The following is a 288,358-nucleotide window of genomic DNA, read 5'->3' as shown; positions in this document are numbered from 1 at the left end:
CAAAATTTGATAAAATCAGTAAATTTGGTGTTGGCCGTAAATTTCTAAAAAGGCCGTATACCAAATTTCAACCGTTTAGGCTTAGTGAGTTTTTGACGTATCTTTATCACGCACAGACAGACAGAAGGACATTTTCTAAAAATGTGTTTCTAGAACGCAAGGAGATCTAAAAGATACAGATTCCTCAAAATCGAATTTTTTTTGATGATTACTATACTTTCTCTGCATTACGTATATAAAAAGTAAAAATCAGATGCATTTCGTAAATCTTTTTGAGTTTTTACATTATTGTCAGATATCAAATATTGCTGTAATTATAATTCTTCTTATTTGATCGTTTCGAAAAGAATGTCATGATTCTTTCTAAAAAAATTAATAAATTTTCAATGAAGGAATTAAAAAATTTATTAATGTATTATTAATTATATATATATATATATATATATATATATATATATATATATATATATATATATATATATATATATATATATATATATATATATATATATATATATATATACAGGGTATTTATTAATTATCGGAGTTTCCGTACCTCATAACTTTCGAATAAAAAATGTTACGCAAAAACCGATTACGTATTCGTAAATTACAGCTCAAAGAATTTTATTAATGATATTAAAGTGTAAAGCTTGCACAATTTGCACTTTGTAGGCATTCTTTGAGTTGTACTTTACGAATACATAATTCTTTGAGTTGTACTTTACGAATACATAATTTTTTCAGTTGTAATTTACGAATACATAATTCTTTGAGTTTTAATTTACGACTACATAATTCTTTGAGTTGTAATTTACGTATTCATAATTCTTTGAGTTGTAATTTACGAATACATAATCGGCTTCAGCTGAATGCCTACAAAGTGAAAATTGTGCAAACTTTACACTTTAATATCATTAATAAAATTCTTTGAGTTGTAATTTACGAATACGTAATCGGTTTTTGCGTAATATTTTTTATTCGAAAGTTATGAGGTGCGGAAACCCCGACAATAATTAATGAACACCCTGTATTTTTAATTTTTTAATAATTTCTAGTAATTTTTTTTATGGAGTTCCTTCATTATTTTTAATCTTCTTGTTACTATCATACTTTCAATTCGACCATTTTCAATGAAACTTTAGGTAGCTTGGACTGAAGAGTCCGACGAAACAACAAAAGAAAAAAGACCTTTCCTTATTTTTCAACAGCATTTTTATTTCTGGGTCATAACTGATTAAGCGGGAAACATACTTTTAAAAACAGAAAATTCCGGCCATCTCAAAATTCGATCACACCATAAAAAGTTCAGATTAATTCTGGAATTATCCGTTATGCAATTATAAGTTGTAGTAAGTTAGTGTTCATTCAGGCATGAACATCACTTCGTTGAATTTTGCCACATATAAAAAAAAAACAAAAAAAAACAGGGACATTATCCTCACCAATGATTGATAATGCGCGGGTGATGAAACAGAAACTGAAGAACCGTGCACTTTACTTCCTTCTAATTTTTAAGTGGGTGGGATCGAATTTCATATTTTCTGGCCTTTTCGGCTTTTGTGCAATCTCAAAGACCATATAATTAAATAGAAAAAAAGATTTATATCTATTTCATAAGAAAACTTACAAATGATATCTATATGTTAGATGACACACAGGAAAATTAAGGATATTTATCATGTTTTTTTACAACACCTGTAACATCTTCCATATATTACATTTAAAATATTTGCTTAATTTATGAAATTCTGCATTTTCTACATTTGATCATAAAATATCTTTTTAATTCAATGGAATACTAAAAGTGGTAAAGGATATAAGTGAAAAAAATATCGTTTTTAACGTAAAAGTGACAAAATATGCGATATGTTATAATGTGGTAAACCTGAACAGTGCTTTAATGTTCGTATTACAAAAGAGCGCGCAAGGAGCTTGTTAATGTGAACGTTTTTACAGCTCTAAACCGTTTATTTCTTTTAATCTCCGACCAACTTTTCGTTTGAGGCATAGATTGAAGCCAGCTCAGGTGTTGTCTTCGTCATCTGACTGATGTTCAAAATTACGAGGTCTATCCCAAAGTAGTCCTAGTTTTGCTTTAAAATGGGGCAGTTAATATGACTGAACTTAACTGAGCTAAAACTAGAAAGCAACAATAATAATAGGACTTGGCGTTTTATAGTTGTCACGATTTCTAAATTTTGATCCTACTTTTATTGATCTGTAAAAGAATGAATGAATTCAGAATGAATAAAGTTTGAAATTTATTTCATTCATTGTAATCTGTATAGAAGTAGATTGAAAATCTAAGTTATTCCAATAAGAGATAGATTAACTTATTAACCTTTCAATTTACATAGCGATGAAGACTTTAAAACAAGGAAATCTTGTCAGATAAGAGTTTATAGGCTTGAGTATGTAACGTTATCGAAACCCTTATTTTATCGTAGCACGATATTATACATATTTGATGGGTTTCACTTATCGGCAATTCTGAGAATGATTTGGCATCAGTTATCTGTTATTCCGTCAGTTTTATAGTACTTTATTTCCGATTAAAGAATATTTGCTTTTTAATGAACGTATTATTGCTCTCATAAGTGTCATCAGGTCACATAATTATCATTGACCTATGAAAAAGTTCATGAAACTTATTACTGAAACATTTCATACGAAACATTTTGTTTACTCTATAAAAACGTTGAGCAATACTTTTTAAGACTAGTGAAAAAAAAAAAAAATACTAATCCTCATGAAGATTGACAATCTTATAAGTTCTGTCATGCCTTAAAATTCCATTCATTTAGTCTTAGCAAACTTTGTGCGTACTTTCTTTTTCCAAATGAGGTTATGAATGATCAGTCTTAGTTAGTTTGTCTCCCTGTCAAAGAACGCAGTCGTAGAAAGACATTGTTTATCAGTTATTTTCAACAAACAAAGAGAAGAAATTATTAGATGACATCTGAATAGAGAGAGAGAGAGTTGCAACATACAGGTTTGTAGTGCAGTCACTGAATGGGTTTAGAATTGCTGTTTGAAAAGAAATATAACAAGAACAGAGTAATTTAAAGGCGTTCTATTTACAAGGTAGTAACTAATGAGTGCGAGATGGTTTGCTTAGTTGTAAAAAGGCGAAATTAACGTGTTAATGCCAAAAAATAAAATGAAGAGAATGTTGCTTCGATTTACTTTTTTTAAAATATATGATAATAGTCACATACATTATTTACGAAATAATTTTCATTATTTTATTCTAAATTTTTGGTAGAAATTATTCTTTTTTCAAATGAATATTGACTTAAAAAATTAGAGATTTCTAAATTATGATGCGAAGTTTTGGAAAAATGTACAAAAGCACCTTCGCATACCTCTAAAATAGTATAATTGTATTAAGTATTATTTTATTTATAAAATTTATTGAAAAATGAGCTAAAGAAAGTACTATAGAATAAATTATTACTTAGGATGCTAGCTTGATTGCACGTTATCTTCTATTTTTATTACCTTGAAGTTATCTACAAAATTCAAATTTAGAGATATTAATTTATAAACACCATTTATTTTGATATTATACCTGGATTAATAAACTTCCTGTATTAATCTAGGTAAATTATATTTAAATATGAAAAAATCTGCAACATTGATGTTGAACATTTTCCTTTACATTTTTGGAAGCTGGCTGAGATATTATTTCAAAATGATTTCGCTGTTAGAGGTAAATTAATTTTTATTGCAAAAATATCCTACATTCCTTCTGAGTCAGCAAATATTCCACAAACGTCTGCAATATCTCACAAAAGGACATCTATTCTATGATGGCGGATCTTATATAAACCAGACCCACATGCGTAACAGAATGGGATGAATTTGAATCTGTAATCGCTACATCAAATTATCAGTAGGAGAAAGGATAGTCTGGTTGGTAGGGCGTTGGATTCGCGTCCCTTGAGTTGCCAGTTTGAAACCCACCTGCCGAAGACTCCTCGTGTGTGTGTGTGGTGGCTGGAGCACGTTTACATCTGTCGTGGTCACAAAATCCTCCATGTTGAGAGTAATATCACTGGGGGTACTGGATCAGGGGTGATCGTTCTCTGACTCAGGTCTAAATTGCGATCTGTGGATGAGTGAATGAAATGCATGAATGAAGTCCGCCCCGTAAAAAGGGTTGTGACGTGTGTGTAGCTAAGTCGTACTCTTGGCCCTAGTAGATGGCGTTACTGAAAAAACAAGAGACGCACCCCTGGCTTTAAATTACTGACTTCTAAAGTCATTAGAAACAACAAATATCCGACTCAATCACAAACAAACGTGATTTTTTTTCCTGGTGACATTTTTTTTCAAATAAAAATGATAGTGCATTTAAAAAACTTAAAAATAATTTTCACATTTTAAATAATAATATTTACTTATGTTTAAAACATTTTGGCAACATTATCTTTTCTTTTAACGTATTAATTTATAACCATCAATAGAGAAAAAAATCATCTCGTTAAATTTTCGAAGCTATCTAATCTGAAGAGTTTATATAACTATAGTGTTTAGATTTCAGTTCATAAAAACAGGGAAACTTTTTTTAAATGTTCATTTGTATTCGTAGATTTTTATCCCAATGAGGAAGTTGCTTTAAAAAATGTCATACGTTTTATTATAAATTGTGGAAGTTGTCTGAAAAAATAATTTGTATTCAAAGCCTCACATTCATTTTGCATTTTTTTATTAGATGCAAGAATAAATATGCTTTCATTTTTTATATACAAGAATAAAATATTAAAATAATAGTTAGGCTCTTTAGACTAATAAAATTTATTTTTCATAAAATAGCACTATAATTTTTTTTCCCGGTTGAGGTCAGTTATAATTTAAAAGTCATTTGGAAAGAATGTAGTTTTAATCAGATATCATAAACTATGTTAAAATAAACGAAATTTTATATCGTGAGCTTTTTATGATTTCTTTATGTGATGAGTTAATATTTTGAATATATGAAAAAGAAACAATAATTAAATAAAACAATATATGGTAAAATTAAAAAAAATTAATACATTATATAACGGCATGGTCTTTTATTTTTTATTAACAAAAAACAAGTCTGTCTTTGTTTTCGTTTAACTTTTAAGGGTTTAAAATTATTCTTCGCAAATATATTTAAAATTGCAGTTTAACTTTGGTCACTTATTTATTTAAAAAATGCTTTTATCTTTCACACATTCAAACATTTTGAAAATTTATTTCTAAAATACAATCCTTAAACTAAAACGATCCTAAAACTAATTAGTTAACTATTTGTTAACTAACCCTTAATAAATGTAATCTTTAAATTAATCCTTAATAAATTAAACAAATTCTAGGTTTTAATAGAATGTGCAAGTAGAATATTAATCTTTTTATTTAATATTAATCTGTTTAAAAAAAACGAAGTGAATAATTGAATAAATTGAAATGCTTTGGAATAAATACACAATATCTGTTAGGAGCGCCTTTGGCTAAAAACTTGTTTTAACTTTGATCATACTAGAGCTATAACTTGCTTTTAGAACTCTAAAGTCAAAATTAATTGCGCGCGAAGCCAATGTATGTTTTTGTATATGGCAACTATGCAAAGCAGGCAACTAACTATATATATATATATATATATATATATATAGAATTGTAGATTAGAGAGAGAGAATAAAATGGAGTCAGATTAACAACGAGTGGATTATTTCACATTACGAACCCACATGTTTGAATCTTATTAGAGGAGAAACGACTGAATGAAATGAAATTCAGGTAGAATCTCAACAATTTCTCTTAATTTTTATTTAAATAATGGATAAAGCATGCAATTCTTTTCTTATAGAGAATGACAAAACAATGATTGACAATTAAACACTGCACAAAGAAGTAATTACCGATCTTTGTGCTGTCTAATTTTACCCACATTCATATATAATAAAGAAAGTTCACAATGTTACTAAACATGCGATGTAATCAGTGTCCATCACGCTTAATCTCATTACCGTTTTTAATGGGCAAGGACTGACCAGCGGTCACGCATGGCTCCGAGGGAGGGAGGAGAAGTTTTGAAATTCGTGATGATCAGAATCAAAGAGGTGGGGATTACGAAGTAAAGCAAAGTATATCACATGCACTATTTCCCGGTTGAAAAAATTGACGAACGATATCAGAAATCACGCTTTGCTCAGCGGTAATTTTTCGCTACAACTTTTGACCTGAATGGACAATGAAAGTCGGGATCACGATGCCATTTTTATAGTTACTAATGATTACTATGAATGTTTTATCCATTATGGAGGATTTTTTAAGGTATTATTATTATTTTTACAGTTCATAGGTGTTATAGATTTTTAGGCATCCAGAGATCGAGATGTTAAAAAAAAAAGTTGAATTCCATTTTTTTTTTTTTTTTTTTTTTTGCGTAATAGAGATAAACTATATTTTAATGCATCATATTTGACATTATAATAAGTGTTATAAATTTTTAGATATACACATACTGATGAAAAAACATTTGTAAACATGGATATAGAAATATAATTGAATAATCCTAATATCTGATATTTCTACATAGTGAATATAGAAATATCAGATATTAGAACATCTTGCGAATATATTTTGCTTTATAGAGTGTCAATGATTTTTCAAAATAAAATGTTTTTACAGATCAGCTATGTTATAGATTTTAAAGAAGTTAAATAATGTAATGTTGGAAAAATTGGATATGGGAGATCTTGAAAGTGTTTTTGCTTGTGTTATGGAGAAGATTTTTTAATGCATCCTTTTTTACAGATCATAAGTGTTATTGATTTTAAGGCCATGAATATTGATATAAATATTAGACGCTGTAAGATTTTGCGAATGTATTTTTGTATACGTGTATTTTGTATGACGTATAGACGATTTTTTAATGCATCCTTTTTTACAGATCATAAATGTTATTGATTTTAAGGCCGTGAATATTGCTATAAATATTAGACGCTGTGAGATTTTGCGAATGTATTTTTGTATGATGTATAGACGATTTTTTAATGCATCCTTTTTTACAGATCATAAGTGTTATTGATTTTAAGACCGTGATTATTGTGATGATATAAATATTAGATGCTGTGAGATTTTGTGAATGTACTTTTGTATACGTATAGATGATTTTTCAATACATCATTTTTTATCAGTATAATACATTATACTGATAAAAATGTAGATGTCTTAGACAGATATTTTGATGATTGAAAAGTGAAATAGTGAGAGATCTTGTGATTCGGTTTTGAATTATGGATTATCTCCGATTTTTTTTATGTATTATCTTTTTCTTTATTTAGAGATGTTACAAAATTTTGAGGTTGCAAGTTATACGATGATAAAAAGTTAGATAACAAAATATTTTACGACTAGTTTAATATAAAAGTAATTTATATAGAAATATATAAGTAAGAAAGGGTTAAACAATATTACACTTTTATGTTATTAATCACTTCTGTTCCAAATTAAAGTTCAAACTTAGTGGAGATGACAGAAAATTGGGGTAATACATAGCACAATGAAGAGTGCGGTGTGAAACTTCCAAAAAGGTACAAAATTTGATTATTAAAATTTGCAGTATAAAAATAATTTGCCATAGAAGTATTAAAAATAGCTAATAGAAATGCCGTTATACGAATTAAGAATAATAATAAGATTCTGAATGAAGAGAGACAAGTATCGGCATCTACTCAGAAAATGTTTAAACTTTTCCATGAGATTTTAAAGCAACACTATTCCAAAATGATTGATGTCAACGTATACATTTATTTTTATTTTTTTCCTATATATATATATATATATATATATAATAATTTACACAGAGAAGTCATTATTTAACCATAAATTTTATGAAATATGTCTCATCCAAGCGGATTATTGACATTTATCTTTTTATCAATAAACTTGAAATAATATTAAAGTGAAAGACGGATTCTGAGAAAAGTAAGTAGAAATTCTGACTTATTTATGTTAATTTGAAACCTCTATCATAAATTAAATTTTATATTCGCTGTCTTGTAATAAAATTAAAAAAGTACAAAACTCTATTAATATCATTATAGAATGAGTTTGACCTAATTTGCCAAATAAAAGAGGATAATAGAAGAGCGCGTATCGATCACAAGAATAATAGCAAATCTAAACTACCTCTTATCGCTTGCAGGTTATGGCGGAGTCGGCCACAACAAATCCTGTCGATACTGCTACGTTCAGTGGTGGCGGGGTGGTCGGTTGTACGCAAGAAGAAGGTTATGGCGGATAAAATAAATATGTTACCAAACGGGAAAAATCCTAATAAAAAAAATTCTGACAGATTACGCGTAAAATAAGAGTGTATTTTTTTTAAATAGCCAGGAAGATCTTTTAAAATAACACTATTTTTTTTATCAATATACCTGGATTTAAATTCGAGCTAAAAGCGCCGAACTTTGGCGAAATATGAAATTGAATTACCGCCAAAAGTTTTAATATTGAATACCACAAATATCATTCTAGTTATAGTCTGCCAAATTCACTAAAAACTTGTCTAATGCATCAGCTTTAGAATGAGTTTATAATAAATCATATCAATGTTCTAATTCAGAAGAATTTAGTCTTCTATTTGCAGTACATCACTGAAATTGGCATTCATTAAAATAGAAATCTCACGATGTACCTTTTGCTCCCCCGATTTTAATTTTCTGTCCAAGTTAAGCTTGCAATTTTAGTTAGATTCAAGAAATAAAATTTAAAGACAAATAAGAAAAATAGCATTTTATTAAGTTATAAACAGAATGGAAACAAACTGATAGACATCTTCACAACTGAGAGAATTCATTTTGGCAAATTTTCATTGATTCTATTTATCTACCATCCTTTCATTTGGTGGCCTTTGGATGAATGCCTGTTTCTAAGACTGCTGATTTCAATGATATATTGCAAACGAAGGTCTAAATTTCTCTTTAACTATAATACTGATATGATTTATTGCAGGTTCAATCGAAAGTTGATGGAGCGGGACAGGTGTTTTGGTAAATTTGACAGATTGTAGCTAGGACAGTGTGGTAATTGTGGTATTCAATATTATAGACTTTGGCTAATTTGATTTCGTATTTCACCGGCTTTAACTCTATATCCTAATCAAAAGGGTATCACTTTATAGGAATTTCCCTGCTCTGTCAAAATATGATGTTATTTATATGTGGATTCTGTTAGAAACTTTTAATTAGGATTTCTTCCAATTGGTAGAATATCGATTTTATCCGCCTTAACTTTCAAATGGTAAGAGATAGGAGAGAGTTTCTGAAACATTTTATATCCACTTGAGTTTTTTTTTAATCATCTTCATTCGTTTGGCAAATAAGGACAAATTCATCCTGTATTGTATGTTATCAACAATATATATACATACAATGTAACAACGATGTAACATACAATGCAACATCCTGTATTGTATGTTATGTTTCAACAATGCTGTTCGATAATCTGAATTCTGGACAATGCCAGGAAGTTATCATAACAATATGGCTGGGAATTTTGTGCTAATAGAGAATTTAAAGTTTGAGGTATACATACTTTGAAGTAAAATAAGCATTTTAAACTGAGGGTTAAAAATATGAGGTAAGTATGAGGATTAATAGTTATGAGGGTTAGATTTAAAGTGCACTTATTCAAGTATTATGTTAAAAGGCTATTGATCGAGTCTTTAACTAATTACTGATTGCAAGAATGCTTAGAATCCCAATCCAGAAAAAAAAATAATCTCGCAAAAACTTTAAACAATGATCATTATAGGAAGAAAGGCGAACAAAATTAATTCGTTGTCGCATTATTAAATTATAGACTTGAATCATTGAAACAGCGAAAGTGGTAAAGTTAACAGATATTAACAATTGCCATAAAAACTATTTGATTGTGTTGTGATTATCAGATTTTATGCTTGATTCGTTTGTCTTGTTCTTCATTGACAGAGCCAAAAGTATGCGTGACATTTTTATTCATTCATTCATTTATTTATTTTTACCACGCGTAACGCAGTTAGCAGATAGTACGCCAGCCTAATAAATTTTATCATATTTAAATAATCTAGATGAACATTTAATTTACTTATATAAGATAAAACAAGGAAAAAAGATAACCGTATTCATTAAATGTTTCAACTCTTGTTTTTATGTCATTCAACTTTTCATGTTTTGAAATACAAACATTAAGGTGAATATTTTATGACCACTCGCTTTTTCTTCGCAATTCTTTGAGTTGCGATTTCTTTAATTCAAACAATACTGTGTTTAAAAATCATATCATTGAATAAATAAACTGTTTGTCAGAAAATGTAACCTAAATATGTAATATTTCATAAACATATTTTTTTTTAAATCTAGTGCTTTTTTGAAAGTAAAGTTTTTTAAATCTAGTGCTTTTTTGAAAGTAAAGTATTCGAAATTAGAATTTTTTTTTTTTTTTTTTTTGCCAATTTATGAATTTGACATTTTGAAAATGATAATTTTTCCTCACGGTGTAATATTACGCGATTTGTATCAAGAAGTAGCATATATGATATTGGATAAGCATATTAATTGAACTAATTTTCAAAAATGTTTGATAAAACAGCACGTACGCGTAACTTTTGGCACTTTTGTAGAAAGTGTAACAAGCAGGAAGAAGATAACATCTTGGAGTTACGCTAAAATAAATGAGATGGAATATTAAGTATGCTAATTTAAATATTTATGCATTACTTCCGCTACAGTCTTTCATTATGAAATGAAATATTTAGCTATGCTCTTATAGAAGAAAAACTGAGAGTTAAGAATTGCAATTTCATTAAAAACTTTTATATGCCGAAATTTTTCCAAATTATGAACAATTTTCTTTGACACCTATCAATATATAAAATTACTTTTTTCGAAAGCAAAATATTCTTTTTATTCTGAATCATTTTCTTTTTCTTTCTTTTTTTTTTGGTAATTTGCTAGTTTAATATCATTAATTTGGACACATATGTTGCATTCCTTTTAATTATTGATTAACATTTTTTATTTTCACTTTTATTATTATTAAATAAAAATTATATTTATTATTAAATAATAAACACAATTAAATAATTTATAAATTAATTGATCTTCTTTATCTTATTTTATCTTTTTTTAATTTATCTTTTTATTAATTTATCTTTAATTATTATTTATAAATTTTTCTTAATATTGAATTCAGTTTAGATACCTTTCCACTAGGGATTGCAATACCGGATCAAAATTTCAATACCGGTATTCGGTATTTTTTAGATTTTAATACCGGGATACCGGTTTTAATACCGGTATTAGAAATTTTAGAAAAAGAAAGAAAACACAGGTGTTTCCATGTTTTATTTGTCAGTTTTATAAGAGAGTGTAAATATCACAAAAAATAATATGTAACTTATAAATTATGACAGTATATAAAGAATCACAAAAAAGTAAAGGAACAACTTATTTATTTAAATCACAAAAAAATTGTAAATATCACTATTCAGTCTGTGGTACTATTACAAATTTTTGAAATGTATCTTAAAAAACTTAATGCATCAATTGTACTGTCTTTAAGCCTGAAAAGTAATTTTTTGTGAAAATTACCAGCTGTCGAAAACGCTCTTTCGACATCTATGCTAGTTGGTGATACTGTTAGCAATGCGCGATATACTTTTTCCAAGTTTTTGCCTCTAAATCCCTCATCTGCAAATAAATCAATTTCTCGTCGGATGGTTTTGGATATAGCTGATTTCTGTATTGTATTTTGGTTCGTTGAATTTTTTTTATTTATCGCTAATTCTAATCTCTGCTCAAGAGACAATTCCTTTTCACTATCGATATTAGTGTCATCATGATCTTCGATAACCGAACCGAATTCTTATGAATGTGGATAGGTTTGTAGGTAAAATTTTTTTAGAAAATTTACTATAAACTTAATCAGATTTGAATTGATTATTTTCTTTTCTTCTTTTTCATTTTCATTTTTAAAATCATTATAATTATGTAAATACCATAAGACCTTTCCTATTTCGGTATGCTTTTCTTCTGTGCAATTTTTCAATGTAATAAGTAATTCTTCAGATAGTGATGCGTGCTGTTCTTACATGACTGCAACATGAAAATTATTGTTGCATTAGCTTTTAATAAATTAAAATCTCTCCGACATAATGCCTCTATAGTCAGTTTAATTGGAAGTAGATCTGATATAGTTCTGGATATTAAGTCGAATTCACTATCTGAAAAATTAATTTACAGGTTTAAGTCGATTATTGCTTTTTGGATTGGATTTCTAAATTTCAAAAATCGTTCCATCATTAGGAGTAAAGTGTTCCAACGTATCTTAGAATCTATTATTAACATATATTTTGTTTTATTTTCAGTTAGTATATATTTTTGTAATATGGCATTTTTTGTAGGGGAAAGTATAAATATCTTTAAAATTTTTCGAACTTTATAAATTATAGGAAGCAATGGGTTAATATTTCATCCTCATTAGCAATATCTTCTTCAACAATTACATTGTCATTATCTTCATTGTATTGCACCAATCAACTTTCCAACTTTTTTCATAACTGTTGCTCCATTAGTCGTTACGGTTAAAATATCTTCTTTCAGGGATAATCCATGTTTCTCTAATTTAGATTTAAGCAATTAATTAGTTAATTAATTTCTCCCGTTAGGGAGACATAAAAACAAAAACGTATACTATTTTGCTATGTTTGCGATCCCTGAACATATAGTGGAGACAATTTAAAAAATTTCTAGTAAATATCAGTATTACAAAATTGTAAAATGGCTCAAAATACCGGTATTCGGTATCCCGGTATTGCAATCCCTACTTTCCACCCACTAGATCAAATACTCTTTAAGTCCTTTTACAAACACTTTTTATTCAGTGCTAATATTCTACAAGTTTTATATTAACTTCGTTTGCAAACTTTAATATTTTAAGAATATTCAATTTTTCTCCTTAAATTCAAATAATTTTTCATCAATCAAGAAATTTTACGTTTTAAAGCTTTTGATGAATCCAAATGTGTTAGAATATCTTTCTTGTCAAGACGAGGTTTCATGATATTTTTGGTTAAAAAGAAGTTCCAAAGTTTAGCCTACAGTGGTTTTAATTTAAAACCTTAAAACTATGATTCGTATTTAAAAAATAATAATATGCAATGCTTTTAGATTGTTACTTATAATTTTGACCATTAATTAGTTAATATTTTTACGAACCTTCTTGAAATTCTTCACCAACTAATATATTTATGCTTTTATATGATTCCATAATTATTAACATGTATTGCAGACTAGTTTTTTAAATTATTTTTTTATAAAAAGGAACGTTCTATTGATTGCATAAAATAGCTTTCGTGCATTCAATGTTATTATTATTCATATATATTCCTAGCTTAGAATATTTTGTTTTTCCAAGTAAAATATTTCATAGATTTCAGAAAATAACTTTTATGCTTGTAATATTATTTTTATTCATATGCATTCAGGCTTAGAATATATTTTTTTCCAAGTAAAATATTTCATAGATTTCAAAAAAAAGCTTTCGTGCATGCAATGATATTGTAATTATTCACATGCATTCCGGTTTAGAAAATTTTGTTTTTTCAAGTGAATGTTTCATAGATTTCGTAAAATAACTTTCTTGCATGCAGTGTTAATTATTCATATTTGGTTTTTGCAGGCAAAATATTTCACAGATTTCAGAAAATAGCTTTTGTGCATATGTAATATTATTATTATTTATATGCATAGCATATTTCGTATTAGCAGGCAAATATTTCATAAAATAGTTTTCGTGAATGCATTATAATAATAATAATAATTATTATTATTATAATTATAATTATTCATATGCATTCTGGCTTAGGATATTTTGTTTTTCCAGGTAAAACAGTTCATGGATTTCCTACAATGAATTCTTTTTTTTTTATAGAATTACCTTCTATGTGCATGCAAATTATTATAAATATATCCTTCTATCTATAGAAAATGTGAACTTGATTTTATCTTAGACGATGAGTTACATTTGAAAGAATTACAAATTCATATTTGCAATAAATATCGGGAAAAGGAAACCTGTTATATATTAAGATCCTGTTATTTATTATATCAAAATTCTGACGATAACTACGCTATTTAAAAACTTCCTCAACGCAAATTGCTATTATAAAATAGCGCCAGCCATGAAAATAACATAATTAAGATAGACAGCTATCCTACTTCCATTGTTATAAATGCAAGGAAAATATACATCATGGAATTGTGACAAGATAGCTTTTTCTAGGAATTATGTCTCAATAGCATTTCGAATTAAGTCTACAAAAATGAACATCTTCAGTCGTTTATCTTTTTAATCAGTTATAGATATCTAAATACTTATTATTTTACATCCATGTAATACGAACTACTTAACATCCTTATTATTATGTTATTTTTACCTTTACTTTTTGTAAAATTCATATTCTGTTTTTTCAAAATCATTTTTTTCTTAATGTGGCAACGTTTTTCAATTGTTAAAAAAGTGGATCGAGCAGTTCAAAGAATGATCAATCATTCATTTTTAAATGGAGTAATTGTTTTGGAATTAATATGCAAAGCCACATGGAAGAAATGCGTCTTTGCGAGCATTCAAGTATATAAATAATTTGTAATCTCTGTGACAGTTCCCTTACTAATGCATCAAAGTAATTTTGTTGAAAAACCTCTTGGAATCTAGGAAAAAAAAAGAATCTTTAATTTAATCATTCTAATTTGCGAAAAAAAAACCGATTTGTGCGTTGATGCGGCTCAATTTTAAAATGAGTTATATTTAGATATAATTAAGGTATTCAACTATTTTGAAAATGTTGATTTCCGATCACTTAATTTTTTTTTGTTGATTACACTTTTTTACACAGTAGAAAAAAATTTAAAGTGATTATAATACGCTTTGCCTAAAGCAAAATCAAAGTAGTAATCTGAAAGAGAAATTGGCCTTAATATCGTAATATTTTATTTTTTGAGTTTTTAATTTTTAAAACTGCAAAGAACATTTGTGGTGCTATTTTTATGAAAAAAATTAAAACATATTGAGCATATTTAACAAAAAATTGGAACTCTCCTTCAAAAACTAAAATAAAAAAAATGAACAAGAGTGTTATATGTAAAACTAAAATTAACCTATTGCCATATATATATATTGCAAGACTACTACAGAATTTGTAATAACAAAGACATCTTACAAGCTATGTGAAAGTGCTATTATTGCAATGTTTTTCATTGTTACATTATCATTACACAAATGATGTTGATGATTGTATCAAAGTTTCAAAGAGCAAAGCTTTCGGCAGGTCGTTCAAGGATGAGATGGCGGAAACCTATAATATATAATATTCGATAAAGCCTGTTTTTGAAAAGTTATGCGACAAACAATTACTGTGTAAGTATCTGCATTCAAAAATCCAAATACAAATGAATATTTTAATAATATATTTGGGAATGCCCAAAGAGCATTTTATATAGATAATTAATTAACAGTTTTAAACAGTTTAAAACTCAGAATTAGAAAAAGTTACATTTTAAGTGGATTGCTATTAATTGAAAATGAGCTAATTAGTGATCCCAAAAGACATTCTCTTCCGAAAGGAAAAAAAATTCAACGAAAAAACTCCTTATCCAACCAAATAAGAAATACTTACAAAATAAGAAAAGGGAAAATCAGATAATTGTAAAAAATTTTAAATTCCTATAACAGTCGAGAACATGTTTTTCAATCAAAGAAAATCTTTAATATCTCAAAACTCTGTTTTTCATAAAAATCCACCAACCCTCTCCCTCATTAACTCGATAATTCAAATAGAAATAATAGAGATAAATGTCTGAAAGTTACAGTATAGTTTTCAAATCATGTAATCGATGAAATGAGGCAAACGTTTTGCAACTGGTAGGATGCTTTTTCATTTATAAACGTTTATATTAAAATTCATTCATAAATAAATAGAAAAATGCTTATTTACACACATTTATTCTCCTAATTTACAGCCATTTCAAATTTTTTCTTAGATTTTGTCTCGTTTCATAGATTATTATTGCCTATAATTTGTGTGCAAACAAAACTAGGATTGCGTCATAACAACTTGGCACTAAGTGTTTGCCGTTTTAGTCAATCTCATTAAACTTACTACAAATTCCACTGTTCTTCAAAAAAAAAAAGTATATTTATAAAAAACAAAATTCTTTTCCTCATTTTCTCGTTTATAACTTAGACAATGCATCTAAGTTATAAAAAAAAGCTATTTAAGAATCCAATTTTCCAAAAATTTTGTTCAGGACATTTCAGTTTACTTTATGTGAAATAAATAATGAAACTGTCTTAAATTCTTTTGGCGATTATTTAGTACAGATTAGTATAAATTTATAATACAGATTATATTACAATTTAAAAACCAATGGGTGAAGTTTAAAATGTCCAACTATGAACACAAAGAATAACATGGGTAGAAATGTCTCGAGATAATGGGAAACACACACACACACACATAAAATATCAAAAATACCGCAAGATAATACAGTAAATTTGGGTGTTTCAATTATATCATCTCAACACGAGATAGTCGAGTTTACTGTAGGAGAATGTTTGGAAGGAGTTTGCTGTAGAAGGATATCTAATGTAAAAGTAGAGAAATATAAATGGCTGTAGTAAAATGAGAACTTTTTTACTTATCCAAGGCGCTGCTTGGGAACATCTGCTGCAATATATTCAGATGATGTGCTTAACTCCAAATGACTTCTCGTTCTTCTATCATAAACTTTTTCAAAAACTAAAAAATGTCAGTTCTGATTCTTTCATTTAAAATTTACCTATTTTGCATTAGTGGAATGGGCAGTAAAATAAGTATGAATAATTTTTTACATGAACATAACCTATGTTCTACGTTAATAATTTGTTCACTTTAAAAGTGAAAAAAATTATTATAACGTGTATCTTAACATATACACAATATTTTTTGGATTCTCATGTTCTGAAATAAATTGATGTTCTCATGTTCTGAAATAAACTGCTCTATATTAAGAACATTTATAACTATTGATGTGTTTTAAGATGGTAAAAATATGACTCATAGAAGGTTTTGGTATCACGTGTTTTACAAGACATGGGAGTAGAATATTTGTAGTAATCCCTTAATTTCATCTGGTTTTCTGCTATCAAGACTGATTATTATATTGAATTCTCCCATTATATTGAATAGCTGAAAGTCAACTTGATTGGTTAAAAGAATTTATTATACAAAATTTAAGAGATGAACTATGCATGTTATAATTTCATTTTTAAAAAAATAATTTCGTAATCATTCGAATTTTGACTTCACTGTAATTTCAACTTTTGAGATGCGTGGATTATTCTGTTTCCCACAATATCAAAATGCTGCGATGACAAATTCCCTTCTAAAGCTATATTAGCGTATGACCACTCTTTTTCCCGCTTTCTCCCTTCTTCTTCGGTTCATTGCGCTGATCTCACCATGACTCGGCAAAAGAAATCATGACAAAAACTAAAAATTGGATTATTTCTTTGAAGTAATCTTTATATTTTCATAAAAAAATATGAATGTGTGTGTGTGTGTATTAATGCACTACGGGTGACCCGCAGCTTCCAAATTTGGTACATATATACTTTAGAGGATGGGAATGTGGACATTTTTAAAATTTTTTTATTAGAATTTTAATTAATTAAAAACGTAAGCGAAATTTTGGCCTTTTTTCGCAATAACGTTCAAAAATATTAGAGCAAAAATTATTTTTACATCGTCTTAAAGTTCTTAACGTAAAAATTATCATTTCAATGATACCAATGTCTTAACCAATAAATTAAGTTTAAAATTTGATGAATGTAATAAAATATTTTTGCCTTATTTTCCAACAATTAATTTCGCATAAAATAAAAATAATATTTAATGTGCGCAAGCACGTTACGCGTGCATGGGAAAAATGAGCTTTTATCGACGTGTTGCCAATACATTGACAAAAATTTAAATTGGGAAAAAAATAAGTTAACTCTTACTGCAAACTAAACCTAGGAAAGTGTAATATTCAACACGTATCTGTATGAAATGAAATAGATATGAAATGTGATATTTTCTAAAAAAAAGGGGGGGGGGATTGTGAAAAAACTTTTTTTTTGTTTCGATTTAAAATAGCTGTATTATCAATTCAATTTCATTTTAAGTATACATAGTTTAATATATTCTGGATATCCACTCTTTTCAGGGCCCAATAGCTAATTTCAAGAACTTTATTAACTGGCGTATATATTTAACAAAAAATGGTCGAAATGAAATAAATATTTATAATTTTTGTAGTTTGAATCAGTAAATGTTCTGATGAATTACGATTTTTAAATTTTTATACAGATCCTCTCTTTTGTGAGCCATATTAAATAAAATATTCTTGAAGACACTAACATTTTATATAAAAAAAGTACCACTCTTTTGCAATTAAAGCTGTTTGAAATAAAATTTAAATGTTTCTATTCTATAAAAACGATCAATTTTACGGCTTTCCATCGATTGTTTCGAAGAAATTACGTCGTTCAGCGCCTGGACTTTCTCCAAGACTGATTGTCTAAAATAATGAAATTATTGATTGTCCTAAAATAATGATATTCGAAGTTTTATAACTTGGTTATGCTTGATTTTCAGAAAATTGAAATATTATATTGTCAATATAATTTTACAGAATACGATCAAAGGACTACACAAAATTTGGATTTCAGAATTGTTATCAAAAGTACATTTATTGATTTAAGTAAAATAAAATATTACTTAACGAGCTTAAATTTTTTCAAGATAAAACTGCATTTTATGATGAGACAGAGAAACTTTTATTAAATAATTCTTTGAAATATTGCATAATTTATAAAAATTTATTCTGTGGTAGACGATATTGAAAGATCCATGCTGAAGGTACAATGTTGAAGGATTCGATTTCCTGTAGTCATATTTTAAAAAAATTATTTGGTTTCAGCAAAATGTTTTCGTATTTATTCTATCATTCTCTTCCATTTCAAATTTAAACTTAATATCTCGGCAACTGACTGCAATTTAGAGAGCTATATAATACAATGAGCAAAATATCGTAGGGCTTCTGTAATAATATGTTATGTGGCTGTCGATATTTGAAGCTCAAAAATATTTTACTGAAGTAGTTATTAAGAGAACAAGGTACATAAATATTCAAATGAAAGTTTTAGAAAGCATTACTCCTAGCGAACCAGTTGGTCGCCAAAAGCAGATGTTGAAGAATAAAAGTCATTAAAGCTCCACGTCTGCTTTTTCACATTATGTTTTCACACACACACACACACACACACACACACACACACACACACACACACACACACACACACACACACACACACACACACACACACACACACACACACACACACACACACACACACACACACACACACACACGTAGTTAATGATGTCATAGAAAGTCCTGAAGGATTACTTTCAAGGAATTGACGCATTGATTGCCAATAGAGAAAACTAAGGGATTTTTTTCTAACGTAGGCGCTTGAGGGACATCCATTTACAGGCAGCAGTCAATTTATGCAGCAATCAAGACTACTAAAAAATAAAAACAACCTAAAAAAGGCGGGGGGGGGGAGTGGTCTCCTTCAAATTTTCTTTCATACTCTCCAATATAGGCGCCTTATATCCCCTTTCCTCCGTATAAAATTTTTGACCTTAGATAACGCCGTGAATAGTTTGCATGCCATTGGAGAACTGTGATTACAAAATATAAAAATCTTTGGCGTAACTGCAGCATTTTTATTGAATCTGTCGCCAGAACGTATATTTTGAATGCCTGTTTTGCTTGCCGATTGGCGCCAAAATTCGATACGGGCCTATAGATATAGTTACAAATTAATATACTGAATTTCATTGATTTAACTCATTGGGTTTACATGCAGGCGATAGTACAGACTAAATTTGATAAGTAACTATATTTTAGATGCTAAAGCTGTGTACCAAAATTTATCTACTTTGTTCTTCGTTTTTTATAGTTATAGAACTCGTATAAATAATAGACAAGTAGGCAGACAGACTTCCACTAAATATATTTAATCCACAATTTGATAAAATACTTCAAATTTAGTCGTAATTAAATATACCAAGTTTCAGCTGTCTAGCGCAAATTGTTTTTCAGTTATCATTTTCACGGATAGAGAGTCTGTGAGACATAATGCCAAAAATCGTTTTTTCTTTTTACTCAGGAAGGTTTGAAACGCGAATATTGGTCAAAATCTGGAGTTCGAAATATTTGAAGATAAAAATATTTTCTCTATACTTCCTATAGAAGGAAAAGAAGATTCAATTTAGGGGGTCATGCACCGGTTCTATCACATTAAATCCATCGACGACCAAAAGCAAGTGCTTGCTCAGATACTTACGAATAGGCATAAATAATACAAAAATGAAGTGAATTAAACCGGCGGTTTTATTTTTAAATATATAAAGTGAAAATTCGAAACGGACACGTATAAAATATGTAGAAGATTCCACTGTAAGATTCCATTCTCGCTAAAAGCAATAGATTGTATCTAAATAAGAATACATAAGTAAATCGTAGAAAGCGGACAGTAAGATAAATGCAAAATTACATTGCACTTCGTATGAGGTCAGAAGTATGAGGAAGAAACGCTTGGCATTATGACTGAAATTCACTTATATGAATATATCAGTGGAGCACTTTAAATGGGACACTAAAGAAATGAAACACCTCGTATCAATTATGAAATACCAGATAAATCTTGATTTAAATGTTTCAATTTAAGCTTGTCGTGAATGTTTTAGAAATAAATCCAATTTTATGTTGTATCTTGATCTTATATGACACACCATTTATAAGAAAAAGTTAATCTAAATTGCCAAAGATTAATGTTATTGCGGCAACAGATTTTTTTTACTGATTTATTTCATTCTGGAAGGAAGAAGGTATGTGTCTTTTAAAAGGCCTCTTAATGCCCCACCATATTTTAACATTCTTTCACATTTTATAAAGAGGCCCTTAGTGTTCCTGTTATTCGCTATAGGAATAAAGTGGCTCGAATCCTTCTCAGGGCCTCATCCACGCAAGGAAACTTCGCCCGAACTAAATTATCTAATGCCATTTAATGCCCCGCTTGAACAGATGTCTTCTCACTGAAATGTGTTACTCTGCCAATTTAAGAAAAATTGTGGCTCCTAAAAGTTCAAAGTAAAAACAGTTCTAATAATAATGCAAAAAAAAAAAGAAAGAAAGAAAAAAAAAAAAATCCCATAGGAGTGCATTTTTTTTTTTACTTTTCATATACTTACACAATTTAGTAAAGTTTGAATTTAATAGAAACGTTTCACTCATAAATATCTTTTGTTTAGTGAACGGTGTCCGACTTGTTCAGTTAGTGAGGTCAATTTTGCCGTCATTCATATTTTAACAGAATGTCCTGTTTTTAATCACCTTAGGTTACGTTATTTCGGAGCGTCAACTTTAAACATGGTAGGAGCATCCTCAGTTGAGTCTTTTTAAATTTTAAAAAGAAATTGCATTTTTGGATCTTATCTAGTTTTATCTTTATTTAAATTAACTAATTATAATTTTTTACTACTTTGTTACTTGATATTTATAGTATAGCAACTTCTCTATATAAAATATTCAATTTTTAACATTTGCAATACAATTTTAATTCTATGTTTGACGCAATATGGCTAAACCTGGTTATTGTGCCATAAACTTAAAACTCAAACTCAAACTTGAACTTAATAGAATCATAAACTGAAAATATTCGTGCGTGCATTTTCGATCAATAATTCTTTCCTTTAATCATTTCGGAAGAAAGCAACATTGGAAATGGATATATTACCTCAGTAGTAAGATCGCATACTAAAATTTATTCAACCAATATAAATAATAAATAATTGAACCGATGACGATTTGATCCAAAAGGGTTTTCAGATTTATGAGTCTGTTGCAAAGATCAAATACCTAAATTCATCCTTTCGGTTGTTTTAGTCTTTCACGTAATAATATTCACTTGCATACAAATGAATACACAGTTTTATATATAGATGATCAAAAATGAGTTTTTCAAACTCATGAAAGTCGAAAACAGGAAAGCTCATGAAAATCTCGAAGGCGAATGTTTGGAAGATTACAATATCTTTTTATATCTCGTATACAAATAAGTAATAAATATGAAAGCCATTGAAATATCTTAGAAACAATTAATATAGCTAAAGCGTTTAATATCCCAATAATTTAACATTTGTGCCATTTCAATATTTTTTAATTAATTCTTGTGTCTATGTAAAGCATTGCTGTCCGTCTAGCATCCTAGGTAGCTACCTAGTCTACCTATTCGGATATCCCTGTGAAAATACCCCTTTGCATGTCAAACGTCTGTTTTGTTAATCAAACGTCTGTATGTATTTTAAATCAATAATAAAGGCATTTGAAGCAACCTCATACGTAATTTGAAATTAGTAGTAGTATTAGATTTACTGAATATTCATTTATTTTCTTTTGCTGGAGGTCACTAAAACAGAAAGTGAATAACAAGAGAGAGAGAGAAAGAGAGAGAGAGAGAGAGAAATGCAATTTGAGATTGATCTGCAAGCAGCTCTTGAAAATGTTCAAATAGCTCACAACCTGGTAATTTATTTGTGGTTTAAAAGCAACCCTTTCCTTGCATTTTGAGATACTGGAGCTGAAGAAAGGTCAAAACAGACTGACCCAAATTATACCTTTCTTTTCTATGTTTAGGGGTTTATTTTTTGCTTTTTTTAATTAACTGTTTATGAGTTTTTTGATTTGGTATCGAAAGAACAGAAAATACTGGAGTTTATTTTTTTTAAAGGTCACTCTTCGGAAAAAAAGTAGGTAATTTTCTAAAATGTTATTCAACTGTAAATTTTTATGAGGCATCAATTATTATTAATTGGTGACTCATAAAAATAAGACACCAATAATAATAAAATTGATAATAATTGCATGTAAAAAACAATGAACGCTGCAGATCATTGACATGGCAGTTTATTTAATTTTCATTTTTGGACACCAGCATTATCGAAACGACTGGCCGAAGCTGGAAGTTTCTCTGTGGTCTCCTGATTGTTTTATCAGTTGAAGCTCTTCAAAATATCTATAAAATTGAAAATCCGTTTGTTTGTATGTTTGAATCTTTAGAATCCACATATATTGATGGATTCGGACAAAAGTCAGTGCACGTGTTCTTTAGCACCTAGAAAGAGTTTCTGTACTATTAAAAAGCTCTACCGCCTTCTAAAGGGTATGAAATGGAGGTTAAAAGATTTTATGTTTTTATGCCATCACTTCTGGACAAATTATTATAGAAAAATTACTTTTGCATCATCGTAAAATTTAATCATTGTTAGCTTTTAATGATTTAAATTTCATCATTGCATCGTCGTTAGTTTTTTATGACTTAAATTTCATTTCTAAATGGTTATTTCTTTAATTTTAACCAATTTTGAAGATTAATTTTAATATATTTTACAACAATGTCTTTTTCCCAGATAAAATGTTGAGTTTATTTTCTGATATATTACATTTATCGTTCTCGCGCTTTTGTCAATGTCGGAATTAAGTTTTTTTTTTCTTTCTTTTTTTTGGGGCATCTGTTTTTGTCAAGCAGATTTTTAGTTGCATTTAAGTTGAATTTTTACACGGTAATTTTTGATGCGGGTTTTAAAAGGCTGTCTTTTAAAGTTGTTACTATTTTTTTAATAGTGTAGTCTAATTTTATTTCATATTTTACAAATTTTAAAATTCGAAAGTGCTTAATTACGCATATCATAAATCTTTTTTAGTAGTTTTTAGCTTAAGTTTATTGAACAGAATTTTATTTAAAAATAAACAAATTAAAAATATTTTTGAAATACAGGTGAGTCTAAAATCATGGGACAAACTTTGAGGGGTGGTAGAACTCACTATAACAAACAATTATTGTATAGGAATATATGATCGGAAGTGACGCGTTGAGGCACAAACACAAAAAATAACACATGAAATGAAAAAATTTTAATTTCGGATTGTCTAAATTTTGCAATTGCTGAAAGTCTGCATTTGTTGCAATTGATATTAAAATGCCTAATTAGGGCATTAAACATTTTATTGTGACAATACTTCTGGTATCGAATTAATTCCATCACTAATTATCTATCAAGGCTTTGATAAGTTTTCAGTTCCAGAAAAAATTACTGATGGTGATATAAAAACCTTGAAAAGTCAAATCACCGAGAATAATTAAGATACAACCGTTTTAAAAAAATCAATTCTAGCAAACCTAAATCAAAAGAATCGCATTGGTTTGAAATCTAGAACATGCAAAATTTCTCGGAATGAAAATTGAATTTTTCTCAAAGGGTCACTTTGTAAGGATTGTAGGTGAAGATATTACCACAAATTGCCGGAAAATCTCCTTTCAAAATATGTACCAAATATCAAAATATCATAAGGGATATTCTTTTTATTTTATTCCTTATTCTGTAGCATAAAAATGAAAAGGAGGATGTAATAATAAAAGGTACTATTACCCAGATGGTTATTGCTTGAATGGAATGGATGGAACGAATTTAATAATTTTTAATAAAAATAAATTTTAAATTAGATGATAAGCCTTACTGTTTCTCCTGCAACCAAGAAAGAAATATTGACCTGTTCTCTTGGAACTGTTTGAAATATTCAAATTCTGGAACAAACCTATGATACAAGAATAATTTGAATAACAGATTAATTTGGTCTGTCAAAATTTTTCTCCGAAAAACAATTTTAATAAGCGCCATCAGCAAATTCCTTTTCGATCATTGAAGATTTTTGACGTATTATATTAATTTTTTTGAATATTAGAGGATAACCGTTTTTGTTAAAGACTCAATCATTATATTAATTTAAAATAAAAAGAAACATTAAATATCTGAACCAAAAGTTTCTTTGTCTTCTCTTGATACTGCTAATCATTTAAATTAAAATTTCATCTCTTAAAAAGGCTACAATAACTCTAGGAATTCCATGTTTCTTTTATGGTCAGTTATATACAGCCGTATTCTAAAGGTGGAACTCAAAAAAAATCTTACAAATACATACCAAACGCTGATACTAAAATTGGTTTTTATCCTGATTCTTTAGAATATTAATTAATTAGATTAAAACCTCTTAGGGGTTGAATATAAAAAAATTACAATTTAAAAACATATACGTTTCGCGTTTTCTTACATACATACAATAAAAAAATTTAGAAAATTAGGGTACTGCGGCTAGTAGTTTATCTATATCTATATCTACCTATTCTATACACTTATAATAAAAATGAATGTGTGGGCGCTCTAGAGGTCACACCGTTTGACCGACAGCTACCAAGTTTGGCACGTGTATAGCTTGGAGGTCGGGAAGTGCACATCAACGGGCGTTTTTTCATTTTTAATTAGAATTTTAATTAATTAAATATTAAGCGAAATTAATTTCGATGGAACTAATAATTACAATAACTCCCAAAAGTATTATCGCACAAAAATAACTTTTACAGATTTTAAATTCAAAAAATTATCTTCTTATTGATACTAATATTATAACTTATAAATTAATTTTATACTATTAATGAATTTTTTAAAAATTGTTTAACCATATTTTTAAACAATTTAATTCGCACAAAATAAAAATAAAATTTCACCTGCACGAGAATGTTAAGCGTGCATGGAAAACAAATTAGCTCTTATCAATGTATTGCCATCAAATTGACAAAAGCTAAAATTAAAAAAAAAATGAATTAATTATTACTGCAAACTATACCTAGAAAAATGTAATTTTCAAACGTGTCTGTATGAAATGGAATAAATATGAAATATGATATTTTCTTTAAAACAATGAATGAGAGAAAATGTTTTCTGTGAAGTTTCAAATAGCTATATTATTGATTCAATAATTCAGTTTTATTTAAGGCATATATTAAGGTTTAATATATACCTTAAACCTTACAGGATATCCGTGCTAATCAGGGTTAAGTTAATTTCTAAAATTTTATTAATTAGTATATATATATCTAATAAAAATTGTCTATATGAAACAAATAATCATTTTTTATGCAGTTTGAATTAATAAATGCTCTGATGAATTACGATTTTTAAATTTTTATACATATCCTCTGCTCTGTGAGTCATGTTTAATAAAATATTCTTGAGACACTAATATATAAAAAAAATAATCCATTCTTTTGCAATTAAAGTTGATTGAGTTATGAAAATTTGAATGCCTTTATTCCATTTTTGTAAAAACAAGCGATTTTAGACCTCTGCATTTACTATCTTGAAGAAAATAGACAATCAGCGCTTGGACTTTCCCCGCAACCGATTGTCTAAAATGATTAAATTGTCCATTGTTCTAAACTAATGATATTCAAAGCTTTATAATTAGGTTAGGCTTGATAGCAGAAGATTAAAACATTAGATTGTCAAGATAATTTTACTGAATATGATTTACAAGATCGAAGGACTGCATAAAATTTATATTTTATTATTATGAAGTGCATTTATTGAATGAAATAAAATAAAATATTGTGAAGATAATTTTACTGAATATGATTTACAAGATCGAAGGACTGCATAAAATTTATATTTTATTATTATGAAGTGCATTTATTGAATGAAATAAAATAAAATATTGTCAAGATAATTTTACTGAATATGATTTACAAGATCGAAGGACTGCATAAAATTTATATTTTATTATTATGAAGTGCATTTATTGAATGAAATAAAATAAAACATTGTCAAGATAATTTTACTGAATATGATTTACAAGATCGAAGGACTGCATAAAATTTATATTTTATTATTATGAAGTGCATTTATTGAATGAAATAAAATAAAATATTGTCAAGATAATTTTACTGAATATGATTTACAAGATCGAAGGACTGCATAAAATTTATATTTTATTATTATGAAGCGTATTTATTGAATGAAATAAAATAAAATATTATTAACTGCATTTTAATCTTTTTTGAAGGTAAAACTGAATTTTATGACGAATCAGAAAAATTTTTATTGAATATTTTTTGGAAATATTGCATGAATTATTTAAAAAAAATAGGGGTTGTATCTAAGATTACAAATTTTCTTTTCTGAAGTCATTTTTTGAAAAAATATGCTTGGTTTCAGCAAAAAAAGTTTTTATATTTATTGAAGTTTTATCTTTTCCATTTCAAATTCCAGCGTCAGTTGACAGCAAATTATAGAGATATATAATACAATGGACAAAATATAACAAAGCTTTATTAATAATATGAGCCATGTAACTATCAAATAAGGAAGCCTAAAGGTATTTTGCTGAATAAGCTATGAAAAGACCAAGCTACATAAATATTTAATTGAAAATTTTACAGAGCATTACTCCTGGTGAACAACTGGTCGCCAGAGACAACTAGTAAGATATAAATTTATATATATATTTTAGGGGTTTATCTCATATATGCCTCTAACTTATCACTGTAATTAAAACTGAAATTGTTAATTTCCTCTAAGGATTTACCAAAAAAAAAAAACTTATCAAAATATTAAAGAAACCTTTTTAAAAATTCTGTCTTAAATTGTGACCAATGAAACAATTTTTTTTTTTTTACCAAACCTTTTTTAAAATCAAAAAATAAAAATACCTACGTCTTCTAATCTGCCCGAGTTCCCATTCTGGAAATTTTAACAGTTCTTTTCCATTTCTAATACTTTAAAATTTATTAATAATGTCTGACACTATAAGATTATATAATTTTAATGCAAAGTAAACATGTACCATTATGTTGCTCGATTAAAGTACGTAGTTTATCGCATTTTTAATAAAATTTTTATATATAACTTTAGAATGGTATTTTGGAGATCGCTTTGGATTATGAGTAAAAGAGATTTTAAAATATATTCAATGTTAATTAATATGTCCTATTCTTATTAGTACACAGCTTTCATATGTGCTTTAATTCTAAATACATATATACAAAAGTTATGGCGACAACATATACGAAATAAATTTACCAGCGATTTTTAAAACACACTTTTATTAAAGTACAAAAAAGTGAAAAAAGAAAAAAAAAATCATATATTTTCTGCTTTTTAATCTTTAATATAATAGAATATTGTAATAAATTTAATCTCAGATTCCTCACCAGGTGAAACCATTTGTTTGAAATCACAATTCAATTAAATTGATAGATTAATTGATAAATGAAAATATCGATATACAATATTGTTAGAACACACAAACGCGCAAAACTTCAAAACCCTATCACAACAGGAAATGAATGAAAAGTCGATTACAAAATTCTATTCATACAAATATGAAAAAAAAGCAAGTTAAACAAAACTGAGTAAATTTAACACTATCTTTTAAAAACTGCAGCTAATCCTCATCAAGGAACCTCAATTCCATCCGAAAACCCTTCAAAAATCGAAGCGTGAGATGTCTACGCCTTCTAGACTGATTGCGTCCCATCTTCTAGGAAATTTAATTTTCCTCCTCGGCCCGCGAGATTACAATCGACGTCGTGATCACCTGTTGCAGGAAAAGGTCACCCGAAAAATAAAAGTTCTGCTGAAAATTATGCCACAAAAGTTCTTCCTTCCAAAAAGAAAAAAGGAGCGCCAATTGGGTGGGGATGATCTACGAGTTTGGGGGTAGGAGCGGGTTTTTCGCGCGGGAGGCCTTATTTTAGTTCAACAGGAAAAGGAAAGCTTTCCCCTGTTTGTTAAAATCGTCGAGGAAAATAGGGCATTAAAAAAACTGTCGTGAACTTCCTCTGGCCATAGTAGAAAACGAAATTCACCAGACTGTCCGATTTGGTTTCTGTTATGTTTAATGATCTCAGGATGTTTGTGTTTATTGTGGTAGAATTTTCTATTAGTAATTAATCGCTACCCAAAATGTATTTAATTGGTTCTAGAAGATTAAGATAGATTAATAAGTTATTTATTTAGATTGTAATTATATGTGTGGTGGGTAATAAAGTTTCACGACTTTTTGGATGACAAAAGAGCAATGAGCGGGAAATGAATAATCTGTTGATCTGCAGGCTGTGTTTGGAATTCGTAATCAGTTTTATTCTTTAACTCGTGGGGCGTTAAATTGTGATAAAGGAAAGATACGGATTGTGTTAGAGATTAGGAATATTAATAATTGAAATAGAATTATTAATGATATTGGCATTTCCTTGTCAATCATTGGATCAAAATATGCAAAAATTTCTACCCCCCCCCCGAAAAAAAGATAATATTTGTACGGATCAATAGCATTTTCCATGAGTTAAGTTTGTATATACGATATTAAAAAAGGGTTCATTCATTAAAAAGAAGAATTTATTCCTAACTTTCTTCCTTTTTATTTATTAATAAGTGTTAGTAAGGAGATATGTAAATATTTGATTTCTAGAATGGCATGGAAGCTTGCTGGAGGAGAGAAGATGACGGCCTAAGTATCTATCAGTCTCGTTATTTCACGATGGTTCAAAACCGAAAGGTTTGTCCCAAAATAGCTCTCGTGTTGCTTCAAAATGGAAAGTAAATATCATTAAACTACTAAAAAAAGAATATTCGATTGATGTGCGATCCACTTTAATATATTATGCTGAAATTCAAATTTCAAAACGTGTGAATAAGTAAGAAGTGCAATTAAAGAACTAATTCCTAAATAGATAATTTAGAAATTAAACAAGGATTAAAATATTACATGCCATTCAACCCCCGGAATGCTTTAAATATATCAATAAGTTAAAATGAAATTTATGTCCTATGAAACAAGACAGATTAATAAAATGAAGTTAAAATATTTATGGTTGCCATTTCGAATTGTCAATGGATGCAACATCTGTTTAATAAACTATATTATTGCCAAGATTGCTGAAAAAGAACCTGAAACCGAATTAAATGGAATACATTTTTTATATGTATAATAAATAAATATATATCTATTTTTGGCATTATTTTAAGACGCTTTGAAAGAAAAAGAAAATTTGAAAGAAAGGAAAAGATCAGTAAACTTTTGCTGAAGAAGCATTTAAAAGTTAAGGAAGGGAAAAAATATTTTAGCAAGCAAAGTGAAGAAAGTAGTACAATAAAGATGCTAATTTAAGAAAACTGAATTTTTTTTTAAATCTCTGCCTTCAAAATGAGATTGAAATACTCAACTCAACAACAACAAAAAACAAGGATTAAAATTCAAACGAAGTTATACAAAAATTTGGCCTCTCAAGCAGAGGATGAGAAATAAGAAATCGAGTGATGACAATTGATGTTTTTATCTTTCAAAGAATCACCCTTTTATCTTTAACATTTATAACCAGCGAGAGGACAGTGCATTCAAAACTAAAAATAGTAACTTTGACCTAGAAATCTGTGGAAGTATGTCTAGTAAAAGCTGGTATTACAGAAATTCTCTAAATTAGATACAAAATCGAAGGTCAAATTTTTAACAAAACTGACTGTGATTTAATCCTTACGTGATGTTGCATACGTAACCGAAATCTCGTTTTATACTTATTGTAAACTTGATATCATAGATGAATTTATTTCCTTGAAGAATTTTTTTCTTTTCTTTCGTTTTCTGATTGCATCATTTGAATACTATTTTTTATTTGGCACGAACTAAAATCCTCAAATAAAGAAGCATGCTCTGTTTATTTTTGCAGATTTGTATACGGGTCTGTCCTATATGGCTTTTCTATTATTGTACAGAGTGAAAGTCTATATAGAACTTGTAAATAACATAATTCTCAATTCTTCTGGTGTAGCTCTTCAATTGGATTTATGCAGTTATCGCCAAGCATATATGCTGACCCGAAGTGTCATTTTCCCCGTCTTATAGGCAAAAAAAGTGTAAAAGTATGCAATGTTTAGTAATTTTTGCCCAGTTAATCATTGAGAATCAGCAAGTTTGATGCACTCGTCACCTTTTATTTTTGTCGACATACCGATTAAATTTCCCTTTTTAAGAACTAATTTATTTTTCTTACCTTTATATTTATTATATTATTAGTTTGACCATAGTTAATGTAAAATTGCCTTGAGATCCGAGATATTTTTTCAGTGTAAATCGATTCTATATATAATATGGGTTCCATTAAATATAGTGGAAGCCAGAAACCCTCCAGTTGTTGTAATATGATGAAAAATTTGGAAACTGAAATGTAAGTTTTGGTGCCATCCAGATCATATGACCGCCGTTCGAAATTTCATAGTTTATTCGCATAAGCTCTTCACTTGCATCAAAATGATACTTCAATCTGATAAATCAAATCCCCTTAATAAATATTCATAATAATCTATTTATTATAAAACGAAAATACGCATCAATTTAATGTCTTTGCTATTTCTTATTCAAAATACGCATAAATGCACTCTTCGGCATAAACAATGCAATCGATTCGTGCTAACATAAAGTGAACTGTGCTAGTTTTATTTTTTGGAATTCATTACTTTTCTGACTCGTGCAAAAGTTAGTGACGTTATACCATGGTGAAAAGCCTTGTGCAATTTGATCTAAGTCAATATGCTCTACTACATTTTTCATATTAGATGTCACTCTAACTTACTGCTATCATCATGATTAACTATATTTTGAATACCGAGGTGGTAAATTTTGAAGCCTAGTTACTTTTTTAAAACTTTTTTCTATATTTTTCTAACATTGGATGTTATGAATCATTTCGAAATAATCTGTTTCCATGCTTTTGATAAAACTCCTATTTCTTGTTCGTTTTTCTGAAAGTTATTATACATGCAATGATCACTCCAATCATGCGCATTGTATCTATATGACTAGCCGCCGCGAATTTTTAAAAGATATTCAGGTAAATTACAAAATAGCCAATGCCGGCACATATATCAACTTATTCAGTGTGTGGGGAGGAGGGCATGACCTGTTATTGGGATATAGTAACATATCTATGCTACCATTGCTGTGCTCATCAAAGGAGACAGAGTGGGATTACATATCCGATGACACTTCATTTCATTATTATTTTCCTTTCCGCTCTGTGGAAAAAAGGCACTAGACATAATTTAAAAAGGATATATTATGAGATGTCTGTTCATTTTGTTATGATCATCTGCCAAGATTTCGAAGTCTGTCTGCATTACTTCTCTCTTTCGCTCAAAACTGGGGAAATATAATAATTACATCATTCAGCTGACAGAACTTTACGCCACGCATGAATAAATTCATTAAGAAAAGTTTCTGTCGGAGCTTATTACTTGTCAGAGTAAGATAACGGTAAAATTAGACATCTCATTTACTTAATAGGTGTAAAATTAACTTTCACTTGATGGCGCATGAAATGGAATAAAAAGCGTCTTTAAAAATGTTCTTTATAATTAAAATGTCTTCAATTGTAAACGTTAATTATTTTCTGGAATCGACAGATATCTATTTAAGAAGCGCATACCGCTTGTTTAAATCTATTTAAGTATTTTGTTGTTGCTTAAAATAATACTGATTCAGGCAACTGATGCAGTTTTATAAACTTGTAGCGGATTGTGATGAGCGGGGATAGAACCTGGGACCTTGTGGTTCGCAGCCTAGTAACATGACCACAATACAAAAGCAATTGCTCGTGCAGCGTCGCTGTTAACTGGCTTATAAGCTTTCACAACAAACTAAAGATTCTCTAGAATAATATAATCTAACCTTTAATTTATTGTAAACGATCCTATAAATTCTAGAAATGGTGGTTCCGTTGCCATTGCTTGATATTATGAACTAAAAATACATATCGGGTTTAAATGTTTATTGTTTTTGTTGATAGAGAGCAAATCGTTATTAAAATCCAAATTGATCCCCCCCCCACTGACTTATAATATAATAGGAATGGAACATAAATTCAGAGGATGAAAGTTACTGGTTCAGTCTTCTAACTAAGATAGATATCAGCATTATTCAATAGATGGTAAGCCCTTGGGTACTTTAACAATGAATTATTTGCTTTCCCTGAATTTTCTTTGTGCGAAATACAAATGTGAACCAGTTTACCCTGACAGTTCTGTTACTTTCATATATCTGAGCTCACAGAATTCTATGGTATTACAAGATGTTTGGACCAATATAAGGTGTTATACTTCCATTTTATCATGAGTTCTTCAGTCATAGAGTTGACAAGATATGTCAGCTCAATATTCAGGTTAGAATCACCATAAACAAAAGCAGTGAAAACAGATTTCTCAAGTAAACTATATTATCTGAGTAATAATAAAAATATCTAATTTAATTGTCTCAAAAAACATTTTCTATGATTTTGTAACTGTTTTCCCATTTGAAATGTAAAGCTATGAATAGTATTTAATGCATTACCAATTACTGATTTAGCAACAAAAAAATTCTTTTTCAATTTTCACTGCGAATTTTTCAAAAAGAGAAATTCTTTTAAGAATCTGATTTTATAAAAATGCTAACAAAATTAAGTTTGTCATGTAATTTTCTTGCAAGTACTATCCGTTTACAATGCTTGTTAAATAGAATGTATACCAATCCCACTTTTAAGGAATACTATACAAAAAAAGGAAGGGAAAAAGATTATCCACACCCATACGCACACACACATTTAATTAAAAACGAAAAATCTTTCAAATCTGATGTCTATCCAAAGTTTATTTATCTTACACTATTTAATGACATTTAAAAAAGGAAAAATTCTGATACAGGACTTAATTTGACGGTTCACGCTTAAGAAAATATTCAACCTTCAGATAAAATCCTAAATAAAAACCATAAAAAAATGTTACGTGATTAGTAGATTACAAACGCTACATTTTTTTTTACGTGCGATTACGATAAGTTTAATAAAAATAAGAAAATAAAACAATTCATAGAGAAACTAATAGTAGTCATTATTTTTGATTACATTCCATAGCTTTTGTTACTTATTTTAAACATTCAATGCATCTGAAATTTCGTCAGTTTCTATTACAGCTATAAAAACGTTGACTAATTTCACTGCTCTTGCAAATCCATTGACTTAACAACATCAAATTGTAAAAATTAAAAAATGAATGACGGAAAAAATTTATTTACTTTTAACATAAATAATGAATATAGAATTAGAATAACTTTTTAAAAAATATTTTTACTCATTTACTTATCTGTATAAACAAAACTTGTAGCTTTTTTTAAAATACGTTCGGATGCACAAAATATTTATCTACTTTGGAATGTCATTAAAATTATGAAACTATTTGAAACACTAAACTTACTTTTCAAAATTTGTTTAATTATTTTTCAACAGGGCTGTTAAAACTTTTCACGCATGTACATATTTCAAGGTGAAACAGGATGAAATTTTTATGAAGATTTTTTTCGTCATTTCAAAGATTTAAAATTTTTGAAAATTCATTAGTTAAATGTAAAAGTATGGCTTTTGATTCAGGAGCCAGTGCATTGTATGAAAATTACGCTATTGTAAATTCCTATGTAATTCTTCATATTTCTACTAGATGTGAAAAAAGGAGAGACATTCGTTATTTGTTGCAAAAAATTATTCATTTTTTTCTTTTGTAAATTGTGGTATTGTGGTAAGTGGTACTAAATGATGGATGCTCTATTCTTATTTAATGGCAATGCTTAGTTTGTAGCCAATTAATAATCGAAATACATAACTCAATTAAGTAAATAATGTTTTATGTAAATGAATGTAAAAATAAATAAAATGATTGCCAAATTTTTCGAAGAGTTGTTGAGTTGGTTTTTTTTCTTTTATCGTTTGTTGATATTTTTCTCGTGCAGGCAAAAATCAGGATATCCATCCCCATCAGAAAAAATTAATTTTTAGCATTAATGTTAAAAATTAATTTGTAACATTATAAACAATTTTTTTGTAAAAATACATAAAAAAAGGAATGAGCCTAACTTTATCCGAAATCGAAATATTTCAAATAAGTATAATTATATAACATCTTGTTGAAATATGTTATTACAGTAATCAAACGATTATTTCTTATGCAGACAATTACAAGATAGTATTATTTTTCTCTTAGTTGTTTATACGAGTCTGGAAATAATAATAGATATTAGGAAATAAATTTGCATGGATTTCATAATTCTATAACAGTATTTTATTTACTCATTTGGCAGTTTGATGCAAGATCGAATTAACCCTTCGGATCTGTTAACCGATCTTAGTAAAATGTGAACAATTTGTTGGAATATTAATAACCTGTTGAAAACGTTATGGCAATTAATAAAATACAATCCTTGAATCATTTTGATTTTTCTTTAAGAACTTTATTTATCATTCACTTTGTTTGAAATATTAAAAGGAAGAATAAATGGATGTTCAAATTATTAAATTACCCAATTATTTCTACCAAAATGATGTTCAGTGAAAAGCAATTATTAACAAGATTGTTTACTTTTAAAAATGACAACCAGGCCTAATTTTCAGAGTTTCCATAATACAGAATCCAAATAAGGATATTCAATTCTGGCTTTCTCCCTGCAGTGAAGAATATTGTTTACATTTAGTTCCGGAAGCACTGACAGAAAGAAAAATAAAGCAATGTCTCATATTTACTAGAAGATATTTCAAAGTAAAAACCGAGAACGCTTACACAATCCAATCAGCTGTGAAGACTACTGAACTTGTTTACTCAGTTTTAGACGATAATAATTAAATGATGTTGATTCGTGATTCATGGATATTTTCAATTTCTTTACGATCAATAAATCACTCAAGAACTCTTTCTTTACTATGTTTCAGACATACAGATTAGTATTGTTAAGCAAGGATCGAATAAATACTAGTCAAGTACTAAAAATAGTACTTGATTGACAGAATCAGTTAATGTATTCTTATTTCAACGAGGCATTAAAAATACTTCGAACAAAAACAAACCTTTGGTGAAATAACTTAGCAATTTTTAGTATACATAAAAATAATTCCTTGTCATTTTAATTAGATTTTAATTAATCTTTCTTTTCTTTATCATTTATCCAATTTTTTCTGTGATTTTCAATGAATTAATTACTTGATATTCCGTACATCTCCAAATACATCTTTTACTCATAAAGCAACTTTTAAAATTTCTTATTTAGCATACTAGACAAAATAATTCAGTTAATAAAATAATATGAAGATTTTATTTTTAAGAATTTAAAGTTATATTGCTTCAGAATTTTCTTGTTTATATTGAATGAAATTGAACAATTTTCTTTCTGACATTTAGAATGAAATTATTTATGATTTCAAAATAAGAAGAATATTTTATTTTGAAAAATGTCTGTTGCTCAATTAAAAATTATTTCAGAGTAATTTTTTTACTCTTATTCTTTAGATTTATTTCTGAAAACTCTGAAATCTTCTGAATTTTTAACCCTGGAATAATTTTTCTGGTGAATAATACATAATTCAAAAAAGTTTTTAAGGTATCTTAGGAACAATATCTTTAATCCACATTATAACTGATGACACTATTATAGCGTTTCTTATAAAAACAGTACACCCCTTTACAAAGGCATTTTATCTTATTCATAACGTTTAGAATGTACCAACTAAAAAAAATTAGAAATAAAAAAAATTGCTAGATAAATAGGTTGAAGTATTAAATATATACATATTTAAATATTTTTTTTTTATGAAAAAATATTTTATATATGTTTTTTTTTTAATGCCAATAAAACACATATCGCGAATTTTTTAAAAACCTGTATAATGTTTTCAGTATTTTTGTAGAACACTATCTCTTAGAAGTGATGTTTATAACTTTAATCAAAATTCTTTAAGTCACTGTCTGATGATTATATAAAATTTATTTTCATAGCATGCTGGAATTCAAATCTAACTAATTCCCAAATATAATTATAAAAAAATTGATATCTGGAATGACAAAATGCATGAAATGTCAAATTGTATGAATTACTTAAAAACGGAGATAATTTTTTTTACTGAATTAATTTCTTATTAAAAAGATTATTAAACGTTTGAATTTTGACTGAAAATGTGTTATAATATATTTCATTTCCTCTATATTGTATGCATTTTAATATTTTAGATTAGCGTATAAAATGTAACAGCTGATTCCTTCAAATCAAACAAAACTAAGATCGATGAATAAAATCTTAAACGGTTTCCTGCTACTATATATATGAAGAAAGCTCCACATTTTGCTTTATTTTATTAAATATATCGAATCCGAAAACTTGTAATAGAAGTTCGAATCAGATTTTAATAGATGTAAAGATAAATTATTCAGGAATTGAATATTGAATATTATTTTTGAATACAGGAACTTATTTACATTATTTAAAAATCCTCTACTTTTTACCACATGTGATAATTTTTGAAAAATTCGAAGGTTTTGGTAATATAAAAAATTAATAACACATTTATATTAATTAATTTGATTGTTATAAAACTGTGCAAGTAGTGATTTATTCATTATAAAGGATGACACTTTAACTTTTTAATTTTGCATCTTTGTTCCTAAAATTTATATCTAATTAATCACTATTCGATAAAGTTCTGGTCACATTTGCAACAATATATCATAATTCCTAAAATATGATCTAATTTTCTCTTTTTAATTATTTACGCTATTATATAGTAAAATTTTATGCTCGCATATGTGTATATTTTCAAAATCTTATCAATTAAACATGACATTTTGGCATAAATGTTTTTTCAAAACGCGATGTGTAAATCCAAAATATATGAATTTGTTGTTTGGGAGAAAACTAACAAATATATGGATCATAATTTTCATTAGACAATAAAAAATAAAGCAAGTTTGAATTATAAAGTATTTTCTGAAACAAGCGAAAAAAGTTTACTAAATGAAATGTGAAACAATATTTTTTGTCTTTATAATTTTTCAAATACAAATGGCGTTATTAAGACTAATTAAGTGGTTTGATTTCATTCATATTATTAATTTATCCAGAATTTTATATTCCCCAAACTAAAAATTACTTTAAGCCCTGTAAAGGCGATAAAAAATACCTATATACTTATAATAACTATTTTATTGAAATATTTAAAATGAACATGCGTTCGAAACAAACAAATGCAAAATATCATAACATTTCACTGGGAACAACAAATGCAAGAAAAAATTAATCACTTTCCCGAAACTTTGCAGCATTGTAACTTTCTAAATTTTATTTGTTTGCCTTTATTTCATTTCAATTTTTTTTCTTAATTATATAACACATAGCATGAGCACGACAATTATATTTAATACTTCTGAAACACGATTGAGTATAAATGTAGTATTTACAACAATGAAAAACATTATAAATTATACATAGATATATTTTAAAAATTATTAAAATAAAAGAAAAAAAATTACATAATTTTTAAAGAAAAAAAAATTGTTAAATTTTGGAATCATTGAACTTTTATTTTTAAAATTTTAAAATGTATAATTATGAGTTTTATTATATTTTAAAATTCAAAATATGCTCCAGACCATTTTTAATGCTCCAAAATTATGGAGGAAAATATTTAAATTTTGATTAATTTTCAACTAAAAATCTTTAAAATTTTGAAAAAGTGAGCAATTTTTACTCAAGAAATTATTACATTTTGAGATTTTGTGGTCTGCCTTGTAGAGTGTTTTGATAGATCTTTTCACTCCGCTTGCTGCAATTGCAGTCAGAATGGCAAACTATAGACATTATAGTGACAAAAGAAAATTGCCTTTCTGAATCTTATTTTCCATCAAATTATATGAATATGAATCGCCTTTTCCCACCTGTTTTATTATACAAATTTAGAAATATGAGCATAAAAGTTTATAAATCATGTCAAAATGAATTTGACGCAGCTCCTTTAATTCGCAACTGTTTAATTGTAATACGAAATAATTGTTTCATATTATTTCTTTGTTAAAGAATTCTGTAAATAAGAAAATAAATGACAGATAATTCAAGTGATTTTTGTACATTATTAAAAATATTTTTTGTATATTTTTCTCTTTAGTGTTACATTTGAGACATATGTTATTCAAAACATTCAACTGTATATTAGAAAAAAAATTGTACTTTATGGGAGAATTATTATAGCATCCAAGATAAATTAAAACTCTGCAAATGAATTCATGCTATATGATACATAGCCGTTTTATAATAATTTCAATATTATTTATCCTTTACTTTGTGTTTTTATTTTATTAAATTCTCCTTTAATAAATAAGTTCATAATTAATTAATTTTGTAGGTATAAAGCATATCTTAAATTTATTTAAAATGATTATTAGATTTAGAAAATTAAATGCTTGAATACCTATTTTCAATAACATTTAAGCAGCAGTTTTATACTAAAAATTCTTCTAATTGCAGTTTCATAATAAAATTTCATATAATTTCAAACATAAAGGCGGTCTCATTTTGAATGATTAATAAATATATAATAATATAAAGGATAAAGAATATATTTCTGATGTTGATTTCTTCCACTATTGTTTTGAAGTACAGCTGAAAAACTTTCATTTGTTTAAAGTAAATGAAAAATAATGCACAATATTCCGAAAGCAATGTAATAGATAAATAATATACTTCTTATACCGGGCTTTTAAACGAAAAGAAATAAGTCGAAATGTCTTACTTAATTATTTTGAAGTTAGAATAATGGAGTGCGTCTTATAACTTGTAAAAAAACATCAACCATATAAAAAATTTAAATTACATAATTTAATGTACCCTTATTACACAAGCTGAGATTAAAAGGTTTAAATCGTGTTCCTTTATTTAAAATGTTAACTGTCTTGAATCATTTACTATTTGCTTTTATTACTAAAACTTCAATTTAATAGCTGACTAGACTTCACTAATCCTACAAAGTCATTTTTATTCAGAGTTCTATCATTTCATCAAATCATTTTGATTCAAACTCCTCAAAAATCAATCGAACATCTTCTCAACTCCAGCACCACCCATCCCTTCCATCAATGCAGATAAATCTTTACAGTTGCGGTCTTTGAAACGGCAAAAAAGCCGAAACTAATGTCTGTTGCGTGCTAATGCTTTGCCTCGGGTCTCGACGGAATTGGGACTCATCTTCCTGTTGAGAGAGAGAGAGAGAGAGAGAGTGGACGAAAGAGAAAGGGATCTTCGGAGGTCAGCCGAGATCATTGGACGATTGAAAGGGAGATGGAGCTGAGGCCGACTGACCCCGTTTCTCTTGTATAAAAGACCCGCGTCCTATCTCTGGACACATTCTCAGCATCATGGGAACTTCCAAGGTAAGTTCTTCCTCTTCTCTCTCTTCTGGACTCCTTAGTCTTGTAGGGACTTCTTATTAAAAGTTATACTTGAGATTCTAACATAGTCAATACTTCGGTGGTAATCAGTTATAATATTGGGATTTTAAGACGCTTGCCTGTTGAAAAAGTTATGCATTAAAATTTACATTAATCGAATCTTCTGGTGATAATCCATTGTAACATGGAGATTATAAGGTGATAATTCGCTAAATACATTATACCTTCAGAAACAGTTTCGGTGGTAATAATTTATAATATGAAGAACTTAGAAGTGGAGGTTTTCGGTTAGTTTTTCTCGAAACTTTCCAATCTGAAAATGCTTTAGCTGCCAACGTTTATATTGTGGAGATTTTCAAGGGGGTTTATTGTAAGAATTAGAACTGAGCTTCTTTCGTATTGGGTACCTCGGTGCTGTTCTACTATAATGTATTTTTTTCTCGTTTAGCTTAATGAAAATTATTCTTTAACACTAAATAAAAGTCTTCTTTAGATTGGATCCAAATGCATTAAATATCTCTTATTTATATAATAATTTTAATCAGAATGAAACAATATTGCTAACTAATTGATAATTTAAATTTTAAAAATAAATCGGCAATTTTTCCGCAAAATTGCATTGCAACTAATGGAAAGCAAAGATTAGTAAATAATGGAAAATAATTCTTCAGATATAGACATAAAAGAAGTTTATTCATGTATCATCATGTATTTAATTTATATATTTTTTAATGAATGAAATATTTATCATTTTAAAATGAATATTTTATTTATTCTTTGAATCTAAATAACAGTGAAAGAATGATAATAATATTCTAAGAAAAAAATATTAAAATAATTTCCAGAAATTTTTTTATGGTCGAAACAGAAAAAAAATTAACAGTTAAAATGAATATTTTTAACTAACGCTTGTATATATATATATTATTAATAATCAAAATTATGCTTAAGTTAAGATTATTTCAAAAGAATTTAAGAAATTAATATTAAATTTGTATTTATCAATATATAATGTATTACTTTTGCAATCTAGATACCTAAGATTAAATTTATAAACGATTATGAGAATTTAATGAAAATATAAGATAAAGTTCCTATTCTATAAATTTCAGATAAATGAAAAATATATTTTATAGTTGATTTTACATTTGTTTCATAAATACTTCAAATAAATAAATTAAAAAAAAACCATGAAATAAAAATCAGCAAAAAAAAAAAAAATGCCTTAAGAAATTTTTCTCTTAGAATTTCAAAAAATAATGGCAATTGATACATATATTTATTTTATGATAATCTATTAATCTTCTGTTCTTTTCCAGCGCTGGGTTGCCTGGGCAACTGTGAGTTGCCTCGTACTTTCTGTATCCGGCGGATACCTTAGCCTCGGAGGAGGCGGAGGTGGATACGGCGGTGGAGGAGGTGGCGGTGGCCACGGCGGCGGAGGCGGAGGCGGAGGAGGATACGGTGGAGGAGGTGGTGGCGGATATGGTGGCGGCGGAGGAGGTGGCAAAGGAGGTGGAGGAGATACCATTTTCATTGCCGTACCAATTCAATCTGGAGGAGGTGGCCACGGAGGTGGTGGCGGAGGATATGGTGGCGGCGGCGGAGGCTACGGAGGTGGCGGTGGAGGATACGGTGGTGGAGGAAAGGGAGGTTTCGGAGGAGGCGGAGGAGGATACGGAGGAGGTGGAGGAGGATACGGCGGTGGTGGAAAAGGAGGATTTGGAGGTGGTGGAGGAGGATATGGAGGTGGAGGATACGGTGGCGGTGGAGGAGGAAAAGGACTCTCATTAGGAGGAGGTGGATATGGAGGTGGAGGACATGGTAAGCTCTCTTTTAATTTTGTATAATATAAAACAATTTTTTAAAATAATAATTCAATAATTTAAATAATAGTTAAGATAAAACTTTTAAATAATTGTGCAAATATTTTATTCATAGTTAAAATAAAATAAAACTTTACTTGTTAATTTTTAAGGAATTCGAAAGGAATCCTGAGATATTGAGAAATTATCTGTAAGAATTTTTTGAAGTTGTTCCTAACAATTAAAATTTGTAATTTGGATAGTTTGAAATTAATAGGAATACCAAATAATTTAATTGTGAAGACTAAATATCGTATTTCTTTGTATTTCTGAATTCTCATGAATAATAGCTGTTAAATGGGTTTTAGTTTGTGAAAGAAAGGATTTAAATTATATTCTGTCTTTCAAATGTTCGTACAAAATACGATTTATTGGGTTAAGATAGAGAGTGCATGTGCTGGGTTCGACACCGCGTAGCATGTATACTATTGATAAGAAAAAATAAGATTTTATTAAATTTTTTGTATACCTTCTTTAAAATATTGATGATTTATAAAGGAGTTTAAAGCAATTTGAAATTACATTTTTAATATTTGTCTCAAACATTATTTCTAAATCTTATACTTCAACTTCATAGATTGGTTTGAAAATGATTCGTGTATGAAATTCTTAAAAAGAGATAGAAAAATTAGAATCATATACTGAATGTGAATTCATTGAGATAATATTAAACCCTTTTTATCAACAACTCTGGGATACCTTTGTGATATGAACTGTTCTATTTTAGGAGGTGGCGGCGGAGGATACGGAGGCGGAGGATATGGAGGCGGAGGTGGAGGTGGAAAAGGAGGTAGCGGAGGAGTAGCCATTGTTGGTATCAGTTTGACTCAACTTGGAGGAGGAGGAGGAGGCCATGGAGGTGGCGGTGGAGGCTATGGAGGCGGAGGATTTGGCGGTGGTGGAGGTGGATACGGAGGAGGATCCGGAGGTGGTTATGGAGGAGGATTTGGTAAAGGAGGTGGCGGCGGAGGATATGGCGGTGGCGGAAAAGGAGGCGGAGGTGGAGGATACTATTGAAGAGACTGATTTAAGTAAATATATTTAACATATTTTCTGTATTTAAAAAAAATCAAAATAGAAATCGGAATTAAAGTTTTAATTTAGGATAACAATCACATTTGAGAAATCATATTTTATTTATTTATTTTGATGATATATAAAAGCGAAATTACAGTCTAATATAAGGCGCCATTTCTTTCGCACACATTTTTGAGTGCACATTCTTCCGAATTGGTTCTTCAGCACACTGGATTTCACACATCTTTCAGAAATTAAAATTTAATTAATTTATGAATTATCGCTTTAGTTAAAATCAGTTTATTTAATTTCATTGATTAAAACCGAATATATATATTGATCTCATATTCTTTTCTCATAGTTTTATTAAGCCCAATATAACTTAAATCTTTTCATATTTGTTTATAAAGAAGGGAAAATTGAATCTATATCGATAATTTTAACTAGATAAAAATTTCTTTCAGTTTATCTTATTTTAAGATCAAAACAAATGCACATTTTTCATACAGCAAAAATATCACTATTATTAATGTTTAAACCTTTATAACACTTCCACTTCACAAATAAAAATGAGCGTGCATATCATTTTAAAAATCAGCATTATGCTAATGGATATTCAAGCATTGCGTTACTGAATATTTATCTTTACTGTAGTTGTTTCAACTGAATTCATTTCATTGAATTACCAAAGATTTGTATTTTATATAAAACTCAAACCGTATATTGTGTAGTGGTTAAAATAGTAGCTAAATTATTATTCATTGTGTAATAGTTAATATAACTTCAGTGAAAGTTGGAAGTTCTTTTTTGAAGTATTATATGTTTCACTGTAATTAATTAAAAATAATCAGCAATTAGATTTAAGTAAATAATACTACCTCCATATTTGAATTTTTTTTAAAGCAATAAGTCACCAAATTTGTATTAACCCTATTACCTTAGATTTAATACGATTATGATAAAACGTTTGGCGAAAATTGAACGAACTTGACAACAATACCCTATGCCAATATTCTTATATTAATCAAATTAATGTTAAAAAACTTAAATTAGATATCTTTCTTTTTCAGTTTAAAAAGAAGAAACATCAGTGAACTCCTCACACCGAAACAAAAACGCTCCTGCAGTCGTCCTCTGTACAGTTCCAGGAAATTCCGCCCAACTGTAAAAATTTGTAAAAATATCATCCAATCATCAGGAAAGTTAAGAAAAAAAAAGAGGATAAAAGTTAACTATTTAACATCACTCAACGTTGTTTACTGTAAACCAACGTGCTGCAATAAAATGTGATTTTTGTAAATAACAAAATGTCTCTGTCTTTGAATTCGTAATAGTGTCAAAAAATAGCTGCAAGAGGTCAAAAAATGAGAACTGAAAAATAAAGTTAAACGAAGAATCTGTTTGGTAAACATGATGAGGAAATAACTTTTTCCCCCATAAAATGGGTCATAGGCCTCCGTTGAATTCCTTATCCTGAGCCTTTTTAATTAGAAATTGGGAAAAATGTTCATTATGAATTATATTAGTATTTAATATCACTTTAATGAATGTTTTTTTTAAAATAGGAAATATCTTCATCGAGCTTAGATTGAATTCATGGAATGAATTGCATTCATCACAAAATAACATAAAATATTTCGCACTATTTGAAATACTCGCTAATGTAGAAATTTAAAATAATTTCATTATTTTATTAATAAAATATCTTCATCGAGCTTAGATTGAATTCATGGAATGAATTGCATTCATCACAAAATAACATAAAATATTTCGCACTATTTGAAATACTCGCTAATGTAGAAATTTAAAATAATTTCATTATTTTATTAATAAAATATCTTCATCGAGCTTAGATTGAATTCATGGAATGAATTGCATTCATCACAAAATAACATAAAATATTTCGCACTATTTGAAATACTCGCTAATGTAGAAATTTAAAATAATTTCATTATTTTATTAATAAAATATCTTCATCGAGCTTAGATTGAATTCATGGAATGAATTGCATTCATCATAAAATAACATAAAATATTTCTTACTATTTGAAATACTCGCTAATGTAGAAATTTAAAATAATTTCATTATTTTATTAATAAAATATTAAATCTTAATTGTCACCCTCTTTTAATGATATGTTTTAAACATTTCATTATTTGAGAATAAAATTTGAAGTAATTATTATATACAGTTACTTATAAGAAAGGTTATAGTTATTACGTATAAAATTGCTGTTGGTGGGAGTGGGATATAATCGTTATGAGTGAATCGCTATGGGTCGCAACTAGTCTATATTTATTATTAGGGCTCTAATAATATTATATTAATTATTATATGTATTTAATATTAAGATAAATTATTTAATGTTTAAAAGGAACTCAAAGCACAAATAAATAAACCAATTTAAAAATATGTAATTAGCTTTCTTTTTAATAAAAATACATTTCTGTAAAATATTATAATAAAAAAAACGTGTTATTTCCCATAAAGTTATTTTCAATTAAAATGCGATAAACATTTGTTCCAAATAATTTTCAAATATATTTTCATTTCGAAAAATAATGAATTATGTTTAGTTACTATTAAAAACTCCGCAGAAGGATTTCTTTTCTTTAAGTTAATTTTAAAAGAGATAATACAGGGTGTCCCACACGTATGCAGCATCTAATACTTGATTCGGATAGAACCCGCCGAGTATTTTGATTTATAACATGTGGAGTCCCCGAATACATCATCATAGTCTAATTAAGATGAGAAGTTTGTCATCATAATACTCATCTTGACGTGTTTTATCCGAATATATAAATATTAGACGCTGCATACCTTGTGGCATACTTTGTAATATTTAACAATTTTTAAAGAGTTAACAAATTTAGAAATAATTTAAGGAATCTGCCATATTTTTTACTCAAAATTAAATAAAAAGGCGCAAATAGCAACTCGGAGAGAAACAATTAAAGGATATATAGTATCTAAAGCATTTTCATTCATTAGCAATAACAGCATAAAGTAATCATTTCTATACATGGAAATGAGCTCTCTCTCTAACTTTATATATATACTAGCCGACTTTGGCGACCAGCCAGTTCGCCAATCTTAATGCACGTTAAAATTTTAATAATTAAATATTTTATAGAATACCCATTTTAATTGCTTCTTCATTAAAATACTTTAAAATTTCAAATTTTAATAGTCATATAATTCATTCATAATATTATAAAGGCCTTCAGCCATAACGTAATATGTATCTCTCTAATTTTCTATTAGCTGCCTTAGAATTTATGCTTTAAATTAAAATGGAAGTGATTAAAGTGCAATAAATATAATAATATTTTTTTTTTTACTGAAAAGAAGCATTGTTTTTTAAATATGAGTACTAAAAACAGAGTCGCTGAGTATTTAAACATTACTGGCACTAAAGAATATTTTTCTTAATTTATATAATATCTCAAGAAGTTTTCAACAAAATTTTCTTAGATTCATCATGGACAGATCCATTAATTAGCAATGTTTGACTTTAAATGCATCAAACCTTAAGAAAATAAACAGAATCCTTTGAAATAATCTGCCGAAAGTTTAAGCCTATCCTCTTTAGCGTTGAAAAAAAAACCGAAGCCCTACTCATTTGGCGGTGGGGAAATGAAAAGATTTTTTTGGCGGGAAAGTTAATTTTTAATTAATAATTAAAATTCTAATTAAAAATTCAAAAAAGGGACCCCAGGTGCACATTCCCGACCTCCAGGGTATGCATGTGCTAAATATGGTAGCTGTAGGTCGAACGGTCTGGCCTGTAGAGCGCCAACATACACACACACACATTCAGCTTTATATATATATATATATATATATATATATATATATATATATATATATATATATATATATATATAGGTGGTCAGAATTAAAACATTCCCTACTCTGAGCTGCACCGATAGATGGCGCTGTACAATAGAAGATATGCTGAAAAGGCACAAAATACACATTTGTAACACATTTTATTTGAAAGTGTCAAAAATTCAATCACAAGGACCTTATAGATGCAGGACAAACTGCTCGATATGGTCCCCTTCTTCAAAATGTAAAACCTACATTCCGTGGACAGCTTGTTCCACTGCGGATTGTAATTGGTCGTTTGAGGTGCGTCTCACGTCATAGTGATACTGTCTTTCAAATCTGCCAAAGTTACCAGCTGTACTTCATAAATAAGATTTTTTTAAATATCCGCATAACCAAAAATCACAAGGATTAAGATATGGAGAACGAGATGGCCAGGTTATTGGAAATGCAAGGCTACTTAATCTATCATTAGTAAAATGTTGCTGAAGAAACTGCTGTACACAGAGTCCAATGTGCGGAGACGCTCCATGTTGCATTAAGGAAATAAAATCAAGATATTGACATTGTTGCATTTGGGGTAAGAGAAAATTTCTGAGCATGTTTCGGTACCTCCCGACTGTCACGGCGCATGTCACAGGACCATTGCGTGTAGCCTCTTCGAAAAAGAAAGACCCAAGAATGTATGTGACTGTAAATACACATCAGACTTTAACTTTCAGTTAGTGAAGTGAAATCTCTTGGAAAGTGTAAGAAGGTTTTTCATGTCCCAAATGCTATAGTTATAGGTGTTGACTTTTCCACTTAAATGGAAATGTACTTCATTACTCCACAGAATCTGCCGCTTCTCCTATCGCTTCAGTCGCTTCTTCCTATCAGTGAGCAGCAACTGTTGACTGTAACGAATTTTGTACGGGTAAAAATGCACCATTTTTCTTAGTAAGTTACGCACTGTATTGCAGAAAGAAGTGCCGTAACACTGCACGTGTACTATTACAGCCTACAATGTTATCCATTGATTGTTCAATAATATCGGTGGCAACATCTTCAACAACATCTGGACGAGTTTATTTGCATCCTCGACCCGGCTGAATTCTGAGATCTCTAGTTTTCTCGAATTGTCCGATTATTTTCCTGCGAGCTTGTGAAAGTAATGGTCCTTTGCATAAATTCCTTCCTCGACGAAACTCTCAAAGTGCAGCTGCAGCACTTCCTTTTTTTTCATAAAACAATTTCACAAACAAAACGTTTTTTGGAGCCTGACAGCCATCGCTAATAAGAATGACATTTTGCCAGTTTTACCCCCTTTTATGCCCAGAACAATAGATGGAAATTAAGGATTTATGGAAATTTTTAATTAAAGCCACAATGACAGTTTAAGTTCTTACATTTTTAAAAATATTTTTTTTTTTGCATATTAGTAATAGAAATTAAAAAGCATCAATTCCATACCGCATGTGTTTTTACATGTGACTGTCATAGTTATTCTTAATATGTTTAATATCATGTTTATACTTACATGTGTTTTTACATGTGACAAATTTATTGACTGTCACAGTTATTCTTAATATGTTTAATATCATGTTTATACTTACTTCATTTCATACAGAAATGTGTTGAAATTATAATGTTCTGTGTTTTATTTGTAGTGAGAGTTAACTTAATCTTTTAATTTGAGCCTTTATCAATTTGAAGATACTAACTTAATATTTTTATCCATATCTTTGTTAATGTGAAATTACTGCATTTTTAAACACTAGTTTTTTTCATGCTCATTAAAATGCTTATGCCAATTAAATTTTATGTTATATGTATTAAATCATTGGACAATATATTTAGAAATGTTTTTTAAATTGATTTAAAACTGAAATAAATTTATAGAATTAAAATTTTAAGGACTGGTACTTCTCTAGATAGTATGTTGTGCATTCCGTAAACAAAAAATACCTGCGCACATTTCAATCTTATTCTCCTTAACGTCTTTTTTTGATCCCGCTGCAACAAAAGCAGAAACAACGGAAAAGTCAATACCATGATAATAGGTGGAAATAGGAGGGAAATAAGTGGAAAGGATATATGGAAAATTCTTTATTATTTATCATCATTTTGAGGATATTATTTCCTCACATTACTGATAATGATGTGTCATTTCCCAAAGGGAAAGAAATCGGATTATATGTACTATCAGCGTTCTGAAGTTGAAAAATTAGATTTATAGATAGATGAATTTAAAAAAGTGACTATCGCTGTACATTGGGTCCAAAGAGAAATATCTTTATAGATAATATCGTTAGTCACAAGATTTAATGCATGTTCCAGTTTTGGCAGCTCTAGGTAAAACGATAAAAAATAACTAAAATATTTAATTTTTATTACAAACTCATCCACCCCCACACCCAACACATAATAATAATAACACATAATTATTGATTTAAGGATATAGATATTTTAAAAAACACAGAAACTTCCTTTTTGCATTTATTTTTCTAAAAAAATATTATGTTTCATTTATTTCATTTCATATAGACAGCTCCTAAAAATTGCCCTTTCTTAGGTTTAATTTGCTGTGGGAGCTTTCTTACTTAATCTTTTCATTTGATTTGTGTTTTAGTACGACGGCAATGCAATGATAAAAGTTAATTTATTTCATGCAAACATAATGTGTTCAGGTAGGTTAAATTCCATTTTAATTTTTTAAGAAACATATTGTAAGAAAATATATTTAAAATATTTTTTAAAAATTACAAAAAAAAAATCGTGTGGAAAAATAATAGGTATCATTGAAATGATAACTTTCTGAGTTTTAAGATGACGTAAAAATCAATTGAATGCTATAACATTTCCGGTAGTTATCGTAGGAAAATGCTATCATTTCCTTAAATATTTTTATTAATTCTCTTTAATTAATTAAAATTTAAAAAATCATTTTTAGGTACACATTTCCACTCTTGAAAATATATATACGCGTAGTTTGGTAGTTTTAGAACAAAGACGTAGCTTATAGAGCGGCAATACACCGACACGGGCATTCTTGTCATAAACTAGTCGCCTCTGGCAGCAATCTGGTTCGCTGAGCGGATATTGGTTATATTTAATGAAATTTATATCATTTAGATGTATTTTCATGTCTATGACTTGGCCAAATTGTCAGACATTAAAACCGTGCTTTTTAGTTGGCTTACACATGTTCTCTTCATAATGTGCATAATCAATCTATTAAAAACGTGTATGTGTCGTTCAGGTATCAGCATAATAGATTGTTGGAGATTAATTAAAAAAAGCAAGGAAAGTTTTGCATGATAATTATATTGGTCTTTTTTAGTTTTAAAATTAATTTTTGTGCCATAATATTTTCGGAAGTTATTACTTCGAACCAAAAACCAAATTAACCACTCGCCAAAATTTTGACCTTTTTCCTGCTTTCTTTCGCATAACTTCAGGGAAAATGATCCCCGAAGAAATATTTTTAAACCATCTCAAAATTCAAATGTTTAGCATTTCAATAATATCGATGTCATTTTCGCAAAGTATTTCTTTCGTTTGATATTAATTAAAAATATTAAAGCATTAAAATTAATGTTAACTTTAAACTACTCTACAAATTTCTTTATATTTCTTTTTTTCTATAACACATATCTTTTTATTTGGTTTTTATATGCTTCAAAATAGAGATTTGACAATGCTTAAAACTATTGTTTAAACGCAGAGGAGAAAAATAAAGGTCTTACAAGTAAGTGAAACAAACACTCGATGACAACCAGGACTTCAAACTAAAGGAAATTAGCTAGCATTTTGACATTCTTTTCTCACAGAAGCTTCAGAGGAAATTATTCCGCAAAATTCACACTTTAAAATTAAAAATTTATCTTTTCAACGATGCAAATTTCATTTTTGAATAATTTTTCTTTTAATTTTTATCAATTCTTAAAAATTTTTTTAACGCAAATGAATTTGAAATCAGAAAATTAATAGATATTTTATGAATTTGGGGCAGCGTTAAGACTTCGAACTACTCTGCCCTTATTTTTTCAAGCATTTAAAAAAAAAATTTAATGCGTATCCCTTGGTAAAAGGTTTGGATATTATATTTCGTACAAAAAAAAGCTTCTACGCAAAATATATTATACATTAAAAGATGTTAATCCTAAGAAACATCGGGTTTATCTACTAAGCATGGATATAAATGAAAAGGAGCGAGCTTATAAATAGCGTTATCAAACTTAATTTTTTTTCATGAAATTATACCCATATCTGACACAATTAAAACTAACAAAATGAGTAAAGAACCTAAGCATTTCATTTTTTACTTTTTCGTACAAGCCTACAAAGAAAAAGTATTATAATCGTCAAAAAAATTCCATCTCGCTTTTGATAAGCATGATGGAATTTTTCAGCATGTTTAGAAACTCCTCGGGTAAGAAAAAAGCAATTTGTGCATTGTGTGCCTCTGTGAACAAAATAATTCAAAAGTACTTTGCGTTAGACGATGAAATTTGTCATGTAGTCTATATAACCACTCTGATTTTTATTATTATTATTATTTTTTTTTGTTGCCAAAGTTGAATCAAATGCATTCGGACGATATCTGTCCATCTGTGAAAAAAGTGAACACGATAAATTAAAACATAAAGATGTAAACAAATAGGGAAGTGCAGTTGGGTACACAATTTTAATATATCAAGTGCAAATCGTATCAAATTAGGAAACAAATCCATCAATGGGGGCCGGCTGTCAGTCTGAATATTTGAATTTTTATAAACGCGCTAATTCATTGACTTTGATAAATGAAATTTGGTTTATGACCGTGCAATTATAATTATAGTTCTATGTCAAATTTCGGTTTCAATTCATTAAATAAAGGCATCCTAAATGCACAATCTGTGTTTTTCAATGCTGAAAAAAAAAGAAAAAGAAAAAGCTAATAAAAATAATGAAATTCTAGAAACAAAAATTTCAGTACTCGTGGCACTCACAGCCCTGCCGGAAGTCTATAATGGACAAGAAAAATACTATTTTATCAGAGAGAAAACATGATAGTTTTGTGGAAGCCATTCTCGGTGGTTTGTCTCCTTATTCTGAAAGGACAAAACCAAATTTAAAAACTAATCTAAAAAATGGAAGGCGTAAGGCAAAGTATCAACTTATAACTGATAAATGAAGTGACCTGAAATCGCGTGTTTTTATAAGATATTTATAATATCTAAATTCTCGTAACTGAATCGGTTTTAATTGCAATAAAATGGATCTTTTTAGGTAGATTCCTATAGAAAGATTACCTATAGCAATGGTTCTCATGACAAGATTTTTAGAAAATTTCTAGAAAAATAAATCCAATTAGCCAACGTAGTGCCTCATTAAGACGAAAAATTATTTACTTAATTTTTTTCGATAGTTGCAATATCTTAAAAGTTAGGAGCTAAAAAGTGGTTTCAAGCCTCATTTTAACGTCAATGATTTATATTTCCAGTTTTCAAAAAATGAAGCAGTAATAAAAATCTAATGAATTTTAGTAATAAAAAATCATTATGGTTTAAACGAAAGTATAGATATTTTTATTAATCGACTGAAAGAAACTACTCGTCAATAGAGATCGGAAACGATATCAAGTTAATCTATTGACTAAGTTGATCTAATGACATGCGGTTAAGCCTAATGCTTGCCAAATACATGCAGTAAATAAGAAATACAATAGTGCTGTGGTATATATTTTTTTAAAAATCAAATGATAAATTTACTTTTACCCCTATAAATAATTACAATTGAAATATTTAAATGCATAAAATTGAGATGTTGATTCCATTAAGCAATTAAGAAAAGCACGATTTTCTTGAGCCAATGTAAATGAAAATCAAACGATAAATTCGTACTTTCTACCATAAAACGTTATTGTTTGCATTTCATTGAAAGAGCAATAATCGCAAAAGAAGTTACATTCTTGACATTTGTTTAAAAGATAAAATTTCAGTTCTTGCCTTTTAATATAAATTTTTGGCATTTGCTAAAAACATCGAAGCATTTCAATAATATAACCATTATGACAAACCTAGATTTGCATATTATTTTTATAATTTTTGTACTTTGATATGATTTATTTTTTCAAATAAAAACTGAATTATTCTATAGAGATATAAACATTACCTACGGTTACTTCAATATGCAGTATTTCATTTTTACTTCATAGTAAACCAGGTATGGAAAAGTATTTTAATAGTCCAAATAATTTAAACTGGATATTTTAATGAAACTCCTCGTTTCCGACACCCCACAGTCAGAAAAATATATGTTTGGCATTATGGCTGTCTGTCATAAAGATAAGTCAAAAACCGTTTGAGGTATACAAAAGAAATTTGAAATATGTTTTTTTTTTTTTCACCAAATATGTTGATTACTGTCAAATGTTGAGCAGATTCTGTTCAGAAGAAGTATTTCTATTTGGCTGTTTAAGTAAAGTCAAGTACAAATATACACAATAATTACAAAACGCAAAGAGCTATTAAATAAAATTTGGAACACAGGTTTAGTATATGAAATAATTTTTCGTAACAAATTTTGAACCCAATATGTCAAGCGGTTGACCATCAGCTGGCCCGTACTTTCTCATGCATATAAATGCGATAATTCATAAACCCAATGATCTAAATCAGTGAAATTCGTTTGTATTGTGACTACAGTTGTATTTCCGTGTTAAATTTAGGTGCGAATCGGTTAAAAAGACGTCCGAAACAGGTAATCACAAAATATATTTAGCAAAAATGGTAGATTCATGCTAAATATCTGTACTTTGTGACTGTCACTAGATCTGTAATGTGTAACTACTTTGCATAGCATTGGTGAACCCCATGCAAGTGTTTCGTGTTCTTGTCCAAGGTCCATAACTTTAAGCGGGGAGAGGGAGGGTTGATGAGAGTGCGTGCGAGAATTTTCCGGGAAGACCATTCCCGTTGTCTCATTGTCTAAGGATTGAAAGTACTTTCTAAATAGTAACTTAGATGAAAAGGAATCTGCCTTTTCCTTCCCGCTTACTCAGAGGATTTTTTTTTATTTAAAAATATTCGCTTTTGGTGACTCGATGGTTCGCTAGGAATATTGATTATATTTATTTTTCTTTAATTCTTGTAGATATAATTGCATGTCCATGATTCCTTCAAATTATCAGATATTAAAACTATGTTATTTTAACTGTCTCTTACATATGCTCTGTTTTTTGCTGATATGAACCTTTCTAATGGAGATCATTCACATGCTATCATTTATTTTCTAAATTTTAAGAAATTATAAATTAATTCTGTAATACGACTCATAAACTTAGCAGATATTAATCAAAAACCTCGTTTTTTAGATTTTAAAAATGCAAAAAATCAAGGATCAGATATTTACTGAAACAATGAAAACAGTTAGAACTTCATGATGATAATGTAATCTTTTGTTGAAAATTAGGCAAAATGTTATGATACACTTCATATTTTCAGGAAAAATTGAATATTAAAGGACATCATTCTCTCTGACACGCATCCTATTCCAGAAAAATTTGCTTGAACCACATTCTTCAAAGCAAAAATGTATTTTGAAGGATTGATTTATTAAATACATATTTCCTGAACTCGAATCCGAAGAAGAAAATATAGAAACAGTCATCACAATCTCTTTAAGGCTTTACGAATTTAACATATTGCCTTTCAGATTGCAAGACTCCACCCACCTTTCAAAATATAAAAATCAAGAATTTCGAAATCTGAATTTTACGTTTGAATACATGGATAATATCTTAACTGTATTTTCCTCGGAAAAAATAATCAAAGGCGTTTAAATATCTAAAAAAATCATTTTAATAAAACGTTAACGTTAACGTTAACGTTCCAGAAAAATTTGCTTGAACCACATTCTTCAAAGCAAAAATATGTTTTGAAAGATTGATTTATTAAATAGATATTTCCTGACCTTGCATCCAAGGAAGAAAAGATAGAAACAGCCATCACAATCTCTTTGAGGCTTTACGAATTTAACATATTGCCTTTGAGATTGCAAGACTCCACCCATCTTTCAAAATATAAACATCAAGAATTTCGAAATCTGAATTTTGCGTTTGAATATATGGATGATATCTTAACTGTATTTGCTCAATAAAAGATAATCAAAAGCGTTTAAATATTTTCAAAAATTATTATTTAAAAAAGAACGCGTTAACATTAAAGCTTTATTCCTCAAATGATATGAACATGAATAAATGATTACTTTATTTAAGACAATAATATGAACATGAATAAAAGATTACTTTATTTAAGATAATAATATGAACCTCAAAAATTGAATTTTCCAGATATCTAATACACTTTAAAGAGTATATTGCATTCTTAAATAAATCGAAGTAATTATAAATTCTTTAACACAATTCATGAAATACGAACATTCTTAGGAATAGTGAATTTTTATAATAAAAATGCAGTAAAAAATTCAAGAAATCTTGCATGAATATCTAAAAAGACAGAAAGATCGAAAAAAAAAATTAAAAAAGAAAGACAGATACAAAATTAATTGGACTGATGACGCGATAAAAATTTTCGAAGAATGCAAACTTTCATAAGTACAATTATGGTAAGCTATTCTGATTTTTAATTATCTTTACTTCGATAACTTACAATCCCAATTCATCTTTCCAATAACATTAAACACGTCGATTAATTTTTCAGAAAAATCTTTCAACAAGAAGCCAATTTATGCCTTTGTCCAAGTTCAATGTTGGACAAGAAATTAAAGAGTAGAGCAAGCTATATGTATAAAATTTAGCATATGATTTGACATTTATTATTGAACACATGTATTAAAGTGTTGATCAAATGCAATTTTATGTTGACTTTCAATTTCTTCGTGATGTCTTTTCATAGGATGGGTGTATGGGTAATTCAACAACACATCAAAATCAAACTCTAAATATGATTTTTACGGGAAAATTATGGATTTAGAAATTAATACTTCAGACGGTATTCAGATAGCTCAAAATTACTATAAGAACTATATAAATGAAAACTTATATGTTTACTTTGCACTGATATCTTCAATCTTAGCAGAAGATTTTTTTTTCTACTTTGATATTTAAGCTCAAACGCCGCCATGTTGTAGAAGCATATCAGAAAGAATTAAGAAATACGCTTCACATCATTAAACAAGAAATTCAAAAGGACATAACTCAAAATTACTACAAGAACTATATAGATGAAAATTTATATATTTTCATGGAACTGACATCTTTATTCTTAGCAGAAAAGAGGCTTTTCATGTTTAATATCTAAGCTCAAACTACTCCATGGTATGGAAGTCTATTAGAAAGAATTCAGAAATACACTTTCCATCATTAAACAAGCAAATAATTCATGAAATGACTGAGTCATACTCCAAAAAATGAAAGATCGCGTTCGTAAGATGATCTCTTGTTTTATTAACAAAAGTCTTCCGCATCCTGCTTGCTGGCAATAGGAGGTGGACGAAAGAGAAAGGCATCTTTAGAGGTCAACCGAGAGAAATGGATGACTGAAAGGGAAATGAAGCGAAGACCGACTGACCCCCTTTCCCTTGTATAAAAGACCCGCGTCCCATGCTGGACACATTCTCAGCATCATGGGAAGTTCCAAGGTAAGTTCTTCCTCTTCTCTGCCTTCGGTCCTTTAAAACTTTTTACTTTGGTTTCAACACATGATGAAGACATACTAATGCTATACTAGACTAAATTCCCTTCTAAAAATTATGTAATTGTACCTGTACATAGTTATATTTTGGTTGTAATCATTTGTAAGATAGAAATTTTAATGAAATGGCAAACTAAAAATTGTAATTGGTACTCTACTATAGATGAAACATTAGTGGTAATCAGCTGAAACAGAAAAATTTTGAGGTGATAGCTAGCTAAGAAAAATATGATTGAAAATATGCCTTAATATATTCTTTAAAGGTAAACAGTTTTAACTTGGGGATGTGAGGTAATAAGGCGATGTCTGGTTGAGAATGTTTTATTTTATTTTCTTCTATTTGTAAGTATACTAAAGACAATGAATTGCCTTCGGATTACTTTCAACTTCGTTTAAGATTTATATTTTAGTTTTATCCATACTCGGTAGTTTGAAGATAATCAACCATAATGTGAGTTTTTCGGTGATATTTCTTTGTAACTGAAGAGGCTTTGCTTTAGATTAAAAGTTACATTTTTTGAATGATTGGAAATTATAATAATGCAAAATTAATAAAAGCAAATTGATTTTAAAATTTGAAAAATTATTTTTTTATAAAAAAAAAGGTTTTCCTCCTTCTCTAAATTTCATTATAAATGAAGAAATATAGGAACTAGTAAAATTGTTAAAATGAATTCTTGGAATCTACAGATGTAAAGTTTTTTCCAAAATAAATAAAGTCTTCTTATATTTACTTTCACGTATGTGTAGAATATAGAAAGTACTGTAATCAGACCACAAAAAAAATTTGTACTCCAGGTTTTGAAAGACATTCCATTTTTCAGATCTTCCTGAGTTCGAAAAAACGATTTTTGGCATTATGAATGTGAATCTGAGAACATGATATCTGAATACCCCTTTAAAGTAATCGGCTGAAATTCAGTCTATAAAAGCATGACCGAAGTTGTAGATTTAATTCAAATTTTGTGCAAAATCTTTTCACCTGAAGTCTGTCTTGCCGGCTGTTAGAATATAAGTTATCATAATGATTATAAAACGTAGAAAACTAAATGGATAAAATTCGGTTCACATATTTAACATCCATCAAATTTTGAGCCATATTGGACTACATATTGACTGTCTGTAAATCTGAATTTTCTGAAAAATGTAAACATGATCACTGAAAAGGGTAACAACTTAAATATATCAAATTTGATATGCGATTTCTTTACAAGATTAGTTTTCTGTCAAATGTTTGTTGCAATCGGGAAGGAAAAACGCTTCTGAAATAAAAATTTGATTTTCGGATATTATTAATCGAATTTCAGGGTTTATCGCCAAATAACTCGCCTAAGTTGACATGATAGATTCAGTAAAAGTGCTAAATTTTATACGGAAGTAAAAGGTTATATTTCGAGACTATTGTACGCCAATGCCATGTAAGACGTTTTCTTGGATAACACCTTTATTAAAGTATGCAAAAGCTTTTGAGAATGCCCCTGCTGTTGGTTTAGAACAAAGATACTTATTTTATTTTAAAATGTTTATTTTCATTAATTTATGGCTATATAATAGTGAAAAGATGAATTTAGTTTTCTTAGAGAAAAATATTCGTCAGATGATCAGTCACTTGCTAAAGTAGCCGGGGCAGGAATAAAAAAAAAAGCAATTTAACTGCATATTTTTAAGTAGCTCTTAAGTAAAATAAGTCGAGAAATATATATATATATATACATTGAAGATACTGAAAACCAAATTTCGAACAAATTTATATTTTATAAATTTATCTATGTATAGCTTTAGTAAATGCCTTGAAATAATGTTTTTTTCATTACCCTTTGATTTTTCAGAGTTGGGTTGCTTGGGCAACTGTGAGTTGCCTCGTTCTTTCTGTATCTAGCCTGAATGGAGGTGGATACGGTGGCGGCGGAGGAGGATATGGTGGTGGAGGCCACGGTGGCGGTGGAGGAGGATATGGTGGTGGAGGCCACGGTGGCGGTGGAGGAGGATATGGCGGTGGAGGTGGTGGCGGCTATGGTGGAGGAGGTGGAAAAGGAGGCGGAGGAGGAGGTGACACTGTTTTTGTTGCCGTACCTATTCAATCTATAAGTGGCGGACATGGAGGAGGTGCCGGAGGCTATGGTGGCTTCGAAGGCGGCAGTGGAGGATACGGTGGTGGTGGAAAGGGAGGATTCGGAGGAGGTGGAGGAGGATATGGCGGTGGAGGATACGGTGGTGGAGGAAAAGGAGGATTCGGAGGAGGTGGAGGAGGATACGGTGGTGGAGGATACGGAGGAGGTGGAGGAGGATACGGTGGCGGAGGACACGGAGGAGGAGGAGGTGGAGGCTATGGTAAGTTTACACAACTCTATTTCCAAAACTTTAAATCAAAGTCAAACTTATCCCATTAACCTCAGAGACTAAGTTTTTTCTTAAATTTATTTTTGAAGGAATCAATAATAATAGTTATTTATTTATAATTGAAAATAATTTTATTTATGCATAACTACAAAAAACTTGCATTAATAAAATTTTTATAAATAATATGATACCTCTGTATAACTAATTTTCTATAAAAAAAACAAGCTTTCTTAGAAATGAAATTTTATTTCATAGATATCTGAATATGATTTCTTTAGCATAATTTAAAAGAATTTGAACGAAATGTATCTCTCCATTTATTTATATTTTGCTTTCTAACTAATCAAGAAATCTATATTTTTCTTATGAATTTCATTAAAGTTAACTTTGGTATCTTAAAACAAAGCATCATTATTAATTTATTAAAATGAAATTTTTATTCTTACTTTGAAAATGTTTGTTTAAAATATATTGAAATTAAACATAAAAAGATGAACAATTTTAAATGAATATGAATGAAAAATAATTTAATTTAATATGCATTAATATATTTTTTTACTTTTCATGCGAAAATTAATAAAAAAAAATTCTTTAGATTTTTAAAGGTATTTTTTATTTTCTATTGAAAACTTTTTACTAGTATTTTAATTTGTAAAAAAATTGTGTTTAACTAAAATAAGTACTAAAATTGTAGTATGTAATTGACCGTGGTATGTAATAATTTTGTAATCACGCCTAATGTCTTTCAACTTTTTAAAAAAATTAACGGGAACTTAAATTTTCTTTTATATACTTAGAAATACATGAAGAATATTTTTTTCCTAAGTCCTCTGAGTATTTTTCTATATAGATTTCAAAGAATGATTCCCGTTAAAAAAGTAACTAAGGCACAGAATTCTTTTAAAAACTCAGAACTTCTCCCTTTAATGCAATATAAACAGGATAAATTCTTTGAAAAAACAATAATAATTTTTATCTTTTGCAACTGAAATTTCATTGAATTCATTTTAAATTCAATTTTGATAACTTTAGGAGGTGGCAGCGGTGGTGGAAAAGGAGGTAGCGGAGGAGTAGCTATCGTCGGCATCAGTTTGTCTCAACTTGGAGGAGGAGGAGGAGGCGGCCACGGAGGTGGTGGTGGAGGATATGGAGGAGGAGGATTTGGAGCTGGTAGTGGAGGAGGATACGGAGGTGGTAAAGGATCCGGTAGTGGTTATGGAGGAGGATCTGGAGGTGGTTATGGAGGAGGGTCTGGATTTGGAAAAGGAAGTGGCAGTGGATTTGGAGGAGGTTCTGGATTTGGTAAAGGAGGGGGTGGAGGATATGGAGGAGGTGCCGGAGGATATGGAGGCGGTGCTGGAGGATACGGTGGTGGTGGAAAAGGAAGTGGAGGATACTATTGAAGAGACAGATGTAAGTAAATATATTTAATATATTTTTTAATCAAAAATTATTATGAGAATCTACATTTTAATTCAGAAAAAGAATGAAATTTAAATAATCCTTTCTTTTTGTATTATATTAAATAGAAAAAGTTAATATAGGAAATTACTAATTGTTTATACACATCATACTTTCGCGAACACTCTATTTTACATGCATATTCTAAATTTTAAAATTCTATGGCATTTATCAATTTTCATTGATATTTAAATATTAATATTTAATAATTGATTCTGCAATAATCACAAGGCACTTTTTTAGATTATAGTGGTACATATATATTAATTAGATTCCTTTCCTAATGACCTACTAAAAATAAGAATTCTTACTGTATCAAAACGTTAATTTGCACATATTATCTTGTTCCTGTTTGGATTAAGTATCAAAGAATTATAAATCTTCATTTACAAAAAAAATTATTCTCAGTAAATATATTGATATTTTATTAACAATGGGTTTATTGTCGGTCTTTATTGAAAATCATGCTAAATCCACAATTTTTATTAAAGCTAACATAATATTATATATAAATAATCTATGAAATTTTTATAACAGTTCTTTTTTTGCAATTTATTCAAGAATCAAAGTTAAAAAAAACTAAAGATTTCCCCTTTTCTTCTTTTCAGCTTAAAGGAGAAGCACTAACAGTGAACTCTTGTCACTTAAAAAAATATCCACTTCTGCAGTTGTCCACTACACAGCGCCCAGACAACTCTGTCTATCTCATGAAATGTAAAAATGCCATTCGTTCATGAGGAAGAGTCAAGAATGAGAGGAAAAAAGTTAGTCCTGACTTCTCTCAGTGTTGTGTATTATAAGTCAACGTGTCAATAAAATGTGATTTTTGTATATAAAATTGCAGTTTCTCTTTCATTCTCTCTCTCTCTCTATCTCTCTCTCTCTCTCTCTATATATATATATATATATATATATATATATATATATATATATATATATATGAATACATTCGTACATATATACATATATTAATTCATATATATGCATATACATTTAAGAATCCTGAAAATCCGAACAGAAATCTACAATGGAACGAACATTCATCTTTTGAAACACGATGAGAAAAATTTTTGGGAACAAATCATAGTTTTATAACGGTATTTTTTTAAAACTTTTTTAAATTTAACGTTGTGAGATCAGCTCAATATGAAATATTTTGGTACTAATATCTCTTTAACCGATGCTTTATAAGGTAGCCATATTGAACTTAAAGATTTTCCTTTTAACATAGATACAAATTATGAATTTAAAAGCATTCAACACGAAATTTAAAATATTTCGTATAGCCTTAGATATTCGGTAATGCTCCGAATGAAAACATTTTCATGCAATCAATCAATAAAGCATTAATTTTTAACTGACAGGAACCTCTCACAGATTCTAATTTTCTAAAAGTATATATAATATTGGTAATGAAAAATATTTTGGTGTCGATTAATATAATAAGCAAAATCTCGTTTGTTACAGTGATATTATTATTCAATAAAATAAGAATTTAATTTTTCCAAATAACTTTTCAATATATTTGCTCCTAAAAATATCAAAATAAGCAAAATGTTTAAAAATACTGAAAAAGAGTATTTTCTTTAAATGAATTACAACATTTAAAAAGTTAATAATTAAAGTATAGAAAAGTAATTTTTTAAGAGCTAAGAGTTTTTAAGAGGTAATACGTATTAAAGAATAAGATTAATTTTTAAAGCCAAAAAAGAAATAAAACATGTATATTTGCATCTCGACAATATATAATTAGCTAAAGTATTTATTATTTTTTTATTTTATAACAATAACTATACATGGATAAAATAATCTTTCCTATTCATGGAAACATAATTTTAAACCTATAAAAACATTCTATAAATACTCACATGCCTCATAAGTCATAACGTCTGTGAGTAAAATACAAAGAAAACACATTCAATAGCTTGAAGTTGTGTTGTAAGACCGTTCATTGGTCGATTGGATAAACATTTTTCCAATTGGAAGATGCACTGAGAATCTCGTTGGTGATAGCAAACATAAGAGTGCTATTCGCTCTTAGCTTACTGAAGTAGTATTACTAAAATGAAACTAAGCAAGATTGTAAAAACTGAGCTAAAAATTGAAGAATTATTTTTTTCTTAATTTGAGAAACATAAAATATACTAAATAAAAATATTACAATTAGCGATATATTTGACTTGGAGTGTTTGATGAATTACCATGTTTTAAATTTTCGTGAGCCAGAAAAAACACATATATTATTTGCTTTTTTTAGGGGAGGGGAAGGATTAAGTCACTCTAACACGATAATTTAAAAGCAATGGATGAAATTTGCATTATTTTCATAGCATTCGTACTGTGAATATTGATCTAATCATAAATGAAATTTGTTTTCAGGAAATCTGTCTGCCCCTTTATTAACTTCTGGTCACAATAACTCAAAACGGTAAAAGCTAGAAAGATTAAATATGGCTTTATAATCACAATTGATAATTTGTATCATATAGTTTTCACGAATTTCTTATACTGAGTTTTTCAATTTGAAAGCATGGAAAATAAATAATATAAATTTATCTCTAATTTTACTTACTATACTAGAATTTTCAGAAGGTTATTATCTGGAAATTCGAAAACAGTTGATAGATTTCTGGTGTTTAAAAGCATTTTGTTTAAGAATGAATAAGGGCTTTGCGTTTTAGTGAAATTTTTTCAATTTTTCAACTTTTATTTTCTTCTAAGATTCTGGTGTTAATATATTTTTCTTTACAATTAGTTCTATAAAATTTCGAAAAATTACATCTGTGTACGGAAGAAAAGATATTTAAAGTCACAAATCACCATGTGAGATATTTCGTTCAAAAAATTGTTCATTGAAACCATGTTTTAAAAAGCAAAAATATATTTCAATAGTTAATTTACTGAAGTCATACATCCAAATCTTATATTTGGTCAGTATAAGGGGAAAAGGTATCACAACTCATTTGGGACTTTTCAAATCTAATACATTGCCTTTTGGATTGCACAACGCCCAAGGCAAATTTCAAATTATGTGCATCGAATATTTCAAGAAATGGATTTTGCATTAGAAAATAGATTTTGCATAAATCAATCTATTCTAATCAATAACGGGTGCTCATATGAGAGAATTATTGGGAAATACTGATGCCTGAAAAAGTGTGTATAAACACTTAATAAGAGTAAATTATAAGTTACCATTAGCTAGTCAAATAATAGTAAATTATAAGTTGCCCTATGATAGTTAAAATAAATAATAAGTTACCGAACACAATTTGTGAAGTAAGAATTTTCCTAGGATTCGTATAGTTTATTTCTATTTTTTCTTCCCAAAATTTCCTCGCGTGTTCTCGAATAACGATGTTTCCACCATTTCCATTGCATAAAATTGTGGAGAAAGCGATAAAGCTGTTAAGACTTGTATGGCACTGGTGAGTAATTATTACGAAATATTAGTTTTTGGCATTAATCCATCATTTTTACTGAATTTCTCTTGCGATCTCTAAGGTTTTTTTCGGCGAATAATATCCAGTATGTTGTTAAAACAAACGGAAACGGAACCCAAATTTATATTTTAAGTATCTTTTCTCCGTCAAATTGGAAGCAAAATTTAAAATAGAGCTACAGTTGTAGTCACAAGATCTCTTAAAAAGCCTAATTACATCAATTATTGAGTTTTCATGCATATAAAAGCAACAACGGACAGAATGCCAATCCTTTGACAGATTTGGCACAACATTTCATATACACTTTGCCAAATTTTATTTATTTAAGTTTTTATCGTATTCACAGCCGGACAGCCAGAATTCCTCTAAATATGCTTTGTACAAAATTTCATAGAAGTTTACAAGTTTGGTGCAAATTTTTTATGTATCAAATTTCACTTTTCTAGTTCAAAATATTTTTGAACGTTGGGAGATGCAGACAGAATTGTTTACAAAAATGTACTTCATGGTGGTCTGAAATGCACAGATTCGTTAAAATATCGAATTCAAAAATAAAATTGGTTATTTTTAATGCCATTTATATCATTGAGATGTATTTTCATGTCTATAACTTGGCCAAATTATCAGACATTAAAACCGTGCTTTTTAATTCACTTACACATGTTCTCTTCTTTACGTACACAATCAATCTATTAAAGACGTGTATGTGTCGTTCAGGTATCAGCATAATCGATTGTTGGAGATTAAGAAAAAAAGTAAGGAAAGTTTTGCATGATAATATATTGGCTTTTTTTAGTTTAAAAATTAATTTTTGTTCCATAATATTTTCGGAATTTATTACTTCGAACCAAAAACGAAATTAACTAATCACCAAACTTTCGACTTTTTTCCTGCTTTCTTTCGCATAACTTCAGGGAAAATGATCCCCGAAGAAATATTTTTAAACAATCTCAAAATTCAAATGTTTAGCATTTCAATAATATCGATGTCATTTTCGCAAAGTATTTCTTTCGTTCGATATTAATTAAAAATATTCAAGCATTAAAATTAATGTTAATTTTAAACTACTCTACAAATTTCTTTATATTTCTTTTTTTTATTTTAACACATATCTTTTTATTTGGTTCTCATTTATTTCGAAACAGGGAATTGACAATGCTTAAAACCAAGTATAAAACTATTGTTTAAAGTCAGAGGGGAAAAGTTAAGCTCTTACAAGCAAGTGAAACGAACACTCGATGACAACCACGACTTCAAATTAAAGGAAATTAGCTAGCATTTTGCCATTTCTTTCTCACAGAAGCTTTATAGGAAATTATTCCGCAAAATTCACACCTTAAAATTAAAAATTTATCTTTTTAACGATGCAAATTCAGTTTTTAAGTAATTTTTCTTTTGTTTTTTATTAATTCTTAAAATTTTTTAACGCAAATGAATTTGAAAACAGCAAATTAATAGATTACGTTATGAATTTGGGGCAGCGTTAAGACTTCTTACTTTATCATTATTTTTCAAATATTTTTTTGAAAATTTTATAACGTATCCTTTAGTAAAAGGTTTGAATGTTATATTTCGTACAAAAAATGCTTCTACGGAAAAAAAGAATATTATCCATTAAAAGATTTTAATCCTAAGAAACATCGGATATATTTACTAAGTATGGATATAATTAAAATGGAGCGAGCTTATAATTAGCGTTATCAAACTTAATGTTTTTTGTGAAATTATATCCATATCTGACACAATTAACACTAATAAAATGAGTAAAGAAGGTAAGCTTTTCATTTTCTTTTTTTTTACTTTTCCGTACAAGCCTACAAAGAAAAAGTATTCTAATCGTCAAAACATTCGGTCTCGCCTTTGCTGAATCTGCATGTTCAAAACTTCCACGAGAACGAAAATTGCAATTTCGACATTATGTCTCTGCGTGAACAAAATAATTCAAAAATATTTTGCGTTAGACGAATGAAATGTGTTATGTAGTCTCTTTAACAAATCTGAAGAATATTTTAGCCAAAGTTGAATGAAATGCATTCGGAGAATGTCTGATAACCTGTGAAAAAAAGTGAACACCATAATTGAAAACATAGTGATGTAAACAAATAGAGAAGTGCAGTTGGGCACACAATTTTAATATATAAGGTGTAAATCGTATCAAATTAAGGAGCAAATCCATCAACGGGGGCCGGCTGTCAGTCTGAACATTTGAATTTCTGTAAACTCGCTAATTCACCGACTTAGATAAATGAAATTTGGTATACGACCTTGTAATTAAAATGACAGTTCTATGTCAAATTTCGGTTTCAATTAATTAAAAAAAGGCATCCTAAATGCACAATCTGTGTTCTTCAATTCCCAAAGAAAGAAAAGAAAAAAAAGCACGGTAATAAAAATGATGAAGTTCTGAAACAAAAATGTGAGCACTGGCGGCACTCACAGCCCTGCCGGAAGTTCATACTTTTTTATATCATAGGGAAACAGGGACAGGAAGGATAGCTATTTTATCAGAGAGAAAACATGATAGTTTTTTGGAAGCCATTCTCACTGGTTTGTCTCCTTATTATGAAAGGACAAAACCAAATTTAACAACTAATCTTAAAAATGGAAGGCATAAGGCAAAGTATCACCTTATAACTTATAAATGAAGTTATTGTTTGCATTTCATTGAAAGAGCAATAATCGCAAAAGAAGTTACATTCTTGACATTTGTTTAAAAGATAAAATTTCAGTTCTTGCCTTTTAATATAAATTTTTGGCATTTGCTAAAAACTTCAAAGCTTTTCAATAATATAACCATTATGACAAACCTAGATTTGCATATTATTTTTATAATTTTTGTACTTTGATACTTTTATTTTTTCAAAAAAAAAAAAAACTAAATTATTCTACGGAAATATAAACATTACCTATGGTTAATTTAATATGCAATATATCATTTTTACTTCATCGTAAATCAAGTATAGAGAAGTATTTGAATAGTCCAAAAAGTTTAAACTCGATATTTTAACGAAACTCCTTGTTTCGAACGGTCCTGAGTCAGAAAAACATATTTTTGGCATTATGGCTGTCTGTCACAAAGATAATTCAAAAACGTTTTGAGGTATACAAATGAAATTTCATATGCATTTTTTTTTTACCAAATATGTTGATATCTGTCAAAAGTTGAGCAGAACCTGTTCAGAGGATGTCTGTCTATCGGTTTGTTTAAATAAAGTCAAGCACAGATATGCACAATAATTACAAAACGCAAAGAGCTATATAAATAAAATTTGGAACACAGGCTTAGTATCTGAAATTTCGTAACATATTTTCAACCAAATCTGTCAAACGGTTGACCATCCGTTGGCCCACACTTTCTCATGCCTATAAATGCGATAATTAGGGATTGCAATACCGGTATACCGGGATACCGAATACCGGTATTTGGAGCCATTTTACAATTTTGTAATACCGGTATTCACAAGTTTAAATACCGGTTTTTCGATATTTAATAGAAATTTTTTAAATTGTCTCCACTATATGTTCAGGGATCGCCAACATAGCAAAATAGTATACGTTTTTGTTTTTATGTCTCCCTAACAGGAGAAATTAATTAACTAATTAATTGCTTAAATCTAAATTAGAGAAACATGGATTATACCTGAAAGAAGATATTGTATCCGTAACGACTAGTGGAGCAACAGTTATGAAAAAAGTTGGAAAGTTGATTGGTGCAATACAATGAAGATAATAACAATGTAATTGTTGAAGAAGATATTGCTAATGAGGATGAAATATTAACCCATTGCTTCCTATAATTTATAAAGTTCGAAAAATTTTAAAGATATTTATACTTTCCCCTACAAAAAATGCCATATTACAAAAATATATACTAACTGAAAATAAAACAGAATATATGTTAATAATAGATTCTAAGATACGTTGGAACACTTTACTCCTAATGATGGAACGATTTTTGAAATTTAGAAATCCAATCCAAAAAGCAATAATCGACTTAAACCTGTAAATTAATTTTTCAGATAGTGAATTCGACTTAATATCCAGAACTATATCAGATCTACTTCCAATTAAACTGACTATAGAGGCATTATGTCGGAGAGATTTTAATTTATTAACAGCTAATGCAACAATAAATTTCATGTTGCAGTCATGTAAGAACAACACACATCACTATCTGAAGAATTACATATTACATTGAAAAATTGCACAGAAGAAAGGCATACCGAATAGGAAAGGTCTTATGGTATTTACATAATTATAATGATTTTAAAAATGAAAATGAAAAAGAAGAAAAGAAAATAATCAATTCAAATCTGATTAAGTTTATAGTAAATTTTCTAAAAAAATTTTACCTACAAACCTATCCACATTCATAAGAATTCGGTTCAGTTATCGAAGATCATGATGACAGTAATGTCGATAGTGAAAAGGAATTGTCTCTTGAGCAGAGATTAGAATTAGCGATAAATAAAAAAAAAATCAACGAACCAAAATACAATACAGAAATCAGCTATATCCAAAACCATCCGACGAGAAATCGATTTATTTGAAGATGACCGATTTAGAGGTAAATACTTGGAAAAAGTATATCGCGCATTGCTAACAGTACCACCAACTAGCATAGATGCCGAAAGAGCGTTTTCAACAGCTGGTAATTTTTACACAAAATTACTTTTCAGGCTTAAAGACAGTACAATTGATGCATTAAGTTTTTTAAGATACATTTCAAAAATTTGTAATAGTACCACAGACTGAATAGTGATATTTACAATTTTTTTGTGATTTAAATAAATAAGTTGTTCCTTTACTTTTTTGTGATTCTTTATATACTGTCATAATTTATAAGTTACATATTATTTTTTTGTGATATTTACACTCTCTTATAAAACTGACAAATAAAACATAGAAACACCTGTGTTCTCTTTCTTTTTTTAAAATTTCTAATACCGGTATTAAAACCGGTATCCCGGTATTAAGATCTAAAAAATACCGAATACCGGTATTGAAATTTTGATCCGGTATTGCAATCCCTAGCGATAATTCATAAATACCCAATAATTTAAATCAATGAAATTCGTTTGAATTGTGACTATATTTGCATTTCCGTGTCAAATTTAGGTGCGAATCGGTCAAAAAGACGTCCGAAACAGGTAATCTCAAAATATATTAACAAAAATGGTAGATATCATGCCAAAAATCTGTACTTTGTGGCTATCACCAGATCTGTATGTGTATCTTCTTTGCATAGCATTGGTGAACCCCATGCAAGTGTTTCGTGTTCTTGTCCATGGTCCATAACTTTATGCGGGGAGAGGGAGGTTTTATTAGAGTGGGTGAGAGAATGTTCCGGGAAAACCATTCCCGTTGTCTTATTGTCTAAGGATTGAAAGTACTTTCTAAATAGTAACTTAGATGTGAAGGAATCTGCCTTTTCCTGCTCTCTTACATGTGCTCTGTTTATTGCTTGTATGAACCTTTCTAATGGAGATCATTCACATCCATTTTCTACATTATAAGAAATTATAACATAATTCTGTAATACGACTCGTAAACGTAACAAATATTAATCAAAAACCTTGTTTTTTAGATCAAGAAAAATCAAGAGATCAGATATTTACCGAAACAATGAAAACAGTTAGAACTTCGACGATAATGTAATCTTTTGTTGAAAATTTGAAAGTTTTGATACAATTTATATTTTCAGGAAAAATTGAATATTAAATGACATCATTCTCTCTGACACTCGTCCTATTCCAGAAAAATTTGCTTTAACCACATTCTTCAAAGCAAAAATATGTTTTGAAAGATTGATTTATTAAATAGATATTTCCTGACCTTGCATCCAAGGAAGAAAAGATAGAAACAGCCATCACAATCTCTTTGAGGCTTTACGAATTTAACATATTGCCTTTGAGATTGCAAGACTCCACCCATCTTTCAAAATATAAACATCAAGAATTTCGAAATCTGAATTTTACGTTTGAATATATGGATGATATCTTAACTGTATTTTCCTCCGAAAAAAATAATCAAAGGCGTTTAAATATTTGCAAAAATCATTCTTTTTTTTAAAGCTTTAACATTGAAGCCTTATTCCTCAAATCATATGAACACGAATAAAAGATTACTTTATTTAAGCCAATAATATGAACCTCAAAAATTGAATTTTACGGGTATCTAATAACACTTTAAAGAGTATATTGCATTATTAAATTAATCGGAGTAATTATAAATTATTTAGCACAATTCATGAAATACGGTCATTCTTACGAATGTTGAATTTTACAATAAAAATGTAGTAAAAAAACTCAATAAATCTTGCATGAATATCTAAGAAGACAGAAAGACCGAATAATAAATGAAAAAAGAAAGGCAGATACAAAATTTATTAGACTGATGACGCGATAAAATTTTTCGAAAAATGCAAACTTTCATAAGTACAATTATGTTAAGCTATTCTGATTTTCAATTATCTTTACTTCGATAACTTACAATCCCAATTCATCTTTCCAATAACATTAAACACGTCGATTAATTTTTCAGAAAAATCTTTCAACAAGAAGCCAATTTATGCCTTTGTCCAAGTTCAATGTTGGACAAGAAATTAAAGAGTAGAGCAAGCTATATGTATAAAATTTAGCATATGATTTGACATTTATTATTGAACACATGTATTAAAGTGTTGATCAAATGCAATTTTATGTTGACTTTCAATTTCCTCGTGATGTCTTTTCATAGGATGGGTGTATGGGTAATTCAACAACACATCAAAATCAAACTCTAAATATGATTTTTACAGGAAAATTAGAGATTTAGAAATTAATACTTCAGACGGTATTCAGATAGCTCAAAATTACTATAAGAACTATACAAATGAAAACTTATATATTTACCTTGCACTGATATCTTCAATCTTAGCAGAAGATTTTTTTTTCTACTTTGATATTTAAGCTCAAACGCCGCCATGTTGTAAAAGCATATCAGAAAGAATTAAGAAATACGCTTCACGTCATTAAACAAGAAATTCAAGAGGACATAACTCAAAATTACTACAAGAACTATATAGATGAAAATTTATATATTTCCATGGAACTGACATCTTCAGTCTTAGCAGAAAAGAGGCTTTTCATGTTTAATATCTGAGCTCAAACTACTCCATGGTATGGAAGTCTATTAGAAAGAATTCAGAAATACACTTTCCATCATTAAACAAGCAAATAATTCATGGAATGATTCATTCAAACTCCAAAAAATGAAAGATCGCGTTAGTAAGATGATCTCTTGTTTTATTAACAGAAGTTTTCCGCATCCTGCTTGCTGGCAATAGGAGGTGGACGAAAGAGAAAGGCATCTTTAGAGGTCAACCGAGAGAAATGGATGACTGAAATGGAAATGAAGCGAAGACCGACTGACCCCCTTTCCCTTGTATAAAAGACCCGCGTCCCATGCTGGACACATTCTCAGCATCATGGGAAGTTACAAGGTAAGTTCTTCCTCTTTTCTGCCTTATGCTCTTTTAAACTTTTCACTATTGTTTCAACATCATGATTAAGACATAATAATGTTATACTAGACTAAATTCCATTCTAAAAATTATGTAATTGTACCTGTACATACTTATATTTTGGTAGTAATCATTTGTAAGAAAGAAATTTTAATGAAATGGCAAACGAAAAATTGTAATTGGTACTCTACCATAGATGAAACATTAGTGGTAATCAGCTGAAACAGAAAAATTTTGAGGTGATAGCTAGCTAAGAGAAATAGGATTGAAAATATGGCTTAATATATTCTTTAAAGGTAAACAGTTTTAACTTGGGGATATGAGGTAATAAGGCGATGTCTTGTTGAGAATGTATTATTTTATTTTCTTCTATTTGTAAGTATACTAAAGACACTGAATTGTCTTTTGATCACTTTTAACTTCGTTTAAGATTTATATTTTAGTTTTATCCATACTCGGTAGTTTGAAGATAATCAACCATAATGTGAGTTTTTCGGTGATATTTCTTTGTAACTGAAGGAGGCTTTGCTTTAGATTAAAAGTTACATTTTTTGAATGATTGGAAATTATAATAATGCAAAATTAATAAAAGCAAATCGATTTTAAAATTTGAAAAATTATTTTTTTATAAAACAGAAAGGCTTTTCTCTTTCTCTAAATTTCATTATAAATGAAGAAATATAGGAACTAGTAAAATTGTTAAAATGAATTCTTGGAATCTACAGATGTAAAGCTTTTTCCAAAATAAATAAAGTCTTCTTATATTTACTTTCACATAGATGAAGAATATAGAAAGTACTGTAATCAGAGTACAAAAAAAAATTTGTACTCCAGGTTTTGTAAGACATTCCATGTTTCAGAACTTCCTGAGTTCGAAAAACCGATTTTTGGCATTATGAATGTCAATCTGAGAACATGATATCTGAATACCCCTTTAAAGTAATCGGCTGAAATTCAATCTATAAAAGCATGCCGAATTTGTAGATTTAATTCAAATTTTGTGCAAAATCTTTTCACCTGAAGTCTGTCTTGCCGGCTGTTAGAATATAAGTTATCATAATGACTATAAAACGTAGAAAACTAAATGGATAAAATTCGGTTCACATATTTAACATCCATCAAATTTTGAGCCATATTGGACTACACATGGACTGTCTGTAAAATCTGAATTTTCTGAAAAATGTAAACATGATCACTGAAATGGGTAACGATTTAAATATATCAAGTTTGATATGCGATTTCTTTATAAGATTAGTTTTCTGTCAAATGTTTGTTGCAATCGGGAAGGAAAAACGCTTCTGAAATAAAAATTTGATTTTCGTATATTATTAAACGAATTTCAGGGTTTATCGCCAAATAACTCGCATAGGGTGACATGATAGATTCAGTAAAAGTGCTAAATTTTATATCGAAGTAAAAGGTTATATTTCGTAACTATTGTACGCCAATGCCATGTAAGACGTTTTCTTGGATAACACCTTTTTTAAAGTATTCAAAAGCTTTTGAGAAAGCCCCTGCTGTTAGTTTAGTACAAAGATACTTATTTTATGTTAAAATGTTTATTTTCATTAATTAACGGCTATATAATAGTGAAAAGATAAAAAGAGAAGGTTTGTATTCTTAGAGAAAAATATTCATCAGATGATCAGTCACTTGCTAAAGTAGCCGATGCGAGAATAAAAAAAAAGCAACTATATATTTTTAAGTAGCCCTTAAGTAAAATAAACCGAGAAATATATATATATATATATATATATATATATATATATATATATATACATTGAAGATATTGAAAACAAAAATTCGAACAAATTTATATTTTATAAATTTATCTATGTATAGCTTTAATAAATGCATGAATATAATATTTTTTTTCATTACCCTTTGATTTTTCAGAGTTGGGTTGCTTGGGCAACTGTGAGTTGCCTCGTTCTTTCTGTATCTAGCCTCAATGGAGGTGGATACGGTGGCGGCGGAGGAGGATATGGTGGTGGAGGCCACGGTGGCGGTGGAGGAGGATATGGCGGTGGAGGTGGTGGCGGCTATGGTGGAGGAGGTGGAAAAGGAGGCGGAGGAGGTGACACTGTTTTTGTTGCCGTACCTATTCAATCTATAAGTGGCGGACATGGAGGAGGTGCCGGAGGCTTTGGTGGCAGTGGAGGATACGGCAGTGGAGGATACGGTGGTGGTGGAAAGGGAGGATTCGGAGGAGGTGGAGGAGGTGGTGGAGGAAAAGGAGGATTCGGAGGAGGTGGAGGAGGATACGGTGGCGGAGGATACGGAGGAGGTGGAGGAGGATACGGTGGCGGAGGACACGGAGGAGGTGGAGGAGGATACGGTGGAGGAGGACACGGAGGAGGATTTGGTGGAGGCTATGGTAAGTTTACTCAACTCTATTTCCAAAACTTTAAATCAAAGTCAAACTTATCCCATTAACCTCAGAGACTAAGTTTTTTCTTAAATTTATTTTTGAAGGAATCAATAATAATAGTTATTTATTTATAATTGAAAATAATTTTATTTATACATAACTACAAAAATTTTGCATTAATAAAATTTTTATAAATAATATGATACGTCTGTTTAACTAATTTTCTATAAAAAAAACAAGTTTTCTTAGAAATGAAATTTTATTTCATAGCTATCTGAATATGATTTCTTTAACATAATTTAAAAGAATTTGAACGAAATGTATCTCTCCATTTATTTATATTTTGCTTTCTAACTAATCAAGAAATCTATATTTTTCTTATGAATTTCATTAAAGTTAACTTTGGTATCTTAAAACAAAGCATCATTATTAATTTATTAAAATGGAATTTTTATTCTTACTTTGAAAATGTTTGTTTAAAATATATTTAAATTAAAAATAAAAAGATGAACAATTTAAATGAAGCTGAATGAAAAATAATTTAATTTAATATGCATTAATATATTTTTTTACTTTTCATGCGAAAATTAATAAAAAAAATTCTTTAGATTTTTAAAGGTATTTTTTATTTTCTATTAAAAACTTTTTACTAGTATTTTAAATTGTAAAAAAATTGTGTTTCACTAAAAATAAGTACTAAAATTGTAGTATGTAATTGACCGTGGTATGTAATAATTTTGTAATCACGCCTAATGTCTTTCAATTTTTTAAAAAAATTAACGGGAACTTAAATTTTCTTTTATATACTTAGAAATACATGAAGAATATTTTTTTCCTAAGTCCTCTGAGTATTTTTCTATATAGATTTCAAAGAATGATTCCCGTTAAAAAAGTAACTAAGGCACAGAATTCTTTTAAAAACTCAGAACTTCTCCCTTTAATGCAATATAAACAGGATAAATTCTTTGAAAAAACAATAATAATTTTTATCTTTTGCAACTGAAATTTCATTGAATTCATTTTAAATTCAATTTTGATAACTTTAGGAGGTGGCAGCGGTGGTGGAAAAGGAGGTAGCGGAGGAGTAGCTATCGTCGGCATCAGTTTGTCTCAACTTGGAGGAGGAGGAGGAGGCGGCCACGGAGGTGGTGGTGGAGGATATGGAGGAGGAGGATTTGGAGCTGGTAGTGGAGGAGGATACGGAGGTGGTAAAGGATCCGGTAGTGGTTATGGAGGAGGATCTGGAGGTGGTTATGGCGGAGGATCAGGAAGTGGTTATGGAGGAGGGTCTGGATTTGGAAAAGGAAGTGGCAGTGGATTTGGAGGAGGTTCTGGATTTGGTAAAGGAGGGGGTGGAGGATATGGAGGAGGTGCCGGAGGATATGGAGGCGGTGCCGGAGGATATGGAGGCGGTGCTGGAGGATACGGTGGTGGTGGAAAAGGAAGTGGAGGATACTATTGAAGAGACAGATGTAAGTAAATATATTTAATATATTTTTTAATCAAAAATTATTATGAGAATCTACATTTTAATTCAGAAAAAGAATGAAATTTAAATAATCCTTTCTTTTTGTATTATATTAAATAGAAAAAGTTAATATAGGAAATTACTAATTGTTTATACACATCATACTTTCGCGAACACTCTATTTTACATGCATATTCTAAATTTTAAAATTCTATGGCATTTATCAATTTTCATTGATATTTAAATATTAATATTTAATAATTGATTCTGCAATAATCACAAGGCACTTTTTTAGATTATAGTGGTACATATATATTAATTAGATTCCTTTCCTAATGACCTACTAAAAATAAGAATTCTTACTGTATCAAAACGTTAATTTGCACATATTATCTTGTTCCTGTTTGGATTAAGTATCAAAGAATTATAAATCTTCATTTACAAAAAAAATTATTCTCAGTAAATATATTGATATTTTATTAACAATGGGTTTATTGTCGGTCTTTATTGAAAATCATGCTAAATCCACAATTTTTATTAAAGCTAACATAATATTATATATAAATAATCTATGAAATTTTTATAACAGTTCTTTTTTTGCAATTTATTCAAGAATCAAAGTTAAAAAAAACTAAAGATTTCCCCTTTTCTTCTTTTCAGCTTAAAGGAGAAGCACTAACAGTGAACTCTTGTCACTTAAAAAAATATCCACTTCTGCAGTTGTCCACTACACAGCGCCCAGACAACTCTGTCTATCTCATGAAATGTAAAAATGCCATTCGTTCATGAGGAAGAGTCAAGAATGAGAGGAAAAAAGTTAGTCCTGACTTCTCTCAGTGTTGTGTATTATAAGTCAACGTGTCAATAAAATGTGATTTTTGTATATAAAATTACAGTTTCTCTTTCATTCTCTCTCTCTCTCTATCTCTCTCTCTCTCTCTCTCTATATATATATATATATATATATATATAGAGAGAGAGAGAGAGAGAGAGAGAATGTATTCATATATATATATGTATACATTCTCTCTCTATATATATATATATGTATTCATATATACGAATGTATTCATATATATATATATATATATATGAATACATTCGTACATATATACATATAAGAATTCATATATATGCATATACATTTAAGAATCCTGAAAATCCGAATAGAAATCTACAATGGAACGAACATTCATTTTTGAAACACGATGAGAAAATTTTTGGGAACAAGTCATAGTTTTTTAACGGTATTTTTTTTTTGAAATTTTTTAAATTTAACGTTGTGAGATCAGCTCAATATGAAATATTTTGGTACTAATATCTCTTTAACCGATGCTTTATAAGTAGCCATATTGAAATTACAGATTTTCCTTTTAACATAGATACAAATTATGAATTTAAAAGCATTCAATGCAAAATATTTCGTATAGCCTTAGATATTCGGTAATGCTCCGAATGAAAACATTTTCATGCAATCAATCAATAAAGCATTAATTTTTAACTGACAGGAACCTCTCACAGATTCTAATTTTCTAAAAGTATATATAATATTGGTAATGAAAAATATTTTGGTGTCGATTAATATAATAAGCAAAATCTCGTTTGTTACAGTGATATTATTATTCAATAAAATAAGAATTTAATTTTTCCAAATAACTTTTCAATATATTTGCTCCTAAAAATATCAAAATAAGCAAAATGTTTAAAAATACTGAAAAAGAGTATTTTCTTTAAATGAATTACAACATTTAAAAAGTTAATAATTAAAGTATAGAAAAGTAATTTTTTAAGAGCTAAGAGTTTTTAAGAGGTAATACGTATTAAAGAATAAGATTAATTTTTAAAGCCAAAAAAGAAATAAAACATGTATATTTGCATCTCGACAATATATAATTAGCTAAAGTATTTATTATTTTTTTATTTTATAACAATAACTATACATGGATAAAATAATCTTTCCTATTCATGGAAACATAATTTTAAACCTATAAAAACATTCTATAAATACTCACATGCCTCATAAGTCATAACGTCTGTGAGTAAAATACAAAGAAAACACATTCAATAGCTTGAAGTTGTGTTGTAAGACCGTTCATTGGTCGATTGGATAAACATTTTTCCAATTGGAAGATGCACTGAGAATCTCGTTGGTGATAGCAAACACAAGAGTGCTATTCGCTTTTAGCTTACTGAAGTCGTATTACTAAAATGAAACTAAGCAAGATTGTAAAAACTGAGCTAAAAATTGGAGAATTATTTTTTTCTTAATTTGAGAAACATAAAATATATTAAATAAAAATATTACAATTAGCGATATATTTGACTTGTAGCATTTGTTGAATTCCATGTTTTAAATTTTCGTGAGGAAGAAAAAACACATATATTATTTGCTTTTTTAGGGGAGGGGAAGGATTAAGTCACTCTAACACGATAATTTAAAAGAAATGGATGAAATTTGCATTATTTTCATAGCATTCGTACTGTGAATATTGATCTAATCATAAATGAAATTTGTTTTCAGGAAATCTGTCTGCCCATTTATTAACTTCTGGCCACAATAACTCAAAAACGGTAAAAGCTAGAAAGATTAAATATGGTTTTATCATCACAATTGATAATTTGTATCAGAAAGTTTTCACGAATTTCTTATATTGAGTTTTTCAATTTGAAAGCATGGAAAATAAATAATATAAATTTATCTCTAATTTTACTTACTATACTAGAATTTTCAGAAGGTTATTATCTGAAAATTCGAAAACAGTTGATAGATTTCTGGTGTTTAAAAGCATTTTGTTTAAGAATGAATAAGGGCTTTGCGTTTTAGTGAAATTTTTTCAATTTTTCAACTTTTATTTTCTTCTAAGATTCTGGTGTTAATATATTTTTCTTTACAATTAGTTCTATAAAATTTCGAAAAATTACATCTGTGTACGGAAGAAAAGAGATTTAAAGTCACAAATCTCCATGTGAGATATTTCGTTCAAAAAATTGTTCATTGAAACCATGTTTTAAAAAGCAAAAATATATTTCAATAGTTAATTTACTGAAGTCATACATCCAAATCTTATATTTGGTCAGTATAAGGGGAAAAGGTATCTCAACTCATTTGGGACTTTTCAAATCTAATACATTGCCTTTTGGATTGCACAACGCCCAATGCAACATTCAAAATATGTGCATCTAATATTTCAAGAAATGGATTTTGCATTAGTATATATGGATGACATGGTATTTGTATTTACATTCCCTTACTTGAAATATTTGTATAAGTTTTTTTAATAAATGAAATTATTAATTTTATTCGACAGATTTTATAAATACGGATTTCAAATCAATCTATTCTAATGAATAACGGGTGCTCGTATGAGAGAATTATTGGGAAATAATGATGCCTCAAAAAGTGTGTAAAAAATACTTAATAAGAGTAAATTGTAAGTTACCATTAGCTAGTCAAATAATAGTAAATTATAAATTGACTTATGATAGTTGAATTAAATAGCATGTTACTATAAGCTAGTCAAATAATAGGAAAATATAAGTTGCCCTATGATAGTTGAAATAAATAACAAGTTACCGAACACAATTTGTGAAGTAAGAATTTTTCTAAGATTAGTATAATTTATTTCTATTTTTTTTCCCCAAAATTTTCTAGCGTGCTCTCGAATAACTATGTTATTCCCCATTTCCATAGAAAACGTGGTAAAGCTGTTAAGACCTGTATGGCACTGATGAGTAATTATTACGAAATATTAGTTTTTGGCATTAATCCAGCATTTTTACTGAATTTCTCTTGCGATCTAAGGTCTTTTTCGGCGAATAATATCCAGTATGTTGTTAAAACAAACGGAAACGGAACCCAAATTTATATTTTAAGTGTCTTTTCTCCGTCAAATTGGAAGCAAAATTTAAAATAGAGCTACAGTTGTAGTCACAAGATCTCTTAAAAAGCCTAATTATATCAATTATTGAGTTTTCATGCATATAAAAGCAACAACGGACAGAATGCCAATCCTTTGACAGATTTGGCACAACATTTCATATACACTTTGCCAAATTTTATTTATTTAAGTTTTTATCGTATTCACAGCCGGACAGTCAGGATTCCTCTAAATATACTTTGTACAAAATTTCATAGAAATTTGCAAGTTTGGTGTAAATTGTATATGTATCAAATTTCACCTTTCTAGTTCAAAATATTTTTGAACGTTCGTGGGGAGATGCAGACAGAATTGTTTACAAAAATGTACTTCATGGTGGTCTGAAATGCCCAGATTCGTTAAAATATCGAATTCAAAAATAAAATTGATTAAATTTAATGCCATTTATATCACTTAGATGTATTTTCATGTCTATGACTTGGCCAAATTGTCAGACATTAAAACCGTGCTTTTTAATTTACTAACACATGTTCTCTTCTTTAAGCACAATTAGTTAGTTATATTAAAGTCCCGTTTCAAGCAACACGAGGGCTATTATGGGGAGGACCTCATAATTTTGAACCGCTGCCAGATGACGAGGACGACACTTGAGCTGACACCCCCTCTCCACACAACGCTACACCGGACGCTTGGTGGACGCTTGGTCATGACGAATTTAACGTGCAACGGACCCCCTTGCACAATGGTTCTTCGGTGGAATCGGGACACGAACCTGAAACCCTCCGGTCCCGAAGCCGAGACCTTACGACCAGGCCACCGCGTCCTCCCTATAGGTATATAATCAATCTATTAAAGACGTGTATGTGTCGTTCATGTATCAGCATAATCGATTGTTGGAGATTAAGAAAAAAAATAAAGAAAGTTTGCATAATAATATATTAGCTTTTTTTAGTATAAAAATTAAATTTTCTTCCATAATATTTTCTGAATTTATTACTTCGAACCAAAAACCAAATTAACCAGTCACGAAACTTTCGACTTTTTCACTGCTTTCTTTCGCATAACTTCAGGGAAAATTATCCCCGTAGAAATATCTTTAAATCATCTCAAAATTCAAAGGTTTAGCATTTCAATAATATCGATGTCATTTCCGCAAAGTATTTCTTTCGTTTCATATTAATTAAAAATATTAAAGCATTAAAATTAATGTTAACTGTAGACTACTCTACAAATTTTTTATATTTCTTTTTTATTTTAACACATATCTCTTTATTTGGTGTTCATTTATTTCAAAATAGGGATTTGACAATGCTTAAAACAAAGTATAAAAGTATTGTTTAAATACAGAGGAGAAAAATAAAGCTCTTACAAGCGAGTGAAACCAACACTCGATAACTACCACGACTTCAATTTGCCATTTTTTTTTCTCACAGAAGCTTTAGAGGAAATTATTCTGCAAAATTAACACATTAAAATTAAAAATTGATCTTTTCAACGATGCAAATTCCATTTTTGAGTAATTTTTCTTTTAATTTTTATTAATTCTTAAAAAATGTTGACTCAAATGAATTTGAAATCAGAAAATTAATAAATAACGTTATGAATTTGGGGCAGCGTTTAGACTTCTTACTTTATCATTATTTTTCAAATATTTTTTGAAAATTTTAACACGTATCCTTTGGTAAAAGGTTTGGATGTTATATTTCGTACAAAAAAAGCTTCTACGCAAAAAAATATTATACAATAAAAGATGTTAATCCTAAGAAACGTCGGGTTTATCTACTAAGCATGAATATAAATGAAAAAGAGCAAGCTTATAAATAGCGTTACCAAACTTAATTTTTTTGTGAAATTATATCCATATCTGACAAAATTAACACTAATAAAATGAATAAATAACGTAAGCATTTCAGTTTTTTACTTTTCCGTACAAGCCTACAAAGAAAAATTATTCTAATCGTCAAAAATTTCGATCTCGCCTTTGTTGAGCCTGCATGTTCAAAAGCTCCTCGAGTTTGAAAAATGCAATTTTGGCATTATGTCTCTACATTAACAAAATAAATAAAAAATACTTTGCGTTAGACGATGAAATTTATTATGTAGTTTTTTTTAACAAATCTAAGGATTTTTTTTTTTTTTTTTTTTTTTTTACCAATGTTGAATGAAATGCATTCGGAGGACATCTGTCAACCTGTGAAAAAAAGTGAACACTATAATTGAAAACATAGTGATGTAAACAAATAGAGAAGTGCAGTTGGGCACACAATTTTAATATATAAGGTGTAAATCGCATCAAATTAGGAAACAAATCATTCAACGGGGGCCGGCTGTCGGTCTGAACATTTGAATTTCTATAAACGCGCTCATTCATTGATGTAGATAAATGAAATTTGGTTTATGACCGTGCAATTAAAATTACACTTCTATAGCAAATTTTAGTTTCAATTAATCAAAAAAAGGCATCCTAAATGCACAATCCGTGTTCTTCAATGCAGAAAAAAAAAGAAAGAAAAAGAAAACGCTAATAAAAATAATGAAATTCTGGAAATAAAAATTTGAATACTCGTGGCACTCACAGCCCTGCCGGAAGTCCATACTTTTTTATATGATATACAAACAGGGACAGGAAAGATAGCTATTTTATCAGAGAGAAAACATGATAGTTATTTGCAAGCCATTCTCACTGGTTTGTCTCCTTATTCTGAAAGGATAAAACCAAATTTAATAACTATCATAATAATGGAAAGCATAATGCGGAATATCAAATTAAAACTTATAAATGAAGTTGCCTGAAATCGCACGTTTTTATACGATATTTATAATATTGAAAATTTTGTAACTCACTCGGTATAAGTTGCAATAAAATGGTTCTTTTTAGGTAGATTCCTATAGAAAGATTACCTATAGCAGTGGTTCTCATGACAAGATTTTGGGAAAATTTCTAGAAAAATAAATCCAATTAGCCAACGTAGTGCCTCATTAAGACAAAAAATTATTGTAAATTGTTTTCGATAGTTGCAATATCTTAAAAGTAAGGAGCTAAAAAGTGATTTTCAAGCCTAACTTTGACTAATTTTAACGTCAATAATTTATATTTCCTGTTTTGAAAAAATGAAGTAGTAATAAAAATCTAATGAATTGTAGTAATAAAAATCATTATGGCTTTGACCAAAGTATAGATATTTTTATTAATCGACTAAAAGGAATTATTCGCTAATAAAGATCGGCAGTGATATCACGTTAATCTATTGACTAGGTTTGCCAATGACATGCGGTTAAGCCTAATGTTTGCCAAAGACATGCAGTTAGTAAGAAATACAATAATGCCGAGGAATATATTTTTTAAAATCCAGATGATAAATTTACTTTTACTCCTATTAACATTTATAATTGAAATATTTAAATGCATAAAATTACGATCTTAATTAAAATATTAATTAAGAAAAGTACGATTTTCTTCCTGAAATATAAATGAAAATCAAACGATAAATTCGTACTTTCTACCATAAAACGTTATTGTTTGCATTAAATTGAAAGAGCAATAATCTCAAGCGAAGTTACTTTCTTGGCATTTGTTTAGAAGATAAAATTTGAGTTCCTTCCGTTTAATAAAAATTTTTGGCATTTGCTAAAAACTTCAATAATATTTCAATAATATAACCATTGTGAAAAGCGTAGATTTATATATTATTTTTATTCGGTTTTACTTTGATATGATTTATTTTTCAAATAAAAACTAAATTATTCTATAGAAATATAAACATTACCTACGGTTACTTCAATATACAATATTTCATTTTTACTTCATCGTAAACCAGGTATAGAAAAGCATTTTAATTGGCCAAAAAATTTAAACTCGAGATTTTAATGAAACTCCTAGTTCGCCCCTGAGTGATGAAAACATATTTTTGACATTATGGCTGTCTGTCACAAAGAGAAGTCAAAAACGTTTTGAGGTATAGAAATGAAATTTCATATACGGTCTTTTCACCAAATGTGTGATTTCCGCCAAATGTTGTGCAGAACCTGTTCAGAGGAAATCTGTCTATTTGGCTGTTTAAGTAAAGTCAAGTGCAAATGGACACATTCATTTCAAAACACAAAGAGCTATATAAATACAATTTGGTACACAGGTTAAGTAACTGAAATATTTTTTCGTAACAACTTTTGAACCAATCTGTCAAGCTGTTGACCATCAGCTGACCCGCACTGTCTTATGCATATAAATGCGATAATTCATAAACCCAATGATCTAAATCAGTGAAATTCGTTTGTATTGTGACTACATTTGCAGTTCCGTGTCAAATTTAGGTGCGAATCGGTCAAAAAGGCGTTCGAAACAGGTAATCTCAAAATATATTCAGCAAAAATGGTAGATTCAGGCCAAAGATCTGTACTTTGTGACTATCACCAGATCTGTGATGTATAACTACTTTGCATAGCATCGCTGAACCCATGCAAAGTATTCGTGTTCTTATCTAAGGTCCATAACTTTATGCGGGAAGAGGGAGGATTTATCAGAGTGAGTGCGAGAATGTTCCGGGAACACCATTCCCCTTGTCTTATTGTCAAAGGATTGAAAGGAATTTGAAAATAGTTACTTAGATGTGAAGGAATCTGCCTTTGCCTTCCAGCTTACCCAGAGGAATTTTTTTTGTTTAAAATTATTCGCCTTTGGTGACTAGATGGTTCGCTAGAAATATTGATTATATTTATTTTTCTTTACATCTTGTAGATATAATATCATGTCCAGGATTTCGTCAAATTATCAGATATTAAAACTATGTTATTTTAACTATCTCCTACATATGCTCTCTTTATTGTTTATATGAACCTTTCTAATGGAGATCATTCACATTGTTTTCTCACTGCTCAACGCTCTCAACACACACTTTATTAAAACTCTCTCTGCTGATAGCTACAAAAACTCACAAGATGGCGTTGGCATCAGAACATACCGCCCGCCTTGAAATATTACATTTCAAATATTACATGGTAAATATTCAAAATACGACCAATGGTCCAATTGGTACACGGTAAATTTTCCTCTTTCAACCGTACCAAATCACCTGTCTTGACATTGGTTTTAATTATTTGCCATTTCGTGCGTTTTTGGAAATGGCTTAAATAGGTAATATGCCAACGTTTTCAAATAAGTTGGACAATTTTCGTTACTCTTTGCCACAATTTTAACTTATTAGTGTCTAAACTCGTAATATATGGATCAATTATTGCATTGATAGGCCTGCCTATTAAAAAAATATGCCAGTGTCAAGCCCTTTAAGTCATCTATATTGGAGGACAATGGTGATAATGGTCTGGAATTTAGAATTCCTTCTATTTAATTTGTAAAAATCAAAAATTTCTCATAAGTTAGCCTACTACACCTACTACACGTTTCAGATGGTACTTAAAGGACTTCACTCTGGCCTCCCAAAGGCCTCCAAAATTGGGTGATCGGGGGAATGAATTTCCATTCAACTTTCTCTGAGAGTAAATGCTCAGCGAGAATTTTATCTTGATCAATTACAATCTCAAGTAATCTCTTAATTTCTCTATTTGCTCCAATAAAAGTTTGAGCATTATCCGAATACATTTTGGATGATTTGCCTGTCCTTTCAAAAAATCTTTTTAGTGTAGCAAAAAAAATTCAGTCGTTAAGTCACTCATAGTCTCTAGATGAATTGCTTTGGTTACAAAGCATATAAAAATACACACATAGACTTTGTTTAAAATACCTTTCCTCTGATTGCGATATTTTATGAAGAATGGTTCACAAAAATCAACTCCACTCACATTGAATGGATAGTTAGGTGTTACTCGATCTCTCGACAAATCTCCCATTATCTGGTCTAACGCAACAGGTTTAGCCTTAAAGCACACAATACATGAATTAACTATTTTTTTACACAAATCGCGATCCAATATTTTTGACATATGAGATATAACAATAGTTTTGGTAAAACATGCAAATTTTTTAGATGAAAATGTTCTACAATTAAATAAGACAGTGTAGGATTTTTAGATAAAATAATTGGAAATTTACTATCAAAATCCAAATCACTGTGGGTAAGTCTTCCACCAATTCTCAAAATGCCATTTTCATCCAAAATGGAAAATAAATTTTTTACTTGACTGTCAGTATTGACAAAACCTGATACCTTGAGAAACTTTATTTCTTTGTGAAAGTTTTCCTCTTGAACAATTTTAAGGAGCTTCATTTCAGATTCCTTTAATTCAATAGCTTTTAAGATTCCAAAATTCTTAGGAAAATTAGCATTACAATTTTTCAAGAAACTGTAAATATAACTTAATATCCTAATTAACCGAAAATAATTATTACTTAAACCAATTATATCATGCACAAAATTGTTCATCTTACCATTAAGATAAACAAAGTTATTAGAGTCACTAAATTTCAAACGTTCTAGTTCATGTTGTATCACTCTCTGGTTGATCTTAAACTCGGATTGGAAATCTTCAATGGAACTCACTGGTGGTGGCTCACTGAAATACATGTTCCCAGTGGACAAGAATGGAGGTCCTGTCCACCATAATGAACTGTGGAGCAGGCTTGATGGGTCGAGACCTCTGGAAATGAGGTCAGCCGGGTTCTGAGACGAGGAACATGGTGCCACTGTTCTGCAGATGTCAGCTGTTGAATGGTGGAAACTCGATTTCCCACAAAGGTCTTTAGCACGTTAGGGTCTTTTTGGATCCATGCTAAAACTATTGTTGAATCATTCCACAGGTACGTTGGAGGTGAATCAACTTGTAAAGCAATCACAACTCGTTTCATCAGCTTTGACAAGAGGACGACGGCATACAGCTCAAGTCGCGGTATTGTGACACTTTTCACTGGTGAGATTCTGCTTTTGATCGTCACAAGTTTCACTTTGGTATGCCGTTTGACGAATAAGAACGATAGTATATCACTGCCCCTTAACACTTTTCTGAAGCGTCGGCAAAACCGTGTAATTCAATCCTTGTCGCATGCGGATGCACAATACACCTTTCAATGCAGATACTGTTTATACTCTTGAAATCCTCAAGGAACTGGTGCCATTTTTGGCTCTTTCAGGTGGCAACTCATCCATCCAGGCAATTTTAAGACTCCAAAGGCTGTGCATGAAGATCTTGGATTTTGCGACTATTAGACCAAATAGTCCCAGTGGGTCGAAAAGTCTAGCAATAGTCGAAAGAACACATCTCTTGTAGTAAGAATTCTTTAAATCAACTGCAACTTTGAAAACAAAGCAGTCCTCTAGAGATTTCCAGGACACTCCTAACGTCTATGTCTCGATGAGATTTTCAAAGTCATATCCTCCATCGATATTTGAAGCCAATTCTAAGTGGCTGCTTTGTGAAGCTGCATTTCTCCTTTCGCCAATATACCAGAAAGTTGACTCTTCAGTTCCTTAGCTTCCTCTAAAGAAGATACGCCGCAAAGAACGTCATCCACGTAAAAGTTCTGTCTAAGAATTCGTGCAGCTAAGGGAAGGCTCTTCTCTTCATCTTTAGACAGTTGCAACAGTACTCTTGTTGCTAAAAAGGGAGCACTCACTGTTCCATAAGTCACTGTTTTAAGTTCAATTTTTTTTACTCGATCATCAAGATTTTCTTTCCACAAAATTCTGAGCAACGGTCGCGGGCTCTCGTGCATACGATACATCATTTTCACATCGGCCGAAAAGGCATGAGGATGCTCTCTGAATTTTATCATGATTACAAATAAGTCATCTTGCACAAGTCCTCCGTTATATTGCAATGAATTGAGCGACAATCCATTACTTGTCGGATTCGACGCATTAAAGACCACCCACAATTTAGTAGTACTTTTTTGTGACCGATATACGCTGTGATGTGGCATATAATAACTTATCGCTGAATTATCCTCCACGGTGATTACTTCTTTCATGTGTACTAAATATTCATATTCGTGTATGAAATCATATATATATAACTTTAGGTATTGAGGATCTCTCTCTAACCTAATCCATAGTGCATCCAATCGTTTGAAAACTATGTCTCTTGATTCACCTAAACATTTCGGATCGTCTTTAAGGGGCATTTTAACTATGTACCGGCCCTCAACATCCCTTGAATGCGTTTTCACGAAATGTTCCTCACACAAAACTGTCTCTTTATTTTTGGTTCGTTCTAAATCAACATTTTATAATTCCGAAAATTTTCTTAAGGTATCATTTAAATCCCCTTCTTTAATTAATCCACAATATACTTTTAACTCACTGTTTACACAACTACTACTACCTGATGCCACGAACCCAAACACTATATTTTGAAAAATAAGATTAGAATTTTGTGAATAAATTTGCCCGCTCCGTAATAATTCATAGAAAATTTCCGCACCTAATAAACAGTCAATGGGACCTGGAATATAAAAAGTATCGTCTGCTAAATTAATGTTCTCAGGAATTTGTCCTTCTACATTTAAAAATTTGGCTGGAGTTAAATCGGTAATTTTCTCTACTACTAACATATTTATTTCTCTTTTGAAGCTGATTTCGGAATTTGAAATTACCGCACTTACGCAATTTTTAACACTCATGGAAGAATCATTTAAACACGTTACTAGAATATTTACTTTTTCTTTTTTCAATCCCAATTTGTCTGCACATTGCCTGATCATTGCCATAAGATGAGTCATCGACCCGACGTCTAATAAACATCTGACCTCCTGCCAAAAACCAAATGCGTCTCGAATGAAACATTTAACAGTGATCAAAAAGGCTGTTTTACTCTTTTCATTTTTGTTTATGGCGAATACCGATTTATGAGCATATCCCGAACTATCTGGTGTCTGTAATGTTGAGGGGACAGGGGGGGGGGTAAGATGGGTGAAATACTTTCGCTTTCTCATTAAGCGATGACCCTGAACTATTGGCTGTCTCTATTTGATGCGAGTAATAGAATCACTTTCATTTTTGATGATTTATTTTATGTCTCGGGAAATGGAGAAGAGTATGATGCTTCCGGTTGCATGCTTTACAAGTTTTTGCCTCACATCTTATGGCTGAACATTTTTCTTTTAAACAAAGAAAGCAAAGGCGCTGTTTTTTAACTACCTCAACTCTTTCTTCAACAGGAAGTTGTTTAAATTTTGTACAAAAGGACATTGTGTGATTTTCAAAACAGAATGAATACTTTGACTCATTAACATCGGACAAAAAAAAAACACTTGTAACATTTTTATGACTTTTTTTTCGAATCTGTTTTTAATGAATTCATTTTGTTTAAAAGCTGAATTCGACTCATTTTTACTCGAACCTTTTGATGATACAAACAAATCCAACTCCCGACCTAAATGTTGTGGTTTAGTACCAATCTTCCCCTTGTTTAATGCTGATATAACTCATTAATTCCTGATCAAGGGAATTAAATATTTGATCTGATACTATTAACTGGCATAAATCATTAAATTCACTTACGTTTCTCAATTGACGATAGTATTCGAACATAGAGCCAACTCTAAATACAAATTGAACATAGTTTTCTGTAGCTAATTTTTGAGCTTTTCGAAATTGATATAGACACTCTTGAGGAGTAGGCTGAAATTGCTTTAACACTAATTATTTAATTTTTTCATAATTTTCCAGTTCCTCCTCTTTGACGTAAATCATTAAATTTCCTACTCTTTCTCCCAAAATATTTAATAAAATTTCGGCTTTAAATTCTTCTGCGACATTTTTAGTTTTGAAAGCCTTTTCTATTGATCGAAAGAACAAATTGAATGCTTCTGTTTTAGAAGCGACAGGTATCGTTAAAGATTTTACACTTTTAATTAAGTTTTCTATACTAAAAGACTCGATATCTATCTTTTTTACGTGTTCTGGAGCCATTTTACTTTTTGCATATGTTAGCTCAAGCTCTTTATTAAGCTGCTCTAGTTTAACTTTTTCTAATTCTAATTTAACTTTTTCTTGTTCAATTTGAGATTTTTCATTATCTTTTTTAGATTTCTTTTCTTTTAAAACATATTTAATTACACTTTGAATAAATTCTTTATCTGTTTTGAAAACTTCACTACTCTCAATTATTGTTCTTAAATCTAAAATTTTTGGATTCACTGGTACCTATAATCCTAACTCTTCAGCGATAAGCACAAGCTCGTCTTTTTTAAGATTTTTAAGCAAAGCCATTTTACGAGTATATTAGTTTGAAAACGAAACTACAAACCAAGGGAACTGCTCTCACCTGGAATTGGACACTACACTCTTGATTGGCACTCGTAATCACTCAAAAACACAATTCTTCACAAAATAAACCTCCGGTTTAGACTACATTCGCACTTTTTACATTTGGAAAGAACCATCGTTCTTACACACATAGTATACACACCCCTTTTCGCTCAGGCTCTACGGACCATGTTTTCTCACTGCTCAATGCTCACAACACACACTTTATTAAAACTCTCTCTGCCGATAACTGCAAAAACTCACAAGATGGCATTGGCGTCAGAACACACATGGTATCATCTATTTTCTAAATTTCGAGAAATTGTAACTTCATTCTGTAATGCGACTCATAGAAAATATTAAACAAAACTTTGTTTTTTAGATTTTAAAAATACAAAAAATGAAGAGATCATATATTTACTGAAACAATGAAAACAATTAGTTCACGACGATAATGTAATATTTTGTTGAAAATTAGGCAGAAAGTTTTGAAGCACTTCATATTTTCAGGAAAAATTGAATATTAAATGACATCATTCTCTCTGACACTCGTCCTATTCCAGAAAAATTTGCTTTATCCACATTCTTAAAAGCTAAAGTATATTTTGAAGGATTGGTTTATTTAATAGATATTTCCCGACCTCGCATCCGATGACGAAAAGAGAAACAGTCATCACAATCTCTTTGAGGCTTTACGAACTTAGCATATAGACTTTTAGATTGCAAGACTCCACCCACCTTTCAAAATATAAAAATCAAGAATTTCGAAATCTGAATTTTACGTTTGAATACATGGATAATATCTTAACTGTATTTTCCTCGGAAAAAATAATCAAAGGCGTTTAAATATCTAAAAAAATCATTTTAATAAAACGTTAACATTAAAGTCTTATTCCTCAAATGATATGAACATAAATGAATGATTATTTTATTTAAGCCAATAATATGAACAAAAATTGAATTTTCCAGATATTTAATAACACTTTAAGGAGTATATTGCATTCTTAAATAAATCGAAGTAATTATAAATTATTTAACACAATTCTGGAAATACGGGCATTCTTAGGAATTGTGAATTTTTACAATAAAATTGTAGTAAAAACTGAAGAAATCTTGCATGAATATCTAAGAAGACAAAAAGACAGAAAAAAATGAAAAAAAGAAAGGCATATGCAAAATTTTATTGGACATTATTAAATAGATATTTCCTGAACTCGCATCCGAAGAAGAAAAGATAGAGAGAGCCATCACAATCTCTTTTAAGCTTTACGAATTTAACATATTGCCTTTTAGATTGCAAGACTCCACACACCTTTCAAAATATAAACATCAAGTATTTCGAAATCCGAATTTTGAGTTTGAATATATGGATGATATCTTAACTGTGTATGCCTCAATAAAAGATAATCAAAGGCGTTGAAATATTTTGAAAAATCATTATTAAAAAAAAAAAAGAAGCATTAACATTAAAGCTTTATTCCTCAAATGATATCAACATGAAGATTACTTTATTTAAGCCAATAATATGAACCTCAAAATTTGAATTTTCCGGATATCTAATAACACTTTAAGGAGTATATTGCATTATTAAATGTATCCAAGTAATTATAAATTAGTTAGCACAATTCATGAAATAAGGACTTTCATAGGAATGGTGAATTATTACAATAAAAATGTAGTAAAAAATTCAAGAAATCTTGCATGAATATCTAAGAAAACAGAAAGACAGATACAATATTCATTGGACTGATGACTCGATAAAAATTTTCGAACAATACAAACTTTCATAAGCACAATTATGTTAAGCTATTCTGATTTTCAATTACCTTCGTCTTTTTGTCCAGAAGCCTAGCTGGGCTGGAAATTCACTATTTCAACAATTTAAAAATGAAGCTAAACTAATAATTTTAGTTATATAAAACGGTTTCATATGAGTGTTTTGTGAAACCGTATTTCAAAATAACATATTTACATAGATGTTTTCTGAGCTTGAATAATATGATCGAGATAAATATAGTTAGTTACAGTTTTTATTTACTCCTTTATTGATTAGGAATTTATTTATGTGATATTCGCCATGGCTATGATTAGCTAGCTGGAGTGATCTCTAAAATTTTCTGTCATTCTCTCTAAAGATGTTATTCCCTCTCTTCGCTGCATATAAAATTGGGCAAGACTCAGTAAACTATAAATGCTCATAGTTTTATTTTTACAGTCTCTCAGATGAGATTTGTGTGCCTTGTAGTTTAGAAAGACGATTGGTACGTGTGTACTACAGTAGTTAAGAAATATCGATCTTCGTTGTAAATTTACCATGCAATATTTGGCAAATTTCATTTTCGAAATTGATTACTGGCATGCAGTTAATACACAAGTACCAGAAAATAATCAAATATGTTATTTTGACCGCCCTTTTTCCGACAAATTGAAACCATAATTTGACACAATTTTAGAATCACACAATTAGATATAAAATTTCATTCAAGTGATTAAGTTTTTTTATATTGATTTTCATTTTAAATGCCAAACATATATTTCTAATTTCATCTATCCAGCTATCTAAGTTTTGTAAATATCATATCTAATGGCATTCGGACAAACGGACAAACATATACCTTTTGAGTGAATCTCGTTTAAAATTTGATAGAAATAAAAATTTAGAGTAGAGAATACTTCCAAAATTTCATCGGGCTAGCTCAAAGCATTTTAAAGTTATCATGTTCACAGACAGACAAGCAGACAAAATGTGTTTTTCAGACACAGAGAAGTCTGAAATTTGAAAATTTATCAAAATCTCTCATTCGCATTTTTTTTTTTTTTTTTTTGACGATTACGATACTTTCTCTTAGTATATTTCATATTTGAGAAAGTAAAAAAGAGGGGAAGAAAATGGGAGAGTCATTAAATAATAACATAGCAACCAATGTGAAATCATTATAAGCATATAGAAAATGAGATTGAATTATGAGTGGAAAATAAAAACTACAGAAATAATAACTCTCAATGATACAATGCTTGCAGAGAATAAAATTTTAAGTACATTTGTGTTAGTGATGGTGGAGAACGTTTGATAACGCATTGTCTTGCCAAAATTGCCTTAGATTACACGTTGTAGGATACATTTTTTTGTGCAAGTATATTCAAATTTGGAGTAAAAAGTCTACCTTTTTCTGATTCCCTTTCATTCAAATTATAGATATTATATCCTCAAAAAATTATATTGCGAAATTTCGATGAATCCCTAACTTATGTAACTCTCTTTCATAGAACATCTCCTTTTTAAACAAAATATTCAATCTGTATGTCACTGCGAAAACTTACGACCCCAATTCATCTTTCCAATAACATAAAAGACCTCGATTAATTTTTCAGAAAAATCTTTCAACAAGAAGTCAATCGATGCCTTTGTCCAAGTTCAATTTGGACAAGATAATAAAGAGTAGAGCAAGCTATATGTATAAAATTTAGCATATGACTTGATATTCAGTATTTTAAACATGTATTAAAGCGTTGATCAAATGCAACTTTATATTGACTGTCATAAAATGTTGCATATTATTTTACATTTATTATTGAACACATATATTCAGTGTTGATCAAATGTAATTTTATGTTGACTGCCATTTTTTTTGTCATGTCTTTTCATAAGTATGGGAATGCGGTAATTCATAAACACAACAAAATCAAACTCTGAATGTGATTTTTACAGGAAAATTATGGATTTAGAAATTAATACTTCAAAGCGTAAAATGTATGCGTATTTGTCTCCCCCGATATCTGTGGACATAACTCAAAATTACTATAAGAACATTATAAATGAAAACATATATATATTTACTTGGTATCTTCAATTTTAGCAGAAAAGAGACTTTTTTCTAATTTGATATCTAAGCACAAACCACGCCATGTTATGGTAGAATATCAGAAAGAACTACGAATTATGCTTCACATAGTCAAAGAAGTAACTCAAACGGACAAAACAAAAATTACCATAAGAACTATATGAATAAAAAATCATATATTTTCTTGGCACTACTACATTCTATCCTAGCAGAAAAGTTACTTTTTCTAATTTGATATCTAGGCTCAAACCTCGCCATGTTGTGGAAGCATATCAGAAAAAATTAAGAAAAACGCTTCACATCCTTAAACAAGGAATTCAAAAGGATATAACTCAAAAACACTATAAGAACTATGTAGGTGAAAAATTATATATTTTCATGGCACTGACATCTTCAATCTTAGCAGAAAATATATTTTTTTCATGTTTGATATCTAAGCTCAAACTATGCCATGTTATGGATGTCTTTTAGAAAAAATTCAGAAATAAACTTCCCATCATTAAACAAGAAAGTAATTCAGTGAATGACACAGTCATACTCCAAAAGATAAAAGATTACATTCCACGATTTCGATGATCTCTCGTCTTATTAATAGAACTTTTCCGCATCCTGCTGGGGGAGAGGAGTGGACGAAAGAGAAAGACATCTTTAGAGGTCAGCCGAGAGAATGGCATGACTGAAAGGGAAATGAAGCGAAGACCGACTGACCCCCTTTCCCTTGTATAAAAGACCCGCGTCCCGTGCTGGACACATTCTCAGCATCATGGGAAGTTCCAAGGTAAGTTCTTCCTCTTCTCTCCCTTCAGTTCTTGTAACCTTTTCACTTTGGTTTCAACATCATGACGAAGACATACTAATGTTATACTAGACTAAATTTTATTCTAAAAATTATGTAATTCTACCTGCATATAGTTATATTTTGATAATAATCATTTGTAAGATATAAATTTTAATGTAATGGAAAACTAAAAGTTGTAATTGGTACTCTACCATAGATGAAATATTAGTGGTAATCATCTGAAACAGAAAAATTTTAAGGCGATAGTTTACTAAGAAAATTATAATTGAAAATATGCCTTAATATTTTCTTTAAATGTAAACAGTTTTAACTTGGAGATGTCAGATAATAAGGCGATGTCTTGTTGAGAAAGTTTTATTTTGTTTTCTTCCATTTGTAAGTATACTGATGACAATTAATAGTCATCGGAATATTTTCAACTTTATGTTTTATATTTTAGCTTTACCCATATTCGGTAGTTAATCAATCATAATGTTAGTTTTTCAAGTGATATTTCTTTTTAACTGAAGGAGGTTTTGCTTTAGATTAAAAGTAACCATTTTGAATCACTCGATATTATAATCATGCAAAATTAATAAAAGCAAATTGATTTAAAAATTTGATAAATTAATTTTTTTAAAAAGGAAGGTCTTCCTCATTCTCTACATTTTATTATGACTAAAGAAATATAGGAACTAGTAAAATTGTTAAAATAAATTCTTGGAATGTGCAGATGAGAAGATTTTTCCAAAATAAAGAAATTCTTCTTTTATTTACTTTCACGTACACGTAGAATATAGCAAGTATTGTAATCGTTAAAAAAGAAATCGAACTCGAGGTTTTGAAAGATACTCCATGTTTCAGAACTTCTTGAGTTCGAAAAACCGATTTTTATGCCTGTCAGTCTAATCGTCTGAGAACCCGATATCTCAGCATCCCTTTGAGGTAGTCGGCTGAAATTTGACTTAAAATAAAGACCTAATTTGTAGATTTCCTACAAATTTTGATCAAAATCTTTTCACCTGATGTCTGTCTGTCCGGCTGTTAGAATATAAGTTATCATAATAACTACAAAACGAAGAAAGCTAAATGGATAAAATTCGGTACACATATTTAACATCCATCAAATTTTGAGACATATCGGACTAGAAGTTGACTGTCTGTAAATCTGAATTTTCTGAAAAATGTAAACGTGATAACTGAAAATGACTTAAATTTATCAAATTTGATATGCGATTTTATGACTACAAGCTTAGTTTTGTGTCAAATATTTGTTTCAATCGGGAAGGAAAAACGCTTTTGAAATAAAAATTTGATTTTCGGATATTATTAACCGAATTTCAGAGTTTATCGCCAAATAACCAGGATGTCATGATAGATTCAGTAAAAGTGCTAAATTTTATGCCGAAGTAAAAGGTTATATTTCGTAACTATTGTACGCCAATGCCATGGAAGGCGTTTTCTTGGATAACACCTTTATTAAAGTATGCAAAAGCTTTTGAGAAAGTCCCTGCTGTTGGTTTAGTACAAAGATACTTGTTTAATTTTAAAATGCTTATTTTCATTAATTTATGGCTATATAATAGTGAAAAGATGAATTTAGTATTCTTAGAGAAAAATATTCGTCGGATGATCAGTCACTTGCTAAAGTAGCTGATGCAGGAATAAAAAAAAAAAGCAATTTAACTAAATATTTTTAAGTAGCTCTTAAGTAAAATAAATCGAGAAATATATATATATTAAAGATATTAAAAACTAAAAATTCGAACAAATTTATATTTTATAAATTTATTAATGTATAGCTTTAGTAAATGCATTTAAATAATATTTTTTTTCATTACCCTTTGATTTTTCAGAGTTGGGTTGCTTGGGCAACTGTGAGTTGCCTCGTTCTTTCTGTATCTAGCCTCAATGGAGGTGGATACGGTGGCGGCGGAGGAGGATATGGTGGTGGAGGCCATGGTGGCAGTGGTGGAGGAGGAGGACATGGAGGTGGAGGTGGTGGCGGCTATGGCGGAGGAGGTGGAGGAGGCGACACTGTTTTTGTTGCCGTACCTATTCAATCTATAAGTGGCGGACATGGAGGAGGCGCTGGAGGCTATGGTGGCTTCGAAGGTGGCAGTGGAGGATACGGTGATGGTGGAATAGGAGGATTCGGAGGAGGTGGAGGAGGATATGGTGGTGGAGGAAAAGGAGGATTCGGAGGAGGTGGAGGAGGATATGGCGGTGGAGAATACGGTGGTGGAGGAAAAGGAGGATTCGGAGGAGGTGGAGGAGGATATGGCGGTGGAGGATACGGTGGTGGAGGAAAAGGAGGATTCGGAGGAGGTGGAGGAGGATACGGTGGCGGAGGACATGGAGGAGGAGGCGGTGGATATGGAGGTGGAGGATATGGTAAGTTTACTCAACTCTATTTCCAAAACTTTAAATCAAAGTTAAACTTAACTCATTAACCCTCAGAGACTAAGTTTTTCCTTAAATTTATTTGTGAAGGAATCGATAATAATAGTTATTTATTTATAATTGAAAATAATTTTATTTATACATAACTACTTGCATCTTGCATTAATAAAATTTTTATAAATATTATGTTACGTCTGTTTAGCTAATTTTCTATAAAAAAAAACAAGTTTTCTTAGAAATGAAATTTTATTTCATAAATATTTGAATTTGATTTCTTTAGCATAATTTAAAAGAATTTGAATGAAACATATCTTTCCCTTAATTTATATTTTGATTTCTAATTAATAAATAATTCTATATTTTTTATATCAATTTTAAACAAAGTTCACTTTTGTAACTTAAAATAGAGCATCAGTTTTAATTTATTAAAATGAAATTTATATTCTAATTTGAAAATGTTTGTTTAAAATATATTTAAAGTAAACATAAAAAGATGAAATCAGAATAATTTAAATTAATAAGAATGACAAATAATTTAATTTAATATGCATTAATATATTTTTTTACTTTTCTTGCTGAAATTAGGCAAAACAATCAATTTGTTAGCTTCATATTTTTGAATAGATTTTTTTTATTTTTGATTTTTAATTAAAAACTTTTTACTAGTATTTTAAAGTGTAAAAAATGTGTTTAACTACAAATAAAATTAAAAATATAGTAAGCATAAAAATAAATATTAAAAGTATCATATTAGTTGACCGTGAAAGCAAGAAACGCTGATAAATGAAATAATTTTGAAATCAGCTTAATTTCGTTCAATTTTTTTTTAAACTAAAAAAGGAATCTTATGCCTAGTAGAATTCTTTTAAAAAGTCAGAATTAGTTACCTTTAACCAAATATAAAGTAGATAAATTCTTTGGACAAACAATAACACATTTTTATCTTTTGTAACTGAAATTTCATAAATTTTGATAATTTTAGGAAGTGGCAACGGTGGCGGAAAAGGTGGTAGCGGAGGTGTAGCTATCGTCGGCATCAATTTGTCTCAACTTGGAGTAGGAGGAGGAGGCCACGGAGGTGGCGGTGGAGGATATGGAGGAGGAGGATTCGGAGGTGGTAGTGGAGGAGGATATGGCGGTGGTAAAGGATCCGGTGGTGGTTATGGAGGAGGATCTGGAGGTGGTCATGGCGGAGGATCAGGAAGTGGTTATGGAGGAGGATCTGGATTTGGAAAAGGAAGTGGCAGTGGATATGGAGGAGGTTCTGGATTTGGTAAAGGAGGGGGTGGAGGATATGGAGGTGGTGCTGGAGGATACGGTGGTGGTGGAAAAGGAAGTGGAGGATACTATTGAAGAGACAGATGTAAGTAAATATATTTAACATATTTGTTTTTTTAATCAAAAATTATTATGAGAATCAACATTTTAATTTAGAAAAAGAATCAAATTTAAATAATCATCTTTCCTTTTTGGAATCATATTAAATAAGAATTATGAAATTACGAATTGTAATACAGATCAGACTTTCGGGAAACTTTAGTTTACTTGCATATTCTAAATTTTAAAATTCAACTCTATATAGCAATTTTCATTGATATTTAAGAATGAGTATTTAATAATTGATTCTGCATTAATCACCAAGATTTTAATGCTTCGTATACGTTGCTCATATTCCTTTCCTAATCCCCTACTAAAAATAAGAACTATTAATGTATCAAAACGTTACTTTTAAGCATATTTTGTTGCTTGAGTTTAGATTTAGTATCAAAGAATTATAAATCCTCGCTTACAAAACATTTAAATGTTTCTCTGTTGATAAATTAATATTTGATCAATAATGGTGTTATTGACGGCCTTTATTGAAACTCATACTAAATTTACTATTTTTGATAAAGTTAACATAATATTATATATAAATAATATGTAAAATTTTTAAAACAGTTTCCTTTTTTGCAATTCATCTAAGAATCAAAGTTAAAAAAACTAAAGTTTTTCCTCTTTTCTTTCTTTCAGCTTAAAGAAGAAGCACTAACAGTGAGATCTTCTCACAAAAAAGAGAATCCACTTCTTCAGTTGTTTACTTACTGCACAGAGCCCAGATAACTCTGTCTATCTCATGAAATGTAAAAATGTCATCCGTTCATGAGGAAGAGTCGAGAATGAGAGGAAAAAAGTCAGTCCTGTCTTCTCTCAGTGTTGTATATTTATAAGTCAACGTGTTCAATAAAATGTGAATTTTGTATATAAAAATACAGTTCCTCTCTCTCTCTCTCTATATATATATATATATATATATATATATATATATATACATATATGAATTCATGACAATCTGAAAATGTAGCTTTAAGAATTCTGAAAAGGAGAACAGAAACCTACAATGGAACGAATATTCATTTTTGGAAACACGATTTTAATTTAATGTTGTGAGATATGCTCAATATGAAATATTTAGAACTAATATCTCTTTAACAGATGCTTTATAAAGTACCGTATTTAACTTAAAAATGTACAAGATTTTCTTTTAACATAGATATAATTTATGAAATTAAATATATTCAGCACAAAACTTGAGATATTTGGCAATGCTTTGACTAAAAACATTTTCATGCAATTTTTCAATAAATCATTAATTCTTAATTAACAAGAGCCCTTCACAGAATCTAATTTTTAGTATATATAATATTTGTATTGAATAAAGTATATATAATATTTGTATTGAAAAGTATTTTGGTGTCGATTAATATATAAAATCTCATTATTGACAGTGATATTATTATTAAATAAAATAAGAATTTCATTTCTTCCAAATAACTTTTAAATGTTTGATTTCCGAAAAATATCAGAATAACCTAAATGTTTAAATAAACATCAAAAAGATTATTTACATTAAATGAATGACAGTATTTACAAAATTTATAGTTAAAGAACTGAAAAATGATATTTTAAGAGATAGGAATAATTTTAAAAAATAGAACATATTAAAGAATAAGATTGATTTTTAATGTCAAAATTGAAATAAAATATGTATATTTGCAACTTGACAGATATAATTAATTGTTTAAAAATATTTATAATATTTTTATTTAATAAGAATAACTACATTGTTAATAAAACAATTTTCCCTATACATGGATATATAATTTTAAATAAGAAATAAACTGTTTTCTGAAGTTTTATAAAACATTCAGTAAAACCTTCCACTTACATGAATGAGTAAAATATGAAGAAAATGAATTTGTTACGGCCAATGCCCGAAGTTCGGCCAATTCGCGTTTTGGTCAAGAAGTTTGGCTAAAGTCCGAAGTACTTGCAATTAATATTGTATATTCTACTTTGGCTGGCCATTTCGCGAAGTGGCTGGGATTCCATGGCCATAGCCCGATGTGATAATGGTAGATTGACCGGTAGGCTGCACATTAAACAAAATACTTAAAAATAAATAAAATGTTCTCATGCTTGAGTACTTCATGTTGTTATAATAGCTCCGAGTACAATAGATTTGAATTTGAAAAATGTATGTACTCACTTTTTGAATACGTACAGGGATTCGAATATGAGTATATGTTTTTCCAAATCTGCAGAAATTATGCAAACCTAAATTTGCAAAAAGAAATCTCGACTGACATGGTTGGACCCAGTGGGAATCGATCACCGACCGTTCGCTCTGGAGCCCAATGCGCTGCCAGCTAGACTAACTCATACAAGAGAGGCGTTTTCCAAGAAATGCTTTAAGGGTGATGGTCAGTCTTTTTCTACCTCACAGACCTAATGTTAAATCTTCCAGATTACATTCTCTTCCGAAATATCGATTCATAAAGTACGAACTTTTTAAAAAGGAAAAAAAAAACAATATTAAGAGTAAATTAAAATAAATATAATGACATTTATGTATAAAATATAAATAAGGACATGCTGTAGGTGAAATTCGACACATGGCGCCAACAAAAAAATGTCTTTAAATTATATTAACAACAAAATTATTTTTCTTTTATATGTTTTAATTAGCCCTTATATTTACTATTTACCTTTGGAAAAAAAATTCATATTTTTTGAAGCGATATTTCGGGAGACATTATGATCTGGGATCTTTAACATTAGGTCTATGAAGCAAGAAAAGACTAAGGATCACCCTTAAAGGTAGTTGACAAATTGAGTCCTCAATTTGCCTTTGTATTCATAACGATACGAAACGCATTTTGTTCGGTAAATATCATAATCTAAATCTATTAATAGACATTTAGCAGACGATTCCTTTTCAGACATTTTATAACTGCTACTATTTTTATTTAATTAAAATATTATTAAAAAGTAAAAGCAAACGATTTTTTTCTTTGATAAACATATTTTATTAATATTATTTCGTTAATTTTTTCTATAATAGCTGATGATCAAATGTAAACTTTTTGGGATCTGGCAATGTTTGTAAAGATATACTGTGAAGTTGAAAGAATAAACAAGGCGATGGTATTCTAAAATGCTTGGAGTATTATTTTACTTTTAAGAATTTAAGATGCTTTGCAAGCTATAGTTTAAAGCTTTAGAAAACGGGAAGCTTTCTAGAAAGCAAGCAAAACATTTGCTCAAGATATAATTCGTCCTTTTGAAGGGCACAAATCTAATCTTCACGCTATCACGTTGTTACAGCATATAGTACGTTCACTGAATAATTTCTATTATGGCTTTAATATGAGAACAGAATAACACGAGATTACATTTTTATATATTTACAAACTTATTTTTAATTCAGAGGTGTCATTTAAATTTGAACTTATGTCTGAAGCAATTGTACTTAAAAAAAAGAAAGTACACAGAAGTACTCATTTTTAAATTCTTCATTTTTAACATTGTATAAAACAATCTGCTCTTGATTTCTTTCTTCCTACTTTAGCAGATCGTCCCAAGCCACTTCGCGAATTGGCCTGCCAAAGCCCCAAAATCAAGAAAATATCGGACATTGGCCGGTAAGTTTGCACCAACGTTGGCCAAAACGCGAATTGGCCGTAACATATTCAATAATTTGAATTTGTGACAAGATCATTCATTGGCCGATTGGATCAACTTTCGTCCAATAGCTGTACTGAGACCTTTGTTGCTGATACAAACACAAGAGCACTATTGGCTCTCAACATAATTCAGTAGCATTATTAGTGTTATATTAAGCTGGGTTATGAGAAACTGAGTTTAAAAAAATATTAGAGTTACTTTTTTTCTTAATTTGGGGTGTGTAAAATGTGCAAAAAAAAATATTACAATTAGCAATATATTCAATTTAGAGGATTTGATGAGTTGCCATGATTTAAATTTTTCTCAGGAAGAAAAAACGCATGCTATGTCCTTCTTTTCTCGGAATATTAAGTCAGTCTAACACGATAATTCAAACACAGAGAATAAAATTTGAGTTATAATCATAGTACAAAAACTGAGGATACTAATCCAATTATACACGAAGTTCGTTTACAGGAAATCTGTCTGTCCTTTTATTTACTTATGGGAATAATAACTCAAATAAAGATTAAATATGGTTTTTATCATCATTGTTGTTGACTTTTATCATAAAGTTTTCATAAATTTCTTATACTAAATTTTTCAATTGGAAAGCGTATAATATGAATTATCTCTAACATTACTATATTATCGTATAATATGAATTTATCTCTAATATTTCTATACTCTGATATAATTCAGAAAGTTATCATTTGGAAATTAGAAAGTTTTAAGTAAAATTAATTAAATGTAGCCTGAATTAAAAAGTGAAATGAACTGATTTCGGGTTTTTAAAGTCATTTGGGAAAAATGCTTATTAAATATTATTAATTAAAGGTTAAGAATCAATAAAGGCTTTGCTTTTTAGTTTTTTTTTCTGCTTAAAATTTTACATTTTTGTTTTCTTCTCAGATTTTGTAGATAATATATAGTTTTTTGCATTTAGCTCCATAGAATTTTGAAAAATGTCATCTATGCAGGGAATATTAAAGATTAAATGTCACAGTTCCCTGTGAGAAATATCCTGTTCCCAAAATTATTTACTTGAATCATATTTTTAAAGACAAAAATATTTTTCAAAAGTTAATTTACTGATATCATATATCCAAATATTATATTAGTAAAGACAAGGTTGAAAAGATATCACATTTCCTTTGGGACTTTTCAAATTTAACACATTTCCTTTTGGATTAGACAAAGCCCAAACCAACATTCGAGACATATGCATCGAATATTTCAAGAAATGGATTTTATATTTGTACATATGGGGAGCATCTTATTTGTATTTACCTTCCCTTACTTGAAATCTTTGTACAAGTTTTTTTATTTAACAAGATAACTTTATTCGAAAGATTTTATAATTACGGATTACGATTCAATCGATTGTAATTAATAATGGATGTTTATGTAAGAGAGAATGATTGCAAACACTAATACTTAAAAAAGTGTGTTAAACTTTACCATAAGCTAGTCAAATAATAGTAAACTATAAGTTGTCCTATGACAGTTGAAGTAAATTACAAGTTACCGAATACAATTAATGAAGTAAGAAGTTTTCAAGGATTAGTATAGTTTATTTCTATTTTTTTCCCGAAACTTCCTCGCATGCTGTCTAACGTTATTAACTAATAATGTTAACTAACTAATAACTAATAATGTTATTCACCATTTCTAGGGCATAAAAGTGAAGAAAATATGGCCTAGCTGTGAATAACCACTAGAGAAAAATAGTTACGAAATGTTATTTTTTGGCACAAATCTAGTATTTTTACTGAATTTCTCTTGCGATCTTTCGCGTCTTTTTCGGAGAATAATATAAAAGCAAAATTAGAAATAGAGCTAAAATTGTAGTCACAAGATCGCTTACCAAGTTCTATTTATTTGATTTATTATGTTCACATGCATCTAAAAGCACCAACCGACAGACGACCAACCCATTGTCAGATTTGGCCCATCATCACGTTCATCAAAAATTGGCCAAATTTTGTTTATTTACATCTTTATTGTGTTCACTTACACTCGGACAGACAGGCTTTCTCTGAAAATAATTCGTCCAAAATTTGATAGAAATTTACAAGTTTGGTGTAAAATTTATATTTCATTTTTCTATCTCTAAACGTTTTTGTGCGATAGTTTTAAAATGCATATAGAATAATTCCAAAAATGGTTTATGTGACTCAGTGAAGTCTGTATCTAAAAATATCTACAGTCTACAATTTCTTAAACACTTAGCCGAATTTCATTTATTTAAGACATTATCGTGTTCACAGAAAGGCTTTCTATTCAGACTACGTCCAAAAATCTAATAGAAATTTACATATTTTGGTGTAAATTGTATATGTATCAAATTTTATCCGTCTAGCTCAAAATGTTTTTGAATGATAGTGTTCAGATGCAGATAGACCTAATTACAAAAATGTATTTCATGGAGGTCTGAAATGTACAGATTCGTTAAAATATCGAGTTCAAAAGTAAAAAGATGAAGTAAAATTCCAGCAATCTTGCACGAACATTTAAATCGTGCTGACAAGAAAGAGAGAATAAAAATACATTCAATAAAATGCGAAGAGATAAGAAAAGTTCCGAACAATGCAGACAAGCATTTATAAATGCAACTCTATTAAGCTATTCTTGTCCTCAGTCCATTTTATCTCTCTTTCCCAGACATCTGATTGCCGGTGTAAGTTCAATACAATAATTCGAAACTGGAAACCAAGCTCATTTTTCTTAAAGGAGCTAAATGAAATTCAAATAAATTATAGCAAGCATAAAAATGAATTCTTAATCTTGTATCGTTTGCTCAAGTAATTCAATCAACTTTTAGAAAAGAAGAGACTTTGTGATTAAGACTAGTAAATAACGACACTAATGCATTGTTTTCGACGAATGAATATCTTAGCTATACTAAAAAAATTTAGACATCTTCAGTACATATATCAGTTTTTATAGATTTTCAATATAACGTGTCTTTGTTGATTTTTAATAAAGAATTGTGTAAAAGGCTTTCATTTATTTTTAATACAGATAAGACAGTGTTAAAATTTTGTAAGAATTAAAAAAAAATTATAATTTCGATGTTTTTGGAAGTAACCATTTTAAAATAATCATTTTTGGTATATTTCTTGTTAGACATTAATATAATATTTTCTTTCCTAATGCTTCTGGAAATAAATAATTCCACTTTAATATGCATCAAATAAGAAGAACCATAAAATATACTTCCAGAATTATTGATAAAATTGAAAAAGTGCCTCAAAGTTGAGTATTCGCGAGTATAAATTGACAAGGAAAAAAATGTTAACTCACACAAAATCAAAATTTAAAATTTTAGACGCCAAGTGATGGCAGATTTCTTATTATACATATTGGCAATATTCATTCTTTTCTACTTACCAATTACTATTTATTGCCTAACTTGTATTTAAATATATGCAAGTTGAACGGAAGTTATTCAACTCCAAAACAATACAGAAGAATCAATTTATAATTCAGCAAGATAGAATGGCACATTAATAATATATTGTTAGGATTGTTTGCTTTTCTTCAAGAAAACTAATTCCTCACTTTATGACTAACTGAAGAATTAGGTTTTAACCTAATTATCTTAACTTTAGTTTAAAAAGTATTTTGTTTCCAGGTGAGTTTTGGTGTGAATCAAAGAGTTTCATGCGTTCGTGTTTTTTTTCGTACTGACACAATCAGGTAACAAATGAGTTTTCCATACGAAGAATCTTTTTATAATGATTCAATCAACAGATATGCGTTTTACAATTACGATAAAAGGTAAAGAAATTAACATAAGAATAACAGATCAAAATGTAAATATTTGATCAAATTGAGATGATTTTATATTTCCTAATAGAATATTTGATTCTAAAAGAAAAGAATCTCGAGGAACACTTATTACTTGACAGGTTTCAAAATAGACTTGATCCAGCGGAACTAATTTGAAGTAATTTTCTCTTGTATACCTTTTCAGCAAATTTCATGAAGCGTTTACTGATTCAAGAGTTTTTAAGCTGCCATAATTTAAAAATTAATTTTTCGATAATTAAAGCTAAAACAAACATTTTTCACAAGATTATTCAGTTTTGGATTACGAAGCAAATTATTAACATCACATTTAAGTTTCAATCGCAATACGCATGTATTACAAAATATGTAGCGTTGGAAATAATTTTAAACACCGATTTTTAATAATATTTTTAACAATTTGCCAATTAATTAATCATCCTGTTTCGTTTTTATTTTCTCCTACATGAAGTATGTTTACAAAATATAATATTGTAATCGTCAAGGATAATCGTAAAACTTGGAAAATGTTGCCCATTTAAATCTAAATTAAATCATAAAAAGATTTTTTTAGAATTATGTTTGTGTTAGTTGATTTGAGCTTGTATAAGCATAACGCTTTAAAGAAATTACCGAAGAGAATTTTGTTTGCTCTTAAACGAAAATTGAAGATATCTACAAAATGTTGAGTCATATCTTTCAAAGAATAAAATATTTTTTTAAAGAAACACATCAGGAGATTTTTCACTTAGTCATGAAACTATATGTGTATACAAAACATTTTTCAAAGTATTTTCGTATTAAACCCAAATTAAATGTTTATTTAGAAATGAATGCTAATGCTCTAACCGAAAATATTAATTTCTACTAATTATATATTATTTATTACAGCTACGATTAAGAATAAACAAAACAAAATTTGAAAATCCTTTATTAATTTCAGAGCTAGTTAATTAATAATTTTGAACTTACATCAAAGAACAATTATTAAACCGAATGTTTAGTTGGTTTGTAAATTACTTTCTTCAAACCATATTTTCGGTGGGAAAAAATTAAGAAAATGAAACTATTTAATCACAAACAGCTTAGAAAAAAGATGCACCAAAATAATATTTTATTATTTCTCAGAATATCGAGAGCGTTTGATAGTGTAATGCACTGATCTTTTGACCACAAGATAATAATTTGTAAAAATATAGAGACATAATTTGTAAAAATATAGAAAGCAGTTGAAGACAGAAAAAAGTTGCCGTTTTTTCTTTTCTTTTTAGAGGAATAATCGAAAAATTCGACCTTTAGATTTTGATAAATCCCCATGCTTTAGACTTCTTTTAATTAGAGCCTTTTTTTTTCTTTTATAAATTAACAAAACAGAATACAACTTTGTTAATACTTATAAAATTCACATTATCACCAACTGGCTTTTAAACTATTAATATACAACTGAGATTAAAAAGGAACCGGAATGCTTCATCAAACATCTATACTGGTTACATTGGCACTGGCAAATTTTTATTACATGCGGAAACAGTCGAAAATTTATTTAATTTTATCGCTTGAAAATAAATTTGCTTTTAATGAGATAAGAACTTCTATTCTATAGATTTTCCGAAATGACGAATGTTATTGAGTAAAGAACAACTAATAAATTTTGTTTTCGCAACGAAACTTATTTCATAAAAGCATTTGAAGTATTCCAAAAAGCTTCCAAAGACGATTGTTTATCAAACCAACAGTATTTGAATGGTATGTAAAGTTTATAGATAATAGAGAATCCATCGTAGCTGAGGCGGGATTTGGTAAGTCCGTTACTTCAAGTAATTATCAAGATATCAATAATATTAGAAAACTGCGTTTTTGTGATCGTCATTTGACAATAAGGGATATTATTCAAAAATATCTTATATAATCTGGTTTATTTATGTATGACGATTTTAAATATTATGTAGGTTTGCGACGCATCGTGTTTCGAGTTGTACCAATAATTTTAAATTTGTTCCAAAACCAACAACTTACTCAAGTGGTACAAGAGGCGTTTTTCAAGATTTCTTTTCCGTTATTATCATTCTTTTTAAATCTGATTATTAACAGAAATGTATTTTGGATATATACTTTCGACACAGAGCCTCTGAATAATTAAGTGAATGGTACTTGAAAAGTGAAACAAAACTGAAAAGCTCACATCAGAAAAATCAAGGAAATATTGACTATTTTATTGCCGTGCGTTATAAATTCCTATCAAATGTCCAGGCGCAATTATTATTTAAGTGTTTTGAGACGTTTGCATGAAACAGTTCTTTAAAATTGGCCTTAAATGTGACGATAAAACACAAAGGTTTTCCATTAAGATAATACATCTTCTCACAGTATTATTATAAATCGTAAATTTTTAGCCAACATTCAACAAATTCACCTCCAGAAACTCCATATCCACATGAAATAGGCCAAGAATATTGAATTCCTATTTCCATAGCTGAAATCGCTTCTTCGTGGACACCGGTTTCGAATACATTAATCAGATGAAAGAAAATCCGCTATGAATTCTGAAGCGGTTTCATAAAAACGACATTAAGGGATATTTGGATGAATGGAAAAAAACAATTGCAGAAGAGCATTGCAATGGAAGTTGATTACTTTGAGGAAAATATAATAAATTTTGACCAGTATATTGACACCTTTTGTTTTATATTACTAATATAGATATTTTCAGTTCATCAAATTAATTATCACAGTAATAAACTGTATCAAGTTTTGGAAGAAGTCTGTCAACAGGACGTATAGCTGTTCACTTTTTCTTGTCCATGCAAACATGTTAAGCAAATACTGTGACAAACTAGATAGACTAAATACAACATAGAATATTATATCTAGAAGAGTAAAATAGTATTAAAAGTTGAATCGAACGCAAAATCAGGCTGATTATCAGTTAGCGTGTCTGCTCATATATATGTGAATGCGATAAATCGAAAAGTCAGTAAGTTAAAAGTTAAAGCGAAATTTTTAATAATAGATAAGTATGAAAGTTCGTATCAAACACATAGAAGGATCGAATTCACATTTTCACCCTTTAAATGTACATGAATAAGATAGCTAAGAAATTCAATGAACTAGAAAATAGAAAAGATACACACTTTCTCGGCAAGGAGAATTATTGAGTATAGTAAAAGAGAGACTACTTCAAAAATGAAACATCGATATGCTTCATCAAGCGAAGTTAAGCTCAAACTGCGTAGTCTTGTTGAAGTACGTAATAAAGAATTGAGAAATGCTCCTCATATCGTTAGACAAGAAAATTACTCACGGATGACTCAGACACACTCTGAAAGATAAAAGATCGCTACGATGATCCGTCGCTTGTTAACCACTCAGAAAATTTCCGCATCCTACTGGGGACATGAGTGGATGAAAAAGAAAACTATCTTTGGAGGTCAGCTGAGAGAATTGGACGAATGAAAGGGAAATGAAGCAGAGACCAACTGACCCCATTTCTCTTGTATATAAGCGGATCAGCGTCCCATGCTGGACACATTCTCAGCATCATGGGAAGTTCTAAGGTGAGTTCTTCGTCTCCTCACTCTTCATGATCTGGTATCTTGGTTGGGATTTTAATGATGAAGACTTGCTAAGACTGTGCTAACTAAACGATATTCTGAAAGATATATTGTTGTTTCTGAACGTAATCGTTAGTATTTTACAGTAATCAGCTGCATAATGGTAATTTAAATGTGTAGTTAATTAAAATTTGTAACTGATATGCTACCATAGACGAGTCATTGGTCATATTCAGCTGCAGCAAATACATTTTAAAATGATAGATTACTGAATAAATTATGATTAAAATTTTAAATGTAAAGATCTTTTGGTACTAATGAGTTTTAATGTGAAAACTATACGATGATTTTCCGCTGAAATGTCCTTATGTACATCCATTTGGGAAGTGTTAAATGATAACCATTCAAGATGGGCATATTTTCAAGCTGGTGGTTAGTTTGAGATAAATATTTGAGATTATTCCACATTAGATAATTCAGTGGTAATCATTTTAATTGAGGATTTTATCTGGCAATAGCTTATAGAAAATTATCATTTACAACAGAATACAAATTTTCTTAAGATTGATATTAAAAATATGGTCAATTTCAAGATCAAAGTTAAAACTCTCTCTCCTTAGCTCTTAAACTCTTAAAATCCAAACTCTTTCTGTTCTTATATTCATAGGCATTTGCGATGCAATTCAACCACATCCATATTGAAACATGGGCATCTCATCTCTTTTCTAACTTCACTCCAAGCCTTCGTTCCCTCGATGTTTTCTTTCCTTTTCTGATTTGGATTACTTGGCAGTTTTTTGTTTCGTTTTTTATTGGCTTTACAGAAATGTTTTTGGCTTATTTGATACTCGTTTTCTTTATTAGATCTCTATATTCATAAAAAGTGCGTAAATGTTTATCTAAACTGTTATCTAGAATATAATACGTATTAGAACGAATCTGTTGTTGTTTATTACTGCATGAATAAAACGAAAAATATAGCAGATCTTTATAATAAATGATATTTTCGAAGCTTTTGCCGGGCGTAGAGTTTGAATGTAAAAGTTTTAGATCATTCCATGACAAATTTGAGCATTGCTCAAAAGTTTTCAAACAGGAAAATCCAAAACCAACTATAATTCTACTGCCAGATTTATTGTGAACTTGGTTAGTTGCATCACTGTAATGTAATAAAGTAATGTAATAAATTTTTTTTCAATATAGTTAATAGTAGAAACGTTGTATAAATTAGTAATGGTGAGAAAGATTTATGAATTACTGAAAAAAAAAATAGAAATCCCTAAAATTCTAAAAATATTTGAGGATTATAATAGATATAGTGACGCTTGGTAACTAGAAATTTTATTGATAATTTTAAAACTTAAAATTTAGAATACTTATGGGAAAAATGGCATTATATAAAATGATTTTTTAATGCATTTCTCTATAAATATTTTGAAACATTTGCTGATTTCTCAGAAAACGAACTATAACTATAAAAAATATTAAATATTTTATGATTTAAAATAATTAAAAAATATTAGAAAAGTTTCCTTTAACAAACTTAAAAGTTTATATTTTCTAAATATGCCAATATCTTCCTTCATTAAATATCTCTTTAATTAACAAAAAGAAGAAATTAGAAATATGAAATTGATGAAGTAATGAAAAAGAATTCTAATGTACTGCACAAAAGTTATCTCCAAATAAACCATTACCGAAATTGAAATATGGATCCTATACTTCAATGTAAAAATATTTCTTTCGTTTCAAAATGCATCTATCTTTAATTACTTTTTGTGACTTAATAACAATAAAAAAACGAGTATAATTTTCTCATAACCATATTTTGAAATGGTCATCAGGATGTTATTTAAGTAAAGAGCACAATTCACAGCTAAATTGAATATTTTTAAAAAGGGCATATGTAAAGCATTTGGACAAAAGAAACTACATAGAGGTTATAAATGCTATGTAAAAATAGCTAAGAATAATATCAAATCTCAATTCATATTTGAATAGAATACTTCTTTGCATTCGGGACCTTTATTATTGATCGCTATAGATGTGTAAGATCTTATTCAAAATAATATAAAAGCTATGAATACATCAAATTGAAAAAGTTTTAATTTTATTTATTTATTTGTAATTTTGAACATTAATTTCTTTTCTGAAAGATTTCGGCAAGAACAAAAATGATATGTAATTTCGATTAAATAAGAAAAAATAATAATAAACGTTACTTTATATCATTTCATCTATCTAGAGTATTAAATAAATGTATTTCAATAATGCGTAATATTTAATCTTTGATATTTTTTTCAGAGTTGGTTTGCTTGGGCAACTGTGAGTTGCCTCGTACTTTCTGTATCTAGCCTCGGGGGAGGAGGAGGTGGATACGGAGGAGGATATGGTGAGGCAGGCCACGGTAGCGGAGGAGGATATAGCGGTGGAGGTGGTGGGGGATATGGTGGTGGAGGTGGTAAAGGAGGCGACACTATTTTTCTTGCCCTACCCATTGAATCTGTGAGTGGTGGACATGGAGGAGCTGGAGGTGGATATGGAGGCTTCGGTGGAGGCATTGGAGGATTCAGTGGTGGTGGAAAGGGAGGATTCGGTGGAGGTGGAGGAGGATACGGTGGAGGAGGAAAAGGAGGATTCGGAGGAGGTGCTGGAGGATATGGCGGAGGTGGATACGGCGGTGGCGAAAAAGGAGGATTTGGAGGAAGTGGAGGAGGATATGGCGGCGGAGGATATGCAGGAGGAAGCGGTGGAAAAGGACTGTCATTAGGAGGCGGTGGATATGGTGGTGGTGGATATGGTGAGTTTACTAGGCACTATTTTAATACTTTAAATGTTAAAATTAACTTATTAACACTCAGAAACTATGTTTTGCATTAGATTTATTTTGATGGCATTGGGAATTGATAACAATTTTAATACTATTATTCATTTACAATGATTGAAATAGCAAAATTGTTATTTATTTACCACAACTGAAATAGGAAAACTATTTTTTCTTTACCAAAATTACTTTTTCCATAGATTATTTAATTATTTTTAAATTCAAAAATCCTTTTTTCCTGCATTGAAATGAAATTTTATTGCACAGCTAATTAAATCTCATTTCTTTTAACAAATTTTAAATTAACGTTTTGAAATTTATATTCTTCATTTATGTATTTGTTAATATCTAAATTTAAACTAATTCTCTATTTCTTTAATTTTTCATTTTGAATGAAGTTCACATGGATAATATAAAATAGAGCCTTAAAATTCATTTTAAAAATACATAAAATGAAATTTAATTTCTTACTTCGAGAACTTTTGTGTGAAATATCTTGCAGGAATTCAATGATAAAAAGAAGTTCTAACTGGAAATTTTTTAAAAGAATATGAAGGTTATAAAATTTTTTATAGGTCTTAATGTGACTTTTAACTCATTTATTTGAAATTCTCTGTACATCTCATTTTAACTCTTCAGATTTTTAAATTGGCTTTTTCATTTTGATTTTTAATTTTAAAATTTAGAGGTATTTTAAATTATGAAAAAAGAAATTATGAAGCATTTTAAATCAAGAAGATCTGTTAAAAAAATTAGGACCTGAATTTCTTTCCAAAAAATATTAGAAGTAGTATCGTTAATAATATCAACTATAGAGTACATAAATTCTCTGAACAAATAATAATTTTTATCCATTGAAGCTTTCATTAATGACATTGTGAAACTTTATTTTAGGAGGTGGTGGAAAAGGAGGTAGCGGAGAAGTAGCCATCGTCGGTATTAGTTTATCTCAACTTGGAGGAGGAGGTGGCCATGGAGGTGGCGATGCAGGATATGGAGGCGGAGGATACGTAGGTAGCAGTGGAGGAGGATATGGGGGTGGAAAAGGATCCGGAGGTGGTTATGGAGGAGGATCTGGTGGCGGTTATGGAGGAGGATCCGGTAGTGGTTATGGAGGAGGATCCGGTAGTGGTTATGGAGGAGGATCTGGATTTGGAAAAGGAAGTGGTGGAGGATATGGAGGAGGCTCTGGATTTGGTAAAGGTGGAGGTGGAGGATACGGAGGGGGAGCTGGTGGATATGGAGGAGGAAAAGGTGGATATTAATGAAGAGACAGATATGTAAGTAAATAGATTTACTATATATTTTTTAAATCCAAATTCAAATGACAATGAATGTTTTAATTTAGAATAAGAATCAGATTTAAATGTTACTTTTTTTCCTTTTGACTTTATATTAAATAAAATAATCTAAAATGTGAAATTACTTATTGCAATACAGGTCAGACTTCCACGAGCACTCTAATATTCGTGCATATTTCAGAAATTAAAATTCAATCGTATTTATCAATTTTCACTCATATTTAAATTTGAGTACATAGCAATTAATTATGCATTAATGATGAACAGCCGTACGTTTTTCTTTTTTATGTTCCTTTTCTATCGACACACTAAAAATAGGAACTATTATTACATCTAACTCTACATTTGTGAATGCGTTTAGATCTAAAACTAATATCAAAAAATGATAGATCCTCACATAAAAAAATTAAAACTGTTTCTCGGCAGGTTTTATTAAGCAAATATTTATCAAACACGATTATATTGTTTCTTTTTATTTAAAATCAGGTCAATTCTATTATTTTTGATAAAGCAAACCTAATATTAATTATAATAAACAGAAAAAACTCTTTTGGCAGTTCCCTATTTTTCCATTCTTCTAAAAATGAGAGGTGAAAAATGTAATGTTTCTATTTTTTTTTTCTTTCTTTCTAGCGTAAAGAAGACGAACTAGCAGTGAATCTGTTTCACTAAAGGAAAAAAACACTTCTTCAGTTGTACACCGTACAGAGCCGAGACAACTTCGTCTATCTCGTGAATTGTATAAAATACCAGCCGCTCATCTGGATATTCAAGAATTGAAGATAAAATTAGCACCTCAATTCTTTCAATGTTATTTATTAGAAGCCAACGTGTTCAATAAAATGTGATTTTTGTATATAAAAATAGTATTTCATTGTCTCTCTGTTTATATATATATATATATATATATATATATATATATATATATATATATATATATATATATATATATATATATATATATATATGAATTCATAAAAAATAGTAAAAAATAGCTTTAAGTAACCAGAAAATGAAATTTGAGACTTATAGTGGCATGAAAATTCTTTATTAGAACATTTCTTTTGGAACAACTCATATTTATACTATGATTTCCTTATTTTGAACTTTTTTGTACTTAAATTTATGAAACATTCTAAGTGTATATTATAACATTATACAATATCACATTAGTAGATATTTAATAAAACAGCAGTTTTAAACTTAAAAATTTCCCAAGACTGTTATTCAAGCATATATATGATTTATGAAATTAAATGAAATACCCATAAAATAATTAATTTAAATTATTTGGTATTACTTGATTTACTGGATATTCTTAGTGATTAACATATTTTCATATACCTTATAAATAAAATATTAATACTTAATTGAACAGAATTTTTTTTTCAAACATATATAAAATATGAGGAAAGATATTTTTGTGCCGAATAATATAATAAGCAAAATCTTGTTATTGCCATTATTATCAAATTAGCCACCTTTGATGACCAGCGGTTCGTCTATCTTAATGCTTGTGAAAATTTTGAATTAAATATTCTATGTAACTTGTCTTTTAATAGCTCCTTCATCAAAATATTTTTAAGCTTCAAATTTTGATATTCATATTATTTACTTATACTGTTATAAAGGCCTTAAGCCATAAATTACTATAGAGCTCTCTAAGTTTCTGTCAGCTTCCGTAAAATTTCTACTTTAAATTAAAGTGGAAATGATTAAACTGCAATTAATATAAAAAGCATTTTTTACTATAATCAATCATTTTTTAAACATGAGTTCTGAAAACAGAGTTGTCCAGCATTTAAATATAGTGCGTGCTCTACAGAATATCTTTCATGAATTATGTAACATCTCAAGAATTATTCAACAAAAATTTCTCAGATTCAACATTAAAAAATTAGTTTTTAGTTTTACTTGCAAAAGGATTTAAATGACATGAATAACAATATTTTATTTTGTTTCGATCTATGAATATACTTTAAAAAAATTATGAAGTCTAAATTTTATACAGTCCTAAGGAATCATATTCTGCGAAATATTCTTAACACTTCACCTTTTTAATAAATGAATGAACGCTTTTATCTTTTGCAATGAAATCTGATAAATTTATGAAGCTTTGAATAGAATAGTTTAGAACAATGAACATTTTCATAATCTTAGGCCAATCAGTCTTGAGAAACCCTAGACGTTGGATGGGTTATCATCTTTGAGAGCTAAAATCATCCATTTTTGTAAAATAGTGATATTTAAATATTCATTAATAACTCAGTTTTAGCAATTTAATTGATCGGAATGTAACTCTTTTTATTTAAATTATTAGAGTATGAAGAATATTTTAACAAATATGATTCACAGGATTGATTATTTAGATAAATGCTAAACATTTATAATTTATTAGAGCATTTATAGACTCAAGTTACATACAATATAATTATTTAATTTATTTAGACCATTTTAATATATGTATTTACATTATTAAAGATTTACAAATCAGCTGTGGGGCTTTGAATTTAAAGAATATATAATAAAAATGTTTGCCTTAAATAAAGCTGATTTATTGAATTAATAATATAGATACTGTAAAAATCATAGAAAACTTTTCTTTGCATTTACGTTTTAGAAAAAAAAAATCATATTTCATATTTATTTCATTTATACAGAAACGTTTCGAAAATTACATTTTTATATGTTTAATTCCCAATAATAGTCGATTTATTTTTAATTTGTGATTTTATCAATATGAATGCAATATATTGATAAAAAGCAATTTCCTTTAACGTGCTCTTATAGGTTAAATTTTATTTTTATTTTGCGCGAAATAGATTGTTAAAAAATATAAATAAATTATTTTTTCAAAAATTCATTAAAAATAGAATAATTTGTTGTTTAAAACATTAGTATCATTAAAAAGATATTTCTTGATCTTCAGTGTGATGTAAAAATCAATTTTGTCCTGTAATATTTTTTTAAAGTTATAGCGAATAAACACTGAAATTTCACTTGATTTTCAAGTAATTAAAATTCTGATTAAAAATTCAAAAAAGTTCCTATGAATTGTACATTCTCAACCTCTAAGGTATACATGTGCCAATTTTGGTAGCTGTAGGCCAAATGGTGTGACCTGTAGACCGCTAACACACAGGCGCGCGCGAAAACACACACATTCAGCATTAATCTAAGCAAATATAAAATGAAAATATCCTTACACCGAGTAACATTTAAATATTTGTGTTTCATAAATTTTTAGAACAAACAAAATGTTTCTTATAAGAAAATGAAAAAGATTAATCTCTTCAATATTTAAAATGTCAGTAATTAAGATATTTAAAAGTGATTTTTTAACAAAATACAAATTTTTAAAATAAAAGAATTAAATAATTAAAAAAGAAGAAGAAGTAGAAGAATAAAACAAAAGAATTAAAGATTATAAGAATTAAAGACTTAAGAATTAAATTAAAATAAAAGAAAGTATAAGATCAAATTGAAAGCTAAAATTAAATAAATCATGGTGATTGTAAAGAATAATTGATTTAAAATATACTTTGTATTTTTATTTAATAACAATGACGGTTGTAACGATAAAACGATCTTTCCTATACATCGAAACATAGCTTTAAATGAATAAGAAATTAATTGTGAACTGCTACATAACTTCAATAAAATCATTCTCATAACAAAGGAAAAAAAATAATTCAACAATTCGAATTTATACAACAGGACCGATCTTTTGTTGATTGGACAAATTCCTTCCAACAGGGGCACTCACTGAGAGCTTTCATTGCCAATAACCAACAGCGCAAAATGCTGTTCTCTTGGCACACTTCAGTGGTATTACTGGATTTGAAATAGGCAAGAGAGATAGATGCGCTGCACGAATTTTCAGTATTGTGCAAAACTGAGTTTAAAAATACAAGAACTTATCCCTTTCTTACTTTGTAGCATATAAAAAATACAAAATAAATAAATAAATTACAGCCCTCAATATTATAAAGCATCCATGACTTTCTTATCCTGCATTTTGCAACTGGTAAGCATAGAAACAAGCAACATGAACTTATCACCTATTCTAGAGATTTCTACCTATCACTACTCTAGAGATATTTAAAGGTTGCCATCATAAAATCACAACATTTTAAGTGGTTAATTACACGTAGAATGAATTAGAAAATAAATTGCGCACATTTAAAGTTTTTATATTTATTGTGTTTAAAAGTGAATAAGAGCTTTTTTTTCAGTTTAACTTTTTAAAATTTTCATCAGTTGTTTTCTCCTGAATTTACGAAAACCATTTATGGTTCTTTGCATTTGTTTCAATAGATAGATGGCGAATTTCATCCATGCAAGGAGTCTCAAAAATTAAATGTCACAACTCTCTATGAGAGATGTGAAATTCACAGAATTATTCACTTGAACCAATCTCCAAAAGGCAAAAATATCTCTTTAAAGGTAGACTGATTAAGAGAATATTTCCCAATCTTATATCCAATGAAAAATATACAAAATCAGTCATCAGAATTAATTTGCGACTTTCTTATTTAATCCACTATGTTTCGGATAACAGAAAGCTTGATCCAACATTCAAGATTACTGCATGGTGGCATCTTAATTAATTGGATGGCATCATAATTGTGTTTCCTTTAGAAGAAAAGAATCAACGGCGGTTAAATCTTTGCATAAGTTTTTCTATTTAACAATAAAAGTTTACTTGATAGAATATATAAATAGGAATTACAAATTAATCTGTCATAGTCAACAATGGGTGCTCAAGAAAGAAAATTATAAAGATTAATTACTCCTGAAAAAAAATATATTAAATTAAATGAAGCAATATTATATTATAATCACTTTGTCGGTAATCAAAATAATAATAAATTATCGTTATTATAAGCTAGTCGAAGTAATAACAAAGTCTAAGTTGCCTTGAGATAGTTGAAGTAAAATTACAAGTTACCGAACACAATTTATGAACTATGAACTTTTCTAAGTTTACCAAATTTTCTTTCTATTTTCAAACGGCGAGAATTGTCTCCCCAAAACTTTCTAGCATACTATTTAAAAATGTTGGTGTCAACCATTTCCAACGCAAAATATTGTGGAAAAATTTGGTAAAGCTGTGAATGACTTGCATGATGCAAGTCAAAATATTAATTTTGTTACAAAATATTAATTTTTTGAATAAATCTAGCATTTTAACTGAATCGCTCGTGCGATGTTTAGCTCCGTATTACGGTCTTTTATCCCTAGTATGTGGTAATTGCAAAATAATTTTTTAAAATTACAAATCAATACAAACTGAATTTGTTTTAAACGTCTTGTTCTAAGACTAATTGAAAATCAAATTTTATATAGAAATACAATTGTAGTCACCAGATCACTTACCGAGTTTTATTTATTTAACTTATTGTGTTTACATGCATGAAAAAGCCCGAACCGACTGGTGGTCAATTTCTTGACAGATTTGGTTCGAAGTTTCAGAAAAATATGGCCTAGTTTTATTTATTTAGGTCTTTATCGTGTTCATTTGTACTCGGACAAGCGGACAGTCAGACACCTTCAGAATAGACTTTGTTCAGAATTTGATAGAAATTTACAAGTTTGAAGTAAATTGTATATGCATCAAATTTCATTCGTCTAGCTCAAAACGTTTTTCTGTGATCGTATTCAAATACAGATAGATAGGATTCGAAAAATGCACTTTTCTGACTTAGGGAGGTTTGAAATGTTGAGATTCGTTAAAATATAGAATGTAAAATGATAAAACGAAACTTCCACCAAACTGCTTTTAAAAATGCAATTCTGCTAAGCTATTCTTATCCTCATTTTCTTTCGCCTCTTTTCATAGATACCAGATTGAGGTGCACTTCAACAATTCGTAAGTGGAAACCAATCTCATTTTTCTCAAAGCAGCAAAATGAAATTCTAATGAATTATAGAATGCATAAAAATGAATTCTTAATCATGTATCTTTTGCTCAAGTAATTCGAAAAACTTTTAGAAAAAAGGAAACTTTCTGATTAATACTGATAAATAACGACATTAATTCATTGTTTTCGACGAATGAATATCTTAGCTATATTCTCTTACCATTTGCTTGGCGCAGCATGGCCAGATATGGCTTTTACACCAGAAAATCTGAGACAACCAACCAACCAAATTAGCTGTAATGAAAAAAACTTCCTCAGCACGTATATCAATTTTCTACAGACATTCAATTTTGTGTGCCTTTAAACAATACTCTTTATGTTTAATAAAGAATTGAGGAAAAGGCTTTTATTCATTGTTTTACTATAACCGAAACTGCGTTAAAATTTTGGAAGAATTTTTGAAAAATATCAATTACGATATTTTAAAAACATAATAACAATTTCAAAATCAAATTATTTTTTTGTTCGATAATTCGAGTTCTACATCTAATATTAGAACATTCTCTAATGAATGGTAAAAAAATTGCTTTCAAATTTATTTAACCAAACCAAAAAAAAAAAAAATATGTGTCAAAGTTGAGTATTTTCATGTGTAAATTGGCAATAAAATAAAATAAGCTGGTACAAAATCAAAATTTCAAATTTTCGTAGGAGAGGTGATGACATATTTTGTGTCATATATATTGACATTATTCATCATTTCCTACTCCGAAATAACTAAATCTGCTGCTTAATTTCTATTTAAATGTATGCAAGTTGATAGAAGTTAATCAGGCCTAAAGCAATACAGCAGATTCAACTTATAATTCACTAAAATAAAATGTATGTTATCAATATACTGTTAGGATTGCTTACTTCTCTCTAAGACAACTTGTTTACGCGTTTTACAAGTAGTATCATGTTTCTAAGTGAGTTTTTGTGTGAATCAAAGATTTTCAAGTATTTATGTTTTTCTTCGTATCGACAGATTCAGATACCAAATGAATTCTCATATGAAGAATTTTTTTCTAATCATTCAATCAACAGATATGCGTTTTATAATTACGATAAAATCTAAAGAAATTAACGTAAATAATTGCAGGAAAAAACTGCGTACATGTTATTAAATTGAGATGATTATATTTCTGAATCTAGAAGATTCGATTCCAAAAGAAAGGAATATCGAGGTAGACGTATTACTGGAACTAATTTCTAAACGATTCGATCTAGTCGAACTAATTTGCAGTAATTCTTTCTGGTATATGTTTTCAACAAATTTCACAAAGTGGTTGTTGCTTCAAAAGATTTAAAGCTGCCGTAATTTAAAAACTAATTTTTGCACAATTAAAGTAACATATTAAATTAAAATTAACAAATCTGGAATAATTCATTCTTGCATATGTTGTCTACATATTTCACAAAACGCTTATTGCTTGACAAGCTTTTAAAGTTCCATAATTTAAAAACTAATTTTCTACAATTAAAGCTAAGACAAAAATATTTTTCAAAAGATTATTCAATTTTGTATTATGAATTCTGAAATAAATTACTGAACTCACTTTTAAGTTCAGTTTAAATCGCAATGCACAAACTGTGCAAACTGTTTTAGAATGTTTGACAAAATGTGTAGTGCTTAAAATACTTTTAAATAACAATTTTTAATAATATTTGACAATTTGTCAATTAATTGGTCATTCTGTTTCATTTTTACTTCTTCGTTTAAGAATGTTTACTCATATAAGAAGAATCTTATAATATTGTATACGTCAAGGATAATGGTAAAATTTAGAAAATGTCACATTTTTTTAATAAAATTAAATATTTATTTAGAAATGTGGGTCAATGCTCTAATCGAACATATTAATTTCAACTAATTATATGTTATTTATCGCAACTATGATTAAGAATAAGCAAAATTAAATTTGAAAATTATTAGTTAAAAACACAGCAAGTTAATTAATTATTAATCTCAAACTGACATCAATGAACATTTTTTTATATAAATGGTTCGTAAATCATTTTCTTCGAACCAAATTTTCGGTGGAAAAAAATGAATTCTTTCATTTATAAACTTTTTAGAGAAAAGATGCAACCACATACTTTATTTAGTCAAGAGTGTTTGATAGTATAAAGCCTTGATCAAATCATTTTTGACCACAAGCTATATGAGGCATAATTTATAGAAATATAAAGAATAATTAAAGACAAAAAAAAGTATGCTTTTTTTATTTTCTTTTTACAGGAATCATCGAAAAATTCGTCTTCAGATTTTGATAAATGCCCATGTTTCAGACTTCTTTTAATCAGAACCTTTTTCCATTTATGAAATAACCAATTTATGTGTATCTTTGTGAACACTTATTATATAGATAATGTCAATACATATCGTATTGACATTATCACCAACTGGCATTTGAGCATTAATATACTACTGCTATCAAAAAGTAACCGATATGCTTCATTAAAATACATCTATAATAGATATAGTAAGAAAAATCAAACATTTTTACGATTTCTATAAACACCTTGTAACAGGCGAGAACTCATTTCACTTTATGCCTTGAAAATAAATTTGATTTTAATGAGATAAAAACTTCCGATTTTCCTGATTTTCCGAAATGACGAATGTTATCGAGTAAATAACATCTAATAAATTTTGTTTCCGTAACGAATCTTTTTCTACGAAAGCATTTGAAATATTCCAAAACGCTTCTAAGGACGATTGTTTATCAAAACCAACCACATTCGAATGTTATAAAAATAGTAGAGAATCCATCGTAGATGAACAAAGATTTGGTAGATTTCAATTAATTATCAATATATTAATAAGATCAGAAATCTTGTGCTTTGTGGTGATATTTGGCAATAAGACATATCATTGAAAAAGTTCTTATATCATCTGGTTTATGCATGGCAGTTTTAAACATTATGTATGTTTGGGATCCATCGCGTTTCGAGTTGTTCCAATAACATTCAATTTGTTCAAAAAACAACAATCTATTCAAATAGTACAGAGATGCTTTTTGAAGATTTCTTTTCATTTACTAACGTTCTTTTAAAAGTCATTATTATAAGAAATGCAAATTGGATATATGCTTTCTATACAGAACCTCCCAACAATGAAGTGTATTGTACTTGAAAACTGCAAAAGTATTGAAAAGATCATTTGCTTTAAATTACTATTATCCTAGATACCTTCTGATCATCAAGTTAATTATTGTATAGTAGTAAACTGTATCAAGTTTTGGAAGAAGTCTGTCAACAGGACATATATCCATTCACTTTTCCATGTCCATGCAAACCGTTTAAACAAATACAGTGACAAACTAGATGGACTAAATGCAACATAGGGGGTTATATTTAGAAGAGTAAAATAGTATTAAAAGTTGAATCGAAAGCAAAATCAGGTTGATTATCAGTTAGGATGTCTACTCATAGGTATGTGAATGCGATAAATCGAAAAGTCAGGAAGTTAAAAGTTCAAATGGAATTTTTAATTACATTTAATTACATCGTATCAAATACATCAAAGGATCGACTTCACAGTTCCTCCTTTAAATGTAAGTTAACAAAATGCAATGAACTAGATTATTGATCATAGTAAAAGAGAGACTATTTCAAAAATAAAACCTCGATATGCTTCATTTTTAAGCGAAAATCACAAGTTGCTCAAAGTTGCCGAAGTATATCAGAAAAAATTGAGAAATGTATCTCATATCGTTATACAAGAAAATTACTCACGGGATGACTCAGTCACACTCTGAAAGATAAAAGATCGGATTACTTGACTAAGATGATCCGTCGCTTGTTAACCACTCAGAAAATTTCCGCATCCTATTGGGGACATGGGTTGATGATAAAGAAAACTATCTTTGGAGGTCAGCTGGAGAGAATTGGCTGAATGAAAGGGAAATGAAGCAAAGACCAACTGACCCCATTTCTCTTGTATATAAGCGGATCGGCTTCCCATGCTGGACACATTCTCAAAATCATGGGAAGTTCTAAGGTGAGTTCTTGTCTCCTCACTCTTCATGATTTGGTATCTTGGTTAAGACTCTAATGATGAAGACTTGCTAAAGTTTGCTAACTAAACGTTATTCTGAAAGATATATTAACTGTATCTGAACAGGATTGCTATCATTGTAGTAATCAGATGTAAAATGGATATTTAAATGTGATAGTCAACTAAATGTGATAGTCAACTAAAACTATGATAGTCAACTAAATGTGATAGTCAACTAAAACTATGATAGTCAACTAAATGTGATAGTCAACTAAAACTATGATAGTCAACTAAATGTGATAGTCAACTAAAACTATGATAGTCAACTAAATGTGATAGTCAACTAAAACTATGATAGTCAACTAAATGTGATAGTCAACTAAAACTCTGATAGTCAACTAAAACTATGCTACGGCAGACAAAACATTGGAGATATTCAAATGTAACAAACATATCTTAAGGTGATGGATTATTTAATGTTATGATTAAAATTTTGTTTATGAAACTTTTGGTGCTAATGAGCTTTAACGTGGAAATTATACGATTATTTCTTTCTGAAACATCTTTATGCACTTCCACTTGGGTAGTGTTTAATCATAACCGTTCCAGAAGGGTATATTTTCAAGTTGGTGATTAGTTTGAGATTTATATTTGAGATTATTCTACACTGGGTGTTTCAGTGGTAATAATTTTAATTGCGATTTTTTTTCTCGAGGAAGTTTACTGAAAACTATTCTTTCCAACAGAAAACGAATGTTATTTAGATTGATTTTAATAAAATGCTGACTCGTCCAGTATGGCTGCAGAGTAGCAGCACCCGATTATTTGATATTTTTGTCTGTTTCGCTAAGTTTACCACAACGTCAGTAATAGAGTTTGATAATCAACGAAAAAATAATAAAACCTGTATAGGAAATGAATAAGTGTGGAAAATGCAGCTGGCAGCTGATGAAAATACAATGAGTTAATAACTAATTGATTTATTTATTTCAAGATCAAAATTAAAACTCTCTCCTTAGTTTTTAGATACTTAAAATCCAAACCCTTTTCTGTTCTTATATTCATAGACATTTGAGACACATTTAAAACCAAATCCATGTTCAAACATGGGCAATTCATCTTTTCTCTGACTCCCATCCAAGCCTTTGTTTCTTCAATGTTTTTCTTCCTTCTTCTAATTTGTTTGGCGCAGTTTAGCCAAGGTTGGCTCTTGAGCCACTAAAACTCACAAACAACAACAACAACAACTTCTAATTTGTATTATTGGCAGTTTTCTATTTCGCCTTATTGAATACTCATTTTTTTTATTAGATCTTTCTATTCGAAATGTTCAAAGATAATTCCCTAAAATGTTATTCAGATGATAATATGTATTAGGAAGGATCAATTATTGTTTATGACTAAACAGATAAAAAGATAAATGTTGCAAATTTTGAAAAATTATATTTTCGCCGATTTCGCTGAGCGTAAAATTTGAAAGCAAAAATTACAAATCTTCCTATACCGGATTTGAACATTGTTCAAAAGTCTTCTAACGGGAAAACGAAAAAAACAATGAAAATTCTTTAACCAAATTATTCTAATAATGGTTGGTTTTGTAATTTTAATGTAAAGAATGTGTTGATTTGATTTTCATGTTTATTTTATGGTGGAAATAATGCATAAATTGTTGATGGAGAGAAGGATTTATGAATAATTAAAAAAATATATATATATAAAAGTTCTGAAAAAAAAACATTTGAGGAATATAATAGTTACAGTGATGTTAAATAGCAAGAAATTATATATCCGATTTTAAAATTTAAAATTTTGACTGCTTATGGGTAAAGTGGCATTGTTTAAAAATGCAAAGTCTCGATAAATACTTTTGAAACTTTTTCTGATTTCTCAGAAGACGAGCCCTGACTATAAAAAATATGAAATATTTTATGATTTAAAATAATTTCAAAAATAATAATTCGAAAAAAGAAATTAGAAATATGAAATGAATGAAATAATGAAAGAGAAAATTCTTATATACTGCACAAATGTTCCCTAATCCCCGATGTTCCATATTTCAATGTAAAAATATTTCTTTCATTTCAAAATGCGTCTACCTTTAATTACTTTCTGTGACTAAATAACTATAAAAAAGACGAATATAATTTTCTCAAAGCGATTATAATTTTCTCAACGAATATAATTTTCTCAAAATAATGATCAAAAAGTTATTTAAATAATTGGAGCAAGAGTAAAAATAAATGCTAAATTGAATGTTTTAAAAGAGGACATAAATAAATTAAGTGGACGGAAGAAATTAAATAAAAATAGAATAATTAGAAATAATATCAAATCTTAATTCATATTTGCACCGAATACTGATTTCCGTTCGGGCCCTTTATTACTGATCGCTATGGATGTGTAAGATTATATCCAAAATAATATAAAAGCCATAACTTCATCAAAATGAAAAGTAATTCTTTTTTGTAATTGTGAACTTTAATTTCATTTCTGAAATGTTTGTGCAAGAATAAAAATGATATGAAATTTCGATTAAATAAAATAATAATAGACGTTATTTTTTATTATTTCATCCATCTAGAGTATTAAATAAATGTATTTCAGTAATGTTTGTTACTTAACCTTTGTTCTTTCTTTCAGAGTTGGTTTGCTTGGGCAACTGTGAGTTGCCTCGTACTTTCTGTATCTAGCCTCGGGGGAGGAGGATATGGTGGCGGAGGAGGATACGGCGGTGGAGGCCACGGTAGCAGAGGAGGATATGGCGGTGGAGGTGGTGGTGGATATAGTGGAGGAGGTGGTAAAGGAGGCGACACTATTTTTCTTGCCATACCCATTGAATCTGTAAGTGGTGGACATGGAGGAGGTGGAGTTGGGTATGGAGGCAGTGGAGGATACGGTGGTGGCGGAAAGGGGGGATATGGCGGAGGAGGATACGGCGGGGGAGGAAAAGGTGGATTCGGAGGAGGTGCTGGAGGATATGGCGGAGGAGGATACGGCGGTGGCGGAAAAGGAGGATTTGGAGGAAGTGGAGGAGGAAGCGGTGGAAAAGGACTGTCATTAGGAGGCGGTGGATATGGTGAGTTTACTAGGCAATATTTTAATACTTTAAATGTATGTCAATTAACTTATTAACACTCATCAACTATGTTTTGCATTAGAATTATTTTGATGGCATTGGGAATTGATAACAATGTTCATATTGTTATTTATTTACAATGATTGAAATAGTAAAATTGTTATTTATTTACCATAACTGAAATAGGAAAACTGTTTTTTTTTTACCAAAATTACTTTTTCCATAGATTGTTTAATTATTTTTAAATTCAAAAATTCTTTTAACTCCTTTTTCGAAAGTCTGAGTACATCAAAATTTAAATTTTTAGATTTTAAAATTAACCCTTTTGTTTTTTATTTTTAATTTTAAAAATTTAGAAGTATTTTAAACCATGAAAGAAGAAATTTAGAATTATTTTAAGTCATCAATATCTGTTAAAAATAATCAGTACCTGAAATTCTTTCAAAAATATGTTAGAATTAGTACATTTAATCAACTATAAAGTATATAAATTCTTTGAACATATAATAATTTTATCCACTGATGCTGAAATTTCATTAATAATATTGTAATGCTTTATTTTAGGAGGTGGTGGATATGGAGGCGGCGGCCTTGGTGGAAAAGGAGGCAACGGAGGCGTAGCTATCGTCGGTATCAGTTTATCTCAACTTGGAGGAGGAAGTGGTCACGGAGGTAGTGGCGGAAGTTATGGAGGTGGTGGATTCGAAGGCAGCAGGGGAGGTGGATATGGAGGTGGAAAAGGAATTGGAGGTGGTTATGGAGGAGGATCTGGATTTGGAAAAGGAAGTGGAGGAGGATATGGAGGAGGCTCTGGATTTGGTAAAGGAAGTGGCGTAGGATATGGTGTAGGCTCTGGATTTGGTAAAGGAAGTGGAGTTGGGTCTGGATTTGGTAAAGGAGGGGGTGGAGGATACGGAGTTGGTACTGGAGGATATGGAGGCGGAAGTGGAAAAGGAGGTTACTACTGAAAAGACGGATATAAGTAAATATATTTAATCTATTTGTCTTTTTTAATCAACATTGTAAAGACATTCGACGTTTCAATTTAGAATATGAATTAAATTTAAATAATTATTGTTTGTTTTTGAGATTATATTGACTATAAGAAGCTAATATATGAATCGACGAATTCTAGTTTTCGTATATATTTCAAAATTTAAAATTTAATTGTATTTATCAATTTTCACTTATACATAAATATTTGTATTTACTGATTGATTCTGAATTAATCGTCAAGGTCTTTTCTTTGAATATATTCTATTTCATATATAAACAATATATAGTGTTACATATATATTGTTTATATTCCTTTCCTAAAAACTTACTAAAATAAGAACCATTATTATATCAAAACTCTATGTTTTGGATGTAGACCTAGTATTATAAAAAAGATAAAATCCACATTTATAAAACAATTTAAATTGTCTAAATTAAAATTAAATGAATATCTTACCAAACATAGTTATATTGTTGACTTTTATTTAAAACCATGCTAATTCTATTATTTTTGATAAAGCAAACATAATATTAATTATTATTAACGGATTAAACCTTAATGCGATTTCTTTTATTCAATTCATCTACTAATAAAAGTTGAAAAACTAATGTTGTCCTTCTTTCTACAATTTCAGTATAAGCAAGAAGAACTAAGAGTGAGCCTCTCTCGATAAAAGAACACTTCTTCTGTTGTCCATCGTACAGTGCCCAGACAACTTCGTCTGCTCTGTGAATTGTGTAAATACCATCCGTTCAACAGGGACTGTCAAGAATTGAGGATCAAAGTCTCACCTGAATTCTATCAGCGTTGTGTATTAGAAGCCAACGTGTTCAATAAAATGTGATTTTTCTATATAAAAATTCTGTTTCCCTCTCCCTCTCTGAAATTTGAGAATCATGATGAAATGAAATTTTTTTAAACCGTTTTTTTAAACAATTTGTATTCTTACTTTGATTTCGTTAATTTGAACTTTTTCTGATTAAATTTATTAAACATGCTTAGTGTGTATTATAGCAGCATTCAATATCACTTTAATAGAGGCTTTATAAAACAGCTGCCTCAAACTTAAATATTTTTCAACCATCATAAAATAACTAATTAAAAATATTTTTTAATGCTTGACTTTCTGGGTATTCTTTGATATGAACCTATTTCCATATACTTTATCAATAAAATAGTATTTCTTAATTGATATAAGCTCTTCACAGAAATTTATTTTTTTCAAAAACTTATAAAATTTGTTAAAAAATATATTTTTGTGTTGAATAATATAATAAGTAAAATCCCGTTATTGGCAGCGTCATTAGTCTATACTTATATAAAGCTCAATGTGTGTGCGTGTGTGTGTGTGTGTTGGCGCTCTACAGGCCAGATCGTTCGACCTACAGCTACCAAATTTGGCACATGCATACCTTGGAGGTCGGGAATGTGCACCTGGGGTCCCTTTTTTTGAATTTTTAATTAGAATTTTAATTATTAATTAAAAACTAACTTTCCCGCCAAAAATCTTTTAGTTTCCCCACCGCCAAATGAGTAAGGCTTCAGTTTTTTTCCCCACTCTATAGAGGAAAGGCTTAATTTATTTTCGGTCGATTATGTCAAACGATTCTGTTTATTTTCTTAGTGTTTGATGTATTTATAATTAAACATTGTTAATTCATCGATCTTCCAGATTCATTCTGAAGTACTTTTGAATTAAAATAAAAGAGAATAAAGGAAATAAAAAAATTCTAATCTGTGTAGCATTACCCCAACTAGCGTAGAATATTTACGCATTTGCGTTACCATAATTGGCGTTGAAAACTGACGCATGCGCTTTGTATTCTGTACGGGCTTGGCTTTAAAGGTTTAACATGTTTCCGACCGATTATTTCAAACGATTCTGTTTATTTTTTTAGAGTTCCATGCATTTAAAACTAAACAATGTTAATTAATTGATCTGCTCATGATGAATCTGAGAAAATTTTGTAAGCAAATTAAATTAATTACTCATATTAAAAAAATGCTTCGTTTCAGTAAAAAATTCTCTTATATTAATTGCAATCTAACCATTTCCACTTTTATTTAAAGCATAAATTCTACGGGAGCTAACAGAAAATTAGTGAGATACATATTACGTTATGGCTGAAGGCCTTTATAATATTATGAATGAATTATATGACTATTAAAATTTGGAGCTTTAAAAATTTTGATGAAGAAGCTATTAAAATAGGAGTTACATAAAATATTTAATTATTAAAATTTTAACGAGCATTAAGATTGGCGAACCGGCTGGTCGCCAAAGGCGGCTAGTATTAAATAAAATAAGATTATAGTTACATCGAGTAGCATTTAAGTATTTGCGTTTCAAAATTTTTTAGAATAAACTGAATATTTTTATATGTACTTCAAAAGATTACTTTCTTTTAGTTTCTACAATATTTAAAAATCCAATAATTAAAATATTTAAAAGTAATTTTTAAGAGGTAAGACCAAATTAAAAAAAATAGAGGAATTTAAAGCAACATATCAAATTTAAAATCAAAATTAAATAAATCATGTTGATTGTAAAGAATAAATGATTTAAGGGATTTATTGTATATTCGTTTAATAACAATGACAACAATAAAGATAAAATTATCTTTCCTATACATCAAATCAATATTTTAAATCAATAAAAATTAAATGTTTTGTCAAATGTTACAAAACTTCAATAAAATAATCATCCTCATAACATGTGATTAATATATGAAAAAAAATTCAATAATTCGAATTTTTACTACAGAAACTATTTTTAGCAGATTGAAGACCCCCCCCCCCTGTGAACCCCATTGCTGATAATCAACAGCGCAGGGTGCTTCTAATTCTCGGCTTACTTCAGGGGTATTACTAGAGTTGAATTAAGCAAGAAAAATGCACTGCACGAATTTTCAGAGTTGTGCAAAACTGAGTTTAAAAATACAAAAACTTATTTCTTTGTAGCAAATAAAAAATAAAAGAAAATTACAATCTGCAGTATTAGAAAGCGTTCACTTATTTCTTATCTTGGATTTTGAAACTTTTAAACATAGAAACGAGCAACATGAATTTATCATCTCTACCATCACTCATCTAGAGATTTCAAAAGGCTACCACCCTATAATTAGAAATTTCAAATAGTTAATTGAACATAGCTTGAATTAAAAAATGAAATAATCTCATTTCAAGTTTTTAATTGTATTGTGTCTAATAATGAATAAGATCTTTGATTTTATATCTAGCTTTTTTTGAATTTTTAATATCAATTTTATACTTCGGATTACGAAGATAATTTATGGTTCTTTGCATTTATTTCAATAGAAAGATGGAGAATCTCGTCAATGGATAGAATATCGAAGATTAAATGTCACAACTCTCCTTGAAAAAATATCGAATTCCGAGAATTATTTACTTCAACCACATTCGTAAAGGAAAAATATCTTTTTTAAAGTCGGCTTATTAAGGGCATGTTTTCAAATATTATGTACAATGAAGGCAAGGTAAAAACAATAACTTTTTTTAGGCTTTGCGACTTTACCAATTTAACACACTACCTTTTAAATACCACGAGGCTCCAGAGTGGGATTTTACATTTGTATATATAGATGGCATCTTAATTTTATTTACCAAAGAAGAAGATAATCAACAATATTTAAATATTATTTTGCATATATATTTTATTTAACAATAAAACTTTACTTGATAGAAGTCTATAAATATGAATTACGAATTAATCTATCGTAGTCTATAATGGGTGCTCAAGAAACTAAATTATTCGGATTTTTAATTGCTACTGATAAAAAAAATTAAATTAATTAAAGTAACATTAAACTATAATAGCTGTAAGTTGGTTAAAATTGTAATAAGTTATCAATTATTAAAAGTAGAAAGAGTAATAGTAAATTATAAGTTACCCTAAGATAATTGAAGTAAAATTAGAAGTTGCCGAACACAATTCATAAGGTATGAACATTTCTAGAATTAAAAAATTTTCTTTCTGTTTTCAAACAGCTCGCTTTGACTCCCTAAAAATTTCTAGCATACTATCTAAAAACAATGCTATCCACCGCTTCCAATGCATAAAATTGTGGAAAATTTGATAAAGCAGGGAATTACTTGCATGACAATGGCAAACAACAGTTACGAAATGTTAATTTTTTTTCCATAAATGTAGCATTTTTACTGAATCTCCAGTGGATCTTTGGCTCTGTACATAGTATGTTGGTAATACACATTAAATTTTTAAAATTGAATAAGAATTAAATTTATTTTAAACGCCTTTTCCTTCGACCAATTGAAAACAAAATTTAATATAGAACTACAATTGTAGTCACAGATCACTTACCGAGTTTTATTTATTTAACTTATTGAGTTTATATGCATGTAAAAGCACAAACCGACTGATGGTAAACTTTTTGACAGATTTGGTTCGAAGTTTCAAAAAAATTTAGCCAAATCTTATTTTTCTAGGTCGTTTTCATTTATACTCGGACAGGCGGGCAGTCAGACTTTCTATATATAGACTTCGTTCAAAATTTGATCGAAATTTACAAGTTTGATGTAAATCGCATATGTATCAAGTTTCATTCAAAACGTTTTTGTGTGATCGTATTCAATTCAGATAGACATAATTCCAAAAATGTGCTTTTGTGACATAGTGAGGTTTGAAATATTGAGATTCGTTAAAAAGTTCAAAAGTAAAAAAAAATGAAACGAAATTTCAAACAATCTTGCTCGAACATTTAAACTGTGATGAAAAGAAAGATGAAAGGAATAATAAGAAATGCAACAAAATTTGAACCGATAAGAAAATCATCGAATAATTCAGAAGAGCTTTTATAGATGCAACTCTGGTAAGCTATTCTTATCCTCAGTTTCTTTCGTCTCGTCTCATCGATACCAGATTGAGATGTAAGTTCAGTACTTCAGCAATTCGAAACTGGAAACCAATCTCATTTTTCTCAAAGGGACAAAACGAAATTCAAATGAATTATAGCAAGCATAAATATGAATTCTTAATAATGTTTCGTTTGCCAAGTAATTCGAATAACTTTTAGAAAGGCAGAGACTTTGTGATTAAGACTGATAAATAAGGACGTTAATTCATTGTTTTCGACGAATGAATGTCTTAGCTATACTCAGAAAATTTAGACATCTTCAGTACATATATCAATTTTCTAAAGAGATTCAATATAGTGTGCCTTTAAACAATACTGCTGATGTTTAATAAAGAATTGAGGAAAAGGCTTTTATTCATTGTTTTAATATAATCAAGACTGATACTTTTAAAAAAATTCTACCAAACTTTTAACAAAGTTTGGTAGAATTTTTTTAAAAGTATCAGTTGGGTGTTTTTAAAACATAATAATCATATGAATATCATTTTTTTAATGATACTTGGAGTTCTACGTCTAATATTAGAATATTCTCGAAAGAATCTTAAAAAAATTATTTCCAGATTTATTTAACCTAACTGAAAAAAAAATGTCTGAATGTCCAGCAACTGCATGCGTAAATTGACAAAAAAAAAAAAAAAAAAAAAAAAAATGTGAACTTGCACATCAAAATTTCAAATTTTTGTAGGACAGATGAAGACAGATTTTGTTTAGTACATGTTGACATAATTCATCATTTCCCATTTCCAAATAACTAAATCTACTGCTGAACTTTTATTTAAACGTATACACGTTGATAGAAGTTAAACAGCTCCAAAGCATTACAACAGAATCAACTTATAAGTCACTAAAATAAGATGTATGTTATCAATATACTGTTAGGATTGCTTGCTTCTCTCCAAGAGAACTTGTTTCCGTGTTTTACAAGAAAAATGGATTTTATTCTCAAGACATATCTTCTTCTTGCCTACATGATGTATTTAATTTGCCTAGTTTTTGTTATAGACGATATTTTTTTTTTTTGTTCTTTTCTTTTATTAGGTTGTCAACGGTTCCATCGATTGTATTGATATTCCGAATTCTATTAGATCTTCTGTGTGGTTCTTCAAAGAACCAGATTATTTTTCTAAATGTCTTTTCTGAATTTAACTATATTAAATTGTCCAATTTGTAGACTTTTATAAGTCTTTTAAAAAGATCTCCAGGAATTTGACATTCATCGTTTGACTCCAAGCGTCTTTAAATAGACTTGCTTTCAACTTTTATCTTCTTGATCTTACTTCTAGTATATTTACTTTATTATTTTTAACAAAACATAATGTGATATTTATATGTATTTATGCTTCTGTTTTTGGTATTGTTTTTGTGCATGTTTTATGTTTTGACCTTGTTATATTTTCGCATTTTCATTTATATATGGTATATAACTTTGTAGCTCCTTAATTTTGATGTTCTTTTTATGTGTATGTTTTAAATTGCTTTGTGGCTTGTGTGTTTGTGAATGATGCCCTCTATAAATGGAGTCAATCTCTGTTCTGTGCTTATTTCAAATAAATAAATAAAAACTATTTCCTCAGTTTATTAGAAACTATGGAATTAATTTTTAAGAATTAATTAATTAATCTTGATGTTAAAAGTTTTATGTTTCTAGATGTGTTTTTGTGTGATTCAAAGATTTTCATGCGTTTAAGTTTTTCTTCTTACTGAGAGAATCTTTGAAGGAGACGTATTGCTTGAGCTGAATTCAAAATCTTGAAACTGAATTCATTCTTGATTTCAAAATGATTCGATCAGTCGAACTAATTTGAAGTATTTTTTACTTCTATATATTTTCAACGATTTCCACAAAGCGTTTATTGCTTCACAAGTTTTTAAACTGCCGTAATTTAAAAACTAATTTTTCTACAAATCAAACTAAGACAGAAACATTCTTCAAAAGATTTTTCAATTTTGGAATATGAAGTTCTGAAGTTAGTTATTGACTTCACTTTAAAAGTTTCAATAGAAATGCGAATGTATGGGAAACTGCCTAACGTTTAAAACAATTTTAAACACAGATTTTTAATAATATTTTAAGAATTTGTCAATTGCTTTGATCCTTAGATTTGTCAATTGCTTTGTTTCATTATCAATTAATTAGTCATTTTTATTTCTGTATAATTCTGTAACCGACAAGTAATATGGAATTGAAATATTTGGAAAATTTCGCTCATTTTAAACTAAATTAAATCAGAAAAACCTTTTTAGAATTAAGTTTGTGTTAATTTTTTGAGAGCTTATAAGCACAACTTGTATAACAGTTTCCTGAGTTTAGTGAATGGAATTTTACTTGTGGCTCCTATACCAAGATTGAAGATATCTGAAAAATTTAGAATCATATCTTTCAAAGAATAAAATTTAAAAAAACATATCAAGATGTTTTTTACTTATTCATGAAACAATATATATAGAAAACATATTCAAGGACAATTGTTTTAACATTCTTTTTATGTATTAAGCCGGAATTAAATATTTTCCGCTTGGAATATTTATTTAGAAATATGTGCGAATGCGCTAACCGAAAATATTAATTTAAGTTAATTATAGTCATTTATCATAGCTGTGATTAATAATAAACAAAACAAAATTTAAAAATCATTAATTAATATCACAAAATTAATTAAGTAATAATTTGAACCTGATATCAGTGAACAGTTTTTTAAAACCTCTTAAAATGGTTTGTAAATCAGTTTTTCTTCAAACTATATTTTCGGCGGAAAAAACAAAATAACAAAATTGAAATCATTTAATCACAAATTGCTGAGAAAAAAGATACTCCCACATACTACTTTATTATTTCGCAGATAATCATGAGTTTTTGATAGCATAACGCATTGACCAAATCGTTTTTGGCCACAAGTTATAGGATATATAATTTATAAAAGTATGGAAAATAGATAAAGACAGAAAAAAAAATTCCGTTTTTTATTTATTTTTTGTAAAAACTAGCGAAAAATTCAGCTTTCAGATGTTTATAAAACCTCAGGTTTTAGATTTATTTTAATTATAATCATTTTTCTTTTTTGAAGTAACAAATCTGTGTATATATTTTTGTCAATATTTATAGTATTAACATTATCACCATCTGCCTTTGAACTATTAATATACTACTGCAATTAAAAGTAACGGAATGCTTCACTAAAATACATCAATAATAGTTATCAATAGCAAATTATTATCAAATATTTTAACGATTTCTATAAACATCTAGTAACAAGCAAGAATTTATTTTGCTTTATCACTTGAATATAAATTTGCTTTTAATGAGATAAGAATTTTCATTTTATTGATTTTCCGAAATGGCTAATGTTATTGAACTAAGAACATCTAATAAATTTTGTTTTCGCGACGAATGTTTTTCTACAAAATCATTTGAAATGTTCCAGAAAGCTTCTAGAGACGATTGTTTATCAAAACCAAAGGTAATTTAATGGTATAAGAAGTTTAAAGATACCCATCTTAAATGATCCGGGATTTGGTAGAACTGTCATTTCAATTAATTATCAATATATTAATAAGGCTAGAAACCTAATACTTTATGATCATTATCTGGCAATAAGAGAGATAATCGAATGAGTTTTTATACCATATGATTTATGTATGGCAGCTTTATATATTATGGATGTTTGCGACGCATCGCGTCTCAAGTTATTTCAAACACTTTGAATTTGTTCGAAAATAACAATGTATTCAATACCTTTCATACTGAATCTTTGAACAATTTAGTGAGTGGTACTTGAAAAGTGAAACAAAACCGCAAATATTATGTCACTTAAAAGTTAGCCAATACTAACTGTTTTGTTGTTATGCATTCTGTTTTACGGACACTTATCAATTGGCCAGACAATCAATCACCATTATTATTTAAGCGTCTTATGACATCCTCCTGAAAGAATTAGTTGAAAATGGCCGAAAATGTGACGATAAAATACAAAAGTTTCCATTAAAATAATACATCTTCTCACAGCATTATTATTATTCTTAAATTTTTGACCAACATTCAATAAATTCACCTCCAGAAGCGTTGGACTTTGGTGTGGCTTTGCGTTGTTGACGTTGAAAGAAATCGAGGTTTGAATTTTGAATAATTTTGTGCTGCTATTTTTGAAGCAAAAGATTTTGCTCCTTCTTCCTTTATTTTATTAGAAGTTCTGTTTTTAATTGGTGTTTGATATAGCGCATTGAAGTCAGGTGAGACCTGTCCATTTTTCTTTTTTTTTTCTTCTTCTACTGTTTCAAAACTTAGTAAAATTGAGCCATGCAAAGATTACTGTAATAGAAGAAAATGATATTTGCTATTCTGTAGACGTCATGCAATCTGCATTGTCTGAAAAATTCTTCAAGAGTGGAAAATCGACAAATGAACTTGTTTTACGCCTTGGGCAAAATGAATACGAAGAAATTTATATTATAATATCAAATGCAGACTCTAAATTACGAATTACACAAATAAACCCATTTACCCTACAATCTTTCATAAAAGAGAAAATAAAGCATCATGCAAACATACAAAAAAGGAAATTTACTCCCAAAGGAAAAATCCTGTTTACAACCCAGGATCCTGTTTGTGCAGCCCAATTACATAATTTAGACAACATAGTAAATATTCCGGTTACGACGGATATTATATATAACCTCCCGATTTCTACTCTATGATATCCCAACAAAAGTCCAACTGCTAGAAATTGCCGAAGAGTTAACAAAAAATAACGAATTTGAAATTGTTGAGATGAGGTAATTTATAAAACAGAATTACTCCCGGGAGACATTACCCGTTCTCATAACGAAACTTGGAACACGTTTCCCGGTAGAAGCAAAGATTTAGTTCACAAATCGAAAAATACAATCATTTATTGACAAGCCACGGCAGTGCACAAATTGTTTTAGTTTCATGCACCCGTCAATTGTATGCGAATAACCAAAGATTTGTCATCTATGTGGCGACATTCATGAAGGCAATCGCCACAGAAATGTATCAACTCTGAAGACGAGCATTCGGCCACATCGAGAGGATGCCCTTTTTTATCGAGGAGAAAGACATTTTAGAACTCAAATGTAGAAACAATATCACAACTGCTGAGGCGAGACGAATCTACAATCAATCAAAGAAATCTAGTTACACGACAGCTGTCAAAATAAATGCTCCTATAAAAATATCGAAGAACAAATAAACGAAAAAATGGAGACTATGATCATTAAAAGGAATGAAAGGATAGAATCTGTCATCCAAAGAAGGACAATTAAAATGGAAGAGCAAATTAACATAATCCTTGGAATGTTTGAAAAATTGGTGGAATCGTTGTCACATAAGTTAACAGCCATGAGTAACCTTGGCGGCGAAAATCTTTCCCCATCAAGAAAGAAAAAAGCATTAGAAAAGATTCGAAAAGCATCTGCTATTCCAATGCAATTGGATGCAGGAGCTTTAGGTTAGTTCTTGGTTTCGCTAATTTCCCTTCTTTTTCTTTTTTTTCTTTTGTTTTTCGTGTGCGTCTTCAAACATTTTTGTTTTCCCATAATTTATTTGGAACTGGGTTTTTTTCAGAGTTTTTGTCGTTTTGTTTTTTACAATGACTTTTGTACACTGCAACTACAAAGGTCTTAAAAAAAAATGGCTCAAAGTTCCTCCTTTTTCTTCATCCGAATTCTAGATTCAAGAAACATTCTTCATGCCTGAAGACCACTTTCTATGATCAACTAAAAATTTGTTTTATTTCGACATGCAAGATCGGCTTGGAGGTGGTTTAATTAGTGGAATTCCAAAAAACGCATCTGGTAGAATTATTCCAATTAGTGCTACACATAATAGCAACCATGAAATTCTTGCAGTTGAAGTTTATCATAAAGGCTTAAATTTTATTATCATCAACTTATATTCTCCTCAAGGACTCAATATAGAACATGTAAAAGGTTATTTTGATTCTTTCTCCGTCCCTGTTTTTATATTTGGCGACTTTAATCTCCATCATCCCCTTTGGGGATCAAATAAATCATCTCCTCTGAGCAATGATTTCGTAGAATGGCTTCAAAATTCCAGTTTTGTCCTCCTTTATTCTTCGAACCCTACGTATGCCACTTGCACTAGATCAGCTTCGTTGCTCGAGATCTGCTCGGTATCTCTCTCTCATGGCGTTAATTGCTATGTTTCTGATTCATCCTTTGAAAGTGATCATTGCCCAGTCATTATTACGTGGTCAAATTTAGAGTCAAGTGCTAGGTATATAAAAACAATAGTTTGGAAGCGGACTATGGAGCAATTGGCAAAAGTATTGGCTACAAAAACTAATATAAGTGCATTGACAAGCAGGATTTCGGAAGGTATACGGAAAGACACAAAATTAATATTTTTGCCGATTAAATCTTATCCTCCCTGGTAGAACCTATCTTGTCACAGATTTCAAAAATTGAAAATTATATTTCGAAAAAGAGCTCTTCGTTTCATTTCAGAACCAGACTGGATAAAGCACAAACAATATGTGGCAATACTTCGTTTTCATATTAAAAAGGCTAGTCGAAATTATGGGATAAAATTTGCAACATTTCTACAAATCCTAGAATGTGTTACTCGATTCTCAACTAGTTTTACAATCATTCAAACCATTGAATATTTCAAATCTCATTCAGCATAACAATCGTTTTGTCGCAAATCCATTTCAGCAAAGCAATCTTTTTGTTGATTTTTTTTTTTTTTTTTTTTTACTGACAGTAGCATCAAGCATAGGCCAATTCCATTTGACTATATCGAAGACCGCATTTGTCTTAATACTCCTATTCACATGCAGGAAGTCAGATACGCTATAAAAAAGCACGGAACTCCACACCTGGTGCTGATGGTATTACAACAAATTGGTTTAGGAATCTTAGTATCACAAATCTAATAAACATCACATCCGTCTTTCAAGAGGCTCTTACGAACATCTTTTACTCCGGAGGAATGGAAACATTTAATCATTGTCCCAATTCCTGAACCTAATATGGACAAAACAAAAATCACATCTTATAAACCAATAGTTCTCACCTCTGTTTTCTCAAAAACTTTTGAAGGAATCTTGATTCAGCTTATTACCCATCATTTAGTAATTGAGAGAAGAATTCCTCCTTTTGTGAATGGTGTCCATCCCCTCAGCGACAATCAGATTGCAGTATATAAAATCCACACAGCCATTGCAAAAGCCCACAGTCTAAAGAAATATTTTATCGGAATTAGTTTAGATCTTAAAAGTGCATATGACTCGGTTTACATTGATGGTATTATGCTGAAGGGCCTTCAGCTTGGTATCAAAGGCAATATTTCAAAGGTCATACACAACTTGCTCTAAAACCTAACTTTTCAAGTTCGTTGGAGGAATTCTCTTTCTAAGAGAAAAACTCTTCAGGAAGGTTTGCCTCAAGGTACTGTTGTCTCACCCATACTCTTTGTAATTTTCCTTGCGGATTTCTTTGAAACGCTTGAGGTTGATGTGGAATGCTCAATTTTTGCTGATGACATTTTTATCTTTTGTGTTCATACTCTTTAGATTACATTTCAAAAAAGCTTCGAAATACCATGGAAAACATCCACAAATGGTGTAGTTATTGGAAACTTAAAATCAGCCCCGAGAAATGCTCTATTGCTGACCTATCAAAAAAGAAATCGCAGCCGACTCCTCGAATTACATATGCTGGTTTCCCTCTCCCTTGGAAACAATGTATTAAATACTTAGGCATCGATTTTTCGAAAACAAACCAAAATGGGGTTTTATTTTAAAATATTCGAGCTAAAGCACTTAGAAAAATTAATGCTTTAAAATCTATTGCTTATAAAACATACGCCCTAGAACAACGGATTTCGTAAACATAACCAATAATAGCATCCTAAGTCTATTTTAATACAACAGCACAATAACCAATAAATTCTCCGAGATTCAATACAAAACCTGCAATTCGATACAAACTATAGCCCTTAGAATAACACTTGAACAGCCAAAATGGACCCCAAATATTATTCTAATGAAAATCGCGGGTCAGGAAATGCAATCGGAAAAAATTAAAAGATTAGCCGTGAAATTCTTTATCAGGCAACTTGACAATGGCACTCATTCACCTATCTATCATCATAATACCAATCCTGGAATCAAATTAGATAAAAAAGACGAAATTATAATTGAAAATTTATTTGCAAACCTGAATTCTACTAAAAATTATGTTATTACTCTGCCAGACCCCATTATCTCCTAAAACAATTTTTGTGAAATTCATCTTTCAGACTTTAGTTTTCAAAATAAAGCTCTTCCTAGTTACATGATCAAGAATCTCTTTGAAACAAACAATTTCAAGATTATTTTACTATCGCTACGGATGCATCCAAATCTCAATCTTTCACTTCTGTTGCGGGTATCTCTTGTAACCAATCCTTCGTCTGTAGAATTCACCCCATCAATTCCATTTTTACAGCGGAAGCCTTGGCACATTGTCAAGCTCTGGATGAACTTTCATTAACAGGAAAAAATTTGCTTTTGTTGACAAACATCTATTTGGCCCTTCAAGATTTAAAATGCCTGACAATCAAATCTCCAAAAGTCATTCATAGATTAGCAGGCAAAATTCAAGTCAGGGGAAAATGAAATCGGAAAATATGCTTGGTGTAGATTCCAGGACATTCACAGATATATGGAAATGAAAAGGCGGGAGTACTCGCAAAACTGGTCACGAAGTCTCACCCATTGCTGGAGTGGATTGCTTCAGAAGATTTAATTACCCACTATCAGGAAATCTCACTACAAAAAATGAATCACATTTTTAAAAATAGTAAATATCAAGAATCTATTAGCGATGTTCCCACTATGTTTTCCCTCAATTCACGGCTCAGAAACAGAATAGAAGGTATCATAACTGCACGCCTTTTAACCCAGATGATTATAACCCCAGCTCTGTTGAATAAATTTCCTCACTGCCAAGTTTGTAATCATGAAAATAACATTGAGCATATCATTTTGTTTTGTTCCAGATACGCAACTCATAGGTCAAATATTTTTGCAAAACTTAATATTGATCTTCATTTTTGTTCTTCATTCAAAACGTTTATTCAAAAAGCTGTTTCTAATAAGCCATGTCTTCGGGTCCTTCTCCAATCTCTGAAGTTTTTTAACATCTATTGAATGAACTCTTTTGGCATTAGGGGATAGCGGACTTTTTTTCCAAAAATCCCATTCTCATCCCATTTTAATCAATCAATTAATAAACATCCAGAAGTTCCGTATTCAACTGATACTGTACCAAGAACTTAGGATTCCTTGTGAAGTTTTCCTATTTTTCATAGTTGAAATTGCTTCATAGTGGTCACCGTTTCAAATCCATTAATCAAATAAAAGAAAATTAACTATAAATTCTAAAGCGCTTTCATGAAAACGACATTAAGGGATGTTTGGATAAAAGGAAAAAAAAACAATGATAGAAGAGTATTACAATGGTAGGAGATTACTTTGAGTGAAATGCAAGAAATTTTAACTAGTATATTGACATCTTTTGTTTTATACTGCTATTATAGTAGTAAACTATACCAAATCGATTAAATTGTCTGTCAACAGATATCCTTTCACTTTTCCATGCCCACGTTAAGCAAATACTATGACAAACTAGATGAATTAAATACAACATAAGGAGTTATCTTTAGGTGTTATCTGCTTAAAATTGTGTTAAAAGGGGAATCTAATGCAAAATCATGTTGATTATCAGTTAGCTCTTCTCATAATAATGAGAATGCGATAAATCAAAAATCCAGGAAGATAAAAGTTAAAAGGAGATTTTTGATTATATAAAAGTATAAAAGGTCGATCAAAGCATTGACTTTACATTTTTGTTTTTATATGCATAGGGACAAGATAACAAAAAAATAGCTAAAAGTGAATAAGATAACTTAAAAGAACTAGTTAAAAGAGAAGGTACACTTTTTCTTAGCAACCATGATTATTAATCATAGTAAAAGACAGATTGTTTCAAAAATGCAAACTCGATTTGCTTCATTTTTAGACAAATTAAGCACAAATTGCGCAATGTTTTGAAAGTATATCAGAAAGTCTTGAGAAACACATTTGACATTGTTAGACAAGAAAATCACTCACGGAATGATTCAGTCACACTCGAAAGAATAAAAGATCACATTCCACGATTCCGATGATGTTTCACCTGTTTACCATTTAGAAATTGTCCACATCCGATTGGGGGACAGGAATAAACAAAAAAAGAAAGGTATCCTTAGAGGCCAGCTGAGATAATTGGCCGAATAAAAGAGAAATGAAGCAGAGACCGACTGACCCCATTTCTCTTGTATATAAGCGGATCGGCGTCCCATGCTGGACACATTCTCAGCATCATGGGAAGTTCCAAGGTGAGTTGTTCGTCTCCTCACTCTTTAAGATTTTGGTAAGGACTTCAATGAAGACGACTTACTAAAACTACGCTAACTAAACATTATTCTGAAAGATATACTATTGATCTGAACATAATTGTTATTATCGTGGTAATTAGATGCAAAATGGAAATTTAAATGCGATAGTTAACTAAAATCTGTAATACGTATACTACTATAGACGAGATATTCAGCTGCAACAAATACATCTTAAAGTTATAGATTATTTAATAAGTTATGATTAAAATTTTAAGTTAATAGATATTTTCGTGCTAATGAATTTTAACATGGAAATTATACGTTGATAACTTGCTGAAACTTCCTTATGTTCTTTCATTTGGATGTGTTTTGATGATAACCATTCAAGATGAGAATAAATTGTAGCGGATGGTTGGTTTATATCTATATATGAGCTTATTCCATACTGGATATCTGAATGGCAATTATTTTAATAATGGAATTTTTCTAGGGATAGTTTATTAAAAATTGTTCTTTACAACAGACGATAATTTTTTAAGATTGATATAAAGTAACAGTGGCGATTCTTCCACTAGGACTGCAGAGTAGCAGCACCCTATAAAATTATTTCAGAAAGTTAAATTTCTTTTTTAAAAAAATCTAATTCTCTATCTTCTCCACTACGTCAGTTTGTTGGTTTGGACTGATTTTAGAAATCTGAGGGTTCGATAATCAACGAAAATAAAAAAAAAGCATTAAAAACCTGAATTGAAAATCAATAATCAAGGAAAATGCTGGTTGCAGATTATGGAAGTACAATGGGCATTCATTTGAAAATTTGACTTATTTGAAGATCAAAGTTAAAACTCTTTCTTCTTAACTCTTAGACCCTTAAAGTTAAAAATCTTTCTCTCCTTATAACGATAGGTACTTGAGATACAATTAAACCAAACCCATATTCAAACGCGAGCAACTCACCTTTTTTCTAACTTCCATCCAAGACATCGCCTTCATTTCCTCAATGTTTTTCTTTCTTTTTCTGACTTCTCTTATCGGCAGTTTCCTATTTGGCTTCTTGTTGCCTTGACAAAAATATATTTGCTTTATAGAATACCCATTTTCTTTTATTAGATCTCTCTCTTTGAAACAAAAGTGCTCAGAGAATTTTCTAAAATATTATTCAGATGAGAATCCTTATTAGGTAGGGTCAATTGTTGTTTATTTTTAGATTGATGATTCGATAAACTTTACAGTCTTCAAAAAATTAGGTTTTGGAAGTTTTTGCTGAGCGAAAAATTTAATGCAAATTTGCATTAAATTTTTCATAAATTTTCATTAAATTTTCACGGATCATAATGAAAGTCATTATGATCCGTGAATTGGAAGCAAGAAGATTATGTTTTCGGTAATGATCACATTTCATACAAAACACAAAGAAAAGACAGTACCGTGCTCACCTCTTACAGAACAGCATTTCATCTAATTATAATTATAATCGCAGTGCACTATGGGATGCGTACCTAGTCAGGCATCGCCATCTATTATCCAGAAGAGAAGATAGAGTAATGCAAATGCTACACAAATCATTTGATACCCGATTCAAATATTGTTCAATAGTCTTCAAATAAGAGAATTCAAAACCAACGAAGATTAGACAGCCCAATTTATTTGAAATATGGCTGGTTAAATTACTGTAATGTAAAGAACGCACCGTTTTGTTTTTCATGCTTAGTTTATGGTGGAAATGATGCATAAATTGCTGATGATTAGAAAGATTTATGAATTACTGAAAAAAATATGAAAAGGGCAGAATAGATCTAGCGACAACTGGTAACAAGGAATTTTACAAATGGCTTTAAATTCAAAAATTTTGGCTACATATGAGTAAAGTGACATTTTTAAAATTGCAATGCCTTGATAAAAAGTTTTGCAACATTTCGTATATCCGAGATAAAGAACCATCACTATGATGTATTTTAAATATGTATGATTTTAAATAAGTAAAAATAAGAAATGTTTTCTTTAACCAATTTGAAACTTTAACAAAAATTAAGTTTTCTAACTATGTCACTTTCTACTTTCATTCAATTTCACTCTAACTAGCGAAAAGAAGAGACAAAAAAAATAATGAAAAAGAATTCTAATAAATTGCATAGAAGTTGTTTCCAAATTAACCATTACCAATCTCTTATTATTTAAGGATATTTCTTCCTATTTAAAATGTATATTTTAATTAAATTTGGGAAAATAACAACTAAAAGATGAACATAATATTCTTATAGAAATATAATTGAAAACATGATCAGAAAGTTATTAAAATAGTCGGTACTAGAGCAAAAATAAGTTGAATATTTTTAAAGAACACATAAGTAAAACATGCGGGCAGAAAAAAGCTAAATATTGGTTATGAATGTTATGTAAAAATAATTGGAAACACTATCAAATCACAAATCTATATTAATATTATCAGAAAGAAACTTAGCTTGCATTCTGGAATTTTAATATTAATCAGCATAAATGTGGAAGTTTTAATCCAAAATAATATAAAATCTATAATTTCATCAGAATAAAAAATAATTTTTTTTGTTATTGTTATTATAATTTATTTTTATTTTTTAAATGTTTGTACATAGTTAAAAGTAGTAATAAAGTCAGATTAGATAAGAAAAAAAAAAGAAACAAGTTTATTTTATATGATTTTATCAATTTAGAATATTAAATAATTGTATTTAAATAATGCTTGCTATTTAACCTTTGATTTTTTTCAGAATTGGTTTGCTTGGGCAACTGCCAGTTGCCTCCTACTTTCTGTATCTAGCCTCGGCGTTGGAGGTGGATACGGAGGAGATTATGGTGGTGGTGGACACAGTGGCGGAGGAGGATATGGTGGGGGAGGTGGAGGCGGATACGGCAGTGGAGGAAAAGGAGGATTCGGAGGAGGTGCTGGAGGATATGGCGGAGGAGGATACGGCGGTGGCGGAAAAGGAGGATTTGGTGGTAGAGGATATGGAGGAGGAAATGGTGGAAAAGGACTGTCATTAGGAGGCGGTGGATATGGAGGTGGAGGATATGGTGAGTTACTAAGCACTATTTTGATATTTTAAAATTTAAGTCAATTAACCGATTAACACTCAGCGACTTCGATGAATCTGTAAGAGAATCTATTACTATAGACTTACTAGTCTTACTATAGACTTAATTACTAAATAATAAGACTTACTAGTCTTATTTATTTACCATAAATGAAATAATAAACCTACTATTTATTTATCAAAATGAATTTTCCCATCGATTGTTTAGTTATTTTGAAAGGCAAATATTAATTTTTCATGTATAGAAATGAAATTTTATCTCATAGCTAAATAAATTTTATTGCTTTTCATAAATTTAAAATTAATGTCTTGAAATTTATATTCTCCAATTATATAATTTTTTATATCCAAATTAAAAGTAAATCATCATTTTGTTATTTTTTCAATTTAAATGAAGTTCACATGGATAAGATAAAACAAAGCGTTAGCATTCATTTTTAAAATGCCTAAAATTATATTTCCATTCTTACTTTTAGAACTTTAGTGTGAAATATCTTCATACAATCTAATAATTAAAAGAAACTCTAATTGAAAAATACTTTAAAAAGTATGAACATTATATAATTTTATTTAATTTGGTGAAATGAAGATCATTATGATCCGAAAAAGCAAGAGGACACATGTTTTCTGGAACATTTCTTTAAGGATCAAATTTCACACAAAACAAGATATTAACGCGCACCTTAACAGAACAGCATCTATCTCATTTTACAATCGCAATGCACTCTGGGATGCGTACCTAATCAGGCATCGTCATCTTTTATCTAAAAGGGAACATAGGGTAATGCAAATGCTACAATGTATCTTTTAAGTTTTTCATTCAGTATAAATTATGTTTACATCCCATTTGAAATTTTTAAACTGGCTTTTTATTTCTGTTTTTTTTAATTTAGGAGTCTTTAAATCACGAAAGAAACTGGTTTAATTAAAACTGCCCATTAAAAAATGTTGCGCGTATTTAATAATTATCACAAACATAACCATAACAATAAATGCAATAATTTTGAAATCACATAGTAAAACTGTCATTAAACATTTTTCAAACTAAACGATAGTTCTAATTGTCTAAAAATAGATGAAGAATATCATATCTAAGGACCTGTAATATTTTTTTAAATTCAGATTTCGCAGAAAGATTCCTGTTAAAAATTAATTGCTACCTGAAATTCTTTTTTAAAAATATTAGAATTAGTAACGTTAATCAAATAGAGAGTACATAAATTCTTTGAACAATTAATTACAATTATTATCTACTGAAGCTGAAATTTCATTAATAACATTGTAATACTTTATTTTAGAAGGTAGTGGATATGGATATGGTGACAGTGCTGGAAAAGGATTTAACGGAGGAGTCGCTATTGTCGGTATCAGTTTATCTCAACTTGGAGGAGGAGGTGGCCACGGAGGTGTCGGTGGAGGACATGGAGGCGGAGGATTCGGAGGCGGTAGTGGAGGAGGATATGGAGGTGGAAAAGGAATCGGAGATGGTTATGGAGAAGGATCTGGAACTGGAAAAGGAAGTGGCGTAGGATATGATGTAGGCTCTGGATTTGGTAAAGGAAGTGGCGTAGGATATGGTGTAGGCTCTGGATTTGGTAAAGGAAGTGGTGTAGGATATGGAGTTGGTTCTGGATTTGGTAAAGGAAGTGGTGAAGGATATGGAGTTGGCTCTGGATTTGGTAAAGGAAGTGGCGGAGGATATGGAGGAGGAGGTGGATTTGGTAAAGGAGGGACTGGAGGATACGGAGGTGGATCTGGAGGATATGGAGGCGGGAAAGGAGGATACTATTGATCAAAAGGTATAAGTAAATATAATTAATATATTTGTTTTTCTGTAATGACAATCAACGTTTTAATTTAGAATAAGTATCAAATTTAAATAATTATTGTTTCTTTTGGTATTATATTATTTAAAGAAGCTAATATACGAATTTTTGACACAGATCAGGATTTCATGTGCTTTTTAGTTTTCGTGTATATTTCAAAATTTAAAATTTGATCCTATCTATAAATTTTTACTGATATTTAAGTATTGATTAATTATTAATTTTGCATTAATTACTAAGGTCTTTTCTTAGATTATAGGACTACCTATGTATCTTTATATTCCTTTTTGTAACGATTAAAAATAAGAACTATTATTATATCAAAATTCTACTTCTGTGAATTCTTTGGAACCTAGTATTAAGGAATGATAGATACTCATTTATAAACAATTAAAATTGTTACTCTGTGGTTTCCTTAAGTAAATTAGTATTTAAAGAGTCCAAGTTCTATTATTGTCTTCTGTTTAAAATGAGACCGAGTCTATTATTTTTGATAAAGAAAATATAATATTAATTATTTTTAACATATAAAACTCTTATTGAAATTCCCTTTTCCCTATTCATCAAAAAATCAAAGTTGAAAAAGTAATGTTCTCCTTTTTTCTACTTCTTCAGTGATACACGAAGACCTAAGAGTGAGTCTTTCTTACTAAAAGGACACTTTCTTAGTTGTCCACCATATAGTGGCCAGACAACTTCGTCTATCTTGTGAATTGTATACCATCCGTTCAGCAGGGACATTCAAGAATTGAAGATATAATTTGCTCTTGATTTCTGTGAGCGTTGTGTATTAGAAGACATGTTTTCAATAAAAAAGTGTTATTTTTATATATAAAAATACTGTTTCTCTCTTTCTCTCTATATATGAATTCATAATTGTCACAAAAAAGGGCTTTAAGAAATAAAAAAATGAGAGTAGAGACTTATAGTGGAATGAATATTCGTTTTGAAAACTTTTTTGAACATCTCATACTTCTAACAGAATTTTGTTACTTTGAATTTATTTGCATTTGTTGTTGTGAAACATTCTTATTGTGCTTTATTAGTTCTCAATATCACTTTAGCAGATATTTTATAAAACATTTATCTTAAACTTAAAAGTTTTCCAAGTTTATTCTTCAAGCGTATATAGAATTTATGAAATTAAATGCTGTCATTAAAAAATAATTAATTTAAAATATTTTGTATTGCTTAACTTACTGGTTAGAGATGAACATACTTTCATGCACTATATTAATAAAATATTATTTTTTTATTGATATGAGCCCTTCACAGGAATTAATTTTTTCACGCAGATTAATATTTGCGATAAAAAGGTATTTTGATGATGGGGAATAATATAACATGTAAAATTATTTACGGCGACATTATTATGAAATAAAACGAGAATGAATTTATGAATTTCAGAATTCATAAATGAGAATACATCGAGTAACTTTTAAATATTTGCATTTCGAAAAATCTCAGAAGAAACTAAATATTTTTTAAGAACTTCAAAAGGAGTATTTTATTTTAATTTAACAATTTTTGAAAAACCAATAATTAAAGTATTGAAAAGAGATTTTTGTGTTAAATCAATTTTAAAAAAGTAAAGGAATTTAAAGTATAAGATTAACTTTTAAAACCAAAATTAAATATAACATTTCAATTGGTAATCGGCGAGAAAGAATAATTGATTTAATATACCGATTATATTTTCATTTTATAAAAATGACAGCAATAACGATAAAATAAGCTTTCTTATACATAGGAACATAATTTTGATTAATAAATTGAATGAATGAAAAATGAATTGTTTTTTGAAGGGCTACAAGCCTTCAATAAATTCATCCTCATGACTGATAAAATATGTGTGTAAAATACGAAGAAAGCGCATTCTGCATTCGAATTTGCCTAAGAGGATCGATGTTTGGCGAACGAACCAACTCTTTTCAACTGGATACCTTTTTAAGAACCCCATTATTGACCCCATTATAGTCAACAGTTTATAGTGATCTTAGTTCTTGACTCACATCAGTGGTATTATTATTAGAATTAAATTAAGCAAGGCAAATGCACTGTATGCACTGTATTTAGAGATTTGCAGTGCTGAGTTTTAAAAAAAATCAAGAAAATTTTTTTACATGGTAAAAAATACAATATGAATATAAAAATGCAAAATAAAATTTAAAAAATTACAATCCTCAACACTATAAAGCCTCTAAGAATTTCTTACTCTGCGTTTTTCAGTTGGCAAGCGTGAAAACAGGCTACAGGAGCTTATTCTCTCTAATATCACCATTATGAAGTTTCCAAAAGGTTCCAATTCTAAAATTAAAAATTTTTAAGTAATTAATGAAACATAGCTTAAATTAGAAAATGAAATACTCTCATTTCAAGATTTTAAATTATTGTGTTTAATAATGAGTAAGAGCTTTTTTTTATAGTTTAGCTTTTTTCAATTTTTATTTATAATTTTCTCCTCAGATTACGAAGATAATTTATGGTTCTTTTCTCTTATTCCAATAGAAAGATGGAGAATTTCGTTAATGCAGGGAACATCAAAGATTAATTGTCACAATAGTCTGAGAGTGATACCCATTTTCCAGATTTATTTACATGAACCACGTTCGTAAAAGTAAAAATATTTTTTCGAAGTTTGATTTATTATGGAAATATTTCCAAATCTTATATCCAATGAAGAAAAGGCCAAATCTGTCATAACATTTTCTTTGAGACTTTTCATATTTGACACACTGCATTTTATATAACGAAAGGCTCCATCCAACATTCAAGATCTAAACATTGAATATTTAAGGAGCTGCATTTTAAATACATATATATGGAAGGCATTAATCATAGTAAGGTTTCAGAAGAAGACAATTAACGACATTCAAATCTTTGCATAAGTTTTTCCATTCAACCCTAAAACTTTACTTATTAGATTATTTAAATACGAATTATGAATTAATCTGTCGTTGTTTCGTCTAAATTATAATAAAACAGGTTAGTTAAAATAAATCCCAACCACACAAACATCGACATCCAAATGACTTTTTTATTTCATACTGTTGCCGTTCACATAAAACCATAAATCAGCTTTAATAGTTAAAAATAAGTTAAATTAATTGAAGTAATATTATTATTACTTTATGGTAATCAAAATAATATCAAATTATCAATTATTATAAGCTAGTCGAAGTAATCACAAACTTTAAGTTATCCTAAGATAGTTGAGGTAAAATTAATAAGTTACCAAACACAATTCATTACCAAATACCATTCACAATTCAAACACAATTTTTAGGAATGGTAAATTTTCTTTCTATTTTCAAAGTAGTCTTCTCAAAGCCTTCAAGATTACTCTCTAATAACGATGTAATTTCCTGCTTCCATCGCATAAATTTGAGGAAAATTCTGTAAAGCCGCCTTGAATGGCATTGGTTAACGATAATTACGAGATATTAGTCTTTGACGATAATCTGGCATTTTTAATTAAACTCTCATGCGATCTTTAGGGACATTGTTTGGCAATTCATTCCTGGGATATTGCTAATACCTAAGTGCAAGAAAATAAAACGCCTTTATTTAGACGTCTTTTATTCGGCGGATCGGAAACAAAATTTATAATAGAGCTACAGTAATAGATCATGTACAAATTTGCATTCATTTAATTTATTGCATTTACAGGCATATAAAAGTACTGCCTGAGCGAATTTTGACCTTCATTTGCTAGAAATTTACAACTGTGGTGTAAAATCATTGCACCAACTTCCATCCGTCTGTCTAGAAAAGATTTTGATTGATCGTATTCAAATGCAGAGAGACAAAACTCCAGACATGTTTTTTTTATTAAACTTAGGAAGGTCTGAAATGTAGACATTCGTTAAAATCTCCAGTTCGAAAAGTAAAAAGGTGAAAGAATTATTCAAACAATATTGCATAAACACATGTCTCTAAAAGGAAAGATAGAGTCAAAATAAATTTTCAAAAAAATATTAAGCGATTAAAAATGTATTTGCATAGTGGAGACAAGCTTTTAAAAATGCAACACTATTAAGCTATCTTCGTCTCTTTTCAAAAACACCTGACTGGGTTGTAAGTTCAGAACTTGAACAATTTGAAACTGGAAATAATCGAATTTTTCACAAAGAAATCCAAAGGAAATAAAACACACAAGAACAAAAAATTCTTAAGCATATATTTTTCCTTCAAGTAATTCGAATAATTTTTAGAAGGACAGAAGCTATTTGATTAATATTGATAACTAATTATCCCTCTAAACAATGTAATTACTGTAATATTACTGACTTTACAGTATTAATATTGCTGATTGCCACGATTTTATTAAAGTACTGAAAGAATTTCAAAAATTATCACTTTGAGATTTTTAAAATATAAAATAAAGCCAACCCGAAATCAACTTCGATCTCATAGTCCAAGTTCAACATCTGGTATTAGAGCAATAATTCCTAAGTACTTCTGGAACCAAATGATTCCGGATTAATATACATTAAATTAAAAACACAATCAAAAAATTACTTCTAATTCAATTTGAACAAACTGAAAAAAAAGAGTATTGAAATTCAGTAGCTGGATGCATAAATTGTCAAAAAAGCAAAGCCAACTGGCTAAAAATCAAAATTTCAAATTCTTCTAGGACAGATGATGATAAATTTCGTGTCGTACATGTTTACATTATTCATCCATTTACACTTCCATATAACTAAGTCAACTGCCTAATTTCTATTTAAATGTAATAGCTAGATGGAAGTTATTCAGCTCCAAATGGCACGTTATTTATATATTGTTAGGATTGCTTGCTTCTCTTCAAGAGAGCTTGTTTCTAACCTTTGTGTTAAAAATATTTCATTTCCAGCTGAGTTTTTATGAGAATGAAATATTTTCATTTTTTCTTTACAGTGATACAATCGGGTAATAAATGTATTCTCATATTAAGAATTTTTTTTTCTAATGAGTCAATCAACAAATATGCATTTTCCAGTAGAAGGTAAAGAAATAAAAGTAAATAAATACTAACAAATTAAAACCTGCATATATTTTATCAAATAGAGATGATATTACTTCTAAAAGATCCGCATCTAAAACAAAAGAATCTTGAGGAAGACGTTTCGAAAACGTTATTTGAAAACGTTTCGTAACTGACTCTATCTAGCCGAACTCAATTGTAATAATTGCTTCTTGCAAACCTTTCCAACAAATTGCACAAAGCAATTATTTCTTCGCAGGTTTATAAGCTGTCGTCATTTTAAAACCAATTTTCCTGCAATCAAAATAAAAGTGAAAACACCTTTCGAAAGTTCATTTTTGGGCTATAAATTCTGTAGAAAATTATTAATATCACTTTAATGGTTTAAATTGCGAAACGCATGCATGGCAGATTGTGTGGGGATCAGCATAGTTTCAAAAACTTATTTTTAATTATATTTTAACAATTTATCCTCTACGTAACTGTTTTAACCGCCGGTATCCACGAAGAGCAGCACTGGCATTTTCATCTCACTGATGAAACAGCTTACTAATAAGGCGCGTCCACTTAGTGACAATGCAGAATGACTTAAATTCCCGCAACCCTACTTTTTATCATGTCACAAAGTAACCATATAAACAAATTACATAATAAAGTTTCCGATCGCAGCGCCAAGATTTCCACTATCGGCTTTTTTGGTAATATTTTTTTTTCTTGATAAATTGAGACCGCATACTTTAATTTGTATAGCGGCTAAATTTTGTTATATTTCGTCCAGTACATAGCAGGCTACAGGGCTCCGAACACCTCCTGTTCTTTCTTGATAACCCTGTATGATAAGTGATAAATTTTTTCAAGCTAAAAAAAAAGCCACCAGTTCTACAAACGCATGTGCAGTAAGAAAAAAATATAATACAGCGGCATGTTATTGTCCCGTCGGGACCTACGGCCGTCTTATAACTGGCCGAGTGTAAGCCCAGCATAAAGTTTAAAGCTCATTTTCCCTCTTGAATGCTATGGTACGGGGAACTCTGTGTGGGTACTGCTAGTATATCAAATGATGTTAACTTCTTAAGAGTAAACATGTATTAAAACTCGGATAAAATGCAACGTCATGTTGATTATCAGGTAGCGCGTCTGCTCATGGGTATGCGAAAGCGATAAATAAATAAATAAATAAAAAGATATAAAGATAAAAGTTAAAATGCGATTTTTGATTAGATACAAGTATGAAAACTCGGATCAAATACATCAAGGGATCGGTTTTATATTTATTCCTTTAAATGTATATGAACAAAATAACTGAAAAAATTCAAAGAATTAAGCAAAAGAAAATGTACACATTTTTTTTTGGGGGGGGGGGGGCTACCAAAGGGATTGTTCTATGTAAAAAGGAGACTGTTTCGTAAATGCAAGCCGAAGTTGTTTCATCTTAAGCTGATACTAAGCACATACTGGCGCTATGTTCGGAAGTACATCAGAAAGTCTTGAGAAACACACCTCACATCGTTAGACAAGAAAATCGCCCATGAAATTACTCAGTCACAATCGAAAGAATTAAATATCGCATTCCAGAATTCCGATGATCCTTCTTTTAACCATTCAGAAATTGTCCGCATCCAATTGAGGGACAGGAATGGACGAAAAAAAAGAAAGATTTAGGGGTCAGCTGAGAGAATTGGACGAATGAAAGAGAAATAAAGCAGAGACCGACTGACTCGATTTCTTTCGTATATAAGAGGATTTTTGTCCCATAATGAACACATTCTCAGCATCATGGGAAGTTCTAAGTAAAAGTCCTTGATCTCCTTTCTCTTTATGATTTTATATCTTGGCAGGAACTTCAATGATGAAGACCTGCTAAAGTTACGTTAACTAAATGATATTCTGAAACTATATTACTGTATCCGAACAGAATTGTTATTAAAGAAGTAATCAGCTGTAAAATGAAAATTTAAATGCGATAGTTAACTAAAATCTAAAAGTGATCTGCTATCATAGATAAAACATTGATGATATTCAGCTGCAACACATACACTTTAAGGTGATAGATTATTGAGAAAAAAAATTATAACATTTTAACTTATTAGATTTTTGGTGCTAATGAAGTTTAAGACGGTGCTTGGTTTATGGCTATATTTGAGCTTATTCCATACTTGGTAACTCAGCGGTAATCAGTTCATTAGCGGGATTTTTCTTGCGATAGCTTATTGAGAATTATTATTTACAACAGAATGGGAATTTTCTGTAGATTGGTACCAAAAAACAAAACTAGTAGCGTTTCATTCATTAAGGTTGCAGAGTACCAGTAACTCATAAAATTATATAATGAATTTAAATTTCGTTTTTTTATTATTATTATTTACGATGTCAGTTTGACACTTTGGACTGACTTTATCATTCTAAGAGTTCGATAATCAACAAAAATAAAAAAAAAGAAACAACAAAAATCCGAAGAGAAAATCAATAAGCAAGACAAATACAGGTGGCAGCTCATGAAAATGCAATGGGCCTACAAGTAATTGACTTTCTTGAAGATAGAAGTTAAAATCACACTTTTTAGCTCTTAGACCTTTAAAATTAAAGCCCTTTCTCTCCTTAAACTCATAGGCCATATGAGATACAATTTAACTAGACTTATCTTGAAACGCGGGCCAACTCATCTTTTGTCTAATTTCTATCCAAGGCACCGCCTTCAATCCCTCAATGCTTTTCTCTCTTTTTCTGGTTTCTCTTATTGACAGTTCCCTATTTCTTTCCTTGTTCCTGAATAGAAATGTATTTGCCATATTGAATTCTCATTTTCTTTTATTAGATCTCTCTCATAGAAAAAAAGTGTGTAGATAATTCTCTAAAATGTTATTCAGATGAGAATACGTATTAGGAAGGATAAGTTGTTGATATTACATCATGGATAAAACGATAAATATTGCATATCTTCAAAAGATTACATTTTCTCTGAGCCAATAATCAGATGCAAAGATTGCAGGTCATTCCATGCCGAATTCACGCATTTTTTTAAGTAGGAGAATCGAGTTCCAATAAAAAAATTGCACCCTGATTTATTATAAGCATAGTTGGTAATGTGACTTCGATATAAAAAAAAATGCAATATTTGGTTTTCCATGTTTAGTTCATGTTGTAGTTGATGCATAGATTGTTGATGTTGAGAATGATTTACGTTGCCTTCATGAAAAAAAAAAAAAAAATAGACACACCACACATTTGGCAACAACAAATTTCATATCTTGTTTTAAAATTTAAAATTTAGGCTACTTATGGGCAAAGTAGCATTGTTTAAAAATGCAATGTCTTGGTAAATTTTTTTTGCAGCATTGATGATTTCTGAAATGGTGAGTTATCGCTATCAAATGTTTTAAATCTTACATGATTTAAAATAAATAAATAAAAGCATTAGAAGGGTTAATAAAAAAGCATTAATTTACTTTCACCAGTTTGAAAAGTAAAGTTTTCTAAATATGTCGACTTCTTAATTCATTAAATTTCACTTTAACTAAAGAAGAAAAAAAAAAAAGAAACTAGGAAGTAAAAAAAGGGATTCATATAAATTATACAAAAGGTCTTTGAAGATTAACCCCTACCAACTCTTATATTTTAATGTAAGGTTTATTTAATGGAGATTATATTTAACGATTGTTTATAATTTATAAGATTATATTTAATAAAAATTTCTGTAGTTTTGAAATGTATATTTTAATTAAATTTTGAGCCTAAAAATAAGGTTTGACAGACGAATATAATATTTTTATAGAAATACATTGAAATGATGACCAGAATTTTATTAAAGTAGTTGGAACAAGAGTAAAAAGAATTTTTAAATTGAATATTTTTAAAGAACCCATAGGTAAAGCATGTGAACGGAAGAAACTACATATAATTTATGAATTTTACGTAAAAATAATTAGGAATAATATCAAATCGCAGTTCCTATTGACATAGAATACCTGATTTGTGTTCGGGATATTTACTATTGATTGACATAGACAGTAAGATTTTATCCAAAATTGAATAAAATCTATAAACTCATCAAAATAAAGAATAAATTTTTGGAATTGTGAAATTTCATTTTATTTCTTAAATGTTTGTGCATAAATAAAAAATACCGAAAATTCTCATTAGGAAACTAAAAAAATATGAAATAAGTTTCTTATGATTTCTTATGATTTTATCAATCTAAAGTATTAAATGAATGTATTTAAATAATTCTTGTTAAATAACCTTTGATTAATTGCAGAGTTGGTTTGCTTGGGCGACTGTGAGTTGTCTCGTACTTTCTGTATCTAGCCTCGGTGGAGGAGGAGGAGGTGAATACGGAAGAGAATATGGTGGTGGTGGGCATGGTGGGGGAGGATTTGGAAAGGGAGGCGGAGGTGGAGACACTGTTTTTGCTGCCATACCCATTGAATCTGTAAGTGGTGGGCATGGAGTAGATGGCGGTGGGTATGGAGGCTTCGAAGGAGGCAGTGGAGAATACGGTGGCGGCGGAAAGGGAGGATTCGGAGGAGGTGGAAGAGGATATGTCGGTGGCGGTAAAGGAGGATTTGGAGGAGGAAGCAGTGGAAAAGGACTGTCATTAGGAGGCAGTGGATATGGAAGTGTTTACTAAGCAATATTTTAAATTTAATTCAAACTCTACCTATTAACACTCAGCAACCATGATTTACGTTAGCTTTATTTCCCAGATAATTGATAATAATTGCTATTTATTTATCATAACTGAAATGGAAAAACTGTTAAGGATTTGCCATAATGATTTTTTCATCAATTGTTTAGGTATTTTTTTAAAAGCAAAAATTATTTTTTTTATATATATAGAACCTGTATTTTAATATTTTAAAATATAAGTCAATTAATTTCTCGCAGTCATGTTTTTCATTAGAATTTATTTGATGGATTTGTATGGAATTCGATAGTAAATGTTATTTATTTATCATAATTGAAATAACACTGTTATTTATTTACTAATGACTTTTTTTATTGATTGCTTGGTTATTTTTTTTTCTTTAAAGGCTGCAATTAATTTTTCCTGTATAGGAATACAATTTTATTTCACAGTTTACTAAATCTTATTGATTTTAACAAATTTTAAATTAATGTTTTGAAATTTATATTTTCCATTTATATAATTGTTAATATTTACAATAAAAATAATTATTTATTTGTTTATTATTATTTTTTATTTCAGTGAAATTTACATGGATGACATAAAATTAAACGTAAACATTTATTTTTAAAATGCTTAAAATGAATGTTTTCTTCTTACTTTTAATATTTTCCCCTGAAGTAATTAAAAAAACATCTAATTGAAATTTTTTTTAAAGAATATGAATGCTATATAATTTTATTCAATAGGTCTTAAAGTGTCTTTTAACTAATTTATTTGAAATTGCGTGGTCATCCGATTTTCACTTTTTAAATTTTTAAACAGGCTTTATATTTTTAGTTTTTAATTTTTAAAAATTAGGAGTACTTTGAATCGTGAAAGAAACACGTTTAACTAAAAATGTCCATTAAAAATATAGTACGTAGTTAATAATAATGACAAAAGGCACCAAAAAATATTATAATTTTGAAAGCGCATAGTAATATTACCATTCAACATTTTTCAAACTAAACGATTAGTTGACGCTTTTTATACACCTAAAAATAGAAGAAGAAGAATTTTCCAAATATTTTTTTTAATTCTGTTGAAAAATAATTAATATTTGAGATAAATTTAAAAATATGCCAGAATAGTATCGTTAATCAAATATGGAATATATAAATACTTGAAAAAATAATAATTTTTCTCTACTGAAGCTGAAATTTAATTAATAATATTGGATACTGTATTTTAGGAGGTACGGGATATGGAGGCGGCACCGGTGGTGGAAAAGGAGGAGAAGCTATCATCGGTATCAGCTTATCTCAACTTGGAAGAGGCGAAATTGGCCACGGAGGTGGCAGTGGAGGTTATGAAAACAGATGATTCGGAGGTAGTAGTGGAGGAGGTTATGGAGGTGGAAAAGGTTTCGTAGGTGGTTATAGAGGAGGATATGGAATTGGTAAAGGAAGTGGCTTAGGTTATGGAGTAGGCTCTGGATTTGGAAAAGGAAGGAGCGTAGGATATGGTGTAAGCTCTGGATTTGGTAAAGGAAGTGGCATAGGATATGGAGTGGCTCTGGATTTGGAAAAGGAAGTTGCGGAGGATACGGAAGAGGCTCTGCATTAGGTAAAGGAGGCGGTGGAAGATACGGAGGTGGAACTGGAGGATATGGAGGCGGGAAAGGCGGATACTATTGAATATACAGATGTAAGTAAATAAATGTAATGGGGTTTTTTTGTAATTGCAATCAACTTTTTAATTTAGAATATAAATTAAATTTAAATAATCATTGTTTCTTTTGGGACTATATTATTAATAGAAGCTAATATGTGAAAATATGAATTGTGATACAGACCAGACTTTTGTGAGAACGTAGGTTTTTTGTTTGCGTGTATTTTTCAAAATTTAAATATTCAATTGTATTCATCGATTTCAACCAATGTTTAAATATGTGTATTGTCACAAACTCCTACCATCTTGAACCTTGGAATCCGAAGCAGCACCGCTGTATTCGAACCAGTTGATACCGAGACCTACTGAAAGCACCAACACATGGTCTTCGGCTTAGATTGTAAATTGAAATTTAAGATGCCCTTAATTCTAAGTGTTATTTCTGTTTATTTATGTGCTTGAAGTGTGAATAAATGTTTCGTCTCAAAGAATGTGGATTATTTGTACAAAAGCGATATTATTACTCATCTATAGTGGCGGTCCTGGAATATAAGGTAAGCCTAATTTCCTTATTTGAATTAGATTTTTTTCTTCAGTTTTTGCTGATAAAAGGATACCTGGCGCCCGAACAGGGACTTCCACTAAAGAGTAATAAGTATTTATAAACATTTTGATTCATATGTGCAAAAGAGTAAACTTAAGATATTTTGCATGTTTGAAAACGAAAGATAAACACTTACTTTCAGAAATATTGATAATTTGTAAAATTGATCGTTGAATCTATATGATACCTTTACTATAATAGAAATAAATTCACAATTGAAAATATCTGAAGAGCTAAAGAGATTATGACGTAAACGTGGTTGTTTACAAGGTGCAGTGACAAAGCAAATAACTAAAATCGAAGAGTGACATATTAAAACCAGATGTGAAAGTCTAAGAGCTAGACGAATCTATCGAACTTTTTAAAGAAAGAGGCGAGGAACTAAGAGTAATTAATTCACAAATTGAAAGTTTGATTAAAATTGATGAAATAGAAGAAAAATTCGAAAGTGTAGAAGAGTATAAAGAAAAAATAACAAAAACGAGATTCAAAACACTTAGATTAATTCGGAAAATAAATAACGTATCCGAATCTGATAATTCGTGGCAAAATTCCAATATTACTCTGAACAGCTCGAAGGACCACATAAAATTGCCAAAATTAACTATTCTGCAATTCTTTGGTGAAATAAGTGAATGGTTAAATTTTTGGAATTCGTTTAAATCTGCCGTTCACAAGAAAGAAAATTTGAGTAAAATTGATAAGTCAGCCATATGACTTTCCGACCCGCCACGAAGGCACACAGATTTAAACCATAAAACTGAATGACCGGACAGCCGCAACAGCAACACTGGCGGGAACTGTGGTTGAGTCCTAAGGGCCATTACCGGCCACGGTATAACCCTCACCGAATGAAGTACGTCCCGTCATCGATGGGAGGAGTCAGGTCCCCCACCTATTTGTGTACCCTCCAGGGTGGCAAGATCCAACCACCATGCCGGAAGCATCTCATCCTCATTTCGAGGTGCCCCCTGGGGGTGAGTAAAATTGATAAATTTAACTATTTAAGATCATTTTTGGGAGGTTCTGCTTTTAGCTTAATCGACGGATTAGAATTGACAGCGGAACATTATGACCACTCAATTGATATTTTGAAACAAAGATTTGGGGATAAAAGTATTTTAATCAACGTACACATTGAAAAATTACTTCAAACAAGTCCATCAAAAAACTCCAATGATGTAAGAAGTTTCCGTAACTTCTTTAATCATGTACAAAAAAATATTAGAAGTTTAGAAAGTTTATCGTGAAAAAGGATAGCTATTCAAGTATTTTAGTTCCTATAATAACAAAATTGATCTACTTTTAGAGCATAATAAAGGGGGAAATGATACTTCTGATTGTGAAATTGGTGAGTGAATATATTTTTTATCATCACAACTCATGGTTAGAGAAAGAACTTTCTTAACTATAAACAATTCTGTTTTGGAACTGAAACCTCCTGCTAGAATGAATCAATCAGACTGCCGGAGCCCATCAATGGCGTCAGCATTAATTAATGAGTCTGTTCCTAGTAAGAAAAGTGAATACGACCAGATTTCTTTATTTTGTAAATCCAATAGACATTACAGGGTTTCCTGTATGAATAATCAATTAAGTTTGCAGAAGGCAGAAATTTGTAAGCGATCTGGCTCTTGTTTTAGATATTTAAATAACATTAAAAAAAAGACATCTTTCTTCGGCTTACAAGACTAATGTTAAATGTGATTTATGTTCTGACAGACACGTAACTATAATGTGTATGGGTAAAGGAAAAACTTCAAGGGAGGATTTCTCGAAAACATAAAATGCTGATTATGCTTTAAACAATACTTCTAACAGAGAATGGGTTATGTTACAAACGCTTATTGTAAACATTTAGAGAGCGACACAGAAACATTTGATTAGAATAATAATTGATACTGGTAGCTCTTGTAGTTATATTTCAGAATTTGCTGCGCGTAAGTTAAAATTAAAAGATATAGGACAGGAAATTGTTGTGCATGGATTATTTGGGGGTTTACAGAGAAAAGAAAAGCATTGAAAATATGTTCTTAATCTGAGTAATGTAGATAATAGTTTCGATTGAACGTCTAATGTAATGGAACAAAAAACTATTTGTGCGCCAATTCCGAAATTGGAAAATAGGAAACTTATAGAAGAAATTAAGAATTGTGGAATTTTTCCTAGTGATTTAACTGTAAATGAAAACTTCTGTTTGTTCGATAGCAAGGTTAATAAAATCCACGGATTGATAGATGCAGACTATGCAGGGAAACTGTTTACAGGGGAAGTCAAAAATCTGTCTTAAGAGAGAGAAAAATCTGTCTTAAGAGAAAAGAGAGTGGACTCGTTGCGATGAATACTTTTTTCGGATGAACAATAATGGGGAGAATGGGGGAAAGCAGTAGTACTAATGAAGTACTTTTATCGCTTCATGTTAGTGACTTGGAAATTTGTGACCTATGGTCACTTGACTCGCTGGGAATTAAGGAACTGAATATTTCTCAGACGAGGTCGGAAATTGAAGAAAACAGCGAAAGACCATTTTATTCGTTCGTTAAGAAGAGATGAAGAGGGTAGATATCAGGTGTCACTCCCGTGGTTGGAGGTCCATCCTGAATTATCGGATAATAGAAACCTTGCTGAAAGACGGTTAAAGTCTTGTGTAAAGGCGCTACAAAAAAGAAACTGTCTCAAAGAGTAGGAAAATATATTCAAGGAGTGGGTGTCCGAAAAAATTATTAAGCCTGTTGAACCAGAGGAACTGATAAGGGTCAAAGGTCATTTTTTGCCTTATCGACTCATTTTTAAGAAAAACTGAATCATTTGAATCCGCCCGGTATTCGATGCGTCAGCCAAAGAAAGAAATTCAGTGTCGTGGAACGATTGTATTGAAAAGGAGCCAAATTGTTTGAAGTTGATTTCTAAGCTTCTAAATAGATTTCGGCAGGGAAAATATGGAGTGATTTCGGATATCAGACGGGCTTTCTCTCAAATAAAACATTCACCTTCAGATAAAAAATTTCTCCGGTTCTTATGGTGGGAGGAAGGCAATCCAAGAAAACCCATTGTATATTCACACTTTCGTGTTGTTTTAGGAGTAAACGCGAGCCCTTTTCTACTAGCCGCAACGATCAGTTACTATTTGGAGAATGTAGCCGAGTCCCAAAGAGAAATAGCTTTAAAGTTAAAGGAATTTATGTGCGTAGATAATTGTGTTGCGAGTGTAAATACCATCGACGAGTTAAACCCTTTTATTATGGTATCTAAAGAACTGATGGCTTCTGCTCAGTTTGATTCAAGGGGATGTAAACATAACCTACCATGTAATAATGAGGAAAATTCAATATTGAACTTGACTGAGGCTGAATATAAGGAAATCGTTTCAGTATTGGGACTTAAATGGAATTTATAGAATGATGCCCTATCCTGTGAGATAAAGGAGCAAACCCAATGCATAGTAAAAAAAACGTATTGCCAATGTTGAGCCAAATTTTTGACCCCATTGGTTTTACGTGCCCGGCCACCCTTGTCCCAAAATTAATCTTGCAGGATTGTTGAAGGCAGAAAATTAATTGGGATACAGGGCTTCCGGATGTTTTGGGAAGAAAATTTCTAAAATGGGCTAATGAATTAAAATACCTAAAAGATATAGAAATCCCTAGGAAACTACCTGAACTAAATGAGAGCGCTATTCTATATGTCTTCGTAGATGCTAGTAAGTCTGCTTATCTGCTTCAATTATATTAGAAACATTTGTGAGGGTATTGTTAACTGTCAATTACTGCATAACATAACTAGGCTAACTCCCATAAATTCAATTACAATTCCTAGATTAGAGATTCTTGCATGTACCATTTGAGCCAGACTCGCTTACACTATGAAAGAAGATCTTAACATAAAAAACGTCCCCACTTTCTTCTATACTGACACAATGAATGCTTTATACTGGATTAAAAAAACAAGACAACTGGGCTACGTTTATAGCAAACAGAGTCAATGAAATTCGAAAATTGACGGATCCAGAAGCTTGGGTATTCAAGGAAAATTTAACCCAGCGGATTTGCCTCAAGAGGATGCAATCCTAAAGATTTATTGAAATCCCATTGGTGGAAGGGACCCGACTGGTTAGTTCCCACTCGAAAAATGGCCAGCTAGTGCAATTACACCCGATATGGAAGTGGTCATGTCAAAAAGAAGGACTATTTTTTCAGCTACTACTTTGAACCTTAACAGATTTGAATTCTTTCATAAAATATCTTCTTTTAACAAGATCGTTAGAATCATGGCTAATGTAATTCGATTTTGTAAGAAAATGAAAAAAAAAAATCCTAATAACAGGAAAAAAGGAAAATTGGATATAGAAGAAATTAAAACATCAGAGTAATTAATCTTGAAGCAAATACAGAGAGAAACTTTTTCTGAAGAAGAGAAGTTGAACTTGCGAACTGTGAAAGACAGTGAAAGTCTGTTACGATTAGAAACTAGAATTATATCTAGAAAAGATTTAGAGGCATTCAGATTCCCAGTATTGCTGCCACACAAGCATCAAATGGTTGAAAAATTAATAATGAGCAAACACATCGAGTTAGAGCATGCATGTACTCAGACTGATGTCCTGCCTCAAAGAAGCTTTTTGGATGAGCAGAAAGACAGGGCGAGGAGTTATAAGAAAGTGCACCTAGTGCAGAAAATTTTCAGCTCGTCCATTAGAAGCCGTAAGCATCCATATTCCAGAAGATAGAGTCAGAGATGCTGCTATATTTGAAGTCGCAGATATCGACCTATGTGGATCACTATTTCTAAAAAATGAAAAGAAATGCTGGATAGTACTTGCCACCTGTGCTGTTTACCGAACTGTACATTTAGAGCTGGTGTCATCTTTGTCTACAGACTGCTTTATCTTAGCTTTTCGACGGTTTATTGCGAGAAAAGGACGCCCATCCACTGTCTATTTAGACAATTGAAAGAATCTTGTTGGAACAGCTAATCTTCTAAAGAACATTGATTGGGAAAAGATCAATTTTTGCTTTAGAAAAAACGATTTCCTGGAAATTTAATCCCCAAGCTGCCCCCTGATGGGGAGGCTTTTGGGAAAGATTGATAGGGTTATTGAAGAATATTCTGAGGAAAGATCTGGGGAGAGCTAGTTTGACTGAAGAAGTATTAGGCACTGTGTTATGCGACGCAAAGAGCTTAATTAATTCTCACACCTTAACATAACTCTCAGAAGATCCTGATGAACTGTCACCGCTCACACCTTCTATGTTTCTTCAAGAAATTAGATTCCAGATCTGGATATGATTGATTCTAAAGTATTGAACAAAACGTATGCCTATAGACTGAAATTGCGTCAAGATTTGCGAAACCATTTCAGAAATGAATATCTAAGGATATTAAAAGATTATTCAAAAGCTAAAGAAAAATCCTCAATCAAAGAAGGAGATTTAGTACTAATTGGAGATACCAACAATAAAAGAATCAACTGGTCTCTTGCAAAGATGACTATGATGTACAAAGGAAAAGACGGAAGAGTTCGTGTAGTTGAATTAAAAACTCAATTTGGAAATATTATGAGACCAATACAAAAAATCTATCCGCTAGAATTGAACACAGGAGACTCTTTATCATCAACTGCAAGAGAAGTGAAAGATGGTTCTTCCCTCTACAAAGATAAAATTTCTGCCGATCGAGACATTCATCGTTCTCGTTACGGAAGACTTTTAAAGCAAACTAAGAGACTTGAATAATGCATAAACTATTGGGAACTCTTTTATTTTTTATTGGACTGATTATGGTCACGTTTATTGGACTTGAATTTTGGACTCTTTGATATGAACTTACATTTTTTTTATTGTTGTTTATAATTGTTATTTTAATGTTCTTTTATATCAGTTTTTTTTCAGAAGGGTACAATTTCTTACCTTTGTGACTACTGTTTAGATTCTTGTACAACTTCGAATCCAAAGGGAGGAGAGTGATACAAACTCATCCCCATCTTGGGCTTTGGAATCCGACAGCAGCGCCACTGTATTCGAACCAGTTGATACCGAGACCTACTGAAAGCCCCAACACATGGTCTTCGAGCCAGATTGTAAACCGAAATTTAAGATACCTTTAATTCTAAGTGTTATTTGTGTTTATTTATGTGCTTGAAGAGTGAATAAATGTTTCGTCTCAAAGAATATGGATTATTTGTGCAAAAGTGATATTACTCATCTATAGTGGCGGTCCTGGAATATAAGGTAAGCCTAACTACCTTATTTGAATTAGATTTTTTCTTCATTTTTGCTGATAAAATGATATGTATTTAAGAATTAATTCTGCATTCATCACCAAGGACTTTTTTAGGTTATAGTGACACGTGACTATTGTTTATATTCCTTTCAGAACGACTTACTAAACACAAGAAATATTATTATACTAACTGTTGCTTTTGTGAATACTTTTGGATCTAGTATCAAAGAATGATACATTCTCATTTATAAAGCAATTAGAACTATTGCTCTGCGATTTTAATTTTATTAAGTAAATTTCTATTTGAACAAACACAGTTCTTTTACTGCTTTTTTTAAAAAATCGGTCTACGTTTATAATTTTTTGATGAAGCAAACATAATATTAACAGCTAAATCCTTATTGCAATTTCTTTTATTCAATTCATCTACTAATAAAAGTTGAAAAACTAATGTTGTCCTTCTTTCTACAATTTCAGTATAAGCAAGAAGAACTAAGTGTGAGCCTCTCTCGATAAAAGAACACTTCTTCTGTTGTCCACCATACAGTGCCCAGACAACTTCGTCTGCTCTGTGAATTGTGTAAATACCGTCCGTTCAACAATGACTGTCAAGAACTGAGGATCAAAGTCTCACCTGAATTCTGTCAGCGTTGTGTATTAGGAGCCAACGTGTTCAATAAAATGTGATTTTTATATATAAAAATTATGTTTATCTGTATATACATATATGAAATAGCTTTAAGAAATCCGAAAATGAGAATTGAGACTTATACTGGAATTAATAATCGATTTTAAAACCCTTTTTTAAGAACAATTCTTATTTTTGCTACGATTTTTTTTTATTTTGAATATTTTTGTTTTTGTAGTAATTAAACATGCGCATGCGAATGTGTATTTTATTAATACTCGATATCACTTCAGAAAATGCGTTATAAAATAGCTAGCTATCTTAAACTTTAAAAAAATTTCCAAGATTGTCCGTCAAGCGTATAAAGAATTTGTAAAATTGAATGCTGTTATCATAACATAATTAATATAAAAATTTTGGTATTGCTTTGTTTATTAGGTGCTCTTAGGAATGAATATATTTTCAAGCACTTTATCAGTAAAAATTATTTCTTAACTGACATGAGCGCTTCACGGAAATTAATTTTTTCAAATAGATATAATATTTGTGATGAAAGATATTTTACTGGAATAATAATGTAATAACCAAAATCTCGTTATTGGAAGTTACATTATTATTAAATAAAATTTGAATAATTGCCCCGAATAACTTTTAGATATTTGCTTCGAAAAATTTCAGAATAAGTTAAATGTTTTTATGAGAAATTTAAAAAAAAATTTTTCTCTAAATTTTATTAACTTTTGGAAAGTCAATAATTAAAGCATATAAAAGTGATTTTTTATATCTAAGATAAATGTCCAAAAATTAAAGGAATTTAATGCATAAGATCAATTTTTAAAGCCAAAATTAACTAAAAGTTGGCAACTCGGTGAGAAAGAATAATTGATTTAAGGTATTTATTGCATATTGGTTTAATAACAGTGACAACAATAAAGATAATATTATCTTTTCTATACGACGAAACATAGTTTTAAATCAATAAGAAATTAAATGTTAACTGCTACAAAACTTCAATAAAATCATGCCCATAATATGTGATTAATACATGAAAAATAATCAATAATTTGAATTTCCACAACATGGTCGATCTTTGGAAGATTGAATCAACTCCTTCCATCGAGATCCCTTACTAAAAACCCCATTGTTGATACTGATGTAAGCCGAGAACTAGCACAAAATGCTGTTAGCTCGCGGCTTTCATCAGTGGTATTATTACGTTGAATTTAGAAGGGCAAATGCACTTCTCTAATTTTCAGAATTGTGCGAAACTGAGTTTTAAAAAATCCAAGAACTTATTTCTTTCTTACCTTGTACAATACTAAAAAAAAAAAAAAAAAAGCTACAATTTTCAATATTATAAAGTCTCCACTACTTTCTTATTCTGCCTTTTGCAATGGTAACCATAGCAACAAGCAACATGAACTTATCATCTTTATTATCACTCTTCTAAAGATTTCAAAAGGCTGCCATTCTGTAATTAGAAAATTTTAAGCTGTTGATTAAACGTACTATGAATTAAAAAATGTAAAGCCCTCATTTCAAGTTTTAATGTATTCGGTTTAAGAATTAATAAGAGCTTTGTTTTTTGTTTAGCTTTTTTGGACTTTTGGTTCTTTGCACATATTGAAATAGAAAGATGGAGAATTTTGTCCATGCGGGGAATATCAAAGTTTAAATTTCACAACTCTTATGTGCGAGATTCCCGATTCTCAGAATTATTTACTTGAACCAAATTCAAAATGGCAAAAACATCTTTTTAAAGATTGACTTTTTAACTGAATATTTCCAAATCTTATATCCAATGAAGGAAAGGCAAAATTGTCATCAGAATTCTTTTGAGACTTTTCATGTTTAATCAACTACCTTTTAGATAACACAAGCTCCAATATGATTCAAGATCTACACATCGAATATTTCAAGAACTTGATTTTGCATTTGTGTATATAGATGACATCTTAATTTTTTTACCTAAGGGAAACAGAATCAACATTTAAATGTTTGCATAATTTTTTATATTTAGCAATAAAATTTTGCTACATTTTTTTAATTTTTATTTTCAGTTAAAAAAGTTATAAGATTTTTCAATTGGTACTTAAATAAAAATAATTTGGGAAATTATAAAATACGTTTTAGCTAAGTACGAAACCTCTCAGCAAGTTGGCCAATTAATTAAACCTCTCAACAATTAAATGATACAATAAATTTTTTCCATACTTTTCTTCAGAAAAATGGACGTCTGAAAACTTTAATATAATAAGACACAAAATTTTAAATATTTGTTGTGTTATCTTTCTAGAATTCTCTTTTTCCTTAAAGGAAAGCAATTCATACACGAACTTTATAGATAAAGAAATAGTGTCGTTAATCATATATAATATATACAAGGTGATTCCAAATTTCTGATTCAAACTTGAGGGGGAGGCTTAAAGAACAAGGATGCAAATTATACTTGTCATATCCATGTCTTTTGTCATAAATACAGGGATCTCAATTCAACTAAAATAAAATGATTTGTTCTTTTATACACTAGTGAAGATATATTTATGGAATTTTAAGCGGTGGTACATTTATTTAACACTTTCTAGGGCCGTGGGAAATATACTTTCCACCAAATTTATCAATCTTTGAATGAAATTATGTAAGTTGGCATAAGTTCTGACAAATTTTTTTAGTAAGTCAGAAATTTAGATGCTTCATTTCTTTATCTCAAAATGATGTGTCTTGATTTGTTACTTAATTATAATTAACCAAATTAATTAATTAATCAAATTAAATTTATCTCATAAGCTAAATGAATCCCTTTTCTTATTCTAATTTCAAGCCTAAAAATATTTTAACATAATATGACTAGAAAAAAATGGCCCTTTAAAGGGTTAAAGCAATCATTTATTGTATAGTCAAAAATGATGTAAAAGTGTCCAAAGTTTACTGTATAGGTCACTTTTATAGTCAAAAATGATGCAAAGAAGGCATGAAAAAGAAAGGCAAAACGTTTAATGATGGCATCATTGCCGTGTATAAGTGTTTACAAGAATTGCTCAAAATTACGTCCACCAACAGCGATACATGCTTTTCAATGTCAGTGTAGCGATTGGCGTACACTGTCGTAGATGCCAGGTATTTCAGACACACTTACAGCAGCTTCAGATATTCGATTATCGAGAATCAAAGCGAACTCATCTACAGTCTCATAAACACTCTTCAGATGTTTCTGGTTACTTTTCAGATCTCCCCAGTAAAAGTAATCGATGCTCGAGATCGGATTGGTCAAGTACCTCGTTCATCACGCTTGATCGATCACGCTCTAAAACTCTCCATTCGATTTCGCTTTCATTCATTCCCTTTTTCTTTCCTTTTATGTAATTTCCAGTATTTGCGCCTCACCGCATCAACCGCCCCCATGTATTCTTATTACAATAAATGATTCTTTTAAATAAATGTACCACTGTCGAAAATTTCGTTAAAATACCTTCACTAGTGTAGGAATTGAAGGTAAATATCTTCTTTCAGTTAAATTGAGACCTCTTGCATTTATGACTGAAGAAACCTGGAAAACTGGATTTTCAATGTGAATATTATTAGCATGCTTGTTTGCTACCTCCTTTCTCAGTTTGTATCGTGATTTTGAAATCACACTGGATAATCCTTTTGGGCAAATATTGATAAATTTTACTATTTGCTACTGAAATTTCATGAACATTTTTATGCTGTTAACTAGCCAATTTTAAGAGATGGAGGATTCGGAGGTGCTTGCGGGTGTGGAAAAGGGAGTAATGGCGAAGTGGTCATCGTCGGATTCAGTCTGTCTCAACTTGGATAAGATCGTGTAGGTAGCGGTTTGGGTTGTGGAAGGGTGGATTTGGAGATGGCAATAGAGGAAGATACGGTGGCGGAAAGGAATTCGGATGTAGCTGAAGAAGAAAATACGGTGGTAGATAAGGATTCTTAATTGGTAGTGGAGGAGGATACGGAATCGGAAAAGGATCTGGAAGTGGTTATGGAGGAGAATCTGGATTTGGAAAAGGAGATAATGGAGGATACGGTGGTGGTGGAAAAGAAGGTAGAAGATATTATTGAAGAGATTTATATAAATACATTTTAATATATTAATTGCACTTAATTACAATTCAAAACAGAAATAAGAATAAAAATTTTAACATGGAATAACGATAAAATTTAAACAATTATCTTTGCTACATCGGATTATATAAAATAAATGTGTACCAATGTGTTTAATCAAAGAATCTAATGCAACTAACCCTTTCCTTAAAAATTCAACTGTTTTTATAAGTTATCATCGGAATTTAAGTATGTGTATTAAATAATTCTTTCTGCATTAATTACAATTTTCCTCTTTTTAATTACAGTTAAACATAAGTATTGTTTTTATACCTTTCTGAAATACAAAATAAAAGAAAAGATGGATTATTATTTATTCTAGAAGTTACTTTTGAGTATATTTTTGTGACATTTGTCTAGAATAAGGATGAAAGAAGAGTGGAGATCTTAATTTTTGAAGCAATGAAAATTGCTTTTCAGCATACTTGTTGTCTTAAAATTTGGACCCAATAATGGATCTGATTAGTTTTTGTTTTGAAGCATGTTGCATCTAAAATCTTTGATAAAAACAGATACTATATTAAGTATTATTAATGTCTGAAACTGTTACAACGATTCTTTTTAAAAATTAATAAAAAAAGAATCAAAATACTTTTTTTTAGCTTACAGAAGAAGAAATAGCCAGTGAAATCCTCTCACTAAAAATAGTCTTTCAATTGTCCGCTGTATAGCGTCCAGACAATTCTGTTTCATTGTTTGCAAAAGAGCAATTCGTTCATCAGGAGCATCCAAGAAAGTGAAGATGAAAGTCGCTTCTGATTTCTTAAATTGTTGCAAACTAACATGTTCCAATAAAATGTGATTTTTATACATAAAAAAAAAACTGTCTCTCTTTCTTCTCTTTTGAATTCTTAACAGAGTCAAAAAAGTAGCTGTAAAGAATATGTTAAAAAAACTGAAATCTAAAGTGAATTGAATAATCAGTTTTTAAGCATTACAAAGAAAACATATTTTTCCTAAAAGGGTATGTCATGGGCAGTCTATGATTTCCTTGTCCTAAGTCTTTTGAAATAGAAAATGAGGAAATAAAAAAAAATGAACTAATGTCTTCTGTATATGTATAACACATGTCTTAACCCCTTATTTACTGACGGTACTTAAAAGTACCATTTAAATCTGGCTTATATATTCGTAATATGACAATTTTTGCTGATGGTATTCTAAAGAACACGGAGAATGTAACCCAAATAGGAAGAAGTTAATATATGAAAAAAGCAGGAATTAAAAATATTTAATTAATAATTAAATTAATTAAGCTATTTCTATTAATTAAAATATTTTTCTTGGGTTCCCTGGGATTATTCTGCAAGAAAACGTAACCACTAGTGCAAAAATGAAGTTGAAAAATTGATGGCAACATAATTCGGTAAATAAAAAGTTAAAAGGTCCTATTTTTAAATTAATGTCTTAAGACTGTCCATTGAAACAAAAAAAAAGGAAAAAATAGAAACTAATGCCTTAACTATATCTATAGCAGATACTTTAAAGGATCCTATTCTGAAATTAATAAGTCTTACGACAATTCATTAAGTGATGATTGATTGCATTTATATATCACGTATTCATTCATTTATTTAAAAATTTAAAAATACATCATATTACTTGATAGATCCAGCGTTACTCTTAATGAAAATATTTTCCTAATATTAAAATTTTATCATTTAATTAATTTTCTCGGAACTTTCATTGAAACCTTCCTTATGCTTATTTTCTTATGACTTGGTATTTCTGAAGAAAAGTAACATATTACTCGCATAGCAATATATCTATAACAAAGGTTGTAGTTGTAATATATTGTATCGGTTGTTAACGAATACGTGTTGTAAATATTATTTTTTGAAAAGAAAAAATATTTCTCTAATATTAGCACTTGACGGGGTATAAACTTTTTAATTTAAAAGGCTGGAAAAGGAATTAATCTTAAAAATCTAAAGATTTGAAACAGCATGTGTGTAATAGCTGAAAACCAAATAACCGAAGCGAGGTCAGCTATTTTTGAAGTAAATTCTTGTTTAGAATACATATAAGAATAGAAAGCGTTTGACGTCGGTGCTTTGAGCAAACTGTTGTTCTTCAAAGAATTATAAAATCATCTATAAAACTAAATTTATGTTTGTTTATGAAGAAGAGAAGTAAAAATATGATTTAAAAAAATTATTTTACTGAGTATTTATCAACTTCATCACAAATATATGCTTGTATATATATCTCTTTGTGTTCTATAAACTATGATCAAAGAAGAAATGCAGAAATTTAACGGAAATCGTATCATGACAATCATTAAGATAAGTAGACTTCCTATAAACAGTCTACCCAACATTCCTTACTCATGAGAGAGAACTCAAAAATTTAAATCTTTTAGAAAAAACGTTGTAAATTGGATAAATTTAAAATTATTTAGCTTGCAAAGCTTAAAACGCAAAGCGGGACTATGCAGTGTTGTTTCTCGGTGTTCATTTGTTTGTCAACGCAACTGGTTCCAGGCATCGAAAGACTCGAACAAATATACTATGTTTGAAAAAATATGGATGTACATGTCAGAATATTTAAACCTTCTTATATATATATATATATGGTAGGGATTTCTTTGATACGTGTAGTCATAGGAAAGAGAAATTTAGGAATCTTTAAAAGAATGTAAAGCATATTGCAAACATTAGGGATATTTATCTCTTCACTTGGAGCACGAGAAAATGCTGAAACTAACAGTTTTACAGAGCGCTTGTATAATTAATTAAATAAAAAGTGTTAATTGGATCAGGAAATAGGAGACCATTTTAGAATGAAGTTAATATGAGCTAAATTAAGATAAAAATTTGGAAATTAATTGTTTAAACTAGATTTTTAAATATCATTATATATATGTATATGTATATATATACACACACAAACACTTTATGAGTATTTCGGAAGTGGTAAGTTCATTTGCTTTTTAAAAAAATGAGATATCACACTGACTAATTTCAAGTTAACTTCTCGAAATTAACAATGTGACATAATGAACTAATAATTAACTAATATGAAATATTTCAAAAATTACAATAATTCGTTCGCTCTGGAATCGGCCAATAAAAAAAAATTCCATAACGATTGATTATGAAAGTGGTGTAAATACAATTTCCTTCAGCATAGGTGGCGAGGAGTCACATAATTACATTTGTCTCCTTGCACGTGTCGAAAATAATCTTATTTAATTAATTTATTTTTTTAAAAGCATACAATTTCATTTCAACATTAGGTAAGAAGAAATAATAAACCAATATTATTTTATTGTAATTGAAAAGCAAAATAATAGCAATATTTTTCAAAGTAAAAAAGTGCCATAATTATTTTTTATATAAACTGGAAGAATACAAAATTATTATTTAATTGAATATCCTAAGAAATCACAACAGTTTTCGAAGATCTAATAGAGCATGGAGTGCGTCAGATATTTTAGAATTAATTATCGTTTATAATTTTTGAAGTGACACCATTTTTAATTCAATTTTCGTTTTAATATCATGTTTAAGAGCTCTAATTTCCAAACATATTTAATTGTACTCTTTGTTATATTTTAATTGTACTTGTGATTGGAGAGGTGATTTCAGAACTTCTGGATTGTTATATAGATATACAGTGGCTCAAAAAATTGAGAGTACACCTTACTTTTACTTGATAAATCCGACTTTCAATATAAATAACACATTACCGGGAAGTGCAAACATGTTTTTATTTTTACACATGAAAAATGGTTTAATTTAGAATAAAAACAAAGAAAAATCAACGAAAAACTTTTAAACTGAAAAGTTTCAGAAGCATTTAAAAAAAAAACATATGCAGAATTTTGCCTCAAAAAATTGAAAATACACCAATGAAATTTTTGCAATATCACGCATAGAAACAAAGTGTTACTATTAAGTTGCATGTCTTTTGGTCTTATAATGGCCTCTAAACGTCATGGTACCGATTCAATCAATTTTTGATGGTTTCTGATGATATTTTTCCCCATTCTTCTTGCACAATTTGTTTTAAATGGGTTTTGTTTCTAATTTTGTGTTTTTGAACCACTTTTTCGAGTATGGCCCAAGAATATTCAATGGCATTGATGTCGGGGTACTGTGGTGGTGTGTGTAACTGCTGTTTACAATGAAAAAGGCACCATATTTTGACGATATGTGCATTCTGTTTGGGGTCGTTGTCCTGTTGGAAAATGGAATTTCCATCTAAACCCAAATTTTTAACACTTTTTTTAGATTGTCGCGACCAAATGGTTCATCCAACTTGTTGCAGAAACTTTTCAAATCATAGGCAGAAACGTAAGTGCTGAAACTGGACGAAATGCCATTAGACAAGCTGGTTATAAAAGTAGCATTGTTAAAGAGAAACCGTTCATCCGCTTGCAAATTCAGAAAAGCATTTGAAGTTTGCAAAAACTCATCAATTGAAGACTAATACCTTTGGAAGAAAGCTATATTTAGCAATGAAAGCAAACTCAATATTTTTGGCAGTGACAACCATAATACTGTATGGATAAAGCCTAATACTGCTTTGGATCCGAAAAAAAATTTCGTCATACAGTTAAACATGATGGTAACTCCGTCATGATTTGAGGTTGCATGGCTTCATCCGGGGTAGGAAATCTAATTTTTATGTATGGAATTATGAACTATATGGTTTACTTGGATATACTTCGCAGTAATCTAAAGGAATGTGCTAAAAATTCGGATTCATATGGAAATTTCATTTTCCAGTAGGACAACGACTCCAAACAGAATGCACGTAGTGTCAATATATGTTGTCTTTTTCATTGTAAACAGCAGTTACACACACCACCACAGTACCCCGACATCAATACCATTGAATATCTGTGGGCCACACTCGAAGTAGTGGTTAAAAAACACAAAATTAGAAACAAAACCCATTTAAAACAAGTGATGCAAGAAGAATGAGTTAAAAGATCTTCAGATACCACCAAAAATGGGTCGAATCGGTACTACGACGTTTAGAGGCCATTATAAAAACCAAAAGACATGCAACTAAATACTGACACGTTCTTTCTATATGAGATATTACGAGGATTTCATTGGTGTATTCTCAATTTTTTGAGGCAAAATTCTTCATATGTTTATTTAAAATGCTTCTGAAACTTTCCAATTTAGAAGTTTTCCGTTTATTTTTCTTTATTTTTACTCTAAATCAAACCATTTGTTGTGTGTAAAAATAAAAACATGTTTGCACTTCCCGGTAATGTGTTATTTATGATGAAAGTCGGATTTATCAAGTAGAAGTAAGGTGTACTCTCAATTTTTTGAGCCACTGTATATTAGAATTACCTTGTTACTTTGAAAAAGAAAATTAAAATTACTTCTGAATAATATCCTTAAATTGATGAAAAAAAGTTGTTAACAGATGATAGTTTTAAATTTCTTTTTAAAATTCTGATAAAAATAATTATTCGTTACGATAAAAATAAAAATTAATTACCTGGTCCTGATACTGACTTGCACGTTATATAAATCCACCTATACTATCATTCTTCATTTGTTTCTATCATATATTATTTTACGTCAACTACAATGAGAAATGTTGACAATCACTCTCATTTGTAAGCAAGACGTTATTCCATTAATGTACTTGCATATGTATCATTGATCATGATGAAAAGTTTGATTATTCTGTCCTTCGGAAACACATTTTTTTCTCTGAATGAACAAGCTAATGTAGGCGAACTGATCACAGCTTTCATCATAGAGATTCGAAAAAAAATCTGAAATAAAAAAATTTCATAAATTCTAAAAAAATTTTTGCGGTATTCAAGTGTGGATTCTTTGCGATTTTTGGAGTCTCTGATTACTTTAAAGGATCATAGAATTACTTTTAAGTATCAGACGACCATTTCTTACCTCATTTCTGTTGTAACTTTTCTTTTCAAAATAGTTTGTCAAATTAACAATTGAAGGAAATTAATTTAATAATTTAATAACATTTCAAATAGATTTACCTTTTTTTTTTTTGGTGAAGAATATCAATTGGAAACATTATTAGTTTGTTTCCTATACTAATGAGTCAATTTTAGATAAATGGAATACTATTTTAAAAATATATAAAGAAAGAAAAAAACCAAACGATATTTAAATTGTTTCCATCATGCAAAAAATAAAAATAAAATTTAATTATAATTTTTTAATGAATTCTCTAAAAAAATTAATGACTTATTATTTTTTCAACTTGATTTCTCACTTTATATTTTCATTTTTAGAAAGAAAATTATTCATCATATAAATAAAAAATGTAAATCAGGTTACATGCTGAATTAACTTGAGGAGATGTCGTTAGAAATAATTAGATATATTTTTGAGTTGTAGTAGTTGCTAGTGTTTTTCTACATATTTCTAAATCAATTTTAGGAGTCAATGAATAATGAAGATATTTTCAAAGAATAATCTACGAATAAATCTTAAATAATGGCAAATTTTACGTTTAACGACTTCTGCAAATAAAAGAAAATTACAATAACTTAATTTTCAAATGCTCATCTCACTTCAAACGAATTAAAAATAATATTTTCAATCAGATTTGTATAAAATATTTTCGTATATATTTTTAAAGAATTTCACACAATTTTCAAAGAATCTTTAAATCTATAGTTTCCTGTAAGGGTAAAAAAAAAGCCCCTCCCTTCTTTTTTTTTTAACTCTTTATTAAAATTCATTGGGTTTTTTTTCTACTATAGAATTCAAGAGTGGTTTATTTGCACAGTTTTAATTGGACAAATCATATTCCGCATTTGCAGGACATCCTGCGTTAGCCTGTAACTTTCTTTGATATTTTAAAGATTTCTTCACAAATCATTCTTTCTTCGGTACATTTTGCTTCATTTTCACTTTCTGGAATTCGAAATTTGAGCAAATAAAGTATTATAATCACGAAAATTAAAAATTAAGCACCAAATTTTGATTAATTTCTTCGCATTAACGCCATCACTCAAAAACTCTCCGGTAACTAAATTATTTTTTCAAAATTTCTTTCCATGCATTATCTTTTCCATGTCTGTAAAAACCAGGTAAGGAATATTGTGGACCAGGAATCAATTCGAAACGTAATTCATTTAAGTTAACCAACATTTTCATCAATTTGTGACACGGGACACTCACTGTCTAGGTAGAATAGGACTCTTTACTTTCTCGTATATGTAATATAAAGAAAGTATGATAATTGTCTAAAGATTTGAACTCGAGAATTTAATCCAAACTATGAAACTGTATAACTTTGCTATGAAACTACATATCAACTAACTAATACCTGAAATAATTTTTAAAGTTTGTTTCGGAAGAATAATAAATAATAGAAAATTATAAAAACGGAGAAGATTAGGATGGGTATTTCGAATAGTATTGCCAAATGTCAAATTCGTTTATTGATATTAAATGATACATCAGAAGGAGCAATGTGCTTTGAACTTTGCGTTTCAGTTGAAATTGTTATAGCTCCAGATTAATATTTGGTAAAATTATGTTTTTTTTTTTATTATCTGCTTCCACTTACTAAATAATCTCATTGCAATGTCATTAGTATTCGGTAAAATTATGTTGCTGTTTTTTATTATCTGCTTCAAATTATGTTGTTTTTTATTATCTTGCATTATCCACTTACTAAATAATCTCATTGCAACGTCATTACTCACAGTCGTCACTGGTGCTGCTGCGTCTAGTGAAAATATTAAATATATTTATTTGTATGTCATTGTTATTAGTCATTGGGGCAATAATATAATTATTAAATCGGAAAAATATGGAAATCATGAAACAATAGCATTGCAACCAAAATGTATTCACTTAAATGTTATTTTTTAATTTTAAAATTGCCGAGAAATGAAGTGAGACAATGTTTATGTGTTTTTCAACTGACTTAAATGGAAGTGGAAAAGGTATAAAATCAAAATTTAATAAACAACTTTGACTATTTCTCATTTAATGCTATGTTTACCTTAAGTTTCAGTTGTGTCAAAGGGAACTTTAATTTAAAAAAAAGATACAGCATTTTCATTTTAATCTCCGATTTTCAATTCGAACAGCGGCAGACTTTCTTTGTTTTACAAATTCATATGTTTGTTTAGAAATCTTAATTGTAATCTAGGATAGAAAAGTAAGTTATTTATTTCATATTTATTCTTTGGTTATGACAATAATACTTGGAATTTGCTTTCAATTTCTATTGTTGTTTTTTATAAATATAAAATATTATTCTATTATCAATTCATTTATTTTCCATCTAGGTATATCAGTATGTTACTTAACTTTCCTTACCTTTATAACTAGCCTATGTTACCTCTTAACCTAATTCAATTATTATTTCGTTGTTCAATTTCTTAAACATATTTAAACGAAAATAAACAATTTTATGAAATCATTTCGTTTTGTATTACTCCCAATTTCATGAAATAGTAAACAACAAATTTTAATGACGATATTGTAAAAATGAAGTAATATATTAATTCTTACGGAAATACTAGGTATGCTCTCAGAAATCTGATTTATAATGAAATTTATTGAAATTGTAAAATAGGTCTATCTTCACATTTGTTTTTTCTAGACCATTTATCAAGTCACTATACAGTTGTTTCATAAATTATTAGCACTTTGATTCACTTAATGACTACAGTTTTGCACGGGAAGTTGTAAATATGCTTTAATGCAGATGATTAATCGATCGCTGAAGTGAAAGCTGCTCCGCATGGGTGATCAGAAGGAAGCGATCGGAGACAGATAAGTCTGATCATCTTTTATTGTTGTTTTTAGCCTGGTTTGTGTCTGGATTGGCCCTTTTGGAAAGTATCTGGGGCGGTATTTTTCTTCTAAGCGCACTTAATTCCTTCTGAATCCAGTTCAGCTTAGTTTTAGTTAGATTAAGATTCCATTTTGAAATTCATTCAGACTATTTTCGGATAGATACTGTTATTTTTTTAATTGTGATTACATGATGAGAACAATACTTGAGACGGTCTTTAAACTTCCGATCCTTAACATCCCACTCCCCTATCGTTTGATTTTGCCGACGAATTTAACGTGCACCAGATAAGATACAGATGGGTTTTTGGATGAAACTTGTCAAACCAGGGACCCACATGTAACGAATCGGAATTCTGCCAGCAGACCACCATAGTCCACTATAAGTTGGAAATTCAAAAAAAGGGGTGGTGGACAATATTGTTTGTATCTTAACAATGTGTTCCATATTATGAATACCGGACGATATCATGAAGATATCGTGTCAACAATTTTGGACATTTTGTTCTAATAGGGATGATACCACAAACTGGTTGTTCCGACCCGCCAGAAGGCACACGGAAAATCTGAATGACCTGACCACCGCAACAGCAGCATTAGCGCGAACTGTGGTTGAGTTCTAAGGGCCATCACAGGCCACGGTACAACTCTTCCCTAGGGAAGTACTTCCCGCCAACGATGGAAGGAGGTCAGACCCCCATCTTTTTGTGAACCCACAATGGTGGCGAGAAATAACCAACATGCCGGTGCCCCCCCCCTCGTGCGACTTATAAGGAGGATACTCTTAAACTGTCTGTTAGATGCTATTTACACTTGTTTTTGAAATCAATAGGTAAAGGCCCCATGCTTTTTTGGTTATCTGCATTAACTTTTTTTTAAAGAATAATCAAAGTTTTGATATCAGTTCACTCATCATCAAAGATCGGAAACCGAAATTCCGATCTGTCAGATACGGCGCTAGAATACGCAATCTTTTAGAATTTTCGGTGTTATATATTTTATAAGGTATCACACACATTGACTTTTGCGACCTGTCCTGAAGCACTCGGATAAACTCTGAATGACTGGACCGTCGCGTTAGCATCAGCAAGAACTAATGTTGAATCCTAAAGGCCTTCATCGCCCAAGTTACAGCCCTTCTCATGAGAAGCGTGTCCCGTCATTGTTAGGGAGATAGTCGACCCCGCATCATTTCTGTACCTGCCTGGGTGGCGAGAACCAACCAGTACGTCAGAAGCGTTTTATCCTCATATCTGAGATGCTCCCTCATATCTGATGTAGTTTTAATGTAAAACAAGCTTTAAGTGATGAATGACTTTCTTTAAATAAATTGTGTACATTTGTCTAAAATTCGCTTAATTATTATGTCCTTTTTATAATTTCATAAATGCTTTCATAAAATAAAATACTTCTGATGAGAATGATCTGGCAAGAATCCTTCAGATAACTTAATATGATTCGTTAAAATATAATTAATATATGCAACAAAAAACATCTTTTAAGAATTTATTTATAAAAAGTAAACCTTATAACGCTGTAGGATCTCATGTAGTTTTAGATATAACTTGCTCATAAAGCAGTGAATTATTAACTATTACATACCAAAATAAATTTTTTCTCTAATTATGTAGACAAAAACTGTCATCTACTGCTAAATTTTCTAATGGCCTCTCTTAGGAGAACACTACTATAGTGAACTATTATTGACTCTGGGATATAAATATGTACCACGGTGTAACCTAATTTTCAGTCATGGTCTTTTTATAGAGAATCTTGAAAAAAAATACTGCTATTTTAGTATTTATTGAAATCGTTAAGATATGAAAACATAATTGAAATTTATCATATTTTTAATTTTTTTCCTTAATGTTTAGTTTACTAATTTAAATTATAGAATTCATTTATTAAACTTATAGAAAGGACATGCAGTGATTGAGATAAAGGCTTGGAACACACTTTTAAAAATCGAAAAATAAAATCTAGAAAAGCATTGAATAATCTCTAGCTTGATGAATAATCTGAAATTTATACAATAATCTGAAGATTGAAAGACTCAAATAGAGAACATTTGTTGACAATCTACTCCATTTTAATTTTAAAGCAATGAAAAATACATGAGAAACCTGAACTATTACTTGAACTCTGTTGTTCTTCAGAAAGAAAAGATAGTAAGAAAATAAGTCTCTTGAAAGCGAATGGAACTTCGCAAGGATTTCCCTTTGCAAATCGTTGCTTCTTATTCTTCTGTGAATTATGACAGAACTTCGGACCAAATAAATTAGTGGCGCCATCTGCCAGTTCATAAAATAGTTAATTGATTAAGCCAATTAAATTAATTTTCATGTTAAATTTTTGAATAAACTTTTGTGTTCTATTTTTAAAAATCAACCATTTAATTTTATATAAATATTTAGATTGGAATGAGACTGTCTAAATGGTCAGTCACACTGTACAACACAATTACCAGATCTATACAGCCTTAAATACTTTCTCTAGGTCACTTGAACTAGTTACAAAAGCCACTGACAAGGATTCAGGATATTATTGTGTTTACCTTTGTAACGGACATGCACTCTGAAAAAAAAAGACGCCGACCTGGATTATAATAGAAAATCGGAGTATTTGTGATAACTTTAAATTAACTTTATTTTGTTCCATATTAATAAGATATCATTACCATCTTTATACTTTTCATTTTTCCGAATGAAAAGAAAAATCTATATATTTGTAAAGATAGCCTGCTTATATGTACTGCTGAACTGCAATGCTCCAAACATTTTTCGATATAGATTATTAATTATTTTATTTGGAAAGAACTATTTAAATCCATCTTCAATCTAATGGAATTTTTCTTCCAGCACATTTAATCAAATCATTTCTTAGACGCTTGAGCGAATAACTTGGAAATATTATTTTGCTATTGTTTTCCTCTTATTGCAACTAACAAAAATGTAGTGACTTCTTCTTTCTAGCCCTCAAATTTTTCAAAAGAATGATATTGTGTACTGCTCCGTTCCATCTTAGAGTTCGGCTGCTATCAGTATAGGGGTGTGAAGTTTTCTACACTTAGGGAAAATTTTAAGTAAAAAACATTTCGGCATTAAAATTTCCAAATTTTAAAATAAATAAATAATTCCAGCGGATTTATAATTGAAAAGTAAAAATAAATTATATATATGTCTATTCCAATTAAATATAAATGGTAGCTCCTTTTAACTACATACCTTCTTAAAAAAAGAATTTCTTACCAATGTTGAAGAATTAGATAAACTTTTAGCGACGGCAATATTATTCACTACTATAATTAAAGAATATAAACAATGGTATCCACAGTACATCTGTAGAGAAATATGTTTTGCGCTTATATATAAATGAAACATAATTTTGTATTGACATTTCTTATGATTGCAATAGAGCCTGAACTCCGATTTTCCACAATAAAACAAATGAAATATTGACTGTGAAGTAATGTGTGTCAGTACATGTTTCCTCCTTTAATAATCCTTTTCCAGTCTTTGGGGGTGTAGTGAATAGCTTATAAGCCAGTTAACAGCAACGCTCCCAGAGCAATTGCTTTTGTATCGTGGTCATGTTACTGGACGGCGAACCACAAGGTCTCAGGTTCTCTCCTCGCTCCTAACAAACCGCCACAGTGGTGAACAGTAAGAAAAATGCGTTTGATACTTTCTAGTGAAAAAAAATCGATAAGGATGAATTTTATTTTAAAGAAATTTTTATTAATACAAGAGATTTGATTTTTGCATATCTTCACGTCTACATGCAACTTTCATATGTAATATTTATCAAGATATTTTTAAATGCAAAATACTTCAATAGGTTTGATAGTGTTGCTTTCAAGTTGTTTTTAATGATATATGATCTTCGTACACTGTCACAAAATTTTTTTATGTCTCTAGTGGTTTCAGCGGTTAAATCAAAATTTCTTATTTTGTTTCGAGTGATTTTTTTTAAAACCTAAGTCATGTTAACTAAGTTGTTGGAACAGTGAAGATATAAAACTACATTATTGTTTTTGATATGTTGAAGTACTTTTCTTAGAAATACTACATAATCTCCTAAATTGTATGTTTATATATATATATATATATATATATATATATATATATATATATATATATATATATATATATATATATATATATATATATATATATATATATAATTGAGGATAATTGACTAAAATTCATGAATTAGAAAAGTTATCTACTTCAAGTCGTAAATGGATTAAGCAAGTTATTTTACTATCTCGTGTATGAAATTATTCAATTCAAAGAAAGGCGGAAACGTAATTGGTGTAAATACGATTTTGCACAGAGAAAGAATAAAACACAATTCCAAGTCCAAATCTACCATCGATGCCTGAGAAAGATACACATCTAAGGAGATTACATTTTCTAAATTTTAATGAAGTATTGTCTAGATATTTATAAGGATTTATTCTTTCAAAATAGGAAAAACATTTAAAAGTTGGCCAATATTAACTCAAAATTGAGATATAGTATTATTTTACTGTACATTTGCCGCCTTTCACTTTCCATGGCCAAGCATTTTCTCTAAGGGCCGCATTATTAAATAGGCATATGAACTTGGTAATTCTAGAGATGGGTCAGAGATATTTTGCAGCATTTTTCTGGGTAATCTAAATTTTCTGGTTTCATCCACTAAGAAAGGTCATATGTAAGAGTCTATTCAAATTAAATTAAGAGAATTATTTAAATAATGGTAAAAATGATAATTTTTAAATAATTTTTCCCTATTATTCTTTTAATAATTTTCTTTTCAATGTTTTATATTATGCTGTTTTATAATTTAGAAAAATGACATTGCTTTATAATGTGAAAACAAAAAAATTCTGATCTCATCATTAAGCAGTATTAGTACTCTACTAAAAAGTTTTGTCATTTTTTTTACCGTATTATTCAAAGTCTTTGCCATATGCGATAGCATTATATGCGTTACACTTCTAAAACTTCTCAATAATAGCATGGAAATAAATATATTTTTGTTTCAGTTTGTCTTATTATATTTTTACTTATTATATTATATTCAGTTGGTCTTATAATATTATTTTCTTCAAAGTTACTTACATATAGTTTAATTAAAATCATTAAAAAAATTTGGTTTGGGAAGTTTAGGAGGAAATAACGGGACTCACAAAACGTGCATTGTATAAAAGACATCTAGAGGATTTAATTTGACTTTGTTACTTTGGTAATTCTTTCAGACTAACAAATTGTAGCCAGCAAAATGATAAACTGTTAAATTAACTTATGCAAATCAGTACATATTATATAAATATCTTAACAGCGCACTGACATTTAAATAATACGCTTATCATCTGCAGACCCATTCAAAAGAATAAAAACATTAAAGTCTCTTGAGTTTATTTGTAACAAATTAAACTTAGAAAATTCGTTAAAAATTTAATATTATTTATTTATTTATAAGCAAAAAGAGAACTCAGCCTTTAGGAATTTTGTATTGAAATTCTAATGAAATTAATTTCAAATCCGAAGAATTAGTTAAAAATTCAGAACTGGGTGAGTTGATCTGGGATGTCTGGTCTTCTTACGTGTGCTTAATCTGAAATCTATACAAAGTTAAAATACCAAAAGAAAATATTTACAAAAATTCTTGATTTCTATTCAATAGCTCGCAATGAATAAATTTGATTAAATCATCTAAAATAATTCAATGCTTTATTTTCCATAAATTTCACATAAAAGAATCCCTGAAGTAAATTAATTTTAGTAACCTAAATTATTTTCTGTATTGTTGATTAAAGCGAAAACATGTGAAAAAATAAGGAATCTTTCTCTAGCAAAAATAGGGAAATAATTAAAAGAAGCACATATAAAAATTATAAGCTAAAAAATCTAGTTCTTACATCTCAGCCTACCATTACACTTTTAAAATATTCCGTTTTAGTGTAGAAGAAGAGAAACGCAATACCATGGGCAGAAAAGCATCCAAAATAGATCCTTTTTCCAAGTTAATCACAATTCGAGTGGTTCACAGCGTACAAAAGTTAATTAGCTTAGAAGAGACGCTGTTGCTTAAAGTAAAGAGGTTAGATCATAGATCTAGGAGGAATCTTGGTATTTTTAAGTGGTATGCAAAAAAATACAAACAATGCGTTGTTTGCGAGTGAGCTAAAATTGTTTATCTAAAAATAAAGCAAATTCAGAGTAAGGATGTAAAGCACTGTCATCAATGTCACTTATAAAGTAGAAATGGCCTGTCATAAACAAAAGGAAGGAAAATGAGAGTACAACTGATTTAAATGGCTTTTACCTTTTCTAAAAGAATTAATTTAGTATGGATTATATATATTTCCAAAATAAGAAATATAGCCATAATGAAGTATCATATATTAAATCAGTTTCTCACTTAAAACTTTTTATTTAGAATTTTATGTAAGAAAACGATATAAAATTGAGAAACAGCTTTTCACACAATTTTTGATTTATTTATGATGATTTTTTTGCTCCAAATTTCTGTGAATTTTAAGAAAAAATAAAAATAAAAACATAGGTTGAAGCCATTATTTACTTATATAAATAAATATTTACATTATTTAAAATTTCTATCACTCATTTCTATCAAGTTCTTTGTCGAACGTTTTTTTTTTCAAATAATTATTTGAATCATTGTCTAAATGTCAAGTAAGTAATATTCTCAAGAACTTCGATCAAAAATTCTAACTGTACATCTGATCAAAGGATTAAAATTTCAAAAATCGATTTTGAAGTACATTTACATAGCTGTCTTTACCGACCCGTTTGATAGCGAAGAACAATGGTTGTGTTTCATTTCAAATCATCTATGTTGTTCATATATTTCAAAATCTGTAGCTCCATATTGTGACTGTTATTTAATATACATTATATTAGGAGCTTTGACCGTTCCACAATTCTTCAATCCTTCAAAAATTTTAAATAATGTAAATTTAATACAACTACTGTAGTTGTCTAAATTTGCCTTAAAACATCAAAACGATATTTGAATACCAGATACACCTTGTTATTTAATTAGGAATTATTAGTTAGACATATGCATTATACATTTGGAAAGGAAAGGAATATATGTGATCGCATACTCCAACATTGATTATCGAAACCTCTGATGAATTTTTAGCTTTCATTATCATGAAAGAATGACAATCAAGAAACGCAATTTTTATCTTCCATTATCATGAAAGAATGACAATCAAGAAACGCAATTTTTAGCTTCCATTATCATGAAAGAATGACAATCAAGAAACGCAATTTTTAACTTCCATTATCATGAAAGAATGAATGACAATCAAGAAATGCAATTTTTAGCTTCCATTATCATGAAAGAATGACAATCAAGAAACACAATTTTTAGCTTCCATTATCATGAAAGAATGACAATCAAGAAACGCATATTCTAATTTTTATGAGACAAAATAAAACTTCTTAACGTTTAGTAAATCCTGGGAAAAGGGAATGATAATTTACTAATGACTATAAATGCTAGGCAATTCGACTTCTAAAATATCATGTTATAAATGTATATACTGAATGAAAAACGTATTTGAAGTTCCTACAGGAACTCGCTTCGTATAATATTCTAAAAATGCGGAACTCCGTATATTTTTTACAAGCTTTGTAGCTTTGTCAACTTTGAAAAATAACCGACCGCAAAGGTCAGAAGCTGGCATTGTTCAGATGCTTGCTGAGTGTGATGCAAGTGACCTGAAAAATATCTTGGAAAAATCTGAGGGCGATTTTATTTCACAAAGAGATAGCATCAGAAACGAAACGAAGTTTTGAAATGAAGAAAGTGACAAGACGAGCGGATTATCTATTGCAGATTCCGATTGAGACGATAGTTCATTTCAAAACTTGTAAGAAGATGGAAAATTCTATGCCCCTTGCTACTCGCTTTCGCTTTTTGTCAAAGAAGCTCCCCATTTAACCGCAACATTGTGTATGCAAGTGATATAGAGTCCACAAAGCAGAAGAATTAGGGCATGTTTCTTGATAATGAAATTGTAGCTATTATATACATACTTACAGGTTTTTCGTCTATTGGGAATTAAAAACATTGCTCCAAATAGAATGTCTGAAATGAAAGCTTATCTAGCTAAGCTACATAAAAACAATGGAAATATTTATATAAAAAAGAGGAGTTCGTCTTCATTTAAACATCCCATTTCGAATATATTTATAGTTAATTTAAAATGCATTGAAATTTATCGTATCATTAAATTTTAATGTCATGAAAATAAAAATTGAATCAATAAATAGATATTAGGGATTTTCATTGTATAAAACTGTTTGTACTTTTTTAACTGAAGACTATTTCTTGTTTAAGTTTTTTCATGAAAAAAATTCAAACACATAGGATAAAATATAGTAATAAATCCGTTTTAAATATAACTAGAAACTATGAAAGTTGAACTACAGCTTTACAGGTCAGCATACTTATTTTTCAAAAACATTTGCTATTAAAAGAATAAATTAAATCAATCTAAAATTGCGAAACGAAAAAAAAACCGTTTCATTGTTCTAGAAATATAACATCTGCGATTTGTAGGCCTTATTTAATAGCTATATTTGATTCCAAAAGAACTTTAAAACCAAAATAATAAAAAGAAAGGAAAAGGTTTTTTTTAAATAAAAAATGAGAAATATAAAAATCATATATATATATATATATATATATATATATATATATATACATATATATATATATATATATATATATATATACATATATATATATATATATATATATTATATATATATATATATATATATATATATATATATATATATATATATATATATATATATATATATATATATATATATATATACATATATATATATATATATATATTATATATATATATATATATATATATATATATATATATATATATATATATATATATATATATATATATATATATATATATATATATATATATATATATATATATATATATATATATATATATATATATATATATATATATATAAGGCAACATTAAGGCAAACATTTTGTCCAATTTATATGCCACGTACTATTAAAGCCTATTTATAAATTTGGTAAATGCGTTTAAAGAATGATTTGCATTTAAGCTGCATAAAAATAACACAAATGATTTGAATGCTCCTTTGAAGATTATGTAAACATCGTTATATAATTTGCTATTATCTTTACCGTTGTTATTCATTAAAACATTACAATAGCTTTCTCTAATCTTCTTTCCTGTTAAACGTTGTGCGAAAAATCGTTGATAATGATCTTATAAGTTTTATAAACTATTTCATTTAAATTATTCCCGAAGAAATTATGCAACATTTAATTCAGTTGATTAATTTTTTTAAACAGTGTGCATTAATTTAATTTCGTAGTATTAATAGAGAATGGAAGACTGATCATTAAATAATTTCTTTTCTTGTGCACAAAGGTAATGACACGTAATTCGTTTTATTCCTGATTTGACTTCAAAATTATATAATTTATTTATCTTGTTTATTTTTTTGTTTATAATTCTATAAATTCCAATTATGCTTCGTTACTTTTAACATAAATACAAATAAATTTTCACACATGCACATAAAATTCAAACATAATTCAACTAACTTTTTTTTTTATTTGAAAGACATTTTAGATACATAAACAAAGTCGTAACTGAAATAGAAAAAAGTTTAAATTCAGAGTTTCAGTCTTTTTACTTATTAGCAATGTTCCAAATGAAACTGAAGTTTTGGAATGTTAGTTCCAAATAACTAGCATCCCTTTTTTCTTCCATTATAAGTTTAATGAAACCAGATGAAAGTAACAGAATTTAATATGCTAAAGTCGAAAAAGAAAAGTCTATAATACATTTTATTTATTTCTATTTAATATTATGTTTGAAATCTCCCTTGAAGTAAGAAACTTGTAAATCAAATCATAACATGGCTTCGAAATAGGATTGAAAAACGTTTTTAAAAGAACAATCTATGTCAAAATTTTAAAGCCTTCGGTTTCAACTCACAATTCTCTCTAATTTGCTTTTAAATCATAGGTACGCATAGCTTTTTTCTCATCTTTTTTCTTTCGATAATAAAGATTCTTATGCAAGGATTAAATGATCGAAAATTAAAATTTAGACTATTATTTCCAGTATGTAAACGATTAGGTTTTAAAAGACTAATAGAGACTGGGAGCCTCAAATTATTTCTTTTAGTTACTGCTTGATCACTCGACTATCATGCCTTTTTAATTAAATAAAATAATAAGGAAATTTGTGGGAAACCGAGCTCGCTCAACATTTTTTTTTTTTTTTGAGAAAATATTTAGACACGAATCACACACTGATTACATGTGAATATTTTTCAATCTTATCTCATCTCATATCCATCAGCGCCATATCACAAAATTTTGAGGCACCAGTAGGTTATCATCCTATGGCAATAAACCTTACTTATATATGAAATTCGATTGAAAATAGTTAGAGCCGTTTCCGAGATGCACGAAATAAATAAATAAATTTATATATATACAAGAATTGCTCGTTTAAAGTTATAAGCTACACAAACTGATTAATAGAAAGATATGTTTTAATTTAATAGGAGAATTTTTAGCCTGAAGAGAATAGGAATAAGCAACCTCAAGTTGCTTATTTCCTATCTTATTTTCGGGATTACAGAATGAAATAAACGCTTTAATCAGGAAGTTTATTGGTTGTTTTAAATTTCTTTATATTTTCTCCAGACTTCTCTGGGATTTCTTTCTTCTCTTCCCCTTATGATCTCCGATGATTCAGGGATTTAGCTATCGTATCTAAGATGACCATTTTTAATCATCGAAAAAAAGATAGTATTTCTAATAAACAGGCCAACTTCTTCAAATATTCGAAGAATATTAGAAGGCACCATTTGTAGGATCACACGAGAAAAGAAAGTGCCTCAAAGAAACTATTTGTTTATTTGTAGAAAACAATTTTCGTCAACAATGCTGTTTCTTCGTTGCATTGTTCATTTACAGCAGGAGTTGGCATTAAATCGATTGTGATTGACAGGCGGACCACCAAGACATTTTAGGGTGACTACCTTTACTAAAACGTAAGAGGCGCTTGTTAAAAGAAACCAGTGGTTAAATTCATCTATACCCATTTGGCAATGTTGATGTGGAAGAAATAATTGAAAATATGGATTATATATTATCTTTTTCTCTTGAGGAAAACGAAGTTTTCTCCTTCACAATGATATAATTTTAAAAGCACTTAGTTCAGAACCTTAGAATAACTTTTGGAATCTAATTGATGAAGTAAAGAATCTTAATTTTAAAAAAAAGTTCCATATCATTTAACATCGCTTTTTGTCTCTACCTGTATGAATCTGCATTTGAAAAGGTGAATATAATTAAGACAACATATCGTTCCCGTCTCACAGACGACCACTTAGAATCCAATGCAAGATTAGCAGTTAGTAATTATATACCGATATATTCAATACTGGCGGATAATATACAGACTAAATGTTCTACGAACTATAACTACGAAGACAAACTTTAGATGAAAATGATTTATTTTTAATTGTTTGATATTCAATGCGTCATTTGATATTATTGCATTTGTGGCTATTGTTATCATATTTGTAGTTATGTACGTATGTGAATATTCCGTATTTATTTTTAAGTTGTAATAAATATTGTGGACCCTTTTTTCCAATTCGCCACAATTATACCACTGGGTAGACCTTGAGAAAATTAAAAGTAGTCTATAGCCTGAAAAAATCTGCCCACCCCTGAATTACAGCATTTAATTTATCCTGTAACTTTAATATTTCTCAGTTTTAATCAGCTTCCGCATTTTCATTTCTTCCATTCTTTTCTTCGTTTCTTTCATTTCCACATTTGCCTTTACTTTTTTCAGTCGTCTTTCTATTTACCTTTTTAAAATCACATCCATTCAAGAGTTGATAACACAACAGTTTCTGATTTTCGATTAACTAAGAAATTTTTCATCATAAAATAAATCTGAATATGTTTAATGAACGTGAACTTTTAATAATAAATAGAACCAAATATCATTTTGGCTGAAGTCTTTCGATTCATCCTGCCTTGCAAAAATATGAAAAAACAATCCAAAATTCGACCAATTACAATTTGTAAAAATAAATAAATTAAAAAAACTTGTTTTTTCAGCATAAATATTTATACAGAAAATGTTTTCTAAAAGAAATAAATGTCTCGGTTTTCATGTAATTGCGCTTTTTTAAAAGGGGTGCAGCCCGTATTTTCCTGGTCTTTTGGTTTATAGAACTTGCTCAAAAATTCTTAGTTTATTGGAATGTAGGTGATCCAGCTTTTCCTCCAATATGCAATGCTAGCTTCCGGTTCTTGTATTTTTATTTCATCCATCCGTTTAAAACAATAAAGCTTTGTTTTAAGATAAATTACGGAATTTTATCTCTTTAATATATTGTAATCCTAAATACATTTAAGAACAAATTTTTTTTTAAGATACAAGATATCTGCAAATGTTTCCCCATCTTTAATTGAAGTCACGTAATCATTATTTTTCTGTACTCATCACAAATGTCAGCGTCACCTCATATGATTTCATAATATCATGATTTCAAAATAACATTCTGCATTTTCTGATTTTAACAGAAAAGAATTCATTCACTATCTAATACACATTCAATATCTAATTTACATACATAACCATTAAAATATTCATTATCATCTAATTTTGTATTTTTTATTTAGTAGCAACGAAATAAACACAATGTTCTTATTTCTATATGAGAAATATTCTTAAAACAAGTCAATATTTATTAAGCATTTTTTCATCTAATACTGAATTATGGCTACAAATCATTTCCAATTTTAAAGATTTGAATTAAATGATTTATTGGTAGTGTGACTGGATTATAGCATATGAAATGAATATAACTTTGACTATTCCGACTTAGTTTTTTTTTTATTTAAAAAAAACTGAAAAAGAAGTTGACACAAAAATACAATAGTATAAATACAAAATTTATTCAGAAGTATAAATTTTATAAATAATAAATTCCTCTATTTTCAAATTCTTGCGAAATATAAGTACCTAAATTCTAGAAAATATTCTATTTTCGCTTATAAATATTTTCTAAGTTGATAAATTGCAATACAGATTATAAATCTTATTTAGTTATACGTATATGTATTTCTGTCTTTTCGATAATCGTGTTCATAATATTTTATTTTCAGTATTTCTTAAAATCTTTTTTTTTCATCTGAATAATTTAAATTTAGTTTATTTGAAACGGCAAACTCTTCCATTCTTTAATCATTTAAAATGTAAAAATCGTGGGATGTGGCTCAATTCTGGAAAATATTCACTTTAAACGGAAACGTTTATAACTGGCCAGGATGCCGCCATTATAATAATCAGAGAATAGTCTTGAACGATATTATAATAGAAAAATTAGAATCCATTCATCAGGTAAGCGGCAAACATTTCAATAGGTTCAACAATGGATAAAGGTGTTTATTCTACTCGAAAAAACGAATACATTGTAGCAAAACACAGTCAAAGAGCATATAAAACAGTACGCCGTAAATAGCAGAAAATTGGGGATAAATTTCCATAACAGCAGAAAACGCTTAGAAAAAACATGCAGGAGATCGACACTGCAAAGATAGTCTTCGCTCAACTACTCGCTTGAGCTCAACAAAACTAACTACCGTCTCTCGCACGGACTACGATAGATTAATTCTTCGTTTTCCTTTTCTATAAGTTCTGTAGCAGATATCAAATTCTCCAGAACAAACCTTGGAATTCAGATCCTAATAACGCTATTGCCAAGATTCTCAAATAACTTGGCTCCATTATTTTTGTTGCTAAAATCACCAAATCGCCAAATAATTGCCTACTTTGTATCCCAGACCAGGGATCATTGACTAGATATCATTTCAGGAGTAATCACCAAACTATCTATTCAAAGAAATGAAACCAATTCAAGAAGTGCTTAAATACATGCAAAATGACGTCGCAAAGGCTATCTATCATCTAATCGTACATTATATTATGTGCTATTGCAAAATGAATTCTTGTTTTGTTCATTTAGTTTTAATTTCTAAAATTAATTTAAACAGACAACTATTTAGCATACGATTGTGAATAGATTTCAATAAGGCATTGAGCAGCCATACATTTCTCAATATTCAGTGATGGTATTCTTTTTATAATTAAGAATTGGAATAAAAGCCCTTCATAAGCTAATTTTGAAACAATAAATCATTTTTTAATTTTTTTTCAATATCAAATAATTATTGACAAGTAAAAATTTGAACTATTTTGAACATATTTTTTCCATAGTCAGTGCAAACAAGAGTTTATTGACCAATGATAAATAACCAAGCATCAACGTATACAGTACGGCTGAGCACTTCATTTAATCTAATGTATACTTTCGCTCTTTTTTATCGAAAATGTTTGAAAGAAAGAAGTTTCAACTTTAATCGTCTTAAATTAAGTACTAAAACATTTTTAATTTCAATAACAAAACATTTTCGAAAATTGGTGGGGAAAAAAGTTAACACTTTCGCACTAGTAATCTAATTACAAGCCATTTAGAGAACTACCAAATATATTTCTCGTTTACTGGATTTAAGTGTTGCTCATTTAGAACTCAAACCTGAGAATGGTTCATATTTTTTTATTTTTTTTTGACACTTACATCGTTTAACAGTTTTAATTTTCACTTTTAACCAATTTTGAACAAAAAAAATATGCAAAGTAGTATGAGAGGAGTATTTTTTTCTTTTAAATAGCTGAGAGTTTGAAAAATTCAGAAATTTAGACTTCAGTATTACTTTTTCTATAAAATTGTCATTAAATGTAAGAAGGCTAGGTTCATGAATTTTGTTGGAAACATTTTAATAAGCTAAAATTATTTATACTTTGATCCAATTAATTTTGTCTTAAATTTTTGCTTTCAGATTTTCCTTTCCATGCCAATTCCTTCCTTTTTATAATTAATTTTAAAATTTCCTTAGAATTTAAATTTTATTCCAACTTATATTCATTTATTACAAATTTTTATCAATTAGAATTCTGAAAAAAAGTTGGATCATCTTCTTGCTCAAGTATTCTATCTAAATAAGTAAAAGGTGCAGATTTTTTTCGAAGTCTGTTCTCATAAAGTTACAATGCATGACGGCAATTTTGATTCCTGATTCTCTTCCACTGATTATTCCATAGATTGCGCTGTAAAGTAAAAAATGTAAAAAAGTTAAAATATTTATCAGATAATCATTCACATAAAAAGAAAAATCAGTTAATTTTAATATTTTGAAAAAAAATCATGTTTTGAAGAACTCTCTTTCTGAACTTTTCTATTCGAAAAAAAATGATAATTCAATTAATCTTAATTTTTTGATGGAATCTTCTTTATTTTTTTTGGGGGGGGGGTTGTGTAATTAATTAATTTTTTGTTGTTTGAAATTTTTTTCATTAATTTTGCTCAGTTTTTTTTTTTTTGCTTTCTTATTAAAAGCAAAAATATCTGATCGTAAAATCAAAACATCTGATCGTTTAAGTTCTCAGAAATCTGAATTTAGATCAACAGAAGAAAAAATATACATGAAATAGTCTTTAGCGGGGAAGAGCAGCATGAATTTCCATAATTCATTTTAAATGTAAAAATTTGAGGAAGGAAATGCATCCAGTAAATAGTTTTCTCTATTTTCCTGCTCTGGAATGAAATATATTACAGGAAAACTGCAGTCAGGTAAAATAAAAAGCAGAATATAACTTTCAGAAATGACAACACGAGACTCACTAACTCGGAACTTTCATTAACTCAATTATCCGGATAGTTCGAAAAAATTATTTATGATTTTTTTAAACTAGTCTTTATGAAAATACCCCAAAATGATTCAATTTATTTTGAAATGGAAAGAGAAACCGAACCTTAAAAATTATATATAGGATATCTCAATTTAAAAAAAGGATTTTGTGTATGAGCCAATGAACCAGATCAAAACGTTGAAAACAAATCCTTTGACCTGTGTTGGTGAAGTTACAAACAAGTCATTTGATTCAGTTAGAGAATCAGATGTCTTAAAACTGAAAAACAAGGGTGAAGACCTTAAAATGGAAGTCAAGGTCAATCACTCAATGTGAAATAACAACCAAATAAAAAAGTAGTGATTAATTTAACCTCCTAAATAGTCAGATGATTCAAATAGAATAAATAATAAAATTACAGTAAATTCAATTGAAGTCTTATAACAAAAAAATATTATGAACTATTTTTAGGCTGTTTACATCGTTTATTTTCGATTCGAACTAAAAAATGAACCACAAATTGTCTGAAGGTTCAAAAAACATAATTTTCCGTTGAGGAAAATTTATGTATGAAATCTATGAGCAAATCGATACTCTTTCTTCCATATCTGCACATTCTAGTTGAATAATATATACACATTCGTTATGCTGTGCAAGAAAATAGTCACACCTTATGAAAGTTTGCTCATATTAGTTTCTTGAAAAATTTTCTTAAATTAAATTTTGCATCAAAAATATTTTTTGAAGGCATAAAATTGTTGATGTTTACATATTGATGAATACGCTTTGTTCCTGATAAAATGGTCATCTAGTGTAAAAATTAATGTAGTACAAATGTATACGTCCTTCATTCAGTGAATCATGAAATTTACCTACTAATCAGAAGTTATGCAATAGCAATAGAGCGTTGGCATAATTTCAAAATATGGTGAAATAAATATTGTATCTTTGAATATGTCTGTACCTCGAGAATTATACTTCAAAAGCACTTATATGTTCTGTTGTATGAAATCACAAGCTACATTTTACTGGTTTTCGTTTTTTACCGTAGATAGCTCCAATAATCGAGTTGTAGAATTTATTTGATATTTTATAGTACCATACAAAACCATTGCTACCTGGTTCAATTGAATACAAAACTCTAATTTCTTTTTCTTTTTTTGCAAGATTTTAAACAAAATTGAATCGTAGTAAAAATGTATTCCAAAAATAATCGTAAAAATTGTAATAATAGAATTTTCCCTATTCACAAATTGTAATTGCATGAGCATTTTGCATGATTTTCATACCTTCCTATTTCAGCATTTTAAATCTCTTTCTTCATACATCGCTTTTAAGAATTCATTTACCTACATAATGTTATAATTTACAAGGAACTTTAAAGTTAGGATTTCCTTAAGAAAATATTAGGAATAAAATTTAATTTATTATATTATTGTTATAAACATTTTTATTTAGAATTTTCACAAAATGTAGGAGTTACAAATGCATTTTCTGTATAAAATGAATATTGAATTTAAACAATATAGAAAATAATCTTGGAAATAATATACTCACCAAAAACTTAATTCAGATTCTGAAAGTATCAGTTATACATTAGAAATCTTCATTAATATTTCACATTTCTTCATCGCGAAACATATATTTTCTGTTATAAATTGGTTGCTTATTTAAAGCTCGAAGCTTGTTATCGTCCAGTTCTTGAAGACAATATGAGTTTTTTTTCCTCTACTGAAACATAACCTGGTTCTTAGTAACACAACTTTTCGAAAGTTTTCTTTTTCTTTCCTCTTTCATTCTTGAAGCTGTATAATTTCATAACAAGTAATGGGGAAATAATAAGTATGCTTAATATATTTATTCTATAATAGTTTCCATACAAATAATCTGAAATTCTTCAATCTGTTAATCCATTAGTAAGTACATTATTTTCATTCCCAAAACCCATTTAGTATAAAATTTTGTAACGAGCCCTGAATAGGCATTAGACATTTTAAAAATCTCTAACGTAGTTAAGATTCTTTCTGATATTTGCCATTTTATTTTTGCTTTATTACATCACATAATAAAACACATAATTTTATGAAGAATTTGTCTTTTTGATGCATGTGGTTATAAATATTTATTTAATAAAAAATACTTTTAAAAAGTTTTACATCATGAGAATAAAAACAATTTAAGGCATGTGCTTGCAAAGAATTCATGATTGTTTCGAGGAATCTGAATTGGAAATCTAAAGTTGTAAATCACCTTCTAGTTCCAAAGAATATTTTCCTTTAATAGCAATTATTTTTGAAGCAACAATTCTACTTAAATAAGCCACTGCAAACTGAATCAAAATACTAATTGCCTTTTTTTTCGAATTGGTATACATATTTTCTACCGATAATCAAACTTTTTTTCTTTATCAGAAACTTAAATTGAATGCAAGGTGTAAAAGATCAGTTAATTATTCTTTTTCATTTAAAGATATATTGCATTTTAAAATGTCAAACGAAGATGGATGGATGCGTATCTGCTCTAATTCATCATCTGGAAATTTTTCGAAACGTTTCGGAAAGATTTCACAATTTTTATCATATAATGGGAAATGATGTTTTTAAATGATGATGAATCTATATTATTTTCTTTAGTAAATTCTGAAAGGCAAAAATTATGTCAAAGTCGTTTTCGTTCAGTTCCTTTTACCAATTTTTCAACTCATGCTTAAACTTTCCTGTTTTAAAATTTGATCTGAGTTTTTCGAGCCAAATTTTATTATTGAATGAACTTGCCAATATATGTTGCCATCTGACTTTGCATTGTACTAATAATGTTTCATGTACGGAGCTCATACCATCATGGAATATTGAAAAGTGACAATGTTTAGACTAGTATATTAATTTATTTAATAAGAATAACAACATCTTGTAATATGCTTGAAATTCTACATAAATATCTTTTGTAATAAAAACTTTTCATATAATTTGTAAACTATAAGGACTAAGAGCAAAAATTCTTTATTATCGTTTTTAGTCTTAATATTATTTAATACTAGCCGCCTTTGGCGACCAGCCGGTTCGCCAATCTTAATGTTCGTTAAAATTTTAATAATTAAATATTTTATGCAATTCCAACTTTAATAGATTCTTCAGAAAAATATTTTAAAACTTCACATTTTGATAGTCATATAATTCACTCATAATATTATAAAGGCCTTCAGTCATAACGTGATATGTATCTCTCTCATTTTCTGTTACCCCTCGTAGAATTTACGCTTTAAATTAAAGTGTAAATGATTAATCTGCAAATAACATAATAATATTTTTTACTGAAACAAAGCATTTTTTTTAATAATATGATTACTGATAATAGAGTCACTGAGCGTTTAAGCTTTATGGGCACTAAAGAATATCTTTCTTAATTTATGTAATATCTCAAGAATTTGTCAACAAAATTTTCTCAGATTCATCATGAACAGATCGATTCATTAACATTGTTTCATTTTAAATGCATCAAACACTAAGAAAATAAAATGAATCGTTTAAAATAATCAGTCTAAAACAGGTTTAAAAAAACTACTTAAAACTATAAGCATATACAAAAAATATATATAACTAACATAAATACAATTTAATTTAAAAAAAGCATGCAACTAACCTAAAAATAATTTAAATCATTGAAAACAGGTTTAAAAAAACTACTTAAAAAAACGATGTACTTAAAACTATAAGCATATACAAAATATATATAACTAACATAAATACAATTTACTTACAAAAGCATGCAACTAACCTAAAAATAATTTAAATCATCCGTTCATAACGGTTGTCATGGCAACAATCAGAACACAGTGCGCATGCGTGAATTTTCTTCGCCAGTTAGTTAACGCAAATGCGTGAATTTTTCTACGCCAGTTGGGGTAACGCTATGCAGATTATACATTTTTAATTTCCTTTATTCAGTGTTATTTTAATTCAAAAGTACTTCAGAATGAATCTGAAACATGGATTAATTAAAAATGTTTAATTTTAAATGCATCAAACATTAAGAAAATAAACAGAATCGTTTGAAATAATCCGCCGAAAAATATTAACCCTAGCCTCATTACTGTTGGGAGAAAAAAAAACCGAATCCTTAGTCATTTGGCGGTGGAGAAAATGGAAGATTTTTTTGGCGAAAAAGTTGACGGTGGGGAAAATGGAAGATTTTTTTGGCGGGAAAGTTAGTTTTTAATTAATAATTAAAATTCTAATTAAAAATTCGAAAAAAGGAACCCCAGGTGCACATCCCCGACCTCCAAGGTATACATGTACCAAATTTGGTAGCTGTAGGTCAAACGGTCTGGCCTGTAGAGCGCCAACACACATACACACACACGCATTGAGCTTTATTATAAGTATAGATTAAGAGTTGTTGGTACTAAAGCATCATCACTGCAAATCGCGACGCCATGAGTTCATATAAGGTCTTTTGTTACAAAATACTTATTAATAATTTCGAATATTTATTCTCTCCTTGTTTTTTTCTTTTGATTCTTTAGAGCATAAAAATCTTCTGATAATTTTTTTTCATAAACATACTCATATAAACATTTGATTGAAATATGTTAGTAATGACATATAACGGGAATTATAGAACAAATAGAAAAAATGCCTATTAACACCTCCAAGTGTGCAAACGATTTTACGAAGTTATGCCAAACGATTTTTACGGTTCTTCACCTTTTAATTGAATGCCCTGATTTTAATCCTCATCGTTTACAATTTTTTAATGTTTCAACAGTGGACATGCAAATGCTTGTGGGGGAGCGTCCCCACAAAAATCTTTTTAAATTTTTAAAAGCAATTGGTTTATATCATCTAATTTAATGTTTCATCTTGCTGCCTGTTTTTAATCTCGTTTCTAACAATAAGAGACATTGTCAAGTAATTTTTTAATCAGCCTTTAATTTTACAGATTTTTACATAAAGTCGTGCTTTTTCTATTCTAACCATATGTTTGGCGCAGTATAGTCAGCAATGGCTCTTGCGCCTATAAATCCCACAATCCCTCATCCCAAGTGTGCAAATGAACTATACCATATCTAAAAAAATAAGTTATGGATGAATTTTACTGAGCATTAACAAAAGAAATAATAATAATAATAATAAACAAAGCTACAGAATATGCCTGAATGAAAGTAAGAAAACCGAATTGCTGATACGGAGCGAGTTAGACTGTTCTTGCTGGGACCCCAGTATAAAGATTAAATAGTGGATGCAGGAGGGGGGGGTATCTAAAATAAAAAACCATAGCAAAGATAACCACTGTTAATCATCAAACCGACACAAGCTGAATATGAATTACAGCAGAGAAAAATGAAAATGAATTAATAATAAATTCTTTACCAGCTATCAATTTACTTATTTGCTTAATAAATAGCAGGTAAGTAAATTTAAGTAAAATAAATTTTAAATAAGTAAATAATAGATTAAATTTTTCCCTGGTAATAGCCGAAATTTACATAGAATATATGAATATATATATATATATATATATATATATATGTGTGTGTGTGTGTGTGTATATATATATATATATATATATATATATATGTGTGTGTGTGTGTATATATATATATATATATATATATATATATATATATATATATATATATATATATATATACAAAAAAAATTTGCATTCCCTTTTTTTACTGGCATCAGATATTTGTTGAATAAAAACCTTAAATTAATTTTTTAGAATTTGGTGGTAGATAAATATCTTATGAAAATTTCTTCACAATAAACATGATTCACATTTTATTATGATAATTAATTTCGAATATCAAATTATTCGTTTATAGATCTACGGACTTCAAATTAGATAGCATTTCAAAATGCTTCCGTTTCACATTCATAAACAGTTTCATTCTTATATGGAAATACTATAAGAAAGCTTAAAGTAACCTCGTGGGCTTCTTTCTTTCTTTTTTTTTTTTTGAAAAGCATTAATTTGAGGTGTGTTCTAAATTTGCATCGTCCAAAGAATAAAAATATCAAAATAGAACTTTTATATAGTCGAATGCATTTCATTCATAAGCCTCTACGTTTTATTAACTAAACCAAAATAAAAACAAATAAAATTAGTTTAGTTTTCCTAAAACGACTACTATTAAAATACATTTCCTTGTTTTAAGACAAAAAGAACAAGTACAAATGAAATCTTCAAACAAAGAGCGATCTAACATACATTGCAATTTAAAATATTTATTCCTAAATCAGCATTCATTCTGATTTCGTAAATAAATTGTTATTTGAAATCAGAAAATAAGTAGACCACAAAAAAGTAACATATTTTCGAAGCAGATAATGATCAGTGCAACACTGATTTTTGCTTATAGTTTCTAAAGATACTAAAGACATTAAAATTGTCAACACGTACAGTATACTTTTTCTATTCTCTCTAGTTAAACTATTTTCCTTCTAAATTTCAAATAAATTACAATTTCGTCAAGATAATTTTCATGACCTTGAATTCTGTAATTAATTTTTAACCGACCGATGATATAAAATTTCCTTTTCTTACTAGGATAATTAAAATCAAATTATTCATCTACAAAAACTACTAAATCATCTACAAAAACACATACATTAAGGAAAAAAATAGAAACTGCTTTTAAATACTTTGAAAAAATTAAAAGCTCACGTTTTACAACGAAACTCGACGAGCGATATAAACATGCTAATCTAAAATGGAATAAATAGCACTGAAATGTTTGGTAAAAAGCATTCTCATGTTAAAAGAAAAATAATTAAATTTTGAATTAGACGACGTTAGAAACGAAAAACAATCGTCCAGATTTGTGAAGTGTTTTTATTTCCTCCGTTTCAAAACTGTCATACGGATTTTACGAGTAACAAAAGAATAGGTGAAAAGTGAATGGCCCAGCTCACACCAGTTGACCTAATTGGTTAGTCTCCTGTCTCTATATAACTGACTCTTCATTCCCTTGCTGGATAGCTCCATTTTCATCATGACTTTCCAGAAGGTGAGTACTTCATGATCCTTAACATCTCGAGCGAAAGGAAATTCGAAAATTAATGTGATATGCTTAAGTACTTAATAGTAAACGAATCTGCATCGAAAAAGAAATGAAAAATAATTATAATTTAGTAATTATAATTTTCCTTTTTAATTAATTATAATTTAATATGAAAGGCAAATAACTTTGCGAAAACAATATATTTTATGAAGAGTTCTTAAATAACTATACTGATTAAGACTATCGTTTGCAAGAGAAAAAAATCTATGTCGAAGTATTTATTACATTATCAGCATGTGACCTTAGTCAGTGTAGATTATGACACCACTCTTTTAATAAACTAGTCAATTTAGTTTGACATTTCAATAGTTTTAATTCAATGAATAAATCAATCATTTCTTTTAAATTGTATTTTTTATTTTAGTAATTATGTGGAAATGGTGTCTTTATTTATTTCTTCCTTATTTCTAATGACTACGTATTATTCAAGTTTCAAAAAGTTATATTTAAGAAGATATTTCGAGTTTTTAAATACTTTAATAACTAAGCGAATTTAATGAAATAAATAGGAACATGACATAGTTGGTAAAATGTTAATAATTTATTATTCAAGGTATTTGAAATTTTTAAAAGTTTAATTATTTGGCAACTAAGCTAATAGTATTTTTAATCGAACAGGTTGTAGCGCCCCCCCCATGAGCCTGGTAACCTCAGATATCTGTTTAATCCACTTAGTTTGAAATGTATCACTAATTGTTAATGTCCGAATAATGCATTTTGGCATCGCTAAAAACGTTTTTTTATATGAGTTGAATCTGGAAATTAAAACTGAAGCAAAAATTTCTAGATAAAATAGATTTTTATTTAGAAGTCGGTTAAATAATAATATTTAAATAACAAATGTTTTTTAACCTCTCTAGAAAACTTTAACTTTCATTTGAGCAAAAACGCATAATATTTAATATAAACTTTTGTATATATTCATTTTGGATAATTTTAAGAACAATCATTATATAAAATTAAAAGTATAATGATTAAATTTTTAATTTTCTTGTATTAGTATACAAAAAGATTTATTCTATGACATGATAAAACTGTAGAAAATAAAGAAAAAAGTATTTTTTAATATATAAATCCTGTACAGTTACAAAAAGTTTGATGTGAGGAAATCATTTCAAATTTTTTAAAGAATTTCACACAAAAGGATTTTTTAATTTATTTGATATTTTATTCGCAGCTTTAAAAATAGATCTATAATTGTTTATGAAGGAAAATGCAAGAATGCCAAAAATATTTCTAAAATATTGTGATTTCATTGATCATTTTAAGTCACGGAATGATAAAAAAGCTCATTTAAAGCTTATATTAAATAACAAAGCATTGATATTTTATTTTTCTTCAAACAAATCTGCATATTTTTTTATCCATTTTAATAGAAAAGTAAATTTGGGAACTAAAAGTTTAAAATAGATTTAATGAGATTTTGGAGAAAATATTAGAAGGCAAGATTCTTTTCCAGAAGACTGAATAGTCACATAAGAAGAAAGAAATGCCACAGTGTTTTATTTCAAGTTATCAGTTGCTCTATTTTAAAAATTAGAATGTGTCTATTTTAGTAAATCAAGGAAAATGAAGAAGGAATAACTCACTAAACTTAATAGGGATATTCATCATATATTAATATAAACTTCTGACTTTTCAATAAAACTCAAATTTCCTGTTTCAAAGAATAAAGAAAACAAAATGATTGTCTTATTCAATAATTATTTACGGGAAAAATTTTATGAAAAATTCTTTACAATCATTAACTTAATATACACAAAAATTTTTTTAATTATTTTTCCATTACAAGAAAATATTTTTTTAAAGCATGATACAAGGATTTATGTTGAGGAAAAATTATGCGCAAATATTTCCTGAATGCTAAATATTGAACGATATAATGAACTGAAATCTAAAATATTTCCTTCAAAACTAAATAATTTCTTCATCAGTAAATAGATGCATAAGAATTAAATTTTGAATAAAAACTGTACTTCAATTTTGAATTATAGAAAAAAAAATCTTCAATTCAAGGAGAAAAATATTTTTCCCCATTAAATTTCAAAAATTTAACAGCACTTTTTAAATAAAGTTTTCATATATTTTGTGTTATTAACAAGAAATATATTGAAGAAATTCCAGACTGCATTGTCAGATGGCATTTAATTCAGAAATAATAGCGATCCGTTGAAAAAGTAATAAATTGCATCCAGGATAAATTTAGTCAGATAAATAGATAAACAAAGTCAAGCATTTTGCAAACACATTTAAAGCAGCTTGAAACAATCTATTCTTTTTCTTAACTACAGAATAGGCATTCCAAAATTATAATACCATGAAAGAATCGGCAGTACATTCCAAAGATTGAATTTCTTTTGAAATATTGCTTATTTATCTGTCATCAAAAGTATTATTCAAAAAAATAATTGCTTATGTGTTTTTATGTTCCTCCGCAAAGCATGTTTTTTGTCTCATCTCAAAGCAAAATTTACATTGTTCTCTGAATAGCAGAAAGACAGAAATTGTTTTTCAAGATATTCAAACATCTAATTTAAATTTTGTGATAATTAAATACAACATAATGTTCGAAATGCTATGAATATTTAAAAGCGTTTATCCGATTTAATTTCACCGGCAAAAGATGCCTTCAGAAATGTTTTGATCATTTTTTTTTCAGTTTCGAATAATGGGTTTATGAACTGTATACTGTTTTATTCAACATGAATTTTGAAATAAGATATATCTTGGAATGAAGTGATTTTATTATGTAATGTTGGCTAGATTCTGGAATCTTCATTGGTAATTTACAGATAATTTTGATTGTTTTTTTAAATTTATTTCTCGAAACTGGCATAAATGTTGGAACGTAAATAATTGTAAGGTTTACTTCTAAATATTTATATAACATTTTGGCATTAAAATATAGACGCATTTACAGGAAGATGAGCACTTTAATATTATTTTTGATGTAAAAATAATGCATTTCCCGAAATTTGCAAATGAAAAGTTTAATGCAATTTGGTTCATTTGTAATAATTTCAAATAATTCGAATCGTTTGACATTAGAATACCGTCAGTGACACGAAAAAAGCGGACCTGGCCGGAAATTATTGATAAATCAGAATAAATGACCAAAAGATAAAAAAAAATGAATAGTTTCTGAAACGCTATAAATACTTACCATCACACGCACAAAGATATTATGTATATAATGGATAATGTTTGGATGTTTGGTAAAAATATACAAATCAGTAAACAAAAACACTTTATGTAAAAGGCCATAAGTATGAAAGTCACGGACCCATGCCTGTTACCGGCCTTATGTCGGATGATATGTACCAAATCAGATGAAGTCTGCAGACATTATGGCCGATAATGTAAATTCATCAGCCACGAAACATTGTTATTTACCATCTTTGATATTCATCTTAATGTTATTGAATGTAAAAACAGCATGCGGAGTGGCTATGAAATTATTTAAAAGGTTTTTCTTTTAAAAGACATTTTTTGTTTTTATTGAATACTTCTTCTATTTTTTGTATGGGCATCATATACATGTGTTTTGTACCATTCGAATGTCCCATATGTTATTTGTACCATACATGTTCCATTCGAAAGCTGTTCATATTTTTTTTTTCACAACGTGAGAGTCACTTAGATGTGCATGGAAGTGAACACCTCCATTTAAATATGAAATTTTATATCTACAGCCATATGTGTGAGACTGCGTTTCTTTTCTTTTTTTTTTTTCATACTAATCTCAATCACAAACTTTAAAGTATCTAGATCGCTAATTTTATTAATATCTGTAGATCAAACGGTTACTATAAGCTAATGTATTGATTAAATTCTTATTTTTATACTACGTAATCAAAGAATAAGTAAGAAATGCCTTAAATCTTTTAATTTACTTATTTTAAAATTGGTATCAAAAACGTGAAAATAAAAAATAAATAAATAAAGCAATTTTTCATATAAAAGGATTTTTTATATCAATGCTCTTAAATAATTTTTAAAAAGTGCAGATAAAAAATGATATTTTTTTTAAGATTTAATTTCTAAATAATATGAGCACTTTATAAAAACATCATATTAAAATTTTGTTGTCAGCTAATGATTTTTCTTTTCTTATTTCAGAAATTACTTCGCGGCACTTTATTTTTCTCAGTGATTCTCCTTGCATCTGCAACTGGTTACGGTGGCGGCGGCATAAGTGGTGGTAATTTTGGTGGATATGGTGGCAGCAAAGGAGGATTTGGTGGAGGTAGTCATGCTGGACTTGGAGGTGGCGGATACGGAGGAGGAGGAAGCGGTCTAGGCAAAGGAGGACTCAGTGGCATCAGTATTGGTGGTGGTGAATTTAGTGGTGGAAACTATGGTGGAACTGGAGGATATGGAGGAAGCAGTGGAGACGTTGGAGGAATAAGTGGAGGCAAAACTCTCTTGATTGCAGTGCCGGTTCAGACGTCCATTGGAGGTGGATCCAACGGTGGCTACGGAAGTTTAGGAGGAAGTGGAAGCAGTAAAGGTGGATTCGGAAATTTTGGTGGCCATGGTGGAGGCAGTGGAAGCAGCGGTTATGCTGGTTATGGAAGTTTTGGTGGTGGAGGAGGAAGAGGTAAGAAATATGGATTTGGAGGAATAAGTGGAGGAATCGGAGGTGGTGGCTTCGGTGATCTAGGCGGATATAACCTCGGTAGTTTTGGCAGTGGAGGATATGGAAGCAGTGGAAAAGGTGGATCTGGAAGTTTTGGAGGCTTTTTGGATGGAAATACAGGTGGTTATGGTAAGTAAATCACTAGTTTCTTTACGCTTTTATAACATTTATTTTAGACAAAATTTGGAAATGACATTTGTCTTTAATACATTGAAATAAGACGAAATGTTTTACCCTTGGGAGAATATAAAATGTGTATGTATACTTTTTACGGTATTTGGAGTTTAACGCATATCACATTTATTGATCGTGATTGAATTACTTATTTATAAACTATTAGAGATAGCATACACATCTAATTTGAAAAAAATTAATAACATAAATAATTTACTTTATATTGTAATAATTAATCAATAAACGTATCATTGAAAAAAATTATGAAATCTAAATTTTATATATACCCTTGGTCTCATTAGACATATTTAATAAGATATTCTTCACAAGCTAATATTTTAAATAAAAAATGCATTCTTCTGTTGCTAAAAAATGACCGAGTTATTAAGCTTTGAATTTCATCACTTTAGATTAATCAACGATCTTCTATAACGAAGCAACTATTTAACGTCCTTGAAGCAACTATTTAAAATAGTCTAAAATATAAATATTGAAAACTTTGTGATTTTGTTAATTTTGGGAGCAGAAACGTGGAACAGTTTCTTGTTTAAAATATTACTGTATCTATAATATTTTACAAAATATGGTTAATAGAAGAGGGGAGTTGTACAAAAATTTAGTTTTGAAATTTGTAGCTGACTGAACAACATAAATATAATATTTCACGTCGTTTAAAGCATTTTTCTATTTGAACTACATTCCTACTTTTAAAGGTGCGATAATTAACTATTGGAAAATAATTAATGTGGACACCTTGTGCATCGTAAATAATATATTTAGCAACAAGCATTTAGTAATAAACCAAAAATTTTATTATTGGTAATTATGACTTATTTCCGTTCTCTGCACATTATTACACTTACATGTTTTTAACTCATAAGTTAATATTCTTTCCAACTACTTAAATGTGATGATGTGTTTTTGTAATTTAATATTATACCTTAGTTTTCCCACTTTTTACGTGTAAAGTTTAAAGTAGATGAGAGGAAAAAATAGAGTACAAGAATAGAACATATAATTTTAGATTTTCAGAGCAGTTACAGATTTTTACACCTAATTTTAATTTCTTGGTTCAAATTGATTATAAAATAACGGTGGAGAATGTTTTAAATATATAAATAAGAATAAATAAAATAGGTTACCAAGATATCTGCTTTCTCTTAAACGAATGTAATGTATTTCTATATTAAAAAGACTATTTTGATGAATTTTTATATATTAAGGAAACATTAAATGAGATTATAATTTGGAAGAGGAAAATGCATAAATATTGTACACTATTAGCTTGAATTTGCTTTATTTTGTCTCCAAATATCCTTCAGAAAATCTTTATAACATTACTTTAATGTGTCTCTTCAAAATCACTTATAGGTAACACGATTTCTTTTACTTTAATAATATTTTTAAGAGAAACTGAATCCTAAAAATATTATACACTTCTGTTTTCTTTTATACAAGCTTAAGTAGCTCAATTAGACAAGCATTTTCCCATGCATTTGATATTTTGCTTCTTTGACAAATCTAATTTTTTATTTTATTTATTAATTAAATTTTTTTTAAAAATTGAGAAAATTTTTTAGATTTGCTTTCTTTGTAAAATAAACTGAAAGAATGCTTAATCTTATGAGTGTAATATTAAGAGAAATTTCAATATTAAACGTGTAAATATATATTCACTAAAATTTATAATTTTTTTTTTTTTTTTTTTTTTTTTTACTATTTTTAAGATACTTTGCATACTAAACATTTTTGAGCCATTCAGGTTTGTATAGTTTCAGTAGAGTATACAAAACTATTTCAAAGCAAAAGAGGTGATTAAAGAATAACAGATTTAGACTAATCTTGTTTTCGTTGGTTGTTGATTTGACTTGTCACTTTTATCTTTTGTGCTTGAGTCTCAATGAATGTCTTTGTTCCTTAAGTTTTATGTACAGGAATTGTTATTTCAAATAATGCTGAATTTTTTTAGTTTGATAAAATCCTTTTTAAATAGAATGTTGTTTATCTTAAACAGATGTTAGGGTTAGGTGAGCATTACTGTATTAGGGTCAACTGGCTATTTCAATTCACTCGAGACTTTTTATTTGTTTAAAAAAACCTCATTTAGTGAAATGAGTTTTTATACCGTAAACAGAGCACAAACACTCTTTATTTCCAGTTTTAAACTAAGCAAGCCGAGACATGAATTCTATAATACAGTTTTAAGGATATTTTATAAGTATTATCCCTATTTTCAGTCAGAAAATAATAAAAATTTAATTAAATTATTTATGAATGTCAAATGCAACCAGTTTGAATTGCTGTAAAAATATGTCATTTTGAACGGTCGGGTAAAAAATAGACATTTAAATAGATGAAAAGAAAAAAATGGAATTTTGCATGATTTACTTTGAATATTCCTAATATTTTGTTCTTGTGTAGCAAAGTCTGCAAAATTAAATGAAAAGAAAGCTCATGTTTACTACGCCTTTGCTAAATTAAAATTTGAAATTATCGTCATTAATTTATTTTTCCTCCAACAGTACGAAAATAAATTTTCGTTCTAATGTACAATATGTATTTTAATACATATCTAGGAATCCTAATAAAATACGAAGGATTTGTGAAAATGCTTTAATATGTGAATTTGGTTTACAAAGGGAAAATTGAGTAGAAATTAGTAAGAGTCTACTGTTCACGAATCTTTCGTATACTTATGGTCCATCGCATATTTATATCGAATTTCTCGTATACTATGATGCGTTTTGTATTTAATTTCGTGGTATACTGAAAAGAACTGAGTATACATTTTGCATCAGAATCTTTTCTTATTCGTTAATTAGATTAAAAATTTGGCAACAAATTTTGGTGTCATGACCTCAAGATGAAATTATCCTACTAGTTTAATGCTTTTTTGAATTATCGCTCCGACACACGCTCGAACGAACAGACCGATAGACAATCGATTGGTTAGTAAAATTTGTCCATAGATGCTGATCTACGATTCTTATCAGAAAACCACATTCAAAAAAATTAATAATTATGTTCATTGAATTTTTTCGAGTTATGTTATTCAGTTGCACAGGGATAGAAAAATAAATAAACTTCTCGTTGAGAAATTTCTACAAAAATTTGAAATATATATATATATATATAGAAAAAAATAAAACCAAAATTAAACCAAATAAAATAAGAATCCGGCCTGGAGACTTTCTCAAGGGTTACCCTCAGGCAGGAATTCAAAATAAATGAGTTTTTTCTGTGTGGAGTCTGAGCTAAGTCCAACATTATTGACCCGAAAATTCCCTGAAATTGAGGCCTAAAAGATACACCATTTTTTACAGAAATTTCAGAATTTTTTGTTTCCGAAATAATTTAGATTGTTTTCAGAAATAGGTTTCAATTTCTTATTGCTTATATTTTTGATATATATATATATATATATATATATATATATATATATATATATATATATATATATATATATATATCGAATGTTTGGGTGTAAAGATCAGATATCTAATTTAATTTATCTTTTTTATAGTGGGATTTTTTTTATACATGCAAACATGATAATATATTAATTATTTCTGTTTTTAGGAGGCTTACAGCGTGGTATAATCATAACGTCGAGGTTGAATTTTTTTAACAATTTCAATTCCCTGTTTTTGTTCATTTCATATATGATTAAGTAATAAAGGGCAATTTCTTTATAAAGGAAAAGAAGGACATCATTAAAATACAAATATTTTCAAAAGCACTTTTCAATATTTGCCTATAGATATTAATTTTGCATTTGGTATCTGATATCTATTTAATAATTCCACTTGTGTTTTAATGAGTATGAAAAGTAAATGTCTGAATAAATTTTTAAAAAAAGTATTTTTTATTTGTTTGCTATAACAACTTTAACATACTCACTTATAGTTTATTATTATGAAAACGATTGATTTTTAGTAGTCTCAATTTTGTAAGTAAACAAAAAATTCAATTATGAAAAATCTTTCAGGAGATATAAATTTCATTTTTGAAATATTCTTTTTTTAGGCGCAGGTGGCAATGGAAAAAATGTAGCAATTATTGGATTGAGCGTAACTCATCTTGGAAGTGCTGGTGGAGGAGGTAGCGGCATTGGCATAGGAAGTGGATCCGATTACGGATTTGAAGGTATCAGTAGCGGAAGATATGGAAGTGGTGGAAGCAGTGGAAAAGGAGGATTTGGAAACATTGGTGGTGGTGGATACGGAGGTGGAGGACTTGGTGGAAAAGGCGGATTTGGCGGGATTAGCAGTGGAGGTTATGGAAGTGGAGGCAGTGGTGGAAAAGGTGGATTTGGTGGGATAAGAAGCAGTGGATACAGTGTTGGAAGCACTGTTAAAGGTGGATTTGGAAGTCTTGGTGGCGGAGGATACGGAAGTGGAGGAAGTAGCGGAAAAGGTGGATTTGGAGGAATCAGCAGTGGAGGTTATGAAGGCGGAGTCAGTGGTGGAAAAGGTGGATTTGGAAGTCTTGGTGGTGGAGGATACGGAAGTAGCGGAAAAGGTGGATTTGGAGGAATCAGCAGTGGAGGTTATGAAGGCGGAGTCAGTGGTGGAAAAGGTGGATTTGGAGGTTTCAGTGGAGGAAATTCAATTAGTGGAGGATATGGAGGAGGCGGAGGTAGCTACAAAGGCTAAAAATGAAATTATACGTAAAAATATTTGCTCGTAAGTTTTCCTCTCTCTTTTCTTTGTATGTATTTCTGTGCAGTACTAAAAATTAAGTTTATTATAGTATTTTTTGAAAGGGTTAAGAATTAATACGCCAGTATTTAATTTTTTTGGGGGGAAATTACTTCGTTATTTAAGATAACATAAATATTTCATTAAATAAAAATAATTCCTATTCCGATTATTAAATGTTTTAGTTGAGAAATTTCAATTACTCATTATTTTCTAAGTTTTACCTTTTGGATTATCAAGCATATCAGAAATATGCAGTTTCGAATAATTAATAAATATAATTTTTCTTATTCTGTTTCATAATTTTTAATTATTAGATTGAAATAATAACTCTTAATATTTATAGCATAATTACCAAAGCATTTTGATTTAACTAAATATTGATAATTTCAACCGAGAAATATGCTTTCAAAATAAAATTTTGTATAACAGAATTTACTTTAGCAATCAAAACAATAAAGTAGCTTGGAATATTAACCATAAAAATTAAGAAAATTTCCATGCAAAACCTATAAGGAAGTTATAGGAAGGATAGGTTATAAACCTATAAAACCTAAAATAAAGGATACATTGTAGATAGCTGCCAAGTTCAAATTATTCATTTCTGTCTTCTTCAAATAAGATGATTTCTTGAATATGGCATGATTTCTCTGGATTCTTATAATAAATATTATACACCTGGCTCAATGAAAATATGTTCATGCGCTTTATTAACAAAATATCTAGCTGTTGAGTTAATTGTAAGGAATAATTAACTAAAATTTTCTTTTCTTTTCAAATACTCACAAAGAAAATTTGAAGAAAATTTAATAAGTTTCGATTTATATAGCATAAAAACTATTAACGAACTTAATTTTTATTTATACATATTTCTAAATATTAAAGTTTTAAAATTCTAAGTATTCTGTAGTAATATATCTTATTGATGATCTGTTATTTTATTTCAGAATTCATTGACCACATCAGTGAACATCATCACAGTAGAAAATATAAGAAAAAGTACTTTTTTCTGCAGTTATTAATCTGCAAGTTAATATGGACTGCAGTCTATTAAGTAACTCGTATTTTAAACCGCGTCATCTTTTATAATTTCATTCATTTTAATCATATGTAAATGCTTATTTTTCTATTTTTTTACCAAATATTTATCCCAAGTGTATTTCGAATGCTGATGTAAAATCAATAAACCTGTGTTTTTTTAATAAAAAAAAATCTGAAAAGAGTTGATATCTAGTATCTGCTATTGGTCTCAGTTCTATTTTTAAAAAAAAAAAACAAATTTGTAGCATTGCAAAGTCGCTTCATTTCTTAATGAAAATTTCAAATCAATTCAAAGGATTCCACGATCACATGATTGTGCACATGCGAGTTAATAAGCTATTGTGCTATTGTCTTATGCATTTTCTAACGAATATTATTCTATAGTTTCAAAAATAAATTTATGCAACTGATTTAAATTGACAGACGAGAGATTTTGACTAAAATAAGGAAATTTAAATGATATTCTTTGAACTCCTAGAGACCTTATCTAATATCTTTATTAAGTAAGCTTCCAGGAATATTTTAAGCTTATTCATTTTCTAACAATCAAGTATACAAACTGCATCATTGTTTGCTTTCTTTTATACGAAATATGCATAGAAAAAAATATTTTCAAAAAATTTAGACTATATAGACTGAAATATTTTAAAGAATATTCACATTTTATATCACCTTAAATCCTAAAATCTCATTTTTGGAGTTATATGAGTCTATGAAATTGATAATTCTAACAAAAGAATTAAATAAATTAAATTTAGCATATGTTGTTATCAGCATAATTGTAGATGTGCACATAAGATTCGAAACCTTCCCAAATCAAAACCAAACAGGGAAAGAAGAACCGCCTCAGGCAACTCAATCTATTAGAAAATATCAAAGAAAGGGTAGCCAAAAGCAAAACTTTTGATAGGCAGTCGAGTCATTCAAACTATGATCCTTCAAAATATTAAACAATAGAGCTATAATCGAAAGATTTACTTCTATCATAGATAATATATGTGCATAAAATTGTGGTGAATAGCATATAAGTCAGTTAACAGCTCTGCTGCCAGAGCAATTGTTTTGGTATCATGGTCATGTTACTGGACTGCGAACCACAAGGTCCCAGGATTTATCCTCGCGTATTCACATACCGCTACAAAATCTTATTCTTCCTTAATTCCATCATTTTACTATCTCGTATATGTAATATAGAAATATAGTATTCGAACTCGAGATTTTCATGAATCTCCTCGTTTTAGATCTCCCTGTGAGTCCGTTTGTCTGTCTATGGCAACGATAACTCAAAAACGATTTGAGCTAGATGGTTGAAATTTGGCATCAAATTTGCAGATTTCTGTCAAATTTTAAGTAAACTATATTCAGAGGAAGTCCATCTGACCGGCTGCTCGTATACAAGTTAACACGATGATTACAAAATGAAGAGAGCTAAATCTATAAAATCAGTACATAGATTGAACATCTAAAATGTAGACACTTGCCAAATTTTAAACAAAATCCAACTACGTGGTGTCTGTCTGTCAGTCTGTACTTTTAGAAATATGTTAAATTGATAATTCAAAAACGCAGTGACTTAAATATATCAAATTTGGTATCATAGTTTGTAACTACAAATGTAGTCTTGGGTCAAATGCTTTTTTTTTTTTAATCGGTTGAGAAAAACGTGTTTGAAACACAAATTCTATTTTTAGACACTGTTAAGACATGCCAGGATTAATCGCCAAATAACTCGCCAAAGCGTTTTCTGCCATGCCAAGTGTATCAGAGAATATGCTAAAACATTTTTGGAGAAACCACTCCCACTAGTTTATACCTATATTCATTTATATGCAAATGTGATAGCTCAAAAACATAATGATTTAAATAAAAGAAATTAGGCATACTATGTTTCGATCAAAAATGAAAAGAAAGAAAAAATAATTGATCGGAAGAATGAAATTAATGTTGCGTGTTTGGTTTTATTTATTATACTACGAAACAAAAAAAAATGCATACTGTGCGAATTAAGAAAAAGTTGAGATGAAAACATCCCGGATGGTTTGCTCATGTTTATGAACAAATCAACATTCTAAGATTTAGTTATTTAAGGAAGAAACTAAGAGGTTAAGACATTGTGCAAGGGTAGAATTGATGATGGAACAAACCACTTATGTAATTATTTTGTAATGAATACATTCGCTTAAGTTTATAAAGTCGCAAATGAACAATCCATTTCTTTCTTGTCAGCAGAAAGAAACTGTAAATTAAAAGCAAAATGGGAAAAATAAAATGGGTAAAAGAATAGAAAAAAAAGTATAAAGATATGAAACTGTTAAATGTATTCGCATACAGTAATAAATTAAATAAATATCAATAAGACAAGCAGTTAAAAATATCGCGGAGAAAAAACAGAATTAAAATTTCAAAATCTTTGGTCTCTTTAATATAAAATATATGAATAATATTCAAAGGCTTAATTTTTACTCAAATTAAAAATTATAAAAATACTTTAATTATGACAAGGATTTTTCATTTCATAGAGAAGAGTTTATTGCATGAGGTATAAAACATAATTTTTACTGAATAATACAAATAATTGTGTAGTGGTGGTGTTCTAAAAACATACCGTTAGATCTACAGCTAACAAATTTAGCTAATACAGTTAACAGCTTCAAGTTAAAATACAGCTAATAAATTTAAAATAAATTTTTTAATTAAAAAGTAAATGAATTTTTGCATTATTCTGCTTAAATTCCGAAAAAATTACAGCATGAAAATTAATTTTGCATCTTCTTAAAATTCAAAATTATCTTTTCAATGACAGTAACTTATTTTCTGGACAGCTTTTTAATACATATTTTAAATTAATTTTTCAAGTATTTTTTAAATTATTTTACAGCAATATGTTTCACTTATAAAGAATCTCAAATCGTTTTCATCATAGCTCCAAATATTTTATTCTAGATTTTTCTTCTGTTTCTTATGATGAAAGCATGTTATCATATTTTATTTTTCCATAATGAGTAAGTTTATATTTAAAGTATGCTTTTAAAGTATTTCTTTAAAGTCTGTTGGATTAAAATTTAACTTCATAAGTAACCGAAGATGAAAATTTTTTAAAGTGCGTCATTGTACTAAAACTACTGCTCTCTAATGAATACATAAAATAATACCATCGTTCTTAAAAATTGGTTACTGATTTTTTAATGGGAGAAAGGGTTAGTAAATAATCCTTTGAGCTCTTACCTAAATTATAAAAAAAAATATTTTGAAGTACACATAAAACTTTAAAATTGAACGATTCTACTTTCTGTTCTCATAATTTAAATTAAAATGTTTGGTTTCATTCAAGAAAGCTTTAGAATTTTTGTTTTAACCTACTCACTTTTCGGTTCTTTTAGTCACATTTAATAAAATAATTCTGGACATCGATTATGATATAAAATTCTAATATACTTTAAATTTTAAAAAATTACATTCTTTTGCGAATAAAACTGTCAAAGTTTTGAATTTCATTATTTTAAATCAATCAACGATCGTTTCTGTGAATCGGAATCTATTATTTGAATGATTTTTTTTTCTGAAGCAGACTTTCTAATATTTTCAGAAATGCGTTTAATAACTAAACGCAATATAAAATGTTTTTTTTTTTCATAAATTAATAATTTTCATATGCTCTCATGGTTTAGAGATTAGATATTGAGTTATAAATGGACTGGACATCTTGTATATTATACAGGAGTGAGATGACATTTTCATTTTTAGTAATATTACTATAACTTAGATATTTTTATATATTAATACTGTCGTCTGCTTACAATTATTCGCGAGCTAAAGAATGTTAAGCAAAGATTTCACAACATCAAAACTATTCCACCTTCCCCCCAAAATTAAACTTTCGGAGATGGTTCTTTTCCACTTTCAGATAAATATGTATTATTTAAATTTGTCTATGCTCATGATGCCATTTGGTATCCTTTTGAAAGTAAAGGAGCCCTGTGAACCTTAGTGGTAACATAACCTGTATACCATAAATCATGAATGAATAATTTTAGTTAATTAAGAGAATATTATATGTGTAATAAATGGAGAGTTTGAAACAGGAGTTATTTCTAAAGATTTTTTTAACCAAAAAATAATACTTTAAATATCAGAAAGGATTAAGTTCTATAAGAGATATTGAAGTAGCTACTTTCATTCTATAAGCATCATGTATTTTCTTCCTGTATAATTGTTTCACAGAAATAAGTATTACTAAATCAAGGTCACTGGATGAATCTTTAAAGAAATTTACGGAGACATTTCGAAGCCTTTATATGTAATTTGTTCTTGGGAGATTTTAATTCTAATCAAAGAGAAGTTGAATATTTACAGGTTTCGCTTTCAATAAATATTAAAATTTGTTATGCAAATGCAAATTTTTTGTAAACACTGTCAAACAAAATGCACTCGTGACATCCCTAATCATAATTTAGAAATCAAAAAAGAGTATTTGTTGATTGCAATTTATTATTTGTAAAAATTATATTTGTATTTTGAATAAACGATCAGATGTTTTAGGCACTGACTATGCAAAACGAAACGCATCTCAGGGTTGATGACATAAAAAATATAATTGCCCGTCTTTACGTCTTTTAGCTGGTACTGCATGGAATTTTTCAGAATTTAGATAATTGCTCTTTTCTAATGTTTGATAGGTTAAACGGGACCATTTTTTTTTGGTTAAACTGTTTAAATCAATTCTATAAAATGGCATTTTTTTTTTTCGTTTAAAAAACAAAATTGATGGATTAAACCAACTGCAAACCATTCCATTAAACTCTTAACGTTAAACTATGAAAGGTCAATTGAAAAAATTAGTGTGTGAATTGTATAGGTTAAATCCATGATACTCTTTTATGTAACACAATAAAACAACAAAAGACAAATACTTAATGCTGAAATTAATTAAAATTGAAAAATATATTTCGCTTGAGAGAAAATTATCATGGGTTGAATGGATTCGATGTATTTAAAAAAAGATAAGAAACACAACATTGAAAATTTAAAATGGGGCAAAGATCAGCAGCATATTTTTGTCACTTTTTATATTATGTGTGTTTGTTTTCCAAGTAACCTTGATGTTTGAGAAGAGTCAGATATTACTTAAGAAGGTTGAATTCCCAGGTCAACATTCTTTTGACATAAAAAGCGACTTTTCGTCCTTATTCCGCCATTAAAATTTTGTAAGACCTACATTTTTGCAGTTCCTATTTCTTCCAACTTCAAATACAGGAACTAGCGACTTTTTTTTTTAAAATTGATGGGAAGAAATTCCAGATTATCGTTACATCTTTTTCAGTCAGGACACGAATAATTATTTATGTGTGTCTAAAATTGTGTTGTGTTGTTATTGTTCTGGGGCTAATGCTGGAAATTCTTGAACTCTTTATTTATTTTTTTAAATCTGGAGTAAATTTTGCCATCTTTGGAAATCCGTGGACATAAAATTGATATCAAATATTTTTAATGTAAATGAATAATAGTATGAAAGTTTCGTAAAAGTATGAAAGTTTACCTAAAATATATCAGCTTATTTGAAACTTTTACATGGTTTTTCTTTGTAAAATTTTGAAAATTCGTTATTCTGTGAGCAAGACCAAAAACAAATATCGATGATCCAGACAGCGACGAATGTGTTGACGTGAAAACCTCCAACGAGTGCCAAAATGAGTCAAGCTCTTAATATTTTGAAAATAGCTGTGCAACATAACTCAATTTTTAAAAGCCATTACATGTACATCAAATACCAGTATATCAAATTTTAAAAACCGGTACATGTGCGAATGATATATAAATTAATTGTTTAGAAATAATTGTCAACAAGAGATAGTTAGTGAATTTTTTAATTGTTATTTCTGAAAAAAATTATAGAGAACCTTGAGATAAGTGTTTTTTATTCTTTTTCTTTATTTGATAAAAATTTAATTGATTTTACTCTATTCAGTTATTGTTATTAATCAATTAATGTCATCAGAATTCTTAGCAATTGCTATTGCATCATAATTTTTATAAGGTCTAAAATAAACCAAGAAAAGTATCACCTGACAAGTCTTGGGAAGATTTATTTAACCTGTCATGCATAACAGTTTCGAACTTGATTTACTTATAGATTTCTTAAAATGAATATGAAATACAGTGCCTTCATATCTTTGAGGACATTTAAAATGTAAATGACGAAAACTTTATTTCCTTCTCTATATAAGTAAAGAACATCTGTCATTGTGTCAAATGAAGAGACTTTTAACTTCGTAAATACTTTTACATTCACGAAAAACACTCAATCGGAACACATAATCTTGAATAAAAATGATTTATTTTCACCGAAAGCGTATTTTCGGCTGTTCGTTTTCGTCTTAAAAGCAATTTTAGAGATGACTACCTCTGATTCATTTTGTATTTTGATCCATTACTATTTATTGAATCAAGATTTCGCTTGTGAAAATAAAATATTTGTGAGAATTATAAACAATTCTCACGGAGAGCTTTTATCTATAAAATTATCCTGAAAACAAAAAGGTGTCTTTAGTTAAGTCATGTACTTTCAGAAAAAAAATTTGAAATATATTTTTATTCAGTAATTTATAAATTTAGGGTATTATTTCTTATCAATCAGCTCTAAATTTTCCATTTATATACATTGGAATTACACTAAAATTCCATTTATATATATTGTATTTAATCCTAATAATACATTAATAATTTCATAATGATTTTGTATAAAGAGACGTAGAATTATAATGACAAACAGAAAATGAAAAAGCGTGTAGAAACAAACGAAATTCTTATAGGAACAAAGAGCAATAAAAACATTCCATGACACGCAAGAATGACCGAATTTTCACACATTCCAATAAAAATGTCGCAACACATATTGAGGTCATTTTATACTGCTGCTTCATTGATCGTAACCGTCACTATAATCATATTATATAATATTTTTAGTATTTTTTTTCAAAGATTTAAAAGTAAGAAATGGCTTCATTAGGATATCTGAGATATTTATGAAATTTTTGAGAAATTAGACAGCAGATGACGAGTGTGTCTGTGCACTTGACAGAAAATTTGAGTACCTATTTCAATCTTTACTATTGTTTTTAAATGTGCAATTTCTGCAGTAATGCTGAGTTTAAATGATATTATTGATTGATTCTTGTTTCTATCCTTGTCTCACGTAATTATTTTAAAGCCCAGAAAGGTAAAACGTTCTTTAACGGTTATTCTATGTTAATTTTTCTCATTTGCATTTTCGAACATTCGATTTTTTCATTTCTCTGTATTATTTTGAATTACCTAGTATATAATTATCCTTTTTGAATCCAAAGTTTTCAGATACATATTTCACACGTGCACATATATCTTACTATCCTAATATTCTAAGCGATATCCTAATATTCTATCAATGACAGTTCCGTTTTTGCATGTCCGGAAGTAAGAAAGTAAAGCTCTTTAGGCTGTTTGTTACAGTTCAAAATGAAACTGCTTGACGACATTTTATAATTCATTTCGAATCATAGATTGCTTAATCATTTAAGAAATGCTATAATAATATGCAAGTATTGCTTTTTCCTTCATACAGATTTGTTCAAGTTAATCATTTTTAAAACTTAATTCTTTTTAATTTGCTAGTGATATCAGAACTAATTTGCTGCAGAGATCAAAGTAATAATATATTCGAAATTGAAATATCCCAGAAATTTATTCTATAAACTAGAAATATATTTCAAAAATGTATTCTATTTATTCTATTTTCATAGTGGTTTTTCTTATATTGAAAATTAGGAAACATATCTGAATGACGTCAGCATCTAAGAAAACACTTTGACTTGAATTTTCGACGAAAACATTAAGAAATTCAAATCTTTAGTTTTTCTATATCAAAATATATAAAAAAAAGTAATATTTCTGTTGATAAGGCATTTTAATTCTATAATCTTTATCAATAACTTCCACAGAAGATAGAGCCTTCAGACATCTATTTATTTATAATGATTTTAAGTCTTAATCAATCGTAAATCCTTGTCTTCTATAATTTACATATATTTATTACACGTTTACTTACCCCACGACACAAGCCTTTCCATAGTTTAAATAAATTAGAGTTAGAGTCAAAGTTAGAGTACCAAGCAAAATTAAAATCCCATGAGAATACATTAAACTTATAAAAATAATTATTCTTATTTAACTAGTTTGATTGTTCAGCTAAGATATAAAAGCCTTATCTTGTATATTAGAAGCTAATTTCTATTTAAAAGAACTTAAAATGTGTTAATATTACGCTATTGAACCAACCATATGATGAAACATGATATTTCAAATGAAACTTTATCTTAGATTATAATACTGTAATTATATTAGAATGACATTTAGGATTGAATTCATAAAAAAAAACACCAAAGGCAATAATTTGTTTATAAAGTTAAACACTAATCCATAACGTGATTGTTTGAAATTATGTATACCGACCCCGGTTGCAAAATAAACATGCATTAGTAAAATATGGCTTCCTGATTGAAGTTTAAATTCTATGTGTAATTACGAGAACATTAATTTCAAAATAAAAGTTTTATAGTCCATTTTACCTCCAATCATTATGTGCAAAATTTCGAATAATTCCTGATGGAAAATAAATACATTGCATGATTCGAACAAGAGTTATGTATTATATCGCTCACACTTATAATTGCAATAGCTCTGTTGAGATATGAAGACGATCCAGTGATAGAATTGACAATTTCATAGATTGCATGTAAGTGCAGTTTGAACATTCATTTGCACGTTCTAATGCGAAAATTTTACAGGGGATGACGGAATAAATGGAAGTTGTTAAATGTCATTATGAAAATGTTAAATGCTGCTTTCGTCATAGATATTCAAACATTTTCTATCTAAAACTGCTTTCCACAAGGTATAAATAAAATTTCTTATTAATGATAAAGTTTTTAGATCAGTTACTTCAGCAAGAAATCTGTTGTTGTTGTTTCTAATGGCTCATGTCTAGACAAGCACACTGACTTTAAGAAGTCAGTTGTGGTTTAAGTCAAGGGACCGTCCCTAGTTTTTTCAGTAGCGCCATCTAGGGCCAAGAGAACGACTTAGCTACATACACGTCACAACCCTTTTTACGGAGCGGACTTCATTCATGCATTTCATTCACTCATCCACAGATCGTAATTTAGACCTGAATCAGAGAGCGATCACCCCTGATCAGTACCCCCAGTGGTATTACTCTCGACATGGAGGACTTCGTGACCACGACAGTTTTTACACGCGTCAGCCACCACACACGCGGGGAGTCTTCGGCCGGCGGGGTTTGGACTCGCAACCCAAGGGACGCGAATCCAAAGCCCTATCAACAAGGCTATCCCAGCCTTTAGCAAGAATTCTATACAAAACTGTATTTGATACATTTGCGACATTTCAATGGCATGGAATTTGTATTTATTTGATGAGATTACATTTGAAATCTTCTCTTTTTTTGAAAAATGAAATCGAATCGAAACGATTTAAAAAGAAATGAGTTTAATAGATTAGAAGATTGCCCTTCCTCCAACAAACTGGCAGTAAAATAGCAATTACTGAGTAATATTACAACAACTATTAATAGCCCGTCCATCTTGACGATAAACCATTTAAAAGACAAGCCCTCTCCTGAAAATATGAAACAGTCATTAGTTTGCCTTCCTGTTGCCGGTTGGATTAAAATCTGAATTTTAAAACACGAGTTGTTCAACTGATGGAATTATTCTCACTGTGCTAAACTTTCATCAGTTCGGTGGGTTAGACGTTGTTGTTTGTTTAAAGGGCCAAACAGGATTAGTTAGTATCTATATTTATAATTTATTTATTTTTTTGCATGTGTGCGCTATGTAGCCAAATCTACAGCTCTTTCAATCACATTTGTTAGTACAGAAATTGTTGTAGTGTTGAATCAATGCATCTCTAAATTTGAAATGAAAATAAAAATTAAATATTAAAAAAATTTAATTAATATTTAGTGCCTTCTTGGCTGATTTCTCGCATATATGTTCTCGTGGTATCGTTACTAATGACTGAAAAAAAAATCTGGCCACCGTCAATGAGAACTAACAATTGTCTTTAAATAATTTAGTTCCGTATCACTATTGGATTTTGAAAAAAAAAATTAGCCAATGAACCTTTTCCAAAATGATTTTAAGAATAAATACCTTTAAGAACAAATTATTAAAATTCCAGTGACCAAAATTTTAATTTCGTTGTCTTTTTCAAATGTTTGAAATCATTGTTCACATTTCGTAGCATAGTAAAGAGAACCGGTATTAACATTTCATTTGAATACAATAATTAGGAAAGATCGGTCTTTGGCTCGAATCTAGCGTTTTCAATGAATCGGATGTATTATGTATGGCAATTAATCGCTCACACAGGTACCAGAGAATCGAATATATATTTTCAACGCCTTTTTTCAGACCGATTGAAACCGAATTTTGATATGTTGTTGTTGTTTCTTATGGCACTTGCCACTGACAAGCCCATAGTTTTGATATATCATAGTTTTGATATTTAAGCTAATAACACAATCTAAAGCTTTCGATGCAATCTGTAGGAACAAGATTAATCACTTTTTTTAAAATATTCATTTTTTGTTTAAAACTCTGCGCGTTGCTGCGGCAAAAGAAATTATTTTGAAAATATCGTTTGAAATTTGAAATAGCTATCTTGTTTAATTAAGAATGATAGAAAGAATGATATTCGACATTCACTGAAATTGAATGATATACAGGTGTCTCAAAAACCATGACCGAGGCTTTTATTCCTTAAATATTGATCGTAGATATATACTATAAATTACAAAATTGCGTAAAAAAAGGTGAGAAATGTTATGAAATCGATTAAACTTTTCAAGGGATTAAACTTTAAAAAATACAAAATTTAAATTTTTATATGGACCCCGTACAAAAAATTTCCAATGAGTAAAATATGCCCCGTTCTCTAATAAGGTCATGTACAAAATTTCAGAATTTTATCATGAAAACTCTTAAAGATATGGTAAAACAAAGTTGGAGAAGTATCAACCACAAATTAAAATGCAAATGTTTGTTTGTTTGTTTCTTATGGCACTTGCCACTGACAAGCCCGCTGTTACGAAGACAGCGATTTAAGCCTGAGGGGGACGTCTCTTATTTTTTATAGCAGCGCCAACTAGGGCCAAGAGTACGATTTTGCTACTCACGCATCACTCATTCGCTTGTACAACCCCTTTTTACAGGAGGGCACATTCACACATCTCACAGATAGAACAACAGAAGAACAACCATGCCCAAACCGGGACTCGAACCCGGGACGCCCAGATCACGGGGAAGACGCGCTACCCCTATGCCAGGACGCCGGCGCATTTTGATATAGAATTACAAATGTATTCACAAGATCACATTTCAAATTTCATTTATTTAAGTCACTGTGTTTTTCAGCAATTGCATTTATGCGTGTGACAAAGTGCAAACCGACAAACACCTTGAAGGATTTGGTTCCAAATTCGATAGAACTATATTTTATGTGGTAAATCTGTGTACAAAATTTGATCTACTTAGCGCTCTGCGTTTTGCAGCTTTTGCGTTCACTTGTACTCAAACAAAATGGCAAACACACTTCTTGTGAATGGATTTCTTCCAAAGTTGACTCGGTATACCCATTTACCGAGTTCCATCCATCAAGCTTAAAGCGATATCTGAATCGTGGAGTTATGTCTTATTTTGGTGTCAAATTTCGAGGTCGAATTTTTCGACGATTCGAATACTCTCTCATTGCATTATGTCCTTTACAATCCAGTAAATAAAAAAAATCAATACTTTAAAAATTCAGAAAATTTGAAATTTTTACTATTTTATTGCCGTCTATTATAAGACAACTAAAGCCTTATTTGCTTTAAGTTGGAAAAAAAAAGTGCCAAGTTCATTTTACCGATAATTGTGGATTAAGCCATTTGGCTCTTAGTACTTCATATGATAAAGTAAGTGTGCATTATAATTTAGATGTTACAGAAAATTATAAAAATTTGAAACCGGAAGATTCTAAACTAAGCAGATGTAGCCACTATTAAACTAAAATCTAACTTTACTCTTTAGTATACGACATATACAAAGAGAAAATACAGTACTCTCAAAAAAATTCGAGTAAGCTTATGACAAATCCATGTTTTTGATATCCCTGAGTAAAAAATAAGGATTTTCGAAATTATGTCCGTCTGTCTGGGAATACGATCATTGAAAATCACTTTTGGCTAGATAGATAAAATTTGGTATGTGCTACAAATTTGACAATTTCTATCAAATTTTGAACTATGTCTATTCTGAGGAGCTCTGCCTATCCGGTTATATTCGAATATAACACGGTCACTGCAAAGTAAAGAGAGCTAGATTAATTAAATTCTGATGCTCATATTTATCATTTATAGTATAGATCCGTATCATTTGGAATCAAATCCTTCGAGGGATTGACTGTCCATACTTTCACATGGATGTAAACAGGATTACTCAAAAACGCAAAGATTTCAATAAATGAAATTAGTTTTGTGATTTTGTGACTACAATTTTAGGTCTGTGTCAAATTTTGCTTCTAATCGACCAAAGAAATGAAAGGCGTCCAAATTTTTCTTGTTCATTAATCCACTCCCAGTGATTAAACGCCAAAAATTTCAAGTTAATGGGCTTTATCGTAACTATTACTCACCAATAGCATTTGGTTAATAATATTGCCGCATTGAAAAGGGGCAGTCGAATCTCCATGGCCGAATGGTCATAGCAGTGGTCTCATAATCAAGAGAACGTAAGTTCGAATCCCGATAAAGACAATGCGATTCATGGTATGTGTAGATATTTAATCCCTTGACTTTATGTTTTCCTTTATTTCATGTTCCAGAAGATTCCGGACATTTCTTTAGTTTACCAGACAAGTTTTGTGGACTTTTCTTACTGTCTCCAGAAAAGTATTCTGGAACTTTCTCTGCTAGTATAAAAGCAGAAGATTTGTCAGTTGCTGTGTTCTCAGTTCAGAGTTGAGTTAATAAATTGATTTAGCTCTACTTCTTGTGTGTGTCACTGAATTCTATACTAAAGTATCTATGTGACAATATATATTTACCAGAGAATATATAAGAAAATTTCGGAGAGACCATTCATGCTTGTATCGTAACTATTACCCACCAGTAGTATGCGGTTAATAATATATATTTACCCGACAATATATAAGAAAATTTCAGAGTGACCAGTTATACTTGTTTTTTTATTTCCCTTTCTTATCCATTATTCAAAATATCCATTTATCATTATATTGTTTGATTTAACTTCTTTGTTCAAAGTTTACAATATTTTTAAAATTATTTTAACATGATAATATTTGTAAAGTGATATTCTATCTATAAATTACGTCATACGAAACATGTGTAACGACATGTTTAACTCGAACAAAACGGTCTGCAATCGATGAATTTTTATCTATCAAAGTTGCCAAGTAATTGCTTCTTTAATAGTGAGTACTCACTAAGAAAGAGTTTTCTAAATTTTAATTATATTTTTCATTAAAAATTAATAAATGTGTAAATCTTTTCTACAATAATTTCGCATCCTATTATCACACAGAAATAGCATTTATATATCTTTAAAATTCATGGAATTAAATTTTCAGTGAAAACAATCTTATTTCACTAGCAAGTTTATTTTAATTTTATTAAACTTTTATCAATATTTTAATTATAATTTATAGGACTTTTCATTGTTTACTGGATTTATATTTGCGTTGCAACGTTATAAAATACATTTTTTTTTTCTTTTTATCACTGCTATATAAAAAAATTTAAAAAATGGAATTATTATCATATTACATTATAAATTTTGCATGCGTTTTTTTCACAATTATTATTATTTTCAACCAAAAAATTTCATTTTTTTTAAACCAAACTTTATTAGGAATAACAGATTGTATTTTTTTAAAGCTTCTTAAAATAAATCTTATGAAATACCTTAAATGGAATAGTTATTAACAATATTTATATATTATCGATGTAGTTGTTGTTGTTTTTTCTTTAGAAATGGAAACTTATGACAAATAGTTTATCTAACATTTTTTTTCCCCCTGTTGATGTCAATTTTTTTTTTTTTTTTTTTTTTTTTACAAATGTCAGCAGATGGCAGCTCAATTTATGATTGGGTCTCGAAAATTGTAATTGAAATCGTAGGCAATAGATGGCACCACTGACATTCATTTTATTCAGAACTGTCCCTGCTAAGATAAAAGTTTAACAATTTAATCGATTAATTAACTAGTCGACATTTATTAGATTTATCGTTAAGCAAATACGTTAAACGATTGAATTATTCTGAATGTATTGAAATGCAACGAAATGAAGATTATAAAAACATTTGTAATGAAAACATATCTTTTATATTCTGGATTCATGATTTATTTCTTCTTGGTGAATTTTCTAATTTCTTTGAAGAAAATGAAAAGATATGATTAATAAAACATTTCTTCAGAAGTAATTGTAATTTAGAATAATAATTATGTTTTCTAAAATTGATTTGGGTTTTACAGACTTAACTGTTGTTTTTAATTCTGATAAATCAAATTTATTTTATCAGTTTTAAATTTCTGGCGGTTTTCTATGATATAAAATTGAAAGTATTTGCTTAAAAATTAGAATTTAAATAATTTTATTTGTTATTTTTACTGTAGAACTTAAATTTTGAGTTAAAAATTATGTTATTTAATTGAGAATTAAAAAAAATAGTATAGGTATATTCATCTCACATTGTTCAAAATAAAAATAAAAAAATAATAGAATATTAACTGAAATATATAAAGAATCTGTATTTTTATTTCTCAATATTTACAAATGATAAAACGATCTCCATACAAATGGTTCAAAGAAATGATTATGAAATATTTAATAACTCCACCAGTCCCTCATAGTAAATTCATCATCATCATCCTGCCTCATATTACTAAAATCAAAATTCTTTTTCTTGCTTTTCCTTTTTTTCTCTTTTAAATAATGCACCACTGGATCAGTACCGTATACTTCGCCGTCTTCTTCATCTTCTTCAGGTTCTTCGTATTTAGTTTTCATCTTCCTTTCTTGGGAACTAGAGGAAGATCTCTGCTTTTTGACCTTGCTCGATCTACTCCTACTTGGTTCTGTTACCCTGTAATCTTCGAAATCGAATGTCCCTTGAGAGGGTTTTCGTTGTTTCCGCACCCTTGTGTCCTCCACTCTTTCCTGCTCCTCAGAATCGGTTGGTTGTTGATTTCTGCTGTTGACGAAGTCACTGATTTGTAGTACCATGAACCTGTTGCCGGGATTCCAAGGTAGAAAGTTGTTGGATGCTTGATAATTGTTGTTGTTGTTGTTAGAATCCTGATTTTCTTCTTGCGGGTAATCATTGTCTGTGAAAGGGTTGTATGTTCTCGGTACAATTCTCTGTTCTCTTGGTTGTTCCTCGGCACTTTCTTCTGGTTCATAAGAAGGTGAACGTTGAGACGGCATAGCAACGTTAATGGGTAAAGAGATAATCACTGGCCGAGGGGCATCATCTTCCATGGAGCTTGAAAATGGTACGGCTAATGCCAAGATGAGGCATATGAGATTAAGCATCTGAAAAGAAAGTGATCCGTCAGAATATCTATTTGTAAATCATACTTAAACAATTTTAATTTAAATAACTGGAATCATTTATAAATGAATCATATTAAAATATAATGAAATTTAAGTTTATATATGCTAAATATCATGAGAAGGCTCTATACTACTTTGATGCCCCACAATGGCCTGTTGGTATCAGACAAGATATGTTCAAGGAACGTAAATCGGAAGTAGAAAATTATGGACTCACTCATGATCTTGACAATGTTTAAATGCTTGTAAATTTATGTGTTTTACAGTAAATAACTTTTGCTGCAGTCAGCTTGTACATAAGATTTTGCTAGTTTTCCTCAAAGTGAAGTACATTTGTGAGCCTGTGTCCCCCTAAAGTTCTTTAAAAACCTCCCACGTATATGATATCTACTTGAAATACTACTAAGGTGCTTCAAAAGCGTTTTGATTATAAGATGAAACTCTTCTCTTTTATTACAAATTCTTGACTGATTATCTTAATTAGATAAGAAACATTAAGTAGAATTATTGGATGCATAAGTACGAATATAATTTTAATAAATAGCATTTAATTGGTAGCATACTTTTTAAAGGCAAATAATTTTTATAAATGGCATTAATAGTATTGCTTGCCTGAACTTTGCATAGGTAACTTTGGATTCATGGATACAGGTATTTTTATTTTCAAAAGTACGAATATAATTTTAATAAATAGCTTTTAATTGGTAGCATACTTTTTAAAGGCAAATAATTTTTATAAATGGCATTAATAGTATTGCTTGCCTGAACTTTGCATAGGTAACTTTGGATTCATGGATACAGGTATTTTTATTTTCAAAAGTACGAATATAATTTTAATAAATAGCTTTTAATTGGTAGCATACTTTTTAAAGGCAAATAATTTTCATAAATGGCATTAATAGTATTGCTTGCCTGAACTTTGCATAGGTAACTTTGGATTCATGGATGCAGGTATTTCTATTTTCAAAAGTACGAATATAATTTTAATAAATAGCTTTTAATTGGTAGCATACTTTTTAAAGGCAAATAATTTTCATAAATGGCATTAATAGTATTGCTTGCCTGAACTTTGCATAGGTAACTTTGGATTCATGGATACAGGTATTTTTATTTTCAGAATTTCAAGAAGAATTTTCATATTCTTCTATAATTCTAAGCTGAAATTTCTAGAGCATTAATTTATTCAAATGCACTTGGCCAAGCCATTACTTTGATATTCTCTCAAAAATCTATAAATAATCACTTCCATTGCATTTATGCGATCGGTTAAATGTTTCTTGCATGTAAATTTTCATTTATGTAAAGCACGAATTATTTCCTTAAAAAATTTCTTTTTTATATTTACTGATAAAGTAAAATATTCTTGATTAAGCAGTTGGTTGAAAGATTTCAAAAAGTTGCTAATAGCATAAAAACATTTAAAACAAAATATATGAATTTATTAGATGCTATATTAAGTTCAAAATTTTTTTCTTATGTTTAAAGGAAAAATTACCTTTTCTTCAATTACAAGATTGATTAATTTCAATGTTTAAATATTTTCTATTCTTACACAAGGACTCTTTTTTATAAAAAAATTTAATCCTTTCCTTGAATTCCCTTTTAAACAGCATCTTATAATTTTTAATGATATTTTTACGATAATCTTCCAGGAAATATTATATTTGGAGTACTATTTCAAAAAAATATTTTATTTTATACATTAAAAAAGTATATTAAGGAGAAAATGAGTTACAAAAATTTATAAAATTCAAATTCTAAAGAAAAGAAACGTTTCTAAGCTATAATTTTTAAACTTCAGTTAACACGAAAAGCTACTTAGTTAATTTAGTTTAAATTAAAATCAATAACTAATTAAAAATGAAGACAAAGCTAGACAATTCATTTTTTTATTTAAGTAGAAGAAATTACTTTTTATATAAAAAAAGACATATCAATAAAATATAACTTTCTTTGTTCAATTTATCTACTTCCGAATGAAGGACCATTCCAAATCAAGAATTTTTTGTAATATCAGTAAGATCTCAATAAGAATTAAGAAAAGAAGTCCATTCAAAAATGCATTAAATTGTTTTTATGTTTTATGTTTTTATTAATATGTTTTTATTTGAAAAATTCGCCTAAAGAAAAAAGATTAAAAGGAAGCTCTAAAAAATTATTTTAAATCGCAAACGGATATAGTTTTGCAGAAAATCTGCTTTTTGAACCTGAAAGAATAAATTTTTTTTTATCATTAAAAGTTTTACTAATCTCATATTCAATTTGAAACAATTTATAAATAAGCACTGATGAGATAGCAACTGATTTATTTTTGGCATTAAATGTTTTACTAATCTCAAATTTAGCTTTAAACAATTTATAAATTAGCATTGATAAATTGGCAACTGATTTTCGATATGAAATAAATGAGCGCATTTTTTGGGAGGGAGAAACATTTTAAACGGAGAAATAAGCTAGAAGAAATAATAATGTTGTAATAAATATGGTCATGTTCAACTCTGCGAGCTAGAGTTGCAGAACTACAGAACGTATTTTCACTACATTTGAACATATCACAATGAAGTTTCTAACGTGTACATGGGAGAAAACTAATACCGACTAGATTTAGGAGTTCGCATATTAATCGAGTAAAAATAAGTCGGAAATTTAACGTTTTTCCTCAATAACTTCAACTCATATTACCAAAACATTTTTACATTGTATGAAATTTTAAAAAATGACTTTTCATTGATATCTAATTTACTTCAGTACATAATAAGATCAAAGTCATAGTATTGATATCCCTGATAGTATTTTCAGATACTTTTATCTACAATTACAAAAATTTTGAAATATTTAACAAACATCATGCATATTTTATTCAAACATAATGATGCTTTTTCTTCGTATAATTACATGCGACAAAATAATAAGTTAATGAATATTTAATATCTCTTGTGCGATGAAGCAAAAATAAATATGGATTTTTTAACCATTTTATATCTAAGTAATTTTCTAAATTTTATACCTAAAATTTTCCAAAACATTGGGTGCTTTTGTAAAAATGATAATTCTTTCATTTCCTTGTATATGTGGAAGACAAAAAAAAAAAAGTATTGCAATCATCAAAACATTCGAACTCGATTTTTTTTTTCTTTTCTTTTTGACGATCGCCATGTTTTAGTCCTCTCTTAATCCAAAAAGACTGATTTTTGGAATTACGTCTGTCTATCTGTAAACTCGATTACTAAAAAATGCTTTGAGTTAGATGGATAAATTTTATTACGTGACACCAAATCTGCAGATTTTTACTAAATTTTTAATGGCATCCTTTCCAAGAAAGTATGTCTGTCCACTTGTCCAATTATTTATAAATACGGTAACTAAATAAGGAATGAATTAAATAAATAAAAATCGACATGCAGATTTAAGATATAAATTATATATACTCATCAAATTTTGAATCAAAACCGTGAAGAAGTTGGTCGTTTGTCTTTCTGTTCTTTTGTAAGCATGCAAAACTTTATTATTCAAAAACGCGATGTTTTAGATAAATGAAATTTGGTATTTTATAGTGTAGTTACAATTGTCGTAGATCTACATCAAAATTTAATTTCAATCAGTTTGAAAAATGTTTCAAAATACTTATTTGGTTTTCTAGCGCTTGCATATTAACCAAATATCACAAATTAATCTCGAAAGAGAAAGCCAAAAAAATCAGTCTTAGCAGTCTCTTTTGTAACTATTGCATGCTAGTGACTTCCAATTAATGCATAATTAGAACCATATTTTTTTAATTATTTTGTGAAGCAGGTAATTGTCATGCGTGAGATTGTGAAAATAAAAATCTAAGGTCTTATGCTGAAGTCAACGTTCACTATAAAATTTCAAGTGGTCTTGTTCAGCGTCCGCAATTTTATGTGATGAGAAGGGGATAATATCTTAGTTAGAAAGTATTAGAGAGATCGGTCCCACTGATTTGGCTAGCATTCCTTCTGTTAATCACATGATGTAAAAACCTTTACTCACAGGCTTCAAATACTAAGGGAATCAATACAAAATATTCATGCCTAAAATATTTTCATATTATGATAATTTGGACTAAAGGTTTATATCTAATTTTTCCGCTTCGTTGTCATAAAATTAAATTTTTTAACAGTACTCTTTTCAATTTAAACCAACAAATGGTTCTGAAACTACTGGAACGATTCTTTTCATAAAATAAGATGCTTATTGAAAGCGAAGTTATTAATGTTAATGCGCCGTCCTTCATTTAGATATGATGTTGAACTTTTTATTTGAACTTATCTGAAAATTCAGATGTCAAGGGAGGAATCTACATTTTCACATACTTAAGCAATGTGTACCTCCCCCGTGGTCTTCAACATCTCCCATGTTCTGCCAAACCGTCAGAAATATGAAATGGCTCGTATTTTTAATCAAGAAATAAAATACTTCATAGACAAGGTTTATTCAATAAAAATCGAAGATTTCAAAGTATAAATGTGAAATTCTTTTAACATTTTACTCCTTACTAATGTTGCATAGTCTAATGAAAAGTGATTTATGGAAAATCTTTTGTTCTTTTAAATTTATATATGCGATCCCATTTTGTCTATCATACATGTGTCAGAGAGTTACCGATGACAATGCTTCATCGATAACTCTCTGACTCTTTAGAGATCATGTTTGACAAAAGTTAAATAATGTATATGTTACGGCCAAAGCCCGAAGTTCGGCCAGTTAGCGAATATGCTGGCCAATTCGCGTTTTTGCCAAGAGGTTTGGCCAGTCCGAAGTACTTGCAATTAATATTGAATATTCTGCTTTGGCTGGCCATTTCGAGAAGTGGCTGGGAATCTTTAGCCAAAGCCCGATGTGATAATGGTAGATGTAATTGCAATACCAAGTGCGGAACAAATATCTGTAAATGTAGGAGGAATCAACGGTTACGTAATTCGAAATGCCATGGAAGTTCAACTTGTTGTAATGAATTATCGTATTGTATGATTGTATGAATGATCGTTAACACTATCGTAATTGTTTTCATCATTTGAAATTAGTAAAATTCACTATTAAAACAGAATACTTAAAAATAAGTAAAATGTAATCATTCTTGAGGACTTCATGTTGTTATAATAGCTCCAAGTACAATAGACTTAAATTTAAGAAATGCATGTACTCACTTTTTGAATACGTAGGGATTCGAATATGAGTATGGGTTCTTTCATATCTTCAAAAATTATGCAAACCTAAATTTGAAAAAATAAATCTCCACTGACATGGTTTGTCCCAGAGGAATTCGAACAAAGACCGTTCGATCTGTAGCCCAATGAGCTGCCAACTAGGCTAACTCGCACAAGAGCTGTGTATTCCAAGAAATATTTTAAGTGTGGTCGTCAATCTTTTTCTGCTCCATAGACCTTATACTAAATTTTCCAGATTACATTCTCTTCCAAAATATTGATTCATAAAATACGAACTTTTTTAGAAGGGAAAAAAGCAATATTAAGAGTAAATTAAAATAAATATAATAACATTTATGCGTAAAATATAAATAAGGACATGTGAAATTCGACAGATGACGCCAACAAAGAAATGTTTGTAAATAATATTTTAAAAAAACTATTTTTACTCCACATTTGTTTTAATTGGCCCTTATATTTGCTATATGCCTTTGCAAAAAATATCATATTTTTTGAAGCGATATTTCGGCAGACAATGTGATCTGGGATCTTTAACATTAAGTCTATGGAGCAGAAAAAGACTAAGGATCACCCTTAAAGGTAGTTGACAAATTGAGTACTCAATTTGCCTTTGTATTCATACACGATACGCAACGCATTTGCTCAAGATATAATTCGTCATTTTGAAGGGCGCAAATCTAATCTTCTTCACGCTATCACGTTGTTACAGCATATACTACGTTCACTGAATAATTTCTATTATGGGAACAGAATAACACGGGATCATATTTTTATAAATTAAAAGTTTATTTTTAACTCAGAGGTGTCACTTATATTCGAACTCGCTTCTGAAACAATTGTACTTGAAAAAAAAACAGTACACAGAAGTATTCATTTTTAAATACTTCATTGTTAACAGTGTGTAAAACAATCTGCTCTTGCTTTCTTCCTTCCAACTTTGGCCGATCGACCCAAGCCACTTCGCGAATTGGCCGGCCAAAGCCCGAAATCAAGAAAAGATCGGGCATTGGCCTGTAAGTTTACAACAAAGTTGGCCAAAACGCGAATTGGCCGGTCAATTCACGAACTGGACGATTTCAGGCTTTCGCCGTAACATATACATATTAATTCGGTATGAAATCAAATGCCACCCAAAATATCAATTGAAGTTTTATTTTGTATGGTATGTGGGTAAGTAACTAACATTTTATTTATTCCAAACAAACAGAAAAATAAATGAAATTTTATATAATACTTGAAACCTTCGATTTTGGTTGTAATAAAATATTTCCCTTGAAAGATCGATGAATTCTTTTAATATTGCGTGTGATTCATATTCATTATTTGTATAATCACTGGTAAACAATTATGCGTTTCTGCTATAACGTGACATTAGTAATTAATTAGTACCACGTGTAATAAGTATTTTGTGGCACTAATAACAATTTCACGTAAAATACATTCCTGCATATTTCATTCAAAGTTCATATCCATCTAAAGTTAGAAAAAAATTCAACATGTATTCAAAACAAGGAACTGCTTTCAATAAAATTCCTTTTTGATTCCGTGAAAGCATAGTTCCCAGAAATTCTAAGCTATAATTGAATAACGAAGATAATTCTGAGTCAGCACCATACATTCTAAAAATCACCATGAAGATAATCGACCAGCAGAGGCAAGATTGAAGTGTTCACAGACACATACTTTGAGAATTTTTCGCAATATAGGGGCTTGAACCAGCAGTCATTGAACTTCGAAGCCGGTATTAAGCTTTATGTTGGAAAAAACTTTAACATTTGAAACATCTTATAAATAACATATTAAGCCATTCTCATATTATATTTCTGTGCTTTTATTTCAAGGAATGCTTTTCACTTCTGCAAAGTCAGAATTTTTTAATCTATGTTTCAGCCGCTTCCTGTTATGCTAGAATTTTGTAGTTTTGCATAATTATTGATATCTAATAGAAATACAGCCTCTTAGTATTTTATTAGTATAGGTTAAATTTCATTAAATTTAGATTCCATATAAAAAGGCACACGCATCGGCTAAAGTTTATTTCATAATTCTGATTTTGATTCTGATTCTTCGTGATTCATTTATTGTTATAATTCAAACAATAATAACGACAAATTGTAAAAAGATAGTAAAGAGAAAAAGAAAATAAGAAAAATGATTTTTTTAGAATAAGTGAAGATTTCTATCAAGACATAAAAAAAATTAGAAAATAATTCTTTTCTCAAAATTCAGGAGGCGTTAGAAATAAAATTATAAAGAAATTAGTCAACAATGGACATTAAAAAACCAAAGATTTAAAAAGTTTATTAAAAATGAAGATACATAAAAAATTTGATTAAAATCATAATTTACTTCTAGTATCGCTGTGGACTTTTATTTAAATTTTATAATTCTATTTTATAGTTCCAATTTATTTAATTCAAAATTATCGGAATTTTAATATATTAAAGACGGCTCATAAAAACATTTTTCATTGTGTTTATTTATTATAATACTTGATCTAAACCAAATTATTTATAAAGAATTTTTATTCTTCATAAAGGAATTCAGTTTTACACTTTATTTCCTTTTACAAATAATCTACTTAGTCTTCCGATTGAATTGAATCATTTAATATCGTTTTTTGTTAAGTATTATTTTTAGATAAAAAAATCTTTTGACATTAAAATTTCAATGTTAATTCATTGAACCGTTCTTCCATGTCATTAAGAATCAACTTATTTTTTATTGAATTCTAATAAGATTAAAACTTTGTAGTGCTAAAAGAGATTTTTTAAATTGATTTTTTTTTTCTTTATGAAAAATTATATTCAGAGAAATAGATAGCGAAAAAATGTAAAAACTTTACGAATTATTAAAAGAAAAATTTTAATAAGTTCTGCGATTAAAACTGCTGTCCTAAAAAATGAAACAAGAAAACTTAAAGTGAAGATTTCAACATGCAAATGAGTCGTTAGCACTTTGTAAATTGTCAACTTTTTTTTACATAAAATAAATATTTTTACTCTGATGAAATACAAAATCAATATTAATTTTAGAAAAATATCAGCACTGAGAGTAGAAAAAGCCGCACTGAAAGAATTCTAATAAAAAATTTATTTTGCACGTTTAAGACTTCAAAGGATATCATAAAAAGATAGAATTAAAAAAATATCCTTTTAAACATAATTTTTACGGAAAAAAATTATTATAGACTTTGCTTTTATACTTCAGTTTTATTCTCAAAGCTATGTCGGGGGAAAAAATTAGATGGAAATAATCTGTCGTTTGAGAGTTGAAAAGACAGAAGGGAGATTGAATTTTAGAAATATTTGATAGGAAAACGGAAATATACGCGAAAAAAGGAAGGAAAAGTGTTAATCTTGAGAAAATTAAACTAAAGATTTGAATAACAGAGAGCAATAGTTTAAAGAATATTTTTTTAATTTCTGTATATGTTTATGTGACGGATGGCATATTTTAAATTATCAGAATTGGATATTAAAATATTTGCTTCTAATTATAACTTTTGTGACAATATTTCATACTGTAAAAATTTTCTATATTTAAGCGATATGGTGAGTTTGGTGTTTAATTTCAAATTTCAAGGTTATTCAAAACAAATGCACTGATTATAAATTGTTATAACTTCTTGTAAACAAGTCATATGAATAAATGCTTTGATCATAATAAAGACGGAAGCTTAATGTTTTGCTTGTTTTTATAATAATTAAATTATTTGACACCATTCGGTCCTTTGGGCAGTATCTGTATAGTAGTCCATTTTAAGACCAAGTATAACATTCTCCAATCGTTGTTTCGATTTAACCTTTGTTGCACGTAAAGGAGCTGTTAGGACTGAGTCTATAATATATCCTAAAATCTTATTACACATAAAGAAATTTCAAAAGATTTAGATAGCCTCCCGCAGACTGATACGACTATTGAGTGAGTATCTATGACTGAGAGATATCTCTCAATATTTGACGCGAAATAAAAACATTTCTGTATCTGTGGCAACGCAAAATCATATAAAAGAATTATTAGGCAAAAGTTAAATTTTTAAAATTCCTTCTGTGTTTTGACAAAAGTATTTCTTTCTATTGCTCTTTATAATGGATTTATAAAAATATGTAATCAGTATAATTATTTAATTATTACTATTACTGTTAGCATCTGATATTATCTTAAAAATAACTGAGTATAATTTTGGGTCAATTTCTATTGATCTAATGGATGATTTTCAATCAAAATTAAATGCAGATCAATAATTTAGGAGTAAAATATTCTGTACTACAATTCAGACCTTTTATCTGCTTATCGGACTTATTTACGAATACTCATAAATAAACCGGTTGCGAGATGGTTAACCAGTTAATCGATTTTACAAATACAATTTTGATACAAAACATAATTTTTATTCATCAAAATTTTATTATTTAAGAATTAATAACTTCTATTCGTTTTTGAATTATCATACCTAAAGGCAAAAAGATATATTTCCATTTTTTTTATTGGGGTGATTTGAAGTGCTTGGTTTCATAAAAATATTGAGTATAGGAAATATTGTACTTTTTATACTTTTAATATATTAGAGTCATTTGATAAGACATATCAAATAATTAGGCTTCAGCATGAAGAGAATGAAAACTCAACTGCTGAATTTCTTCTATCGTTTTAAATTTTATTACTTCGTTTTATTTATTTATTCATTTATTTTTTTTACTTCGTTTATTATTCTATTACTTCGTTTATGTCTATCGTTTGCAAATAAAAATGACTTTTAGATATAAATATGCTTTGAATTTGAAAGATGATGCTCATAAAGTAAATATAACAAAAAGAACTACCTTAATACAATATATGAAAAATAATTACCCACATATTCTTCACAGGAATGTAAATAATGCAATTTACCTTATTGCAAAGAAAAAAATCGTCTTTATTTAGTTTAGTAAATTTTAATTTTTTGCTTGATATGAAAATTCTGTATAGCTTCGAACAGCACAGAAATATCTGCAAAAATGATACATTTTATTTCCTGAATCTGAAAAATCAAAACAAAAAAGGATAAATAAAAATAGGATCTGTGGTTTTTATGGAATTGTAACAATTCAGATTTTCATAAATTGAAAAAAAATAATAATAATAAAAATTTTGCAATTATTTCTGACTAAATATTCTAACTGAATTACTCAAAAGGAAAACGAACTGATGAAAGAAATTACGCAAGGGAGGATTATTCCAAAATTCTTCACCAGTACAAAATTTCTGATAAAATTCTTCGTCGAAAGATACGTTTTCTTATAAAAGCGACATTCAGTTGCTCCGCCGACCGAGACAAAAATGATAGGCACAGATATTTTTCTTTAATCCCTTCATTCACATTAAATGTCTTAAAATTTGTCTTCATTCATATTAAATGAAACATTTTTGCGAAGTTTTAATTATTGCATTCCTTTGTCTGAGAGTTTTGTTTCAAAATATTGAACATATGAATGTCTGATCGATTTGTCACGTTGTAAATTACGATAATTTCTAAAAAGAACAGAATTTAACTGTCAGGCTAATATTATTAAATATATAACTATTTTGATTTTAATATACTTGATGATATCACCGGAAAACACCACTGCTTCAAAACTAATACGGGCACTAAAAAATCATCAAAAAGCTATTCAGAGAATTGTAAGAAGGTTTCGAGTCATGTTATTCGAAACACTTTAACGACTGTGTATGATTTTGGTCACGGATTTTAGGAAATTTCTTCATATGGAGATATACGTAATACTCGAGAAAAAAGCACATCGAATATATTTTAGAATAAATTTGCATGCTTTAATTAAATGAATCAAAATGTGAATAAAGATAATTAATAAATAATAAGATACAGTTATTATATAATTAAATAAAATTTTAGCCATAATTTTGAAAATATCTTACCATTATTAAAACATTTCGATGGGAAAACGAATTTCATATATTTTCGTGGGTGATAAATGGCAGCATACGCAGAAATAAACAAAATCATAATTTACTTTTATTCTTATGAATACGCTATGTAACTCGTGCTCAGAAATTTTCTAGAAAAAGTCAATTTGTGAAAAATACCAGTACTTGTAATAGTAAACTAGTTTTTTTTTTTTTTTTTTTTTTTTAAGAAAATAAGAGAGAAATCCTGATCGAAAATATAAACTATTCTTTTATCTCTGACGTTTCACTGCAATCTTACAGAGAAAAAATACTACAATCGTTCAAAATTTGACCTTGCGATTTTTAAAAAAAAACTAATTTTTTTTTTTTTTGGTATCTTTTTGTTTGTACGTTTTCTTAATTAAGTCTGCTTGACGAGATTGCACGAGTACGATAACTCGTGCAATCTCGATAAAAAATAAAACTTAATTGATGAGATTTCGCCTATTATTTATAAATCAAAACTTTACATCTATTTCAAATTTTAAAAGAGATCTAAGAAAAAGTTATAAAGTTACAGAACAAACACATGAACCTGTGGGAAAACAATATCCACATATTTTTTGCACATAAATGCAAATATATATATATTTGCATCTCTCTCTCTCTCTCTCTGTATATATATATATATATATATATATATATATATATATATATAGAGAGAGAGAGAGAGAGAGAGAGAGAGAGAGAGAGAGAGAGAGAGAGAGAGATGAGATTTCTTTTCAAGAAATGTAGCTGATAGAAGCCGCTGCAGCTAATTCGAGAAGTGGAGGGCAAGGCTTATACACTCTGTCATTGCAAAACGAAATGTTTCATTACTAAATGCAGTTGTAAAAGAAGGGACTCTTGTGCAATTCAAAGTGCCATAACAATTTAAATTATTGTAACAAATAAGATAGTATAATGTCAATCACATAATTAAGTTTAATACTATAACTATAAGTTTAATAATTTAATTACTATAATTTTATTAGCTTTAAGTTTAATAGTTTAATTGCTATAATTTTATTAGCTTTAAGTTTAATAGTTTAATTGCTATAATGTTATTAGCTTTAAGTTTAATAGTTTAATTGCTATAATTTTATTAGCTTTAAGTTTAATAGTTTAATTGCTATAATTTTATTAGCTTTAAGTTTAATAGTTTAATTCCTATAATTTTATTAGCTTTAAGTTTAATAGTTTAATTGCTATAATGTTATTAGCTTTAAGTTTAATAGTTTAATTGCTATAATGTTATTAGCTTTAAGTTTAATAGTTTAATTGCTATAATGTTATTAGCTTTAAGTTTAATAGTTTAATTGCTATAATTTTATTAGCTTTAAGTTTAATAGTTTAATTCCTATAATTTTATTAGCTTTAAGTTTAATAGTTTAATTGCTATAATGTTATTAGCTTTAAGTTTAATAGTTTAATTGCTATAATTTTATTAGCTTTAAGTTGAATAGTTTAATTGCTATAATTTTATTAGCTTTAAGTTTAATAGTTTAATTACTATAATTTTATTAGCTTTAAGTTTAATAGTTTAATTGCTATAATTTTATTAGCTTTAAGTTTAATAGTTTATTTGCTATAATGTTATTAGCTTTAAGTTTAATAGTTTAATTGCTATAATTTTATTAGCTTTAAGTTTAATAGTTTAATTGCTATAATTTTATTAGCTTTAAGTTTAATAGTTTAATTCCTATAATTTTATTAGCTTTAAGTTTAATAGTTTAATTGCTATAATTTTATTAGCTTTAAGTTTAATAGTTTAATTGCTATAATTTTATTAGCTTTAAGTTTAATAGTTTAATTGCTATAATTTTATTAGCTTTAAGTTTAATAGTTTAATTGCTATAATTTTATTAGCTTTAAGTTTAATAGTTTAATTGCTATAATGTTATTAGCTTTAAGTTTAATAGTTTAATTGCTATAATTTTATTAGCTTTAAGTTTAATAGTTTAATTACTATAATTTTATTAGCTTTAAGTTTAATAGTTTAATTCCTATAATTTTATTAGCTTTAAGTTTAATAGTTTAATTGCTATAATGTTATTAGCTTTAAGTTTAATAGTTTAATTGCTATAATGTTATTAGCTTTAAGTTTAATAGTTTAATTGCTATAATGTTATTAGCTTTAAGTTTAATAGTTTAATTGCTATAATTTTATTAGCTTTAAGTTTAATAGTTTAATTCCTATAATTTTATTAGCTTTAAGTTTAATAGTTTAATTGCTATAATGTTATTAGCTTTAAGTTTAATAGTTTAATTGCTATAATTTTATTAGCTTTAAGTTGAATAGTTTAATTGCTATAATTTTATTAGCTTTAAGTTTAATAGTTTAATTGCTATAATTTTATTAGCTTTAAGTTTAATAGTTTAATTGCTATAATTTTATTAGCTTTAAGTTTAATAGTTTATTTGCTATAATGTTATTAGCTTTAAGTTTAATAGTTTAATTGCTATAATTTTATTAGCTTTAAGTTTAATAGTTTAATTGCTATAATTTTATTAGCTTTAAGTTTAATAGTTTAATTACTATAATTTTATTAGCTTTAAGTTTAATAGTTTAATTGCTATAATTTTATTAGCTTTAAGTTTAATAGTTTAATTGCTATAATTTTATTAGCTTTAAGTTTAATAGTTTAATTGCTATAATTTTATTAGCTTTAAGTTTAATAGTTTAATTGCTATAATTTTATTAGCTTTAAGTTTAATAGTTTAATTGCTATAATGTTATTAGCTTTAAGTTTAATAGTTTAATTGCTATAATTTTATTAGCTTTAAGTTTAATAGTTTAATTACTATAATTTTATTAGCTTTAAGTTTAATAGTTTAATTACTAAAATTTTATTAGCTTTAAGTTTAGTAATTTAATTACTATAATTATTTAGGTTTATTAAGTCAAATAAAAATATGTTTGATGGGTTTAAAAAATCGGAGCTTACTTCCGAATATATATCTTGGATGAAAATAACCCATAACTTTTCAATTATGCAGGAACCCATAACTATTTACTAAGAATTGTTTGCTTTGTTGCTCCAAAAACAATCAAGATCTTTCGTATTAGAAAATTAACCTATTCTTAAAATTTCGCTCAAAACATAACTTCAAGAAACTTTTTTAAATTTCTTGAAAAAACTGTGGCGTTCAATAGCTGGGTAGACAGAAATACCATTTTGCGTGACTACTACACTTAAATGCACGCAGTTGCATGCTACTCTGCGTGTATTTAAACTTCATATTCCTGTTTCCTACTAGGTACAGATGCGCTCTATTTGTAAACATCATTTTTAAGTCATAAATAACTGTTCAATATGGTTTAGTGAAATAAATATCCTGTAATTTCTGTTATTTCCAGAAAATAATACCTTTGATAAAATAGGAATTGATTAAAAAGGATTTATTTGTAAAATGAAACAAACTGGGGGCTTAAAATTGAATCAATAATAAAAATTCTGTCAGTTTGAAATAACTAACAAAGAATATGAAAAAAAGAAAACATTTAAAAATGTCACCATTGATAACACAATTAAGTTCACAATCGGTTTCAAAATGGTGTTGATAAATCCTAGATATAAGACAGAAGCAATGCTTCTTAGTTAATTTTTCACTCAAGTTGCGCTAGTCTAGGAAACCAAATCTTTAAGAAAAATCTTGAAATTATATTTAATTCAAAATAATCCCAAAGGTTTCAGAAATTGCTTTGCTTAAAATTGTTAAGTAATATTCAGCTAATCAATTGTGATAAATTATGTCTTAATTTTACTTCTATTTAAGCCTTAATTGAGAAAAATTTTAATTCAAACTCTTTACTAAAAGCAATTTCGTAATAAAATTAAAATAGTTTTTAGTAAACTAAAAAGATATTTGAAACAATAACATTAAAAATTTCAAGAAAAGAACATTTATAACAAGTATATACTAATATATATGACTTTTAATTAAATTTCGTATCAGTTTTATTGCTATTTGGGTTTTAGAGTTCTATATTTATTTTTAAAAAGCATTTTTCTAATATCAGCATTAAAGCATACGTTTTATTTTAAAGGAAAATTTATATATAAGTACTAATTTTTAGTAATAACTAATAGTAAAAGTAATATTTTTTTTAAAGAAAAGGCTAAAATTAAAAACTTTTCTTTTCTTTTCTAAACCATCAAAAGCTAAATGAAGAAAAATATTGAGATTTAATTTAAAACAATTGAATTAGATGCAGCAAAAAAGAGGGGGGAAATGAGATACTGCTCATAAACTAAAATTTATTCCTCAAAAAGATTTTTTTGACAAATGTTTGTTGACTTTATTTAATCAAAAAGAAATCATTTGCTTTTCTGTATTTTTTATCCAATGAAATATTCCAGATTTTGACTACAATGTCAGAAATGATAAGCTGTAATTAATTATCAAACTAAAAAAATAACTTTGTAATCTGTTTAAGTGATACCAGAATCAGATAACACATTTGAAAGAAAATCTGGCAACTGAAATTCTCACAGATTTTTTTTATAAGCAAATATAATTTATTTCACATCCTTTCAGAAAAGCTGTAGAAATCGAAAATTATTTTTAAAACTTTTTTTTTAATTTTTAGCCGTAGGATATCTAGCATCAAATTAAATTTGTGCAATTAGTAAGTATTTATGCTTTGTTTAATAAGCTCTTCCCTATTTTATATGTAATGATTTTTTTTTAGAATTTTTAATCTGTTATTCTTGTCTGCCATTCCATTTTCTAAATGTTTAATTTTTCAAAAAAATATATACTTCTGTACTTGTTGTTTGTATTTCAATCAGATTATGTTTAAAATTGAAAAAGATTTTAGTATTCTATTTGAATGAATCAAATACTTTTAAATTTTGAGACAAGATATATAGGACTATTTAAATTATTGTATAGTAATTTTATAGATACTGCATTGTTATCATTTTGGATTGCATTTCTTACTACTATGAATAACAAAATTCAATAAAGAGCTGAGATACTTTGAAGTGTAAATTAATAGAATAATTATTTCAGTTTTTTATTTCAAACTATATTCTTTTATGTGAATAGAATAGCATTAAAATATGTGTTGTAAAATAAATTAGATAGTTAATAAAATCAGAGCAGTAAGTATGTTTAAAAATTATTTTATCTGAAAAAAAAAAAGATTTTTTTCTTTTAATTTTGTTTTCTAAATCGATTAATTCAATAATTTTTTTAGAAAACCATATCAATCTCATGCTAAATATGCCAAAATAAATATGATTACCCATGCTGGATTTAAATTTTAACCCAAAAGCAGCACACACGCATGGAGATATTCCTGAAAATTAATTTAAGAATTTCCGAATAATCTCTAATTTTATTCAAAATATATTTTCCAAATAATGAAACGAAGAGAACAATTAAAACCCTTAACGCAATAGCGATTTTTAAAAATTTTGTTGAATTTTATTCTAAAAAATAAAGGAGAGATCGAGACAAGATGATGATATTAGCAATTGATTGTTTTTAATAAATTTAATTTTTCAGAGGAAATGATTTTCTCTGTATATAATTTTAGAATTTTAATTTTTTTAGGCCTCTTCTTCAATTATAGTTGGGTATTTTTTTAATTTTAATTTAATTAATATCGTTTTTATATTTTAAAAAGAAAATGCAGAAGTGACATGTTGCTCCAGTATCGAGGCAATATGAAAATTTTTATAAAATTAAAATGCAATTAAATTTTAACTTTTTTAGTTAAATACATTTTATCTTAAATGATATAAGACAATACACTAATTAATAAAACACTGTTTATAACGTATTCTTTACCAGAATGTGATAAAAGGATAGCAGATAGCAGTGCTTAAAATACGAATTCATTGTAATTTAATGAAACTCAAAATAGATGTTTTTTACAATTAAAATTTTCTTTTCTTCTAAGTTTAGACGTTCTCTATGGCACCAAGTTTGTATAATTTTTTCCTAGATTTCAGATGATAGGGAAAAAGAGTTCTCACAAAATGTAGAATCTGCAGTAAAAATTTTTTTGAAGTTTCAGTTAATGTCATAAAAGTCAGTCTTCTTAATTTTTTTTTGAAAAAAATTCTCAGCCTTTTTATTTATTTTTTTGTAACAACTACTTTTTTTTTTTTTTTTTGCATCCTGAGAATCTTGCCTTTGCTGTATTAAATATTCTTATAGTAATATATATGCTTCCTTTAGAACTAACGTATCTACCCGTGATTAGAATATTAAAATAATACAAATCTCTGGGCCTTACAGTATAGCATGAAACAGTTTGTGAACAGTCGGTGAGCTAGTAGTAATTCATGTTGATTAAAGAAATCACACAAAATGAATTTAAAAAATGTAAATAACAACCAAATTTAACGACAAAAGAGCCTGGAGCAAGAGGATGATATCATGAACTTAGTCAGGACATCTTTCCTCTATTGTCACTATTAGAAATGTTTAAAATTCTTTCATTTCTTTTGATAGACTAACATGAATAAGAAATAAACAAATAATAATTGTGAAAACTATATTGCTTAAGGTAGTATATGAAGGTAGTCATGCTTAGCAAAAGGTAACCAAATATTTTCTTTGTCAATCAACAAGGAATCAATATTAGATGAAATTCAGGAACACAGCAAAAAAAGAAATTGGTGGCAATGGCACAATTTTAGACTGCAACAATTCGGTGAGCTAGTAGTACACATAAGATGGCGAAGTTTGACTGATATGAAGGGAAAATACATCTTTCTTTACCATGCCCACTCTCCAACTTGCTTCCGTATCTCCTTATTAGATAAAAGATTTTCAAAAGCATTTGATATAGTCCTAATGTATATGGATACAAAATTTTGTAATTTTTAGTTAATAATTTAAGCTCAACTTAATAGATTCCATTGTTCCCTTAATCAAAGAAATTATTTTAGGAAGAGATGGACCCTAGAAACAATTAATATGATGAAACCAGAGAGAGATTTAAAGGAAAACGACAAAGAAAATGTTTACACTTTCAAATGCAAACAATAAATTTGTAAACGATTCTTAAAAAAACGGGAAGGAATCCAATTCAAAAAAGTAATGAGTCAATTGAAAACAGCCCTTATTTCAAAAATCATGTAGTGAAACTTGTCAACTCCTGTCGTTTTTTTTAATCTCTCAGATGTAGCAGATAATTCGTATATAAATTTAAAGAATAAAATTGTTTTCGTGAAAGTAGATAAAACTCGTGAATAAATGCTTACGCGGTGTATTTTAATCATAATAGTTGCAAACTTTCAGATGTCTTTGAAAGAATGCTTCTTTAAATTTGTACATTTTATAGTTTCACCAAGATCAGAAAATGCTATTCTGGGAATGCTAGTTGCTAAATATTTTTGCCTTTGGAGGAGAGGAGTTTGCAATTGTTACATTTTGTTGTATATGAAACAGGAAAAATTGGTTTGATTCTTTTGTTACATTTTTATATCCGTTGTCAGACATTTATTTTTACGGCATGCGATATTTTTTTTCTCAGAAACAGGGAAATTTGGTTTTAGTCTGGTTCAGTTAGATTAATGTTGCACTTTGAATCAGTACAAGAGCTACTTTCTCTGATCAGATGAAAAGGAAGACACTTAAGCTGGTATCTCCTTCTCCATACCACCACAAAACATCAGTTCAAGGCGATTTTTTTTCGTTGAATTGTTGAATTTAATGTACACAAGTTTAATGTGTTGCACAAGATCAAAATTTGATGAACAATGAAATCAGATTTAGTACCCATTACTCAACTTAAAGCAGATAATCAATATGTCGATGTGACTTTTAAAAAACAAAAACGAAAATGCTTAAAAATTTAAATATATTTCATGTTTTTATGTATCAGTAAATTAAATAAATATATTCATATTTGATGGGAAAAATAAAATCATATACGAAAATTTTATTTCCCAAAATCTGTAAAAGAATACATTAATCCGCATAGATTAATATATTTAGAACAAATTTGATCATTCCCCCAGATAAAAATGATAGAGATTTGATTAAATTTTATTCTTTACTATTGAAGAATTATTGCTATGAATTTTCTCTTAAAAGAAAGTGTGTGTTTCTTAGTTTCATCATTTAATAAATCAAATATAATAAATTAATAATTGCAGCAACATTATTTGCTTTCTAAAATTCCAATTAAATGAGACAGACTTATATTTTTGATGCAAGTTAAATTTTTAATACATTTTCTACAAATTAAAATATTTTTGAAATTGATTTTAAACTCCAAAAAGGAAGGACAATTTTTTAGTATTATTCTAACAATTGTAGCGAATGTTTTGAAGCTGAAGCACCTATAATTAAATTGCAATTATTTTTATTTACGATTATTCGTCTATTTACATGAAAGACTAAAATTATCTTTGCAGTTGTTATTTATAAATAATTATAGCAGAAATACCGTTTTAAAAATTTTAATCAATATTTTTAAGGCATATACGTTTAAAAATATTTCAAGTCTTTTTCTTTCCCAAAAGTTTCTCACGATTTAATTCAACAAAATTATCGTTTATGTTTATATTAAAGTTAATTTATTTATAAGAAAATAAAAATGAAGTATCTGAATTTATTCTTACAAGTATTTTTAACTTTTTTAATTTGCAGATATATTCTAAAAATGCTTAGCAACACCAACACTAAATCGCATTTGACATTTTCACATGATCATCAATAAAATTCCTTTATTAGATTAATATCTTTAAATGCACTATTTGATGCATATGAAGCAAAATAACAAATATTTCTGAATAAAAGTATTTAAAAATCTTAGAAATAAAGATAAAAATCCGCTGGATCTTTAGAAAAGACTTTAATTCCCTGAGGAGTTTTGACGAAACTTTAGAAATTTTAAATTACGGTCATGCCATACTGAAAAGTCTTTCGTTTTTAATCCATAAGGTGAATCAATCGATATTTCAATCCAGCTACTCAGCTCACAGATGTTTAAACATTGTATTTTTCAAATTTGATTAGAAGTTATTAGGTAATTGGTGTATGCTTTGACGAAATTTAATAATCTAAGTAAAATTTATTAACTTCTAAATGAATGATTATTTGGTAAATTTCAAATTTTATTAAATCGTAAAATATGACTTTTAGGCCTAATTGGACATTTGAAGATTAAATTGCATAATTGAAGTTGTAATGCGTATAATTCTGACAAATTATGTTTTTTTAATTACAGTTTTTTTTATCAAATATACATTATAATTTAGATAAAACAAGAAGTAAAAATTCTTCATTTTTAGAAATAAATACTTTTTGTTTGAATTTTCGGGACACTAAGTATTTCCATTTATTTATTATTTTTAAATAAATTTTTATTTTTATTTTTAAATGAATATTTAAGGGAACAAAATTGATTATTCTAGAAAACAGATTCGTTATTTTAAATTAAATAAGGAAATAAAACATTTTTTAGTAAATGTTATATCTAACACGGTCTCCTTATAAATAATATGAAAACAGATTGATAATAATGAAGCCTAAATAATAGAATAAATATTTAACTAATATTAATTTTATTTATGCAAGGATATGAGAAATGGAAAAATATATTATATAAGTTGGTGATTTTCTATCTATAATAGTGATTGGATATACTTTTAACTACTTTATATAGTAAAAGTTATTTCTAAATAAATAACTGCATTATTAAGTTTCTTCTCTTATCAATCGTCTTTTTACTGTTTAGTGATGAACAGAAATTTAGTTTTCAAAGAAAACACAATGTTCATAGTCTTTCGTCTTTCAAATTTAATGCAAAAACTTGAAAAGTGTTGCAAAAACTTGATAAACGTATATGATTTAGTTGAACACAAAGAAGAAAGTAAAAATTAGCTAGATCATCATAATTTGATGATTATTCATAAATCAATTTAAAATTACAAGTTTAAATAGCATGATAAGTTTTTCATTTCCCAATTTTGTTAGTTTTTAAATACTCTTCTGCTTTATAATTATAGTTAGAAATATATATATATCTTTTGCTTTAAGGGTTTGGTAATAAAATTTCCTTAAAATTTCATATACTCTTTAACATGAAGATTATGGAAAATGCAATGCAAAATCTTATACTTTTGAATAGATTTGGAAGCAGCTGATTAAATTTATTTTGAGTGTGCATTAGACAGTATTATTTATATTAAATACTTTTATATTGTGTTTTTTTTAATTTTATAAAAGAGTGACTCTTCTATATTTCAGAAACCATCTAAGCATAGGAAACATAAATAAACCAATAAAAAATATACTAAAGATCTGTTTATGCGCCAAAATTTGAAGAACAACTTACCCTACACACATTAATATCTCTCAAGATCCAAGTTAACGGCATTCTATCTCCAGGTCCTCTCCAGTTATGATCCACGTGTGAAATATTATCGAAGTAAGTTGTTGTAGCTTTATAAAGATGGATTATTTTTAGAAGAATGCTATCTACCGAAATAATTCACTTTGACACGATATTTCTTCACGCCAGAGGAGTTCTGGTGGTATATATTAAGCATCGTCTAAAATAACACCTCATGAAATCTGGTAGTCGCGTGTTGCGGTTAAAACACGTTTTTCATTTTATATTTTTTGCAGGAAATTTCTATTGTAAGATCACTCGGCCGTCCAGCTTCCGAAATAGGAAGCCATAAATCCTATATATGTACTCATACAGAAGTAAATATACGATCTGTTATAATCCTAATGATCATTGATGACGTTTTTGAACATTAAAAGATGTTTCTAGGAAGAAGAATCAAAATGTTGGGACAAAATAAGATTTGCGTCCAAATTCAGCACGCAATCCATTAGAAACAAACTGATTTTTTTAAAAGTTCTGGAAAATGTTGGGAAATCAAAAAGATACTCCTTTGTTAACTTAATTATTATTAGCTCATCAATTTGTTTTGATAGAAATTTACAATAATAACCTTTATGGAGTTTAATTTAATTAGTTTCTTTGTTAAAATAATTGTTTTACTTAATTCATTTTCTAAATTTTTAACTGATTTTATGAAATTTATGAAGACTTGGCATGGAATAAGGAATAGAATTATTTTTTGGATAAATATACAAATGTTGTGTCTAGAAAAATGTGTACAATTCTAGATAATTTTACCTCGCAGTTTGTTAAAATACTTCAACGAAATCTCAGGTTTATAATAAAAAAATATATATATTAATTAATTTAAAAAAATAATTACCAATTATATATCCTAATTTCTGTTTCTAAATATAATGTCTGATTTGTTTAATAATTATATAGAACGAATAATATTACAAGAATGAAGCTTCAAATTTCAAAACAAGGTATATAACGTGCCTAAAATTGAATTAATATTATTCTATCAAGGCATATCGAAAATGCAGGGTAAAGAAAATTTTCAAGAAAATTCTTTTTTATCTCATGGTAGTAAGCAATTATTCCCAGAAGTGATTTTCTTGATAAATAGCATTGTAAATTTACATATCGGAACATTATATATATATATATACAAGAAAACGCAGCGCGGCACACACAGAAGTAAGAAAAGGGGGGGGGAGGGACGAACAGATGATGACTTGCCTTATATAACATAGAATTTCCGGCCACGCGCCGCTAGAGTGATCTTAGACAAGGGCAAAAGTATCACTTTCATTTGATACGTAGTACTGATGGAGCATTATTTTTAAAAAGGGATTAATTAAACCGAAAGTGGGATCACGAAATAAGAGAATATTTTAGAATGAAGTTAGGAAGGGCTAAATTAAGGTAAAATTTTGGAAATTAATTTGGATTAAATTAAGAGTTTAAAATATCATTACACACACACACACACACACACACACATATATATATATATATATATATATATATATATATATATATATATATATATATATATATATATATATATATATATATATATATATATATATAGCGCCTCATTAAGGCGAACAACTTTAGCATTTAAGGTTTGTTGATAATTCCAAATTATGGGCTGATAAATGATTTTCAGCCCATGACTGTTTCTAATATCGATTATTTATGTCGACAGATAGTAACACAGATGTAAAGGAATCTACCATTGCCATCCAGCTTGACGGGAGCAATTTTTTTAATATCCTATAAGCAAAAGAATCCTATGGTAAAAACAAACCTACTAAGTCAAATTGTAATCTAGCTTTTAGACATTATTTTCAGTTACCTCTATTTCCTCCAATCCAAATTTTCATGTAACGTTTATGGTGTTAAGCTATTCTTGGTTTAATTCAAAAATGAATGATGATAGCGCAAATGTATTTGCATCTTTGTATCGCTTTTCTCTAAAACTCAGACATGAATTATTAATTTTATTATCTTTAAAAGATCACCCAGAGGAAGAAATGGCAAATCTGAAACCATTTAATACAATTCTCAGCTATGCTATCTTGAATGCAAAATGAAAAATATATTACATTCTCTATAAGTGAAATCTTTTATCCAGAGTGCATAGTTACACAGAGGAAGTTTATATTAATAGATAAGGAATCATTTATTATTAATAAGGGAAACTATGTTTAAATTCTTTCCAAAAACACTGCTTTTTTCAAATAAATTATCATTTTAATGACAAGGACTGATAAATAATGCTTTAATTCTTCACCTAATCTGTTTTAAAAATGATAAATTAAAAAGTTTTTAAAAATCTAATTGTATTCTAATTTTTGCTGAATCCGATAAAAAAGTTATATTTTTTTAAACCTCGGAAAGCAAGAAAAATCGGCAGTGTTAAAATTTACGCTACCAATTTCATTCACCTCTTAGTCCAAAGAATCTAAATAATATCGCAGCTTTTATCTTAATTTTTCATAGCTTTTTTGCTTTAAGCACATACATTTCCAGTGTATTTTTATAATGCAGGGTATCCATCGAAATCGTGATCCAATAGTTTTCAAATAGCTAGGGCTGATTCTTTCAAATAGCTATCATGGGACTGATCTCCAATAGAAAGGATCATATATACAATAAACGGAGAAAAAATAATAAACAATTAAAATATTACTGCTTTAATTTCTGATTATATGACGGAATCATAGACGAATCAAAAAAATTTAATCTAACCAATATTCCGAACGAACCAATTGGTCGCCAACGGTGAATAGTTTTAAATAAAAGTAAAGTCCAATCTGTTGCGACTAAATTAGGAAAATCTGAATAATATTTTCTTATAAAAACGCGCAATATTGAGACTGGCATCTCAAAGAAGACATGCCGATCAGTGCCTAGAGTTTCCCCATGTCTGTTTCGCCTAAGATTATGAAAATGTGGTTTGTTCTAAAATTGTAATATTCAAAACTTCATAATTCAGTCAGATTTTATCGTAGAAGTTGTTTTTTTTTAGTTTTTTATTTGAAAGTTGGAGTGTCAAGAATATTTCTAAGAATATGCTTCCTTAAAACCATTAGGCTGTATAAAATTGAGACTTCATTTTTTAAAATGCATTTCTTGATCAGAACAAAACAAAATATTATTACTTACGTTATTTAAATCATTTTGAAAGTAAAATTAAAAATTGAATTTTATGGTGAATCAGAGAAATTAGAGCTATTGCGTAAATTCTGAAAATTACTCTATATTGCACATTTGACATCAATGCCGAACAATTCTGTTTGCTGTACTCGTATTGATTAGTTTGAACAAAAAATATTTTGCATTAATTGAAGTGTAATTACTTCCACTTTAGTTCAAGCTTGAAAGTTCAAGTTTCATGAGGGCTGACATAAAATTAGAGAGATACATTGTACGAAGAACAGACCTGTTTGAGCCTTCAATAACAATATGAGTTATATGACTATCAAAATTTGAAGCTGGAAAAATTTTAATAAAATATTTAATTCAATATTTTATAGAGCAATTATCTCATCGAACCAACTGATCGCCTAAGGCGGCTAGCATTGAATAGTTAAGTAACTTCAGAATTATCACTCAGACTATCCAGATTGATAATCATCTATCCAGGGGGATTCATGATTAAAAAAGGAAAACATTAACATGAAAGTAAATTCTTGCTCTTATTCAATTTATTATATACTAGCCGCCTTTGGCGACCAGCCGGTTCGCCAATCTTAATGTTCGTTTAAATTTTAATAATTAAATATTTTACGCAATCCCTACTTTAATAGATTCTTCATCAAAATATTTTAAAACTTCAAATTTCGATAGTCATAAAATTCACTCATAATATTATAAAGACTTTCAGTCATGACGTAATATGTATCTCTCTAATTTTCTGTTAGCTCCCGTAGAATTTATGCTTTAAATTAAAGTGGAAAGAATTAATCTGCAATTAATATAATAATATATTTTACTGAAACAAAGCATTTTTTATATGATTACTGATAAGAGAGTCACTGAGCGCTTAAACTTTATGGGCACTAAAGAATATCTTTCTTAATTTATGTAATATCTCAAGAATTTGTCAACAAAATTTTCTCAGATTCATCATGAACAAATCAATTAATTGAAAATGTTTAATTTTAAATGCATCAAACATTAAGAAAATAAAATGAATCGTTTAAAATAATCAGTCGAAAACAGGTTTTAAGAAACTACTTAATAAACGATGTACTTAAAACTATAAGCATATACAAAAAAATATATAACTAACATAAATACAATTTAACTACAAAAGCATGCAACTAACCTAAAAATGATTTAAATCAAGAATCATCCATTGATAATATTGTCAACAATCAGAACATAATGCACATGCGCGAATTTTCAACGCCAGTTACGGTAACGCAAATGCGTTAATTTTTCTACGCCAGTTGGGGTAACGCTATGCAGATTAGAAATTTTTAATTTCCTTTATTCTGCGTTATTTTAATTCAAAAGTACTTCAAAATGAATCTGAAAGATCGATTAATTAACAATGTTTAATTTTAAATGCATCAAATATTAAGAAAATAAACAAAATCGTTTGAAATAATCGGCCGAAAAATGTTAACCCTAGCCTCATTACTGTTGGGAGAAAAAACTGAAGCCTTACTCATTTGGCGGTGGGGAAAATGGAAGATTTTTTTGGTGGGAAAGTTAGTTTTTAATTAATAATTAAAATTCTAATTAAAAATTCAAAAAAAGGGACCCCAGATGCACATTCCCGATCTCCAAGGTATACATGTACCAAATTTGGTAGCTGTAGGTCAAACGGTATGGCCTGTAGAGAGCCAACACACACTCACATTGAGCTTTATATAAGTATAGATTTGATCAAAAATAGCATTGAAATTAATTAAAAATAATATTTTTCGCATTTATTACCAAACTTAAAATTCTGTAAAAAATTAAAGCTTTCAGGCTTTCATTAATTCCAGAAGAATTCTTTAATTTTTAATCAGATTCTTTTTTATTCCAAAAGATCCCAAAAATTAAACTTTTATTTTAAAAAATAAAATTTTCTCAATATGGTTATTTTTACAGAATGGTGATGTTTTACTGCTAACAAGTGTGTTATTAAATAAAAGTAAATAAGTCATTCGCTGACACCCCAAGTAGCTGTTGTTTTAAATTAATAACAGAAAGGAAAAAAATCACTATTTTCTACAAAACAGTGTATTGCACTGTCAAACTGGCGATTGTTATGCGTTAATATAATCAAGTCAGTTCATAGAAAACTAAAAATTATCATATCAATTTAAGTCAATGACGTAATAGATTCCTCTACATTTCTTAAATCTCAAACAAAAAACTCGATGAAATTAATCATTCTCTTTTAATGTAAAAGGTGTTAAGAAAATAACGCAAGATATGAATTTGCATTCATGCAGTAAAGTGTTGGCAACCCTATCAAAGAAACTTTTGACAGCTGATAGTGTTGGGTTTGTAAAAATGGAACATTACTCGATAAAACGTGTTAACTCAAGATAGTAATTAAATAAACAACACTTTACTGCACGAATGGTGGCAAATTCAGATCTTGCGTTAATTTTGGGACACCCTTTAGATTACATAGATTACTGACTGCTGATGCTAAATATAAAATTATGTTTGTTCATATTAACTACTTCTTTATAAACAGAATTATGTTTAGAACTATTTAACTTAGCTTAATAATATATCGCATATCTTGTTTTTCCCTACATTAAACTTGTTCATTAACTGTTGATTGATTTGATTTCAACCGTTGGCTCCTCGCTGAATTAAAAAAAATAATTAATTTGCACAATGTACCTTTCAGAGACAATTTAAAATTATTAAGTCTGAGAAGTAATTTTATTTATGACTCTCAAAAATAGGAATAAGGTCTCAGTCTAAACTTTCCCATATAAAAACATCTAGGTTCATTTAGTCAATGCTGTCAATCGTTTTAATATAAATGACAGATGAATATTCACATAAAATTTTATACCCAGTTTGGGCTTTGAAACCATGCTCCCAATTCTCTGAAAAAAACTTTTATTGTATTATATATTATTAATTTTTATAAAGTTACCACATTACTTTAATACATTTAATAATATACATTACTTTAGTCCTTTCAGGGACGAAAACGGTTTTCCTTCCCAGGGACAATATTAACTGATAATTTTAATTTAAAGAACTCGTGGTGCCATCTGTTGCTTCCCTAAGAAGTTGGGAAATGGATCATCAAAAAACTACCGTCTGGATGAAAAATAGATTTGGAAAAGGTGTTTCTAGAAGAAAACCTTAACTTCATTTGCTGAAATGGTTTTAAAATATTAGTTAATAAATTTTAATTATTAATGTGCGTTTATTCACTTAGTTATATGAAAACCATGTGAATATATTTCATAAGGTTTTTTTTTTTTTTGCTTTTTTGTAGAAAATATATATTTAATTCTTTTAAATTAATTACCCTGCAATGTTATTGAAATGAACCAATAGTCATACACATATCTCACGAACCACAAGGACAGATGATTGGGTATAACTGATTGCCAATCAAAGCGATTGTACTTTAACAGAAATGAGAGAAATTTTTTTAAAAAATATTTGGAATTTTTTGTTTTCTGTGTTAGGGTTAAAAAAATAAAAAAGCTTCTTTTATTAAACTTGGAAGTTTTGGATGACATGTTTTAGATTAGAAAGAAATTGGATCTTGATAACACTTCATGATCTGTACTTCTCATCGAATGGGCAATGTGTCAAACTTCATGTTCCACTTAATTTATATATTTCGTCAAAGAGACTTAAATTTGTTTTCTATCCTGATAAAAATTTATGACGCATTTCATAGCTTCCTTGGAACCATAAAATAAAATGTCAAAAATTATTTACTTCCGAAAGCAATATATTTTCAATATGATGTGATTTGTCACAACGGTGGTTGAAACTCAGTATTATATAATAATTTAAAAACGCATGGGATTGTTTTTTCTTAAGAAATTGTCTTTATTTTATAATAATTTAATATATTTGAAATTAATTCGAAAATCATTTGAGAAATTTTCAATTTTTAAATTTATATCATACAAGTAATCGCATACGATATTAAAACAATTGCCTTATTTATATGTCCCATTATATGAGTTCCATTAAACTTTGTTTTAGATTATTTTTAACAGTATTATTTTTGTAGCTTGGTTATGGCAACAATAAAATATAATCGCATTTCGTGTCAAAACTGTGTTTTAAAGGTTTTTATGTTATTCGATGACTTAAGAAAAAAAATGTGTTTTGTGTCATAAATTGGAATAATTTATAGCAGCTTTGTATATAATGTTTATAAGGCTACTTTCTCTATGTAAATAGCACGATTAGACGCAGTAATAAACGTTGTACAGTTTTTTAACACTTGTTATGGATGTAAAAACTGTCTGAAAAACTCTACTCGTTTGATAGTTAAATCTAGAGTTACCAACTAATCTAGAACTATGTTCCCACGAAGTAATTATCATATAGAATTTTAATTAAAATTTTATCAATATTTTCTTATTTTCTCGCAATAACTTCAGAACATTATTATACGAAAATCATTAATGCTCTCCTATTATTTTCTCCATTTTTAACAAAATTTTACAAAATATTTGTGCTTGTATTTTATAATAATACTTTTTACTTATTTTAGTCCCTAGAGTTATACTCATATGCATTGCGGTGATATTATTATTATTTTGCATTTTACTGTTTTTTTTTAAAAACTAAGGACAAACTTTAAAAATAAAAGAAAGATAAATGAATAAAACTTAAAATGTTACCACGTTATTATGTTTGGAGTTTAGAGGTTCAAATCTCCTTTAATGTTTATTTTTTAATTTTGTATACTCAAAGAAAGGATATTTATAGTAATAATTTATCGAAAAAATATGCATATATTTATTTATTTTTTTCCATTACTCATTACTTTTCCTTTATTCCTTAACTCATCAAAAGTTATTTCAGCACTTCGCATCTAAAGCACAGATTTTCAGATTTTTTTTTCTTTTAAATCAAATGAGTTTCAATTCTAATATACATTTTTGCAAAACTAGGGCGATTTCAGATAAAAACTCACCAAACGTGAATTCTCACTGAAGAGCAACTAATGTGTAATCTATCGATTATCAATTATTATAGATTCGGTTGATTCTTTGTGTAAACACGTTTTGTAAATAAATTTAGAACATGAAATAAGTTCGTAAACGTCAACCGCAGAGAGTTCCAATAAATCAGAAACCCACACAGTATAACAATTTGAGAAATTACATAATTCTTTGCTCTCAATAGACAGCAATGAAAGAAGTATATCGTAAATTGTTAAGGATTTATGAAAAGAACAAAGTATTTTAATGGATAAAGAATTGAATGACAAATAAAAAATTTTAATTGATAAAAAATTGGTCAATTAGAAATATTTCACATTAGTTATATTTTGCGGTTTTCTCCCCAAAATAATAGATTCAGATTTCTAATTATGTTCAGATTTATCTCATTTAATCCCGTAAAGCTTTTGTTCATTTTCAGTCTAAAGACTATTTTGGTGTAATCAAAGTTGGTGATATTCAAATACATTACGGCAGCAATCAATAAGTCTTAAGACTTTTTTTTTTTGTATTAAAACACCTGTACCAAATGTTGGATCATCGAAAACTATGTCGGGTGTTTAACAATAAACAGGGTTTGCGGATTATTTTTTTAAAGTTTCCTTCATAGGTATAGTTTACTGCATAGTTTTAAGATAAAATAAGGCATATTCCTAGTTCAGTCTTCGAAATATTTCAGTTCTTTATATACATAGATATTTTTTTTTGATAATATTCCAGATTTTCAAAACATTAGATGATTGTTTGATTTCATAGTCTTTATCCCTAATTTGCTCCCTCTACGACATTTGTATGTATAATTAATTTGTGGTGGTAACTTTGTGCAGTTTGAGGTTCGAACTCGCAATGTTAGGGTTCATAGCCGAGTAACAAAGCCACTAGACAAAAGTGTACACTCTTCTCCGGAAGTTGTTATCTGGCTTATGATGTTACCACCACAATAGTCCCCCACCAGTGAGTCGGTAGAGTTTATCGCGCCAGTTATGGCGAGCGACGAACGTGATTATCGCGCCAAGCTTTATGGCGAGCGACGAACGTGATTATCGCGCCAAGCTTTATGGCGAGCGACGAACGTTGTTATCGCGCCAACTGTTGTGGCGGGCGACGGCGAGCGTGTGTGAGTGGTTGCTGCCGGTAGATGGAGCCACGACAGCTGAATGAAGGATGCGGTTGTTCAGAACCAGGGTCACCAATGTGCAGGTTGAGGTTCGAACTCGCAATGTTAGGGTTCATAGCCGAGTAACAAAGCCACTAGACAAAAGTGTACACTCTTCTCCGGAAGTTGTTTTCTGGCTTATGATGTTACCACCACAACTTCATAAGCCAGATAACAACCTCCGGAAAGGAGTGTACACTTTTGTCTAGTGGCTTTGTTACTCAGCTATGAACCCTAACGTTGGAAAGCTTATAAGCCAGATAGCAGCTACGAGACCAGAGTATTACTTTTGTCTTGTGGTCTTGTTACTCGGCTACGAACCACAAGGTCCCAGATTCTATCCTCGCTCATAACAAACCGTCACAAATTTCAAATCTAAACCTAAGCTCAATAAATCTTCCTGTCATAAATATCTTATCCTTGTCCGAAAGCTATAAAATAGTGTAAAAAAATGCTTCACTTGAAGTAAAACATTTTGCTTCAGACTACTGTACTTGTAATCAAGCTTTCAATACCCAAATCAAAGAACTGTAGGAAATATAGTTACTTAATTTCAAAGTAATGTAAAATCTCACATGTATATTTCCATTTTTAATCGATTTTATTTAACTTAGCGTGCTTCATGTTTGTAAGGATGTAATTTTGAAAATGAATTTACACTCACTTCCTCTTCCTCATTTAGGGAGTTCTGAAATCTTTTATAGTTATTAGTTAACGATGACAGTAAATTAGTAATTATAGACTTATTAATTATCAATTAAAAGATTAATATATCAAAAAAATTAATTTCATAGATGTCGCCACTATTGATGACTTTTAATTTTTAGAAAACAGAATATTTTAAAAAGTTGATTAAAATAAGAAATTAAAAACAATAAAAAAGATCAAGAATAAAATAATTCTTCTTAGGGATGGTATATTACTAAAGAGAACAGTAATATTTATAATCCCAATAAAATTTTAAATATATATATATATGTACTTTTACTGTATCAAATTTCCTTGCTTTCTTTACGCTTACATCATTATTCTATCAGCGAATATAAGATATATATATATATATAATTTAGAAATCAAATGAAAATATTTTTTGATTAGAAATCAAATTAAAATATTCTATTTTTACTTGTTTCACCTAAAATATTAATCAAATGTAATTTTCTTTACGATTAAATCTTATATTCGCAGATAGAATAATGATGTAAGCGTAAAGAGAGCAAGAAAATTTGATACAGTAAAATTTGTTATAATAGTCTGCATATGATGTTACAGCGCGAAGATGACCTCATTCGATTCTGGAATATGTCTGATAGTTTCGAGTCTCTTTTAAACCCAAAATGAATCTTATGAGAAGTATAAAGTAGAAAATACTAAAAGTGAAAAAAATTAAAAGAAAACGCTTTTGTCGCAGTTAAAAAAGAAAGAATAATCATCCAAAATTAAAACAAAAATTGTTAAAGCTTCACATTCAGAAAGAAGCTTTTCATGTCCTTGTGACTTTCATTTTGACCTTCAGATTTCTGATTTAAAAAAAAAAGAACCTTTTTTATTAAACAGATAAATGCTCTTTTCTTAAGTTTTTTTTTTTTATAATTAGTTTTTCCTCTGCTTAGAATTGTTCACCGGATGTTTTATGAAGCATTACTTGTAATGATTAGAATAGTTTGATATGATTAGTCTCCTTGTCTGACATAAATCGCCCAAAGTTCTGAGTATCTTTATTAATTACTATTTAGTGTCTTTGTGATCGATGGCTTACTAATACTTTGAAATGACCTTGTTAACTAAGTAGAAATGGATTGTATCATCGATCGGCATCACTTGCGTCAGCCTTTTATGCAATCCCAATGGGTAAAATTTTTCATACCAATTTGAGACAATATTTTTTAAAAAATTTTTCCACCTTATCTTACATTCTTCAATTTAAATGAGCAAAGCAACCCTTTTACAAACATTTAAATGGGTTAATTTATTTTTAAGAATGGAATTTAAATTTTGTTTTTAAAAAGGAATTTTCTTTATATTTTGACTTGTTACTACTTTATCGGTTATTGTGGCTAACTTTAAAAGGACAGACTTTAAATAACTTTAAAGGACATATCTATCTTAGTTACTTTTTTTTTACTTGCAGTTCCACACTTTTCCTTCCAAAAACAGAAGCATGGAAGAGATTGAAAATCGTTATGTTACGCACTGATTGAGAGTATTATAAATCAACAAAATGAATCTGATATACATTTTGCTATGCCTTTTTAAATTCACAAATGATTCGCTAAATGCAACTGCGGCGAATAGAGATGTGCGAGAATTGAACCTGGGACCTTGTGATTCGCAGCCGAATAACATGACCACAATATAAAAGCAATTGCTCGTGTAGCGTAGCTGTTAACTGGCTTATAAGCTATTCACTACGCAATTATTCCGACCTGCACGAAGACACACGGAAAACTCTGAATGATCGCGCATCCCTTACAGCATTGGCGGGAACTAAAGTTGAGCCCAAAAGTCTATCACCGGCCAGTACAGCCCCTCCCGTAGGAGGCACGTCTCAGCATTGAAAGAAGTTAACCCCTTCACCCCATTTCTGTACACACCAAAGAAGCGAAAACTAGTCACCATTTTGGAACCTTCTCATGTTCCAAAATGGTGAAACATCCCATATCTGAGGATCCCATGTTCCGGGAAACATCCCATATCTGAGATGTTTCCCGGGGTATGCTTAGAATTAAAAAATATATATATATATTTTTAATTTTATGCAGAAAATAAAAAAAAACGTATTAATTCTCCAATAATGTGTCTTTCTAAAATGATGTAATTACAGTGTCTTTATAATGCCTCTAGTAAAGATTTAAGATAGTTTAAATATTTCATTACTTAAGAATCGCCACGCCCGATTGATTTCTTATGCAATCTTGACTGCCTTTTACAATTATGCATTTGGTGGTAACATTATAAACCAGCTAACAACTTCCGGAGAAGAGTGTACACTTTTGTCTAGTGGCTTTTTTACTCGGCTACGAACCCAAACGTTGCGAGTTCGAACCTCAACTTGCACACGCATTTTAGAAAACCTAATTCTACAGTTAAAAATTTCAGGAAAACTCATAAACAAGTTAATATACACAATATTTTTTTTTATTTGTATACAGACAGTAATCAAAACTATTCCTCTTTCGAGTATCCTGTAAAAAAATTAATTAATTAAAATCGGCGCTAAAAAAAAACTAGTATCTTAAATCACTGTACTCTGGTAGGATGTACATATTATTTTTTTCAGGATGTTTATTGTTTTCATTATTTATTGAAAGCTTTTGAATATTTCCGATCAATAATCGTTGCTTTTTAGTATTATTAGCAGCACAGCAAGTTTTTTTAGTTAGAAGATTCTCCAGTCAGTGCTAACGCCGTAATGTGCACATTTCACTATAGGGAATGAAATTTATTGTAGAGAACCGTGATGATACCCTGCAATAAAGGAATGACATTGTTATTGGAGCGTCAGCGCTTTTTTGACTTTAGGTCTCCTCATCAAAACTGGGACATTACGATTTAAAATCAATAACAAATAAAATCAACAATTTGAGCTTTCGAGTTTTCTACGGCAAAACTTTGTTATATTTTGATTGATTTAATTCACATATTGAAACACTAAGTATAATCTCTCCTTTTCCTGAGCAATTCTTTTCATGAGGACAAAAACCCTGTCAAGAGTTATTTCGTATAGGACCCACTTTAATTTTACCCCTTGACTTGTCTAGACAAATAAACATTTTGAGACGAGACATGATCCTTCGTATCATAAAAAGATATTTTTGAATCGGTATTACAAGAATTCAGCGAAGAAAAAAAAATTGTAAAAAAAAAAAAAAATGATAATTTCTCTCTGAATTAAAAATTCAAATGAGAATGGGAACTCATCAAGTCATTAGAAGTTATGGAAGGGGAACACTGTATATTATAATAGGGAACTTAATTTCTAATATATTCTATTTCAAGTGATTGAAGGATCTGAAAAATAAATACTACACTTTTAAAACCTCATAATCGATAATTTTGCACAAAGTTTAATTTGTGTATTCTAAGGGTAAGAATCCCTTTTCGTACAATAGAACAATTTTTATTACAAATAGCGATAGATACAATAAAACGCGGTTTAACCCTGCAGATATTTACATTAATCTAACCAACGATCTTAATTTCAATAGATTCGAAGGCACTTTTTTTCTAAAAGCTAACATAAAATGCACTTTTTTATCTTAATGTATTTTTATGCAGCAGTTTTAGTACACCATAAATCCGAAATTATTATTTTTTCCAAGTATTCACACATTGAAAAAGACTCACTGTAAAAATCTAAGGCAATAAATCTTTAAAATTTAAATAATTTTTATCGCTGTTCCGATACCATTAGAAAGAACGAATTTTTAATGAATAAGTAATTAAGTTTTTTAATAAAATTCTAGAGAGATTGCTTGAAAGAGTTGTAGATAAAATAGCATTGAAGATAAAATGGCAAAAGATTACACCAGAGGTCTTAAATAAGTATGAAAGTCACGGTTACAACTGCCTATGCAGCAGTCTTTCCTTTATCTCCATTTACTTTAACTCTGTTTCCAGGAAATTTAACAGTTTTATTTTATTACTTCGCTTTGCTTTTTACTTCATTTGACTCTATTCGATAGACATTTATCTGATTGTTTCGTATCCTCGTTTATTTTATCGTCTAAACATGTATGTACTTGTGAGGGGTTAATGGTTTTGTGTTCGGGCTTTGTACTTAAATCCATTTTTTGAAAAGACTGCATTTAATGGAAGTAATTTTTAAAAAGGAAATAGAAAAATATCAGATAAAAAAATTCTGCCATTCATCGTATGTCTGCTGGTGCATTTAATTGTGATGGAAGTTTAATTAATCATTATCCAATTTTAAGGCTAAAATTTACAATCGTATCATTCACAATTATTGGATTTGAAATTTCAAAATAAGAACGAATTATAATCTTGAAATCTGTGCAAGCAACAGAAATTGAAAAAGTTGACGGTTCTAAGGCAAATGTTATTCGATTAATTTTTAGCATATTTGCGTTTTCAGGATCTAATAGAGTAAGTAAATGTGAATTTTTAGAAAAAATATTAAATTTAACTAAATACAATAATTCCCCAATATCAATTATTGATAAATTTTTTTTTCAATAATTCAATGCATAGTTCTTTTTCTCAAAATTGCACTTTATTGCAAAATAGGAGAAATATAAATTTTTTAATATCTCCAGGAATTAGATTCAAGCATTTTTTTCAAAATGGAAGTAGTTTGCAGATTTCTTTAAAATTTTAGACTAAATTAAATGTGTGTTTTATAACAATTTTTCAAATTTTTGTACTTTTTTTTAAATTTATTTTTATGGTAAGAAGAATTTATAAAGTGAAAAAAGAGAAAAAAAATTGTGGAAAAAAAATCAGCAAATATTTGAAATACTCAATGGTTATGTTTGAAAACTCACCGATTAAATAATTTATCAAGAAAACTATATTTTACTCCTTTTCAGTTCTAATGGTCATAATTTATTATATATTTATAAAAATCGTTTCTTTTGTTTAAAAACTATCCATATATACGAAAGCTGTTAAAAAATGAGAAATAGTAAAAAAAAGAAAAAGATCTTATATGATTACATTTTCTTGTCACGAAATGCGGACACGTACTTTCTGAACAAATCAACAAAAACAGTTCTTTCCCCAGTCACTGTGACGTTCATAATTGTGGTGCTTGCAACATCTCGTATCATCTGAAGCAAAAATAAGTAAGTCAACAAGTGTTTCAGGTCAAGATCGGTTCAACAGCCTTGTTTCCACCCAACAAAATAAGAGCGGAAGATGGCTTCCTCAGATTAAGGTTTACGCTTTCCTGAACAAGCGATGCTGCCTCTTCGATTTATTTGCGAAGCTTAGTTTCCCAATTTTCAGATGTTCCTGGAAAGGGAAACTCTGAATAACCGTGTTAAACGGAAGATGGTTTCCTTTCTATGCACGCTAAAAGTGGCTTCACGCTAGCTGTATTTTCTAGAAATTTTCCTGCTGTTACGATTCATTAAATTTAAGTATCCTAGATAGTTGGAAATCTTATCGAATGATGACTTGTTTTGATCTATATCAATCAAATTATATCTACTAATTTTTGTGGTAGTGAAAATACTCAATGCGTATTAAAATGCAAAAGGCTAATTTTCAAATTCCCTCCTCATTAATAATCTACAGTGATCCTGTTTTACTGCATGTTTAACTATAAATATTATTTATTAGGGAAAAAAGTTAAGAAGCAAATTGATCGTAAACAACATCACCGTATCTACAAAATTATCGCTTACGTACACATTTACATCATAATGGTAAAGACTTATAAGAATCGTTGGTAATAATCTACAGTGATCAACATAGTTTACTGCGTGCTTAACTATCAACATTATTTATGAGGGAAAAAATCAATAAGAAAATTGATCGTCAACAACAACACCGTATCGACAAAATTATCGCGTACGTTGAGATTTGCATAACAATCGTTAAGATCTGTAGAATCATTGGTTAGAATACAGAAATAACTCTGTATATGATCCATTTCAACAATCACTTAATTATTAAGATAACCTATCAGTGACTGGACAAGAGCTATTTATTTGTGACTTGTAGGTTATTGATAAATGGCATATTACTTTAAAGCTGATTTAAATTCCCATTTCAATACAAATTAAATTATTTATTAAGACACCATTTTTGTAAGAAATATTAGTTTATGGAAGTTAAATGTTTAAATATCTTTGACTTAATGTGAAAATTTTGGCTTTCCTTCTCTTGCTCAATTTGTTACGAAATTTCTTAAATCGCTTGGAAATGATCCAAGTTTACAAGCGTACAATGTCATTGTGTTTTTATGATAAACTATCAGTGATGTAAATGAATTTAGATATATCTTTATACATTTACTCCATCTCTATTTCATTCTGTTTATATTATTTATTTATTTAACTAAATCATTTATTCAACTAAATATCGTAGCAATATATTATAAAATATCGAATCCAACAGATGTTTGGTATTGATCCTTTCCACGTACTTAGACCAGAACTGAAATTGAAAAAAAATTTGGTAATTTTCCAATAAGATGAATGATCAAATTTTTTGAAATTCAAAAAATTCAATTTTGAAGTTTAAAAAAAACCTCGGCCGATTCTCTATAATCTGGTACCGATCAGGGCGCTTCAAAAGGTGTCGAGAAATTAAAAATGTTTTCAAAAGGTCTATTTGAGAGAGTTAAAGAGAAAGCAAATCATCACCGTGATCCTGATACTACGTAAATAGTTTGTTACGCAGAATTCAATAAAAATATAACAATTTAAAGAAAAAACTATGTTTTTTATTTAATCCAAATCTTGTGATAACACGTTGTACTATCGTGTAATGTTCCATTTTTACTAACCCTAAATTATCAGCTGTCAAATGAATTTTTTAATAAGTTTGCCAACGACTTTACTGCACGAATGGTGGCAAATTCAAATCTTGTGTTAATTTTGGAACACCCTTTACTTTATGTGATGCTTTACTTATATCAACAGTCTTCTGGTCGGATTGCTGAAACTGTACTGTATTTTTTAATGGAATAAATCGCTCCGAAATAGATCAGCATAGCATAAAATTGATGAATAGCTTTAATAATATTTTACTCTTTAACTTTGGATAGTCTTTCTCCATATCAAGAAAAAAAAAGTTGCAAGAATTTTAATTCTATGATGAAGCTTTGTTCTGGTTTTGTGGAAATGTGAAAACTTTGATTTAATTATGGCAGTTCATTCACTCAGTTTCAAGTTTCAATGAAAATAATAAGTTAAATTTAAAGTATTTTTAATGTGTATTTTGGAGTGTTTTTCGAATAATATTCGAAACCTTTTAATCTACTGAGTGAAATAACCTTTATATATTTTCGTTTTTCATTAACAATTTTAAAAAGATTGTGTCAAATCACTCAGTTTATTGTGTTATTTAAATTATTCGTAGAATTACATAAATATAATTGAAGCGACAACAAATTCATCTTCTTTTGCTTTCGTTCCTCTCCTGAAAGTAAACAATCATAACACAGGCAATTTAGCCTTAATAATATTTCTCTAGACACGGAACTGCAATTTCTCGACAGGAATAATAACCAACATTTTCTTTTCAATAACAATCTTTGAGAAACTCTTTACATTCGCAGCCTTTCATAGGTGAAACCTTTTCGCTGTCTTTTGTACGTCACTGAACCAAATATCCATAAATTTTGTTCATACTCTCGAGTTTATCACGGCGGAAATTGTTTGCTATAGAAAATTAATCATCAATCACAGATATGTAATAAAGCTGCCGGAATTTAGACATTAACCTGACTGCGCAATAAATCATTGTCCAATGATCTCGTTTTCAGCAGAGAATCATTATAAGTATGTACTATTTCAGATATGCTTTTGAAGACTGATGATGAGCTTATTAGTACAGGCAAAATTTCGAAAACCAGAAATATAAGTAAAAAAGAGCATCAAGCATTTAATAGCTTTGTGATCTTTTTTGAGGTCAGAAAAATTATATTCAAATTGTTGAATTTTCATAGAAATGCAAACTATGAAAAGCTATTATTTTTTTTATAAATTATTAATATGCTTATTAATGTTAATAATTTATTTCAATATAATAATTCTATTCGAATTAATTCATTTCGAATTCTATCCGAATTTTATTTTTTATTAACATTAATAATTAATTTCGAAGTAATAATTCAATTCGAATTTACAATGTATTTCGAAGTAACTGCTCTATTCAAATCGATAGTTTATTTCGAAATAATTATTCTGTTTAAATTTATTTCGAAGTAATTGTTTTATTCGAATCGGTAGTTTATTTCGAATTTATAATTTATTTCAAAGACTAACAATAAGCTTAATCGAAAAAGGAAATATAAGTTGAATTGATGAACATTTAACACCTTGATACTCTTTTTTAGCATGGCAGTTAAGAAAATTACATTTAAAATATCGAATTTTCATAATGATGCAGCCTATTAAAATAATTTTTATCAATACTGATAAATAATATTTACTTGATATCAAATATATTGGTATTATTGTAATTTAATTGATATTTACATTAAATATGAATAATTCCCTCTGGTATTATTACAAATGAATTATTATTAATATTAAATATTAATAAATAATTCTTATTATGAATTATTATTATTATTAAATATTAATAAATAATACTTAATATTTCATTTAAAACAATGTTATATTTCCTTGGCCTTCTTATAGTTCCCAAGTATAATTTGGAAGAATCTCGTATAAGATTTTAATTATTTCGATTATAAATTCTAAATGGCTCAATTTGATAACTTTTGCCGTTTGAGTTGCCCGTTCAAGTTACATGATCTCATATTGTAACTTGAACAATATGAGATCATGTAACTTTAACGGGATCATGATCAGAACTTGGATTAAAAATGCCCTTTTTTTTAAATCAAAAACTGGTAAAAAAAAGACAAAAAGAAAATGGAGAATGATTCGAAAGAAACACTAAAATTTAATTTTATTTTAATTAATATATCAAATTCAATGATGGATTAATTTTTTTAAAGAAAAGATGAGTCTTTGAATTGCTTCATTCTACAAATATAAAAAAAATCACTTAGAAAAATCGAAACTTAAATGGCCTCCCAACTTCTATGTAATCCTATGATTCTTTATTTTAGAATTTCGAAAGCATTAATTGATAGCTAAAAATTTTAATCTGGCCCAACCCACCCATGTTACAATAAATTTCCCATATGAGTTTCTGTAAGTTCCAATGAATTCCTCGATAATTAAATAATCGACATTCAAAACCGATTTGCGTTATTTCTTTTTCTTTATTTATTTATTTTGAAATTCAAAAAGGTGGAACTTTTTATAACAATAGGATTCATTTATTTTTATTTTAGCTTCAATAATCATTCATAGTTTTCTTTTGTAAATGTTCATTCTATCCACTGTTTAAATTTGATTCCTTTTTAAAAGGGTTCAGAATAGCTGCCACAAATTAAAAATGCCTCAGCTTCGAGAGTGGAGAATAGATGAGTCAAGAGTGGATTCCTTCAGTAAACTATTGCACGAGTTAATCAGTTGTATAGATGTTCGAAGTGAAACTTCTTCTGATCAATATGGTTTAAAATTTAGACAGAACGTATGCTGATTAAGGCGACATCTGACTTTGAAAAACTGCCAGATGTATCTCAAAATAGTCCTAGTGTAGTATTAAATCATCATTTTAATCTAATCTTATCGATCATGAGGACATACCTTCCGAAAGAGAATTGTTGGCATTCCTGCATCCAATATTTGCAATACATGTATCACCACCAAACATAACCATTCTAATTGCCATCGGATACTAATCATTCCTCCACGACAAACAATAACTAAACTGTCAAATGCTCATTATAATTTTTTTTCTAAAATAAAATTAAATATAAAAACATTTCTTTTAAAAGCCCTTTGATTTCCGATTCGAAGGAAAACAGGCTCGAAACTCAAATTCTACAAAAGATCTTCTTGAATATATGGAGTTATATATGGAATTCTATTTATATCTCTATTCTATATATTAATTCTATATATACTAATATATGGAATATATTGAATTATATGTGAAAGAAGTTTAATTGTATTTATCTCCAATCGTCAACGAAAAATTTCTATTATTTAATAACTACAAAAATTAATCTAAACTATCTACAATCTGGTAGACCGAAATGTTGGGTGTGAGAAAACTTTTTAAGAGCGCGTAACGTTTGCACTGCCAATGCATTATTTATGATAATAATTCTATTTTTATAGCATTTTTCTTCTTAAAAGATTCCCTGGTCTCTCAATCATCCTATTCTTGGAGTGATAGAGCTATAAATCGGAGGAAGACGGCGCCACTGGACTTCTCCTCCGCTTCATAAATGTCACTCGTCACGCTTGGCCAGTTTCGGCTAATATTGTTAGAAGTCTGCCTTTTTTTCATTCGCTCTCTCTACTTCTTCTGAAACTGATCGGCTTACTTCAAAAGGTCGTGGAATTATAGTTTCTGTCACCTAGTTAGATTTCACATGGTCCGTTGCCATGAGTTTTATTCATTCAATATGACTGAACTATTTGGGATACATTTTCATGAAAATTAAAAGATTAGTAACCATTACAAACATGTTTCTACACAGTAACTTGAAATTCATCTAGACTTCATATAAATTAAAATTTTGTGCTACTGTACTGAAACAACCAGAGCCGAAGAATAAATATATGTATGAGCTCATTTTTAAATCAAATAATGTCGAATCAAAATTTGCGATGTTGATAAATTAGTATACTCTCAAAGTTAAATAGAAGAACAATGTCAAGCTAGGTTTGCCCATAATAGTTTTTCTTTTACTTAGCTGTGCTTCATCCATTCCATTGAGATCAGGGAAAAGTTAAGACTTTCATGGTCGAATTCCTTCAACAAAAAACAAAAGAACACAAGATAGCCGATTTTAATTTGAATTGGTATAATGTGTTCTTTACATAGTGAATAATTTTAGAGATAATTTATATCAATAATCATTTAGAGCATTCTTATCTCAACAGACGCCTATACATGCACAACACGGCGCACTTTGTGCTTAATGTTGTTTTACGGATGATGAGAAATAAGTTCTCATTTTTGGAACTTTTTTTTTTTGGATTGCGTTCAAAATTTAAAACAGATTTATAATTTTGGGAAGCAAAATCACCCATCAAATTCCACATTTCTTATTAAATGTGTTTTTGAGTTACTATGTTCACATGCAAGTGACAAATAAACATACAAACTTTCTGTACGCCCATTGATCTAAAATAGATGCAAAATAGCAATTTTGGAGAAAAAAATATACTAAAATTACAATCATATAATTTGTTGAATCTCTCAGGTATTGCATTCATGCGCGAATAAAATAAAAGAATAGATAAGACAATCAAACCTTTTAAGAAAATTTTCAAAAATTCCTCAAACAGTTACCCACGAACATCCACAATCCTAGTAACAAAAAAAAATATGACCACTTTCATATGTCTGATTTTTACTAATTGATAACTTATTGTAATCGTCAAATTATTCGACATATCTCCATGTTTCAGACTGCGAAAAATACGTTTTCGGTGTTATGCCTGCTTGTGAAAACAGTCATTCGAAATCACTTTGAGCTAGAAGGATGAAATTTGGTGCGTGGATTTTAGATCAAATTTATAGATTAGTTTTTATCAAATTTTGAACGAAATTTATTCAGAGGAAATCTGGCTGACTGACTGACAGAGTACAAGTGAATTCGATTAATTCATAACATTCAAAGCTTAATAGATAAAATTTGGTGCCTGGGTTAAGCATCTGAAATGATGATTCTTATCAAATTTGGAATAACCTGTCAAAGGGTTGACCGCTTATCGGTCCATATTTTTGCATGCACGTAAGTTCAATAACCCATAAAGGCAATAATTTAATTCGACTTGAGATATTTTATTCCGTGTCAAATTTTAATTTCAACAGGTTGTGAAAAAAGAATCTCAAATGCATATTCGTAGAATAGATTTAGGGAGAATTCTAGATTCGCGTCAAAAGATCTATATTTCGTAAATATTGTTCGCCAACTCCATGCAAGGCATTCGTAGCTTTATCCAAGGTTCGGAATTTTATACGGGGAAAGGTATAAGATCTTTATTGGAGAATGGGCGAGAAAGTTTCGACGAGACCATTCTCGCTGATTTTAATTATCATGTTCACATGCACACGGATGATACAAAAATTTTACGTCAATGGATTTTATCCAAATTTGCTAGAGATCTATAATTTTTATATGATAGTCACATACCAAAATTCATCAGTCAAATTCGTCGTATTGTTATCATTATTATAGAGTAATTCCAAAGATTTTTATTTCGATTCGGGGGAACTTAAAACTTTCAGAGTCACCAAAATTTCGAGATGGATTTTTTTATGACCGGAATAAATTTTTCATGTATGTGTCTATGAGAATGCACAAAAAAAAGGTGAGAATATATTACAAAATACTTTAACAGAATGAATTTTTTTTATTGTAATAGAGACTTTACTTGTATTCATTTTCAGACATTTTAATATTTTTATTGAATAATACTTGAGAGGGAAGAAATATAATACTTTTATATTAAAACTTGAGCAATATTTAAAAAATATCAAACTTCATCAAATCTGCAAAACTGCCTAATGTTTTCAGAGTTCTGAGTTAATAGAAATAATCATTCATGAAATGTTTTCTAAAAAAATAAGAAATAATAAATAAATAATTAAAAAATCCTTTCAAAGAGGAAAAAAAATTAATATCTTTTATAAAAAGATCGGGAAAATTTAGAGTTATTCCGTTTTTAAAAAATATATGAAATGTCCTTTTATCCAAAGATGTCCTAACACTTTACTTTGGTCCCGAAAAATTCTTTCCGTATTTTCAATTATTATATGTCAATATTAAAATTAAAAGTTTAACGTTTTGTTTGATTTTACACACATATTTCCGCTCATCTAAAGAGCCCAGGTATTGATTTAACGTTAAGCATCATTTCATTATTCAGGTTCAAAGCGAGACTCTAGTTGGCACATCGCATCAATACTAAATTCTAAAAAAATATTTCCTAATTATAGAAAAAAATGTTCAGGAGCGATCTATTTTCATTTTCAAAATTTTTGAATTATTATCTATACTTCAATTGCTGATTTCTAAGTTTTATTCAATAAATTCATAATTTATTTTGGTGAGAGAATGTACAGATGTGAAATTGCTATTGCCTATAGATTTGCTGTGTTAAATGATTATCATTTACTATTCATTCAATTAATTAAATAGATCATTCTTGCGCCTTTCAATGTTAAATTTTTTATTTCAATCGTTTTACATTTCTAGATGGATGCTGCTCCATTGAATGTAAATTGAAAATTTCCATGAAATCAGCTTTTTTAATATTTATTATATTTCAAAGACTATTCATGTTGACGTTTAATCGAAAATACCTAGCAATCGCTTCATTTACTCATGCAATATGTATGTCTACTTTTTTACCGATTGCACAAGGAAGGTTTAATAACTTAGATTTAAATTAATTGTTTGACATAGAATGTTTATGATTGCTTTTAGAGAAACTAAAATAAATTCAAGGAAAGTAATTACCATTAAACACCATGGAATTGTATTCAGGACGATTTATCTTAGCAAAATGGATATACTTCTCAGCATCAGGTTTACGTGTATTCGCTCTCATTTTCCTCGATAGAAGTAAATTCTCTTTAATACTTATTAATCCTCTTGATATTGATTTAAATATTTAAAAAATCGGATTCTTAAATAGGAATTAAGGGCTAATGTCTATAAATATATCTTTCGAAAAAATGGTCACAATGCGAAATTCTTTTAATTTATTCCTAAAATATTTCATATACTTATCTTCCAGAAATGCTGTTGTAATTTCACTTTCAATAATTAGGCCTAGTGACTGTACTGTCTAGTACTTAGACTTCTCAACTGTATTGTCCTATTTTAAGCAAACATCAAATGCTTTCATTGTAATATTCTAATTTTTTGTGTTGAGGAAATCTTTGTAGAAGTGGAAGATATATCTCTCTTATATGAAGATATATTCTCTGTCTTATAAAATATTTAAAAAAGAAAAAATTCTGTAGAAAATAAATCTGGTGATTCCAATTACAGTAGACTCCCGATTATCCGCGGTGCGAATTATCCGCGCCTGCCGCACAAAGTTTTTTTTTTTTTTTGACTGAGTTTTTCAAAAAGGTGCAGTTTTACAGTTATGCTTTTGTAATTACATAATACATTACAGTATTAAAACAGTACATATGTATTCATTTTTCTGTGTATCCTTGACGCCTCTCGTAAGTAGAAAGCACTTTTCTGTTTTCATTAACAAAATGCATTTTAGGTTAGTTTTGAGTGATATACTAAAATATTAAGCATTAGTTAAACATTTCCTGCTGTTTATTTTACGTTTTATTGTACATAAAACGATTTTTCAAAGTTGGAATGACTGTTTTCTTTTTTGCTATGCCCGTTTTTAGCTTTTTTCGGATTATCCGCGATTTTTGTTATCCGCGGCGGCCGCGCCACCCAATTCCGCGGATAATCGGGAGTGTACTGTACCATGATAGGGTTTTTTTTTTAATAAACCTACAATAGCCATTCCTGGGTTATGATTATATTACTTTTATATTTGTCAAATAATCATTTAAATGCTTCTTTTTTATGAGTTAAAATTTCTTATAAACATTCAATAATTGATATTCTTCAACTATTGTTTGAATTATTTCCTTCTTTTTTTAAATCGTAGAAAATTCAATGAGAACAAAAATTTTGGACTCAGCATCATCATCATTTTTTTTTTTATGTTTTAAATGTTACTTAGTAATCCAATTTAAATTTCTTATATTATATACAATTTCTTAAAAAATGCATAATTATTAATAATATAATTTATTAACAGAGATTTTACTCACTTCCTTTAAAAAAATGCAGTCAACTAAACTAAGTTTAATAGGATTGGAGTTTTGTACAATTATATGTCCTCCGATAAAAACGTGCTATTTTTAATATTCTGAAAATTTAATTATTAGCTAGACAAATAAATTTTGGTTCGTTATAAGCGGTCCCTCCAGATATTGAATTCGAAGAAAGTGGCTTCAAGTTTTTCAGATATTTATAATGAAAAATATGCATTAATGACTTGCAAGCAGATATTATTTAAAATAAAAAGTAATTACTTCTTATATTTTCATTCCCTCATAAAAATATATTTTCAAAACTGAATTCATCAAATTTACTACAGTTTATTTGCAATATTTACGGTATTATTTCTGAAAATTATTTGGAAAAGTGAATTCATTTGCTGGTTGGGTTGTGACTAAAACTTTATTTTTCAAAAATTCCCGAAAAAAAAAGAAAATGATGAAAATTTATTCAAATTATTGACTCATTTACTATACTTATTTTAAAAACTCATTTAATTATTATAATTAATAATAATTCAAAAAAACAAACAGTAAATTGTGCATCTAATTTTTTTTTCCTGGATTGTTTAGAATTTTTTAGATAATTCATTTCATCGATAATTCGGATTTGATGTATAAGGGATCAAAATTTTCAAAACTACAAAAATTGGCTGATGGTTTTAAAACGTCATTAATGTCATCAGTTCCACATAAATAATGGTTCTATCTATAAGTAAATGTCTGTTATTTAGTATTTTCTCATTATAAATTGTAATGAATTGCGTATTAACATTTAATTATACTGTTGGGATAACACCAAGTCTTCCTGTTACAACAGATTTGTAAAAATAAAAATTACAATTTCTTTCCTTTCCTTTCATTCAACTAAAATCAAAATCACATTTGAACCAGAAAAAAAGAATACAGATTTATCTGCAGGCTTTTATTTTATAAATTTTTCTCGATAATTATAATAATTCTTTTAAAAGATTAAGGGCTTTTAATTAATCTGTATTAAGAGCTTTTAATTAATCTGTATATTTCTTTGCATATGTATCAGCATTGATGCATATGCAGAGAAAACTTCTATCCGGACAACAAACAACGAAAAACAGTGCATTGAATATTATTTCAATCATTTTCATAAAGAACGAATATTTTGGACAAGTTTCAAAAGAACCGTTTTGGTACAGATGAAATCTAAATAATTCTAACAAACATTAATAACTTGCGTTTAAACTTTTGCCAAAGAACTGCATTTCCATCAGAATGAATAAAAATATAAGAAAATAATTGTAAAAGCTTTTTTAGTCTCAAAAGAATCAAAGTACTTTTCATCTGCATTCAAAAACAAGAAAAGTTCTGAGAGATATGATGAAGAAAAACAATTTCAACCCCAAACGATTTTTGGTAGAAAATAATTTATTTTATTTTCTTTTCTTATCAAAATATGCTTGCATTTATACAAAAGGAAAGAAAACCAATGCAGTCAGATCTCCGTAGGCTGCTTCGTTGACATGTTCCTTACTTTTCTACAAAAACTAATCGGCTTGTGGGACCGAGCCAGCCGGCTGCCAGAATACCAATCGGAAAAAAAGCTAGTTCAGTTTTGCCTGAAGCCATCGGGACACAGATTTCCATAGGGCGAGTTTTCCATGCACAGGACGTCGATAACTTCGCGCTGAAGGTCTTCCAAAGTTCTATGGTCTGAAATCAAGCTATGTTAGTAATTAATTGCTCTAGATGTAACATACTTTAAGAATTTTATAGATCTATAATCGTGGGGGAAATATTTTCGTTCTAAATAAATTATAAAAAATATTTTCAATGCATGATTTTATTAGTATATTAATAAATAGAAAATGAATATGCTTTCAAAAAATATGGAGATTCTAATAAAATCTCAAAACCCTAATGCATTAAAAGAAATATTCTTAATAAGTCGAAATATTAATTCCATTTATAATATATTTTAATTTAATGTTTTGGTGTTTATTGTTTTATATTTATTGCAATTTTATTTCGTTACTTTTTGTGTTCTTTTCAGCTTCTTGCGTCGATCCCCATATTTTTTATTTTTAAAAAATATTTCTTTCTGATTAATGTAGTTACAATTCTGACCAATGAAAATGCACAACGAAGCTTGAGTGATTACTTAAATGATGATGCAATAATGTATTTTTAAAAACAATTATGCGTACTAATTAATGCGTAATTTAAAAACAATAATGAGTATCAAAATGTCTTATTTTGAATAGTTTTATTTCCCAAATTTTAATTTATGATATCATAATATAAAATGCAATTTGAGCTTCTTCATTAGCCTGCAAAGTATCTGCAATTGATGAGTAAGTGATACATTTTCATTGCTTTTGGCAGTGCGGTTTTAAAAGAATTTTTTTTACTTTCTAATTTTTAAATCTTCAGCATATTTTATTATTATAAATATAGCATTAATTTACATTTAATTTTTTCTCAAATTCTCTACAAGATGACATTTTTATATGGAATTAACATTTATTAAAATTAATAGATTAAATAACAATCAAATTCTGAAAATATATAAATACTATATTGTCATCAAGACTGTTCAAAATTTTAGAAGTTAGGTAAATTAATAAGAAAGCGGGAAATCGAAATGCGGAAGAAATTATTTCATTTTTAACAAAAAATTTTTTCCATAGGGCAAGTTTTCCATGCACAGGACGTCGATAACTTCGTGCTGAAAAGATTTTGAAGAAATTGATCATTGAAGAAATTTACGTTATGGATAACTAAAATTGTTCAAATATTTCTAGAAATAATTTAATAAAAACCATAATTGAATCATTCCATGATCGCTTAATGGAAGCCGAAAAGAACGAATAACTGCCGTGTTGGAATTTAAAAATTCGTGAAAATAAGCTACAGTATGAATACTCGCAGTAAAGCGTATAAAACTTAACTAACTCAAACTAAATATATAACACAAACTATTCTTATAAAGATTCTTCTTAAAAGATATCTCAAGATTGTTTTTTAAGACTGTTTTTTTCATCATCTGCAGACATCTTACCTTACCACCAATCTTCTGCTTCCGCCTCTTCCCAACCACCTCCACCTCCAGCAGTAGCTGTCCAGCCACCTCCACCCGCAGACCATCCACCACCGCCTCCTCCTTTTCCACCACCACCTGTGCTTGGCCATCCTCCTCCTCCGCCACCGCCTTTTCCTCCACCACCGGTACTTGGCCATCCTCCTCCACCACCTCCTCCTTTACCTCCAGTAGAAGGCCATCCACCACCTCCGCCTCCTTTACCTCCTTTACTGCCACCACCACCACCAGATGGAGTTGCAGGTATAGTAAAAGTAAGTAATGTTACGGCTCCACCACCACCACCTCCTCCACCTTTACCACCTCCTGAAGGCCAGCCTCCGCCACCACCGCCTCCTTTTCCTCCTCCTCCTCCGGACGGCCACCCTCCGCCTCCTCCTTTGCCTCCTCCTCCTCCAGTCGACCATCCACTACTTCCACCTTTACTACTTCCTCCACCAGAAGGCCAACCACCTCCGCCTCCTCCTTTGCCTCCGCCAGAAGGCCATCCACCACCACCACCTCCTTTGCCACCACCTTTTCCTCCTCCTCCACTGTCAGTTGTTATTGAAGTTAGCGTGAGTGGAATAGCTAAAACTGTTATCCCACCTCCAGTATCTCCTTTAGAGCCACCGCCGCCTCCTCCTCCTCCTGTGCTCCATCCTCCACCTCCTCCGCCAGAACTCCATCCTCCAGTAGATTCCACAGCAATTAAAAGAGAACAGACCAAAACAAAATATAGAATCTAGAAAATTAAAGTGGAATTTATGAAGATATATATTTAAAAAACTTATAGTATAAGAAATAATTTGTAACTGAAAAATTATTAATCTTAAAAATCTGTTATATAATTAAGAAATTGTACTAGCTACAATTGATTTTTAACGTTTTAGTAGGTTCTGGCGGATAGAATGAACTTCCACAAGCATTACCCTTTCTCTTAAAGAATATTTTACTATTATAATTCCCAAATCTGCATCTTTTAAGTGTTTTAGTTTATCAAATTAACACTGATCTACATTATGCTTTAATTCTATTAGTTATCAGCGCAATATTAAAAACTGAATATGAGCTCAGCAATGTAGAGTTGAATATTGGCAGTGTGTTTTAGATTCCTAGCCTAAAACGCACTGCATATATTTACCAGTATTTAGTACGTAGTTTAGGTATAAATATAGCAGGTATAGCAGATATTTCTCGATTATTGAAGTTAATTAATTGTTGAAATGTCTTATCTTGCTTATTCAAATTAGTAATACATAAGAGATTATTTTAAACTCTATTTAGATATTAGTTTTAGAATTTATGTAACTGCTATATAAAAATGGCAGAATATTAGCCTGCTATCATATAATTAAAAACAAAGCAAAATTTAAGCATAATTTTCATGAAAAATGATAGAAAACCCTAAGTTGAAATCCATTTTTTTTTTAAATATGTAAAAACCAAAAGCATAAAAATAAATTTTTATCAACAAATAAATATCCTAAAACACAATTAAATCAATTAATCTATTGAAATATATCTTATTTTTAAATTAATAAATAACTACCATTGAGTGAATAATCATTAAAAAAATCATTTTTCACGGAAAGAGATTACTTATTTTGCATCGACATCTTTTTTTATTTTTCTTTCTTGCATCGATTTTTTTCAAATATCGAAAACGATTATGATATCCGATTTTTTTACAGAAATTAAATAGATTTGAAAAATAAATTGGTGGATTTCAAGCATTAATAATTCTTTGGGTTTTAAAAAAATTTGCCTTCATTTATCTAAAAATATATTCATGAAATCAAAAACCCCTAAATTCTTTATGAAGCAGTTTTTACTAAAATTTCCAGGATTAATCAAGCACTGTTAAGGATTACGTTTAGCTAAAACTAAAGTTCAATAAGCTATTGATTATCTGTAAAAAATGGAAACAATTGTATAATTTTCTTTAGAAGAAAAAATTTCCTTAAAATAAAAAAATTAAGAAGCATTCATTTAATGCAAATATATAATTAAAATTCTGATATATTGCCCTATATATTTCTAAAAGTAACTACATCGGAAAAAAAGCAGAAAAATAAGTTAATATAGTCTTGTTAATCCAAAATGTCATATCTGAAAAAAAAATTACGAAAAAAAGATAATACTTTAAACTGTTAAAAATGCATTAAATCATTTTTCTTCTTTTGATTTGGTCCACTTTTACCAGAATATCCAGGATATAGAAATAATTTAAATTATAAAAAATAAATTTTAAGTGTGTGAAAACTTTGATCTTTAATTTTCATCATTAGTTAGCTTTTCAATGTATAAGGCTTCGTCTTTTAAGAATATATATATATATATATATATATATATATATATATATATATATATATATATATATATATATATATATATATATATTCTAAGTAATGAAGAAAACAATAAAATTTAAATCGAAGAAGAAAGTTTTGGAATTTTCCTTTGAACAACGTATAGACGTTTAGTTTTGGTTGAGTTGTGCTCGTGTGACTGCTCAGCAGATAATGCATGAACCGGAACCTAGGTTAACGTTATGCAATAATATTGCTAAGGAATCTCCGAGATTCACTGCAGCAAAAAATGTAAGAACTAAGATATTATTAATCCAGCAGAATTTGCCTTCCTGGATTAATAATATCCAGGAAGGCAAATTGTTGCTGATTAACGAAAAGTTGATTTGGTGAAATCTTGTCCTTCTCTTAATCAACAATTTAAATCTGAGTTTTTTCGTCGTTAAAAAGGAATTGGCGAGAAAAGAAGAGTAAATTCCAAGTCCTGCTGTTCTTTTATATAAATCAATTCCATAATTTATCATTTAAACTTTAAGAGAAAGAGCATTATTGTATCTAATCCCGTTTTTGGTTCTGAGCATTAATTTAAATTTAAAGGGGTATAGACATTCTCTTTAAATTTAAAGGGATATAGAATAGCACCCTCATCGTAAAACATGATTATCTCAAACTTCAAAATTTAGGCCTAACACTGCCTTCTCGACAAATACCTATGTGTAAAACTCTAATATACGCGGCTCAGTGCTGTTGTCACTTGTTATGAAATAACAACAATTAAATATAAGTAAATTGCCACAAGAACATTTCAGATTGTTTCATAGAACAGCTTTATAGCTGCAGATGCTCTTAATTCAATGATCGTCTACCTAATTAATGAAAATGCGAAATATTATCAGAAATGCTGGGTAGAGACCTAGCAGTGTGACTAAAACTTTATTTAGTCAGTAGAAAGAAGATGTAATAGAAAACAGGGTGATGGAAATAGTCGTTTAACAGAAAGTTTAATCGAACAAAGAAAACAGGCTTAACGGTCCCCAGAAGGAAATATTTCTATGACTATTGATGATCATATCTTCAGAACTTTTATCTTACAAAATTCGTTTTTCCATTATTTTAAAATTCAAACAATTCCTTTTTGTGTAATGTTTTTCTTTTTTTTTTAATAATTTTTAAATTTTAATTTGATACCTACTATGTTGCAAAGTTTTTAATGCTACATTGAAATTCAAGTTTGATGCATTCAGCAATAATCTCTCAAAATTTTCAATCGTATGCTATTGCAAGTGTTAATTTAAGATTAAAAAATTAATTTCTTTGAATGAAGTAGGATTTTCACTTCAGCTTTTATTTCGTTTTATATACAATTTTTAATTTCCACGAATAACTTTCAGTGGACAGATTCACTTAAATTCATGTTTTTTGGTTCTATTAAATAAGAAGGTGATTTTTTTTATAAAAGTGCATTCCATTTTAATCACTTAAAAACCTAAAAAATCAATATTGCAGGGAAAAAAAGCTGCTCACCAAAAACGTTAAGTTGAAAATTATTGGTTTCGGAAGTTGACACACATTGCATAAAAAATTCCAAACTAAAGAGAAAATAACTATGAAAACTAATTTCAATTTTAAAATAGGAAAACTTTAAGAATCTTAAATAAAAAAGAACCAGTTTAAATATTTTTTTTCTTCATATTTAGCCAATGATAGTTCATGCAAAATTACTGCACATATCTTCCATCTGAGTTTCAAAATTTGTTTTAAGTTATATTATAAATACCAAAGCAAATAATATTATATATACTAAATTCTCCTACGAATATTCTATTGGAATCGGAGTTACTCAAATGCCTTCGTTGATAAATATTTCAATATTTTTACTGAATTAATAGCCTATTTATTTAGCAAAATATATTTTGCATTAAATTAATCTTCAAAAAATATTCTGATTGTCTTTCACCTAATACATTACATATATTACATTTAAGGAATTTTTATATTCCTAAATATGCATTTATTTATACATTATTTTGCCTTTAAAGAATTTTATAAGATATTTATTTGTTACTTTTAATGGTTATAAAAATGTTAAATCAGTCTTGAAACATTGATTTTAGCACTTTGGTACGTGATTAGAAATATTATAGTTTCAAACGTGTAATAGTGGTCAATGAAAATGTATCATCGTAGATTTAACAAACAGATCATATTTTGCATACGGGGATGACGCAATTAAAAAACGAGGATTCGTTCTTCTAGGCTTACCTAGCAAAATTCTCTTTTCTTTAATAGTTTTATTTTCCTAATACAAATTTATAATGTTATTTTCATATAAGATTTCTTGGTAGCTATTAGATTTGCAAAATAATTTATAATATTCAAAGAAATGAGTTTCTCTATTTTTCTCTGAACAAATGGAAAAATATTATAACATTAATTGGAAAGCTGATAAAATTTAACTAAAAGATCTCTTGATAAAACGGATCTGATTCTTTATAAATGCCTAATTTTTTCAGCAGAAATGATAATTTAGAATGGATTATCTTACAAAATATTATCGATATAAATGAAGTCATATATCTTTCTATCTATGAAATAATGATTACGTACTCTCTGCATATGTTGCTTGTAACTTCATCTGTGGAAAAGATAATATTTTTATTTTTTTAATCAAAATTTTTAGACTTTTTTCGAAATCCTTACAAAATATTTCTTATATAAAATTATCACCCTGAAAATAGGTGCTTTATCTCTTATTATAACTATTTTACACAAAAACATCCGAGAAAAGGGACTAAAAAATGGATTAAGAAATCTGCCACAACACTTATATAGCAATTTGAGTTCTCTTAAAGACAAATTAACAATATGGGCACCCTTTTTCTATAGTCAGCAAAATCAAAAAGTCATAGTCAAAGATATAGTCAAGGATTGGTCAAATCACGTTACTTTCCATATAGATAAAATTTTTCTGTCTGAAATAAAATAAAGAGAGAGATACTAAGTCAAATTTTAAAAAACTTGGAATTTTTCAATTGTTTAAGAATTATTTATCAAAATCATACATGATTTGTAAAAAACCTGATTTCATATTCATATTTAAATTTTTCGAATTTAAGTTCTTGAATCTTCTCATACCGATACCATCTAGAATATTTTCGCAAGCCAAGACTCAAAATTTACCGCACACTTCATCAAAATAACGGGAGTACAAAACAATGCTGAACAATCTGAATACTCACCCGCGCCATGAGTTCCTTGACTTGTTCTTCAACTGTTACGTCATTTGCAAACGGCATCTCTTATATGCACCTGACCGGGTCACACCTCATCGAACACACACATACACACCAACCCATCCAGCATCGTGCAAAACGACCAAAAATCGTTCCAACTTTTTTCCTTACAAGTGTCTATAACACCGGCTATTTTCACGGTAAACATCGGAAACCATCCGGAATAATTGACACCGTATCTCTGTTTTGCGTGCCTTCCTGCTAATAAATAATAATCTACCATCTTCATCTTGGTCAGTTCTTTGTGCCCGTGTTTCCGCCAGTTTTATTCAAATACTGTATTTCGCTATGTGGTTTCCCTCGACCAATCGGAAGAGGCGGTTTCCTTATATAATTACAAGTAATGCGTTTCCCCGATTTGGGAATAGCTTTGTTTTATCTATTTTTGAAGGAAAGAACAATTACAGAATAATTTTGGATAGTAGTAAAAACTGTAAACGGTGTTTTGCTTATCTGTTTATCCTCGTGATGCATATCTTATTTTGTAGGTTAATATTGCAGTGGCAAATGTTGTTTATAAAGGGAGGGTCGTATTTTATCAAAATCGGTTTTTAAATGTCTTTGAGTTCTGACCAAGATTGGTATCGATAAAAGGAAAACTCAAGATACAGTTCTTCTTGAAATTTCCGACAAAGAATAGGATTTTCATGCAGAAAGCTTAAAATGAAGTTGCTTTTCACCATTCCTTGGAAATGGAATTTAAAATTACTTAATAAAAATTTCGATCTGAATATAGATAGATTAATACTTACACTAATATATTCAATTGTAAATATTGCTTAAATAAAAAGCAGGATAGTATTTTATCAAAATAGGTTTTTATATATTTTTTGATCTGTATAAAATGCACATGTGCGAAGTATGATAAATTAAGCAATTTAAAAAAAAATCAATAAAGGATAGAATTGCCGACGAGATTAATGCAAGCTTGATTTTACTGCACAATAAGAAAAAGAATTTCATATTTTAAGAACAATTTCAATCAGAATATGATTTATTCCAGTTGAATATTTTGCATGGCAATTTTTCGCCCCAAATCTGTTAACTAAATCATTTTGCTTCTTTTTATTGTCAAGCTTAAAATACTTTGAACTTGAGCATTTCATCGGCATAAGATAATAAAATATTTATAAACGAAATAGGATAACCGCTTTTCTGTACAATACTTACTCACATTTACTTGGTCATCTGTCATTTCTGAATAATAATAAAAAAAATCGATTCAAGCGTTCTCTACCGCTATCATGTGACTTGTTTGTAGGAATTTTGGATTAGTTTTTTTATCGTTAGATTCGATCAAACCTCGCATTTTTGTGAAATCTAAAATTTTCCATTGCTTAAAAAAACAAAAAAAATCACAAATGAAAGAGGAAAATACTTTTGTTTACTATTTTGCTTTCTAAGACTTTCTTGATCATCTGTCATTTCTGAATAATAATAAAAAAAACACTATGCAAAATTTCGCTTCTTCTATCATTTGACTTCTTTGTGGGACATTTGGCTTAGATTTTTTTTATCATTAGATTCAATAGAGCCTCGCATCTTCGTACAATCAAAACTTTTCTTTTTATATATTTTAGGAACTGCTGGGAGGGATCTAAGTTATAGTTTGATTGTTATAATGTTTCAAAAATGTAGATCAAGCTGTGAACGAAAAACAAATGAAATCAAATTCTAATTTCGATTGCATATAGCCGATAATTGTAAACGAATACATGTCTCTACTTGATCATTGTCAAGCTATATTCATGAAATGCTGTATCTAGTGTTTTCGAGAAGCATTAAGGAACAAAACTGAAAAGTCAAAATATGCTCTGATTCACTTCAAGGGTTACATACAAATGAAAGTTTATATGCTAAAAATGCAATTCATCCTAAAATTTTAAACAACTAAATAAACAGCTATTAAAATATTTGAAAATAATTTATGTTCACATAGAACAAACATCAGATCAATCTATTTAGTAAGTTATATGTAAATAAAAGTATATAAAATATGGTAATCACAACAATCTTTCATTATCATTGAAAAACGAAGCATGATTATTTAAATAAAATTTTATGGATAAAATCATTTCAAATAATTAAATTTCCTCTTGTTTTTAGATCAAAACCAAACCTAAAATATTAAAAAACGCTTTTAAATTAAAACACATGACTATTAAGATCGAATCCAGCATATATATATTTCAGATCCATTCTCTTTTTTACCAAAAGGAATTCTTGTCTATACACATCCTTAATGTTTAAATATGTTTCAAAAAAGTAAAAGTTTCGAAGTTATTTAGGTTCAAATGTAAAATTAGAATCCCAATAATTTAGTAATACATAACTTGAGCTAATTCTTACATAGAAGAAAAAATTATTAGAATCGACTTCAGTTCTTTCTCTGCTTAAAAAAAAATATTGAAATCAGTTGTATATTGTATTTTGTTAACTGTTAGGCTTATCTTAAAAGAATGTGCTGTTTTCAAATATACAAGAACTATTTTAGAAAGGATTTCGTACTTATGAACCGCGGTCAAATGACGAGGATGACATATAATCCTTCTCTGAATTCCCTCGTTACACCAGAAAGGAAGGATTATAAAAATTATGTGGAATTTCATTGGAGGATCACTAAAAAAATATTCAATGAAAAATCAAAAGCTTTTCAGTTCTTTATTCTTGATTTATTCAATTCTTTTATAAAACTCAGAAAATGTCAATGAATACTTTTTTAAAAAAAACTTTTATACAGCATTGAAAAGCATATATTTTGTAAAATAATTTTTAAATATTCCAATAATTATAGTCTAATTTTGACAAGAATATAAATTGTGAAATTATCTATATGTGAAAAACAACCGTCAGATCCACATAAGTCTTAAGTAGATGATGAAAATTGAATATAATTTCCCAAGAAAGTAAAAAATTCTTTCTACCCACATAATGTTTATGATGCTGAAATCAGCGGAAATACTAAGATTAATAATCATTAAGAGTGAGAATGCAAACAACATGAAAATTTTTAACAAAGAATTCAATTAAAATGATGCAGTACTAAGCAGAAAAGATGAATTCAGAATTGTTATACGCAAAATATTTACGAGAAATTTCTAGCTTTAATTATATGTAAACAGAGATCGCAGGCAGCAGAGTTAATGAATAATTCTGTTTGCATAATTTTGAAACTAATTATCTATAAATGACATTGTTTACTTAGTTACATCGTTTACTTTTATAATTAATTCGATTGTATTAACTTGGTTGTGTGTAACATTTATTTTCATCCAACTCATAATTTGATAACCTCAGAAAATTTGAGTGTTTTCAAATTCATTACTATTATTTTCGTAACGGTAATTTAAAAAAGATATATACACCAAACTTTATTTCATTGAAACAAAGCAAGCATTGAATTTGAAGACTACTATTTATATTAACCCCAATTCTTTTGTTTCGTTCTGGAATGGAAATATAGGATCATGAGGACCCTCTCTCCTCTCCAGTTAAGAGGGACCTTCCTGCTTTTTTCTAGCAATGCGATCGATAGATCTTGAGATGAGGATCAGGTGTTTCCCTTATATGGTGTAATGTATTAATTTCAAAATTTCGGTTTCTCAAACTCAATGAATTATATCGATCTCTATACACAAGGTATTTACTGCAACATTGATTCAATAGTTTTTTTTTAAACCGTTAACGGTAAATGTTTATTCCCTATTTAAAAAATGTTCTAAATGACGTAAAGAATTATATTGAATGTTGTTTAACCCCTTCGTCTGCCTCTCCTGTCCGCGAAAATGTTTGTTTTTCCTCTGTTTTTTGCCGCATTAGAACAAACAAAAATTTAAAAAAAAAACTCAAACAAGTAAGCATTTACAAAGCGTTTTAAATGTTTAAAAGTTTCAAAATGTAGAAGAACGCTTGAAGCGCGTTACGACCGCCCTGTAGAAGTTTCACTTGAACGCGCTAGACGCGTTACGGACGACGAAGAGATTAAATCAATAATTCTATTGATAAAGAAACACGAACATTAATTTTTCATACCATCTTTTTTGGCCTTATTAAGCATAACGGAAGCAATCAAGCATATTAACTTTCAATTCTAACATTTAAAAAAAATGTTTACAATTTTCTACCCAATATTGGTTAAATTTATGAGTTTCAATATTTTAGACCAATTAATGGCCATTAGAAAAAAAATGCAATAATGATTGATGGAGATGTCACAAGTAGGCCATCACAATGGTCTAAAAAGGTGATATTTATATCTTCATGGATCAGCTTATTCATTTAAGTTTGGAACTTTTTAAAAAATCAGCAGGCGTGGTCCCCCTGAAACTTTCTTGCATACTCGCCCCCTACCCTCAGCCCGCGAGGAAATGCTGTGTATAAACATTGGTGAAAAATAGTTATAAATTATAGATTCTGTCTTGAATCTACGTAGTATTTTTACTGAATCTGTTACTCGAATATGTATTTTGAACTCTTCTTTTTTTTTAGGCCTATTGAAGGCAAAATTTGAGAGGACTACAATTTTAGTCATTAGATCACACACGGGATTTCTTTTATTTATTTACATCATTGCGTTTATATGTTTGCGGAAGTATAGACAGACAGACGACCGAGCCTTTGACAGATTTAGTTTAAAATGATAAGAATCTACATTTTAGATTCTAAACTTGTGTACCAAAATTTGATCCATCTAACTCTACGCTTTGTAATTACCGAGTTCATTTGTATTCGAACAGCCATGCAGAATTCCCCTGAATAAATCTTGTTCAAAATTTGATAAAAATTTACAAACTTCATCAGTCTAGCTCAAAGTGTTTTTGAGTTATCGTGTTCGTAGGCAGACAGACAGATATAATTCTAAAAATGTGTTTTTCGAAATCAAGAACTGGATTTGTCACATTCTGAGGATTTTTTTTTTTTTTTTTTTTTTTTTACAAAATTTGAAGTTTTTGTCTTATTTATTGATTACAACACTTTCTCTGTACTTCATATACGTTACGTGTTAATGTGTGTAAAAAGGATAACGTGTCATGAATATTGTATTAAATGTAAATAATAAGATCTGTGGACTGTATATAAATTTGGACATTGTAATTTTACATTTGGACACGTAATTTTACATTTACTTACTTATATAACATAAAAATTTAATTCTTTATGTCATTTTTACTGTTTTTCCAGTTAGAAATATAAGCCTATCTCTAATAGTTTAAAAATTAGCTATTTGACTATGACTAGAATGAACACTCTATGTATAAAAATGTGGTAAAATATAACAATATGAATATATTCCTTGCATGGATAAAATTAAACCATAGGAAAAAGTCGACGCCTCTTGAGAAATAAGGGGATTTGTGTGTGTGTGTGTGTGTGTGTGTGTGTGTGTGTGTGTGTGTGTGTGTGTGTGTGTGTGTGTGTGTGTGTGTGTGTGTGTGTGTGTGTAGTTAGATCAAAAACGTACCCTTGAATTTGTAAATTGTCAGTAATTACTTATTTATTAGCATTCTTTAAGTAAAAATTTATATAAAAATTATGTGATAAGTATTTACACAAATAAAAATTGTCTGTCCACATTTTCTGTCTTCGCGTACGCAATACTTTCAAATTGTTCTAATCTTATGAAGAT

The 288,358-nt window shown here is 28.9% G+C and overlaps 10 protein-coding genes across 12 annotated transcripts; 7 read left to right on the top strand and 3 right to left on the bottom strand.

Annotated features, from left to right (window-relative positions):
• Window positions 1-40,222: 40,222 nt before the first annotated feature.
• LOC129961673 (uncharacterized) lies at window positions 40,223-44,466 on the top strand. 2 transcript variants are annotated; one of them, XM_056075203.1, is made up of 4 exons: window positions 40,223-40,264; window positions 41,602-42,106; window positions 42,875-43,178; window positions 44,235-44,466. In XM_056075203.1, the coding sequence occupies exons 1-3, from the start codon at window positions 40,250-40,252 to the stop codon at window positions 43,162-43,164; spliced, it is 810 nt and encodes a 269-aa protein (XP_055931178.1). In that variant the 5' UTR covers window positions 40,223-40,249; the 3' UTR covers window positions 43,165-43,178; window positions 44,235-44,466. The 2 variants fall into 2 exon arrangements, with proteins under 2 accessions (XP_055931178.1, XP_055931179.1); XM_056075204.1 differs by lacking the exon at window positions 44,235-44,466 and having other exon boundaries at window positions 42,875-43,183.
• A 14,201-nt stretch (window positions 44,467-58,667) lies between these two features.
• LOC129962290 (acanthoscurrin-2-like) lies at window positions 58,668-60,421 on the top strand. Its single transcript, XM_056076037.1, has 3 exons — window positions 58,668-58,735; window positions 58,768-59,009; window positions 60,051-60,421. The coding sequence occupies exons 1-3, from the start codon at window positions 58,668-58,670 to the stop codon at window positions 60,419-60,421; spliced, it is 681 nt and encodes a 226-aa protein (XP_055932012.1).
• A 10,969-nt stretch (window positions 60,422-71,390) lies between these two features.
• On the top strand, window positions 71,391-76,053 carry LOC129962289 (uncharacterized). Its single transcript, XM_056076036.1, has 4 exons — window positions 71,391-71,405; window positions 73,323-73,803; window positions 74,844-75,269; window positions 75,926-76,053. Exons 1-3 carry the CDS (start codon window positions 71,391-71,393, stop codon window positions 75,257-75,259), a joined length of 912 nt encoding a protein of 303 aa, XP_055932011.1. The 3' UTR covers window positions 75,260-75,269; window positions 75,926-76,053.
• A 21,287-nt stretch (window positions 76,054-97,340) lies between these two features.
• Window positions 97,341-97,727, bottom strand: LOC129962288 (uncharacterized; the record flags this gene model as incomplete). Its single annotated transcript, XM_056076035.1, is given in 1 exon segment — window positions 97,341-97,727. A coding segment is annotated over 1 exon segment (387 nt), but the record flags the coding sequence as incomplete, so codon positions are not given.
• A 10,849-nt stretch (window positions 97,728-108,576) lies between these two features.
• On the top strand, window positions 108,577-113,643 carry LOC129961788 (uncharacterized). Its single transcript, XM_056075357.1, has 4 exons — window positions 108,577-108,694; window positions 110,996-111,491; window positions 112,410-112,795; window positions 113,450-113,643. The coding sequence occupies exons 1-3, from the start codon at window positions 108,680-108,682 to the stop codon at window positions 112,778-112,780; spliced, it is 882 nt and encodes a 293-aa protein (XP_055931332.1). The 5' UTR covers window positions 108,577-108,679; the 3' UTR covers window positions 112,781-112,795; window positions 113,450-113,643.
• A 9,067-nt stretch (window positions 113,644-122,710) lies between these two features.
• On the top strand, window positions 122,711-127,518 carry LOC129962287 (uncharacterized). The gene is made up of 4 exons (XM_056076034.1): window positions 122,711-122,725; window positions 125,363-125,798; window positions 126,363-126,780; window positions 127,430-127,518. Exons 1-3 carry the CDS (start codon window positions 122,711-122,713, stop codon window positions 126,764-126,766), a joined length of 855 nt encoding a protein of 284 aa, XP_055932009.1. The 3' UTR covers window positions 126,767-126,780; window positions 127,430-127,518.
• An 18,998-nt stretch (window positions 127,519-146,516) lies between these two features.
• LOC129962286 (uncharacterized) lies at window positions 146,517-192,443 on the bottom strand. The gene is given in 7 exon segments (XM_056076033.1): window positions 146,517-146,948; window positions 149,205-149,296; window positions 156,251-156,546; window positions 158,172-158,254; window positions 170,445-170,583; window positions 186,594-186,648; window positions 192,386-192,443. Coding segments are annotated over 7 exon segments (1,131 nt in total). The 3' UTR covers window positions 146,517-146,540.
• Window positions 192,444-201,378: 8,935 nt separating this feature from the next.
• Window positions 201,379-212,217, top strand: LOC129961823 (uncharacterized). Its single transcript, XM_056075404.1, has 4 exons — window positions 201,379-201,417; window positions 205,591-206,239; window positions 210,311-210,969; window positions 211,932-212,217. Exons 1-3 carry the CDS (start codon window positions 201,403-201,405, stop codon window positions 210,937-210,939), a joined length of 1,293 nt encoding a protein of 430 aa, XP_055931379.1. The 5' UTR covers window positions 201,379-201,402; the 3' UTR covers window positions 210,940-210,969; window positions 211,932-212,217.
• Window positions 212,218-226,931: 14,714 nt separating this feature from the next.
• On the bottom strand, window positions 226,932-264,195 carry LOC129961943 (general transcriptional corepressor trfA-like). 2 transcript variants are annotated; one of them, XM_056075588.1, is made up of 2 exons: window positions 264,149-264,195; window positions 226,932-227,671 (listed from the first exon to the last, which is right to left on the bottom strand). In XM_056075588.1, exon 2 carries the CDS (start codon window positions 227,669-227,671, stop codon window positions 226,964-226,966), a length of 708 nt encoding a protein of 235 aa, XP_055931563.1. In that variant the 5' UTR covers window positions 264,149-264,195; the 3' UTR covers window positions 226,932-226,963. The 2 variants fall into 2 exon arrangements, with proteins under 2 accessions (XP_055931563.1, XP_055931562.1); XM_056075587.1 differs by lacking the exon at window positions 264,149-264,195 and adding an exon at window positions 249,116-249,224.
• A 13,184-nt stretch (window positions 264,196-277,379) lies between these two features.
• On the top strand, window positions 277,380-277,876 carry LOC129962285 (uncharacterized). Its single transcript, XM_056076032.1, has 2 exons — window positions 277,380-277,391; window positions 277,466-277,876. The coding sequence occupies exons 1-2, from the start codon at window positions 277,380-277,382 to the stop codon at window positions 277,874-277,876; spliced, it is 423 nt and encodes a 140-aa protein (XP_055932007.1).
• The last annotated feature ends 10,482 nt before the right edge of the window (window positions 277,877-288,358 follow it).

Source organism: Argiope bruennichi, chromosome 2 (genome assembly GCF_947563725.1).
Source record: "Argiope bruennichi chromosome 2, qqArgBrue1.1, whole genome shotgun sequence".
NCBI lineage: Eukaryota > Metazoa > Arthropoda > Arachnida > Araneae > Araneidae > Argiope > Argiope bruennichi.
Note: the sequence above shows the minus strand (reverse complement) of the source record. Positions and strands in the feature narration are given on the sequence as shown.

What these genes read in the sequence shown, in the direction of transcription:
- LOC129961673 (XM_056075203.1), top strand. An exon ending in ATATGGAGGTGGAGGACATG is followed by an intron (nt 42,107 to 42,874) that starts GTAAGCTCTCTT and finishes GTTCTATTTTAG; the next exon opens with GAGGTGGCGGCGGAGGATAC.
- LOC129962290 (XM_056076037.1), top strand. Translation starts at nt 58,668, where the DNA reads ATGGCGGTGGAGGTGGTGGCGGCTATGGTGGAGGAGGTGGAAAAGGAG. An exon ending in GCGGAGGAGGAGGTGACACT is followed by an intron (nt 58,736 to 58,767) that starts GTTTTTGTTGCC and finishes TCAATCTATAAG; the next exon opens with TGGCGGACATGGAGGAGGTG. An exon ending in AGGAGGAGGTGGAGGCTATG is followed by an intron (nt 59,010 to 60,050) that starts GTAAGTTTACAC and finishes TGATAACTTTAG; the next exon opens with GAGGTGGCAGCGGTGGTGGA.
- LOC129962289 (XM_056076036.1), top strand. An exon ending in AGGATTTGGTGGAGGCTATG is followed by an intron (nt 73,804 to 74,843) that starts GTAAGTTTACTC and finishes TGATAACTTTAG; the next exon opens with GAGGTGGCAGCGGTGGTGGA.
- LOC129961788 (XM_056075357.1), top strand. An exon ending in ATATGGTGGTGGTGGATATG is followed by an intron (nt 111,492 to 112,409) that starts GTGAGTTTACTA and finishes ACTTTATTTTAG; the next exon opens with GAGGTGGTGGAAAAGGAGGT.
- LOC129962287 (XM_056076034.1), top strand. An exon ending in ATTAGGAGGCGGTGGATATG is followed by an intron (nt 125,799 to 126,362) that starts GTGAGTTTACTA and finishes GCTTTATTTTAG; the next exon opens with GAGGTGGTGGATATGGAGGC.
- LOC129961823 (XM_056075404.1), top strand. An exon ending in TGGAAATACAGGTGGTTATG is followed by an intron (nt 206,240 to 210,310) that starts GTAAGTAAATCA and finishes TTCTTTTTTTAG; the next exon opens with GCGCAGGTGGCAATGGAAAA.
- LOC129961943 (XM_056075587.1), bottom strand. Translation starts at nt 249,157, where the DNA reads ATGCCGTTAACTTGGATCTTGAGAGATATTAATGTGTGTAGG. An exon ending in GAGATATTAATGTGTGTAGG is followed by an intron (nt 227,672 to 249,115) that starts GTAAGTTGTTCT and finishes CTTTCTTTTCAG; the next exon opens with ATGCTTAATCTCATATGCCT.